The 243,793-nt window shown below is 40.3% G+C and overlaps 3 protein-coding genes and 1 long non-coding RNA gene across 13 annotated transcripts; 1 reads left to right on the top strand and 3 right to left on the bottom strand.

The window, feature by feature from the left end:
• Window positions 1-320: 320 nt before the first annotated feature.
• LOC122865844 (bromodomain-containing protein 3-like) lies at window positions 321-8,014 on the bottom strand. Of its 3 annotated transcripts, none has more exons than XM_044174757.1 (11): window positions 7,857-8,014; window positions 6,109-6,451; window positions 4,108-4,245; window positions 3,888-4,023; window positions 2,628-2,752; window positions 2,225-2,491; window positions 2,009-2,137; window positions 1,685-1,882; window positions 1,051-1,178; window positions 689-963; window positions 321-552 (listed from the first exon to the last, which is right to left on the bottom strand). In XM_044174757.1, the coding sequence occupies exons 2-11, from the start codon at window positions 6,295-6,297 to the stop codon at window positions 449-451; spliced, it is 1,689 nt and encodes a 562-aa protein (XP_044030692.1). In that variant the 5' UTR covers window positions 6,298-6,451; window positions 7,857-8,014; the 3' UTR covers window positions 321-448. The 3 variants fall into 3 exon arrangements, with proteins under 3 accessions (XP_044030692.1, XP_044030694.1, XP_044030693.1); XM_044174759.1 differs by having other exon boundaries at window positions 1,700-1,882; XM_044174758.1 differs by lacking the exon at window positions 7,857-8,014 and adding an exon at window positions 7,519-7,665.
• A 551-nt stretch (window positions 8,015-8,565) lies between these two features.
• LOC122865846 (WD repeat-containing protein 5) lies at window positions 8,566-16,533 on the top strand. Of its 2 annotated transcripts, none has more exons than XM_044174768.1 (14): window positions 8,566-8,764; window positions 9,814-9,923; window positions 10,146-10,254; window positions 10,760-10,833; window positions 11,078-11,167; window positions 11,776-11,865; window positions 12,035-12,118; window positions 12,226-12,281; window positions 13,420-13,466; window positions 13,661-13,736; window positions 14,400-14,433; window positions 14,687-14,761; window positions 14,987-15,074; window positions 15,336-16,533. In XM_044174768.1, the coding sequence occupies exons 2-14, from the start codon at window positions 9,846-9,848 to the stop codon at window positions 15,434-15,436; spliced, it is 1,002 nt and encodes a 333-aa protein (XP_044030703.1). In that variant the 5' UTR covers window positions 8,566-8,764; window positions 9,814-9,845; the 3' UTR covers window positions 15,437-16,533. The 2 variants fall into 2 exon arrangements, with proteins under 2 accessions (XP_044030703.1, XP_044030702.1); XM_044174767.1 differs by having other exon boundaries at window positions 8,567-8,764; window positions 13,595-13,736.
• An 83-nt stretch (window positions 16,534-16,616) lies between these two features.
• Window positions 16,617-124,569, bottom strand: rxraa (retinoid X receptor, alpha a). Of its 6 annotated transcripts, none has more exons than XM_044174760.1 (12): window positions 124,213-124,569; window positions 105,502-105,574; window positions 94,726-94,839; window positions 59,270-59,508; window positions 43,867-44,026; window positions 41,018-41,197; window positions 34,828-35,012; window positions 28,809-28,938; window positions 27,028-27,160; window positions 25,238-25,329; window positions 22,904-23,009; window positions 16,617-21,423 (listed from the first exon to the last, which is right to left on the bottom strand). In XM_044174760.1, exons 2-12 carry the CDS (start codon window positions 105,530-105,532, stop codon window positions 21,276-21,278), a joined length of 1,518 nt encoding a protein of 505 aa, XP_044030695.1. In that variant the 5' UTR covers window positions 105,533-105,574; window positions 124,213-124,569; the 3' UTR covers window positions 16,617-21,275. The 6 variants fall into 6 exon arrangements, with proteins under 6 accessions (XP_044030695.1, XP_044030698.1, XP_044030699.1 ...); XM_044174763.1 differs by having other exon boundaries at window positions 43,867-44,017; XM_044174764.1 differs by having other exon boundaries at window positions 34,828-34,997; window positions 124,213-124,566.
• Window positions 124,570-168,351: 43,782 nt separating this feature from the next.
• Window positions 168,352-173,501, bottom strand: LOC122865957. 2 transcript variants are annotated; one of them, XR_006375584.1, is made up of 3 exons: window positions 173,346-173,501; window positions 170,594-170,783; window positions 168,352-170,479 (listed from the first exon to the last, which is right to left on the bottom strand). It is a non-coding gene; the product is annotated as an uncharacterized LOC122865957 (long non-coding RNA). The 2 variants fall into 2 exon arrangements; XR_006375585.1 differs by having other exon boundaries at window positions 170,661-170,783.
• Between the last annotated feature and the right edge of the window lie 70,292 nt (window positions 173,502-243,793).

Genomic DNA, 243,793 nt, shown 5'->3' with positions numbered 1-243,793 from the left:
AATCATCTACTGCTAAATGCCCTACTCACAATATAAACAGATGCTATTGAGAGCTGTCTAGTGCAATTGGATGTTTAAAAGAATATGACTGCATTTCTGTGGCGTATTTGAAAAAGTCCTATGCTATTATTAAACAGTACAGACAAAATGAATGACAGGGACAGGATATTGGATGAAACTCATTTGGTATCAAATGTGCCCTAGCCCTGGTAGCATGCCATCCAGCTATATCTTGAACAATTTAGTGTCTGATAAGGAACACCAGTGACGGATATTGCAATTTATAAAGAAAGAGTGAAAAAAGCCACAGTGAATACAAAGACGGTGTGAAGGAAGTTTAATTTTCAGATCTTAAGCACATAACAAATACAAAAATAAGCATGTTTAACAGTTTTGAAGAACTATCTTTTGGTAACAAAAGAAGAAATAAATAAAAACATTACAGTTGTCACGAGTCACTGTTTTCCGAGCTGGAGTCACTGGAGCTGCTGGTGGCAGAATCTGAAGAACTGCTGCAGCTGACGTGATGAGACGCAGCTTGACTGCTTTTCTCTGCATGAAGGGAAGTAAAGGAAGCACCATCACCAATTAAATGCTACAGGTGCTGATGGCATTTTAACGTTTTGGTTAATTAGCACCTTAATATCAAATAATTCAAAGGAAGATGGCAGGAAGGCTTCATACTTACTTTGAAATTTCTTAAACTTCTTATGCAGACAAGACTTCACGTATTGCTCCAGCTCCCGCAGAGTGGACGGCTTCAGTATCTCAAAGTCAATCTCAATCTCCTCTGGGTTGGTGTCACACATCGAGGGCTCTCGAGTCTGAATGATGTGCACCACGCGGCCCAGCTTTATGCCAGGTAACCGGTTAATGTCCAGGCTCAGCTGGTGCTTCTCGTCGTACGTCATCGGCAGAGATTCATCATCCGAATCCCAGTCTTTGCTTCTCTTCCACGACTGCCTGAAATCCAAGACAAAGCAGTCAAGAGTCTCGATATGGAAGCGAAACACTACGAAAATAGTTCTTCAGTTACGTAAAACGTCCTACCTGGAGCTGGAATTTGCACTGCTTTTATTTTGCCAGCTGTCCTCTTTCTTGTCCTTTTCTTTTTTCTTCTTTGGTTTAATCACAGGGACTTCAGAGAGTGCAGCGAGCTGTTCATGAACCGCTTTAAGCTGGGTAGAGAGTCAACAGAAATGGGCTATTGTGGCATTAAAATAATAAGTGCCAAGATAGCAGCACTAAGAAAACAAAGAGTAAGTGGGAGCCAGAGTGTAGTTGCTAGCAACTTGGAGGCTCAGCAGCATATGATTTAATCAGTCAAACAATATCTTCTCCAAACAATGGAGAGGAGTCAGAGAAGATAAAAAAAACCTCAAGTCATCTGATCATCATACTTTATGCATCTATTTCTCCCTGCTGTATATTTGAGATCCAGAAAATAAGGTGACAGGAATATTTTTGTAAATGTTGTCATAAAAGTCCTGGCAGAGCACAGGTCAAATCATTGTTGTGGTAGCAGTTTAAACCTCTCACATGTAAGCTATGCTCACATTTGTAAGGAAAGGCAAAACTTTTATTGATCATTAAACAGGAGGTCAATGAATTCATCAGGAGAAACAGGTTTGGAGTAGCAGACAATAATGACAAAACAGAGTTAGCGATTTGTGTAGAAACCCACCTGTTCTGCACCCACCTGTTCTTGCAACTCAGCAAGGCGGGTGGCACGCTCCTCTGCTAAGTCTGATTTGTCCAAGTTGGAGGAACTGTTGGCACTTATCGCACTAAAATCTGCGCTCTTAGTGGACATGGCACTCATTAGTGAAATCAGCTCCACTGGCTCGTCTGGCATCTTCGCAAACCTCTTCTCGAACACACCCTGAAGCAAACGCATGCCCAATGATGAAAGAAGAATCAAGTGAAACTGAAAAAAACTGAGCCTAAAGAGCCAGTCAAACTATTTTAAAATTCTGTAACTATTCAATGTAATCATTCAAAAACACACCTGAAGTTTTCTGGCCTTAGTGACAACATCATGATGTGGAGGGTTGTATTTGTAGCAATTGGAAAAAATCAACCTAACATCTGCAGCGAAGCCTTGTGCGTCCTGGTACTCTCCTCCATCTATCTTTTTCTGGAAAACAAAAAAAAGGTAGTTAGCAAATACAACAGCCATCATGAAAATTACAGAGATTCGTATATGTAAATATACAGTTTATACTTCAACAGTGCTGAGATCCATGGGGTATTTGATGATGTCATGGTAATCGTGTAGCTGCAGAGCTTCAGCGTCGACGGGCTTGTAGAAAGGCCAGGCGTAGGCTGCGTGCTTCTTAGACAGCATTTCCTTCAGTATATCGTTGCAGTACTTGAGCTGTTCGCTCAGTCTGCCCTGCTCACTTTCTCGGCCTGCGCTTCCACGTCTCCTCTTGCTTTCTGACAAATCATTCAAACTGGAGGCGTCGTCCTTCCGCTTCATCCCTTTCTTCTTCATTGGCACAAAAAAAAAACAAAAAAACAAAAAAAAACAACCCACCACAATAAGGGAAAATTCTCGGCATGCTCTGTGATTTAAAAATAATATGAAATAAGAGTGAGGGTCAGAGACACAAATGGTGACTCACTTTTGTGATGTTCTGTGATGATTGTTTGGGCATTGAGGACGAGCTGGAGGGCGTGTAGCTGAGACTTGGCTGAGATGTGGGTGTTGTAGCTGAAGAACATGTGGTCACAGTTCCATTCTGCCCACCTGTATACATGTATTAACACAAATGTAAGGAAAAGAGAAAAAGCACAAAAATACATATTTTGGACTAAGTAGTAATATTATTATTTCAATTTTGTATGCAAGGTGCATTTCGATTTTGTCTTGTAACATTATTTGTTTTTTCTGGCTTTTCTGTTTGTGTGTAATCTACAATAAATAAATAACACATCTCCCTATGTTGCTCTGTGCAGATATTTCCTCCCTCTGATTTATAAAAAGCACACACACAGAGCTGTTTTTCTGAGTTGCAGTGATTTGGTGCAAATGTTCACTCAAACATGTACACATAAAGATTAGAGAAACAGCCACAATTACCACGTTAACAGCCGTATACATTTCCAAGTGCATTATAATTTAATTGGAATGAGAAAAAACACGCTTAAGAAGAAACCCAATTTCAGTGACTGCAAAATGAAACCTTACTAGAGGACCCACAGGGAAGACACTATATAGTAACTGAGCTCTGAGCACTGAGTGTCATTTTAAACGGAAAGAAACAGAGGGGTGGCAGAAGGTTACTGATGCAGTTAATCACTGCTGCTGGCTGAAGTGTCAGAGACACTGAGGATGACACTGATGCCAATGCAGCCTGAAACATGCATCTTTTACTCACACAATAAAGCATGCTAAGATAAATGACTACAATGAGACTCACGATGCTTTGCACATGTGTAGAGTGCTAAATGCTAAATTAAGGAAATGCATATATTTTAAAGGAGATTTTGGTGTAACCTTTAGATTCTTATTTAATAGAATATAGGCTCAGGCCGCATTCAAACTTGGATTCATTCATTCATTCAAGCTATTAACTAAAAAAAATAAAGAATTTTATACACAGGAAAAAAAACACATTAAAGGATTATTAACAGAACCAAATGCCTAATTTGATTGATCATATCTTTCAACTTAATTTGATTAAAATAGTTTTATATTACATGCCACAAATCCGACTCATCCCGTTGTCCCTGACCAACCATTTACACCTACATGAGTACGCTATGTGCAGTTTATTGAACTCATGAGACCTGATTTCTGAGATTCAAATTCCTCAGTTACAATTGGAATTAAGAACATGCGAAGCAGCCTGAAATAATGTTCATACAAGTAAGTTAAATACCTGGAGTGCTACTTTTTTTGCTCTTCCCTTTGGCTGCATGAGGAAAAATCTCGTCTTCCCTCTGTGGCATCTGGGCAACTTTTTGCAAGAAAATCTTTTCCAAGGCGAGGGCCATCAGCACTATGTCATCTGTAGGCTAGAGGACAGAGGGAAATCTATGAGTGCTTAGTTTCTGTCAGGCTAACCAGCGTGGTGCATTTCTACCAATGAAGCTCCTCACCTTATTATATATGTAGCAGTTGGTGAACATGGAGTTGAAGTCTTGCATACATTCACTTGCACTCCAATAGTAGTTGTTCTCTAGCCGTTTCTTGATGGTTCCCAAGTCCATGGGAGATGTTATTATCGTATGATAATCCTGATGAAGAAAAAGAGTCAACGTGTCAGATGAATGTAGTCTTGCTTTTTGTTTCTGTCCGACATCTTCATAAATTAAAGCACAATTCCTGCATTTCGACACTTAAAAAGGTTTCTCACTCCCAGGATCATTCCAGTACAATACACACAATTAGGATCTTATTTTGACAGTTTTGTTAATAATTCCCATCGGTTTTAAAAATATGATATTTACCAAGTTAATATGCTGAGGTCTGGGAACACGGCGACATTGTTAAGATGAAGTCACACGGGGGCAAGAAACCCAAGCACTTAAACAGGTTAGCCAAACTTATTTGGTTATTAAGTGTTACCAAACTGTCTGTGTGCTCTAGATGTCTGTGCAAACAGGTTTCTGTGCAATGAGGGATTATAACAATCATTCAAAGTGTTTTTTAGAGAAAATGTTGGCTTGTTTACAACCTGTCTGATCGTCTGACCGCTCGTGTTTCTTACCCCGTCTGACTTTGTTGTAGCGATGTCACAATGTTCCCAGATCTCAGCAATTACTTCAGTGAGTACGATGTTACCATAACCGATACAAATGATAGCCAAAACTATGTAAATAACATCCAAATTGTAATAAACTGGAATTATTCTTTGACAAGGCATCTAGCCATGCAGATAGTTTTGGTTTCATTTGCCCAGGTAATGAGATATCTATCTCAGAAATTTCTACATCCACCCCGGCAGAGGTGAAAGGAATTTCATCTCAAATTCTACTTCAATTCAACATCTCATTCCAAAACAGTGTCTCAGTAACTCTGGATAATCCACCGTTTTAACTGGGACTAATTAAAAACTACAGCTGGGACTACTTAAGAAATAGTCCCTATTTAATTAGTTAATCAAATTAGTTACATTCCAGAATTAAAGCACCTACTTCAAATGATTAAGTCATTAATTAAGTACTGAGTAGCATGTATAGACAAAAAAAAAAAAAAAAACGCAGTAATATAGAATCAAGGTTATTTCAGCAAATTTTAGGGTTATTTGTTATGATTAATGTAAGGGTATAAGCTGTAAATACTGGATGAGATTGAGACTGAGTGTATTGCCACAATCAAATGTCTCTATACTCACTGTTGTCTAAGTGAGGTGTGCATGAGGATTAGGAGGCAACCACAACCAAGGGAGAAACAAAAAACAGTGATGAACCAAACTTAGACAACAACATCAAAAGCTGCCGTGAAAGAATGACAAAAACAGAGGAAATTTAAGGATTTAGAAGAAGTTTTACTTCATTGAAAGAAAAGACAAAAGCAGACCCTTTCCCACAAGGCAAGACAAACACATATATGATATTTTAGACTGATCACACAGTGATCACACAGTGGGGGTCGGTGTATGAAAAAAAAAAACAAACCAAAAAATAAAAACAGGTCAGGCGTCAAAAGCTTATACGCCACTTTAATTTGTAAATAGCATCTCTTTGTACATCAGAACCTGAAAAAAAAAGTATTTGGTAGCACTGCCTTTAACAGGGATATTTATTTCAGTTAGTAAAATACCATATTACCAAGAGTAGATTTACAACTTTCCAAAGCCACTATGGATGCAGCAGATGTGTATTTATTTCAGGATTTATTTCATGATGTGTTTTTGACTTCAGGGCAGGTGGTTAGCTACATTGGAAATTGCTAACGAGTACTTGACGTTCGCAATCTGCCCACTTTTCATTAAATTAACTTAAAAAAAAAACCATTTATTTATTTGTTTTTGTGTACATAAATAGATATTTTTGTTTAAATTAAATAATTAAAAAAAATATATATATTGTTAAATGCTGAATTGGACACATCATCAAAAGTTTTAAGAACATTTACAACAATTGCAAACTACTCACTGATAGTCCAAGAGCGACTGCATCAACAGGCTGGTAAAAAGGCCAGGCGAACTGGTGCCGCCACAGGGATTTGATCACTACATTCTGCATGTACTGCAGCTGGTTGGTCCTCCGGCCTGGCTTGTTGGGATTGGTCACCTCAGGAGGCGGAGGATTCACAAGCTGGGGAGGGTTCGCGTCTGCTGACATGATGATGGCAGCTGGAAGCGACTGGTCTTCAACAGATGAACACAACCTCTGTTGGTTTCTGTTATCTTCCGTAGCTTTCGTCTGTCAGCTCAACTAAGGCTCTGAGGGAACACCAGCCCACTTCATTCATAGTTTTCATACCAGACAATGTGATCTGAAGACAAAAAAAAAACAGAGTTATGAGAGTGTGATAGGTCAGAGATTATTCCTATAGTGCAGAAATCAAAGATTTACAAACTAAACAGCCTCTACTGATGATGTAGCCTAATGCAACTATGAGTGATTTCATTTCAAATTTGGATGCAACACCGGGTTGGTGGGATTAGATCCTTTAAAAAAAGGTCACAGCAGAATACACTAGCTTGCAAACAAATGTATTCTAGATTTGGACGAGAACAAAAAACCAAAAACAACCCACAACACATTCCATACTAACATAAAACATAATTTATGTTGAAAATATGTTCATGAACAGCTCACATGAATGAATGTGTCTGGCAGTTCTACATTTACAGCTATATGATAGTGAGCTGTGCGTCCATGTTGGCATGATTGATTCAGGTGTTTTTGTTTTCTCTGGATAAACCAAGGAGTGCCTGTATCAGTGGGCATTGCAATGTTTGTTCTATTTGCTTATTGTTATTTTAATGACACAGTGTAATTGTAAATTGTAGCTTTCACTATCTTAGGGAAATTCTCTGGTTGATGAATACTGATTTTAATTTGTCTCATTATACACACATAACGTTAGCTAGTGGAATAGAAAGCTAAGCTAACATTAGAATGACATGTAATTCTGGGGTGTGTCACTTTGTAAGAGAAATAAGAAAAAAAGTGGCCAAAGGCCATCAAGCTAGACAGACAAACTGTGTAACGTTAGCTTCACTGGTAACTTGACCTACAGTAAGTTTACAGCAATACATAAACCTACTGGCTTTAATCTTATGACATCACCACTTTACTGGCGACACGTGAAGTTACCATACAAGATAACTTAACGCTGGGCAAATAGCAAATAATTAGCTTATGAGGTTTTTAAAGACTACAATAAATATCCCACCATATCAGCTAACGTTATGGTGTGGGAAGCTACAATTAACGGTGGTGTGTTGTTAGCTTTAACGTTACTTAGCTTACAAAAAAAAGCAATCATCGTTAGCATAACGACGTTTCATACTGCCTACTGTTTTTGCATACAATGGTCAAATCCAAGAGTCCTACTTTGTTTTGAGGTCAAATTTTAGCACAGAGCCTTAGCGGAGCTACCTCACAGCTAACATAGCTGTTATCTTCACATAACTGCAACGTAAATATGTTCTTGTTTCGCAGGGAATGACGGGAGAGTCGCGGGTAAAAAAAAAAAAAAAACACATACAGGAAAAGCTACCGAAGTTTTTACTAACTCGCTTTCTTATGAAGGCACGTTGGGGTGAGAGTTCAAGGGCTTCAGAAGAGGCTACACGCCGCACAGAAGCCCAACTAGAAAGCCCAGTTAACTCCAGAGTGCACAGTTAACCTAGTCCAACTTTGAAACTGAAAACTTTCTTACTGAAACAAACCTGCTGCATGGAAGCTCTCCTTCCTCTTTAGCTTCATTGGCGGGTTGTAAACCACGGTGGACACCGCCACCTACTGTGCTGGAGTGTGTAGAGTATATGCCAATATATATAGTTTGTTTTCCCAAAAAGGGAACATGTCTTCACTTCGACATGCAATTCAGGCTGTATCTTTAGACAGTACCATATCCTTGACCGTTTTATTGAACTGTCTACAGCATGTTCGTTTGCTTTTTTGTACCCTTATCTAACTGCCCTGGGGTGGTCAAATTTGGATATAATGACAGACATAATAATTGAACCCAACCATTAATCAAACGAAAAACAACATGTCTACAGGGCAAACAGCCCATAAACCTAAATTTATCACTGTCGATGGTAGGATTTTCGTATTGATAGTGATTTATCAGTGACAGTGCACATTAATCACCATTAAATTGATTTTAGAAATATGCCACCGTTTGCCAAGATTAACTAATTTACATCTGCAGACTCTTACCAGAATGTTAAAATTGACCAACCTGATGAAAAATAAGTCTCTCAGATATAGTGCATTTAAAGTACACATAACAAATTGGCATTATAAATCAGATTAAAAAGTATTTTTTTCCCGCAGGGTAAGCCGGAGAACCAATAGTAAAACCACATTGAGCCAAAGTGACAAAATAAGTATATTTGCCTTTGACACTTATTGTCCCTCATTAGCTTCCGTTACTTCTGAGGTTAACGCGCGTGCGCAAAGAAGCACCACCACACCACATTCCCCGCTTCTCCTCCTCGCAGAGAAGCATCCAGGAGCAAGCCTAATGATTTATGCGTTCTCCATGATTGTGTGAATAAATATACGTGTATTTCTCTTTCCAGTCTTTACGAGGAGTACACATCTGACCGCGAAGCTGCTTTAAATCCCCGTGAGTATCGGCGTGTGACTGTTTGCTCATTGTTTGAATGGAGGGCCCCTCCGTGGCAGCTCAGCCAATTTGTCAACAGCATCAATGCTTTTAAAGCAGACGGGCTAGCTACATGATCAGGCTGCCATTAGCTCTCGTATAAAACCAGTGTATTCAAAATGAAGTTGTTAACTCTTTTCTGTCGTGCTTCAAATCCAAAAAATGTTGAAATAAATAGCCACAGGATGATTCTGTCAGAGTTGAACTTGTCAGCGAAGGCCCCCTTTGTTTGATATTTCCTCTTTTTAGATTTATTACGTTTAAACGTCACCATATTTGGAATTAATACCAACTAGTCTTATAATCTTAGCTGGCTGTATAAAATGCTTCTATTTAGTGCTTTTAACCTTAACAAGGCCAGTTAACGTTAGCTAGCTTATAGCTAGCTGAATTAGCTACATTTATAGATGAAGGAGAAGGCAGCCACACAGTCCATGGCTTTTTAACAAATAAACACTGGGGGAGAAAACGGCATCCAGTGCCAGTATATTTAATCACAGCGTTTACTGAGAATCTACAGTATCATTCCCAGTGGTTGCATAGCTGAGAATTGTCTCTTCTATATGAAATAGCTGCCAGAGCTTACATGACGAGCTCAAATGTCATTTTGATCAGTTTGCCAATTAAATCAGGCATATATTATATAGTATAATCAAAAATCACTTGAATTATATGATGTATGTATCCCTTGGAAAAATCAGTGTTACAGTTTTAATCATCATGCAAACCAACCAATGCAAATGATTGTAATCACTGGTTTACACATTTTGCACATACACTAATGTATCACATTGTGTTGTCTTGAGCCACTGGGGCAAAGCTGTCTCCTCACATTTGAATAACGGTCGACATTTAAACCCTGCACGTTATGTTGCTGTGTCTTTTAAAATAATCAACCTGTATGCAGTTTGTTATACGCTGTGTCTGTGAATATAACAGCACATACTAACTTATATAAAGAATTGAATTCTTAACTTGTTTCAATATCTGTTTCTTCTCCGTGTCTCCAGGGTCGTGCTCAATAGATGCTCATTTCCTCACCATGGCAACAGAAGATAAGAAACCAGAGACTGACACAAAACCTCCAGTTGTACCATCAGCTTCTGCCAGTCAAAGCAAGGTTTGGATTCCTTAAATATTCTTAGTGTTTTCCTGCAGCTTCCCGTTCTATTGTAACTGCAGCGCTTTGCTTTAGGCAGGGTGGGGAAACGTCCAGAGGTGGGATTCGGGAAAATGTATGTTTTTGTTTTTCTTTGATGTCGTTTTTGATAGATAAATGTTTGCCCATGTGTCACACATCAGGAGGGCATTTTTAAATGCCGTGTTTTGTTTTCATCTACAGTCTGCACCTGCCAAGCCAAACTATAGCCTGAAATTCACATTAGCGGGCCACACTAAAGCTGTCTCCTCCGTCAAATTCAGTCCGAGCGGAGAATGGCTCGCCAGCTCATGTGAGTCCTTTCTTAATTTCATGTTTATGTTAAAGTCATTTTTTCCTTTAAACCACATATGGGTGAGTTCGGGCTGCAACTAATGATTATTTTCATCATCGATGAATCTGCCAATTATTTTCTTGATTAGTAATCTTTTAGTCCTCAAAATGTTAAAAAGTAGTGGGGAAAAAATGGCCTTCATAATTCTAAAATATGCTTGTTTTGTCTGACTGACGGTCCTTAAGATATTTATTTAACTGTCAAATGCGACAAAGAAAATCAGCAAATCATCACATTTGAGAAGCTGGACGTAGAGAATGTTTGGCATTTTTGCTTGAAACATGACTGAAACGATCCAGTGAAAGCAATTATCAAAAATAGTTGGCAATTCATTTTCTGTCGATCAACGAATCGATTAATCGACTAATCGTCGCAGCTCCACTGTAAGTTATATTACAGTAGTGTAACCTAGATCTACGGAGGCTGTAGCAACACTGAATGCATATTTATTTTGTCTTCACAGCTGCTGATAAACTCATCAAAATCTGGGGAGCTTATGACGGCAAGTTTGAGAAAACCATATCGGGACACAAACTTGTGAGTTTAACAGACCCTTACTGCAGCAGTCTTTCTGCTTCTTGGTTATGCTTTGAAAGATGGGATTGTATTTGTCATAGGTTTTTACCCGTGTGGAGTAGTCGTAGCATCCTTTAGGGAGATAATAAAAAAAAAAAAGGCTATTGAAAACGACCAGCACTATCAGCATTATCAAGCATTATCCTTGCTGTCCTAATCAGAGCCTTGAGCGCTATGTTCCTAATTATTGCCCATCGATCTGCAGGGTATATCAGACGTGGCCTGGTCCTCTGACTCCAACCTCCTGGTGTCTGCATCTGATGACAAAACCCTGAAGATCTGGGACGTCAGCTCGGTAAGAGAGCAGATGAACTCAAAGGGTTCCACTACTGTCAAGTTTGTGTCCCGGCTGAAGTCGAAGAGCTTGTGAGACTTTAAAGGGTCTGGTCATCCGAATTATAAAAAAAAAAAAAAAACCAACAACATTTTCTCACTATTGCATTGACTATGTTACTTAATTGATTTGAGTTATTGAATTACTGGCAGTAGATGATTATGCTTTAATCCCATGCTGCCTTTCAGCGGGCTTCACAATATTGCCGAAATGAACATGCTCTACTATAAACAAAGGGTAGCGTGTGATTGGTGAGACCCCGTCTACACAACTGCTGCAGGCGCGGCGGACGCAGTGTCTTGTAGCGTCATACGTTCATGAAGTATGAAAATGAAATCCACGCACACTCTCAGGACTCATGTCTGTGCTTTCTGTTGTTGTTGTTGTTGTTGTTACATTTTTTTATCATCACCGTTAAAGCTGCAGTCGCTTCCAGAGTTAACTAGCTGAAGCTGCTGAAGGTAGCCTAACACTGCTTTTGTGCTTTGAAGTAATGTTTCATTTTTGTTACTGGCGAGACTGTGTGACATTTCAACGCCTTTTTTTTTTTTTCTTTCTTTTTAATCTAGGGCAAATGCTTAAAAACTCTAAAAGGTCACAGCAACTACGTCTTCTGCTGCAACTTCAACCCCCAGTCCAATCTTATCGTGTCGGGATCGGTGAGTACGAAGCTTTTGGCATAAGACGAGCGAGTAAATGGAAAACAGATGTTAGACCTTCGCTAAAGCACTCACTTTTCTAAACATTATAAGCATGTCTCTGTGTGGCTTTGGGGAAAGTAAAAAGTGATGAATGTTTTTTTTTTTTTTTTTTTTTTTTTGCTTCCAGTTTGATGAGAGCGTAAGGATATGGGATGTGAAGACCGGGAAATGTTTGAAAACATTGCCAGCTCATTCTGACCCAGTCTCGGCTGTAAGTGCATTTAATTTATTTATTTTTAAATTCTTAACATTAGAGGAACTTTCTAGACTGAAGACGAACATGGTGCCAGTAATGTGATGACCTGTCTCGGCTCGCAGGTTCATTTCAACAGAGACGGCTCCCTGATCGTGTCCAGTAGCTATGACGGCCTTTGGTGAGAACAAACTGTATTATTACACACACACACACACACCCCCCCAGGTTATTACTTTCAGTTTAAGACCTAAAGGCTCTTTTTACCTCATTTGTCACAGTGCTACACCATTTAGTTTTTTTTCCGGTTTCAGAAGTGCAGTTTTATTTAAAAGAGAAAATTACTTGACGCCTCACAGCTGCTTGAATAAAAATGCGTAGGATGGGTGTTCATTTAATAACCCATATTCTCATCATATTGTTACATTTATCTGCAGAAATGCTAATTAGCACTGTTAGCACACTTTTCTCCAATGACTATGCTGTGCTTGCTGTGCTTATCGTATTTCGAGAGTGTCTCTGCTAACTGTGGGCCGGCTTGTGTGTTACACATGCGGCATCCGTGATTGGCTGTTGTTGGCTGAGTTGCCATTGACCAGTAGGGGCAGATGTTTGTGTCAATGGTGGCTGTATTCCAGTGAGCTGAAGAGGCCTAGAGCAGCCAGACATCCGCCTTGCCAAAACTGAAACAACAGTTGTGTTCATTTCCATGTGTTGTCACGTACAGTATTTCGCTTAAAGCATCTAAGCACTACATGAAAACAAACTGTTAACTTCATTAAAATTGTAATAGAAAATGAATAAGCCTGCTGCTGTCTGCGGCTCTGACAGCTGTTGTGACTCTCCAGATACAGTTCAGTTATCACGAGCGCTGTTAAAAACAAAAAACAAGCTTCTCTGGTTCGCCTGACAACAGTACATGTTTGTTTTGTTGTGCTCGATCCACGGGAAGTGTTTCTTCCACGAAGGAATAAATGTTCCGCTTCACGTTTCTCAACGCTTTCTTTCACTGCTGCCACTTTGTAAAATCTGTGGCAGTCACCAGAATATGTTTTAATTAGACCGTTTTTATATACGTGTTTTGAGACTAAACATGAACTCCTCCCATGTGGAAGTCAAACTCCAACACCTGTTGTGACAGTACCTTTTTTTTTTTTTTTAAACGATGATGATGTGGATGACCAGCATCTCTACCGATACATTCTGTGTCCAGTTCTGTTCACATGCTTGTTGTTTAGTCATTGTGTTAAGTAATAACACCTAACTAAGTAACAATTTTTGTTGTTGTTGTTTTTTTTTGTTTTTTTTTACATTCCCAGCCGAATCTGGGACACAGCATCGGGGCAGTGTTTAAAGACGCTCATAGGTAAGTTTACCCACATGTGTAGTGCTTTCAGGCGAATCCCCGTGACATGGTTTATTACAGAAAAAATGGCGTAATTGTTTGTGTGTCGATTAGTGACAGAAAACTCTGATTTTGATTCTGAATTTGAGGCATCATAAAATGTGTGAAGAAGTCGCTGTGCGCTGACGGTGCTCCTGTTGTTGTCGTCCTGTTAGATGATGACAACCCTCCTGTTTCATTTGTGAAGTTTTCCCCCAACGGGAAATACATCCTGGCTGCTACACTGGATAAGTGAGTATTACGTGTCTGCAGCAGAGCGAAGTCAGTGCTCCTCTTTATTTTAGTAATTGGTCAATATGTTTGTCTGAGATTCAACTTGCCAACGATCTACCACAGTGTATTATCACCATGGTCAAGCCAATCATATGCTAATCAGGTACTGAACAGTGATGAGGGAGGTGCAGCCAGAAAACAATAGGCCTGATTACTGGGCCATCATGGAAACAAAAGAAGGTCAGTTTCAGGTGAAACTAGGCAGGGTAAACAGCAGACACTCAGGAAGACTCCTCCCTGAGGGCAGGGCCTAAGCAACACAGATTAGCTTAAATTTCTGAGTTCTCAGACCATTTTCACAATTGAGAATGACTTCCGGATGGGAGCCGAAACGTCTTGATTATGAAAACAGTGTCCAGATGACTACGACTGAAACCTTTTCTACGAAGGAACACTCCTGGACGAATGAGGGACTACACCGTCTGGTCAATATGTTGTTTATCTGCTTTTTTTTTAAACACAGTTTTCACCAGCAGAGGGCAGTGTAACACCATCAGAAGCTTTCCTCAGCTGCAGTTTTCTATAAAGAGAATGTACATGAAATGACCATGATTACAAGATTATTGGTTTTGATGTTAGTTGTTTAACAGACGCACTGCTGTATTTGTGTTTACTTTTCAGCACGCTGAAGCTGTGGGACTACAGCAAAGGAAAGGTAAGCTCCTTTGGCAACTGTTTGAATTATATGTTATCTTTTTATTGCAAAATACAAAATTCATCTTTTGCTTCCATTTATCAGTGTTTTAGATTGGAGGGGTGTGAACTAGTCTCATGTTCAAGCTGCATTAGGGGATGACAAAATGATACTTGTTTACTAGTAAATACTTGAATACATCTGCTGCTGATGGTTACATTTTTGACCGTGTCATACAGATAATTCACTTTTCGTTGTTCTTCCAACGTTTCAGTGCTTGAAAACGTACACCGGCCATAAAAATGAGAAGTACTGCATATTTGCAAATTTCTCTGTCACCGGTGGAAAGGTAAGAACTCTCGTTTCTACGAGCATGTGAGTGTTAACAGTTGATCTTCAATGTAACACGCGGGATATCTACGGCCTTTTTATTCCTTTGGGTTTTCATTGTTTTTAATAAACCTCCTCCTGGTATTTAATGCCTCACCTGTTTGTATATTTACGCTTCTGAAATAACTGACGCGTGCAGCTAAATGTAACTCCCAGCTGAAGCTCTGTGGCTGCTCTCTTGCAGTGGATTGTGTCGGGCTCCGAGGACAACATGGTTTATATCTGGAACCTGCAGACGAAGGAGATTGTGCAGAAGCTCCAGGGCCACACAGGTACAGCAGACACACTGTATCTTACTTTTGGTTTTGAAAGCACAGATTTGAAGTCTTAACGGGCTTTAAATCTGTCACTTTGCCCAAATGCAATGTCAGCTGTCTTTCAGTAAGCACGGGTTCATCTATGCAACTCTAAAGGAGACGAGACACACTCATTTTAAAGACAGACATTTGTGGCTGTGTGTAAATAAACTGTATTCTGGGTGTCATGTTTATAAAAGCACCCTTTCAATTCTCCTTCTCGTCTCCTCTTTTCAGACGTCGTCATTTCGACTGCCTGCCACCCGACAGAGAACATCATCGCATCTGCGGCTTTAGAAAACGACAAAACCATCAAGCTATGGAAAAGCGACTGCTAAGCCCTTTAAGATCTTTTGGGCCATTCATATTTTTTTTTTTTTTTTTTCTCCCCTACATTTTGTTGTAAGAAAAGAGGACTTGTTTTCTAACAGAGAGCTCCTGCGGGACGCAGAGGGCTTTCAGGAAATGAAATTCAGCAAGGAGAACCAAATGAGACCCATCAGCCACACCCAGTATCAGCCGAAAACTGCGCCAGCTCTGCAGTGGACGTGTTCCCTCTTCTCACATCTGAGATATTCCACCTGTCTGTTAACGTGCCAGACTTTGTCATCTCCACAGGGGAGTTGGTGACTTTTGTTATACTTTGTTGATACTCAGTTCTGGTGCTTCAGTATTTTTGACACTGCATTAACCCTGTCACTGCTTCATACCAACTCCCACACATGCATTTCTGGTCTTGTACAATAAATGTAATGGTTATTTGGCCTTTCTATGATTTTTCTTTTGCCTTTTTAATTTGTCTGTATAATTGTGTAGTACCGTCTAAATGACTTCAAGGTGGAGAGGTGACTGACATCTTACAAAAAAAAAAGATATCTAAGGATCCATTTGCCTGTTGGTTTTTCAAGTGGCACCACTATTAGTGTTTTTTTTCCCCTTAATATCAAATGCCAGATCTCATGTAAGTGCTGTGTGCCATAACAAGATATATTTTCCAATTTTGTAAGTTCTGTGCAGATTATTAGGGCAACAAACCAGTATTTGAAGTTAGTGTCGGGAAGTAAAAACATGAACAAAGTAAAAAATGCCTCAAGAAAATGTGATGCATGATGTCACAGATAATAGTCTGACAGTTACAAAAAATCTAACTGAAATTTATTTTAGTCCTATTGGAGTACTGAATTAAGTCCCCCGCCTGTTTAAAAAATGTCTAATTTTAACATTTTACAGTTTGATAGTTACCAAATACAGTTCTGTGTTCTCGGATTTGTACATATTACATTGACCTGTATTGTGATTTGATTATTTTAACTCTGTTTTTTATGTTCTCTGCTTGATTAGCATCTGTTCTCTGTAGTTGACCTGGATTTTGTGGAATGTTTGCATTCGACAACTATAACCTGCGACTCAATAAAACCAGTTTTTGTATGTTTCATGTTACTGAGTCGTGAGTGAACATAATGTTGAGTGTTTTTATGCTTTTTAATGTGACACAGAATCAACTGGCATCAGTCAAGCTCACTTTCAGTTTTTTTTAATAACCTTTTTTCTGTCCATGAAAGATAGAACATCAGAGAACAACCCATAGAGAACAGATGACAAAATTCCATCTCTTTTAAAAATGGACAAAAATATAATCAAAGAAGACATTCCCATCTTGCAGCGACAGGTTGAAAATGGCGAAGTAAAGGCGACATAGTTACCAAGGCGCCAAAGCCAACTACTCCTCTCACCTTAAATTTTCAATCTGAAAATTGTCTCTTGCCTCGTTGAATAAGCTTTTCCACAATGTATACAACAGCCCACGGAAGAAAGGGGGAAAGAACAGAGTACACAAGCAAGGGATAAAATTACCTTTGTACAAAAATAGATCTTTTTCCAAGTGTTTTTTTGTCTTTTTTTTTCTTCACTTGAACATTTTACTGTCTATGCAACAAAGAAAGCAGTGATTGTGTCACAAGCTCAGCTTTTCCTGATTACACTTTTTAAACATACAATTGCCAAGCAACACATACATTTCGGAGGGTTTAAAGTCTTAACTATGTGTTTTTCTCTTTCATGTTTTTTTTTTTTGAGGTCCCATAAACTGCTGAGAAGCTGGTTCTTTTGACTTTAGAGCTGCTGCGATTCTGCTGGTTGATCAGGATTGATTTTTATAAAGTCTAGGTCCTAATGCAAATATCCTCAGATATTTGTGGAAAAAAAAAAAAAAAACACCATAAAACTCTGAGTTGAACACCTGGTGTGGAACGGTTTGGTTTGAAAGACTTATCTCCCTCTTTCAATGTTGGAAATACTCAAGGAACAGATCTGTCTGATATATATTTATAAATATATACACATATACATATTAACAAAATATAGCTTTATGTTATAAAGCATTCGTGTAGGTAATCATTCTATGTGGGTGATCCTTTATCTAGTCAAGAAGATCCTTGTCAGTTCATTTCCTGCAGGGGAGTGAGCTCGCACATCATCCACTTTATGGCTTAAAATACCTGTGGTCACCAGTCACAGTAAACTAAGACGTCAGACTTAAGGGAAAAGGGGATATTCATTTTAAATTTGGGTCACCCAGTCGAAAAACAAACGTATAATTGCCTAATATCTGCTTTTCTTGATTAAAATCGGCAACATTCCTCTAAAAAAAAAAAAAAGAAATCAGTAAATCTAACCCAGAAAATAATCTTAACAAGAGTAAAGTTTCTCTTTGTCGTAACGCTTGCGTTGAAAACTTATGAACAAATAAAAAATATTTTGTTTTAACAGACAAGTAAAATTTTTTTCCAGAATATAAATACTGTAAACTGAGCTCAAACTGGCAGTCAATACTGTCACCTGGATAGTTCGTAGTAATACAGGCCACCGCAATGAAACTGTTGAGTGATAATAAAACAAGCCAATAGGTCATAATGAAGTTATTGCTACTTTTTTTTTTCAGTTTTAACAAGCACAGACACTGAGGGTTTGTCTGATCAAGAAGATAATTACACTGTGAGAAAGTGCCATCTTTTTTTTTTGTCTGATTAAATACTTGTAGAAAAATTCAAGTAATGTTGCGGCGCTGCTTCTCTTCCACTAGAGGGAGCTCACAGCTCTTAAACGGCCGCCACATCCCTCCCTCACAAACTGCTCTCTTACTGAAAGTAAATGTTGTAGTCCTGCTTGAAGTGTACAGTATGTGACATTTCAGAGCTGAACATCTGAACCAACTCTTTGCTTTTTCTTCATAAGGGAAGAGATCATTGGGGCGTCTGGGGATCAGTTTCACAGAGGTGGATTAACGTCTGCAGTTAACCCCGAGTGGAGCCCGTCTGTGAAACTGGACCCAAATCATGATGAAAAATTGACACATTGTCATTGTATCATCGGTGTCTTGGTTGGAGTCAGCATTATTATGGAGTCCTGATGGTGCCACCAGAATAATTAGAGACTTTCTCAGACTTAATTATTCTCAATCGTCAATGCTGACAAATTCAAAAAAGCAATAACAAAATGAGCTCTGAGGGCGGATCAGAAGTCAACAGCTGGCCAATAAAAGCTCCCGTTGCTGCTCTGTGGGCAAGCCTTCATTTCATTTTTAAGTGACGCTTTAAATGCTTCAAATGAAAGCAATCACAGAATGGAAACTGTAAATGTTTAAGCAGGAGACCAATTCATTTTGAGATAGAATATGTTAGAATATTGTAGGCACATGGAATACCAAAATAATAAAATCAAAAGCCTTTTTAAAATCTGTATAATGATTCCATTTTAAAATTTTATTAATAATCAATCATTTAAAAAGAATAAGGATGATCTTATTTTGTATTTGTTTTTTTTTTTGTTGTTCAAGCATAATTGAAATTCAAATCTAATTCATATTTTGTTATTAAAATTTATGAGTTGATTCTATTTAAACACTGAAAAATGATTATTGTAGTGGCACACTCATGACTCCATACGCCTCAGACCATTATCCAGCTCAGTTTATCAAAGGATAATGAAAACACAGTGCTCAGGTTTGGTTTTTTTGTTTTTTGCTTTTCTTTAAGGTCCAGATAATGTCAAGGTGCTTATGAAAGAGTGGTGAGTATGCATATACAGGGAGAAAATCCTTGATTTCATTCTCTTTTCTTTTTTCTCTGTCTGTTATTTAAACTCTTAAAGTTACTTAAACTCCGCTATGCTCCACTGTTCCATTAAACACTTCCAAATGGGGGCTGACAGCTGTTTGTTTTCTGTGCATCAGTCAAGGGTTAATAAACCAGTACAGAATGACTATCAAATATCTGAATAGTGGGGAAAATAACCAAAAAAAGATATTTACTCCAGTCCGGAAAAATATTACAGCAGCCAACACCTCACAAACACTTGTTTTAAAAGGTATCCGACCTGTTTAACGTGCCCCCACTCGGTGGACAATCTTTGGAAATGCACTCGATGCATAGTTTTGCAGCAGCTGCAGCATTTAGAGAAAAAGACAGGAGAAAAAAAAAAAAAGCAGAATATGGGCACAAAGCATATTTATACACAGCAAGAGATATTTAACATTTCAGTCTGACTTGAATGACACTTGGTTGTCCAGAGAAGTGCAGAGAGAGCAAGTGTGTGTGTCCCTCTGAGGAGGAAAACAATTGGGGCATTCCTGATTGGGCCTGGGCCAAATTCCACCTCAGAGGTCAAAGACATTGACATCAGCTCTCCGTTTAGGAACCCGACTCCGCTGTCATGAGGTTAAGTGCCAAGTAACAAACAAACAAACAAACAAACAAACAAATAATGGCTCTGCTGCTACGACAAGCACTTCTCCCGCATACTGTCAATGGTTAGATGAGTGTTAAGAACTGAAGGTCGGAGGGATGGAAACAGAGGTAATTGTGCATTGCTGCTGTTAAAATCAAAACTGAAAATAACGTCAATACTGTATATGGTTGTAACCTTCTCCAAAGGTAGATATGAGGTGTTTTGAAAAGCTAATACCCACTGCGTTGAGCAGAGGGATTTGAGTGTGGAGGTGTAAATGGTGTGCTGAAATTCACATGAAATTAGAAGTGGAGAGGTTGGAGAAGGGACGAAAAAAGAAGCTCAGAGGCCGGCGAAATGACGATATTTCCCCACAAATGAGACCGTGTGCTCACTTTCCAGCCATCCAAGCTTGTTGTGATCACCTGTGGGGTTGCAACAAAGGCCAAATGTTTGAAATTGGACGACAAAAGTTGCTCCTGCGTCTGCTGGTAGCCTCTCAGAGCATCATGTAGCAAAAAGCTAACGTGTGGCTAATTTACAACAGCCTGCGTCTTCCTGTGTGCAGACGGGCCGCACAGATTGTACATAACAAGCTCTCCCAACTCTTGTTCAATCAATTAACATTAAGTGAAGGGCCGATTAGTGTGTCGTCCTCCCCGATGTTGCACAGTGCTAACAGAGTAAGACATGGTTGTATTTGTTGGAATTGGGCAGAGACCTGAGGTTTTTGAGCACTTGCAGTCTTGTTAACCCACCTCTGAGTTCTACTCCAGAAAGCTCACACTTCAAAAACAGCTAGTGCAAGACCTGACGCGTTCGGGCGAGTCAGGCAGGAACAGACGAGTTCCTTTAAAAACAGACGTGCTGTCCCCCGCTGTCCCTCCCCGAAGTAAGTTCAGTCCTGAAAGAGAGAGAGAGGGCTCAGGTCCAAGTCTAGACAGCTCTCCGAGCCCACGATTGTCCCGATCACAACGCTGAGTGTCCAAATATGACATCACCGCCGTTTTTTTTAATATACCTGCAAGCGTAACTGTGGGTGTTAAAACCTGATCATCTCTGCTTTTTCTTGTCAAAGTGCAGGAAAAGCAAGGATGAAAACGATGGCTCAATACGTTTCTTTTGTCCTCTGTCCGACCTCCTTTCAGTCCAATGTTGTCACTTGTGTTGTCGCGTGATTTTCATATATATATATATATATATATATATATTTCTTATTTATATATTTTTACAAGGTATAAAACAGACCCATAAACATGATGAATTCATTGTTTTGAAACACATCAAAAGGGAGCTGAGGAGAGAAGGGGTGGAGGGAGGGAGGGAGAGGTCCATTCAAAGTCGTCGCGTGATCTGTCCGTTGTTGGAGACGGGATTTTAAAAAGGACCCTGCTCCCGATCCAGGGCCGATGGGAGATGTGGGGGAGGAGGAGAGCTCAACCTTCTCTGCTATTATGTCATTTGATGTGGGGCTTCTAGCATTTCCATGAGGAAGGTGTCGATGGGCGTGTCGCCGATGAGCTTGAAGAAGAACAAATGCTCCAGACACTTGAGGCCGATGGAGCGCAGTGCTGGTAACCGCAGCAACAGCTTGGCAAACCTGTCACAACACAAGAACTAAATTAGACACGAGACCAAAATAGCATTAGACATCTGACTGGAAGAGGGAGGGATGGGGAGATGATCCTGAAGAAAGACTATCTCAGAACAAACTACACCGCTGATACCACACATACGTACAGTGCCTTCAATATAATGTGCAGCTGCCACATATCGGGCCTCATGCGTGAGCCACTCGTATGGACACATTTATTCTCAAGTGGCACGTACAAGTGATTTCAGAGAAATTGTCGTATTCACCAGTTTTCTCGTACATAGAATTTTCTCTCAGCTACAAACAAATTCACCAGCGGTCCAGACCTGTCGTATTCGTCTGCCTCTCTCTACAGAGGGTAAACACGGACGTGACTTATAAAGAATTGCAATGTCTTAATCTAAACGAATTTGGAATTTAAATAGGAAAGCAAAATCAACTAAAATGAAATACATGACAAAAATATACGATATTCCGTTCCCCATACCATCGTCATGGCCTGCCAGCTTAATGAAAGGTTTAAGTTTTTATTTTTTTATTTTATTGGCATATTTTGACAGGTTACAGTTCAGTAGTTGTTAGGCTGCAATCAGAGACTTTATGCAGGTCGCTGTCCAGGTCAACATACGGATCAGTTACTGCTGACAGTGTAACGTCACCTACTGTATAATATTCTCTTGCCCATCTCAAAGACTGGCCCATGTCCACCATCTGAGTAATGGCCGCTTTGCTTTTTAACAACGTTTTTTAGCATCGAACTATATTTCTGTACAGCGCTGCTCCGATGACACATTGTTGAAGTTCTTTAGTTCAATCTTGGGTAACATTTTTGTGAATGAAATTTGCCCCCAAATTGAATGGAATACGTAGCCTTATATTTAGGGAATTTAGGAGTGTCGATTATGCAAATGATCAGCTGCTCATGAACAGCTGCCATTCACCAGGCGGAAACGATCGCTTTACGACACGTTTGTGCAGTTTGGTGAATACAACTTGGAACACACAAAAAGGAAGACATTCTTTAGAATAAGAATACAAAAAATGTTCTTGCATGAGGCCCTTTAAAAAAATAATAATAATAATTTTGAGGCCTTTTTAACTTATTTTCAGACCTTTTCTGGCATAAGAAACAGCTAACTGGCTGGAGAGCATGGTGAGGTACAAACAGATGGAAAATGAATGAAAATATATTGAAAAATGTATGAAGAGAGCGCATATAAGGAAGAGTAGGACTCAAAACTCACACGTTTAATTACTTTAAAAGTGATTTTGATCCACACAACCATCTTTGTCAAGTAAAAAAAACATTGAGGCATCTGATAACAGGGTAAACCCAAAGCTACTGTATTGATGAACATGATTGTTTATGTGGATACTGTATGTAGTAGCTGTAATTTTTACCTTATGAAGCCATACTATTATTTCTCTATCTGTGGACTGCACAGTTTATCTCAGCACCAGCATCAGTCTGTGTTGGTATTCATACCTGCCAGGCTGCTCGGGGTACTTCTGTTTGCAGTAGGCCTCTAAAGATGCATACACTTTCTCTCTCAGAGCTTCTACCTCGCCGGGGTTGGACAGACCTTTAGAGTCTGTGGAGACACACACAAAAATAATATTAAAAAAATGAATAATAACAGCAACCCTAACCATGCATAGTTGAGGTTGTGCTGCTATTATTTCTATACAATTAGACAGGAAAGGTGTTTCATGAGCATGTATACGCCCCCCATTACATTCTTCTTCTTCTTCACATTCTTACAGTTTGCAAAATGCTGTCACTTTTGGCTACTGAAAGCACAACCAGTGTAGATTATAGCTGAGTGTCTAGCTCAAGGGCCCCTTGCAGTAGTTGGAGTAGTGATGGAGAGCAGAGCCTTACTAACTTACAAGTTGAGTTTTAACCCTGCAGGTTCATTGTGGACGTGTGTCACCACATTCTGGGTTAGTCCAATTAGGGCTTTAATTTTCAAGCTGCGCTAATTTAAGCTTCACTGGAGTGAAGCTTCCACTCATCTTTGATTACCAACACAAACACGTCACTGATTAACATTTCTGATGAACAAAGCGTTACACAATTGATCAACAATGAATGAACATTTGTTGTTAATGGCTGGACTCAATCACACAGTGTGGGAAAGGAAGGACTGAGGGCCCCGTCCCCTCCTCCACCGCCCCCCACCCTTTGCTTTCTCAGTCAGACCAGTCTAGTGAACCCCTAATTAACAAGGAATCAGGCCGAGAAGTGAACCGGGGCCAGTCGGCCTGGATGTGGCCTGAACAAAATGTGGAACACAGAGGATCTAGTGTGTCTGGGGTGAACAGATCCACAGTGGCCCCTGAGGGACGGATGGAGGCTGACTGAGTCATTAATAACCTGGGTCACATTCATGGGTTGGTTTAGTATACGTCTGTGCCATGGGGATGAGCTTTAAATACAGAACAGCACACAGACAGCAGGAGTGACACATGCCTAGGCAAGACATGGGCCTCAATTAAAGAAACCTCGCTTTTATTGGCCCGATTTTTGCAGGACAATGCCATAAAAAAGATTTTTAATAAAAAAACAAACAAAAAACAAATCACACGAGGATGTCATGTTATAAAATAAACAAGATTTCATTGATTTAGCACATTCATCAGTCAAATATGCACTGTATCAGCTTTTATTTTGTGCTTTCTACCTCAGCGCTGTGCAGAGGTGGAAGCCAAGTCCAAAGTCAAGTTCAAAGAAAACAAAGGCAGGTCAAAAGCCAGTTCCCAATTCTCATGTTACATTAACAAGATCGAGCTGTGTCCAAAACCTAAAGTGATGGTCCACCCAAAATCTAAGAGCATCAAAACTCTTCGGTTGGCTTGAAAGATCAATGAAACGTAAGTAGTTCCCTCACTCCTGAGATCACCTTGGATTCAGTCATTTACAAAAGGATCCTATGTTTAATTTATCCATTTATTTCTCTGCTGCATAATCCTTTTCTCCATCTGTATGCTCAGTCCATCCCAAACATATGGCTAAACCCACTGCTTCTGTGCTCCGTTATCGTCCTGTTTGAAGTTATGAAGCTCCACCTGAAGTGGTGTATTTACCCACACTTTGGTGAAAATATGAATGTTTGCAAAATACTGATGGAGAAGTGGATTATGCTGCAGGAGTGGTTTGAGAAGTTTGTATGGATGTTCTGGTACTTTCCTTCCCGCTGTGAAAACTTGTTGCCACTGGAATCGATTGCAACCAAATTCAGGCTGCGTCAATAAAGAAACTGAAAACCTTTTACAAGCCATCTGTCAAGCATACTGGAGGAAAGAGTTTGATACTCAAATATAAATTCTAGGTGGAGTGTGACTAAGCTTCAAGTCCTTAATGAGTCATATTCTATTCTAGCAATATTAAGGTCAGTTGAATGTTGTTTTCCTTGGTTAAAGCTCGAAACAGTAGCACATTAAGATCTTTGAATTTTAATAAAAGCTCCTCTGCACTGTAATACATTGATGTTCAACAAACAGAGCTGCTCAACAGTACAGTATTGCTCTGAGAGAGCAATCACACATTGGAAATATGTCAACAGTGTTGTTTTTTGTATAGCATCTCAAAACTCAAATCATAGCCAGATGTTAGTTTTCACTCTACAACAGCTTTCAGACATTTCCCTGATGTGCTGTGTTCTGATTGTCAGCTGACTGCTTTGGTGAAAAAGTCAAATAGAAAAAGATGGTGTTCGACAGTACATGCTCTTTTAAAACCACACATCTTTGAAACACCTAATTCACAGCTTCCTTCAACTGCCACGGCAAATGGCAGCTTACATGTAGCGATAGTTACCTGGGTTGAAAAGGACTATAGCTCGAAGGCACCCCAGTTCTGTCTTATCCATCTGCATGTCCCTCATCTTTGACACCAGTTCTGTGAGCACTCTGCACAAAAGAGACAAAAAATAAATAAATAAACAAAAGTCAGAGATGTGGCTCATTCAAAACCAGGCGTAGTTGAGTTTGTTTAATCCTTCTTGGCTATTAGACTATTTTTGCGTTATGTCACACAGCCTAACAACTGCCAGAAAAGTTAAGATCACAAGAGACCATTTGAATCTAAATGGTACATTTTTGTAAATGACACACTACGCTACATGTGAATTATCCAGATCCAGACTGCAACATTAAAATTATGTTTTAACTACTATCCAGCTCAAATCTATTTAAAAACAAATACACACAAGCATACTCTCAGCCCACATAGGCACGGTTAAATCAGTGGAAAAGTTTACAACCCTGCGAAGTAATTATATTTAGTACATGGTTTTCATAAAAGGAAAGCCACAGAGTAAACATAAGCTGTAATCTAACACCAGCACTCCCACTGTCTGTATGTGACATCACTGGTGGGAGTGTCGGTGCGTGGAGTCGCTCGAACTCCTCACCCCTTCTTGACTGGGTCACGCCCTCTCCTCAGCCGCTCTTTATTTTCCCTCTCACTCCGTTTCTTTCTCCCCCTCTCACTCGGATAGCAAAGTCAATTGCGGCTCTTAACTCATTCTAATTCAATTTGCTCCGAGGAGGAACAACAGGGCTAGAAAAGAGGACCAAAAAAAAAAAAAAAATAGGGAAAAAGAAAATACTCAAGTGTTTAAGTTAATCAGTCTCTTCATTTGTATGGTTGAAGAGAGAGAGGAGTAGATAAAGAAACATTATCAGTTCTCTGTATCTTAATGCTTGCCACAGTTAATGGGCCAAAGATGGAATATGTCCCGTGGCTGTGAACGGCGATGACTGAGCACAGAGGCTGGTGATCAGAGTGGCAGAGACACAAAAAAAAGAGAAGACGACGAGATGGCACCTGCAACTGCCACCTCTGTCTGATCGCCGGTTCTTCAGAGGCATGTGCACTACAACTGCAATTTTCATTTAAAAATAAATCATCTAATTGATGGCCAGAATTGTTGACGAATAATACTGATCAATAAAAACCTAAAATACTAAATATAGTATATTTAGCTTGTATCTTATATTCCAAATTGTGTATATCAGTTCAGCTCAAGGTGTGATGCGGCTGAACAGACACCGCAGACTCATGTGAGACTTCAGTCTGTCAGACAGCTGGAATGTCAATAGCAGTCACCTGGGTGGTTCCTGCACACACCCGGCTTCACAGTGAGTGACTTGTGCAGAGATTTTGTTGGTTATTTTTGCCATTTTCTGGGCAGTTCAGTGTTTCTGTGTGACCCCTGATGCATACAAGTGGACAGATTTAATATACTGGAGTCAATCGTGAAGCACACTTGTGACTGCCAGTCTAGGTATAATATTTCAGTGGAAGAAACCTAAATTAAACTAATAACTAACTAATGTTTTATTAAGATGAGATCATACTTTATTGATCCCCCAGTGGGGCAGAGCATTAGTACTAAATACATGATTTACTAATGCTTTATAATCAGTAATAAGGCATTAATAACGTTAGTTAGTTACATTAGTTACAATTTATAAACCACTATGACCACAATACTGATGTTTTATTAGAAAACCTTAAATATTATTAAAAGTGGTAGCTGCAGGTTGCATTTACATTAGTTTAAACACGAGTACAAGAAAGTTTAGCAATATGGTAATAATGACCTGTCAAAGATGGCTCCCACTCCGGCACTATGGGCGCTGTTTCGGTGGACGTGCAGCCCGGTCGCCAACAGAATCCCGTCTTTAATCGCTATTGAACGGTGCGAAAATGATGCAATCAGGAGTTCATTCCAACCTGCGGCAGAGATGGGAAGAGGGATCGAGGAAAAGTATGAGGGGTAAAAAAAAAAAAAAAAAAAAACAAGCAAATCCCTGTACAAAAGTTCACACAGCATTCAAGCAAAATGAAACTGACAACAAAGGGGGAATTCCAATGAATCAATTAAGCTGCTCGGTAAAAGTGTGCAGCTTTCTCAAGCACAGGCATCAGGTTATTACTAAGACATTTGAATCATGCTTTCTGAAGAGACAAGCGTTTAAAAGGGATGAACTGCGCCTGCCATCACAATAAAGACAACGGGCTTGACGTGCCAAAGCAGGGGCTTGACACAGAGAGCACTGAAGACACAAGACGCCGCCTTCTGAGTGACAGGGCTCCTTTAACTGTTCTGCCTGGCAACACTCGCCTCTTCTCCCCAGAGTTGAGTTGGGTATGAGAGGCGCTGGGATGCTTTTATCTGTGATACAGCAGAACTAAAGCGGTTATTTATAGAAAACCTGAGAGACGAGCTCTCCAGAATAATGTCTCTCTCTGCTTGCTGAAGTCTCTCCATCATTGTATGTGCGAAGGATAAAGAACGATGGGAGGATTTTCAGGGTTTGGGATGGGTGTGTAATAGCATTTTTTTCCTCAAGGTGGATTGAGAATATAATGGTGTAATTTGGAGCGACAGGCAGGCAACAAGGGCACTGAGTTGGGAGAACCCAAAAGACCTTCCTGCATGTGATGTTAGTGAATGTAAGAGAAGTGACAGATGATTCACTCTGTGTTTTTACGTTGCTGCTTCTGTGGTCCTGAGCGGTTAGCTTGCTTTTCCACATACAGCAGATCCACACAATGAGCTGTTTTGACCTTGGTGGGTCTGACTTTATTCATGGTTATGGCCAGATTAGCTTATTCAAGTTCTGTTTTTTTTCCTAGATACAGATAGACAGCTAGTGCTAGCATCTGTAATTCAGTGTGTTTTCTCACAGAGGATTTCTTTCAACAGCTAAAACATGTTTCTGGGGTTTTCTGTCTATATTCTTACATCAGTGGGTATCTACTGTTGTACAGGATCATAAAAATTAACCACCTAACCAAGATAAAACACTGGTTATTTAGCTAGGACTCAAAACAACATAAGATTCTGGGTTATTTTAGCAGGCCGTCAAAGTCTCATGGAAGTGCTTACAAAATAACAGTTGTTTTATCATTGTTTTTTATACCTCTTCTCACAACTGTGCTTGATGGACATTTCCTTCACTCACTTACAGTACACCTTACACCTTTTTCTTGTACAGTAGCTCCACCAAACTACCTCATCAGTGGTCTAATCAATCATAATAACTGACGACATCTGTGTGGGTGTGCAGGGTCTGTGCAAAAACTGCTCAGTATCAACAATATCAAACTAATCTAGCTATGTTTGTTCAAATAACAATGGCTAGATTCAAGTAGTCATGAAGCATTTGCCAGAGTTTTTGTACAGTATTTGAGCTCTACTCCTTGGTGCCAGGTGTATCTCTTCATTTACTTTGTTTTCTTTTTTCATATGTGACTGTATCCATATACCTCGTGGAGGGGTCATTATGGAATAAAATAATCATCATCGTCAGTCATTGTCATTGTGTGTTGGTTTGTACACTTTTTTATGAACTTGTTTAAGCCCTTTTTGACATACCTGCTCGTAGAAGGATGACCTGGTCGTCCAGTGGCAGCTCAGAGAAGTGGGGGATCCTCTTGGCCCACTCCACCAGGGTAAAAAGCTGTTTATCAGCTGCCTGACAGATATTTGTCACTGGGTCATTGGGCTGCAGAGAGACAGAGACACAAATCTCGAAGTTAGAAATTCACATAACACATGAAATGAAAAGGAGTCATATTTTTGTTTTAGTCTGTGTGTCTCTTTTGGCCGAGAGCCTGGTGTCAGGTTGAGCCACCTATCATCACACACATTCACGCTTACATGAGTGCTATGCTATGAATAATATCCTCTAAAGAGGAGCTAGTAGGAAGACAAAACAAACAGTGATTCTGTCCCAGCTCATGGAGGACATACCTGCAGAGAGCTGCAGGCGGACTTTCACCAAGCGGACTCTTTCTCTGGGGACCTTTTAGCCGACACACAAATCAGCAGCTAGTGGAGCTCAACGGGCCCCTCCTGACACTCTACTGACACTTGACAACATAAAAAGTGCTTAGAAGCTCAAATAGGACTTTATAACCAGACTGAGCAGGTCTTTGTAAAACTGTGCAAATGATTGTGTATAGTAATTATTCATATTTACTCACAGTAAAACTTGTAAAACTGTGATTGTGTGACTTCTGACGGAAGTCCACTAACAAGAACTCTTAGTTTCATTATCTATCAAAAGCTAATATAAATTAGCCAGGTATAGTGTACCTTTTTTTTTCTTTCTTTCTTTTTTTTTTTTTTTTTTTTTTTTAGCCTTTTACACAGTTCAGCTCCCCTGGAATCGAGTAAACCAATGAAAACATTATGGTCTAAAAGCTGTTTTCTAAAAATAGTTTTGGACACCTGGAATTAAATTCTGGCTCTGTAAAATTGTTGAATTATTGTATTTATTTATTTAGTGTTTCTTTAATTTTTCTTGTACTGAAAAATATCAGTTTGAAAGATAATTAGTCTACAAAATACTGGTGTAATCCTAGGCTATTTGTAAATTGTGAGACATAAACTCCAGTTCACCGGGCCAGAATCTCCACATTCCCAGAAAAAAAAATGCCAAGGGGTATATATCTGTCCTTAAGCTGCATTGCTGAACATGAGTTTTCCTGTTAAAATGATAATTTCTGTGCAATTTAAGCTCCAAAGAAAAGGACTGCTTGTCCTTAACTGTCCTGATGCATCAGATCGGGAGGCATTGTTCTTTGACCAACAGGGAGGTTATGAGCAGTGGTGGAACACTAATGCCACACACATACAGTAATGACTAAAATGTAAATCCATCTGGGCAGGGGGAAAAAATCCCAAACAATACTGTCAATCTCTGACAAGTAATTTACCATCATCCCAGAAGTACATACCCTTGATATGTATGTGTGTAAACAAAGCCTTTGTGCACACGCTGTTGTGCATAATTTAAAATCAAGTAAACATCCTTAAATTCTAAGTATCCCTGTGTGAACTCGCACTCCGACAAAAAACGTCAGCAACTTCTCCCCAACTTTCTTCTCTAAATCCCACCGATCGATGTTAAAAGCTCAGAGGATCCCGACATCAGCTGCAGCTCTCAAGAGAAGATTAGTTCAAGATGAATGAGAAAACATCTTTCCACTCACATTCTCCTCTTATAATACGCAGGCCAAAGACTATCCCCTCCTCCACGTTCCCTCCCTACGGTGTGAAACTCACACTGACTGCAGAGTATCACAAATCTGAAAAACTTAAACCAGACACAAAGCCCACACTGTTTTGAAAACTGAAAGTCTTCCTTTTTTTTTTCCTCTTCAGGGGAAGAAAGAAAGCAGGCATCTTATGAATATTTCAGCATCTGATCTCCGTGGGAGACGTGGACGGCGCAGCTCAGCGCGACAGTTTTTCGTGAGCTGCACTTCCTCTCAAAAACACAAACAGATTGAGCTAATTCATTCCAAAGGGCAGCCCAGCCAAAACAAAGAAAAACAAAACGGGGCTTCAGTGCGCGCCACGGTCGAGCCACCCCTCCTCATAAGAATACAAGTCCCAGGGTTCTCGTTAAACATGGCAAGCCTCATGAATGTTGTATGGCTATCTTAGCCGTGTTTACACTGACCTGGTTTCTTTGCCTCTGTCTGTGGAGATGACGGGAGAGGAGCTTACACTTTCCTGCGACAATCCTCAGGCATCACATTACTGTACTTACTGTTCAAATCACAGAACAGCATTTAGGATGTTATCGGGCCACAATGGAGGAGCCCACTATGACCTGTGAGGGAATAACATTACCCTCCATGTACGAAAGTACAAAAGCCCACCTAGGAATATCTCACAGCTCAACTGTAAGAGCTACTTCCTCTTCTACTACTGTGAAGATCACAGCTGAAAACAGGAAGCAAATAAGCAGGAGGAAGCTTGGACAACAACTGAAACTTGAGACATAAAGTAAGAGGAGAAATTTGAAGTTACTGGAGTTTGGCTCCTTTAGCAGATTTTTTAAATGCCTGCCATAAACAACACTGTCTTCATTCCCAGCAAATCAAAGGGTTTATAGCCACGCACGCTCCACCGCCATGGTCCAGCATCCAGGCAACTTAGAGAAATGCCAGGCTTGCATGCTGTCCCATGAAATTTTCATCACTAGAGGAGAGGAGACGAAAGATTTGCCTTTCAATTTTTCATTATTCTACTTGAACCAGACTATACTAGCGTGACAACCAAGAGAAAATTGGGTACTCATACAGATCAGTATGAAAATGAATTACTCAAGTGTCCCACTTTTTTTAGACTGAAAAAAGAAACTGTCTCCTCATATATTGGAGTGGGGATGAATCATCCGCTAATTATCATCTAAATAACAGCAACGCTTCCTGCCTTGAAATGGGGAAAAGATAGGGAACTAAACTTTCATAGAAATTAACACATAGATGTTCCAGAAATAATATAAAGACAGAAAGATATAGTAGAGCCATACATAGAACAGAAGTAAAGAAGGATTAGTGAACGATAGCATCTTCTCCCCCCCACCTTTTTAAGAGAAGTCATCTCCTTGTGTGACTGAAGGCACATTACTAACGCCTGTTTAACTCCTGTTCTAGGTTACCATGAGATAAACACACTTTATTCAGCTTAGCCAGACCCTGACCATTAGACAGTGGTGTGGCCTATTCATGATGTACAATCATGGCCTGGGCCCTGTGATCAATTATAGGACGGGGCAGCGGCTCTCAATGGAGACCTCAGAGGGATGGGACTCAGAGGAAAGGGGAGTCCTTGTGGTCAGGGCAGCCTGCATGCCAATATTCTGTCAACATCCTGGGCTCCAGTTTGGCTAAAGGGTAAGTTGAAAGTAATGTTTTCTTGCTTACTCCCAGTGGCATCCAGCAATGCAGCAGATACTTTCAGGTTTTAGAAGTCTTAACTAATTTCTTTATTTTTTTCCAATTAATTTACTCTTTTATTCAGTTTTCTCCATTTGGAATGCCCAATCCCCTATGCACTGCTGTCCTTTTCACGGCTAACTCTGTAGTTGGACTGTGCTAGTGCAGCGACAAGTACAACAACCCTTCCTGGCTTCCCAACATGGCCACATGTGCTTGTTGGAACACCTACTTAACAATATCTGGTGGACAGAAACTTTACCCCTGCGCCACCAGTGCACCTCTTGAGTATCTTGAGATCTCTGCCACTCCATTGGAGGTCAACAGAGGTTTGTTTGTGTTGCTCAAAGCACTCAAAAATGACATTTGAAAAACTCAAACCTTAATTCCTTTCAGCTCTATAGTATTGGGGTGGCAGCTAAAGTTTCAGAGGCAAAATCTTAAAACCTCAGCACATAAAACCCCAACTATCTGCACTGCTACATACTGCACCTTTAGCCATAAGTAAGAAAATACTTTGGTATACTGACCCTTTAAATATACAAAAACAAAAGCCTTGACAGCAATTACGGGTATAAAGCCTGGCACATAACTTTTATTTATTTATATCTAAGAGACATATAGAAATGATGATGCATCAAGATGTCATTACCAAAAGATTGGTGAGCCACAAAACTGACATACCGAATTAGGGCAGGGTTGATATGGTCGAAATCAACAATACAATATTAATAGGAATAGTTTCTTATACAAATATATATCACGATATGGCAAATATGTGCAAAATTGCATACAAATTGCATAATCAAACTGATCCAATCCAAACCATGTTCTACTGTTTTGCATCACATTAGACCAAACGTTTCATACTGTATGTGTAAAACATAAATAATTTTGCAAATTAAGTTATATTTCTACTGTAATTACAATTTGCACGGAGTCAGGAATTTGGACAGTTGACAATTGTAGGTTGATAACATATGATCTCGATATGATTCCGCTTTAAGTTGATAAACAATACAAATCTCAGGCCTGTACATCCGTACATCAGTGCTGTTTCCATCTCTTCTGTAGCTCTTTAGAAAACCTCTTCTTCCAGGCAGCGGGCATCGAGGGAACCACCATGGCTGAGCCCAAACACACTCAGTGCATTAGCGTGTCTGAGCTGCCAGCCGCTCCCCTGTGACTCCCACTCCTTCTCCCTCTCCCTAATGTCAACGCTCATCTCCTGCGTTTCCATCTGGCCCCCCAAAATAGCTCCCATTTACTCACATAACAGCCTTCACATTTCTACCTTTACTTCACAGGACATCTCTCCCCCTCTCCCCCTCCCTCCTTCAGTCTCACCCTCCGTCCCTCCTTCCCCCCTGCCTCCTTTGGTAGGCTGCTGCACAGCTCCACTGTTTCTCATGTTCCAGCTGAATTCTTGAGGAAGCTGAGGCTTTGTGGGATGCTCAACAGTCTGCCTGTTGCATTATTCATCACTCTTAGTCTCCACTGTGTCAAAGACAGCCCACAGTACCCAGCTGATACTGAGGGGACAGATGAGGAATCTCACAGCTGAGTGTAGTAGCTGATATAAGGTGAACAGGTAAACCAGCACTCTACAAAGCAGTCACCTCCAACGGGACTAAAAAAGGGAGGACAAACAGTAACCAAATCCCAAATTAATCATCTTTACTAGCAGACAGTGGGGTGTTGATAAACTTTCTGACTGTCAGCCTTAGACTCCACAACAACCTAAAGCTTTATTACTGGAAACAGAGAAAATAAAGTGCTTTTCAAACAGCATGTCCTAATTTCAATATACATGACAATTCTAACTGGACTATATTTACACTGAGTACTATATTTACACTGAAAGTACGTATAAGCTAAGACGTCAGTATGAAGACAAATTTGCGGTGCTGTTTCTAGACACTGCAAGTCAATGTAAAATTTGATATAGGAGCTACTTATAGCTGGAAAAAATTGAAAATAATAAGATAATGCATTAAGTTCTTCCGTACTACAGTAACAGTAAAAACACTATACTACTGTATATGGACACATTTTAAGACTACTTGTAATGTGCAGGTAATTAAACATTGTATCTGTCCCCATTACCTAAATGACACATTTCAGAGCCTTTAACACATAGGAAAACTGTTAAAATTCCCACATCTATGATAAAATGGTAGAAGAGAGAAAGAAAGTAAAGTATGTCCTGTTCTGTAGTATTTCACTTCATGTCTGTTGTTTTCATCAAAATGTTTTCCACCATGTCAGCTGCAATACACAATGAGGTGTTCTGATATATGAAAATATATATGTGGTAAAACTGAGTTTTCTCTTTCAGGGCACCTCAGAGTGTTTTATTGTGTCTATACAATGGCCAGTTATCACAGTCAAAAAGAGAAGCTGAGTTCAAACTGTCATCCATGGAGAATAGTAACCATTTAGTTAAATGCCCTAATAACCCTAATAAATGTACGAGTAAATATGAGAGAAAACATGCTCCTTACCAGCCCCTAGGGTAAATCTAAACGAATCACCCACTGTGTGTATGCATGTTTAAATGTGTGTGCCCATGGGCATGAACATGTACACAAAGATCACTTGTTGCAGAATGACAGAGTATGCAAGTGTTTGCCAAATAATGTATAAAAATACCAACTCACCGAGTTGGACGGCACACCAAGGTTGGTCTCAATGTAGGTCTCGGTTTTGGGTTCCACTGCCTGCTCGGCTTCCAGGATCTTCTCCACGGGCATGTCCTCGTTGGCACAGCTGGTGGACTCCACCTCGTTCTCATTTCTCTCCTTGGCTCGCTGGCGCTCCTCCTGAACGGCTGCATGTAACAAAACTGGTTCCGGTCACTACTGCTGTTTTTTGTTTTGTTTTTTTTACAATGTCAACATGTGTCACAATTTCAACACATACTAGAGTGACTAAAAGAAAGACTCAGGAGTGCAAGCGTACATGATTTTGATTGATAAGCAAGATTTTAGTTAAGGTTCAAAAGCTTGTTTTTTTCTACAAAACTGACTCTATACTGTACAAGTCAAGTACTTATAACATATTAAAGCTGCATTACTCACTGGTTTTTATGTTGTTGTTTTATGTTTAGTTTTTATGAATCAAATGACTACTGGTAATGTGAAAGGTCACACACAAACTCACAGATAATTATTTTTTGCCTCTTTTAGCTAATTGTTTTGGTTTTACAGCACATTTACTGTTTCATCATTAGCCTCAAGTTCTGATAGACCAAATGTGTGCTACCAGCCCAGCTACAAATGACAGACAAAGTCAGTGACTAGCTGATGAGGAAAGTGGAACATGTAGAAGCTAAAGAGCCAGGTGTTTTTCTCAGGTGTTGGTAGAGACCAAACAACAGCTAAAAGAAGAGTGAATATTGGACACAAACATAACTCCAAATGAATGCTAATATTGCTCTGTGTCTACTGATATATAAGTAGATAACTGTTTGCTAACATGTTAACAATAACTTTGGATACTATGTCACCGCTGTGTGTTTTTAAACTTGTTTTTAAATCACTTCTACCCCCTAGAGGCCAAACATTCATTAATGCAGCTTTAATTCAGCAACCTTTAATGAAAGTTCTTTTAAACAGCTTTAGTAAGAATTCTTAGCCACTGCAATGGACTGCAAAATCTTGATTTTAGTGAGTCATTTTGTCTATTATTTGTAAAAAGATAAAAATATATCTGTATGCCTCTGTACGCCTGTTCTTGTTTCTACAATCTGCCTTACCTAAGCCTCGTTCAAGATACTGAACATGACTAATTTCTGGAAACATTATCAAACAAAGGGAACCACACTGGTAGATTATTTTTTCTACTCTGAATAAAAATAAATTATGCCGGATGAATTTGAGATGAAATTACTTGATAAGGCAGATGTCTTTTTTCCCCCTTTTGAATAGCTTTCAACACTGAGTGTTCCCTTTGATTAAATGCTTGAATTCTTGCTGATTTTGAGAAAACAAATTGTCCATACTCTGGTACACATCAGTAGAAAACTGAATACATAGTTGGCCATTGTTTGTATCTACACACAAGTACAATATGTGTGTGCGTGCCTGAGTGTGTGTTCGCTTACCCATGTCAAGTGTCTGCATGTGTGAGTACCTGCTTCCGTCAGTGTGTCTATGTAAGCCAGTGAATAGTGCATGACTCTGTATGTATTATGCCAGTAAACATATCCAAGACAGTTCAATCATCAATAATTGCTTTGACAGTGTGGATGTAATATATTTAGGACCTTAGACAGACATTATGCACAATGCAGCAGTGTGGAAATGTTTAAGGACTTCTCTCAGCTTCCTTATCAAAGAGATATGTTTTTCATGCAGCGCTCAATGACAAACAGTTGGCTCCTTTTACACACAAATCATTTATAGACATATACATAATGTATGGCCTGTCACTCCTTCTTTACACCGTGCATGGTCACCAGAACAGCTTAAATAAAAAACCCTGAACACAAATCAATGAAGACTTTGTCTCGTACATTTTTTCCCCCATGTCATGTATAAAAACTGGTTGAAGCAGACCGTGTTGGTTCTGTCATCTGATTGGTTTGGCGAGGAGACACAGGAAATGGTTTGTGTGCTGAGCAGACACCGAGACTCACTGTGGCCGAGGCAAGAGAAACCGCACCTCCACCCTCAAGTGAGGATGGAAAAGATGCATGTGTGTGTGTGTGTGGGTTTTGTCTTTTCAAAAGGTTATAATTCACTTAATTCAAGACACCACAGAAAAAAAGTACTGCGGCTTTTTATAAGTTTGTCCTCCACACATGGATTAATAAAAGGTTTTGGACGTAATGTGTTGAATGATGAAGGGCTTTTGGAAATTCAATGTCAGCATGCAAGCTTACATACACACCTGGACACCCGTACAGCCTCACACACAAACACACACACACACACACACACACACATTGCACACACTGGGTTTGCAGGATGATCTGTCTTCTTACGTTTCCCCTACTCTGGTTTCTATTCCAAGTCCTGAATCAGAGAGGCCGTGGTCTTGTTGTGGGGGGAAAGGGAAGCAGAGGTTATTAGAGGAGGAGAGGGAAAGGGGCCCCATTTTAGAGAAACTGCTGTCTGGTGGTGGAGGTCAGCCCAAGGGTAGAATACTTGTGTTGGAGTCAGGGAGAGGTGAGGAGGGCTGAAATCATGTTAGCTTTATTTCCCCCTCCTCTCCTCTCCTGACTGGGAGAGCATAAATTCATTTAATCCTGTTTTTCTGTGGATTCGCTTAGCCTTTTGGGCTACTGCTGCCTTGTTCTCTAACCACAGCCCTCAGGGTGCAGGGGGGAGGCTTAGGCAGCACTGTCAGTGAGGCGAACGGCAGTAAATGATAATATCCTTGAAAGGAGTTAAGAGCCCAACAATGATATAAATAAAAGTAAGAGGGAGGAGAGGGGAGGCCAAGTAAAGGTCAAGACAAATTGGCCTTGGATAGAATAGCCTCCAAAATGCATTTATCCAAAAAACATGTATTATTCTTGTTTACTCAGCTTTAAACAGTGATGCTACATCCAACACTCATGCACCTGCACACACACACCTGGTTAACACCTGCTACCATCTTTGCTCTTCAGCTCCCCTGGCTATACTGTACATTGCTCAGTATAATCTATGCACTCTATATCTGTATTCTGTAACCGTGGTGACCATTGTGGTGAGAGGCAGTGATTGATTTGTTCAATGTGTGAAAGAATACTTAACAGCACTGCTGAGTGCTAATATTTTTAACACTCTCATGGAGTGTTAAAATTCACGCCTGACTGCCTGATTTTTTTCCCCCCTCACACAACCCAACTCTTCCTGGTCTTCCTTGGCTCTGTAATCTTTCCTCGAAGGTGCTTTACTGTACTGCCCCACAATCACAGATGGTATTTGCCAACTCAGGGTCACTCTCAAAGACTGGAGAGCGAAAAGTGCAGCATCAAACAATAACAATTACAATCTTTTTCAACAATGCCGACACTCAAGAGCCAGTCCCACTTACAGAGAGAATATAAAGAGGATGCATATCTGTGTGAAACTGCTTCAGTCTTTATTTATACATTGTGCTCTGTTTCTTTGATGATACATGGCTAAAGCCTTTATGAGCACTTGAACATTTATTTTTCTATGCCTGTTTTAGTGTTAGGGATTTGCTCTGCTCAATTCAGGTTCAAACGTAAAAATGGGCGATCCTAAACCTCACCCATTCCTCTCAACACTCCAATCGCAGATGAGAAAGAAGAACTTAAGTCAACCTCAGACAACTTTCCTGGAGTGCGTACAAACCTAAATGCCTCAACAGATGAGCAAGACCTTGCATATCGTTAACAGGTGTGTCTGATGGACGTGTGATAATGTCACGCTTTACCTCGATCATGTGAGCTGTGTGTTTATCTCAGCACACTAAAAAATATTTAATGAAATGTCAAGAGTAGAGGTGGAAATTACGAATCAGTTAAAAATCAATAAGATTCGTAGTCAGTGACTATGTAGTTCATTCACTTTTTTTCCTGACTTATCACTGTTCAAATGCACTTCAGTATATACTGTATATTAAGCGAATGCATCACTGTTTATAACTCCACGACATTTGTCACTGATTCAGTCGGTTGCTGGTTTGTTCAGTTCAGCACAAAGTTCAGTTGAAAGGTTATGTGTTAAAGATGTGTTCGTACATGTACTGAAGAGTGGATTCAACTGTGCAGCACAAGTCAGTGCTAGCTCAAGATCAACACAGTCGCAAAAGGTTCGAAGGTAACACTATCTACAAATATATTTTTTGTCATTAAATGAATATTTAAGTGACATTTATTACAGTCTGCTTCTGGGTAGCATGCTAACTATGCTAAGCAAGGGCAAGCTAATTAAAGTGTGCAGAAATGTTAGCTAATCCCATCAAAAAGTATTCATCAGCTGGCCTCCACTGGTGTTCTCTGACTAACTGATATAGGAACTTCACATGTAAGAGTCTTTCGTCAACACAAAATGCTGACTCCACTAAAAGTAGCGTCACTGTGGAAGCAAAAAAGTAATATTTCAGCATGACATTCATGGTAGTTAACCCATAACCATGTAAATGTTACAGTGGATAGTCTATAATCCCCACTCTCTACTGAGGTTGGAGGAGCGGTGATTTAAGTTTGCAGGAAATGTTTGATTGTTGCATCTTGAATAAATCCTTTAATGGTGAAATGCAGCCCTTCCTGTCCACATCGGGATGATTTATTAACTGACTCTTAAAACTGTAGATTGTTAAACATGCAATGTTTGCTGTCAAGAAGCCGTCCAAAGTATCATCAGTAAAAAACAATGAGCTTGTAAATGGTCAGTCATGTTCTTTGTTAATTTTATGGCTTTAGTTGCCAGAGTAGGTTCACTAAAACAAACCCTAAACAAATGACATAAAGCCTTATTATGTTTATGTTATAGATGCCTGATTCCCTTTGAACTGAATTCTTTAACCACACATGGACACTGACAATATGATTTCGAAGTGACAGTTTGATTAATGGTCTGTCCTTCATAACTACATGTTCTGCATCTGTGGCCTCACCATGCAACTGATAAAATCTCTTGAAAAGGCCAGGAGCAGTATGTGCTTTCCATCAGCAGCCTCTAATTTGAGGAATGTGGTGCACATTTTCACTGTGCCAGGCAATTACAAGACATTATCCAATTTGAGTACTTTGATTACATTTTGTGCATTGAGTATCTCGCAAAATAAGCACACACAAAATCACTGTGTTTGCGAAAACAAGCTGGTTCACAATAACTAGGTACTGTCCCACACAACTTCCAAGTTTATACAAATAATTAGGAGCACAGCAGCACGAATGGTGACATCCAGAGGATGCAAAGGAAGCAGAAGTTCACACAGCTCCATTGTTATGTTTATATTTCTCCAGTCTACATCAGTGAACTCCCCGAGGACTGCCTGTTCTCACAAATCCATCACTCTGTTTCCACATCCAGCAATACTGGGTTCCTGGGTCTGCAACAGCTGAATGCATTATTTCCCCAAAAGTAGTGCTTGAAGCAGAATTTTTTTAAATGCAGTAGAGCCTATGGCTGTGATGAACAGCTTGGTGTAGCAGTGTACAAGTGCTTCTGTAAAATTGGATAGAGACAGGATGGGAAGTCGCTTTACTTATAGGAAGCAAGCAAAAAGGGACGTCTTCTATCCGTCATATCTCAGGTGCTGTACATTTGCACTTTGCAACTCTGCATCAGTTTCCCCATGTCCACTACTTCACTTAAAATCAAACAAAATATAATTAATTTTCTCTGAAAAGGCAAAGCGATGGGTTTGCAACCAAAAGGAAGGAACCAATTTTGCTCTGATTACTAAAGTTATGAGTTGTGTGTACTTCTACTGTATCTTGCAAGCTTTCGTATCTGGTGTGGACGCCATTAAATGAATGAACCTGTAGTCAAAGTGAATATACTGGCACCTACTCGGAGTGTCATTCAACAACAGTTTGAGACCAAAATCAGATTAGTTCGAAGTATACTGCCAAATGAAGGCAGCCTGGATTCTCCTGTCCTTTATACAATGCTCAGTACACAATGGCGGAAAGTGCACTGATTTAAAAGGGATGATCTGATAATACAGTCTTCCTAAACTGATGCCATTTCCATATATTATATGGGTATTCTGTGTGTTTCTGGTCACAAAAATACCAAATATTTTCATCATATATACTACACTGCACCTTCATTTCCTAAAATGATCCCTTATCTATGTCTAAATGTGTGTCTATGTGCATTAGTACAGATTTGAGGGAATGGGTAGGTGGGACTTTATCCTCAACGGTATGTGCTGTACCTTCTCTCTTCATGCCCATGGCTAAACACTTCTGGTAGCGGCAGTACTGGCAGCGGTTCCTCTGGCGCTTATCAATGACACAGTCCTTGTTGTCACGACAGGTGTAGGTTAGGTCTTTGCGCACCGTCCTTTTGAAAAAACCTTTGCAGCCCTCACAGCTGTACACTCCATAGTGTTTACCTGAGGAGAGAGGGACACAGAGATGGTTTGTCTAATGCATATAGAGTATAAAATATTTCCTGAGTCATATTTTCCCTTTTGTCTCAGTGTCTAATTATTGTCTAATTCACACATGAGGTTGTCAGTTTGGTGACAGCGACACAGCAAGTCAGTCGCTCGTCTCGTCCATTGTTCTGTGTAGTAACTTGTCTGCAACCCAGTGACCACCAGAACAGCAACATAATGGAGCACACTGCAACTTTAATAGCAGGTCTCAGACAAGAGACCTTAGAACAAAAACCTTCACAGTCTGAGATAACATGCAACCACAAAAACTGCATACAGGAACCAGCTTCTGAGGTAGCAAAAGAGAGATCATGATCAAAGACCTATTAAAGTATGTGTTTAAGGGTTATGCTGAGGCAGCTGGGGAAGAAAAGGGGGCCTACTGAAGGCAAGCTGCAGGGGGCCTCATTGATTTGCATTACGGTACTGTTCTCACGTCATGTTGTGATACAGAACGAATCGTCTCTTTCCACTCTTCCTAACAGCTCTTTTTTGTTATTTATGATGGATGAAGTCCATTTTGATTCTCCAGTGTTGCTCAAACTGTTTCTTTCTTCCTCTTTGCTGGTCAGACCACCAGAGAAGATAAACAGAGCCTCCGAGCACAGTTAAATGAAGCATGACTTGCTATTAAACATTGTTTTGATTTTCCCCCCTGGGTCCATGTAACACCGATGACGCAGGATGGCACTAAGACTGTCCAATGAATTAGATATCCAGCTTCATCCCAGGGCTGAAAACTTTTCATGGTTATCCCCAGAAAAACATTTGAACACAGCGTTATTTGTTGACTGTGTGAAACAAAAAAAAAAGAGTTTGACCTTTTTTCAAAAAGGACTGCTGTGTGAGTGATTAGCCTTGGGCTAACAATTAGCCATGGGTTAAATGTTCTTGTGGTTAGGTTAGCTCTTGACCATATGATAGCCAATGATTAAGAGAACCCCGGAGTGAGCATGTGCTGTGTGAAAGGCCAAAAAATGGCCAACAATTAAAACTGAAAACGGGATTTTTTTCTGCAAATTTGAACTTTGGTCACACAAATCTGTGTAGACGTAGACAAAAAGGACTCACTTGAAAGTGGAAATGAGGACATTTCAGCACGTTTTAAGTCTGGTATGAGGCAACATTTTGGAACAAAGACAACAACGTGACAACCAACAACATAAATACTAACATGCACAGCCATATCTACATGGAAGTAGCGTCCGCAGTGCAGATCTAGCAGCTTTTATGGATTTATTTTCTAGTAAGACATTGCAAGTAAGACAAGTCATAGCTTGCTGATTTTTAATCGTTTGCATCTCTCATATGGCTCCTTTGAACATGAAAGTGGCTGAAATTTGAACTGAAAAAAGGTATCAATATGTTTAAAATGTAATTTGTCTTGTGATTCATATATTTCTCAGTTCTCACAAAAACATTGACAAGCAACCCTGTTATCATGTATCAAGACAAACCCTTACGTACTGCAGAATGTATCTTTACAGCCCTATCTGAAGGCATTCCAGTAAGGATGTGGCAATATTCCTACTTGCACTGTTTTGAAACTCACTGTCAAACTCTGTCATTCTGAAACAGGTTCCTCTCAAAATCTGCCTGTATTTGCCTGCAGTATTCTTTTTCTACAAGCAGTCCCCACTGCCCCATGGCGTCACCATGCTTCATGGTAGGGATGCTTTGAGATGAGTGATGGGTTGTGCCTGGTTTCCCTCAAAGACAGCGCTTCTCTATTTCAGTCGAAGCTGAATTGAGGTTTGGTTCCTTCAGACCGTACAATCTTTTGCCTCATGATTTCACTTTCTTTCATGCGCCTTTATGGTGCTGCCCTCACATGCATTTTCTCAGGAGTGGCTTCTCTCTGGCCTCCTTGCTATTTAGCCCAGATTTGTGAAGAATTCCACTGACTGTTGTCTTTCCAGGAAGGTCTCCCACTGCAAGAAGCTGCAGTGTGTAGTTCTGCCAGAGAGCGGTCCGTGGGGCTGTTCTCTGACCAAAGTTCATCTTTGGATCTTCTTTAGAGGTTTCTCAGTGTGGTCAGAACACCAGCTTTAGTAAGATGCTGGGTAGTCCCACTTTCTTTTCATTTGGTAATAATGGAGTCTTGTGTAATCCCAGCTGTTGAGAAATTATATTTTTATACTTTTTCCCACAATTCTTCCCTAAATTATACATAAAATTCCCTGGGCTTCTTGGTTAGGCTTTGACTCATGTGCACTTTTAAATAGTCATCTCCAATCAATTTAAGTTTAGTCATTTCATATTTAGAATTTTAAACTTGGACTTCATAGGTCATTTTGTACAGATGAGTCACAAAAAATCCTGTTTTACGATTTTTTTGTGACTCATCTGTACAAAATGACCTATTTTTACATGATGCTGTAACACCACAGTGTAAAAAGGTAAGCATGTTGAAAAATTCCTGAAGGTACTGTGCACTGGTAACTCATTCTTTTCCTATATGTAACAGTTTCAAAAAATGATCTAGCGTAACCTTCACATTATTTGATTTGAATTATTTAAATTCAATGATTTTGACTTCAGTAATATGTTTAGTGCAATGCTTCCTGTGCAGGCAGTTCATATGGTCATTCAGTGGGTGCTCATCACAGCCTGATGCCACTCACCTGAGGAGCGGTCACCGCAGATGGCGCAGATGTGTTTGGTGAGTGACAGGACCGTGCCTGAGGGCTGGGCGGGCACCTTCATCACGCCGTTGAGGCCCAGCGGGGGCTTAATGTCCTCCGTGCTGCTGACCGAGTTCATCGGAGAGTTCAGCTGGAACATCAACACACACAAACACACACGCCCACAGGTCACAAAGCAGCCCCCCTGAACTCAAAACCGGCAACATCATACACCCCACTACACAAGCTCATCACATAGCTGAGCTGTGCGGCATAGTTAGCTGATGACATTAACTATTGAACGAGGGCCAAGTCTGCTAAGGAGAGAGAAGGTTTGGTTACACATACAAACAGGGAAAATTAATCTGGGCTTATGTCATGCAGATTGTCCTGAACAATTTGCTAAATGCAGAAAGTGAAAAGGATGTTATGACTTCTGATACTCAATACAGATGGTCAACAGTCCTAGCAGCAGCTCTTTGCCCTCTTTCACTGCTCCCTCTGTCTCTCTCCTCCCTCCTGTTTCAGATCTAAATCTGGCGCAGCAGGATCCTGCACCACTCCGCCCCAGGAACTCTTTTATTCATGCTCTCAACAAGCCCCGCTGGCTCCCAAATGTTCAGCACTGCAAAATTTAACAGTACAGCGGAATAAAGAGACAGCATTTGTTTTAGCAGCAGTGCAACTGCAGCCTTAAGTCTTACTTCAATTGCTGCCTCCCTCCCTCTACGAAAAAGAGCTTTGATAAAATTCATCTCAAAGTGACCTCTCTTTGCCTCTTGCTAAAAGTGGAGAGCAAGGGGAGACTAATTACTATAATTAGCACCATGCTGTTTCCAATGGAGATAAACATTAGGGTGCAGGATATAAATTATCCTAAAACACAAAATGTACTGAAAATGAAACAGAGGCTAGCTAACCATTAACACCATCTCCTGAAAAAAATGGAGAAGCAAAAGCACCAGTCTGCTTGACTAAGATAATGCTAAAATGACATTATGACAGTGGGGGAAGAAGTGGATCCCCGACAAACACACCCACAACAGAGGGGTAAGAGAGCAGCCACGTGGGCTCATACAGCCAGACGTGTTTTCATTAAGTTACCACATATGAGACATGTCTGATAGCACAAACACTTCTTGGCTCTATATTTAGCTCATAATGTAGCAGAGGAACCCTGTCTCTGTCTGCAGGGACCCAGCAAGACAGAAGAACCATTTTGTTTGTATAATGACGAGATATACATGACAATTCTAAGTGAGTTTGTTGTCCTCAACTGCCTTTACAGTGATCTGACAGAGTACATTAGCAACGAGCTGGAAGAACACAGAAATGTATACACCACAGCAAACATGTGGCTCCAAAACTCTACATAGAGCATCCATCCATCCATCCATTTTCTACCGCTTGGTCCCCGTTAGGGGGTCGCGGGTGACTGGAGCCTATCCCAGTGACTTCGGGCCTTAGGCAGGGCACACCCTGGACAGTGGCCAACTCGTCGCAGGGCGAACACAGACACAGACAAGGACAGACAACCATTCACTCACACATTCATTCAATACGGGCAATTTAGAGTTATCTACATAGAGCATATTTATGATTTTTTTGTTTTTATAATTGAGTATTCTACAGATTATTTATATGATTTCTCAAATAATAAGATGAGAATACTTTAAAAGATGACTTTGTTTTTTTGGTGTAAATGACATAACACAAAAGATGACATAACAGCTAACAAACAGACAAAACAAAACAATTACAGTGCTGCAATATGTCTGAGGAGACCAAACAAGAGTTGGATTTGGTATACACACACTGGTGTGTAGTTGTGCATGTAAAAGGGAGTAGTGCTGAAACAACTCTATTAGTCGATGGAAAAAACGAATTAATCGTGATTTATCAAGCAAAAACAACTTGGGCCCTGGGGAATTATGATGGGTATTTTCAACTAAATTCTGACTTTCTATACTAAATGATGGGTCAAGCACCCAACAATCCTGGATCCTACATTTCCCATAATGCAACTCAATAGCATCTTTCGTTAGATCATCCCTGCCTCGTAGACATGACAAAGCTCCCCCAGAGCCACAGAGGACATATACCACTGGTTTCACAGGCTGACCGGTAAAGTGACTTCAACATGTAAAATCGTTGGAGTGCCCATTTATATATGGCACTTCTCTGAAACGTCTGCGCTAGCCATTATCTTATAGCTCTGCTTCTTTCAAGCTGAAATGTGCTCAAGACCATTATAGTTTTGTGTGTGTGTGTGTGTGTGTGTGTGTGTGTGTGTGTGTGTGTGTGTGGGGTTTATACACAGCACATCTCTTCCTTGCACTCTGCCCATTTCTCTTTCTTCAACTTTTTACTTGTGTGGTCAACAGAGATTAATGTCCAATGCATTGTCCAAACCAATGCATCACTTGAGCAAAGTATTCATCAACGCCATCATCACTACAACATGTAAGGTAAGATGCACGAGTTCTCTGAAACTGCCCAGAAACACAAGAGTATTAAACTTTAACATCTTTTATGATGCCATGAGGATGAAGCAGCTGCTCTGACACACACAAAAGCATTTATATGCAGTACATACACATACACATACATGCACATACAAGTTCTCCAAAATAGAAGCTTGCACATACATAGACGCAGATATACCACATGAACGTGTGTATGACATATATTACACACAGTCATGCACATAGACGAGTACACACCTAGCTGCTGTGGCTCCTGGCATCTCATTTCACATGCTTATATTTGATTCCTCTTAAATAGCTTAAAAGTTTGAAAAATGTCAGCAATGCCATACGTTTTTGCTTGAAGCTACAGTGTATCGTGCTCACACTGAGTGAAATATTCCAAACCATGGTGCTTTACCATCACATTAAATAGAAAATTCTAGATGTCTTCTGCATCATTTTATACACATTTTCACATAATTCAGCATGACATATCTGGTGTCATGGGAACATGACTTGGGAAGCTGACTAAAATTTCAAATATATAGCATATGTGGGTTTGAATGTTTGGCTGCATTTGAATGATGGATCCACTGGTGGGTTCAGTGGGTTGAAAAGGTTAAAGCTCTCCACCACATGAAAATGTTCAATTCACACCCATCCCTGGCCTGTTCTTCACACCCTGTTTACACAAATACACACTGAATGCAACACACACACACACAAAGCTTAAGGTGGAAAAAAGATTATTTTTAGGTTATTATCCTGCAGAGCTTTCCATGTAGCATTTTATACATTATTTCATTATTAATACAAAGGGAAAAAAGGAAATCTTTTGCAGATTATCAACCAAGTGGCCATAGTATATATTGAAGTGATACTAAATGTGTCATTTAAACTAACAAAAGTATCATTTGCACTATTTAAATTAAATTTATGTTGGCAAAATGCTGCCTTGTGCTGGAAAAGCCTTTTTGCACGGAATAAGAACATTTTTGAAAGCGTCTCCAAGACACAAAGGCACCAACACAGCTGCATCATTTGCTTGGAACCAGCTTCGCCGGCATGCGCACACACCCACATCTTCGCACATGCAAACACACACAACATGAGGTCTTACCTCAGTTAAACGCCTAGTTAGTGCAGTGCTAACAGAACTGTCTCCTTTGCTGATATCGTCTCTATCAAACCCTCTGTCTGCCTGACAGAAAAGACTCTTCCACTCACAATCTATTTTCAGTAAACTTGCAACTTAATCTCAGCAACACTGCTCCCCACGGTGGGGTGGGCAGACTGGGGGGGCCTTTCTTTCTCTTCTGCCCATGGCAATGGAGGCAAGGCGGGGGGATTAAAGTGGCTCAGGACTGGTTCTGGAAATAGAATACACGTGCCCTCCCCTACAACACATATATGCGACTCCCTTCACAGGGAGGTATGCCAGCTGTGTGTACAGCCGTATCATCTTGGGAAACCCCTTGACAATCCTCTCCTTACATGCTATTTGTCCAGCTTTTTTTTCCTTTTTTTTTTTGAGGAGTAGAAGGCTTGGCTTCAAACTTTTACAGACTGAGGGAGAGAAACAAACGAGGGGCATTTAACATCAAGGACGGGAAATGTAGGACATAAGATTCCCTGCAGTACAATGTACAACACGAGCGCCTGAAATGCTCCAGTTGAATAACACTATTTCATGTGCTGCAGGTGTTACATAACATGTTGTGGCGGACATTCGATTGGTACTTCCAGTACAGTGGGGTCTCTGTTTGCTTGTGGGTGTCAGATTCTGCACAGAATTGTTATATGTGATTATATGTCCTGTGCCACCCACTGGCTTCAGCATAATGCTGTAATGTTTAAACATGTAAAAGGGGATGAATTAATACTTCTACTTTTCAAACGAGGTATTACATGAATGTTTCACGTTTGAAAATCTGAAATTTTACAAAAAAATGTATACATTAAAAAAAAAAAATGATTATACGCAAATTGTGACCTCTGTGCACTAAGACATTAAAGAAGTGGTGTTCTGGTTTCATAAAAACACACAGTACAATAAACCACAACCACCATGACTTGTGTAAGCTGGGGCTGCAACTGATGATTTTTGTCCTTATAGATCTATCCATTATTTATCTATTCATCTTTTAATCCAGAAAAAAAATGCCCAAATCACAATTACAAGTTCCAAAGTCCCTTGCTTTGTGTGAGGCACAATTGCTGTCTTTTAATTTTCTGTCCATCAACTAACTGCTCAATCTTTTCACCACTACTTTATACTATACCCACAGGCTACAACAACCACTACAAAAGAGGTATTTTAGTCAAATACATTAATACATACAGACCAATCAGAAAATCTCATAATAAATAAAATACTATGAGATTAAGTGCAACAGCAATCAGTGTGTGTCTTATTGTAACGATACACAACTAAAAATTTGATATAAAGTATAAAATTATTATTGTGAGTCAGCTTGGCTTAGGTGTGTTATTCAGTCCTGATTCATTTTAATAGAAAGAATAATCTTGGGCAGCGAAGCAGGCCCCCTAAACTATTAGTATGCTAAGACAACACACATGGTGGTGAAATAAAAAGAAAGGATTCGTCCCTCGAGGAAACAGAGGAGAAAAGGAAAGAAGAGCGGAGACAGCGGAGGCCTTTGCTTAAGACAGGCTTAGCTCGATTCAGCGAGTCAGAGCACAGACTTTGCTCATAAAGACACTTCAAAAGGAGACATCAAATCCTAGCGCACCACTCCTCAATGCACAACCCTCATGTGGAACTTCAGTTGCTTTCCAGTTCAAGGGCACCTTTTCTTTTTTCTTTTTTAACACCGAGAAAGTTATCTTCACAGTTTTCTTTCAAACCGCCCTTACAGAATTCCATCATAAGGCTTTCCATTATGCAGTGGCACAACAACAGGAATAGAATGCACTGCTTTACAATCCACTGTTATAGATCTCTTTCCCCTAAACTGTATCACTCCCTGAACCACAATTCATTTTTGCAACTTTAATTCACTTCTGCTTCAAGGCAAGACACTAAAAATGTCCAAAGCTAGAATGTGAAGAGAAAGCAAAGAGGTGTGAGTGGACAGGTTACAAATCTTGTGTTGACAGGAGACAACACCTAACCAGCTGCCTCCTGAGAGGTGTGGACAGGGATCAGGTCATGATGTAACCTAATGATAACCCTGTGTCACCTTTCACCTCTGACACCTTGTGACCATCACTTCCTTCTAAAAGCAAAACTTATCTCAGCGGTCCCGCAAAAGTAGGAACTTTCTTCTCATCCCCGTGCTGTGAGTGTGTGAGTCTTATCTGGACATGTATCAGCAGAGATGGGGGATTGGGTTTCAGACAGGGGGTGGTTTAATGGGTCCGCTGTTCTGTGGCCCTCGGGGTATATTCACAGTAAGACACCCTTTGGGATCAATTATGGCACTGTTACGAGTTTGAAAGACACCTGCTTGAACACACATAGTTCACAAACAAGCACAAATCATCAGACACGTGGGTGTGAGCGTGCACAGAATACACAGAATAGTTCAGACTGCAGTTCAGTTATTTGCGGATGAACTCTGTAGGTCTGTCATGTCACTATAAATTTAAAGTTACCCTTGGGAAAGGAAAGAAGGATTTTAGTCATTGAAACATGTGTTAACATGTGACTTAAACGCCTTGTGTATCCTTGAGCTCTAACAAATGTGTTGAATGCATTTTGGAATGCATCTTCCTCATAAAACATTTGCAAAGCCGATTTTTAAAGTATTTTAATTCCAGCATTGTTTACATCCATGTTTACCAGCATTGCAGTCTTCTTCGACTGTGTTTGCTGGCGCATTGTTGCACATCTTGGCGTGTTACCGCCCCCTGTTGATCAGCGGAATAGTTTGAAACCACTGGCAGGAATGTGTATCGCATAACCCGCATGCGTGTGTGCATGTGCGCCCTCTGAGATAAACAAAACGGGGACCCACTCATAGAAACACAGCTCCATAGCACTGCTACGGGTCTAAAACTCCACAGGGAACCGTGAACAATCCACATCTCTACACCGTGGAATTACTGTCCAAAATAACTATTTCTTAGCCCTAATATTTATTAAAAAGTTTCAATGTATTCTCCTACTGCTTTGCTATTGGAGTACGGCCTTTTCAGCACAGACTCAATGACTTATATTTTACTTATCCTGATATCATTTTAATTGTACCATTTCTTAAATACACTTGTGTTCATTGTTGTCCTCAACATCAGCGTTAATCATGGCCATAAATAAACTATGTTTGGTCTTGATGTTTTACATCTTTCTGGATGAATTCAAGATTGTTGGCTGAGGATATAATGAAAAGAAAGGGATCCTTCACTTGCATATGGGCTCACAACCCAATGAATGCATTTTAATGGTTTAATAATGATCTGTAAGTGAAAACATAAATTATTTGTTAACCATTAATAAAGTCTTTAGTGACAACATAGAAATCCTTCTAAAGTCTGCCTTATTGTAAAACAGCTCCATGATTATTGTCACTCAGCTCTAATAAAGTATTCTCTACTACTTTCTCTACTCTCTCCCAGTGGATAGAATTTAGTAGAAGCAGACAGCTCGGAGGTTTCCAACACTCACCCCATGCTGTGCCACAACAGATAAAATGAATCATCGCAAGCACCGCTGGCGCTTATGTGTGTGTGTGTGTTTTGACAGAAACTTTTGTTACAGTGAAAAAAGGATAGTAAGACTATCAGTGGCATGAAAGGCAGTGAGCCTTGCAGGAGTGAAGTGGGAATATGCAGAGTGACTTTCAGCTGTTGCCTCACCTCAGTGTGGCAGTATCTGTGCGTGCCTTTGTCTTTGTAAATGTTTTTGGCATCCATGGGAGTGTGTGTGCACAAAGCGGTGGGGTCCGCGGCATGCATACGTGTATTTTAAATTTTTGCGTCAGGTTTGTGTGTGTGTGTGTGTGCCTGCATGCATGTGTGTCTGGATTTCATGTGTACATGCATGAGTGTATGTTTTCTCTGCATGCACGTGTGTAACTGTGTCCTTGGCTTTGTGTGTGGGTGGATGAGCATAAGGGCTGTTTTTATAGGGAACAGTGGTGCTCCTGTAGGGACTGCACTGCCTACCACTGACATAGCAGACCTTACAGCCCTGGAGTCACTCTCCTTTCACACCAGTCTTCTCCAAAGTTTCTGTCTTTTTTTTCCTCCTCACTATATAATAATTCTTCGACTGTTTGAATTGTAACATGTATGTTTGTTTGTGTGAAAGCAAAACAGACCAACGGCAGGATTTTATGATAGCAGATATGCCATTTTAGCATACATTCAATAGCTAAACTACTTAAATCCGTCTTCTGGCCGTGAACTGCCAGGAAAGTGATCTTCCCATCTGTGTAAGTGAATTTATGCTCATCATTTAGTAACTTAACATTTATGAGCGCCACAGCGCGAGGTAGATTTTCCCTTATCAATCAGAAAGTGAAAAAAACAGAACTAAAACATACAGTACACATATACGTGCACATTGTCTTATTACACAATAATATAGTGTCTGATGATCATCACCATTCAATTTGGCTCTTATAACAATTTGTATGCTTAACTGCACATTATCATTTTGGCAACATACATGATCAATGACTACTAGAATTTTCAGCATAAACCATCTAATCAAGGTATAATCCACAATAAGTCATGCACTTAGAAAATAGATACTGCATAAAGTGCATACATTCTTTTTTTTAAAATAAGTTTGTGGCCCAGACTGGAATATCTTGCTTATACCACTGCCATGTCTTGATTAAGTGTTAAGTTATTCCACTTACAGAACACTTACAGATTTTATTTTACTGTGTAGAAGACAGCCATGTGGGAAAACCAGGTTCATACGTCCAAAATCACAGTTAAAAAATTGTATTATTATTATTTAGTCTGTATATGGGTGTGGTCATGCTCATCTATGTCATTCAGTGATTAATAAACAAGCATTTCCATTGTCTATCAGTAAGTCCCCCAGCAATTAACTGACCATCCAATTCCTTTCTCAAATAAGCAATTCATATTTCCATTTTTTAACTGTAAATCAACCTGTGAGTATTCCACTAGTGTTTCCACTGTCCACTGGTATGTCCTCCAGCAAATTATGAAAAGAATTGTTGATTGTGAAACATATCACTTAGTAAGGGATCAAGAGTCAAGACAAGAGCCATCCAGTGATTAATTCTCTAGTATGTCCATGCTCATCGAGTCATTCATCATGGTTTTCTAAGTGTCCTCTAGTATGCTATGTGTGTGTGAGTGGTATTTCCTTTATCAAATAGTACACCATCCAGCAGTAATTCAAGTGTCAAACCACCACTGAATTTAGCAGTGTTTAGATTGATTACATCCTGCTAGTCATTCACTAGTATTTCCATTGTCCACCATCCAGCAGATAATGGACTGATAAATCCGCTAGCAAGTCGGCTAGCTTTTAATAGACTACTTGATCATTAGCATGTCACACAGGCACTGGCCACTAACAAGTAACCTGCTAGTTTATTGATTAATGTTTTCATCAGTGTAATCCAGTGAGCAATTGATTAGGTCAAGAAGTGGGGGCTGATTAACACCAATTCTGGCAGAATGTAGTTTGATGGTCAATTTTAACTTTAACTTGATCATACTAATCTATTTTTATGTTCCTTTTATTGAAAAGGTCAGTCAGTGTATCTATTACTGATCAGCAATGTTTTTATTTTATTTAAATGATACATGGAAATAAAACTATGGAGATCTTTTAATTGTGGCACAAATTACTGATACAAATAGTCATTATAATAGGTGATCATGTTGTAAGATGAAACACCTTTTGTTCGTTGTTCTCGTCATACCACATTTGTACAGTATTTCATGCATTTTTATTTGTGTGTGAGGACATTTCACTGTCAAAAGTCAGTAGTTTAGGACTGATGTGCCACACTGCAACAATATTTAAAAATGCTGTCTGACCCATGTTTGCCTCTCATGTCTTTACAGAACTTACACTTTTGGTTGTGGTTTTTGTTTTTACTGCATGACACATTGTGTTGAGAGAGAACTACTACAGGTTTTACGGGTGTGTTAGCAGTGAAAAAATTAGAATTAGTCATACAGTAAGTGTCATTACACTTCACACACATGCCACAATGTACATGTCTGTCCACAGACGGTGTTGAGTTGCTGTAAGATCACACCACCAGATGCAATTAAAGCCCTAAAGGGATTATTTGAAGCTTTAAAATAAATGTGTGCCCTGAGGCATTTAAACCGCAATATCTAGAGCCTGCATTAGTTGGCTGCTCTCTGAAATGTAAACCTAATGTTACTGTTTCTATCCCTTATAGCTGCCACCTCCTAAATGGCTCGTCTCCTGTGTGGCCCTACACAAGTCAGAACACACACACACACTGGCCCCAGCGCTATACATACTGTCTTAAAATCATGGCCTAGGGTCTGTTAGAAAAAAAATAGCATTCCCAAGTAAATGCAATTGGAAAAAAAATTAAATCACCAGTACCTGTACTATGAGAGCTACATGGTAAATTCTTCACAATTTGCATTTCCACTCCAAAGGAAATATTATGATGTTCTTTAGCTATTAGATTTGCTCCTAATAAAGTCACAGTAAAGCCACTTCAGTGTACGGTGGTTAATTTTACTTAACCTAACTTAAACTAACTTATTCACTGACTCACTTCTATGGTCTGTGCTTTCATGATTTTCAGCTTCTTTTAACAAAATAACACTTCCTGCATATGTTTCTGAATAAAAAGGAAGGAAAGGTAATTTGCTAAAATATAATAGTTCACTTGTGTAACAGGAAAAGTAATGTGATGTTTTTCTCTACAAGAAACTAAGAACTAAAGAACTGTGTACTAAACTTCTATGGAGCACGACTAAATTAATTCTACACATTAGTTACAGTTCCTTGAACTACCAGTGCTGGGGGAAAAAAGTGGTCTCTAAAACTGTTTCTAATTGCTACCTGGAGACAGCTTTGTTTAAAAAAATGCTTTCCCCCCATCCATTTGAGGGTTGATTGACGTTAGAGAGCCTTAACTGTTCTCCTGGGACCCTACACACAGCCCCTTTGTGCGGCCATTAGAGCCACGCAACCATGATGTCATGCAGAGTAACTACAGTGAGGTCCATCAAAGACCAGAGCAGCGGAATGGACCTTTATTACTCCCACACAGGAAGGGGCTGAGGTCCACTACGCTCACCCCCCCTCTTTCTCTCTCTCAAGTGTGTTGTGCTTCAGTCTCCTAGCAACCCTCGCCTAAACACGACGTACCCAAAACCAGCGCATGACATCACCGCCGCCGCTCATTTATAACTTATTAAGCACGTGTTCCATTACTTGTAAAACATTTACACCTTTTTCACATCAGTGTTCCTACTGCGTTGGACTCCAGAAACACTCAAGCTTTATATGTATTTTTAAAGGCGTATTGAGAGACACTAGAGGCCTGTTGTTGGTTTAGGATTCTCAGGAAGGTTTCAGTGGGGGAGCGTGGAAGCCAGAGGGGTACAGACTAAGCCACAAAATGGAAAATGGGAGTCGGCTGTGGTCAGATGATAAAGAAACCCCTTTTTTCCCCGCAAAAAAGAGCCAGACAACTCTCGCCATTGTCATTGGAAGTGTAAAATGTGTTCCAACCCTGCATATAATCCCTTCCAGCTGCTTGGAGACTTGTGGTGTCTGTGATCGAGAGATGTTCTGTATTGTCAGTGAGTTCAAGCCCACAGACACCGGCCAATGATGGGTCTGATCCTAACGGGCATGCCTGGAACCGCTTCCTGACCAGATACCCAGGGAGATGTCTCGCCATCTCTCCCCTCATACAGCTCTAGAAAAACAAGAGACGACAAGCCTCATAATGGCAAAAGCACTTAACGAAAGACAAAGTATGCATTTTGCATTTGCAGACGAAGTCTTCGTGTCAAGATATGTTTGTTGACAGTGTGTGGGCCCTCCTCAGAACAATGCAGATGCTTTTCTGATAATTAACATTATACACAGCAGATCACGAACAAACGCGACAAACTAAAAAGTTTCTCACAAAAAAAAAATAAATCCCACAGTATGTCAGTATGTCTGGATTTTCGGGCAGAGCTCAAGGGGAAGTACTGTTGTTTGAGATGTAAGAATTGGCTGATGATAAAGGACTGTCTCTCTCTTCACATGTGGTTTGGCTTTTGGGGGATGCAAGATTCCAGTAAGAATGGGAGTTTTGTTCATCCCGTCCTCGGCTTTCATCAAGTTGTCATTTACGTCTTTGATGTAGACGATAGTTAAGGCTCACTGTTTTTGGTTTTTACCAATTTTCATTGAAAATTACACAGGTTTTAAAAAGAACCAGACTGGTATAATCAGATCTCCACCTGGATTTTATATTTCCATGCATGTAGAAGTTGGGTTTCCTGCTAAAAGAAGACACTGATGATTGTAGTTCATGGTAAACAAGGACTTTTTGTAATGAGGACAGCTTAGAAAGACAGTAAGTAGGAAAGGAAGAAAAACTCTGGTTTCTTTCTTTTATACTGTACATACTATATGTGCATGTAAGATCTTTAGGACGGATACAACTTAAAGTGCATGCAAAATTTGTTTGGTCACAAGTATGTGAGTTTATAGTGAGTGTGTGTGTCCATGCCTGTGTGCTTAGGTGTGTGTGTGTGTGGTTAGCATAGGAGGGGGTCTTGTGCTGGCCTCTGGGTGGTTAAGTAGGGAAGAGGCTGAGCTGTGACCTTGTTCCAGTCAACTGCTCATGAAAACAGCAAGTCAGCCGAGTGTTAAGAGCAAGTGGCATACGCCGTCTGACTCAAATCACGTCTCATCAGAAGTGCCGCGCCTCACGACCACAGGGCCCTGCCACCATCTTTAACCTCTGAGCCGCACTCTAAAATCAAACTGCCATTCTCCACCCTCCCTGAGCAACAGTCAGCAGGCTCTTCAAACTCAGTTATGCAAATGTTCACGGTTAACAGCACAAACCTGCAAACATGAGTACCTGTCAGATTTAGGGCTGGGTACCATACTTGGAGTTATAAAAACAGGTTTTTCAACAAGATTGTTTTTTTTCTTTGATAAATTAATTAATTTAATTTATAAATTGATTTATTTTAAGTCTCCCTATTTCGCATTCATGAGCAGTATATAAACATTTAATAAGTGGTTTATAACACACTATAATGTAGGTGTACGCAGAGACAGTATAAGTGTTAATAATGTATTTTTCAACAGCTATAACTCCTGTGGGCACCTGTAAGTGGAAGCAGGTGTATAAACAGGTAATGAATGATAATATAGTAAACCACATTTGTATTAATATCTTCATAGGAGAAGTTATAATTCTTGCCAAATACTGAACATTAATAAACACTTAAAAATGTCCTTATAGCTGTGTACAACTACATTACCATTTATTAAATGTTTGTATCTGCTTACTGCTGTACATAAATGCTAAATAGGGGGAGTTAAAGTAGTGTAACCGATAAAATAAAGTCAGCCAAACTACTCCATTGCATCAGTTTTTAATGTTGTTTTAACACAAGCAGTAAAACAAAAGCGTCTAAAAAATTCTATAAAATATATGATGAATAATTTAGCAAAGAGTAAGTAGACCATATTCAAATTCTGACCAAGCAATGCCAACTTTCAGTACTTGACAGTTTGCAATACTTGCTGCTATAGACACAATTCAGTTGTTACCGAAAAACGATTGAGGTTCAAGGTAAATGTGGAATCAATGTGAGGGAGGTTAACTGTTTCTTATGCCCTCAGTCTGAAAAAAACATGTTTATATTTCTCAAAGGAACATACTGTGTCAGTACTGATACTGAAATTCAGGTATCGTATCGGAACTAGTATATTTTTCGATACCCAGCCCTAACTGAAGTTCATAGTCTGCCATTAACCGTCAACAGTAACTCATGACTCACATCCATGTGTCTTTATTTGACATCTCAAAGAATAAAATGTGAACAGAAAAAAAAAAAAAAAAGAGTGGTGGTAATGGTCATTTTTGGAGACATTTACCTTGGTACCAGCTGTTTCAGCAAATCCAAAACAATGCAGCGCTTTAACAGACTGGAAACCATCAATGGCCCATAACACAAGTATATATACATATTTACATTATAAATGTGTATACTCAAAAAGTTATATAATCACTAAAGCTCCTGTTATAGATTGATTCAAATGAGACAGACTGAGACAGATCAACTGTAACGTTTGCTACCTAAACATCCAACCTGCATACAGAGTATGCCGCTCTGGGACAGAAACTGCAGCACAGAAGAAAGTGTTGGAATTAAAAAGTAGAAGGAGAAGGGTGGGGAGGGGGAAGGGGGCTTTCTAGCAATGAAATATTCTGGCCGCTTTCTGAAAGAGCCTCTAATCCACACTTAACTCTATTACATGTGGGACACTTCGGCGATAAGCCCAACAATAGCGAGGAGAGCCCATTCCAAATAGCATCACATTGCAGACACACTTCAACACAATTATTAACAAACACAAAAAAGGGCAGTCACTGAATTTTTGGGGGAAACAATTTTAATTTTAGATATGGCTGTAGACGGAAACTGGGCCACTGCAGGCTTTGATGTCTTAATTGTGTGTGTTTTTTTTGAATACCAAAGAAACTGAGGCTTATTGATGGAACAAAAAACGACAGAGACAGAGAAGAAGAGAGAGGAAATGGAGATGGTGTGAAAGAGACAAGGAATAAAAAAACAAGAAAGGAAAAAAAGAGGAAAGAGGATAGCAAGAAAGAAAAAGAATGAAGAAGAGAATGAAAAATTTGCCACAGATATAGAAGAAAGAGTGACAGAGCTGAAGTACTGTGGAATCCCAGTTGAATAGGCCTTGATTAACTGTGGCAAGAGGTCAAAGCAGGGCCTCTGTCTGATGGGGCCTGGCTTAGGAAAATTATGTGTGTGTTTGTGCGCATGTGTGTGTATGTAGGCGACTGTAATTTGCACTTCTGAGACATGTGAACACACTTTGTAAGACATGATACACAACCGTTTGTCTGGTTAGTTTATAGGGCAGCTGTATTTTTGTGTGGAGACTGAATACACGGCAAAACCTCATGAAAACACGGCAGAGGCTGCTAAACATGAAACTTTCTGATTTCTGAATGTGATAAATCAGCTGCTACGCGTGTAGCTTGGCCATAAAAACCCTATAGTTGTTTCCTTGTCTATTTAAAGGAATAGTTATCATTTTGGGCTATATGCTTATTCACTTTCTGGCAGAGAGTTAAATGAGAAGATCAATACCACCCTTGTTAGCTTAGCTTAGCATAAAGAGTGGGAGCAGAGGGAAAAAGCTAGCCTGGCTCTGTCCAAAGGTAAAAAAAATAAATAAATAAAGACAAGAAAACAAATATCAGCTACTACCACCTCTAAAGCTGTCAGATTAACAAGGTGTGTAGTGTTTGCTTAACCAGTGTAACAACAAGTCATGGTTTTAGAAGGAGTTATGTACATAAGTGAGTGGTATCTCATCTGAGTTTTGGCAAGAAAGCTAATAAGCGTGTTTCCAATTGTCAAACTGTTTTTTAAAAAAGGGACAATCCAGGTTTTCACTACTGCATAAGAAAAAAATGCAACAAAACTAATGTATATTAGGCATTTAGTTGAAGCTACTTTGTAGAATTCAGGGTAATTCAGAGACTATATTTACTTACTAGCTGAAATTCAAACAAATCAGACATCAACAACTCAACAGAACTGGAGAAATAAATATTGTTGATGGTTTGATACCATAAAGAACTCTGGAACCCTGGAATAAAACCCCTCAGTGTTATTCGCTATGTTCTATACACTACACAAATATACTTTAAAAAGTGTGTGTGTGTGTGTGCGCATCTTCATATTTGTGAGTCTGTCACGGGCCTCACCTGGGGGCTGACACTTGGGCCGTATCCCATGCCGGGCGAGTTCATGGAGTGGGGGCCCATGGGCGAGCTGATGACGGAAAAGGGTGAAGCCAGGCCGTTCATGGGTGAACTCAGCGTGCTGATGGGAGAGTGAAGAGAGCCGGAGGGCCCCATGGATGTTGGGCTGAGCAGAGACGGATGCATTCCCCGGTGCGATGTGGGTGAGCCCAGGGGCGAGGAGGTCACCTGGCCCGACGAGTCTGGTTGAGAAAATAAAAAAAAGAGGGAAATTAGAATTAAATCTTCATTGGCTGTTGCTATAACTTTATTATTTTCACTGCTATCATTTCTAACGCTAACATCTTTATGAAGATTGTCAGCATAACGTGGTTTTTGATTTTTAAGAAAAAACCCATCCACTGAAACTCAACTAGCTTTTAGAACCTGATGCACATTAAGACTTCGTCATTTCAACATAATACTTTTGAAATCCATGTTGTTCACATACACCTTTAAAGGGACGATTAAAAGGATTAAAAGGACGTTTTCACACTTGAGCTAATTTCAGTTTTTTAATTTCAGCACATCTGGTGAAGTGTGAAAGCAGTTGTTGAATCTGAGCACAGTCCAGGAAAATGGACAAATCAGCAAAAACACTATCAAATGAGAGCTCTTGTAAAAAAAAGAACAAAATCTAACATGTGAGTCAATGGTGGAGACTATGATGTCTACACAGGAGTTCTCTTGCTCTCTCATACACTGGTTCTGTCCCTCAATGAGGAGTTTACCTCTTCACAAGTGTTTCCCTCAGGGATCTATGAGGACAGGATGTATATCTATAATGTATGTGGTTGGTGAGTGGAGTAGTGGGCCCAGGAGAATGAAATATACAACCTTGTACCAGAGCTGAGGGGAAATCTGCAGTGAGATGAGAGGGAGAGATAAGGATGAGGTCATGTGTATGCTCTTTCTGTCTTTCCTATCCCTCCTAGATTTAGCACTACTCTTTACCTTGACTGAGCGGGTCATCTTCCCATCAGCTGTCAACACAGAAGATATGGGACAGGCAGGAGTGCGAAAGAAGGAGGGTACTGTGGTATGTCACTGAGAATTTGGCGACAGGGCTGTACAGTATGTGCACTGATAACAGCTCCCTTCCTCCTGGCTCATTTTTCAACACTGCCTGCACATCATGGAAGAGGGCGCCCTCCTGTTTTGTACTTCCATTTTTTCCCCTTATGAGTGGCTAATGGAGGGTGTTACAAGCTATTCAGATTGATAAGCCCTCTGAGACAAACTGATTTTGGGCTATATGCAAAGAAACATTTCAGCTTTTTGAGCATTCATTTATTCACTACAATTGTTTTTAGCTGCAACAAGTAGTCGATCGGCAGAATATTAATTTACTATTTTGATAATTTAAGTTATTTTTCAAACTAAATGACAAACACTTGATGGTTTTAGCCTCTCAAACGTGACGTTTTTGCTGCTTTTCCTTATTTGACATTATATTAAATTGAATATCTTTGGGTTTTAGACTGTTGGTTGGACAAAACACAAAAGACATCTGAAGACGTCATTTTGGTCTCTGAGATTAATCAATGAATCTTGAAAATAATCAGCAGATTTATCAATAATGAAAATAATCGTTAGTTGCAGCCCTAAATTATTTTTCTACCTTACATTAGCAGCTGACTTGTGTTGGACGATATATACCATGAGATGTCAGATAATTACGAGCAGAATCGTAAAGCTTTACAGGAATTGTGCATCAAATGTCTGCATCAACAGCCATTCCCACCTGATCATTTTAGTATACCAATAAAACCATAAAATTATATATACACTATACTAGAACAATTTATCCAAATCGCCCACCCCTACAGCTAACATAAGACAGCTCAGGTTCACCTCTGATGAGTACTTTGTCCTAACATGCCCTCCTCTGATACCCTGTCCTATTTTGACACTACAACTTTGCTCTCTCTGCAGCGGGGACATGGACTAGTTATGTAATAAGTGGGAGTGTGGCTTGTCTATCACACTCCCCCATTTCATAAGTGACCAGGTTCCTCTGTGTCCGCGCAGTGGAATAAAACTGATGGATGGTTCAATTAGTTGACAGCCGAGAGTCCAGTTCACAGCAATTTTCCTGAAGTGCTTCGTCCCTGTCCCAGCTGACTTTACAGGATTTTTTTTTGGAGTATGTGTGTGTTCTTTGTGGTGTGTTTCTGTTGAAAAATGTCTTGTGAATGCAGGAAAGAAGAGGGGGAATCTTTGCATCTTAGTCCCCTGCATCAGCAATCCTCAGAGCAACAACCTAGCTGGCAGGTCGGCCAAGCCAAACAGTGCTTGCCTCACAAGCATCAGCAATCCTCATCCTTTGAAAACAAACACACATCCTTCTTAATAAAAGGCTAACAACAGCTCTGCATCTAGCTGTATTAGTTCAATGTTTAATCTTCTGACTGATACCCCTCAAGCTTCTATCCCTCTGATTACATTTTTTTCCCTAAAATGCGCCTACACACATAATTCCTGAAAAATAAAATAAATAAATAAAAAGCTCTCCCTGAGCCAGCAATTCCCATAACCCTTCGCCAATTGGGTTTAATTCAGGCAGATAAAGTGAGCTGTGGTATTAGGGTTGCCAATCTGCCATTGTAGTTCTCAGCAAGGGGGAGCTCAGCTGACAGAGTCCCAGCAAGGCCCCACCTCGAGGGGGGTGACAGAGACGGGCTGGGAGGTAGATCAGACTGTTTATGTCTCTTTCTCTCCCATTCATTCCTTATGTCTCTCTCTCTTCCACCTTTTTTTGGACGAAATAACCAGAGCAGAAAATTAACTGAAAAATCTCCAAACATCCTCTCTCATGCTCTTTTTCCAGATGAACATGAAGCAAACTATGTAGCTATGTGGTCAGATTATATGTGAACAAATAGATATCTCAATGCAAAATGTGTGTGTGTTTGCATGTGTGTGTTTATTCTTGTTGGAGTTGGGTTGCCAGTATAGGATTACAGCAGGATGAAAAGGACTCTGTCCTAATCCTCCCCGGAGAGGAGAGGAGAGGAGAGGAGAGGAGAGGAGAGGAAAACAAAGGGAAAGAAATGACAACACAAAACAGCCTGGAATGTTAAGGAGAGGACAAGCAAGACAATGTAAGAAAAAGATACAAGAGAGGGGAGGGACTAGAGTTTTTTTCCATAGAGTAAAATTGTCACAATGACACTCCTGCCTGTATTTCTTCATATACCCTTTCATCTCAACCGGTTTAACTGGAAAATGAAACATGTTTTACCAGAAAACACAGCAAGCTTTATGTAAAAAGCATAAAACAAACATGCTCGCAAGATTAGATAAGAGTGTGTATACAGCAACTCAGTGAGCGAGGGCAGGCCAGGGGGGGAGAGGGGAATAAAAATCATCGAAACATCCCAGAAATGACTTGCGGTTGTCAGGGTTCCATGCGTGCCAATATACAAAAAGATTGACTCATGTTTAGATAGCGGTTGAAAAGTGCTTCAGAGCGTTGTCGTTTGCAGCCTCTGCCTGTCAATTGGCCTGGATCGCTGGGCACACAAAAGCACAACTGACAGCTACAAATAAGCAAATTAGGGCCCATCTTACTGGCAGGCGCAGACAGAGTTCTCCACTTATCACTTCTGTACTCTGTTCATACAAGCATCTCCTATTTCTAAACAATGCTACCCTCCCTCGCTCTCGCCTTTCTCGCTCTTTTGTTCTGCCGTTGGGTGTGATTACACAGAGGAAATTTGCCAATTTGTGTTCTGGCTGTTGCTGGCTTGTGCATTTAGAATATGATAAATGGATGATTGAGATGTGAATGGATGACAAGATGAAAGGGGACGGTCCTCAACAGAAAAACAACAGTGTATGGCGTTTCTTCATTTGAAACAAACTACCTATGTTTGCATTTTTCTGACAGGTGATTTTCTGACAGGTTTGCAGTTGTGATTAATGACCATCCTTTCCAGCAAAAATGACACAATTTGTTCAGCAGCAAAGGTGGAAATACCATTAAGTTGTTACGGTTTGTTCAGAATGAAAGCGAAAGGAATTTTAGAGGCGTCATGATTGAAGATTGGGTGCAGGTTTGGTCTAGGCGGAACGGTTTGCAGCAAACAAGATGAAAATGTTTTAACGAAGAAAGAAAGGCTAAAATCCACTTCAAGCTTAGTTTAAACGCACATTATTTGCCACCACAAAAATATTTATGTGGATGGTTGGGCATACAAAGCATGTGACACGCATTCCGGAGGCTACAGTTCACGTGCAGTCGTCTTCTTACTGTCAATGTTGTTTTCTTTTATCCATGAAGGTGACCATACCCTAACTTTTACAGATCAGAAAACGCTCATATGAATAATTTTTGGAACAGGTATACGAGTCGTTTTGGGAGGCACTGACAAGCAACCTATTTTGCCACTTAGGTATAAGGTCTTGTTAAATGAAAAGCTGGTTGAGTGGAAGAGGAGGATGTTCTGTGGTCTCTATAGTTACACTGAGTCACTGATACTCTAATTGTTGGCAAAAGTGAGCATATCCTGAAGCAACAGAGCAGAGGTTGCACTATTTGTCAGCTAGACAGACCCCGTGGTGAAAGGTGGCAGGCTGAAAGGCCTCTGTAACAGAAACCTAGCTGACTTTTCAGCTCTCCTTAATTCTTTTTGTCTGTCATTTACGACGACGATGTGTGAGTTGAGTGAGGCACAAGGCTTTATCACAAGGCTGATAAAAGGGGACACAATTGCTGGATCAATGTAGATGTGTTACATTGAAACAGCCACTCTGATTTGGTTTCTAGTTCCTCCCATCGTAGTGGTCCCCGATTTGCGGTCAAGACCCCCTAAAGGAGCCTCGAGATAAAAAATGACGGTACGTCAATGCTTAATGTGACAGAGAAGAAAGATGCGTACTTCTGCTCCACAAAATGATATTTATTTTGGACTTTTTAAAAGTTTTTAAAAAAGATGTATTCTGAAATGTAGCCCATGCTTTCTATGGTTTCTGTGTGTGTTTTATGTATTTGTGTACATATGAGGTACAGAAGCCTATCTGTAGGGCACTTGGATACAAACTTGCTTTGTTTTTAAAGCACTACATAATTCAATGTGACCTTTTCTTGCGATATGCTGGATCAATTTACCTCTTCAGAACTGAAATGAAGAAATCTAGAAGGGAAAATCACTCTTGTTTTGGAGTGTAATAGCTCACACACACATGCAACATGTGATGAGGGGTTACAACCCAAAAAGGTTAGGAACCAGAGCCTCCACACAGCTTTTATAAAGACTAGAAATGACTCAGGTGGCTGCAGAGCTAATACCAATGGTTGCATTCCCTAACTAGCCCATGAGCTCCTGTTGCCTCTGCCACCAGCAAGGGACGATGCATTATAGATGGAAAGTGCACCCCTACACCCCCCACGATAGTCTGAACCATCCTGAGAGCAGATGAAACCTTGATGAAGTCTTTTTCTTTTTTTGGTCTGTTTTCTCACAAGTGACTTCTGTAGCTTAATATGGTTTCCCTATTGATGTCTCTTTCACCTTACTTCTGGACACCAGTCTGTTTTATCTTCCCTTTTTAAAACCCATACACAATCATAAGCATGTGCCTATGCACAGGCAGACAGATGCTCATTTTTCACTCTCCTCTTCTATTATTTATCTACTAGTGCCACAGTGGAGATTTAGTGGAACACGAGGGCGTGGGATGCAGCAAAAACAGAAAGGGAGAGCTCATAAATCTTAGTAAATCACATACTTTATGTCTAGTTGCCATTTTGCCTTTAAATCTCTTCACTCACGATGAGTGGAATTGACTGTCAATAGGCAAAAATCATGATGCTTTGGATAGTCTGCACTCACAAAAGGAAGCACAGAGCAGTGCCAGTTTTAGGTTAATACCCCTATAGCTTCTGTCCAATCCCACATTCTCCTGAGACTTTGTTAGATCTTTCACTACAGCACAAACACACACAAGCAAAAAAATATTCAGACTAGCTTCATGCAGATTCATGCACAGAGAATGGGTTTTCTATACCACCATGCTGGCAATAGGTCAGCCGAGGGATGATGCTATTGGTGAGACAGCAGCCAGGAAAAAAATGATCATTTCATGGATTGACTTTGGCGTAAATGAAGTCATGAGTCACTTGCACCTACACCGCAGTGCATTAGCAAACTGCGGTTCCTCAGAAAGAGAAAACTGGATGAAACTGCGGCCTGTTAACAATAACGCAGCCCTGTTTTTTTGTTGTTTTGTTTCTTTTGTTGATTTGAGGCGACAAGCAGATTTTTTATTATTCACAGGGACGTTTTAGGAGAGGCAGGTGAGTCAGTTTTTGAAGTGCACGGAGCGCCAGAGCACAGTCAGGATGAAACGCTAGTCATTAGCATTTCTCCGGATGTGTTCAGAGGAAGAAGAGAGAAGAGGGGAAAAAGATTCAACAAAAACCCCAGAGATTCAGTCGATTGCGTAAAAACCCAGAGCCCAAAATAACACAGGAGTCGGTATAACAGCTTCATTTTCAGAGTTTTTACCACTGATGTCTTTCTCACCATGACGACAGCAGGCTGATATTTTACTCAATCACGTTTCTACGTGTTTCAACAATTAGACTATTATTCATCAGCCTTTTGTTTTCAGCATCACACTATTTGTGATTTAAATACCAATGTCAAAATGTTTTGAGTGACGCATATATGTGTGTGAGTATATGCATGTGGGAATGTCTGTCTACTCTTTTTCCACTATATAAACAGACTAATCTGGTCCCCACAGTTAAGGTCCAAAGAGTAAATATCCCAGTCTGATGTGTTTACTCTGTGGATAGGGGAGAGGTAGTGGGAGTGTGTGTGGGGGAGTGTATGTGTGTTTAGGTTGGCAGGGAGCTGGTGTAGGGGCGGGGCCATAACTGGCTGATGAAATATCAATCAGTGATGTAAAACATAATGAGCACTGGCTAAGGTTACTTTTGCACTGCACTTTTTAAACATAGTCAAAATATTTCATTTGTTTTTCAGCTGCTTGATTTGTCTGACCACAAGTATAAATACAAAGTTTTTCAATTTGCAATATAAAACAGAGAAAAGTGACAAATCTTCACATTTTAAAAGCTGTAACTAGTGAATGTTTGGTATTTTTGCTTGATAAATGACTTAAAAGATTAATGGATTATCAGAATTGGTGGCAAAATTTTCTTAATAGTTTCGGAACTAGTAAATGAGTATTCTATTATCCTCAGAGGCAATCCCCGTTTAAAGGTTTTTTTTTTTTTTTTACTGTCCAAGTTTTTCCTCTGGAGTGCCTAGTGAACCATAATGCCTAAAGACATCCATTCAAATCACACAAATACTTTTCTTAGTTGTGAACAACATCTACTACAGGCCCCCTCCAGTGTCATTCTTTGTCATAGAAAAGGTTTCAGTCGTAGTCATCTGGTTTTCAGAATCAAGACGTTTCGGCTCCCATCCGGAAGTCATTCTCAATTGTGAAGAAATGGGACGGGAATTTTCTTCACAATTGAGCATGACTTCCGGATGGGAGCCGAAACGTCTTGATTCTGAAAACAGTGTCCAGATGACTACGACTGAAACCTTTTCTACGATAGAACACTCCTGGACGAATGAGGGACTACACCGTCTTCTTTGCTTTCTGGTTTCACTATGGGCATATAGTGCTTCAGTGGGTAGGGATGATGCAATCAGTGAATAAGTAAGTAAAAACAACACCTGTTCTCTTCCTGTTTATTTCTCATGCAGCTTACTTGAAAGCTATTTTTGTCACTGACAGTCTGGCCGCAGTGAACGCAGGTTGGACACTTTTGAAGCCTTGATGTCTTACTTCTGGTGCAAATTATGGTCAGAGGTGACTTGATGGTTCTTTCTTTTCGTATCTTGTTTTGTCAGAATATCTAATTTATTTCTATATTTCAGCAAGATGGGAAGTGCACTTCTTAAAATGAATGTGTAAACCTGGGACTGATCAGAAACTTGATGCAAAACTATGCACAAAACATCCAACGAGATACGAATAATTGCAGATAGTATTTGATCAGCACCTCTAAGACTTAAGCAAAGGACATCACAGCTTTACTTATTGCACAAAAGATGCTTGACAAAACAGGGTTTTGTTCTTAGTTCCATGCACAATTAAAGATACACTACAGGAGAAAATGATACACTGTGTTTTCCCCCACACTCATTACTTTTAATCCTACATTCTCATTACAGTAAATGAGGCTTGAGGAAGGTGCGCAAAGCCACATTGTGATAAGGGTGTTTGCTTTAACAGCTATTTCTGTCAAGATGAGATATGATCAGACGAAGCAGCTGCAACTATGGCTGCACCTTTGTGACAGCTCAAATCAAAACTATCTAAGCCCTTTTTTTTTTACTGTCTGTTAAAGCCCCTATCTGCTGGCATTCACGAACCAACTAAAAGAGAGAATGTAAGAGCAAAAGAAAAAGGCCTTAATGTGGGATAAGTGGCAGAAAAGACCCAAAACAGGCCACCCATAATTTCACAGTAGGTGGGCCGTTAACAATCATCATTTGATACAGTGTTGATATAACCTGATTCTTCTTGCCTGCTGAAACAACTTCCCCCATTAAAGACTTAATTCTTTCCCTCCATCCTCCCTTTTACTCTTTTTTTGTCTCTTGCAGGCACCCTTTATTCCTCCCATTTTAATTCATTGCACTGATAGCATGTGGATGAAAGCGCCAGCTCCTGGGGCATGCCGGTGCCCTCAGTGACTCTTAAGTGTCTGAAGAGGCCATGGAGCTGCGGCTGGCCGTGGCTAGGTGCCAGCTAAGCCACAGATTACTGGCGCTATTGGTAACTGCCCCGACTGCCAACACTCTGATCTGCTGATATGGCCTAATTGTTCCCTTTAGCTCAGAGGTGATATACCATCTCTCTCTGGGAGCTCAGAGGCTCAGAGCCAGAGCACCAGCCAGCTTGCGAGGCTGAGCAAATGCTGCTGTAGGTAGCAGCCTGGAAATACTTCAGTATAAATATCTGACATACTACTTGTACTCATGTTCTAGCCTAACTTATAGATTAAACTGATCTAAAGGAATGTGGAGAGAGGACAAATGCAGTGCAAGGGAGCCTTTTATATGTTTATTTCATCCATTTCTTTATCATGATATCTATAATTGCAGCCTGTGTAAAGGTCTGTTTTGGAAAACTAGTGCTATCGCCCTCTTCGATGCTTGAAAGCTCTGACAGAAGTAGTGTATTTAACCATGTTTTGACAAAACTATGAGGGTGTGCAACGTACTGACCATTCAGATGGACAGTAGACAAGTTCCTGATGTTTGCAGGAGAGGTTGAGAAGTTTCTATGAACGTTTTAATCCTGTTTTTCTCCCTGCAATGAAAGATTATCACCATTGGAATCCTATGGTTTGTTCTTATAGAATGAATGGATGATTCTGTTGTAATTTTGCAGCAGTATTACGACAGTCAGTGGTTGCAAAACAACGCTAATATGATTTGGCTGTGAAGTATAATTTGGCTATGCATAGTTGAGCCAAACTTAAAAGTATCACCTAATCTGCTTAGTTTGAACAACGAATATGCACATTTCCCTCACGACATCTATTGCTACGTCTGAAATCCGTCTGAAAAAGAGCAACAAGTGGAGAGACAGACACAAGACACAAAGAGAGTAAAAAAGACTACTGAGAAGGAGATGTAACATGATGAATGACAGCCAGCATGGTGAATGCATCACACTGGCTGTCCTTTGGTCGGCATCTTATATCAGGAGCAGCAACTGACAATAGCATGTTGATCAAATACATGGCATGGAGCGATAATTACCACTGCAGCCTGTGGAGCTGGCTTCAAGACAGGAAGATTACATTCGCAACTGATGCTCTTCAGCTCTTTTTGAGGACTCATTACCTTTTCAGCAACACTGCGAGTAGCAAGGGATCACTAAGGTAATAAACTCCAACATGTTAAAGAACCAGATGAAGTAGAGATTGATTTTTGAAGTCTGCAGACTGACGATTATGTGAGAGCTTCAACTTTGCTCATCCTCTTATCCTTGTGGAAACCCTGCCATTAAGCAAATGGGTTGGCTTTTTTTCTGTATTATACATTCGGCTAAAATAAAATCTGATATTTGCGCTGTTAAGGCCCTCTGAGCTGTCATGTCGGAGACTGTTGTGTGAATCCAAGTAACCGGGGGAAATGCAAGTCAGCCAGGAAGCCACGATTCATAGAGCTTCCTATTTTGCTGAGATGAAAATCACAACACAGGCCCTTATCTGTCTCGCTCACTGCCAAAACACACTTGAGGGCACATGGCCGAGCATATACATATACACACAAACACAGAGAGATAATAACCTAACTACAAAACACAAGATTGATTGTAATTTAACAATAGCAGCTACTGTATGAGGAATCTGATAACTGCCTTTTATTATTTTCACATTTTTGTCATCCGTTATCACAAGTTTGACAAAATTTAACCAGGCATGATGACACATAACCTATCTCAAGCAAGTGTCAAGTTTCTGCAAGGTTACCTTTCTGTACTGAAATGAAAGCTTGGGAAAGGCACGTTCAAAAACACTAATGTGTGCTTTGGAAAACGTAAAGTATACATAAATGGCGTAAGACACAACATCTTTAGCAGATGTAAGCATGGAAAGATCCACTGACAAATTGGTCAGTCTAGGAACACCAAAGAAACGCAAATAGGAATTGATCGCGCACAGCTAAAATATTGTAACCTCTTGTCACTGTTACAGTTTCTGCTACTATTTAGCTAATACAACAAAAGATCTTCATCTGCCACATGTCATGAAATGGGAAACCGCTCAAACTGAACTAAGCACTGAGGTCAGTGAGGTCAAATTTTGTAGAAATAATAAAAACAAGTTTCCCATTTTACATTAAAAAATGTTATTACATATATTATTATTAAGGAAAACATGATAATTTATCGTGGTATAGCTTTTTGGTCATATTATCCAGGCAAACAAAGTTCTTCTTCTTAAACCAAAAAGGTTAGTTTTGGTTCTATTTGAAAATGAAACAATTACACTTCCATGTCAGTGAGGAAGAGGGAAACAGCCACTGATGTGGAGGAGTGGAAGTGTAATTACTCTACAAGGTGGTTCCGCTCGCTTTCTAAGCATCTTGTTATGACTCAGCAGTCACAGAACCATCAGTCTGCGGAGAATAATTATGCCAATTACTAAGGAGGAAAAAAACAAGTGTCCCTTCCCTCTGGTGACATCAGGATGAGGAATTTGCCACTTGATGACTTGTTCAGAGGCAGCAGGTGGTGGACGATTTCCATTTGTATTGAGGAAGCACTGAAACACATCAAAAGTTGAGTACTGTGTTTGATCCTGTGCAACACCTGGACTGGGCCCAAGGCAGATGTTGGTGACCCCCCAACCACCACCACCACCACCACCACACACACACAGTTTGGAGAGGCAGTATCATGGCCCATAAAAATGTTTACTGTTCTCTTACACAAAGCTGGACATGTTTACATGTGATTTAGGATAACAGATCTTTTTCAATTAGTGTCGACCAATACAAAAGAAGCTGGTTCACATTTAGGTTTTGGGACACAGAAATAACATCAGAGCCTTTTTTCAGCAGAAAGCTTGAATTTATTGACTATATTACAAGCCTTTGAGACATCCCCCTCCTATTTCTTTCATTTTTTCCCTCTGATTATTATTCTTCTGTGACGTGCTGGTCTGTTTGTAATGAAATCCAAATGGAGAAGGTTCTGGCTTCTGGCCCTGAGCCGTAACTGCCCACCCCCCTCCTTCTCTTTCTCCCTCTGGGGAACAAGCCTGAGATAACGGGAAAAGGGGAGGATGGGCAGAGATAGACTGATCAATAGATGGACAAGTAGAAAGAGAGATAGAGAGATTCATAGATAGATAAGAGAAATCCAAACAGAGAGCAGGAGGAAGAGAAAGCGCGAGAAAGTCTCAGAGAAAGCTCGAGACCCTGGGGGCCAGTCGGAGGGGATAAGATGGGGGGTGTGGGTGGCGGCGATGGGAAACTATGTGTGTACGTGCTGCAGGAAGAGGCCTTGTGAGCCGGGGGGAACACACGCGCCTCAATGGGGGGGGGGGGTGTATGTCCAGACCAGTGTGTGTATGTGTGTGTTCTGTGTGTGATTGTCACTGGAGGAGTGTACTTTGGATCGGTACATCGACTCACAGCAAACAAATAACACAAAATCCTGCAGGGCGGAGGATCGGAGGGACGCCGTATCCAAGGTAAATAAACAAAATCATGAAAATATAGTTGCATTGACTGATGAGACCCGACCTTAATACCCTGAACCCCATGCGACTGCACACAGACAGTCTGTCCAGTACACACAAAATCAATTCACTTTTGGCCCATTATCAACAAAATAAGTCACATGGACAACTAAAACAGTTTATGTCAACAGTGTAACCTCATTCCACTGAATGCTCTGTTTCAAACGCGTATTTTATTCAGCTGGCAAGTTTCAAATGAGCAACAAGCAACAAGTTTTAGTCTGTTATTGAGTCCTAAAAGTCCTGTTTTCTTAAACCAAGTAAAACAATCTAAATATGTATCTATCTTGAATTTCCAAGAAGAGAGTGCCTCTATTTTGAATCAAGAGTGAATAATGCATAGCACTGCACAAGAATTTAAAAATTACACGTCTTGAAAGTAGTTGATTTGGGGCTGCAGTTGACAATTTTTTTATTTTTTTATTAATCAATTGTTGAGTCTCAAATTAGGGAAAATGCCATCATGCCAAGTTCCCGGAGCCCAATGTGACATCTTCAATTTGCTTGTTTGTCCAACCAATGGTCCAAAACTCAAAGATATTCAATCTACGATATGAAAAGCAGCCAATCCTCACACTTCAAAAGCTGAAATTTGACTATTCTGTCACTCGAATAAACGTCTCCTTGTTTCAGCACTGTTTCCACTGCAAATCAAGAATTATCTAGAAGTGTCAGTATATTGAAATAAGACAGAATAGGGCAGATGGCTGCACTAGAATAAAGAAAAATGACACTTGATTCCAGAAAATTCTTGAAACACATTGATTGTACTTGGTAAAATGGAGATTTTTGCAGTGCAGAGCTTTGTTACCTGCATCTGCTGCACTAATCTTTTCTGTCAGAGAGGAACTGATTCAAATTGTCAGAGCCCGCAGAGATGATTTTCAGGATGGAGACAGATCAAACAAGGAAATAACTCTGGTGAATTACCAGCACGGGCCAATCTTCAGGGGGTTGGAGGCACGTTTTGAAGAAAGAAAAAAAAAAAACACAAAGATGGTCAGCGTTGTGAGCATCAGTAGGGCCCCAAGTGGAGTTGGTATCCATGTGGATGAGAGCCTATGGATGTATGTCTCTTTATCTCTCCCTGGTGCTCGTGCGCTCACATTTAATTTTTCCCACCTCTGTCCCTGTCCTTCAATTTCTCTCCACATCTTTCCTTCTGCCTTCTCTGCTCATCAGAGGGACTCCTCAGAGGTGGAGGATAATCCCAGTTCGGAGCAGTGAGTCTTTCATGTCCTGAGAAGACACGCTGCCGAGAGTGCTGCCAGCTCCCTTTCCTCTCTACAGATACCTGGATCAGCTTCCCGGCCTTGCTGTCTCTCTCTCTTTTCTATCTTTTCTATCTCCCTCCCCTCTCTTTTACTTACTGTGCTTGTCTTTTCACCCATGTTTATGTTCTCTTTCATTACGGAGACCATCGGTTCTGCCGGGGATGAGACTAATGCTACTAGCTTGTGTTTAGACAGCACAAGCACAACACAAACACCTGGGAGTCGATCCGTCTCCAGGTGTTGGCGTTAAACAGCAGCACTGACTGCTGCTCTGGTCTTTGGCATTCTCTGGATACTTCTGGAGAGCCCCGGGAAGAAGGCTGCTTCAGAGAAGCATACTGCGGATCCCCGAAACAAAAGTTAAAACTGTGGCCAAAATGTTTTGACTCAAGAGTGCTCGTAAAGGAAATTTTTATTTTTCAAAAGAAGTCCATGTAATGAAGCATAGCAGCTTGCACCTGTGCCACGATGATCCAACCTCTTACCCGCAATTATTTCTAAATCAATTGCAGACCTGACCCGTGGCCCGACTTCTACCCCTAATCAAATACATTAGTATTAAGTTTAAAGTAGCCTTAACTAGACTAACTAGGGGCCTTCTTTTAATCAGACCACAACCGAATACATCATAAGACTGTTCAGCGGGGTTATACCATTGCTCACTCACTCATGCCCAAGCACATGCACAAATGTTAGCAGGTGCTGAAATGCTAAACTGTTTTCATAACTTTTGTAGGTCAGCTAAATAAATAAAGTTTACGTGTCTTCTTTCCAAGTGTATAATAATGTCATCATTTAATACATTATCTTCCAATAAACTGGAGGCTAAGTCACATAAAGAAACACACCATCAGAAGCGTATCAGAGAATTTCATGGATTCCGGTGGTCTTAGAAAAAGAGGAAAACACTAAATTAAGTTATCATATAAAAGCAGACATTGCATAAACTCATATGACTCCTGATATCCTGTATTATCCTTAAAGGAAAAGTCAAATCACTGCTTAAATTTCCATTTCAACAAGCTATTTGGCCACGTACTGTATTTCAGTGTTTTAAATAAGTTCATTTGTTAGCTTGTTGCCAAAGCCAAGAAAACACGAGATTTCTGGACACAGCTGACATCATTGTGACACATGAGACATTGACAGATTGTATCTAACAAGAAAACACTATTAAAAGACTACATCTCCTATATGATATAAGGATATACTGTATATATGGAAGAAAAACATATACAATCATGTCCACAATCCAAGCTGCACATACAAACCCAGGCAAAGCTTTCACACTTTTAAAAAGGCAACAAAATGAGTCATTTTTCCACAGTCTCACCACTGAACAATGATCCCTCAGTCCTATCAAAAGGTTGCTTTACTGCAAGATACTTTTTTCCAATGATGCAATGATGCAACACACATTTGCTGTGACATTTGTGCTGGGAAAGTCATTTTCTGGAAGGTCCGTTCCCCAGCGAAAAAATTCATGTTTCTCTCATGGCCTGGATGCCCGGGAATTACGTGTTGGGATTGGCTTCACGACAGAGGCCAAATAAAGTGGGTGTTATGATTGGCATGGACAGCCACGCTTGAGAGAAACAGGTGTCGTTCATTGGCTCACACCGATGTGCCCATAGCAGCGGAGGCTTGCGATTGGTGGAGGGAAGACACCATCGCTCTGGGAAGAAGCTGCTGATGCCGGGCATGTTTGTGGGCACGGGATGGAAGAGGCAGAAAAGGGGAGGGTGAAGGGGGGAGAGGGCGCCGCAGAGAACAGACCACCTGGATCACGGGCCTCAAAGGCTGGCCTGACAGAGTCAATCTGAACAACAGTGAACAGAAGACAGCCAGTCTGCTGACTTCCCCTCTCTTGCATTTTCACTGGCAGCTTTCCAACAAACACACGCTGTCCAGTAAGACTTTCAAAAGGAGCTTCAGCTCGGGTTTTTCCACAAAGTTAAGGGGGATTTTTTTTTTTTTTTTTTTACTCCATTGAAAAGAGAAAGTAGGCTTAAAAACACCTAAAACAGTCAAGAACCATTAAATCTAAAAAGGATAGTGGTGTGATCAAACGGTAAGTATTAGGATGCACTCAAGAAACAAACATTGCTCTTGAAGAAAACAGGGTTGCAAAAAATAAATGAATACAAAACCAAACCAGGCACTCGTGTGCAGTAGCAATGTTGAAGTTATGATAAAAAGCCATTAGCAGTTACATGGCTTATTCATGAAACATTTAAAAAACAACTGGTTTTGACCTTTGTTGGTCTTCATCTGGGTTCAAAGTAGAAGAACATACATAATTTTGACTTTTGAAAATTGGGGTTGTGTCTTGATTGGATAATGGACAACAGATGGATGATGATGAGTGTCACCCGAACCTCCAGAAGACTTTCAAAAGAAGCTTAATTTTGGGTTTTTCAAATAAACTAAGGTCCTTTTTTCTTGCTTTGCTCAGTGCAAAGAGAAAATACATTAAAAGGCTCAAAACACCAAGAATGGAAACATTTTTGGTCTTAGAGGACTCTATCATGTTCATTTGTTACTGTGCTGCATTATTATTAGAGCAGCTGGGGTTACAAACCTTCAAAACATCTTACGGAGTCATTTCTGTTTATAACTGAGTCCTAAAAATCCTAAGTGGCCAGTGCCAGTTTAAATTACTTGATAAGGAGCTTTTTGCAGAGTAGACAAACAAAAACTTGCAGGACAATACAGAGTTTGTGTTTCTAAAAGCACATAAAGTGGCAGTGTGAAAGAGTTCACAGTGTATTCATGCTGTTTATGTTCCACGTGGGCTGTCACACATTCATCAACCCTTAGCTTCTGTCATCCCCTGGCCTCCCGACTGAGCCTTTTACATTACGAAGCGAGGCTGACCTGGGCTGACCCAGACACTCGGCCTCAGTCAAGTCTAGGCAAGGGCTTCAGATGTGGTGCAGCAGGAGTTATTTCTTCACTTAAGACTCACTTTTTTCTTCCTTTCCCTTCTACTCTTCACCCTCTTTTTCTTGACATTTCTGTCTTGCTGTGTTTTGACATAACTTAATTTTTCTGCCCTCATGACCCTGCATCCTCCTCTATGAGGTCATTCTGCCATGACTAACAGGGGTCCTCAGGGTAAAGAGGGTGTGGGATCCCTCCTCTTTCCCTTATTGCCTTCAAGGGCACTGCGCGGTGTCGGGGGGGGAGGGATAAGAGAAAACATCCAAACATCAACAGAGGAGAAAGGCTCAGCCAAGTCAGCGAACTAATGGGAGGAGGCCACTGACAAATATCTCGCACACAAAGACACAGCTCCTCATTACCACACACATGCTGAAGTGTTTTATTTGGACTCAACCCCCGTGTGATAGGCTGAGTGTCCTGGCTGCCTGTCTCTCCTCAGCTGAGAGAAACTCCGTCTCTCGCCATGGGAGTGTCAGAGCAGGATGGTGAGGAGGACAGGACTCCCGCGGTCATGCATTGCTTTTGGAGATAAGTCATGGATCTTTCACAAACACACACACACACACACACACACACACACACACACTAATATCCCACCCACAGAGACATGATTAACATGCCAATTAGACCAGGAAGCAGCAGGCCTCAAGGCCTCCCTTTTTTAAAGCCATAAATAGAATTCATACACACATGCAAACAAATCGAACATATACTACGTGATGCATGACAGCACACTGCGCACAGGCATGAATGCATAAACATGCAGATACCATGAAATGATTAACTCTTCATTCCAGTACGCACTTCCATCCACCCACACACAATATACATATTTAGACTTAAATAATAAGCATGATTTGCCTCTCACATGCTTCCTATAATAAGTATCTGAAACATATTGCCATGAAGGATGCTGACGGAATAGTGCTGAAACAATTAGTCAATTGACAGAAAAGTAATCAATAACAAGTCTAATAATCAATTTATTGTTCTTTAAATCGTATTATATTGTCAGAAAATAGTAAAAAGAAAAGCATTTTGAACTCCCAGAGCACAAGGGGATGTCTTCAAACTGCTGGTTTTGTCTGAACAAAAGTACAAAGCCCAAAGATATTCATTCTGCAACAGAGAAAGCAGCAAATTCTCACATTTGAGGAGCCGAACCCAATGAATGTTTGTTATTTTTGCATAATAATTACTTCTATTCATCAATGATCAAAATCAAGAACTGAACAATTGTCAACACTATTATAACTGAACCCTTTGGGTTTTTTAACTGTTCAGACATGAAAAATAAAAAAAAAACTGGAAGGTAAAGCCTCAGGTTCTGGAAAATTACGATGGGGATTTGTTCTTATTTTCTGGAATTTTACAGATTAAATAAAAAATATTCAATAGACTCACTTATTATATTATATTATAACATATTTTTACGTCTCCACTATAAAATTTGGTACAGTGCGACGTGCAGCAGCGTCATGTGAGGGACAGGCACCAATCTGAGCTCTGAAAGCAGCTCTGAAAGCAGTGCTGTGCGGCTCGGCCTGACGCTGACTGATAGCTGGCTGTGGATCCTGAGGGGCATCGGGAGTTTAATCACCCATAACCGCAATTACAGACGTACACGTCAGACTCATAAAGCACTGAAACAAGATGAGCGCCTCCCTCCTCTCCTCCCCTCGGCGCACATCAGCCAAATTCCACTAAAGCTCAAGGAGGAGCGAGGGAGCTGAAGGCATAAGCTCAGAGAGAGAGAGAGAGACATCCCTACCTAGTGCACTGCATTAGAGGGAGAATTGCGGTGCATTAATTAGTGCTTTTAATACACTTATGAGCCATAAAACAAGTTGTTATGCACTCACTGTGTAGTAGCGTTGCCTTGTTGTCAAAGTGAAGAGGTGTGTTGTGTTTCTACTGAAGATATTTGAAAATCTCTAAGAGCCTTGAAACACAAGATTCAAAGGACTGAACTACTGCATCAGTGATTGCACAAAAAGAAAACATTAACATATCAAATACGCAAACCCACGTACACACACTCATACCTAAAGTGTGCACGTGGACGTGCATGCGTGCACACACTCTTAATGATCACATAAAAGCTCATAGTACACCGTAAGACAGGCCTTAGGATGGATTAAGATGCAAGGCTTTATCAGTGGGTTCCCACAATCCCCTGTAGAATATCTCAGCTCTCTTTCTCTTTTTTTTTGCTCCACTCCCTCTTTCCATTTCCCCCATACCTCAGGGATAGTGGTGGGAGAAGAAGAAGAAAAAAAAAGAGAAAGAGAATGATGAAGGATGGTAGAAAAGAAGGACAACATAGTTGAACAAGTATGCTAATGGACAGGCCAAAGGCAGGAGGTCAACTCCTTTCACAACTCTGCTGCTTGACAGCAAAGCAGCAAGCAAACAAAATTCAAAGTCGTCCTTGTGGTCATAATAAGTCAAGCACAAAAGCGCATTGTGGAGGGTAAGATTAGCAGTAGTAGCAAAACGGGACAGGCTGCCAGGCGTCACCAGGTCAAATGGTTGACTGAATAGAGAGATCGCATAAAAAAGAGATTAACTCTCAACTCTGTTTCTACACTGGCCGTGCAGTGAAAGCAGCGTGTTAGCAGATCTCTTCGGCCACGGTAACTGTTGGGCGCTCCGAGATGTTTTGACAGCACCCATAGTCCAATACACAACCACATATGTGCTTAAGTGAGGGGGGGGGGGGGTTTACAACTGCAGCTTACAACTGCAACTAACAGTGATTTTCAGTGATTACTTATTTAGACTATAAAACTGTGTAAAATGCCTATCACAGGTTTCCAGAGCCCTAGGTGATATAGGTGAATGAAACAAACAAACAAAAAAAAAAAAAAACAGATAAAAATAGCAAATCCTCACATGTGAAAAGCTGGAACCAGAAAATGTCGAATCACAACACGACAAATTGATTCAGCATTTTAACACCGCAGTAAGTAAAGGGACGAGACAGCTGGAAATTAATCCAGAGTATCAAATTAGATTCGCAAAGCAAAATACTGCAGAAAACATGATCCCTACTACTGCCGACAGAGGGCCAATTTACACCTTTCCTCTATGATGTTGAAGTGCAGATTAGTGACAAGCTTCAGAGACAACCTTTGAACTCCAGAGTTGATCAGGGGGGAGTGGCGGGTCACAAGATCACCGGAGCAGGTGATTCATGAGACGGTGGCTGCACAACGCCTCCTCTGTCTCCCACACACGGCTCCTTCAATAAATAAGCCCTCCGCCAAGGGTGATGAAACTATATGGACGTGAACATCAGAGGAAAACATCCCCACCTCACACAGTGTTTTTCTCGGCTATAGTCAGCGAAACCTTCCCACATGATCGGCTCCAAATGAGTCTTCAGAGCACAATGACGCGAGATAAAGAGAGTGGGCTGCTGTGTGTGTGAAAGGTCAATGCCTCCTTTGGGCACAGGCCAGCGCACACTGTAAACAAGACAGGCAGAAGGATCAATCACGTAGACCGTATTTATTGGCTTAGTTGGCCAAGAAGTACATTCGCTGGAACTTGATTCGGGACTAATCGCATGGAGAAAAAGAGGAAGAGAGACAGAGGAAGGAGAAGAAAACAGAGACGGGGAGAAAAAGTCAAAGAGTGAGAGGGAAAGAAAAAGGAAGGGAAAGGGAGGATGGGGAGGAGAGTTGATACTCCGATGCATCATTAGAAGCAGTACGGCCTCATGGTTACACTGACAAATTGCTCTGCAATTCACAGTGTAATGAGGGAAAACCAGTAAGGAATATCAAACACATTTGGAGATGTGAAAACATTATGATATGCTCCATCAAGGGTATGAAAGAAGATAAATAAAACACTGTCTTTGAGCATTTTGTGTAAATATGTTTCTTGTCATGTTATGTATGATTGGAGGTTTGTACGTTCATGCTGACTGTGCGTGATTCTAATTTCCCCTCATTTCTCAGGCATGTCTTCCCCTCAACTTCCTGGCAGCACACAAACAGGAAGGCAGGGCCCTTTGTCTTCCTGGTTTGTTGCACTAAGGGACTATAGGAATATAGAACATGGAAGTAAACATGCAGAGGAACTCAGGCTTGCACTGTCTTATCCTGTACACAGGTACAGGTTTCATCCTGGATTACGTAACCCACATGTATAGCCATTACGTCTGAATGATGGAAGCAGCAGCAAATGTGAAACAACAGTACATCCGTCAAACAAATATTATTTAAAATTAGATAAATATTGTGTTTAACTCTGGCTAAACTTATTCAGAATGACAAGGAAAATTGTCAATGAGACTCAACTAACTTAAAAAATTAAATTAAATTAAAAAAGGAGTCAACAACAGAATATAGATCCTGTAAGTGCATGTAAATCATGAAATGAAACACTGAAACGCTTGTATTAAGACACACACAACACTTCCTCGGATAACAAAGTGGCATCAACATTAATTAATGAGACTAGACAGAAGTCACCCACACGTTCCTACTCTTCAGACAGAGCTGAAAGGGAGGAAGCTGTTTGCATCATTCAGACTATAAGTGCAGTCTGATGTACAGTATGAAGTGGCGGGTAAAACATCTTGAAGGATTTATTAGTGTCAGCGTACGCCTCTGGTCAAAAGAACACTCACTTTCATGTAGATCTTCTCCACCTGAAGCTACTGCTCCACATTTATTGCATCTTACAAGAATATTTTGACAAAGATCCTAAATAAAAGGAGAACCTCTTGCTACACCACAAACAGCTCCATAAACCGATTCTCTGGTGCTGAGTTGAAAACAGCTCTCTCGTCCATGCTGGGACTTGGTTTTCCCTGTTTATTCAGCTAAATCTGTTCTGCCAGGAATCCGGACATTGCTCTGCCTCCCTGCATGCTCTTGTATGTGAATTTTTCCTGGACTCTTTTATATTTATTGATATGGCACAGTCTATGAAAACTCCCCTGCTGTTGTTAATGTCATCCAGACCTGGAGTCCATTCGGACATTCTGTACGTTTCTTGGTGTACAGAGATGTTTCAGGCCCTGCTTTTATGTCACTCACTTCATTGACAGGTCATTGCAAAAGAACTTTGAGGATAGACAATCAGGTAGACATTATGTGGTCCTGCTTGTCCTGATACATTACTACTGCTGTGTCTGTCCTAGCATCTGTCAAATTCTGTTTTTGGATGTTTGATGGCCAATGGGAGTATGTTTCAGATCTGATAGCCATGTTACTGTTCTGAGAAATGTGCAATACTGTTTTGATGGAGCTGACTTTTTTTTCCTGTGGGGACTAGGGGACCTCAGCTGAGCAGATAAAGAGCACAAATCTAGACAGCCATCGTAGGAGGCTGTATCAGTAGAATTCCATTTTCAGACTCATAACTACACATTTTTAATTCAAGTGTTTTTTGCTTTCATTTCAACAGCATGTCACAGGCAGATTGAGATGGAAGAGATCAAATGGGAGATGATCACTGGGGCCAAGTGTCCAGATCATCATCCTGTCAAACATTTAGTACATCACTCAGTCATCATTCTTTGTTTACAAGTTTTAATGTCCAAAGGGGCCTTTAGAAGTGTCAAGACTTTATATTAATATAACTCTTCGAGACTACAAAGTACTCCAGTCATATAAACAAGTGAATTCAAGCCACCAAAAGACTAAGTGGCAACTTTTGAGGATGATCACATTACTCCTGTACAGACGGGACATGGCTAGACATGGGGCCCCCACTGACCACTTGGAAGCAAAATCAGCCCTCAATTCGATCTCCCCTGTGCCAATCAAAATATATTTTTACAACTGAAAAGAAAAAAGACACTTCAGGTTCAGATGTTTAAAAAATGTATGTAGCCAAAACTGCGTGATTTTCCAATCTTGTACTTGCAAGATTTCTTTATGTTTACTGTTGTTAATTAAAGGGGCATTTTATGCTTGGCAACTGCGCTTGGCAATTGTAACAATTACTTCCTAGGTTGCGTGCGCGAGTGCACACACACACACACACACACACACACACACACACACACACACATATGCACGGAAATGACAGCTAATCTTTTTCTATCTTACAACTAAGGCAACACCAGACACAATCTGTTGAAGCGACAAAGGTAATTTTAGCACGTCTGATATGTGTTGAAATGTTGCTACCGCTAACCTGGGATGCATGGACTGAAATTACCTAGTTTTTTCACATCTGAATACCGAGAGACACTGACATGGAAAATCCAAGTTTTAGATAACTGTGGAGCTGTGGGAGGGGGCTATACTACCTTAGTTTAAAACTGCAGCTAATAACACCTCAGCAAACAGCCCGGTACTGCAACTCTGGGACTGATATGTGAAACAAGATACTGAACAACGTTAACAACAAGCTTAACTGGATTGAAGCCATCTTGGGTTGTGGTGCAAATCAACAGTAAAGGCACACAGCTTGTTGATTTAAGGTGGCTACAACCGAAACCCTAAACACTGCACAAACACACAAACCCTGCACCAGTCATCCCATTGTAGACATAAAATTCAGTTCACTTGTGACACGGGGTACTACTACTACATACTAGAGGTGTGGGGTTTAAAAGTAGGGTTCATTTAGGAGGCAGAGGGGGCCTCATGAAAGACACTATCTTGTTGCATTGTGGGGATTGTAGGATCCAGTGTTTTCTGAGTTTGACCGTTACTAGAGACTAAAAGTCAGGATGGTTTCTTGTGAGTCCCCCAACTTTATGGAGGTGCAATACTAAATCGCTGGAGAACCCCTTTAAGGAAATGTAAGCACTGAATAGATCTGTAGCATATTTCATAGCATTTTCTTCTAGACAAATCTATAAAGGATATATATTCATTCTATATGTAAAACTTGTTACACACAAGTATGAGACACAATATATCTTGCTATTAAAAACTACCATACAATGTTGAAATTTGTGTTTACAGAGATGCAAGAGATGTAAGATATCTTGTTTTGAACATAACCGTCATTAAAAATGAGTACATTTCCACAGAAGATTTTATGTTAATCTATATCTCAGTTTTGAATTCTGCTGACATTGCTTCTGCACTGCTTGCAGATGATGTGGTTAGACATCAGGTAACGTTCTGAGAGATAAAAGATCAATCAGACATTTTCCCAGCAATTAGAGCAGGCCAAAGTCAACTTCTGGTCTCTCTCCTTCAGATAGTATCAACATCTCAAGTGATAACTCACGCAGTCAGATAACAAAGAGCTGTAAACCTGTGTTATAAATAATGTTTTTAGCACACTGCTCAGAGAATAGGGTACTTTTCAGGTTATGATCATTATGTAACCTACAGCGCTTCTGTGCTTGAGTATTAATTTTTGCACTCCCACATACTAAATGTGTTGGGTTCACATATAATGATTATGCGGGCAGGTAGTGAGAGGCAACATCAACAATGCTTAATTATCACATAACACCAAGGTACCATCAGTGATAATAGACTTGTTTGTTTTTCCATAAGCTCTAAATGCTCTTTTAACCCCTATGACCTTTGGCAGGCAGATGGAAGGCAGACAAACACAGCGATCTCATTGTATTAAGAATACTCAACAGACACTGTCCTCATGTTAATCACATCTCTTTAAGTGCTGTGTGTACATCTGTACGCACATCAACAACAAATATGACTGTATATGGATCATTTTTGTGTCTCTCTCTGTTTATACATATGTATTTGACACTTGATACTGTCTGTCTGCTTGTCTCGTTTCAATTTGCGCACCCTGCCACTGAGCAAAGTCTGAATAATGGAACTGGCGGCGCGTTGGTGTCGGGTGAGACGCTGCCACCACAAAACTAGCCCGGCTGTTGTGTAATCATCAGGCTCATACACACGTGCCCTGCCTGTGTATCACAATACATGGAACAGATGGCAGGGAGGGTGTTAAATAAACACAAATACATGCTCATAATCAGCTTGGGTTACAGGCAGCTGCTGCTGCTCGTTTTGCCTTTGACATAGACGCTCTATAAAATCACACCTTAACGAACTCTTTACAAAGGAGGGTGGAAAACAAATCACAGCACAGATGCCAAACAAGTCATTTTCAGGGGATTGAACAATGCAGTGGCTCAGCACTTCCTAATCACTCACCTGGGTGGTATATGCTAAATCTAAAACACTATCAAGTACAGCTGGCAGGACAGAGATGAAGAGCACCCAGCTTTTTAAATACAGTACATATACGTACACAGATGCGGAGATCTTTACTTGACAAGCATTAACAGTTAGGGCTATAGAAGGTTTCATAATATTTAGTGAGAGTGTTAGGGGGTACAACACATCAATGACATAGATAAAATGTCAGAAAACAGTCAAAAATGTCTGTCACTATTTCACAGAGCTCAAGCTCAAGAGCTTGTCTAGTTTTGACCTCCAAACCCCAAACTAACAATGATACAGTGAGAAAAGCTGCAAATCCTTACATTTGAGAAACGAGAACTAGCACATATTTGGCATTTTTGCTCAATAAATGACTTTTGATCCATTATCAAAATCAGTGATTTTCTGTTAATCAGCTAGTCGATTGATCATTTCAGCAATCCTCTAAATGAAACACCTGTCAGCACATGGTACTGGGTCCTGCTGTGTTCGGCTTTTTATGTTTAAAGTACTAGTTTTTATGTTTATATTTCACATCGTGCTGCCCCTCTAGTCACCTCAAAAGGTTTGTGAACCAGGAAATCTCATCAGTATGATTCATAAAGGTCTGACTAACTGAACCACACAGCCAAAACTGTCTGATAAATAACAACCAGAGATATGTCAATGTTGAGCCAGACCCCCACCACCACATATGCACAACCACATTAGTCAATTAGCTCAATGTCGGTGACTGTAATGGACTTGTGGACATGATTCCCCTGTGGCGTTTGGTGCGCTCTTTCACACAGGCTCTACTCCATCACACAGTCCCATTGACTGAGCCGCCTGCATGAGCAGACACTAAAGGTCAACTTTCTGCAACAGTTTCCTCGCCAATGCCCCAGGTCTCCCTGCGTCCAGAGCCCATGGAGGGTTGGCAAGAGTATGGCTGGGTTAAAGGATAATTCCAATTTGTTACAACCTCTGTCTTACTTTCATAGATTTATGTTGGTAATCACTACACTGTACTCACCAAGTCACTTGTTGAGCTGTCAGATGATCAGGTTTTTAAACAAGGTTAGCCAAACTTATTTGGAAGAGAAAATGAAGGCAAATTATTACCCAAACTGTCCGTCACAGTTTACAGTTCACAGTACTTGCCATAATGCGCGCACACACTTTTCTTGTGCAATCAGGGATTATTACTGAAATTTTGGGTGTGCTCACATTCCGTTTCACCTCGAAATAAAGTGACTTGGATAATCTGGCTAAACTGTTGGTCTATTTACAACCTGCATGAGATTGTCATCTCAGCAATTACTCTGGTGAGTACAATGTTATCATAACTGCTAGAAATGATGACCAAAACAATGACAATAGGACCAAAATTAGTAATAAACTAATTTTGCTCCTACCCAAAACAACCACTATGGTCCTCACTTAGACTTTGAGACTGCCTGCTTCTCAACTGTTGTCCTGTTTGTTTGGTAAAACAGGGACTAAAGCTTTAGTGTCGCCACAGCGGCCACAGTCTGCTCCTCCAGGGCCGCCAGCTTCTCAGACCAACACCGAGTCCCGACAAGATATTTCCATTAGCCACTGCATTACCATCGCTCCCCCACTCTTTCTCCCTGCACCTCAAGAAGTTGCTCTCTGAGGAGAAAGCACATGGGAGTTGCAAACACTTCTCCCCCACTTCCACCTCTCACATCTCAGCATGTACTGGTCTGCATTAGCACACTCGGGTGGGCCTGTCGCTGTGCAGCAGAGACATGTGACATTGGTAGACCAGGGCTGTTCCACCCTGCCTCCCCCCACCATCGCCATGCACACATCTTCCGCAGACCTCTTTGACCCTTCGTCCTCTACTCTGCACCCCTCAGTTCCTGGTTTGCCCTTTGCGGGAGTGCAAGAGCAGAGCCTGTGCGAGCTGGGGTGGCAGGTGCTACGTTTCTGACCTTCCACTTCATGAGATCGGCTTCGGCGACATTCGGATCAAATGCTCTGTTGCGCTACCTCTCCCTCCCCCCATCACCAGGCTGGCTATAATGCCAAGTGTGTCGAATCACTTTAGCGTCAAAAAACCGTCAGCCCCCCTTTCCTCTCTCCTCTGCTAACTCCTCACCCCACTCTCTCTCCCTTTCCCCAACATCCCTGATTGTCTGGCTCTCTCTCTCTCTCTCTCCCCTGCTTCTTCTCCTCCGGGGGTGGGGGGACGCACACGTCTGATGTGCTGTAGCTGCCGCTGCCCTTCAAATTCCCATCGACGAGGACAGAGGCAACTGACCATAGTGAGAAGAGGAACAGCCAGAACCGACGCTGACAGCATCAAGCTCCCAGTCCACTCTAAAAGGACACCTGAGCTCCCTTACCACCTACATAACACACAGGCCAATGAACAAACAAGAAGTGGACTGAGATGGATATGTTGAAACTCTGTTGTATGCTGTCCACATTATGGCGAATCTCATTACGGTTTAGAGGGAGATAACATAATAAAGGAAAATAAGGTCTAATGCCATGTCATCAAACATTGCGATCCGATATCCAAACAGCAAAAGTGACATTACAAGTTACTAAGGCCAAGAAAAATGTTCCTGCATTCTTGTCTTGTTGTTGTACATAGTGACCAAAGCAGCGTCAGATGTTGCAAGCAAAGCTAACAACCAGGAAACGCATAGCTCCGAGAGAAAATAAGACTTGATAAATAAATCACAGAAATTGGCCTCTTCCTTTGATCTGGCCTTGTCCAAATATCTGGCCCTGCTGCTGTTAGCTGATCCAGATGTTCAACTTTTTGGACTCCACATCATTTTAATGAAAAGAGGAAAAACAAAAGAGGCACCATAACTGATGGCATTTCTCAAAATCACATCTTACTTTGCACTCTTGTTCTTCATCAAGTTCATCTATCACAACACATGGAAGTTTTTTTATTGAAAGCCAATAATTTTTTTCTCCATTTTTTTTTCATGGTTTATCTCTGCCTGCGGTGTATTTTTCTGGACACAAAGAACACATTTCCCACCGTTTGTTAGCACAGTAGAGTGCAGTGTGTCATGAGCCAGCCTAACTGTTCTTTTGCAAATGTGACACACATGCAATTCTTTCATATCCCAAACCTCCAAGGTTTATGTGCAGTTAGAGGAGGCCAGTACCACTCAACACTTAGCCAGCCTCCGTGATATAAACAGGATCAGGCATAAGCAGTCAAAGCCAGAGCGACACTGCAGTCTCTGATGTGTCTATCAGCTGGCCATAGCAGAGACTGAATCAGGACTGAGATATCTGGGTTAAGTACATATTCATTTGTATTCATGGCATTCATTAATTTGCCCATATATTGCAACGTGCTTTACTGTGATTAACATACTGTTCTGTGTTAGGCAACATGAGGCCTGAAGAATGAGAACTTGCTTATTCATGTTTAATTGATGTTAATAAAAAATGCAGGGTTTTTTGTTGTTTTTTCCCTTTCCAGTTGCAATGCCTCACACACACTGTATTGTAAACCTCACTCATCGGGTCAGGATCAACTCCGAGGAGAGATGGAATCTGTGGCAGAGAAAAATTTCACCTCATCTGCATAAACTGCCTCTGAGAGAATACATTATCAACAACCTTTATTATAGCTAAGGATGTGACAGAAAATGAATTTAAAACAAAAACGACTGTTTTCTGCTTGAAATAATACAAAGACCTCTTTCTGATTTGAAAAGGAAAAGGAACAATGGATACATTTGTATTCAGCTCAAAAATTCATTAAGCATTAAATTATGCTGTCCTCCTGATAATTCAAATTTAAATGTTGTTTCCTTTGCACTACCATGATTCAAATTTAAACTCAAAATGATAGCCCTTGAGAATTGGAGCTCAGTTAAAAATTCAAGTTTAACTCTCAACCCTCAACTCTACCATAATCAATTACAGTGTGGAGATGACAATGACTGCATGATAGCAGAGATACAACCACTTCCTGTCAGTCCCCTGTGTCCCTGGCTGCCTGCTCGCCTTGCTCTCCACTGATTTTGAGCTGTAACAATGAGATAGCATTTCACTCTGATGATGCTGCTGGGGGATTATAGGCTCAGAGAGTTATCAAAGGCTTAGTCTCTCTGATTTCTAAAGACCAGCCGTGGATGGCTGCCGTCACTCTGTGCCAGCATGGAGACCTCCATCTCTGCAGATGCATCCTAGCTGCTGCTGCCATGGCAGCTGGCCGCCTGGGGCCATGTCACTTGGGGGAATCCCACTGGCAGACATGATGGACGGGTATTATGGGTATTCAGTGAATCCCCATTAGATAAAAAGACCAGCATAGTAGTGCTCAGACAGCAATACAAAGAGACACAAAAATAACGTAATTGTGAAGACACAGTAAAGCTCCCTATTGTTAGACAAAGAAAAAAATACTGCCAACCTTTAAAGTCTATCAAAGTTCTTAAAGCTGCACTAATCAATATTTTCATAATAACAGTGGATCAATTGACTATGTTTAATATTAAAGGTGTCTCTCATAGTGACAAACCCACAGATAATTTTCACCAGTATCTGCAGTTCCCTAGCTCTTCTGGGCATTTTAGCATCTTTCAGTTCTTTGTTTTGGTTTTACGGCTGCAACTTGTTGTGGTTCAATCTTACCACTCTCATGAACCTTGTTTCCAGACTCACCAGAAGGCAGTTTTCAGCAGAAGAGTTCTGCTAAGCCCACTGTACCTTCCCAGCACCAAACAGCCGACAGTCAAAGTTAGCGACTAGCTGGTTAACATCACAGTAGAGCATCTAGCAGCTATAGAGACAGATATTGCCCTCCCTTTTGGAGTCCAAAAACAGAGCTAAAAGTAGAGTAAATATGGGACTTACATTCGTCATGTGGAGAAAACACAAACTCAACTCCAAATGAACGCTAATGTTGTTCTTGTCTGCTGGATGTGTAAACAAGTAATTTTTGTTTGCAGTAATCTGTTTGCAGAATGTAGGCAAGGGTTAAGATTTTGGTATCGGAAGCGTTTTGGTTTCCGTTTGTAGTCTGAGTACTAGTATTAACCAATCACATTTGAGGGGATTTTGGTCGCATGCAGGTAAACAGTCACACAGACTGGAGAGCAAAAGAGGCACAACACATTGGCCGAAATGAAATCTCAAAACCCATCAGCAATCGTCTGACGACGATTTAGCTTTTTGTCTATCTTGGAACCCTAGAGATTATCTTTTTATTAGCTTTTTAAAAATGTATCTGCATTCAAATCATTGTCAGACGATAGCCGACTGGTTCCAAGATTGCTAATCGGACTGTAAACAATGACCGGTGCACGGAAGAGGAAGTCTTGGCCTGGATATTCGTTATTCAGATATCCGTTGACTACACTGGAAGCCCCGAAACATTGGCCGTTGCCCCCAGAGGCTAATCGTTGTCAGACTGGTAAACAAGCAACTGTTTGCTAACAAGTTTGCCATATCAACTTTACAATGTATTAATATGTCAGATGTTGTGTTTACAGCTGATGTGCTGCCCAAAAGTGGCCAAAAAAAAAGAAAAATCAATTAATGCAGGCTTAATTTTAACATTTTATTATACTTGGGCTTTTGCAATAGCACACTGGTTCTGCAATATACTAACTAAAAATAAAGTAAAATATATAGAGAGCTTGTAGTTTACATTAAATTAAAATATTTTCACATGTGAGAAATGGTCAAAAAACATATTTGCCATCTGACACCAAGTGAGAACAGCTGTGAAGTTTTATAAATAACCTGCAACAAAGTTGTTTTCAATTAGGTGACAGATTTCTCAACAAGCAGCCTGTTCTGTTAAATCACAGAATAGGGAGAGATACTAATCAGACTTCAGCACGCTATCATTGTTCTCATGTTTACGTATAAGGGACCAGGACTGGCATTAATATCTCCTCCTGATAATATCATTTCATTGGATTACATTCCTGCTTCCCACCCAGTTTCATTTTTACAACAAATGTATAAATGTCAGGGACTTCAAAATCCTTTTTGTTTTATAAGAGCTGCATGAGGAGTTTGTATATCTTGGGAACCAGAGCCAATATATCTCACAGTATCTGATAAGTTCAATATAAATTAAAATAGCCAATTAACTGAACAGTTTGGCAGTTCTTATCCCAGTTATGACAAACCCCAGTCCTCTGGCCTCAAGTAAACCCTCTACCATTAAAAAAAATGCAGAGATTAGCTGGTTGCTGCTTAAGATGAGTCTGAATAGTTGGAGTTTGTGTATTAAAAATAACCTGTACTGTCCTGAATGAATGGGGGCCAGGGCCCATAATCAGCAGCTTGGCGTCCTCCGGCCCCTCTGGCTCCTGACCTAACAGGAAGCAGCCAGGAAGAGCACTGACTCCGGCCAACCAATTAGAGTGCAGGCAGCACGGAGCACACTGAGGCTAACGAGCTCCCTCTCGGTGACCCTCCTCACCTCTGCAGGACCCCGCGATGGGAAATATGAGGAGCCGGGAGCCACTTTAACTCCACGCCACCCCCAACCTCTCTTTTTAGCCTCCTTCGTCTCCCCACCCCGACCTCTAGTCTCAAACCCTGCTGTGTGACCACAAGGTCTACAAACACATGCTGCCTCTCTCCAGAGGCCCACCACATGGCTCTTTACTGCACTGATGCTAAAAAGCACCTCACAGAAAAACAATGAGCACGTAAACACACATTCCTTGCATGGAGCTGGAGCTGTGTCACTTCCATTTCGCTGTAGTTTACTCTGGCCCGGTTCTAGGTGGAGGGGCAATGGAGCCTCTTTCCAAGTACTCTGAATAGTAAATGGGTTCCAAATTAATTGGCAGGATTTGTGAGGCAGTGAGATATTTCTGAGGCACTGTAATGAAGTGGGACTGCCGTGAACACTAATGTGCTTTGGCTTTGGGCATGATTGCTAGTTATTTGAACAAAACACCATCAATAAAGAGTCAGAATCAAAAGCTAACAGTACACCTGGTAGGTAAATCTCAGCAGGCAGTGACAAACTAAGGGACCAGATCATGTTGGTGTGTTTCCGGCACACCACTCAGCCACATCCAAAGCTAATGAAATAAAAAAAGAGGGGGAGCCAGTAATAATCATCTACGTCCAACACTCCCACCCCCTTTTCTCTCCAGGCAGAATTGGTCCTGCCATTTGGACCCTCCAAACACGGACCATATGTGGGTTCAGCCCTGGCAATCAGACTGCATTGTGGAGCAGGCGGCTGAGTTCATCAGGAAAAAATTAGCCCGCCGCTCTGCAGGCCTCGCTCCCATTGGCCAGTCACGCGGCCCGCTCCGTTTGAGGGCACCCCAGACATTCCTGCGGATAATCTTTTCCATTCCTCTGCTCAGCTCGGTGAGGACAGACCAAATCACAGCACAAGGCCTGCATTGTGAGGGCCTTTTCAAAAAGCCCTGTTTTCAATGCCGTCTCTCTTTTATGCTTTCCCTCTCTCTCACCTCACACACCACAATTCCAAAAAAGAAAAAAAGTTTTTCCCATCATGACTATTTCTCATAAAAAAAACCAAAATGATTGCTTTTCTGAAATGATCCTACGGAAAAGCGAGGTCCCGAACACTACGTTTCTCACAGTCCCTTTCTCACAGTGCCTTTCCAGTAAGAGTTTGTTTTTGAAAAGCCCAAACAATGTAAAACCGCTGAAACCGGAGCCCGGCCACATCAGTGTGCAGCCTGGAGTTCAGCAGATCACTGCTGAATACGGCTCCCCGGGCGAGGCTCGCAAGCCTTCCCAGAAACCTCCTGCTTGGTCACCGCTTCATGCCTCGCACCTCCCATAGCAGCTTGTCATTGTGGCCGTAGTCGGGCGGCTGGAACGTCTAGATTGGAGGACAATCACACGATCTGGTGGATTTATAGTAACACGTTCCATAATTAGACCCATGATTATTACAGGGTCTATAAACTTTAGACTCCAGAGCGGCTGTCCAACCTCTGCTGCTATGACTTAACAGTTACTTCACTTTTTCTAGAAGTACACTCTGCTCTTGGCTGCTCAAGAAACATTTAACACGCCACTGAATTGGTTTAACATCCTGTAGTGAAACAGCAACATGAAAAAATAGTAAAAGCCACCTTTTTCAACACTTTCCCTCCTCCTCTCCTCTCCATTTGCCCCTGAATCTGAGGTAGACAAAATAATCTAATGTGACTTGTATCCTAGTGTGCTACAGGTCTTAAAATAGCCACAACACAAAGAAGGAACCTTTGACATACTTCAACAAGACTACACTTCTAATCCAGATGCTCCTAATTGTTCAGGAAACACGTCCACCCTTACTGCAGGCTGTGACAGTAAAAAATGTTGCAATCAATCAAGATAGCTCTGTAAAGTACACAAAGATGGGGGTGAGGTTAGTGGAAAAACTGTGCACCTCACTGATCATGCTGAAACTTGTCCATGAAAAAGTATTTTCCTGTGAAAGAGAGGGTAGTGGGTTCTCATCTTGCCTTCACTCAGACAAAAAAATTAAAATCCTTGATCTTCCGAAGAGAAAAATAAGATATCTGGATTTACGTTGTCTATTTGCTTTTAAGAGGATGAAAAATACAGTAAGACAGAACTGTTTCTTTATGAACGTTAGACAGACATATAAGTTGTTGTTTCTCTAGAGATGTCGGACCACTTGGGCAGATGGGAATTATGTCCCTGCGGCAGGTTCAGGGTCAGTGTCCTGTTCTTAACTTTCACTTTCCAGTTAAAAAATGGTTCACGGAACAACCAGGCAACGTTAACCAAAACTGCTTACACGGTCTGGGTATCAGATATGATATTACCAGCATACTATCCATTCACATTTTCATTTCTTTTTTAAAGAACTACCTCTTTCAAGGTTATTAAGGAAGACTGTGTTTCTGATTCTTGAGGGCAAAACTTTCACTACAATAATAAAAATATAAAAAAAGACAAGGAAAGGTGTGCATTAGTGGATTTTGATCAGTGTAATTATATTAGTAAATTTGATTGTATCTTTTTTTCTTATGCATATATACATACAGAACTTTTTGGTTGTGTTAGCAGTCCTAAAGAAGAGCAGCACATCATCAAGTGTTTTCATGCCTTTTCTTGAAAATTTACGCTCTTGTCCCTAATTTGTCCTGGTTTGGAAAACAGGTTGCAAAATTTCATGAAAGACTGATTTAACAGAACATTTAATAAAATTGACTTGTACCTTTTTAAATCCAGTGAACCACTTAATCCAGAAAATTCCACTAACACAGGTAAGTGCACTTCAAGTAGGGTAGAAATGAAATAAATCAAGCAAACCAGAAAGGAGTCTGATTAATTTGTAGCGCTGCGCAAAATGGAATGAAGAGACTAAACCCTGAACTATTACAAAACAAGGCAAAGCACTTGATTTCTTTTAAGAAATGTTTGTATTCTCCAACAATAAATGGCAGAAACAAAACAGGCTTAAGAAGATATTGTATATTTATATGTAAAGCTTTGCACAAAGACATCTTTTCAGAACACTGAACATTAGAATAAGCCTGAACGTATTTCTACTTCTCACATGTACTGAGAGGTTCTAGTTCAAGGACAGAAATTCAAAAGCTGCTCTCGAGGAGCTGTTTATATGTTTATGTGACTTTGTCTTACCAAACGAGTCATGCTCTCCTCACATGACAGCACTGACACTGAAGAAGGAGCGAGCCTTGGGGATGGAGTGATAAATGTATCAGCATTAACCACATCTTCTGCACAGCTCTGTCCCCTATTCATTGGCCACATACCAGACAGTTCAGTTCAGAATATCCTCTGATGTCAGACCCTGCATGCCCGTGAAGTAGGCGGGGCTCGCCCCCAGCCACAGCGCTGACCGGAGGCGGGGATGTGTGCATGTGTGTTTGTGCGGCAGAAACAAGCAATACTTCCCAACGGATGACAAATCCAGTTAAAACTAATTATTGTAGAAACGTAAATCAGATCTTAACAAAAGCCTTTCTCTGTGTTTAGAAAGGGTTTTTCAATAAAGATAATATTGTTCATTTTGTTAAACACAACACACGCAAAAATACAGTTAAGACATATAGTTACCTCCGCCAAGGAGGTTATGTTTTCGGTGCCGTTTGTTTGTCTATCAGCCGGATTACGGAAAAACTACTAGCCCGATTTTCATGAAACTTGGTGGAAGGGTGTAGCATGGGCCAAGGAAGAACCCATTACATTTTGGAGTGGATCTGAATCAAAGGGCGGATACACTAATTATTTTTCACTTTCTCTATGGCAAAATGAACTGAACTCATCGAGCACGTACCCGTCGTAATTCAAGTGAATGGTGTACAGTGACTAAACATACAACAAAGCAACAGCCACCCCAAACATCACTGTAGAAACAAATGCAGCAGGTATGTAAGAAATAAGCAATCTGGGATGTGATTTTTCTGGATTAATCCAGAATTCCAGATTTGCATATCATAAAACTTGCCCTTCTAGTTTCAGTTTTATTAGGTTCAATTGAGATAATTATTATAACTACATACTGGTCTCTGAAAAGTATCATTTTGATCTGCCTTTGATGTCTTGAACCAGATTAAATTAAATTAGATGAGATGCTATTTTGGATGATTAGACAGTCTCAATGTGCATCAGGTCATGAGGCGCACTTTAAAAATAACAGGATCCTCATGACTCATTTTTCTAAAAAATAAAAAATGCTGTTGCTAACCTGCAACTGATGATCCATTCCTGAATGTATTCACTCGCTACTTTGATAAGAGGACACAATAATACCAGTTGTATTAGCAACAGGATCATTTACACAGTCAGTGTTACCTGTGGACAGGCGACGCTGATGGAGGGGACACATGCCACTGAAACAGGAACAAGCCTCTACTGAGCGACCTCGCTGCATGGGAGGAGCCAACGAGCACTGGGGCTTCAGGAACCCTGTAATGAAAGAGATGAAGAAAAATATGAGGCAGAAAGAAAGGATACAGAAGAAATAGAATAAAAAGAAAATGTGGCTTCTAGTAGATGATAAACAGGACTGTTCTGAGCATACAACAATGTTATAACGAAGGCCGAGTCCAGCTGAAAAAGGCAAATGCCAAAATTGAGAATTTGCCTTTAGGGGCTCTTTGTTTGAGGCTAATGGGGTGAAGACTGAACGAGTTAAAAAAATATATTCCGGCCAGCACCGCGCCACCATCAGACCCAGCCAACCTCTCACATTTACAGCACTGTGGCTGGGTGGCCCTCTCCCTAACCTCCTCACCGGTGGCACCACACCAGCTCATGTCAGCTCTGTGACTGTACCCAGGGCGAGGGCTCCAGAAAGTAGACAGAGCCTGCAGAATACTGGGTAAGGCCAGCCTGGAGGAAAGCAAAAAGCATTTGGGCACAGGACCGAGGTTAGCAGCTCTGTGTAAGCAAAATGCCAGATAAGGCCAAGGTGCCTCGAGGGGCTGGACGAGGCCGTCTTACTGTCTGTCTCTGGGGTCAAGGAGGTCACTTTCAATAGGGAAGTCATTATCCGGCACAATGAAGCAACTGAGTAGGCTGCACCCCCTCCGGACCGGCATTCACCCGTCACCGACATTATCCAGCAAAGAGGAAGAGCAACAAAAAAACCTACAGTACATTGCCAAAAATAGAAATGTTTTGCGGAAATATTTCTTGAATTACAGCACTCTAATATTCAAAACTGGAGGAGAATGTAAAAAATAAGTAGATACAAGAGAAAGTTGGAACCAAAAGCACCAAACTCTGACGCTGTAGCACTAACCCTAACACTAATGATCTTTTGAAATTCCTGAAAATCCTTTAAATACTGTAGACTTTAAGTGGCATATGAGTGGCATTTCACGATTGACACTGCAGCCTCTAGTCAAAGTGGAAACTTCTGTGTGAACTTTTCATAGTCGAAGGAGGATTCGCTTAGACTTTATCGACTGGCTAGCCCATGTCTCATTGGCGACGGCAGATATCTGCAAATCCAAACTTTATTCCTTCCTCATGAGGACCTTTAGATTTCCAGCGAGCATCAAGAGCAGCAGCCAGATGAGACCCCCGTCACTGTGTTCCGAGCCCAATAAAGCGCCTTTATTGCCACCATGAAAAACATGTCACTCTGGATGAGCTCAGAGAATGACATTTAAAACAGGCAAAGGGATATTGAATTTGTTCCCCATGATAAGCTGTCTGGGATGCTGATACTTTCTGCTTATAAGGGTGTGCAAGTGTGAGTGTGTGCTGTGTGCCATGTGCATGCGTGTGTGCAGTTTTGAGGCTGTGTGAGGGAGGGGGGGGTTTCACGTCCGATGCATTCTTCAAAGCTTTGATTGGTATTACGGATCAAGCAGGGACTGACAAGGCAAAGCAAGTCTGGACCAGCAAGAGCAAACACAGACAGGCTGAGATCATCCTGCGTATCATGAATTAGATAAAACAGATGAGGAGGGCATTTTGGGCATGTTTACTTCTCATTAAACTAGAAGTAAACATGTTTCTCCTCATACGCTTTATCTTATTGTTTGCTGAGCACAATAATGCTATTGTTGCTATCAGATGTTGGAAAATGTCTGAAAACAAGAGCAGTGACTGCTCAGTTTCATGGGCATCATTAAGAGTAAAGGCATGTTGGAAGGGCATGAGTTGAATGTGATGAATTAATGTTGGTGATTCTACATAATAAGAGCTTAAGAGACGACTGGGATCTGACGGGATCAGTTCACCCCAAAATACAAGCAGACATGTTTTCCTCTTAGCTTGGGTGCAATCTATCAATTAAGATAATTTCAGTATGATTTGCCAAAATTTTGAGATATCTGTCTATCATCACCCCAATACAAGAACTCATGTTGAGGATGGTGATGATGAAGCTGTTAAATATTATGTCATGCATACAAATTATATATAATCCAGATCCATAATGTAGTGCAAACATTTCAAATTATACTACAAAAAGCACAAAAATAAAGATAAAAAATTCACATAATTGACCTTCATGTCTACAACAAAAGTTTATAAATTACAGATCAAGCATATGTAATTGTAAATATAATACTAAATATTCTGTCTTGCCTACTTTTAAGCTTCTGAGACAAAATGAGCTAACAAAAGGACATCAAAATCAAGCATTCCATGTATGTAGGATTTAGTGGCATGTAGCATTGAAATTGCAGTTTGCAACCATTTGAATACCACTCGGATCACCCTCCCGTTCCAAGCATGTAGGAAAAACTATTGTGGCCGTGAAACTCATGAAAAACGCAAAAGACCCTATCTAGAGCTAGTGTTTGGTTTGTCCGTTCTGGGCTACTGTACAAACATGGTGGTGCAACATGGCGACCTCTGTGGAAGGGGATCCGCTTCCTCTGTAGATATAAATGGCTTATTCTAAGGTAATGAAAACACAACGAAAACAGAACGTGATTATACACTAATGGAAACATACTTATAAATATTATAAACCATTTCTGCCAATAGCTCCTCCTAAATGTTACACACTGGACCTTTAAGGGTGCTTTGTTATCCTCAAAGCACTGAGAATTTACACACAAAAAAAAACCCTCAATAGCAAAAGAGGGTTTGTGTGTGAACTACTTTCTACCAGTACTCCTCCTACTTGAGTATCTCAATGCAGAAGGAACTTTTTCAGTACTCATGGATAAGGTGCATGCATTCTGGAAGAATCAATTAAAAAAAGTCTTGCTCCATCTAATACAATCAGTCACAATTTCCCTTTGCCAAATGAATGAATTCTCCAGGAACACAGCACATTCCTGGTTGTACAAAGGGGTTCAAGGGCAAACAATGACACATGGTATAGAGCTCTGAGCAATGTCACTGAACATTAAGGCATCAACATATAAGCCCAGGCTCCCAGTCAAGTTGGACTTTTCCAAAATCAGGAGTAAACTAAGCCGACAGCCCCCCCCACCCCAAAAAAGAGCCTAACACTGCAAGCCATCCACTAGACCACTAGAATAATGTTCCCACGGGACAGAGTAATGCTAAAGTATGGTGTTCAAACAACACTAGAAAATGGAACAAATTAGTTTGACCCTGAACATGATCTCAGAAAAAGAAACATTATCCATTAGAAATACACAGATCTATAAGTTACATAAAACTTAGGTCATTTTCAGAGAAATCAAATAACAAAAAAATGAATCATCAAACATTCAGTTACTTGACAGTTGTAAAAATATTTGAAAAACTATGGATTTGTGAGGCATGTACGTGTCTTTTTCCTGTTGGCATCATAAATCATTTTCAGTGAAGGGCTTTACTTTTTAAGCCCTGAAGTGAATGATGAAAATGCGGCAGTAGCTCAGACGTGCATGTGCAGGTTCAGGATCTGCTGTCATGAGTGCTAAGGTTGGTGCATGTCTTATCATTAAATCTTCTCTATCACACTGCATCAATATGTCTTGGCCTGTATACTTTAGCAGGACCTTGATTACAGAAATGTTTGATCTTGCGCTTCACTTCAGCAGCGAGGATCTCATTGGGTTTAATAACTGTATATGATCCAATCTTGTTCATTTCATATGGGACAAGCTCAGACGTTCCCCCCACTAGCAGCCAATCAGCATTATCCTTACCGGCGATCATGGGAGATCAGAGCAATGTAAACACGCTGGGGGTTTCCTCATTAAAGATACGCTGCTAATGAAATCGCATCCAGCATTTACAACCTTGTGCTAATGAAGGCAAGCCTTTGAGATGTTCTGCTAATGAAAGAAGGGTTTTTATTTATATAAGGCTAATAAAAGAAAGGCTTAATGACAAGGTTCTAATGAAACAAAGGTGTGTAAATTTGCCATTACAACAAAACTCACTGATAAGAGCACAGCTGAAGTATTTTCATTAACGGACAATTCTCATTTATCACAGATACATCAGTGGAAGTGGTTCCAGACTTTACAAGATCCCACAAACTCAAGTCTTTTGAATGAAATACATTCAAGCATTTATGAGAGTTTAAGGCATTGCAGCCGAGCTCTCTTAAAGCGCAACGATTGTTTGTGTCCCTTGTTGCCAGGGTGATCAAGCCCAAGGACAAAGTTCATTGGGCCCTTAACGCATCTCCCAGGTGCAATAAAAAAAAAAGCCTTTCCCACGTGGGACTCCAGACGATAAGGTCCCGTAGAGCGTGCAGAAGGACGGAGCAGCAGAGGAGCCACGGTTACTGTCGTGAATACCATTCACCTTCAGCGGTATTCTACAGCCTGACTCAAAGCTCCACATGACGAAAAGAAAACCTGTGTAAGACAGACCAAGTTCTACAGTGGATCTCCTCTTCCCGCCTATCCTCTGCAGGAATTAAGTGAGCTCATGAAATGTTTAGACTGTATAAAAGAAGTGGATGAAGCCTCTGGGTCTCAAAAGTGAAGCCAATGCGGAAGTGCCTTAAACCTGTATTCTTTCTAATAGCCAGCAGGGGGAAACTCCACTGGTTGCAAAAAGAAGTCCAATTGTATAGAAGTCTAAGAAAATGACCCTACTTCTCACTTGATTTATTACGTCAGTAAACATTTTCCTAAGGAAATTATGGTCTCAATTGCTAGTTTCAAGTCTTCTTCAACACAGCATGATGTTCATTTGGTAAATTATGGTCCCATTTAGAGGAAAAGAGACGATAAAGCAGGGTATACTTTATGGTGGGGCTCCCTTGTGATTGACAAGTCGCTACCACGGCGACCTGTCAATCAGAATAGAGGCGTAGCAATGAGTATCCCTCCCCAGCTCCACCCTCTCGTCAAAATATGGTCACTTCTAGCTCCAAAAAAACAAGATCGCAACGGCCAAAATGGCTAACTCGAGGCTTCAAAACGGTAGTCCACAAACCAATGGGTGACGTCACTGTGGCTACGTCCACTTCTTTTATACTTTTATGTCATAGTGCGTCAAGCATGTGCTTATATCACTGGACTGAATATTTTGGGAGTGACTATTGGTCAGACAAAACAAGCAATTTGAAGACCTCACCTTGAGTTCTAGGAACTGGTGATGGGTATTTTTCTGTATTTTCTAACATTTTTTGACTAAATGATTAAATGCAAAAATCATTGAGAAATTAGTCAAGAAGAAGTCAAGAAAATTATTGTTAGTTGCAGCCGTAATCACAACAAAGTCAATGCATTTTGCAAGTGAGTCCAACACATTCTGTGTTTGTGTTTCATGCTGTTTTCCTATAAATGAAAGGCATCAAGTACGACACTTAATGATCGTCTGATGTTCGATTTTCCCTAAAGAGAGCTAATCCCATGCAGCACCGTCTCATTAAACCAACAATTACCACTCTGACGAAGTCTATGTGATGAAACTCTACCTTTTCTTCACTTCAGTGAGCGCTCTGTGAGGAGCTACAAGACACTTCAGGGCCCATCAGCTGATAATCAAACACTTCTCATCTGAGCGCTGCATCCCTCTCTGATCCCAATCATCAGCATGGAAAGCATCCAACCTGCTCCTGAGCATATCTGTTCCATCAGCAAACTGTCTTCCCTCCCCCTAGATGATATCCATTTTGAAGGAAAAAAAGCCACATTTAAAGATTCCTTTGAGCTCTTATTTATCTCAACCAGAACAAAGCTCTATCAGGACAACAAAGCAAACCTCATAAAGATTACTAGAGGCAATACATTGATGCTGATCATACTAATATACTTGATAAAAAAAATAGCTTTGACGTATTTTATGCACATGTAAACACTACCCTTGGGTTGAAATTCCACCCTAAGTTAGACCCCATTAATGAGACTTTGAGGGTCCCTGAGCAGCCAAACCAGATACAGGACAGGTCAATGGGAGCAGGTGAACTCTGTCTGAGGACATAAGGTGATCCCTCAGATGAACAAGGGCGTTAGCTTTGAAAGGACTTACAGGCTTCTGCAGTATGTTGCATATTTTATATGGCGTATTGTGTCAAACCTACAACAGGATGCCCCTTGTATCAAAGTGGCTTGTATGTAAGGAAACTGAATGCTAACCTGCTTTTCACTGTAGCTACAGATTCTTTAGAGCGATAACTTGCTCAGCCTTGGATGAATCAGGGCAACATCAGTCACCTCAGGGCTTCTTTTAGCCCTAATGGACGGTTAGACAAAATTTCCAGAAACAGACACCCATGAAGACCTTGGCTGGAAGACATAATTCTAAGTTTCAGCCACAACAAACCAAATCACTTGCAGCGAAACTTCCTTTAACAAAATGACTAGGAGGTTGATGCTATGAGAAGTCCTCACTTAACTGGAATACAAAAATGACTAAAATCTGCAACTTGCATTTGTTTCTTGAGTTGTGAGTCACAAAACCAACAGCTGTTGAGGTCTGGACCGGCAATAAAAAGTTAACTGGACAGCTTTATTGAATGACTTATTAAGCCACTGTGTTTTGCGAGACCTAAACTGAGGCGCTTCTGAAATGAACAAGAGCACCTTTCTGTAACGGCGCTTTAAAAAAAAAAACACAAAAAAACCCATGCCTTCCTACTTTGTCTGAAACAGTCTGCACTTTCACACAGTCTCAGGATAATGAAAGTGGCAGTTGCTCTGGTGTGGCATTTGAAGCTGCAAGGCATCTGTAGAAAAGGTAGAACTGACAAAGATGACCTTTGTAAAACCATAACTTTAGGACTGATTATTGAGCAGCACATGTCTATCCACAAACCATAGGCTTTTCCTTTGGGCAGTTTTCAAAACTCTTTTTTTAGACTTCTAAGGAATACGGATATGAATATATATGAATAATCCCTAACTTAATAATTTAAGCTTATAATTACAATGTGATTCCACTCATTTAAATATAATTGAAATACTAATTAAAATAAAATGGTAAATTCTATTGATTTAATCAGTTTTTTTTTACTTTTTGAAAATGCATGCTGAATTTTTATCAACTGTGAGCGACAAGGTTAGCAAAACAGCATGTGGAAGGTAGCATAATTACAAACAGAGACAAAACTGCATTGAAATATTGTTCCACACACCATCAACTCAACACAATTTTGTCCCTATTCAATACAGCTTTGTGTAACCTTGACCTATGTGTTTCTCAGTTTAAAGAAATGTATCAACAGTCATTGCTAAATAGTGCTGCTGCTCCACTGCCCTTGTTGACACCAGGGTTATGACTACTCTCCCCGAGCCAGATATAATTCACTTTGTGAAGAGAGCACACGTCTGGAGACAGCTAGTTGAAAGTGTGGTTGTGGTTGTGGCAAAATCTGCCACTGACAAAGCTCCGCCCACAGGCTTCCTTCCAATTCTGTTGCAATTTCTGGTGTGAATCACCAACCCCACCACCTCCACAAGTCACTGGATTGGTTGGTGTAGAAATTTTTAATCTTGGTTGATTTTCATTTTTTCTCCACACACACTTTTATGCCAAAACCAAACTCGACTGCTTCCAGACGTACAGTACACCTGCATTCATAACGGCTGTAGAGTTCTGAAAAAAGTACTGTAGGACTATTCAACACTGAATGACAGATGGATGTATTTTGACTGTGACTCCATTTCTCCCAGTCTCTCAGGTTCACCTTTCCCACGGAGATGTACTGCCTTCTCTCGAAGCACTGTATAAAACATTACACAGTGCCGGGGGTTAAGCTTAGACGACACCAAAGCAGCGGTTCTTGATAATTTATAACAGTCATTTGTCTCACTTGCTGTGATGTGATGAAGCCAAAGGCAGGCCATTGGTGAGCAGCCACAGACAGACAGGGAGGGTAGGGGGAGAAACTAAAAGAGTGTGGTAAATGAGGTTAGAGGGGAAGAAAAGAAGGAGCCGGTTCAAAGACTGCTTGTGCACGTCAGAACTTTTCTCCGGGGCAAATAGGGGAACAAGGGCCTCACTGCAGCCCAGCAGCCAGAGCAGCTCCTTAGGCAAACGACTCTAATCAAATTTGTGTGATTGGAGTCAGAAAAAGCTGCGGGGGTAAAAGAGGCTCCTTTCACTCAGGAACGGACACAAGGAAGCATTTAAAAATCTACTATCCCTCTGCTGATCTTTACAGTAGCCGTTCACATGACGGACTATCGGCCCACGCCAATAGACCTTGGCACAGCGCACACTGGCCCTTTCTCAGCTGTGAAATATCAGCACCAGAAAGGCAGAGATAAAACTTAGGTTTATGTGCTTGCTCTAATGGAGCTCGGTTGAAAATTCATCCAATATTTTGTAGGATTCACCCGGGATCGCACTGCTTCAATCTAGCATCAAAACTGCTATTTTAGCCTTGAGTAATGGTTGCAACTGGATACGGTTCTGGCCTTAGTTCATGGCCTCCATTTTCCTTGATCGTAGTTGACATTTTGGAGTGATCAAAGAGAATTACCTCCAGCAACTGATGTTAAAATAAAGCTTGGCTTCACAGTATGAAAGGGGGGGGGGGGCAGAAAGTGAGGTGTGGTACAGCGTAGCGACCTGTGTCCCACTCACTGCCTGAGTCCTGGTTGAAGGTCCCAGAGCACGCTTCCTGTTAGCCTGCTTAATTGACTCCACACACCCACGCTCTCATCTATACAGGAGCACAGAGTCTCCCATTAACCTCCTCCTGTCGCCTCAGCCTAGTACATCTTGAATCCACGTACTGAGGATGTAAACATGTACAAACACCCAAGGACAAAACAGAAGGAAGGACTTGTGTTGCCACCCACGTCCTCTGTTGTTCTCCGACGAACAATTTGTTCTATAACTCTGACCCAGATTCACCAATCAAGGTCGACGCTTGCTAAAGTCAAGACTCGCATTAACATTTGCTCATTCTGCCTTTGTTGGTGTAAGGCACCCAGTGTCTCGCTCAACCCAGCACTGCACATGTACAAACGCCCAAATTCAGACCCACTCAACTACACTCAATCTAGTCTCTCTAAGTCTTGTGTTAACATTTAAGCTTTCTTTCCTCTTATGGAAGAAATGCAGGGATTTTACCTTCACTTTTGAAATGTTTGGTAATATATTAAATGTATGATACATAGCATTTTTTTCATTTTCAGAAAATATGGATAATGCCAATCAACAATCCAAAATTTTCAATTTATAGTGATATAAAACAGAGAGAAACAGCAAATCCCCACATTTGAGAAGGTGGAACTAGTAAATTCTCAGTATTGATTATGAAAAATGTTGTTATGAAAAGCAATTCCTGTATGTTTTTAGACACTGATTAATGATCTCCCAAAATGGAAATACAGCTGCATTTTAAAAGCTTGATTAAAAGATAGCCACATATACCTGTCATGGGAAACTGTGTCTTTGAGCCTGCTATGTGAAACATATTAATATGAAGTGGTGCATAATTCAAAACCTGAAACAAAAACATCTGGAGCCACAGCTGCTCTGCATGGGTGTGCACTCAAAACCAGAACAACAATAAAAACTCTGAAAGTCATAATACAGTAGACTAAGAATTACACAAGACAGACCACTTGCAGGACAGTTTTAAAAACAAGGATTAAGTGCACTCTGGCAAAAATGGCTCTTTAATTTGGAGGCATTAAATATGAATGGGGGATTTTAAAACCAGTAATGTTGAATCCAGCCTGTTGACTGTAAAGCTCCATTAGGGAGTAGACTCCAGAAGGGAAAAATATTGAAATAATCCTGTCCAGGATTTCAAATCTACAGTAAATTGGTTGTAAAGTGCACACCTCTGATTCAGTATGAGTATATGACATTGAGCCATGCTGGACTGAGAAAGACTTGGACAGGAAAATGGTGCTTACAAAGCAAAGTTAAGTTTTGGAATAAAGAGTTTGGGCCAAGATAATGAATCGAGACAACAGGGCTCGCTAACCGAGTAAAAAAAAAAAAAAAAGAAAAAAAAACACATTTCAGGTCCCATATTAATGACACGGCTTAAGACTGCTGTGCCTTGGGAGGGAGCTGTTTTTCATACTTACTCTCTCTTGATTCTTAAAAATAAACATACTTTGACCCGGCATCTCCAAGCAAGCCATTTCTGGAGGAAATTCAACAAGGCAAGACATTACTTTGTGCGAGACTGAAGATAGAACACATTTTGTTCTTTGCCGTAAACATTTTTTTTTTTTTTTTATCATGCACTCTATTTATTTGGTCAGTGTGTTAAAGGCTGAAGCAAGGTTTTTAAAATACAAAATATGTGAGCACTGAGGAAATCCAGTTTAGACTGTTACATACATTTCTATCCATAAACATTTTTTAAAAATAACCTAGAGGATGACAATGATTTTTCCCAAACTTAACATCTTAATCTTAAGGTCTTCAGCAAAGACTTGAGAAGGTCCAGGCTCTGGCTAAGGATCTTAATTTGCTCCATGGCTCGTTATGCATGTTATGTAAAAAATATGAAATACAGCGAGGAGCCGGAACTTGCTGAGCCTTAAAACCAGCAGTAAAATAATTACTCTTAAATGGGCCAATCCTGCAAAAAGGTTCATGATAAAAGACTTTCAATACTTTTTTTGAGTCTTACCTTAAAAAAACTCTACAGGAGTGATTATACAAGAATAATCATTCTTGTATAATCATTTTTTTACCCCTAGAATACCATTCAAGGGGAAAAAATAATTCCTTCTCAATGATAATGTAGCTGTCCAGCTGTGAATATAATACCTTGCATATAGTACCACTGTACGTGATTCATGATGTGTTCTGTGCTTCGGATCTGGTGCCACAGTTCAGTATTCTGGATTTAGAGAAGAAGAAAAAAATAAAAAAAGTGACATTTTCAATGTAATTTGTTCAGAAATAGCAACTGCACACTGAACAAAATCAAAGGGTTCTTTTCCACAAAGCCTTGACATTGAAAGACCCCGGCTACATTATGAATTCATGTTTGCATTAAGACAATAGCCTGTAAACCACTTGTTATAACACAGACAATAGCTTGTATGGATACAAATATAAAATGTGTAAAATCACCGACATGTAGAGTGTACAGTGCTCACTGGGAGAGTGAGACAGCTGTGGCTGAGGCCTGTTATGGGTTACAGTATTATTCCAAACCCTGAGTGATCTCTTCTGCTCTTCAGGAATGGATACATGCCACGCATTCCAAGAGGCGACCAAATCGTTACACTTGAGACTGTGCCAAGCAGGCTGAAGCTGCTCTTACAGTGACGTCCATCTAGCTATTTACCATCTATCCTCTTCTCAAATCCAAAGGCATATTTTGCAAAGCACAGTAATGCATACATACATATTTACATACATATTTAGCCCCCTTTCTTTCTCTTTATATGCATATGTGACAGCAATATTTAGCTGGAGATAATTTGCCTGGCTCGTCTGATCTTTCTGCAAGGTATATCAAACTGCAGGTGGCTATAGCAAGTGGCATCATGAGTCCCAAACACACAAAAGGTGAGGAAGTACTCTTAAATGTAAACACATATTAAATATTTAACCTGCAGACTGGCTGGACTGGAAGATTTCTTCCTTTCCTCTGACTCAAGAAAAGAACATTCCTTTAAAGTGCCAGGAATATAATCATGTATTAAAAGAAGGAATTTGTTGTCAAAGTCAAATGTCTACATTTTTGAAAGAGGTGACAGCTTTTCAGATTAGAGCACTTTTTTGAGGATGACTATGCAACTGAAGTCTTTGGATGAACACACTATATTACCGTTTGAGCACTGATTAGCACTGTTTTATTTGTTGGTGGGTTATTCACATGTATAGCATTCCCACTCCTCAAACAACGTAAAATAAAGGGAATAATAAGAAGTTGGTGTATGCCATCAAACACCAGAGCAAAATTAGACCCAAATGTCACAGTAAATTGTGAAATGTGCACTTAATTGAATAATATTTTATCTTCATTTATAACATGCGTATTCTATTTACTACTGCAAGTCACAATAAGTTTCAAGACAAGAACACCACAACAAAAAGTGTACTGGCACTGAACCGAATCATACTAATTTGGGTAGACTCATACTCATAAAATATAATCTAAATTTCAAAAATTGAAAGTATCTTTAACTGCTATCATAAGACTCATATTATTGACTCTGCAGAGGTGAGATTCTAATCGCAAGAAGCAATAGTAAAAAATTACAAATTAAAAAAGACACTGTGTACTGTGTCTCTTACAACACCAACAAATCAATTAACAGACTGAAATGCGTTGGCCCATAAGTCAGGGCCACTGTAAGGACACCAAACACAGCCGAGAAGAAAAGAAAACCCAAAGACGAAAATCTCTATGATTCCTCATAATACTGCTTAATGAAAACAGAAATAAAAAGGTACTTCCAAAAGTAAAATCTGACCTGCTCAATATTCAACCGTTCGACCGTTTCACTTATGCAGAAATGAATCTGCATAACTGTCTTGTGGGTAAAAATCTTGAGGAAGTCAAGGATGACGAGATGACTCCTGACTTCAATAATAACCCATATTTTGCTGTCACACCGGCAGTCATTCTGTAAGTGATTGTCACTGCCTTCATTTGATATCTTTGTTTATGAAATTGGTTTGTATTCAATACATAATCAAGGACAGAGTTATTGGCCACATAGTTACAGATATTAACACATCAGGAGGAAAAGACAAATCCTTGGATCAGTCATACAAAAGGAACAGAAATACAGACAGCAGCCAGCATGGGGGCGAACAAAAGGGAGAAGAATGGAGAGGCAAAGAAGAGGGAGAAATGAGAGTGAAAGAGGGATAGAGGAAGAACAGGAGAGCAAAGCAACGCTTAGAGACTGTGGGAGAAAGAGAGAGTGAGAAAAAGAATGAAAAGACAGAAAAAGAGAAGAGACAGGCAGAGGGAGGCAGAAAAAACTAGGTCAAGTCACATGACTGGGATCAACTGCAGGCAGGATTAAATATCCTACAGCATGTGGTCATTTACACAACAAATGTAGTTTTATAAATTATTTCTCCTCCATTGGGGATGAGGCTCGGTATAGCGAGTGTGATGCTACACTGTATTCTGCTTGGAAGCGAGGCTTTTCAGTGAGCACAAAAAACAGAGCATTAAAGACTCGAGCGAGCCGTTCCCTCTGAGACAGGAAACAAAGCGAGAGTCTGAGATAGCATGAAAATGATCATAACAGAAGGGAACACGGTTCCAGTATGAGATAGCTCCATTGTGACAGGCTAATGGCTGTATCATACGCTGTCCATTATCCTGAGTAAAAGCAAAGGACAGTGAATTGTTAAAAAACAAAGATGTCACATATTCCAACTTCTTACAAAGTGACAGCAAAAGTATGCCGTAATGTCTGAACAGTTGGGCTGTTATTGATATCATGATATGTCAAATGCAAAACATGCAAAGTATTTTTTCGTTTAAGTTTAAAGCTCTATGTGAAAATCTAGTGCCACCCAGGATAGAAGGTCAGGATGCGCACAGCAGTCTGTTGCACATTTGATACATACATACATACATTTGCTGCCTTGCGTTTGCAAATTACAGTAGATCAAGAAGCACATGCAGAAAGGTCACACCATTGCTTCAATCATTTTTAAACACTTTTTTGTGCAGTAATACAATTTTGCACCAGTATACTGTCCCGTACACCACAGATATGAATATTGTGAGGAGTCTAACGTTTAGCTAAATGCTTAGTGACATCCTGTAGAGGAGTCAACTACAACACTGGTCAACATTAAATGTTAATATTTTACTATAAAAAAATCATCAGTTTTAAATAGGCTTTCAATCGTAAAAACTGGCTCACAATGATGGTCACGGTTCAATGATGGTCACGGTTCAATGGTGACAATGACTGATGCACTCTTGTTGTGACTCAAAGCCCGAGTGGAATATCAAATGAATGACTGAGATGCACGTGTACAGTATAATGCACAATGACATGTCGTGAGATGCAAAATGCCACTGGTACCCCATCGCCCCCTCCTCCTGCCACCCACTCTGTTCCACTGAAAGAGGAAACTGCCAATCAAGCAGAGGACTACAGGCTAAACTGGTCATAAACTCATGCCCCCGGAGCCCAGCCTGTGGAATAGCAATCATTCATTCACATGTAGTCAGCTGAGACAGGGAGACACACACAGAAAATGTATGTGTGTGTGCCTGTCTATGTGGGTGATGGTGAGAGAGAGAGAGAGAGAGAGAGAGAGAGAGAGAGAGAGAGAGAGCTGGGCACAGGACTGAAATATGTCGCTAGCTACTCATAATTTCAGTAAATGAGCCCTAACTGGAGATTCCCCACCGGATCTGAGCCAATCGATGTGATGTAATGACAATGACGACCCAGACCAACTCGTGGCTCTTCTCTCCAATCAGTTTGACCCCCAGGCTTTCAGGATCACGGGGCCCAACACAGTGCATTTAGATCACTGTGTTTTAGAGTGCAGATAAACCAGGCAGCTACTACAATGAAGATCAGATCTACAGAGTTGTACAACACGATGAACATATGGCCTTAATAGGACATAAAAATCCCTCGGCATTTTATGTAGGCTATAGTATGTGCTTACATGAGTGGACTGATGGCACCTTAATGATGCTTTTTTTTTTAAGTCTACATGTGAACTGTATTAAGTTTCATTACTTATTAAGTATCATATATCAAAGTCTTATGAATGTCTGTTGGATTTTTAAATGCCTCAATTTTAAGATGTAATCCTTCCAGGTTACAAAAAAAAAGTTATTTTAAAAACATTTAATAGTATTGACCGTACAAATTTTATCAAGAGAATATATTTTAGCTGCCAACAGCATGTTTCACTAGTTGTGATGATGATTGTTTCTTTAAATTAGTGATAATCAAGTAGAATTGATGTTGATGTTGAATGTTTATTTTCTTAAACTTTTGCAGCTACATTCACCAGGGTTGTAGGTCAGATACTGATTTAAATATAATTCAGTAATATAACTAGAGCTGTTCACCTGATTTTTTAGGGAATTTAATAGACTGACATTGCTTATGTTTCCACAGGTCTGCATCTTGCTGTCTGTACAGTCAATGAATTTAAGATTTATGACCATTTTCTTGCCTCAAATGTAAACAATTGTTTGACTTGCTATTTATTAGAGGCATTTATGAGGTAAAATATGAAATTCTTTGGTTAACCTTAAGTTTTACTGTGTAGACCAGGAGCGAGAGCACAAGCCCTCGGTTGCATAAAAATCTAATAACTACAGTAATAAGAATCAGGTTTATTTTGATACTGTGGCGAGGTCCAGGTCAAGAGGTGAGGCCCCTTTTGAGGGCTCGCAGCTCCTTCTACTGAAATGTCATCGATGACAACACTGCACGTCTACCTGCAGACGCCGCAAGATGCAATGAGCCAGCGAAGCATAAGGCTGCTCCAAAAATACTAAATCTGCCTTCCAGGGTAAAAACTTTTATCTCAAATAACAATTACTGACCAAGAGAGACAGACCGTCAGATCGGCTTAGAGCTGAGCAATGGTGCACCCCCTTCAAAAAATAGGGTCCAAAACAGCAAATTTAATTTGGATCAAGAGACAGGCAAGTGGACAAGCCAGAGCAAGGTCATTCTGCAGGGCCGCACAGAGATGTCTGCATACACAATAACCTAACGGCACAGGGAAAATGCTTCCCAGTGCAGCCCGGTGTAGAGGTTGTGTGTATTACATGGCCCTCGGGCCCTCAGATTCACATTTTAAAAAGGAAGCAAGACCCACACTGTCATAACCTGAATTTAGGGCAAAGCCTCGCAGTGCGATTCCTCTTTCTAAGAATGCTAATATCAATAGTCCTGCATGCATTCGTATCGAACTGAGCCCGTGTACATTCATTTATGTGTCGGTATGTGTATCTAATAGGGCTGAAGCAACGAATCGATGAGTTGAAAGAAAATTAATCATCAGCAATTTTAATAATCAAATAATCGTTTGAGTAATTTAGCAAGAAACATTTCTAAATATTTCCTGGTACCAGCTGGTATGTAAGAATATTTCTGTTCTTTTCTGTTGTCTATCATGTAAACTGAATATCTTTGGGTTTTGGACTGTTGGTTGGACAAAACAAGACATTTGAAGACATCTCTGATAAACTATAATGGCCATTTTTTTTTTACTATTTTCTAACAACCAATTAATCAAAAAAGTATAGTATCTACTGTAGTAGAGTATCTTAAGTATGTTGTGTTTTAGTTTAAATGTTTCTGAAATTCATGTGAAAATCATTTTCAGTTTTTTCTCTGAAAAGGAAAATTACTTTTTAAAAAGGAGCAGATGTGGTTTATACTATTTTTCACCAGAATTTTGTTTTCACTCATCCAAAAATTGGTGTGCTCCCTCCTGCAAGAAGACACTTACCACCATAATCTACAGTAGTAAATCAGCACAATAAAAGAGAAAGATTTATCTAATTTTCACGTTTTTTGAAAAATCTGAAATAATGACCCCTTGTTACATGCCAGCGCATATAGACTCAATTCTCCTGCACAAATACCAGCACACATCCTCATACAGATAAACAGCCTAACATTGCTCTGTATAAATAATCTGACATCACAGGCACATACAGTAGGCTGTATCATCAACATCAGCATTCCTAGAAAGGAGTGCAACTTGTCAATTCAGTCAGGCAGAAAGCTGTAGGCCAACTGCAGAGCAACATGGAGGGGAAAAAATAAATCAGCTCAGTGTATTCATACAAAGCGAGATGACTGACCAACTGAAATGGCATGTTTGCTGCCTACTCAGATAACCAGATAATGAAGGAAACTAGATTGGAAACTTGTGAATGTTTGGCATTTTTGTTTGACAAATAATTTCAATGTTCAATCGATTAAAATATTTTGTTGATTTATTTCCTTATCGATTCAGTACTAACCCCATTATATTCCTTGGATTTCTTTCATCATCTTTTCCTGTTTCTCTTGTTCACTGTCATCTATCCCCTTCTATGAAAGTATGCCTTTCTTCCGCCCCTCCTCCCATCTCTCTCAACCCGTCCTCCTTTCTTTCACACACTCCCCTCTCTTTCTCCCTCTGATCACTGCCCTACTCCTGCCTGTGCGTACTGTAGCTCTCAAGGGGGCCCGGCATCAGAAAGCCCATCAGACGGAGACCGTGATGCATCTCTTTTGATCAGCACAGTCGCCACATTAGCATGCGCCTCTGCGCTCTCCTGCTCTCTCCTCTGCTCTGAGTAAGCTACCTGCCTGTCAGCACTGCCGACCCACAAGGAGACTCGCCCAGGTAAGACAGAAGGTGCTCGGACCTTGTCTGAATCGTAATCGCTAATGAACACAGGCTCGCTTTGCCACTGATGAGAGGACAGAGAGCCACGCTGTGATCTCACTGCAGAGACGGACAAAAGCCTTGCTGCGCATCTGTAATGTACTGTAAGGAGCCCATAGCTGAAGGCACCACCATGCACTCTGTGAAAGCTGAGTGATACAAATTGACTGAAGGTGTTGTTTCAATACTGAGAACTTCTTGTCCCTCTAGGGACTTTCTTCAAAGGGAGGCTCATGAACACGCTCTTTGTACGTCCTTTTCAATGACAACAAAGTAATACATGAAAAAGTTACATTTGTTTTTGAAATAACACAGAGTTAGTTTAAATCATAATATAAAGTAGCGCTTTCATGCTATACCAGAAAGGTCTGTGTTAGTTCTGGTGAAAACAAAACAAAGAGGTTATTTTTCATGCTAAGATTTAAGGTTTACTGTCTGTGGAAAGTAGAGGAAATCTTTTTCTTTCTTTCTTTTGTTGCTGTTTTTACGAGGGGTTATGTTTGGCCCAGGACTGGCCCAGGTCTGGGTCCACAGCCGGGTGCCCTCTCACGTCTGTGCCACATAATTAGCCCGGCCCTGCATGTGGAGGAGTTGGTCACATGGGCTCAATTTGGCCTGCTATAAAGTCTGCAAGGGCTTGACAGGCATTACTACAGGAGTATTTACGTGCCTGCCGCACCAGGGTAAGAGACTTTGAAGATGCAGAAAACAGGACGGAGAAGAAGAAGTGAAAAGAAGGGGGAAAAAAATTACTGAAATGAAAGGAGGGGACCCTTAAATTCCAGGGAATTTTTCCAGATGTTGCACAAATATTCTGCTGAGGCAATCCAGATGTGCTCACTCTGTTTATTCCCTCCTGCTCGCTGTTCCAAGGACTTCTCTTTCTTCCCTTTTTTCTCTTTCACTCTCTCTTTCTACAACCCCTCTACCCCTCCCTCCTTCATGCTGCCCACATCAGTGTTCCCTGATAGTGCCTTTTAAGTGAGGGCTTTAATAGCCCCCAGGGCACCTTAGCATCCACTAGGATCCTGTAATAAACATCCACTCTCATTCTCTAAAGCACATGTTTGTGTTTGTGTGTGTGTGTGTGTGTGTGTGTGTGTGTCAGAGAGAGGGAGATTAGGTGCCTTGTTTTATCGCTATTTGGATCAATTAACAATTAACTCTGTTACTAACAATAGCAGCACTGATGTGATGAGAAAAAAAATAAAAAGCCATGCATTGAGTGAAGCAAGACCTAAAAAAAACAACATGCTTCCTGCTTCCTTCAGCAAGCCGCCACACTAATCCGGTTTTGTTTTCCCCCTTTCCATCACTTCTCGCTTCTCCTCACCTCCACACAAACGCTGTCATGTCTGCCGACGCCGCTCCTCTCCCACAGAGCGTGACCCAGCCACAACCCCTGACCCTCCCTCTCCCAGACAGAACACTGATTCTCAGCTGCTCAACTCTACGCTGCTCCAGATACACCAGTTCATGGATCAGTGTGTCGGGGACTATCCACCACCACCACCGGTTCAGAACATACATGCTGTACCATCACATAATCACGCACATGGCACATAAAAGCATACAGGTGCAGCCTTGTACACTGACACATATACATGTCCAAGCATACACACTTACCCCTTTGAACTCAAATACATGCAAATGTGCCTGTTAGTGCTGAAATGATTAGTCGATAAATCATTCAGTTGATCGGCAGAATATTAAACAACATTAATTTAATTGATAATCGGATAAGTGTTTTTGCCATTTATCAAGCAAAAATGCCAAACTCTGGTTCAAGCTTCTTAAATGTGGGATTTGCTGCTTTTGTGACATTGTAAACCAAATATCACACAAAGCAACCAATCTGAAGACGTCACCCTTTTCAATATTTTCTGACTTTTAATAGGCTACATGATTGACTAATTAAAAAAAAAAACAGGAGAAAAAAAAAACATATGAATAAATAATGAAAGTGACTGTTAGCTGCAGCCCTGATGTATGCCTACACAGACAGACACACACACACACACACACACACATACACATACACATACACATACACATACACATACATAAATCTACACAGCTGCACACAGTCCTGCCAATAATGGTCCTGTTCCGCCAACAACTCAACGCTCAGATCTGCCCTGTCTAATCTGCAGCCTTCTCCTCTTTCCCATTCTGGGCTGAAACAGAAGAAAGCATCCTAAATGTGACATTTGAACTTGTCAGAGCCGTTTGTGCAGGCAACTGTCAGCACTTTGGTATGCAGAACAATGATGACAAAGAAATGGCCAGCGCGCCTGCCTGTCTCTGTATGTCAAGTTTACCTGGTTGCTCAACTCTCTTCTCCTAAATAACACAGACAACCGATTTATATAGAAGGTAGGGTTACATCTGCACTGAATTCTAAATTCATTATGTTAGAGAGTCAAGAAAAAAAAATACACACCGTCATGGAACAGTGATACAAAGCCATGCACATAATCCATTTACATGACTCTGAGAACATTTTCCTTGGTGGCACAATGCGAGGGTTTTCTCAGTCTAATAAGCAGGTTAACACATTCTATAGCCACTATGAAAGCATTCAACTCAGTCACCACTTAATGTGCTTTCTGCATTCATTCAGTCTTCTTAATTTCAGTGACTAAGTAGTGGTGCTCAGTTAAAAAAAAAAAAAAAAAAAGGTGCTCTGCATTTTGGTCTTACCGTGGGCAAGATGGGTTTATATTGGAGCAATTTATTATGTGTTTCATTGCTGTCTTATATTATGTGGCCTCGCTGTATTGTATTACATGGCTCTACTGTGGGATTTTACTGCAAACCCTGTCTGCAAAGCAAATTTCCCTTTTGGCGCAATAAAATGTTGAACTCAAATAGACTGAATGTTGTGGGCAAAGGAAGGGAGGGAACGGCCATCTAAGCGCCTTCAACTAAACGTCACTCAGCTACAAACGACAGGAGTAGAAAATAAAGTTTTCATTTTAGTTATTTACAGGTGCTCTTCAAGGTGGAATGACAGGTACGGAGTGTTCTGTCAATATCAAGTGTAAGAAGTTGTGTGTTGCCGATGTTGTTTTTCCAGATAGACAGCCCCTCCCCCTCCATCCTTAACACCCTTCCACCTTCCTGCCGTTGAGAACATTCCTAAAACCAGACGGCCGCAGCAAGGTGTCTAACGATAGGTGACAAAGCCCTCCAGACTTCTGTACAGACTTTCTGTGCGCATGTATGTGTGCGCGCGCATGCATACAGGTGTGTGTGTTGAGGAGCCAACATCTGGGTAGATGTTTGAACATGCTAGACCTGCAGGCATCAACAAAGAGTTAATCACTCTTTCTTTACTGCAGGCAGAGGAAAAACCCACAGAGGAACCCTGTTATCTCACATATCTTTTTTCTCTAGTCTCTCCCATGCATGGTAATTTGTGAGAATAATGTGAAAGTTACAACTCGTTAAAGCACGTACGTATTTATGCTTAGTATCCATTTCTGGGACGGCCTGTGTCATTACTTCTGTATATGCTAATGTCCCTCGGTATCAGTAATCCAGACTGTTTGGTAGCTCCTGTAATGGATCATCTGTTTATCATAATTGCAGTCACAGCCTCCAATTTTACGGACTAGTTTAAAAGGGCAACTTCGCCGAAGTTTAACCTGAATCCTGTCGTTGATATTGTGAAGGACAAACTTTCTAATGCACTGTGTCTTGAGAGCTTGCTCTTATAGGATCTGGAAATACTCTAGTTGATAACGACAGCTTCAGCTGTCCTCAGTCCCTGCAGGGCTGACTCAGAGGGAGGGAAAAGCGAAAGGGGAAGAACCTCTAAAATAAGGCACCGAACTGAATACAACAGTCACTACAGAAACAGGAACAAGATGGAAGGTCGGTCTATATAAGTGTTATTATCAGCAATGTAACAATGTAAGCTATGGTTGCTATAAATGGCTCGCATATTAATTGGTTAGCACAGCTAATATGGGGACAGTCATTGCTTCAACTGATCGCTTCTAACCCCACAAAAAGTAGCCATTATTACATACAATATTACATTTGCCAGGTAAACAGAAACACTTGCTCCGATCCAACTGACATGTTAGCTCATTTGTTGTTAAGAAACAAGTGTAGCAATGACGCAAGTTGATGTGCTGCATCGTGGTTGAGGTGAGGAGCAGTATTTACTTTGATTGGTCCTAGTGGTGAAATGCTAAGAAAGTCGTAGAGTTTTTGTCTTACAATTTTCCCGTAAATTTAAGATTAAATCCTACTAAAGGAAATTCACAAGACATCTTAGTCAGAGCTCCTAAGGTGAAGAACTGTTTAAAGTGGGGAGAAGGACTTTCGTGGAGCTTAGGAGTTTCTTAAGCGGGGGAGAAAATAGCTGCAGGAAGTCGATGAAGAGGGAAAGTTTTACAAATGATGAAAAAGATTTGATGATATTTGTAGCTGAACATGATCTCAGAGCTGTGATTGCAGTACTCATTCAATGAATCAACACTATTACGTTATTAATGCTATTTTACAGCCTCAGACTTTTTAAACTCCCTCCAGAAATACACACCCTGCCTTGCATTAGCATGTCAAGCTAATGGATGAAATGGACAAATAAATAAAGCAAAGGTTTGTTAAAAGGAAACGTTTGAAAACGCTCAAAGATTCACAGAAGTTATGTTCATTTTGGGAACAGGTTCATCTCGCCATTACTGGGAAAAGGCACATCTGCAGGTTGCCTGAAAATGTGTGTAGTATAAAAACATAACCTTAGAGAACTGAGTCAGTGGCTATTATAAGCTACTTGTGTTTTGTGCCCACGGGCCACTGTGCCTTATTCTGTGTAAGTCTAATCTAAATTATGGCTGTTCCCAAATAACTCATTTCTCTAGGGATGAAAGCCTTTCTGTGTGTTCAAAGCAAGCATATTTCTTGCTATCTGAAGAAAAAATAACTAAATTTCAGCTCTCAAAATTGGCAGTGTGAGGCAGGCTCACTGGGGTCAGACCTCAGTGCAAACCCCTACCTGACTGGGGAAAGATAAATGGGGGATATCCTTAGCCAGTTTGAGGTGTATTTTGGCAAACTGCTTTGCTTCTGAAATCTTCTTTCTTCTATAAATATAAAAACATTCAAGATTTACTTAACATTCACAATGATGATAACGACAAACCTTCCATAAAACATAGTGTGTAAGCCACAGAATTAGGAGAAACACTCTTTATCTTGCTCTCTCCAAACTGCTTTCTTTTAATATTAAAAACGCTGTGATGCGTCCCTGTACGGAGCCCCTAAAGGTCACAGCGAGAATTTTTTGAGGACTACTTTTGCATTCCCTCACAATATGTTTTGCGTTACCTCGCAATATATTTTGCATTCTCTCGCAATACTTTTGCATTACTTCGCAATACTTTTCTTCTTCCATTCCTTCTGAGCCGTATGTCTATTTATAATGAAAGGTAATGTGGAGATTCTCAAGTTACGGCATTAAGCATTGTTTATGGACACCTCACCTTATATGATGACCATTGCAAAGAAGTTATCAGAAAGAACATTATCAAACTTCTGGGTAGGAGCTGTATGTATTAGGAACATCAATTATTGCTCCACACTTACAGCAACAGGCCTTCTACCAAAACCTGTTTCAGCATTAAAGGTTACTTTAATTTGTGCAAAGAACAGAGGACCCTGTGCAAAAACGCAAAATGATTTCCAACTTGCGTTGGTCTGCATTCCTGATCTCTGCAAGTGGTTCAATGCTGTCTGCTCTTTCTGTGACAGAACCACAGACTCTGTTTGCAGCATTTCAGTCACCTTCCGTTTTGTATCAGTCAAAAAAAGCAACACATACAGCACATTAGCTTTATGAGAGAGATTATCTCGCCTCTGGAGACGTCCCGTTGTCCTCAGTGAAACCCCTCTGGTGTACAGTACAGAGTACAGTAACTGTTCACGAAAAAAACCCGACAGCATACTGCAGATTGCCGTAGGCCTACGGCTTTCTTCTGGAGAGACCTCTTGATCTACTAGTTTGTTTAATTTTACTTTCACTAATTACATAACCATGCATGCCTATTGAGCAGTAGTACTGTCAGCATACTTAATGCCCAGCTCAAAGTAAGTGCTATTGCGTTGCGCTGGCAGCAGCTGAGCGGAAATAGACATACGGCTCTGAGGGGAATGGAAGAAGAAAAGTATTGCGAGAGAACGCAAAACATATTGTGAGGGAATGCAAAAGTAGTCCTCAACAAATTCTCGCCGTGACCTTTAGGGGGCTTCGTAGTCCCTATAACATACAGGGACACATAATACAGCATGGGTATTAAAAAATAGTAGCTATCAATTAATCTGATATGTGAAAATATGTATATTGGCGCTATTTGATAGCAGTCAAGATGTGCATTCGTTGGCATGCAGGTGTAAATGTACATAAACTTCACCCTTTCCTCTCAAAACTGCTGCTCTCTGCTTACACCCAAACACCCACCCACTCATACACAGTCACACATGCACACACACAGAACATAACCGAGGTGTTTGGCATGCTGTGGGATTGCCGTGGCCCTGTGCCCAGCAGTGCGTGGAAGCCCCACCCCCCTGGCATCTGGCAAGGTGACAGACAAACATAACGGCGGCGGTGGCGGTGGGGAGGGAGGAAGGCGTGAGGCACACTGGGACACCTCCTCTTGCTCCCTGTGACCTCAAAAAAGAAACTGTGATGGAGCAGCAGGAGACACGGTCTTAATTACCTAGCTCTGTTTCTGCTGCGGCGGCGAGTGTTTACATGTACATGCACACAGACACACACGGGGTGTCTTGAGTATGTGCGTGAAAAAGACAGGGAGAGTACTGTGTATACACCTGAATATACAGTTTTATGAAAACAACCTCACAGTTGGGAGCCCATAATCTAATTCTTTTTCTTTCTCTGAGGAGCGCAGGAACATCAAACACATCATCCCAGCTTTTGATCATGATACACACTGATGACATCGCAACCAGTGTAACAGATACATTATTATTAACATGTAAAGAAATGATCCACTGTAGTTTAATCTTACTTCTGTGCAAAAATAAAACTAATATATATATATATATATATATATATATATATATATATATATAAATAATATTCTCATTGGGGCCAATTATAATTGTGGAATTAAGTGTGGAAGGAATGTGGACATAAGGAAATATAATGACATGAAGGAGAATAATATATCTTGGATTCACTCGATTCGTTATCCCTCTCCAGCGAATACCCATCAAAGCCTATGTGCTCATAACTTGATTACAAAACACATCATCACCGACCAAACAGATGTTTTCATGCATTACTGCCATCACAGATCAGTAGACAGTTGTTATTATTATTGAAAACATGCCAACCAGAAGTGGAGAGGGAAGTTAGCCTCTGACAGCTATTGTTTTTTGTTTCTTGGCAGGGTTTTAATATCACAACACGTACAATATGCTGTGTTCTTTCTTTCCATTTCTTTCTTACTTATATTGTTTCTTTCTATCTCAGTGTCACTCGCTTTTCACAGTCTTTATATTGTGCGATGATGCACACAGGACACAGAGAAGAGAGTTCTGGCTATAGTAGGGCAAACTGACCTTCCTCTCAATGCGAATTATGAGTGTGATTTGGTCAAATCCCCACAGAGACTACGTTTCCACTTCAAAAGAGTGGCCCTACGCACCCTGAATACTGCCATCCCGCAGAAAAGCCATTCAGACACTCCTAGGACCTGCAATAAACCCTGGGACTAATGGTGCTCAGATGATTCCAACACTGAGAAGTGGAAGTGTTCACAGCAACAACCAAGCTTCTGGAAATCCAAACTGTGAGTGCAAATTACTGCTGAAAAGATTGCTTGATTATCATTTAAGGCATCTATCAAGCAAAACTGCCAAACATGCCCTGTTGCTAGCTTTTAAAATGTGAGGATTTGATGCTTTTCTGTGTTTTATATTACTGTAATATATAGTATTATATATATTACTGTTAAATTTTTTTGTGTTTTTGGATCCAATATAACAAGCAACATGAAGACACCACCTTGGGCTCTTGAGAACTTGTGAAGGCCATTTTTCACTGTTTTATAGAGTAATCCTTAGTTGCAGCACCAATGCTAATCACCACAAATCACAAATTGTGAAATCTAGACAAAGAGAGAATGACAAAGGATAGAAAAAAAGTAAAGGAACATAATGATAGAAAGAAAGAAAGAAAAAAGAAATAACTACAAGCTACTGTTTCCCTTTAAACGATATACTGAACGCCAAAGGCAAATTCCTGAGATGATCATGTATAAGAGGAGCAAAGGTCAAGGTTTGAGGTGCAAAGTTCAGTGCGGTCGTCAATAAAGACCTCCTGCGAGCGAGGAGCTCCTTACACAGATAATTAACGAGCCTTTGAGTCATTCTATGATTTGTGCCTTAAAAAGACTTCCAGCAGTTTCTGATTCGCACTATGTTTAGAACATAAAACAAGTGTGGGCTGCAGAGGAGAGAGCATGACAGGCTAAAATATGCACTGTTTTATCTGAAGCCAACTCTTAATGCTTTATACTATAATCAGCAGAGATATTCCATGAAGAAAAGAAAGAAAACACTGGTCTACACTTCACAGCAGTTTATAGTAATTAAAAAAACACACTACATTGGTGTGTTCATAATTGGAGCACAAATCTTTTTTCTCTTGTACAGTTTGGTTTGGATGTTGGCAGGGGTGAAGGGTGGGAAACGGGAGGGTGGGCGCATAGAAGGCAAGCAAATTTTCTTTGATTTGCTTGAGTTAAAGGCCTCGTGGGTGAGATCGAGGGAGAAAAAAAGAGAAAGGAGAGGGAGAGAGACCTGTCACTTTAAGCCATTAAGTCTCGCTATAAAACTCCAATAAAAATGACAGCTGCTGCCCCTTTTCTCAAAAGGGGAGCAAAAGCATCACATCAGGAACACAAAACTGGATGGCCGTAAAAGACAAACTTGGCCAAATGCTTTTGGCAGTGTAATTCCACCAGCCCACTCCCACCACACACACACATACCCCCCCCCCCGGGCAGACACACACCCTCTCCCTGTATTACCTTTGTTCCTGAGTTACTACCAGAAAAGGAATGTCAGTCTCTCCCATACACACATCAGCATGAACCTCACTTTCTCATCAAAGACCATGAACTTCATTGATTTTGGGAGGGAGTGTCTGTGTGTGTGTGTGTGTGTGTGTGTGTGCGCATTTGCCAAGGGTACCTTATGTTCCCCTAGAAAGCAGAAAGCACCACAGAGTTTAGTTCCACCGGATTTAGGAAAAACAACACACACACCTCTTTAGCAAGCGGTAAAACAGGTCTTTGGAGTGAGCAATCAGGCACTTTTCAATAGCGTTAAATGAGTTGTTGTCCATCAAAAGAGGGAGTTTTGTTTCATAATGCTCTGTAAATCATAAAGACTTCAGTCAAGTCTACTTCAACACAGAATTTCTTTAAAAACACGATTTGGTGTGTAAAAGTCTAACCGTTGTATCATTCGCTTAATTCACTCAGTTTTTGTGTTTTTTCATTACACATGTAGTATCTTATTAGGTTTTAGTAGGCTCTCAGTCATTTTAAAGAAAAACTGGTTACTATTTTCTAAAAAGCTGGATTTTGGAACAAAAATCTTTTGAACATAAACTGTTTTCTTCAACAGTAAAAGTAAAATGATGGCTGTACATTACACACAGTAGTCTCATTGTAGTCAAGTCAATTTTATTTGAACAGCCCAAATTTGTCTCTGAGGGTGTTGCAAGCAGAATGACTATACTATACAACACCCTCTATCAGACCCCTGATTTGGATAAGGAAAAACTCAATAAATCAATACAACCAGACATTTGCAACATTCACTAGGTGAAACAGGACTACTTTTAGGTGCTGACATGTTTGCCACTATGTAATCTACCAAACAGAAAATCAACACCGGCAGATCACCTGACCGAAAAAGGCTTTTCACCTCAGCACTGTTCAAAAACTCTCTTTTCACTGCGACATTGTTTAATTTACTGACAGACTGTGACGATCAGCCTCATATTGCTCTGACAAACGGACACATTCTCATTTCAATGTCACCCCTTCAGTCTTCATAGCTTAATGTCAGATATGGAGGGGGTGGTTGATTCAGTATTCATAGCGGATGTCGTCATCACGGCCAACAACCGGTCTATAATTGTGAAATGTACTGGCTGTCATTTCTAACAGTTGCATGTCAGAATTTCTAATGCAGCACGACAGATAATTACACTGAGTAAGCGGCTAATCGATCCATTCAAGGACTTTGCAGATAGCAGCGTCCTTGAAGTGGCCAATTAACAATCAGCGCTCAAGTGGACCTTTGATGGAGCAAGTTGAAATATAAATGGCGATTTAAAGGCCGACAGATTAGGACTATAGGCGATAAAAAAAGATGCTGACCACAGCATGTGCTGTGGCTGGAAGGAAAAGATGAGATCCAACAATGCTGGAAAAGTGTTCCTCCTCCTTTAAACAATTAAGTGTTGAGAACTTACACCAACCACAGAGGCTTTCAGATAAGACTTTGCTGTCTGTATTTGCTGTCAAGTGTCTGTATGGGCTACTCTGGTGTGCTTTTAGGCAGACTGAAACTTGAATCACTTTCAGTGTGGACACACAATACGGTGCACCTGTAATAACAGCCTGTCAGTGTGTGTAACACTGGCGGTTTGGCGTATTTCTGGGAAGCCACATAAAGGGCGTTGTGGCGGCAGTGTCAGCGAGCGGGGCCTGTAACAGAAGAAAGCCGCCCAGTGCCTCAGAAGTCCCCGTGAATCTCCCCGGTGCACCCAGGCAGCTGATGATACGCGTAAAGGTGTAACATGACGCCCTCATGAAAGAGCAGCAGACACAATAAGAGGGCTCGCCTACAGCTCTGTGCTTATCTCTGATACAGGGGACAAGGGTCTGCTCTGTTCACTTTGACAAAGTTGTAGCATTAACGGTTTACAGTGCAGTGCGTCTGTGTGAGACAGCATGCGTTTAAACTGGAAATTAAAAAGGACCCTTAATAAAAACTAGACTTGGCCTGAGATTAATGGTTTCACAACTGAGTAGTTCATGAACAAAATTACTGTTCAATTCAAATTCAAACATGTCCTATGTTATTATTTAATATTATGACAGCTGTGTAAATTCCTTTGGAAAAAGAATGTGAAAGTTGCCACTCTCCCTCTATAACCTTTTACTAAGTGTCCTCCATAGCCTGTGATCTTTGTGTAGATTACATTATCAAAACTCAGAATTGACATCAATGCACAGAGATCCTAGAGCAGTTATCCCACACCTGAGTCACCTGTTTGTAACTGATGTGAAGTTTGCCCTCATCTTTACTTGAGCACAGTTTTAAGAGACAAATCCAGACTGCCCTTGATAAGTCAAGCAGCTTTGTTGGAGCACAGAGCCAAGTTCAATGCATATCTTTAATTTTTTTTATCAGTTACCAGATGACTGTACGAAAACACACACAACCTGCGCACAACACATAGGCTAGCTTAATACAATCAACACGTGCCAAAAAAGTAAAAAAGAAACTGCTCGTTCTAGTTAAAATTCCTCTAACTTAACTGTTTCTGCAACATTGTGTGTTTAGTCCTACTCGTTAACGCGCGTAGAAAACGCTTAAGTACAAAGCTTCATTTCGGTTTGCATTTTTTCTTTGAGAAACTGACATTTAAATTAAAAGTAAAGTTTTAAGCGAAGTTCAAACAAGTACATTTAACTGCAGCGCACGCGAGGTAGGCGCACAGCGTATCCCAAGCGAGATGTCACTCCGTATCTAAGCGAAATGTCATCAGCTCAAATAGCGGCGTAAGATATGCAACACAGTGAGGATGTATCTGGTTTTATCGGAGTAAAAACGATAAGCCAGTGTTAGTCAAATTACAGAAGGCAACGTCCGCTACAGCTCGTCAACAGCTCTAAACATGTTGATGCATTTGGCAACTCGCTGCACGCGCTGTCAAAAGAGAAAAGAGGGAGAAAAACAACACAGCGCGAGGGCACGTTTCACACTGAGCTGCCGATGAAAGTTCTATCAAAACCCTCAAAATTATAACAGAGCAAGGCTTTGTCATTAAACAAACAAACTTACCCAATGACAAGAATGGTTTGGTTTCCATGTCTGTCTGGTAGGTTAGCTCATGCCAGCTGAGACGACCGCGTTTGGGAGTTTTTCACAGGCGGCTGCTCGAGCAGACCAGACCAGACCAGGGCGCTGCTGCTGCTGCTGCTGCTGTGGTCCTCTTCAAGGAGACGGGACTCGGTTCGAAGCGGTAAAAGTGACAGGTCGATGTCTGATAGTCTCGGAAGATAACCTAATGTTTCTACGTCTGTTTGCTCACTCAGCCGCTGTGTGCTCACACTCCTCTCCTCTCCCTCTCGTGCTCGGTGTACAGCAACTCCAACTACTGGATCTGTACTGCAAAAGGGACCTGTGCAGGGGGTACTCCCACCAACGTAGGCCGAGCTGCAGCGACACCACAGATACAAACAGGAGCCCTATCGTGAACTTTGAAATTAACAACACAAAAGACAGAGAGAGAGAGAGAGAAAAAAAAAAGCATGCAGTGCATTTTATGCTAGATATTAAAAGTCTACAGATTTCCTCCAGGTAGAGGTTTTCCAAATCACGTGGAGCTGTTTCAGCTGAGCAGCAGCTACTTATTCTTTTCTCTCCTTATCTCCTGTTATTTTAACCTGGTCACATCTGTTGAACCAGAGCTGTTGGCTCAGTAGATAGATGTTTCAACTGTATTTACAATGAGCCTATTTCTCTCTCTCTAGAAGCTGCTATAACATTAAAAAAAAAATCAAATAAACACACTCACCTATAGGCCTACAGTAGTGTTAGGATTTAATAGTATTGTATCTCGTTTGAATCTGGAAGAATGGATTGGAGAATTATTAAATCATTTAAAACTTTTGACACAGGACTAAGAATCCAAGTCTGACAGTCAAAGAACTAAAACTCTGGCAAAAGTTTTGCCTGCATTATTTAAATGACCTACCAGAATGTTTTGTAGCCTACATTTATATGCAGATGTACTAAAAAGCGATGGAAATTAGTTCTTTTCTAATGAAACATGGGAGGTTAAAAATGCATTAAGAGTGTTTCCTGACACTCAAAGAAATCCAGATATTTGAAACAGTAAAGTAAATCCAGACCAAGAAAGCTGTGCAAGCTCAAGTGTTACACAGTTACTGTACTGTATCAATATTTTCAACTCCCCTCTCTACATCTGCTAATGTTTACTACATTCATACTGTGATCTGCCAACATGGCACAAAAAAGAAAGAAAAATCTATGAATTTATTGCAGATGCATAAAAGTTTGAGGCAGATTCACATAAGCCCCCCTCGGCTAGTTTTACAGCAAGCGGCAGCGTGTGCAATTTGCATAACTCTCACTGCATTAGAGCAATGCTAGATCTAGATCTCTGTCATTGTTCCTGCTGCTATATCTGTTCTGGCCATGACAGTTTATGCCTAAGTCAAGCCACATCCATCGTGTGTGCACCGACTCCCCTTCAACACTCAATCCTGCACACATAGGCGAGGCACATGTTTCAGGAGAGTGAAAAATGTCCCCTTCTTTGCCCCAGATTGAAGGAGAGTACCACAGATGCTGGCTTTACATTTCCCCCATGCTGTAAAAATCCCTTATGCAGTGCATATAGGAGCGATTTAATGTAAACATACGCCTCCTGCAGCCATCCTCTAGGCCCCTGTGATGAGCCTGCTCCTATTAAGCACTTGAAGGTGTTCACCACATTTGTACTGAGGCGAGATACATAATTAATGTAATGCATGGCACATCAAAGATCAAAGGCATGGTTTGTGCAAAAAAAAAAAAAGTTAAGTTAAGTCTGACTGGGCACTGATTCAAGGTGTGTTTGTGTGCATGAGAGAGAATGTATGTGCATTTTATGTGTGTGTGTTCTTGTGTAGGTGTGCAGATGTGTGAGGAGAGAAAAATGAGTCCTGCTGATTATTCCACTCAAGGCCTTGCTTTTGTGTGAATATTTCCTTCATCTACCTTCCAAGAAAACAATTATCACTCATCAGACGGCGTCATGTTTGCAAGATGATGTTAAGTGGCTTAATTGGCTGGGTAAATGCTCATCAGAGGGGGAGGGAGGGAGGGAGGCAAGAGCAGTGATTGGACATCCTATTTGTCCTCGGTTCAGGGGGCTGTTTTGCCTCGGGCCTTCACTCTGTAATAGAAGACAGACACAACACAGCCTTTTTAAACACCTCGATCAGGCCGGGTTCTCTCATCTGCCCACTAGAATGAGCTATTTAATCCTCAACTTGGGCTATGATTAATAGCGGTCTGACCCTTCACCTCCATCCATATAAATTCTCTGGAGGCTGTTTTTTTGGCTATCCTCATCGCCTCGCACCTCTGGTCGCGGAGGTCTCGAGTCTATACTCTTAATTGCGACATCTCTTGGCTCAGTTCTGTCTCTCATTTCTGTCTCTTTTGCCGTGTTTTTCTCCACTTTAAAGCAATGTGTTTGGGCCTCAGGGGACGGAAGACCACCGTTACGATACACCCCTCCATGGCTTTGCCAACCTCCTCCTCTTTCTCCCTCTCTTAAAGTGGGTGATAAATGGGACAAGGGCCTTTTGGTCTCCTTTGTACTTTGACCATTCACAACAAGCTCATCCGTAAAAGCGATTATGGCCTCTTTCAGTGGCAATGACAATGGTTTCCACTCCTGAGGAATGTACGGATAAATGTACACTGCAATTTTGATGAATTGTTTAATCAATACAATGTCTAAGATGATGTCTGCAAATAGCTTGTTATGTCCAACCAATGGTCCAAAACCCAAAGGTATTCAATTTACAATGATATGAAACAGGAAAACAGCACATTTTCTAATCTGAGAAATGTGACTTTTTCGCTTGATAAATGACTCACACAATTAATTGATTATCAAAAATGCTGTATATTAATCGACTAATCGTATTTGCACCACTGGAATCCATTTATAAAAAATATTCAAATCAAGCCACGCCTCTTAACGAAATACAGGAAACTACTTAGAGCAAGTATTCAGACACATAGTTCATTTGGTTTTTATTAGGAGGAAATGATTTTGTTTTATTCCCCTTAAATGTGGCCATGATTGAGGGCTGAGGAAAAAGGTGTGCTATGAGGGACACAAAAGCATGTGAGATCATTAGGGCGTTTGCTGAAGTGTTCAGCATTGTCTGACCCGAGGGAAGGTCTTGATCGTCACAGCCCCGGGTTTGCATTCCTTAACCCCAGGGTCAGGGCTTTGTCTGAGGATAGCACTGAGGCAACTTCCCCTGCGGAAATCAACAAGAGCTGGCACACTGAACGCTGGAGACACACACAGAGGCAGGAAGATGGACAACCACACACACAGAAGCGCATACATGGTCGTAAACATGGCAATTTTGTCTAAAAACCGAGACAACTGTTAACGCACCATACCATTGTATGTGTCTGTAGCGCATTAAATACAAATCACATACTCATACAAACTGAGTGCATCAGAAATGACGGTGATAATCTCTCACTGCATAGGAAAACTGTGGGAGCACATGTTTATTTTCTACATCAAAAGACTTCTTTTCAGTGATGTCGCCAAGTTCTCAGCAATTAACTTGGTTAGCACAATGTTACTATCACTGACAGGACTGAGAGAAAATGAGACCCAAGTTGTAAATAACTGAAGTAATTCTTTAAAAATAATGAAACTTTCTGCCAGTTGATTGTGCTGTACCGAATTCCGATCACCGTCTGGAAAGGTAGAAAAAAATACATCAAAATTTCAAAATCATTTGTATTAAATGGGGTAATACATGCAAAACCACTGGTATGGTCCACTAAAACACAATTCAATACAGCAGCTATATTTTAGACTACATCTTTCTTTAGGGCTTCTGACTTTTTTTTATTCCACAAATTTAAAATGAAAACATAAACGTACTAAACAAAGATATCACAAACCTGTTTTCGAATGATACGAAGGCCATTTCACGTCATTATGCACAGCGCCACTTTGCTCTGCTCTGTTTTCACAGACAGAGTTCATTTCATTGGAGGTGATAAGAGCTTTGTGGATATCTGCCCATCAAATCGAACTGATGAATGGCATGGATCCAGGCGCGGGGCCAAGAAATGGTAATTTAAAAAAAAAAAAACGCACAATATTTTCCTAAATGATCAGAACCCATTCCACTCAGGGCTGTTATCAATATTGAACATTACATCAGCTGTATCACTGACTCGCCATGCTGGGTTTTGAATGCTGCCACGGGAGGACAAGACTTCCCTCAGTGAAGTGAAGGCATGCATCATTCTTTAATATCATATTAAAGTGAAATTGGCTACATTTAAACAGACACGGCGATAAATCTAGTCAGCACTTGGCAGAAGCTGGTTTTATCGCGGAGGGGAGAATCACCGTCCCTGCAGAGCATCATCTTCTTACCTGCGATTGAGTCCAGCATTATTGCACGATGATGGAACTACTGTGCTGTTGGAGCCGACAGATTGAGAGGGTGAATTATGGCTGTGCAAAGGGTTGAAGGTGTAGTCAAACATTTTTTTTCCTTTTTGGTCCGGAGTTGAAAGAGGACAGGTGACAAGTAAGTACACGTTGGAAGGTTAAGAATGTAATTCACTTCACATAACTGATTAAATTTTCATTTTCAAGATTGCATGATTTTTCGGTTCCGTTTTCGTTCAGTTTTGATTATTTTACAACAAAATCGGTTGAAAAAAAATGGATTTGTGTTGAAAGAACATGTTAAAAATTTCCCCCTCTGTTACCATCTAAAAAGCATAAGTCAAAGATGTATAAAGTGTCACCTTCAGAATGTCCTTTTTCCATCAGTAATCCATCCAAACCCACACTTATTTTTAGCCAGCCTGCCTCCAGTGTGATTGCTCTGTGCAGAAACTGAGAAGCTAGGTGCCCAATCACAGTTTTTCATTATCAAATTCCTGCAATACCATTACATGTAATCTGTCACTCCAAAGACTGAGTTTATGTAGGTCTACAGCACATTACATAAGATGTGTCTCATCCCAAGCCCCCATTCACACAGCTGTCTAGGTCTGTTTTGAAATGACAGTAGAACTACCAGTTGTTGCACATTTCTGTGCAGACATTTGTGTCCAAAATGGGCTGGAAACCACTTGTCAAAGCGTTAACCGCCACTGACTAGATTCACTTGAGTCACTAATTTACATTTTACAGAAAGCGTTTTTTGGCTTGCAGTTTTGCCTTGGAAAGCTCAGCTGCTTTGCGCCGCATTGTTGTTGATCCTGCTTTGCTTTGCAGCGTCAATCAGAGCACATCTTGTAACAAAACGGTGGTCCCAGTTCAACCCCATAGGCTGAAAGATTTGGAGGCTGGATAAAGTGTCTATTTTTGTATTTGTTACTTATTTGAAACGTGCATGCTTTAACATGCTGCAGCTGCCAATGTGTGCACATAGGGTAACTGAGTGCATTTGGAAACATTACTCATCTAAAAGATTACAACAGCCATTACAGTTAAATAAAGGTAGAAAATGCAAAAATATATAGGTCTAAAACTAGAATTTACCTTTTCAAATGACACATTTAACACAGCTATAAACCTCAGAGAAGCCTGGTCATATCTGATATTGGTCAATAGATGTGTCCTAAGTGACATCGTTTCCAGTCGGTTCAGTACAGCTGGGAGAGAGCGCCACACTGTTGGACTTCAGCTGAGTAAACATTCCCCACCGAGGCCAGAGATCTTGTGTACACACAGGGCACAGCGCACGTTCAGCGAGGGGCCTCACACCCGCCACAAGGATGGATGGTCTAACCAGGCCAGAGTCCATGTGGGCACAGCAGTCAGAATATGACAAGAGACCACCCCATCTGCTGAAACCATTAAGCTCTGACCAACAGATACCAGCTTGGGCTAGGCTGTGGCTGTAGCGCTTCCACACCTCTTGCCTCCTCATATACACACGTGTTTGCAAAAATGCATGCGCGTGATTTATGTGGTCCTCAGTCCGCTTTGTGAAGGAAATAGACTCAATGGTACTTGAAAGGGACAGAGAGAGTCAATTCACTGAGAGGAACAGAGTGAAGTGGAGTAACAGGGCAACCACAGGACTCCTACAGACCAGCAGTGACACACATGCAAGACCATAGCTAATAATAAACCTCTGTCAGTCAGACATGGCGGATGTGATAGAGATAATACATTTTCCTTTGCCAAAATCAAAGTAATTTTTCCTGTATTTGAAAGGAAGCCTGTGGAGATATCAGGGCTAGACATTAGTGAGTGCGAGTCCAAGTTAGCCCAAGGGATGCAGCGAGTAACAGTAATTTGTCTGTATTAAGCCTCCTCACAGGAGCTCATGTTGTTGCTGCCAGTTAGACATCCCACATTTACCATCTCCATCTTTTGGTTACTATTCAGACCTGTTTGTTTGTCTCTTAGTTAGCAGGATATTAAATAATACTTGGTAGATTTCGGTAAAATTTGGTGGAACCTTAGTCCACTGGCCAACGAAAAAGAGATTTGTTTTCGGTGCAGATAGCGCCACAATGTGAGCATTTATTAAGCGCTTTTATTTTGACTCATGACTCCATATATGTGAGGCATAGCTGCAAAATTTCTTTGGTTCAAGGTAATTTCACAGGCCTCGCCTATTTCTGTCAAAACTGATCAGCTGCCACTTTGACTTTTGGCAAAACACACCAATCGGCGCCAGATTTGGTGCATAAAATACTTGGAATGGTGAAAAAACAACATGTCCCCCAAATTTATCTAATCACTGGACTGTTACAAATCACTGTTGAAAAATATTATGATTATGGTTAAGGTTTGGTTAGGTTTAGGCACAACAACAACTTGGTTAGGTTTAGGGAAAGGACATGGTTTGGGTTAAAATGATTACTATGTTAAGGTTAGGGGAAATGCGTTGTCGTGGTTACAGTAATAAACAAGTGGTTATGGGAGGATGAACCCCAACGTTGACTGTCGGTTGGAAACAAATGTTGGTCCAATATTTTGTTGACAACAACGACACCTGACTTCCTCCTTTGCTCCTGTCATAATTATTACAGAAACTAGAGGGCTTTATCACTTGAACGTAAACATGCTGTATGTGGTTTTGGTGCACTTGATGAAATGACTGTCAATGGTTACAGCACATGCCCTATAACTGTATGTCATGCACCTCTCTGTCTCTTCCCCATTTCCTGTCTGAAAAATGTAGAGGACTGTGTGGCCTTGGCAGAGGTAGACACTCTCTAGGTACTTCTTAGTTTTTTATTTTATTTCAATGGGCAACCATGGATTTTTTTTAAAAATCAAAGAATGTGTTTCGAAAGTAGTTTGTAGGATTTGGGGTCATGTAACTTAGTTAACACATTGAAGATCTTTTGAATTTTAAAGTTTCAAAAGTCAAGCACAAAAAAAAAAAAGAAAAACATATTTCCAAACTTTTCATGCAAGAACAGCTCGTATCTTGTCAGCAGACTGCTGGAGAGCCGCCCCTCCTTCACACATTATCTGCCTGTGAACTGTGAGCACAGGGCTGGATGTGTTTGTGTATGTGGGTGTGTGTGTGTCTCAGCCACACTCTCACTGTGATTTACAGCTCCTCTCACACTCTCCCCTTCTGTCTGCTGGTCAACAGCCACGGTGAAGGTGGTTACAATGGCCGGCTACGAACCACCATAAATCTGGACACTTCCTACTACTGTCTCTCACTTCAAGGGGAAGCCTGTCCTGTTGCAAACATGATTAACCCTCTTCCTCTCTGTCCACAACCCCCTGCACACACCCTCCGACCTCCTTCCCCCAACAAGAGGCCATGCTGCAGGGAAAAAACAGGGTCTCCTTCACACCTCAGAGGCAAGGGACCTTCCAGATTTGCCATTCCTTCCCTGCACAGGAAATAACTAATAAAATATAACCTAGACTTTGTATTGGACCTATAAAGACTGTATGTGAACAAAAAATTAAGAACGGTGTAAAAGTAAACAAAATAGTTCATGCAAGGAGTAACAGTATTCCTCCCCCACAATATGCTAAGTATAAAAGCTAACGCTTTTTTCTTTAAGTTTTTATGAAAGTGCCTTTCTTCTCTCAATGACAAAGTAAGAAAAAAGTTTTCAAAAGGCTTTCAAACCACAAAAGACTTGTTCAAGATGAGTGAAGCGATAGTCCCAGCATGCCAATTTGCAGCTTAGTAAGGAAGCTTGCTTGGTGCTGGGAGGTTTAGAGCAGGAATAGAGACGTGTTGTCATTGAGCTGCCTGAATGCATCTATGAAATTTCAGATGAAAAAGTGGGGGGCGTTGGGTGCTGTCAACAGAGAGCTGGTCCTTCAGTGAACTGTGGCAGCAGACGATAACATGCACCTTTAGCTTAAGCCCCAGCCTGTAGTCTGCTCCTGCCCAGAGGAAACACACACACACACACACACACATGAAACACACATGTTTACGCACTCATAATCACCCACGTGCACACGATGTTGTATACCGGTATCTGGCAAAAGCATGCACATTCAAGTGTAAACACACACATGCATGGGCACAAAAAAGCCTGCACACCCACACGCACACGCACACTCATTATTCATGGGGAAACACACACAGATGCTTGATCTCCTTGCTGTCAGTCAGGCTCTTTTTCTGGGTTCCACTTGAGGACACATTTTTTGAAAAACTTTATATGGCCAATCGAGCCAAACCAGACAAAATTCTTTTGAAATGTGGTTGAGTGTTGATGTAGCAAAAAAAAAAGGACATTGACTTTGCATGCCGAGTGCTAAATTATTCCAAGTGGTACAATAAATAAATAATAATGGTAATAATAATGGTAAATAATTTGTTATGTTGTTAGTATAACATGACATATTTTGACCCCTGGTGTGTCAAACGGTTGGTAAATGACTCTAACTAAACATTGCATCAGTGGACTAAACCTGTTGGTTGCCTTAATCATGCACTTCTGTCAACCTGTGTATTACTGCTACTGCAAAACATATTGGCTAAATGGAATACAATGCTTCACTTACTGTAATAGCACTTTAATAGTATGGTTGCTTTAACAAACACAAGCTAATGCAGGAGCTAATGTTAAACTAACATTTAACTAAAGCATAGCGTACAATGCTTACAATGTGTGATAAAGTTTCTAAAAGTACGTTGAAGGCTGAAAATCAGATGTTTTTTAAGGAAAAAGTAAGAAAGGGTTAAGTAAGATGAGGACCATGCCTTAAAGATGTAGGCAATCATTTACTTTGTTTTCATAGCAATAATTTCTCATATTGAAATTAAATAATAAATAAGGTCTGACATTGTAAATAATTTAATTGCGACTTAATTAATAACCCGAAATGTTTGTATGCTTCATTTCATAACAGAGTCTAAATAAATCATTGTTGGTGATGTTTCCTGTATATGTTGACAGTCTGACTTGCTTCCAAGTAAGTTACAGTAATGCACGATGTGGAAGTATACTGAACTAGTGAATTATATATTTCCAACATGAGGATGATTGCAGCAGTGAAGCTGCAGTTTTTATGACAGTTGTGTATTCATGTCTGCTAAATGGTGATGCATCTGCTGTTGGCATCAACATGGGAAATCCTGTATATACTGTGAGATGGCTCAGGGATGTATATAGTAGAAATACAGCACATTACAGTACAATTGGCACAGTAATCCTAAACGTTATATTCTTACAAATAGTTACTATGGCCTAAAAAATTACAATAGAGTTGAAAATAGAAACATTCCAAGCAAGTGGCGTGTAGTAACGCCTTAGCAAAGTCCAAAATTACCACATCAAGGTCTTTTGTTGACAAATCATTCTTGCAAAATATTACAATGTTTTGGTAATATGACTAGATCAGACACATGACAAATCGTCATGTCCTGTTGTCTTTGTAAACAGGTCTCGGTTTTGTGTGTTGTGCTGCTCTTTGATCAGAAATGATAATGGTAAGACTCACTTCCCACCGTCTTTACCACCTTTTCTTCGCTAATAGAAAAACAGCAATGTTATGAGCCCATTAGCCATAGAATGATTTACACTAGAAAGACCTGTGAAGGAGCCGCCACCTGCTCCCATGCTCTTTTTGCCCCCAATTCCCCTCCCTCCATGCCTATGTCTGAAAGCACGATGAGGTCATTATGCCATTATTACAATAATGCCATCAATGAAGTCCCGACCGCGGTAACAACACCTGTTTGATGCACCCTCAGGGACGTACTCAGCAAGCAGTCGGCATCTTTTATTTATTTATTTATTTAAGCTGAGGGGAGAAAATAAATAAATGATGGCGCAACACTGTTTATGCAAATCTCATTTCACATGCGTCTTATACCCTGCCACGGTTACTTGGCTGTGCACAGCTGAGATTTTGGGGCAAGTGACAGCGCAGAGACTTAATATGACTGATTTCCTCTGTAATGATAATGCGATTGAGCACACTGTTTGTGGCGGGCACAAAGGGGCACATGAATAAGAGAAGATTTGGGGTTAAAGTGCGAATGATCAGGAGGACTTTCTGGGCCAGCCTTCTCCCCAGGCTCATACAGTAGATACATTAAAGCATGTTTTACTTCATGGGATGAGTACAGTCTGCTGTGTGTGTGTGTGTGTGTGTGTGGATGGATCACACCATATGGAAGTCTTCAGTGGGTGAAGTCAGCTATTGTACTGCAGTGATGTATGAGTCTCTCTAATGGATTGCTGTCGACATGTGGTATTTGTTGTATATATTGTGTCACTCTGGCTCGCACTCTGCATTGTTTGCTTCACTCTCCTCTCGCTTTTGAACATCTGCCGAGTACTGTGACGTACAAGTTACCCAGCACGCAGGGAGAAGTCTGAACATTTTAAATATTTAGAAAACTTTAAAATGTCATACTAAAGCACAAGATTCAAATATCTTCTTTTTGAGTCACAAACCATCACAACTTCCTATGTATCTGGGACTTCCTGTAGGATTTAACTAATTGTCATTGATTAAATTTTGTCTTACTGTGTCTCCCAAACAACTAATTTAGTATAATTTTTCAATATCAGTGCTAGTACAATACCAGAGTTTCAGTTCTGACTCCAAAACTATACTGTAGTCAGTTGTGGTAACAAATGGCCACCTGATGATACTGTAATTCCAATATTCACTCCTTTAGTTCTGTTTTTAGTCAACACCAACGGTTACACTTTACTTGGATAGTCCGCCTACAGATAGTTTAAAGTGTATTTATAACATTTCCACAGCTTATTAGTTGAGATTCAGCTTGTTTCACAAATAAAGGTTTGGTTAGGTTTAGGCACAAAAAAACATCTTTGTTAGGGTATGTTCGTGAATTGTCACATATATTTTATTGATAATCTGTTAAACATCTACAGACAACAGCTCTATACACTGTTACCCCACCAATTCCTGAGAAAAACACCTGGCTCTTTCACTGCTAAATGCGCCCCTATGTTCACCAGCTAGTTGCTAACTTCGTCTGTCTGCTGTTTGGTGCTGAGAAGATAGCGCCCTGAGTCCAGTCTGTGGTTCGGTTCAGGCAACAAAGCACTTTGGTTAAGGTTAGGGAAAGATCGTTGTTGTCAGTTAAAATTTGAATAAACACGTGTCTCAAGTCACTGTGGACTTTTTCTATATTAAACCAGACCATGATCTTTCCCCGACCTTAACCATATGCTGCCAGTGCCTAAACATAACCATAAAAAAGCCAACAATAAGTAACAATGCTGTAGTCACTACAAGAGGAAATTGTATTGCAAGATCAGATATTTTGTTGGAAAACAAATGAAATACATCAGTGAACATTTTACTGACACGTTCAGTATCAACATTTTTGTGAGTTGCCAGATACTTTAAGTAACAACATTTCCTCATTATGTTAACAGAAAGCGTAATCTGATCAGCATTCAGTTTCCTTCAAAACGTATTGGTTGTTGCAAATTAGTTGTATATGAACGTAACTTTAAGGACACATGGTTGCTGAAATGCTCTTTAGAGCTGAGGGGACCTGCAGAGTCAGGTGATAATTCTCTGTGGAGTCGTCACTGCAAGCAACTCTAAATCAGAAAATATCTGATCATAAAATAATTAATCTAATGCCAAGGTCATGCTACATTAACAGCCCAATGATAATAATAGAGTTTTTTTTTGCTACTTCTGCATACAGATGATAATGTGTTCTCTGTGACACAGAGTCCAGATCCTAGAAGTCTGTCTTTGGCCTCTTCTGCCCAATCACCTTTGCATGTCATGCAGGTTGCGAAAGACTGCACGCTATGATTGGTCAGGGTTCAACCTGTATTCTGACATGTCTTTCAGCTAAGACACAGCAGGAATTTAAGGAGTGAAACCATCTCGAAAGACATAAATGTCATAATCTGCCCAAGCATTCAAAGTTTTTGTTACTTGACAGTTTTCAATATTTAGTTCCAAGGATTTTGATCGGTTCTTTTGATCAGTATTGAGGATTAGGTTTGCTTAGTACTTCTATTCCTTCTATTCTCAAGTGTGCATTGACGTCATAGTGAGCAGCTGTAACGAAAGAGTTTCCCCTCGGGGATCAATAAAGTATTTCTGATTCTGATTCTGATTAACACCCAGCCCTTTCTAAATAATAAAATATTATTTAAGCCAGATTTGCGTCCCAAGCTGAACACTGTTTCACATATATAACAAAACACAGCATTTAACCAAACAAAAAACAAATACTACAAACATATACTGTATTTGTTTTGGTCTTTGGTTAAAAACAAGGCAGGTTTCTGAATATTAAAAGCCTCTGACACAGGTCAGAAAATAAAACGGGCCATGTTATGAATAGGTATTGGTATTGGATTTCTAATTTACAAGTGAGCATCCTCAAATCCACTTCTTTTCAAACGCTGTTGATTCTATCTAATCTAATCAAAGTGTATCTAATTCACTTTCAGTGATTTTGCTTATAAATAGGTGCATTAAATGAATATCAATAAGTGCCTGTGTATCATGTCTCACTAAAGTTCCAGACAGAACCTCAACATCAAAGCGTAATCACCCATCACACGTCCCCATGTTGGACAGATACCTCCACTCTGACAGAGCAGCTGTCATTTACATTGCATAGCAGAGAGACAGAATCAAAAGGCAGAGACATCAAAAAGCTGCCAAGAATTTTTTTCTCGTCATTTCATTTCTGCCTTCCCAACCTCTCCATCCCCCCAACATCTAATCATCAACCAAGCAGATTAGCATGTCACTGCTGGGCATCCCATTCTCCTTCAGAGGGGCCCCAGACTTTTTTTTTTCTCTCTCTCTCTTCTTCTGGAGAATCTGCTATTTCATCAGAGCGTGAAGGAGTCACCAGTCGGCTAACTTCATTGTACAGATGGGGTCAGGGGCAGGTCAACTCCCAGTATTCTCCAGAAAAGAGAGGCCCTGGCCTGGCTATGCCCTGCGGTCTGCACACCCTCATCCCGCTCTTGGCCTGTCCTCATCTTCGGCCTTCAGCTTCCATGCCCCCTCAGGACCAGAGACGCTCTGGAGGTCAGCAGCCTATTTGCGAAGACACTTGGCTCTCCACAGGGGGTGCGATATCCTTTACAAGAGCCCCTGTCATCTGGACAGTGACTAATGAAGCCAGGCTGGTGACAAGTAATGATGAGCAGCCCCAGGCTGGTTTGGGGTCCATTGCTCCTGTGCTAATGACACCAACTGTGGCTCTGACTCTCTGACTCCTGCCTTGGCATGTTTCTAATGCGGGTCTTATCACTTGTAGGTTCTCAGGCCACAAACACGTCAGCTTTTGTTTATTAATAAGGCTCAGGTTCATGCAGTCACCAGCAGCAAGTAGCTGCTGGCTCTTTAGAAACACTGGGTTCCCATGGCCTGATGCCTCATTGGCATCCACACAAAGGAGGGTGATGAATGGGCCTTAAAGGCCTGATAAAACATTAACATGGACAGTTGGTCCGATGGGAGGAGCAGCACAGATTAAAAGAAGACTCAGTTTTTGCGAGGCAAATTTCATCCTCATGATTTCTCAGTACAGGAGGGAAAAAAACTCTTCACAGGGAAAAACAGAGCTTTAAAAAACAAGACATTAATGAAAAACAGCATGCTGTCGTGTTGATGTCTCATTATTTAGTGTTTGTGCTGTGTAACCCATGCGTGCAGGACAAAAAATAAACACATGAATAAAAAAACAAAAAAAACAGAGAAAGACAACCTGTGGCATCAGTGTTTGGTTTGCAGAGATGCAAAGCTGGACACAGAGCGCTGCCGTTCCACCTCTGGCACCACGTCAACTGGGGCAGAAACATTCATTATTCACAAGCTCCATGCATGAATTATGTAATGTGATAGGTCATTCCCAACAGATGCAGAAGTTTTAATAGAAAGCAAATAAGGGCTGCAAGAAGACAAAGTTGTCCACAGTTGGGCCCCTCCACTATATATATATATATATGTGTGTGTGTGTGTGTGTGTGTGTGTAGTGAGCTTCATGCTCTTCTGTCAGTTCTCTTTCTCCAGGAGCTTGTGTTTTTTATCAAAAAGCATGTATTTTTTGTCTCTGACATATTTTCCTGTTGTTGTTCACCTTGCATGGCATTTAAACAGTAACAAAAGAGACAAATGCATTCAAAAACTGAAAATGTCATGATGTGAACTGAATGACTTTTTTTAAAGGACAGAGTAATTTTAGTCCTTATTTGACAAAATACTAAACTTCACAAAACTACGTCCTCAGGGAAATTGGATGATGAACTTTTATAGCAACTTTTTCTAATTGCACTGCTGCATATTCAAGAGTAGCAGGGACATATTTCAAATTTACACTTAGCTCACTCTGTCTCCGTACGTTATTTTATCAGGTCAAACAAAATGCAGACACAGCTCTGTTACAGACCTTATGAAGACATGGCTTTGGTCTGCACTCACTGTTGGCATGGTACCAAATACTACAAATTAACCATATATAAAAAATAATGCTCTAAAATAATAATAAAAGCAAAAAAATAAAAAAAAACAAAATTGTTCAAATGTATTCTTATTTATTTGGCACCTGGCCGCACCTTTGCAGGTAGATCAGGGTGTTTTTATTGAGCTTATCACTACAGCAGTCAACAGCGCATTATCCATTACACACAACTGCATCATGACCGTAAAAGGATTTCAACACTTCACTCTGTAGCAAGGTGATAGAAATGACAAACAGTCTGTCAGAGGCTCTCAGAGAACAAGTTCGAATTTTACGCAGATGGAACAGTTATGGACTAACTGTTATGGACTAACTGTTCCATCTGTGTAAAAGTATCCCTCCCTCGTTTTCGTTCCTTTTACTGTTTTCTCAAAATGTGATTTATCAGGGGTGGGATTTTGGTCTTTAGTGTTTTTTTTTTTTCATCTTCGTGTCTTTAGTGCTGGGGTTTTATTCTTTAATGTGCCTATTTCTAAATATATCTAGTTTCCTAAAGAGGGGAAGAAGAAAAAGCCCCCCCCATCTCTCGCTTCCTCCCCCCTTGCAACCTGAAGCGCTTATAACTCCACACCAAGGATGAGAGAGAATATTTAATTTAAAAGGGATGAAAAAAAAAAATGTGTCAGGGAGGCCACGGCTCGCTGCTGTTTCTCTCGCACTTGCCCGCTGTGCGCACACGGGAGGGAGCCGGACTTATTCTTTTGTTTTCTTTTCGTTTGTCTGGAAACAATGAAATTAGTCAGAGACTGTAGAGATATACTAAGGGGCTGGAGTTCTTTGTAGTCGTTTTTGCTATACCAACAACTATATTTGCTTGCGTAATTTATTCCCATTTTTCTTGTTAGGCTCACTGCGTACTGGAAGTTAATCAACCACCAAGAGGATCATGCACATATGTGCTGCAAAATGTATATGAAGTATTGGATTTATGGAGTTATTTATTGCTTGGAATGATTCCCTACGTTTATTTTCTGTAAATGGATGATGACTCAAACCTTTGGAAGCCTGTGGCTGCCTTTACATCCTCACCTCCACCCATTTCCTCCAACACATACAGTATAGAGTTTGCACATCCTCATTTGTTCCCAGCTAATTGGTTCAGTTGTAAAAATGATCTGGTATTTTGCATCAGATATTAAACTTTCACCTATTTTCTAAATATCTTTCTTCCCATTTCAAAAGACTCCTGTAACACAAAACGTAATGCGCAGAAATACAAAAGCAGCAGTTTTTTATGTCGCACTCACTTTGTTCTTATGTCTTGAAAGAAGGGTGGGAAATGGAAAAAGAAGCTTAGCCATAATACAGAGGAACAATACCATATGCACAAGGCCTTTTGGACAAAAACTAATCATGTTTTCCACAGTAGGATGGAGAGCAGAACCGCATGACAGAATTTTAACCCATTTTCTTTCTCCCGCTCTCCTCTTTCCAAACACTGTGCTTCAGTGTGGGGGTGAACAGAGAACGGACCCTATGGGATTGCTCTATTTAAATTCCTATACAGTTTGCCTTTGTCTGCCACTGCACAGTGTCTGCTCATTGTTCACATGTAACGGACTATAGACTGAGTTAGCAGCCGCGCAGAAATAACTTTCCCGTCCATTTTTCTGCAAACTGACAACACCAAAATCCCACATCGAACATATGGAAAATTCCTCTAAAGTGTGACAGAAGACATATAAATGGCCGGTGAGCCTGCACCGATGAATAGGGCACAGACAAGACAGTGTGTGCAGAGGTGGAGGCCTCATGAAGCAGCGCAGTGTCTCAGTCTTGTAAAAACTGCTTGTCCAGGAGTTTTTAAAGCCTCTTGTCACATACAGTACAGTATACAGAAGGAAGGAGGGTCAGGAAGGGACTATTTTGTGTGCCCCCCCACATGTCCTCATGAAAAAGATTATTTTTCAAGGACAGAGAAAGGAAAATGTCACAGAAGAGGAACAAGGATACATTAAGGGATTGCGTTTCCCAACTGAGTTGTTTTCAAGAAAACACAAAGCTAAGGCAAGCAGGAAGAACCATTTTCTTGTAGGTTTCCTGCTTTTGTGTTACGTGTCTTACATAATAAAATAAAAAGAAATATTGAGAAGATCTTGGATCCATCAGACTTGAAATTTGTTGATTAATTGATTAGTCAATCAACAGCAAATTAATTGTCAACAAAGGTTGCATATTTGCTTGCTCTAGCTCGTCAAATGTGAAGATTTGCTGCTTTTCTTTGTTTTATATCATTGCAGATTAAATATCTTTTGGTTTTGGACTGTTGGGTTGGACAAAACAAGCAATCTGAAGACATCACCTTGGGCTCTTGGAAATTGTGTTGGGCATGTTGTCACAATTTTCTGATATGTTATGTCAGACTAAGCAACTGATCAATTGACGGATTACTGATAACGGAAACAACTGTTAGTTGCAGTCTAACATGAGACATGAAATTCACCCTGTAATAGATATCAGAGGGCAGGTAATTTAAGCTGAGATACATCCATCATATCCATTTTCCACCTCTATTATCTAATTAAAGAATGATCAGTTCATGAGGAGAGGAGGGGGGGAGTTCATGTTGTGTTTGAAAAGAGGTGACCATAACATAACTCCATCTCGCAAGTCCTGCTCCCAGCACAGTAGGAAGCACGACAACAAGAAATGTCAGCGGCTTTGTGCATCATTACGGCCGAGACAGATGGCTTAGTCCTGTCCGCGCCCAACTGCTCCCGTCCATTTTTCTTTCTGATGAACGAGGAGCGAGACAGCACCCTGTCATCTGCTGCGTGGCTACTGGCAGCAACAGTAAATCTCCCGCTCAAAGTCACCCTCGCCTCGACATGGCAAGGGGAGGTGTGTGGTGAGATTGAAAGGGGGAATGTTGTGAACTCCATAGATGCTCCCCACAAACACATTCACACACACACACACACACACACACACACACACACACACACACACACACACACACACACACACACACACACACACACGACCTACGCTGCTGTAGATTCTACCACATGGGAATATATAGCACTGTGGAGTATTTCATGTGAGTGAATAATTGTGATTGTGGTGCAAAACAGGTCTGGGCTCCTATTTATCAAGCATCTCAGAATCTTTCCTAGTTGTGACTGTACTTTGAGTGAATTTTGTCACCAATTTCAGACGCTCTGGGCTGCAAAATAAAATGTATGGCAATGTCTTAAAGTTCTTTTCTCACTAACTGTATTTCTTTGTTTCCCATTAAGTGTAAATTGTAAGATAGACTGTGTTCCACAAAGTGAGCACCGTTCAAGATCAAGTGACAAAATCAGTCACAAGAAGTTTAAATCAAAATCAAATCTGTGAGGTCATATTTTTGGCCTGGGACATCAACACACTCAAGTGACATCTCCTTGTTTTTTTGCATTTCAACATCATTTTTCAGGAGTGAGAGAAGATTAAACAACAGGAAAAGTAACCTCCTTGGGTGCCAACAGTTTAAAAATGTCAGCATACATGACAATTTGTAAACTGCGATATGGAGCATATATGCTTCCACTTACAAAGTCCAAATGGAGCCGTAAATTAAACATTGTACCTTCTATGTTTTATCACCTAATAGGTTACTAGTGCATGTTTGTCCTATCATTAACCTGCTGGAAACAGGTTAGTAAAGCTCTTCAGCTCTTATAAATCCCTGGAGGAGGTACACTGACTCTCCTACAGTGGGTTAAGACAGTTAACCGAAACCTAAAAGTAGCACCACACATGCATTACTCTGACGGTGTGTTCACACTGAATGCGAAGCGAATTTTAGAGGACATGAAGTCAAGGGAGGGACACAAGTGGACACGGAACGGGTGAAGATTCACACAAGGTGGTGCAAAGTGAGGCGAAGGCACGTCCACGAGAATAATTTGTGTTCATCCGGAAGTTGAAGTACTTGTTAAATGAACTTTCAGAGAGACAAGAGGAAAAAGAGGAAAACCAGAAGAAAATAGCAAAGAACTGGAGTTTCTGAATCCGAGCTGTTGGTGCGTATGTCGCAAGCTAGCTACAGCTAACATCTGTACAGTCTGTACATTGGCTGTTTGTGGGAAATAGAGATAACCACGGACAGCGAAAACATTCCTCTGGTCAAATTCACACAAATAAAGTGAGGAAATTGTTTTTATCTGTAGTCTAATTGTCTCTAATCTGAGATGCTTCGTAAACACAGCACTAGTGACTAATTGCACCAATGCATTTCTTGTCACCTACAAGGTCATCCTCTTTGAATCCAGTGTCTCTATGAACTGAGTGATCGAGAAGAGGGAGAAAACCCCAGTCTGACCCAGATCCTGAGCAGGGTCCCCTCACACGGGTCTCACTGAAGGCTTTTTCTCTCTTTGCGCTCTCCCGTTCAATCACTGAGTTATGCCTTTGCTTCCCAACTCCTCTTTGATAGCTGTTTGTTCTGTGTGGCTTTGACTAAGAAAAAAGCTGTGTATGAAGGAGGCAGGACATTAAAGTGTCGAAATGTTTTATGCACTGTATTTCTTTCACTGAGACTTGCTCTGTGTATCTCTGACTGTGACCCAGAGGCACCTCGGATGGCGCGTGGATGCTTTTGTTGTGGAAATCGCAGTGTGAAAAAGGTGGGACGGAGGGTTACCGCGATGGGCCGTGTTTGTGTTTTGTTGTTATTTTGTGGTTTTGTCGCTTTGGGTTGTTCCTTTCCTCCTGTTCAGTTCCCATCCTGGATCCTGCAAACAAAGTCTCCTCACCCACCTCTTTCTCCCCTCTTTTATTTCTTCCTCTGCTTCACTTCTCAGGGAATAACCTTCTATTGCCTTTTCCAGTCCCAGAGGACTGAGAGATAAAAATCCCTCCTCTGTCTGGAGGGTTTTGTGAAGATAGCGTAACAGTTTTCTCTCACAGTCACAGCTCCAGGCTCTGTGAGGAAGCCTCTGCCCATCCTCCTTTCCCTCCATTCCCCCCCCCCCGTTACTGTTTCTAACTTTCGCTTTGCCAGATTATAGCGGTTCTCAGCAAGGTGTGATAGTTTATAAAGAGGTGGGATTTTCAGATGCCAAAATCTCCCTCACGTTTTCATGCTTGCCATCCTGGCTGGTGCCACTGCTGTATGCTGGCTATAATTTCAATTTCTTTTTACAGCAGTTACCACAAAGGAAATTACTCTGGATATTTGCTGCCGTTGCACACAAAAGTGAAAGTAAATTAAACCAAAACATTATCCTTTTCATTTTTAGCCATGCTAGCGGCATGGCTCTAGGGATAGCAATATCCGCCTGTCGGTCGGTCCGTCACCTTGGTCCAGAATGAAAATATCTCAGCATCTATGTGATGGATTTCCATGACGTTTTGTACAGACATTCATTTTTCACCAGAGGATGAAACCTACTGACTTTGCTGATCCCCTGACTTTTCTTCTAGCGCCACCATGAGGTTGACATTTCCGTTTTTTAGTGAAACATCGGAATGAATAATGAATTGCCATAAAACATTTTGTACAGACATTCATGGTTCAGAGAGGATGAATCCTAATGATTTAGTGATCTTCTGACTTTTCCGCTAGCGCCACCAGCAGTTTGACATTTTTGGTTCAGTGACATTTGTCATGAAAATTTGTGCACACATCCATGTTCCCTTCAGGAGGAATTGTAATCACTTTTCGTCTTGCGCCACCATGAGGTCAAAATTTGTGCTGTGGCTGTAGACCGAGATTATTTCAAAAAGAGATTGGCTTAAACCAGGCTTTTTTTGTCCTCATGCAGAAAGCCACCATATCCCCACAGTTTGCATTAAATTGAGTCATAATAAGACGAGCTCAACAGAAAAATAAGCTGCTTTTTATGAACCACAGTCCTAAGTAAGTTTCCAAAAAACACAAGAATTAAACTACAGAGCAGTTGTGTAGCTCATTCACTTAAAAAACAAATATAATGAGTCCTAAACTAAACTAAGATATTCTGCACGTGGGTACTACAGTATTAGCTCCTGTCTGTTTGCCTTTTTCTACACATACAATTTGTATCTGCAGATGTAAACAGAGATACACAGTTACAGTGATGACTATCAGCACTGAAGCTAGTTTATAGAAAGTAGCAGTGAATACGCCCAGTAACACTTGATGGCACATGGTGGCTCAGCACGGACCAGACTTGATGTGTGTACGTGTGTGTAGTATGTGTGTACTGTATGTGAGCTTCAGTAGCTCTGCGGGTTGAAGCGGATAGGCCATGGTGTTTGTTTAACCTTATCAGGGGTTGTCATCCACTCAGGTCGGCGTTGAGTGGATTTCAAAAAGGAAACTCCATTTATTACCTTCATGTGAAGCTCACTTCCCCCAGAAATGAGCCTGGTGCTATGAAAACAACCATTCATATGCAGTGTTATTTGAGCAGAGTTTAAGCCTGCTCCGGTTATGTAATTGTGACTTATCTAAAACTCTGTGTACAGGAGGTTTTTGCTGCACCGTTCGAATGTGCACAAGCCCGGATAAGACATAATGAAAAACAGCTGTATTTAACAAAAGTCTATTTAAAATGTCATTTTTGGGCCGGGGAACTCATTTTTGCAGCTGAAAAATCTCATGGATGTTTGAGAAAAATGCATTTTTTTTCTCTTTTCCTGGAAAGATTTATGGTGCAAGAGAATGATGAAGAGGCAGTGACCTGTTTGTTTGACCCTCATTCATCTTCTTTGCTATTTTAATGATTCAAACTCATTCTGACACGTGGCACTGCTGCCTCTAAAAAAAAAAACAGGAGCCTTGCCAAGAATGCCCTCTTTGGGTGGCGATTAAGGATGCCGAAAAAAGGTCCCACTCGAGAGATAAAGAAAGATAGAAAGTTGACACAACACTGAGCCAACAAAGATTGATTCATGATAAAAAGTATTGTTTGTCATTGAACATCATCATTAGATCTGTTGAGGAGAAAATGTGACATGGAGAGTTGGTCTTTGTCAGCAAACCTGCAATAATGAGATTAGTATGTCATCACAGAATTCCTGGTCATTGGTTTGGTCTAATGCTCTGCTTTGACAAACGAGTTGTACAATTAGAGACCTACATGTACGGCTGGCGTACCAGACTACTCAGGGAAATACTGGAATCTTTCATGATGATGTACTGGCTTTAATGAGGGTAATGATTTGCATGATGTTAAGTGGTATTTTGCAATTAGTTTTATTGGGAGAAAATCTCCTGCAGCACCTGAAATACACCAGTTGATTCAGAATGTAAATGTGAATGGGTTCCATTGCTTGTACAATCTCAACACTTCACAGGAGGTGTGATTTGAGCCCGAGCATTCAAGTGTCATGAAATGACGAACTGCAAACAGGAGCAGCAAATATGGCAAAAAAGCAAACCTTTATAACAGTTTACATCTCTTCTCCTGACGAAGTCATATTGGTTAAATTCCTTTTCTCTCATTGCTCATGTGTAGCTCTTTCTGACCTAATTCTCTACGTGCAATGGAAAATACCTCAATGAAAGCTGGAACTGCAACTGTATCAGAACAAATTACATTCATATGCAACCAATTTGCTTTAGCAATTACATTTTGGGGAAAATGCAATGCCACTCGGACTACATTCACAGCCATGTCTTTCATTTATTCCTTGAAAAAGCATGACTGAGTTTAGGAAACTAAAAGTGTTTGGATAAACTTTGAATTATGGTAGTGAAGTTTATGAACTGCAGAATATAATCTGCTCACCGCAGTCATCAGCACAGGACCGCCACAACACAGCACATACACAACAATGGATGAGGGACCTAAAAAAAGCTGTTTTTATGCAATTATGCATAACTTTACTAGGTGGAAAACATAATTGCTAATGCAAAATAGTATAAGCTTAAATTCCTCCCTCTAAGTGTCAGTCTATATGACCCTAAGTCATTAAACTGGACATTGATCATTAACATCTCTGCAATACTTGACTTCATTGTGCAATATTCTGTGTTAATACTGCTGTGCAATTTACTCTTTTCATTTTAAAATTCCTTTTTTATTAATATTTATTCATACCTCTATTACTGCTGTGCAATATCCTCCGTCTCATTATAATCTTAATAAGCTATACTTAACTTGATAGTACATGCACTACTACCTTATACCATATTATTATCATCAACCGGTAAACCCACTTTGTACTTAACACTTATTTTAATTTTATACTTATATCCACTTGGTACTTAATTTATCTGACCTGTATTATATTTTTTGCTTAGTATTTCTATTCCTGTGTGCACTGACGTGATAGTGAGCTGCTGTAACAAAAGAGTTTCCCCTCGGGGATCAATAAAGTATTTCTGATTCTGATTCTGATTGCAGAAACTGGGTTGGGATCTGAGACATATCCCTACTTTTGAGTAGAATAAGCTACTCTTCTAGCCACTTCTAAATATGAATGAATTAGGGCTGCAGCTAATGATTGTTGCAACTAATGATTAATTGTGGATTAATCTACAGATTATTTAATCAATGAATCTTTTAGTCTATAAAATGTCAGAAAATAGTAAACCAGTTTGCCAGAGTCACATTTTTTGTTTCATCTGACCAACAGTCCAAAACCCAAATCTATTCAGTTTATGTTCACATGAAAATCAGCAAACACTCACAAATGAGAGGCTTGGCATTTTTGCTTGAAAAATGACTGAAACGATTAATCGATCATCAAAATAGTTGCAGATTATTTTCCCGTCGATCGACTAATTGTTTGATCGACAAATCGTTGCAGCTCTAATGTTAATTCTCTGTTGTGGTGATTCTCTTGTTGGTCATTCTTAGCATTCTCTGGATTATAATCACCGATTTAAGGAGTCTGTTATCATTAGTTTATTACGCACAGCATGCACCCAACAAACCAAACCAATGTTTTATCAAACAGTTTTACTGCCAAATCACAGCTTGTTTCTGGTTGTTTTAATGCCTTCAAGGTAGAGAAGCATGTCTCTCTTTTCAAGCATGTTCTAAAGATATATGTCAAAACCACATGCTCATTTCAAGACATTTCCCGAGTGCCTTTCTACTTTTTGTTCTATTCCAAGTCTAATGTCTCTGCTGCAGCAACAACTCTGCAGTACAGACCCCTCATGGACTGTAACATCAGCAACAACAACAACATCCCCCAGACTTTTGGACAGTAGTTGCACTGATTCACGTCACCTACACACTCGAGCAACACATGTTTTCACACATAACAGGCGCCAACTGGGGCTGAGTGAGATTCTTAGACAACAATTCTCTCTGTTCAGTGTTCTTGTGGTTGATTTATGATGATGTTGTATGATTCCAAAACCTGCGGCACAGTCATATCAGCGCTGGTGTCGTCCCACTCATTTCATCTGACAATGCAGGACGCAGGCCAAGCATGCCTTGGCAAACTGCCTGAAAGAAAATCAGTGAGAAGCATGGTAATTGTATTTTCATTGTTTACTGTATAATTCTACTCCTCAGGGGTGGGATCTTAGAGTTTGTTTTCCATTTTTAGTTTTTGTTTATGGAGTATAAATATTATATGATTATCCATAATTACAGGGGACAAATTTGGGCTTGAAGCATAAAACTCAACAAAATGCAAATACAGGATGAACAGATTCCAGCGGGTAGGTGACATGAAAGTATTTATTTTCAAGAGTCAAAAGGGAATTTAAAAAATCTGTTCTGCATGAGCAGATTGTCTACCTAAAAAAAATTAATTAAAGTGAAAACTTTTCTTCCCTCACCAGCCTCAACCTTAACCCTGAATAAAGTTTGCAGACACCTGCAGTGCTTGACAGATTCTACGTCCTATGACGTTGTAGATCTGTACTCTGCGTTCCTCCTCCGCAAGGTACAAATAATGGTTCACTGTGTTAAGCTCATGCAGGCTAGACTGTACAACACAGTCCCAGAGAAAAGGTTATGTTTCCAGATGTGCTCCCATGTCTGTCATTTTAGTTAAAGGACAAGTTCACAATTTTTCAAGTCTGCCTTAAAACAATAGTCAGGTGCCCACATGAACATTGAAACAGGTGTTGCTTGCTGTAATGACTCCTCCTGTTCAGATTGGCTATAAAAATATCCCGCTCTCATGTGCTTTCAATGTAGGTGATGACAAAATCCACAGTCCTGCTTCTGTGCAGAAATGTGTTCAAAAGTTCATCTGAAGCTAATATGTTAAAGTATAGTACGGTTTGGCCTGATGATGGCCCTAGAGACAAAGTCAGGGTATCACCAAAGTTTGTATGTATCAAATTTCACGCCAATCAAGCCAACAGTTGTTGAGGTATTTCAACAAAAACAAAAAAAGTGAATCCCATGGTGGTGCTAGAAACGTCAGGGGATCACCAAAGTCAATAAAATACATTGTCTGGGAGCCATGAATATCTGTACTAAATTTTGTGTCAATCCATCCACTAAATGTTGAGATATTTAATGGAAGTGAACACTGCTGGTGTCGCTAGAGGAAAAGTCAGGGAATCACCAAAATCATTAGAATTGATCCTCAAGGGACCTTGAATAGCTGCTGTAAAATTCATGGCAAGCCATCCAAAATGTATAGAGATCGACGCTTCAGCAAACAGCCTTCTTCAGGATTAGAATGACATCCATACTAACTTTTACTAATTCTTTCTCCAATTTGAATGTAAAAATCTTTTTTTGGGCCTTTGTCCCATTTCTTCCTGGTTTGTGCTTGTTTTCTTGATAGTCTGGACATGTATTAGGCCTTTGATTTGGTCTCAAGTTGATCGCCTTGATTTGTGACACCTGTCCAAACAAGTATAATGGCAGTCAGGTGACTGTTGTTTTAATCCTGAAGAAGGCTGTTTTTGTTGAAACGTCGATCTTTATAAGTTCATATAAATTGTTATGAGTGTGCAGCTTTCCTTTCTCTTTTTGTGATGTCTGCCTGTGAGCCGGCGCCTCACTGCTGTTTGAGTAAACCAGACAAACAGTAAAGAAAGACACTATAGTCAACTACATATTATAGTATACTGTATGTATGTAGTGTATATCCTCAGAATCAAAGAAGGGATTGAACTACACTTTGTGGGTGTTGCTTTTCAGTTTGACCTCCTAACCCCCCCATCCCCCCTTTCATACCCAGGAGTCCACCTAGTCAAGCAGAACAAAATAAACAGCAAACATACACTGTGACCACAGCTTAGAGCAGGGCTATTCAATTACAAATTCAATTGGGCCAGATTTTAAAACCAGGAAATGGACCAGACATTTTCAGCAACCTATTAACAACCTTTCTTTAGCTTTTGGTAATGACAAATCTTAAACAAATGCAAGTGAATGAAGTAAAAAACAGCAGGCGTTTGGAGATGGCGGTAAAATACTTACACAGGGTTAAACTGACGGTTTTCATTGCCAGTTTTACGTTTCAGGGCTGACAGAGACATATTTTCAGTAGAGCACTTCCCTACATGTGACTGTCAATAGCCAGATGTTTTGAAAAGCTACTAAGCGGGGTCGGGAACTCACATGAGAAAACGTTGATTTGTGAAAGATATGATTGGCGGTGTCGCCACATCTGTAAACATCCTGCCCGATCGGTACTGTGCATGTGGAACTCTCAACAGAGATGAGAAGGAAGCGAGATGGCTCACTCGTTGGCAACTTCCATACACTATATATGTAGTTTACTTACTTTGTCATATATCAGATTTATGTATGCTGGGCCACTCGGGTGTTGCTTCTGGGCCGGATGTAGCCCACGGGCCGCCAGTTGAATAGGCCTGGCTTAGAGCCTCAACCATTCACTGCTCCATTCACAGAAAACCACCACTGCTACCTAATTCAAATCCACACTCCCGCCCCCACGGACAGTCAGACACAATCATGCACAATCAACCGCAGACATAAATTTATAATTCCTGCCAGCAGATAACATTGTCTGTAGAACATGATGGAACAGAGACACTTAACACATTTACCGCTCCCCTGAAGACACGTGATATTGCTATATACTATTTTAAGATCATGACAATCATCTCAATGTGACATCAGTCTATAAACGTTTCAGAAAGCAGCACAGGAAGCTCTGTAACTCTTTAGAGCCTAAAGATAAATTGCTGCAAGCAATTTTGTAAAAAACAAAAAACAAAAACAAAAAAAAAAAATTTCCAGAGAGGACACACTGAACACAGACTTGGCAGGAATATGTTAATATCAGTGGATGAAAGATGAACCCTGTAAAAGCAGCCAAAATCTTCTAAAAGAAAAAAAATTTAAATGCAGTTTGTGGATAAATTAAACCTCAAAGATAAGAGAAAGCGACCACACAACAAGAATGAGTCCATAATTGGGGTCTACATTTCAGATAAGAGTAGATAATAGATGCTTTGTGTATATAAGGAAACATAAACACAACTTAAAGAGTCATGTCACCTGAGGTAACATCCTTCAGTGCTCCAGCTATAAGGCACAATGATTTGTTTATGGTTAAATAGCCATTTGTTTACTGAAGACTATGACCTTTCTCTGGACCCTCTCTCTCCGTTAAGCTCTCATGCCTATTATCTGTGTGTGTGTGTGTGTGTGTGTGTTTGCATGTTTGTGGTTTGATTTGTATTATGCTCCTACATAGTCATCAAATTGCCATCCCAGTGTTCTTATGCTCAATAATCGTATATGGCAGCAAAAACACAGCATGTTACTATTAATAAAACTGATTTTGAAGCATGTTTTACTTCCTCTGTTCACAGTTGTTTTTTTTCCTCATAAGCAGTAGTTTTACATTGTAAATGAAACAGGAGTTAAACAGCAGTGTCAGCCTCTCATGGCACACCCCGTGTTCAGGATGTTGAAAGTGTAAAACAACAAGCTGGTAGAGGAAACACAAGTAAATAGGGTGCGTCTGTTGCACAACAGCATGCAGTCATGCAGAGTGCTGGAGACAGCGGTTTCGCTTCAGCTCTCCTCTTTTGGTGGAAATCCAGCCAGACTGGCCAATATTTCATCCCTGTGCTCAGAGACGAAGAGCCTCCTGAATCTTGTTTTTCAACCTTTCTGTCAATATGTTGCATTAAAGGAAAGCTGCCCGTAGTCGTAGTTTTTTCACTGGTCACGCAAACCAGAAATTCGGCTTGTTTGCAGGTTGCCAATTTTCTCTATTTTTACTCGCTCTGAACATGTTGTTTTACTGTGACAGAAGTCACACTTTCCATAGCACTATTTCCGTTTTTGGGTTAAAGTGCAGTGCAGACAAAAGAATGAAACCACTCAGCTGGCTAACTTCCTGTTTTCTCACATGGTGCCTGCTACTTTAGAGTAGAAGCAAAAACATTGTATATATACTGTATATGATTGCAGAGGTGTTACATGGGTGATTTAACAAAATGCACCCTGGAGAACTTTTTAAGCTATTATGTGTGTTTTTACATGGCTAGAAAATAAATTGAGTATTTCACAAGACAGAAAATAACACTTTTTCCAGGCAGGTCTGGAACTAACAGTGAAAGCATGCGCGTATGTTTCCCTCGTCCCCCACTTCTGTGTCATTTCTACCTAGGAAAGGTATACTGGCTACTGGTGGTACAGGGTCAATGCTTGACCAGATTGCACCTCTGAGAGCTTTTAAAGTTACGGTGTTTTCACATGGCTGGAAAATAAATGGAGTGTTTCATGAGAAAGAAAATGCCTCCATTTCCAGGAAAGTTTGGAAGTAGCAGTACTCTGCATGTTCTTCTCATCCACCCAATTTTGCCTAAATCACTAATAGCTCTCTTCTCCTACTCATTACCCCTCCACTGCACTACACTGCTGATGAAATGAATAAATCACAGCAGAAATGTGAAAGCTTGTGGGTTTAGTTCAGGCTGTGTCGTAGTAAGATGAAACAAGGGCACATGCAGTCAATTTCCACATTGTCTCAGATTTTTTGCCTTGCAAACCCACCCAACAGATATACATAGCCACACTTTTTTATCTTTGCATGTCCTCCCCCTTATCTGCCCGATAACCACCAACCACATGTCCTGCTGAGTTGCAGAGAAATGTATATAAAATGCTCAGAATATCTAGAAAACTTGTATTTGATGTAATGGTGCGGCCATAAAACATGGTATGTTTGAATATTTCTTTCAGTACTGTATAAGCATCAAGTGTTTGAACAAGCAGATACAGAATATATATGTGATGTCAAGCAGCGTGAGGAAAAAATGATTTCTGAAGCTTCTCCAAAGCAAAAATCAAAGAGGTGAATGAAATGTTCAAAACATGAATTCAGTCAATAGACTACGAAAGACTTGATCAAATAGTTCACATAGCAGTAAATATTATAAACTTGCAACACATTTAAGCTGTAGAGAAATGAAAACAGCTTCATCATAAATATGTCTGTGAAAAATTGTCCAATGACTCAAGACTGAAAGGATTAAAAGAAATACTCCCCACCATCTGAACATATACACCTACACATACGTACTCTCTATCCCTATCTAAGATCTGACTACATAGTATTAGTTCACCGCAGTGTACTATTGAGGTACAACTCCTGTGTCCTGTGTGTATGCATCACACACTGCAAATCATCATTTGGTCTATTTTCCCCAAGTCGCTGCCTTTGGGTTTCCCTCCTTCCCACCATCTCAGTGATATATTTAGCTTGTGACTTTGGAAACAGTAATGGACACACACACACACACACACACACACACATACAGTACAGACACGTGCACAGATACATGCACAAAGCAAATACACATACAAGTAAACAAACAGTGGTGGAGATATGTATCTGCAGAAAGAAATGGCTTGTTGGTCGATATATTATTATTCGATTAATCACTGAATTTGTGAAAAACGGCCATCAGTTCCCATAGCCCAAGGTGACGTCTTCAAATTGCTCGTTTTATCCAACCAACAGACCAAAACCCAAAGATGTTTAATTTACAATAAACAAATGAGAAACAACTAGGAACATACTACACTTATGCAGAATTGATAGGAAAACGACCCTGCTCAGCTTCACATTGCACTCTTTAGAAAACGCATGCAAAAACCCCCAATTCAAAAAGCCTTCAGTTGACTCCACTGCAGCAGCTGAGTGTTCAACAGACTTCACGACAAATTACAGCATGTGATCATGATCGCACAAACAATCCAGCCCCTGGTTCCCCGGAATGTCACATGATCAAACACTGAGGTGTCGCCTGTCTGTGTCAAGGCGTCGCCTGTCAGCGATAGCCCATGTGGTTTTGTTGACTGTGTCCTCTGAGGAATGCTGATAAGGCTCGGCGGCACGATCCCCTGAGCTTGCAGGGCTCTGCACATGAGCGGAGATTCATCAAAACATATGTGAAGTGGACTTGTGGCTGATTGAGGGCCTGATATCCTCTCCTCTGGTCTTCATTAGACTGAGGAATGGGGGGAAGGCAGGGGGGTTCCTCACCACGAGGACTGCAGCGTTCGGGACTCCAGTTCCCAGCAAATGGGTCAGGCAGAGTGGAGCCGCTGCACTTACTCATCAGATCTGGCAACCCTGGCCTGCTGCATACATTACTGCAGTATTAGGGTCCCTGATTCATAGCAGTTCACTGTTGTTTTTCATATACAATATGAAATACATGTTTACACTTGGCAGTTAAATATGTCTTGGGTGATCTGATCACAAACAGGATCGGTTTGAACCCAATCTCCGAATCTCTTATCAATTCTTGTTGCTTACATTTTCTATTAGCAAAGAGCAATATAGAAAACCTTCAGGTAGAAATTTAGCTGAAATAATCACGGCCAAAAGAGAGGATAAAAAACATGGCATGGCGTATCAGTCCTGCGACCATCATCAGATACAGGTAACATCACACAAACAAGTTTGAAAATTAAACAACAAAATACATCGTTTGTAACTGCCCTGTAGAGCGACATTCTTTGTCAGTGTCTCCAAAACCTTTACAAGTTACTGTTGCAAAAATAAAGCCATTTGCTGATGTGACACTGCTATCATTAAGGTTTGATTAGATTAAGGCACATGCACAACTTGTTTAGGTGTAGGAAAAGCGCAAGATCTCAGGTCAAATAGACATTAAATATTTTATCTATCTGGCAAAACTTAAGTTTTAGTTGAATGTCAGTCTTTGAGTTTTTGTTTAAAAACAGGATTCAAATTCGATAAAATGCTATCAAACCCTAACTATAATCACAAATGGAACAAGCTCTAAATATGTTGTGATTGCATTCAGAATACATTAAAGTAGCATCGGGAGCTGATTGTTCAGGCCACATCCAGAAGTGCTTTGGGATGCACATAACCACATGTGTGTTATATCAACTGAACACAAATGTGCCCATATGTGTGCATATAGCAAAACAAGCCTCCCGAACCACACAATCCTCCTCTCCTAGCTGTTTTTTTCTGCTTAGCTGTGATCACAGCTTCCCACACATAAAATCCAGCAGATACCATCAAAGGTGAGCAGAAAGTGACGTCAGTTCAGGAACTGCAATTTGTCTCAACTGCATGTAGGAAATATAACGTGGATAAAAGACAGTAAGTCTTAACAGAGCTACAGACTGAGTGACCAGGAGAACTGGTGGCTCATTTCTGGGGTATGAAAGGTATGACAGTAAAAGAATTCCTGATCAACACGATAAAAAACACACATAAACACACCAATGGAGCCGTTGGTCTAGGTCCAACCAACGCAGTAGGCACTTTGACATTCATACACACCCGCAAAAAGTAAAGGCGTACAGGGTGGTGTGGTGAGTGGAGTTTTTTTTTCTCTCTCTCTCTCTCTCTATATATATATATATATATATATTTTGCCTGAATATTCCAGAAAATGTGGTGTAACACATTGGAAGTGACAAGTGGAAAAAGCTCTGGCTCAAGTCAAATCAATATCACACTGAGGAGTGGTCACAGCATTCGGTCACTTTGGTTAGATGTTCCTTTTAAAGCCGATGTGCTCCTGCATATCTACATACACTGATCCTGAAAAAGAGTTTAAAAAAAGTTAACTCCACATTTCCTTTCATCATTGTAAAATTGAAACAATTATATATAATAGACTAAGATATAAGATTATAAGATCAGTATAAAAAATACGATTACGGTATATTTGGTATAACCAAGGTTCTTGGAATTGATTACATTTCTTTTCTAAATCTATTGCTAATGCATTTTTCTCATCTGTATCCATTTTTTACTTAGAAACAATAAAGAGAGCTTTTTAGCAGCTGGTGAGTCACAAAATGGGCCTGAGATGACGATCTAAGATAGCCAGAGAATAATGGCCACAGCATCAGTCCTCTCTTCAGCTCAGAGCACATGGAAAAAAGTATCCAGATGGCTCACAGAACCTATTTCATTTATTAATAGTGGCCTGTTGCCTTGGTACCTGGTCTGAGTTTTTTTGCAAAATAATGACAAAATGACAGAGGTTCATCATCTAATGATTACTCTACTAAATTTTGCAACACAAAATAACATGTTGTTCCTGCAGGGCCGAAGCTGTAATGGGCAGGTGGGCGGTGGAACAAAGCTGATTGAAAGTAATGATGGTAATCATTGGAAAAAAGCTTGGTTATTAATGCTTAAATTAAGGTAAATAATGGTGGATTTGTATTTATTAATTTTTGTTGCTATCAGCTATTTGAAAGAACACTGCTTTGTTGCTTCATCTCTTCTTCCCTCATCACACAGTCACAGTTTCCACCGTTTCTCCCTCTTCACACCTTCCTCATGACAACACGTGTCCCCTGTGTTCTGTAGGTATGTTCAGTTCGATGAGCAGCGGCCCCAGCTCAACGGGAAACAGGAAGGGGGTGGTGTGGTGTAAATGTTCTCCTACACATATCCAATATTCATGGTTAGAGTGGCCAGACTGTTCGCAGTCATTAGTGCACTTACTGCCTCTCTGCCATCTCACTCTGAGGCTCATCAGAGTCACTCAAGACCGGTTCCCCTGCAATAAACATGAGCCCGTCATTTCCAACGGTCCTGACACCCCACGCAACCCGCCACCTTTTCTCCACTAGTTCTTTAAAAATGAGACAGGTGCTATCACAACCTTATTTTGATGGGAATGTTTTGATTTAGGTAACATATGGATTATCAGTGTCAGCTCCTACCTTTCCTAGACAGGATAAAAGAAGAAAAAATGTTTATGTTACACAAAATGATGCATATTTTTCTGAGTTTTATCTCTTCAGGACTCTAAAGGCTATTCATATGAAACAATCTGAGAAGGGGAATGCAGTCTTTGGTTGCTCACAGCTCAACCATTTGCAACCTTGGATTGAGAGTCAGGAGTGGGCATCGCCTGGTGCAGTGCACGAATATTCAGAGGAAATAAATAAATAAGGATTCAAATAATTTATGTATGTCTTTTTTTTAGAATTTGTATTTGTATTTACAGTAACCATAACAACATCATAAAATGTTTTGAGACAAGATGTAACACCTGCAAGCTGAGGTCTACATGAAAAAATCTGTCAACAGCAGCATGTTCTGTAAAGCTGTGTACTGCATTGACTCACTAGGTGAATGTCATCTTCTTATTGATTTAACCTATAAAATCTACCTCAGCCATGAGGCGAGGATGTCAATAAACAAGTCAGCTAAAGAAGAATTTTAAACCAACTGAGGCATTGAAGATGCTGCCCTTGGTATATAACTGTAAACAGTGTTTTTTACTGCTTCAGGAATACAACTATGTCTATGTTTGTTGCATTATTCACTTTGTCTTTTAGGAATAACCTGCTTAATAAACAAGTCAGGTGTAGTTTTGATAATAAATAAAAAAAAAAAAATCTAAATACTTGTGTCATTTATGTGGAGAACTGATTCAAAATGATGCGAAAATAAATTAAACAACCAATATGGCCTGCGCTCTCATGATGTTTTTCCAGATGTCGGTTCTCACAGTTAGGAAGGAGTTGGGCAAAAAAGCTTTCAAGTTGAAATTGTTACTTCAAGAGAGGTTATTACCCTTAGGTAACTTATGTCAAAAAAGTGTGTTTAAAACACTTGGATAATAGGTATATGGATGGTTTTTGAGAACTGAAATACCTGTATATGCATCTTAATAACAGTTTTTTTTAGCCTGTTTACGTTTTCTACATATTATTTGTTGTCGTAACAATGCTTTTATGCTGCCTTCTATGCCAGGTCTTTCTTGAGAAAGAGATTTTAATCTCATTGAGACTGTTACCTGGTTGAATAAGGGGAAAGAAAGATTTACTTCAAAGACAAGGACCCATTCCTGGTTTTGGGCTTGTCATCACAAAATTAATGTCCTCAGATCAAGTTCAAATGTTTCTTTCTGTCACTATTTTATCACAGCACTCCTCAGTGATAGATATTTAATGGGTACCAGTAAAGCCAAGGCTCCCATAACTCTTTGTGTCTCTGAAGGCCAAGTTGAAGTCCTGAACCCTTTCAGTGGCCAGCTGTCCGTCTCTCCGCTTTTCTCTTCCTCGTCTTTGTTTGTCGTCTGGTTTTGGAGCGCTCCGCGACACCATTTGTCTCCATAACAAGTCTCAGTAAACTGCGTTTTGGTGGGCCCACCTGCAGGAGCCCCGGTGCTGGTCACTGCTCGCCACGGGCCTCCCAGGACTACCCACAGAGAGGAGGCAATTAAGTCCTGGAGAAGGAGCCATAAATCTCCATAAACTTCAACTAGCCACTCTCCCCCCACTTTCGCTGGACGCTCAGATAATGCATCTCCTTCTCAACAGCCCCCAGATGGAGTCCATAGGAGACAAATCGACCTCCTGATTTCCCACAACTGAGCAGCTCCTTCTCAAAGTTCCTCTGCTGTCAAGGCCATGACTCACAGTGGAACAATTCTTGACAATGCTGATGGGCAGTGTTACTGAAGTTTGTTGGGGTTTTATTGCTGGGAAAAATGTATTTTTGACCTTGGGTTTTTCTGGTTTAGGGAACATTACCCATTAATATCGCTGAAACAAACATTTGCTAATGGGTCTCAGATGTTTACGTATATGTAATTCTGCAAACCAAACTAAAGCCATTTTAAAACGAAGCATATGTGTTGAAGCAAGTCAGTTTCACGATAGAGTGCAAGCTAAAGCAGAGTTATGAATTATAGAGACACTTTCTGTCTCAATGCAATGGAGAGCATTTTCACAAAATGCTGTATAACATGAAATCTTTTTTTCTGTAAACGTGTTGAGCGGTGTAGTTCAGGGGAAGAGGCACTGGTCTCACTAATCAGACAGGATGTGCAACGGAAAACATCCCTCTTGAGGAGGAAATGCCTGCTTCCTCTTTATCATATTCTTAAGGACATGCTGCTCTGCAAAGCTGCTGATGTATGGCTTCAGCGCCACCACCTAGTGATGTTAGATTTGCGAACGAATCATTCTTTTTGAAAGACTCTTAAAGAGGAACGAGTTAACTCGATTCGCATTGGGTGCTTGCGTAGTTATGCATAAGAGCCAGGTTAACTCGTTCATTCTGCGCACACCCCCTGAGCCGAAGAACGAGCTGCTCAGCGACAGTGTCTCGTCCAGCAAGCTAAACCAGTAGCGCAAAGCACACACCCACTGAGCCGAAGAGCCGAAGAGCGACCATTAAATGCTGGGTGAACGAAACAAACAGGGTTACTAAGAACTGGTCTTCTCATCATTACCACCACCTACCAATACATAGGTATGTGTGTTTGTTTGTTGTGTGTGAGAGAGAGAGACTGTCTGTCCAGTGTTGGGAAATTAGAGACTTCCTAGCTATGATTTTCCAAACTGTGTAACTACGTTTTTTTTTTTCAAAATATAGTCTTTTTTCCCTTTTGATTGGCTCTAGGGAAGGCAATGTCAATCAGTCTGTCAGTTGGTCAGTTAGTCAGTCCACCTCTCTGAGCAGTTTGAAACTGCTCACAACAAATCTGTGGATTATCCTGAGTAACCGGGTCATGATTTCTGGAAAGAGACATTGCTAAAGACATTTGTTTGGCACGTTGAGCACCACAAGCCGAGTGCCATATAGTTCCATTATATTAAAAAAATGCACATCTACCTACATCTCTATGGCCGATATCTCCAAAACTCGGCAACTCACACCAAAACAATCTAGATGGATAAATAGCACTACAGGTAAGAGGAAAAATATGTATTTTTAATTTTTGGGTGAACTGTCCCTTTAATGGGTTGAGAAAAGTTCCCTGCTTCTTATGCTAAATAAACCATATAAAGACCTGTTTAGTTATCTGAAAAATGTATTGTCACAAAGCTGAACAACCTGGCTGTTTTTCTTGTTATGATGTTTTGTGAGATACAGTGATGAAATGTTTGCATGTTGCCTAAGTACAGCTGCTCAAAACAGAAAGAGGATTTTACAGTATATTAATCAACAAAACTGGGATTGAAAAAAAATAGACCTCCTGTGAGTGTGGATAGCTGTGGTGTAATTGCAGCACTCTAGTACAGATGGATAGAGCTGTAGACCACACTGTGTCTCTAGCTGAAATTATCAGCTACGTTAATGAAACAGAAGTGCATGCATGTTTGATTTTAAAATGTTTTTCTTATAGTTGTTTGGTCCTATCCTATTAAATCTTGAAAACGCTTCCACCTTACAAAAAAAGTGTCCATGTGGTGGTGTGCTCAAAGGCTGGTGAGCACTTAAAATCCAGGAATATTGTGTGCTGCTTTACAATATCAATGTAAAAAACTACCAAATTCGCATTATGCTTTTAATTACATCCATGCGTGTGTGTCCTTTTTGCCATCTTTGATTTGACAATGATACTGATGAATCCAATGCAGCTTGGGAAAAACTTGCACCTTAATTAAAAAATGGAAGCATCCTTTTTAGCCTGCACTATTTCAAACATTTAAAATACTTACAAATGAGTATTTTGCCCAGAAAAATGCAATCCTGGCTCTACATATACCCTTTATCATTATTTAAAATGACATTTTGAAAATGACAAAAAAATGTTAAAACAGTATCTACTCAGTTTAAGTTTCTTCCTAAGACAGATAACTGTTACTGAGAACATGTGTTGATAGATGTCTCTCAGCAGATGCTGTTGATGGAGATGTTAAAGGTGTTGACTTGATCTATGAACTGTCTCTCCTCTCCCTCCTCTGCACAAACCAGTCTAGCACATCTGAAACACATTTGGAGGAAAACTGCTGTGTGTGTCACTTAAATGTTCTGCATTTCATTGACCTAAAGACGCACTGTTTCTGTGCACAGGTAAAACCAAATGTGGAGGTGGCAGCACAACTCATTCGATCCTTACGCCTCTCTACTGTTCTTTTTTCCCTCCCCGTTTCTCTTCTTTGGTGGTGTGATATCACTTTACTGGGTCACCAGATTTCCCAGAGTCACAGAGGGGACATGTTGCTCACCTCTTGACTTCTTTACCTCTTGAACTGAGAGAAATTTCCCCTGATATAGGGTTAAGACTGCCAGCTGTCATTCTCACCTCCCACTTATTCCACTTATTAAAGACTGAAACCAAGAGCGGGAGAAGGTGTGCAATTTAGTGAAAGTAAAAAGGCACAAGAACAGAGGAAAGCTGATAAGCATCAAGCTGTACTTGTAGAGCAGCTCATCTAACATTAATGGTAGAGTAATTGGTTTGTAACTGTAACACTTACTAGGCCATCAATAATGACCAGGGAGGCAAGTGTAGAATTACTTGGTTGGGATAAGGGGCCATTGTGCCGGAGCTGCAGCCACAGGATCAGCTGAATGGGCCTGCAGTTATGTCGGACAAATATTTATACAGTATCATGTTACTGGAACATTCTAACTAGGGAAGACAAGAATAGGCAGGGTGATTGAAAAGTCAGATACACATGTACTACATTTCTACTTTATCTAAGGATCTACTATTGGATCATTCACTGTTTAAAGCTCAGGAAATACAATAATCTTCCACTTAAGGTACATCACCTTCATCACATTAATCAAAATCTCTTGTAAATCCAACCCCACCATACTAACTTGCAAGCAGATGTCTTTGACTCAACGAGTGACCCAAAATGTATACAAGCTTTTTTTGGTTGTTTTGTTTTCCATTTGTTTGTCAAAATTTGAATACCCAAGTTAAGCTGGATTTGTGCTTGACACAAGGGGTTCAGAATTATTTAAGTCTGTCTCAAAACAATAAACAGGTGCCCACATGGACACTGAAACAGGTTTTGCTTGCTGTAATCATTCCTCCTGCGCTGTCATTGTAAGTAATGGGGGACAAAATCCACAATCCCCTTTTTGTGCAAAAATGTATTCAAAGGTTTATTTGAAGCTTATGAGGCTTCAGCAGTCTGATTAGACAAATCAAGAGGATATCTTTTAAAGTTGCAGTTTTTTTTTTTAGAATAAAATTCCCTATTTGTGTTTCCTTGGAAAATGTTTACCTCACCGTTAACCCAAACAAGTTGACTTTACTTAAAAAATGTAAGGCAACTGATTGCGTCAGTTCATCCACGACAACACTGCGATGTGAAAAATGGTGTAGCGAACATGTTACGCTGTTTTCTTTGTCATTAAACAAGCCCTGATCATGCCCAGACAAGTTGAGTGAATTAGCCAATTAGAAGCTGGCAAAGTGGTGCAGTGCTGATGAAGGGGCTAAAGATGTATGTATTTAAGTCTGTTCAACTAAAAGATGCTTGGTTAAAGATCCCCTCCAGTCATGTTTTCGATGTATGAAAATACTCTTTAAATAATATCAGATATGTTTTTTCCACAAAAAAGTTCAGTTACCTGGTTAAAAGTTCTTAAAATTACTCCCTCGTTGAAAAATCCAGAATCTGAGAATACGCAAATATTTTTGATTTCAAAAATTTAATTCTGAAATATTTTTTTTTCACAATTGAGAATGACTTCCGGATGGGAGCCGAAACGTCTTGATTCTGAAAACAGTGTCCAGATGACTACGACTGAAACCTTTTCTACGATAGAACACTCCTGGGCGAATGAGAGACTACACCGTCTCAACTAAACAATGGCTTGTTTTATGCAGCTGAAGCAAAACGGTTTCATATTAGTTCATCTTACTAGCTAAATTTAACTGTGATAACTACAGCAAATAATGTGTTTTGTTACATGATGTAGTATATCCAAATTTACAGATGGATAAAATTCAACATAACATCAAGGTGTTGATTCACCTTGAGCCTCCAGAACAGCTCCACAGCAAAGATTTTGGAGTCTGTGGAACTTTACTGGAAGGATGAACACCATTCTTCCAAAAGATATATAGAGGCGAAGTCACTCCCCTTTCCGTGTCCCCCATGGTACCTGATTTAAGAAAAGATATGTACGTTAGTCAATGGCGAGATACAAATAACTGTTTGAATTGTGGCATAAATTACGCATATGTTTGTCAATTTAAAAGATAATTTTGCATTTTGCAATTTTGTCAAGAAAGTCGCAGTTTGTCGTAGTACCATTTAGTTTTGTGTGAAACTGCCAGTGTTGTGAAAGTTCACACTTCACAAGAGCTAGCTCAAAGTTCAGTTCACACAGATTAAAATTAACTAGTTCATGTTCATTTCTCCCATTTTTTCCTTTACAAAATGCTGTGAGTTTGACTTGGGTGGAGGAACTTTGTGGCTGTTGGCTCATCTTACCCTTTATTAATGATTTCTTGTGATCATCATTCACTCAAAGATATTTCCCAAGACTGGTCGGATGCTTCAGCTCGCTGTGTCGTTTAAAAAATGTGTGACCCATCAGATTCTGTGACCCAAAACAGAGGCATGCCGAGTGCCGTAAAATACAGTGCGTGAGCGTCGTTAACTCTCGTTCACGTTTATTAGTTGCAAATGGATACGTTCAGTCCACCGTTCACCAAAAACATGAGCGTGTTAAATGAACAGTGCTCTTTTAGCACGTTCATGCACAACACTGGAAACCGCTCAGTGAACTACATCTCTCGCTCGCACAATAAACGTCACCAACACAACACGGCCGTCCCCCTGTAATGTTAGCTTACCTGATGTGTTTTATCCAGTGACTCCTGGTCCTGTTATCAGTCAGGAAGCAAAAGAACGAGCAAGACCTGTTGCTTGTGTGACTAAATCTGGTACTTTATACGTCCATGTACGAAACACACAAGCACCATAGCTCTGGGTAGCTTGTGTGACTTGGGTAGCTTGTGTCTAGTTTTTCTAATTTTCAGTCTTATACTTCAGCAGTTTTACGACAAATTGCGACTTTCTTCACTTGAAAAAAACATCTTTTAAACTGACAAACATCATATGGGTAATTCATGGCACAATTCAAAGGGGATCAAAAAATTATTTGTCTCTTGCCATTAACTCCTGTACATATTTTTTTCTGAAATCACCTCTCTATACCCTCCTTGATGATGGTGGTGGAGAGCTCTATCCAACACATTGCTCGAAAATCTCCCATAGGTGTTCAATTGGCAAATCTGGTGACTGCGATTCGCATCAGTTTAATGCTAATCAAACCAATAAGTGAGCCCTTGTTCCCTGCATGGAAGCATCTGCATTTCTCGTGTTTTTCCACTCATTTATTCAGGCTTTTCCTTTAATTTGTCACCTGTCTTATACACATCAGTAGACGTTGTCTTATTCCTGTTGGCATTAGTATAATTTCTTTCAGCTTACCGCCCAGGTTTTAAGCCAGTCTGTTTCACAGTCACTGGCAGTCTCTGCGACTGACAACAGAATCCAACAAAAACAGTCTGCAGTAAAACACTGCAGAACAGTGACTGAAGTTTGGCTGGCATTTGTAGCAGACAATAGCTCTGCCACTACATCCCAGCACACAAGTCTCTCAATAGTCGACTCCAGCTTATACAAATAAAAAAAAGATACTATCAAGCAAGAATTGTTTAGCTTATGTCAGAGGATGGCAGAAGTGAACTAGCCTTGATATAGCTCGATATAACAATATTGAGAATACTGGAAAGTACTGTGGATGTTACAGAAATTCCACAATGACTAATACACATACAAATGAGGTTGTAATTTGCAAAACTTTCCATTAAGACCGGGCTGTTGTAACTCTGCTGTGCTCCTTCTGATTAACATTTTCTGCAGAACTGCTGGTCCACATCTACAGTCTGTCCCTGTTTCTGCTAAAGTAACCTTGGATCCTGCCAGGTTGCATCTCCATGCCTGCAATCATTTAAAGGGAATGCTGAATATCAGTTCCATCCTTAGCTTTTTAACCCAGTATCATCAGTTTGATAAATGCCAGAGCAAATCCTCATACTTTAGATTTCAAGAAGGCATGAGGAAATTGTACAAGTTTATGATTTAATATGATGTGTTTTGCACAATCTGCTTTCTATGCCCCCCCCCCAAAAGGTTTTCTCAATATTAAAGCACTTGCAAAGAAAATTTAAGGAGCTTCAGCTGGATTTCCTTTCAAAGCGAACTGCATTCTTTGTCACTACAGATTGTTGAAGCAGCACTGGACCATTATATTATAGAGTTGTTGTATACAATCAAGAGAAAAAAGGGGACTAGAGCACACTGATTGTTTTGCAGCCTCTAATTGTGCAAATTGTTTCATACACTACAAAAGCAAACACCTTTGTGAAGTAAATACATTGTGTCCTAGGAAAACATGAGAAAGGGCCTAACTGTATTCCTCCTGTGATGAAATCTAAGGAGTGTATATTTCTCTCAAAAATTTGGAAATCAAGACAAATGCAGCAACTTGGTTTTTGAGGTCAGATTGAGTTGCCATGTGACCCTACACGGCCTCTCCCCCCCCCACATCACTGCCCGAACAACCCTCTGAACCTCCCCTGAGAGCCACAGCTGTTGGGGACCTCTCTTTGAACTCACGGCAGGAGGTCTACAGCACCCCCTGGCCCTAAGCTGTCCCTTCTCTCCACCACTGCCTCAGACTTTGCAGACTGTAACCATAGCCTGATGTGGACTTTTAAGAGGGCTCAAACCTCCCACGGCAGCTGCTCGGCTGGTAAACGGATCTACGCAGGCAGATCACCTGAGAGCACCAGGGGTAGATCTCTGGAGAGCTGCTCATGTGTTCTACTGCCTGCTCCATTCACAGAGGATCACAAAGGAAAATGCCGTGAGGACCCTTGAGACTGAGCATAAAAAGGAAAGGTACAAAACTAGAAACTTTCAAGGTGACCCATTTATGCATGGACTGCTTTATTTAAAACAAGTGGTCCTGGATGGTGTATTCTCAAACAGCAGATGAAGCAGGAATAAAGCCCTGCAGGATTTACAAGGGAAGTTGCACATTTTGCCACTTGTATAGCTTGTAGACAGGTCAAATTTGTGTTTCTGTTTTGTTGTCTCTGGTTGAGATCTTCTCATTAAAAGGTAACAGGTTGGAAAAGGTGCAAAATTGGTGGTCAAAGTGTTGTAGATTAAATATCTGGTACAAAAGTGCAGCCAAAATGCTCATGAGCTAAACGAATACTGCTGTATATACGCACCGACCTCTGCTCCTTCTGCAAGTTGAGGTTAGGGGAAGATCGTAGTTATGACAATTTAACTATTGTTGAGGTATGGTTAGTTTTAGGCTCCTTGCTACATATAATCACAACGTCCTACTTTGGCGCTGAACGTCGGCATTGGACGTAGATTGTGACAGGCAGAATCATCCAATGGATGGAATTCCTACGATACCAGGCTGTTTGAAAGAGATCTGGTCGACCATTCCGACAGTCGCATATAGGTCTGTTGCTGGGCACAACACACAATTACCAGGATGAAAATATCTCAGACTGCTGAAGCCTCATATTAGCTTTCGCTGAACTTTAGAACACATTTTTGCACAACGAGGACTGTGAATTTGTCCTGTATTTTTCTTAGTGTAGTTGTAGCGATCACCTTATGGCCATAATAGATGAAATGATGAAGAAGAAATGATTACAGTGACCTCTCTCAATGTATATACTGTATGGCATGTAAATGTTAATTTCTCATGCTGACACATGTTATTCCCTTATAAAATTCTCCACCTTGCTATGCCCAGTGAATTTTCAACGTTCCTCTAGTGTCAGGATAGTAAATCAAATAAAGATTGGATCAGTGGTATAGTGGCAGCTGGGGCGTGCCATATGGGACTTGTCATTAATGAGCAGTGACTAATTGCTCCGTGGTTCTGTGGGAATACAGTGAATATCTATGGGACTTGTTCAATACTAAGTTTCCCTCTTCAAACAACCCTCATGCCTCTCTCTTTTTCTCTCTCATCAAGGTTTAAAGCTTGCCACCTTTACTGCATATTGCCGATGAGAGAGGGAGATAAATTAGGAAACCCTGTTTCCCACCTTTTGGGTTTTGTCATTAAAAGATATGTATCATCCTTGGTTAGGTGTATAATATTGCATTTCCACAGAAAGTTAAATTTGTATGTTGCTGGGGTAGAGTACCATTGGTTCTGCAGAAAATCTATTTAGACAAACAATACGTCAAATACTGGGTCAGTGACTGCCAGGACAAAGTCTATGTCAATGACCCTATCTCTGTCTATAGTTGCACAGGGATATAGAATTTATTTAGGCCTTTTTGTAAGCAGTGGCCATGGTTGCCAGCTGGCTAAAAGTGGTGTTCAAGAAACCAAGGACACAGTCTGATTTTCTAAAATGCATTATTTATCACTATTCCAATAAAAATAACAAAAGACAAAACGACAGAAGCTATAAATCAGCTAATAAACATCCCCCTCATCAAGCTGATTGACAAAATTTACTGCCTGTCCTTCACTTCTCCTCACGTCCATTATTGCTATTGACTGCAGTTTGGAAGCTTGGAATTTCTTTCTCTGCTCGACTTGCCATGGCTGCTAATAATCACTTACAGCATGAGCAGGAGTCTTCTAGCCTTGAGGTGGTACTTTCAGTATGTTTTGTCTCATCTGTGACAACTTCTCATAGATCAATAACACCTTGTCAACGAATAACACTTTGCTTGAGTGAGCATCTTTATTGAAAGTGGCATTTTGTTTATTCTAAGATGAAACACACTTTGGTGTGTTCAAAAACCTGCTCTCTGAGTTGCTTGTACTTGTACCTTGAATAACTACTCAGTGTGAACTATGACAAACAACTTATGTTTAAGTTCGATCTGCAAAGGATCAAGTTTGTCCACAGCTATGAAGAAGATATGATATATATATATATATATATATATATATATATATATATATTCTTACTATTTTGTGACATTTTGTAGACTAAACAATTAATAGACTAACTAAAAAGGAATCCACGGACACATCATTCATGATAATAATCATCAACCTTCATTATGTTATATGAAATGATGAGTGATATTCCACACAACAGGGATGGCACATAAAAGGTGTTGCTGACCTTGATGATGTGCAATCATTTAACTGTGGCTGCTACTTTTTTTTTTACCATTCTGACTAGCACCATCATCAGGCCAAGGCCAGGACTTCTTTAAGTTAAAGTCAGGTTAAATTGTTTCAGTTAGGATTAAAGTAAGGTTTTGGACACAGTTTCACATTCTACTGTATATTTAAAAAATGCACCACTTCATTTTGAACCTATCAGTCAGAAAATCCAGCAACATTTATCTTCAAACAAATAAGTACAAATTTCCTGTGAGAGAAAGGAGGGAGGGAGACTGGGGCCATATTCAGATCAAATCAGGCATTGCAGTGATTAGCTGCAGGGTTGTGTGGGCATGTTTATTCATGTTTGAGAACGTAAACGCTGTAAAACAATCGGAAAATAAAATTTTTATTTCTCTGATTCACCGGCTTTCTCGTTACCGGCACTCCCTCTCCTCACTCACTCTGTAGGTCGCTCAACCACCGCTGTCTCTCTGTCACTGTCTCTCTCAAACAAATGAGCACAAACCAAAGGAAGCTTCTTGGTATCACTATTTGTCAGCATAGACAGCAAGCCAGACACAGACGTCGAAGCTGGGTACACAAAATAAACCAAGGAAGGACGCAACTGGGAGAGTATCATTGTTTGGTCCATGAACTCTGCCTGGATAGCGCCTGGTTTCAGTGATATTTCAGGCTGACCTTGGAGCAGTTTAACCAGTCTGATTGCCAGATTGGCCACTGCAGTGTGACGTCGGGTTGCATTTCTCCAAATTTAGATTCAGTTTCAACTTTTCCACTGCAGGTCGCTGCGTTTTTTTTTCTCGGGCATCTCTTGCGGCCCCCACCGCTGCAGCCTAAACCGACTACCCCCACTCAAATGAATGGGAGGACTGGCATTTTGCCGCAGCGCCTGATCTGGTCTGAATCGGCTCTGAGGCTGCAAGGCAGCAATCACACAAAACACATTTGGAGGTCATTATAGAGCCAGTCATGCTGAATGACTCCTACAGGCTGAAACACTGCTTACAGTGTTTAAAGTGGATTTGATGAAAGCTTTCATTCAGTCCAGCTCATTAGTTTGAGCCTTGGATAGTACACATTCTGAGATTACTCACTGTGGGCCTGCGCTGAGGTGCCAATTCCAGGAGGTTTGCTTTTCATTTATTTCTGCATAAATCAATCAGTAGAAACACAAAGCAGAACACCTAATATGTCCAGAAAGCAGAGCACATGTCCACAACATCAGCCTTCTGTTTGAGAAATAATACATGAACACAGTTTGAAAATATGTTCTGAAGATGAAGTATATGGACATGCATGTAGGAACCAGTATGGTATGGAAACTTATAAAATCTTTTGTTATATTTTTCCCTATTTTGCTATGCCTCTTATATGCTATAAAGGAAACTTTGTGTAGTGAACCTAAATGTTTTTCCAATATGTAAATCAAAAAGCAGGAACAAGCATGAGCAATTTTCTATTACTGTGAAAAACATTCATGTCATGTGAACTGGAATTAATACAGAACTAATATACTTTATAAGGAGCAAAAACAGAAAATTCAGGAAGAATAGGGCTCATCAAACCCCACAGTTTAATCCAACATCAATGAATGCATCCCTGCTACAAAACAATAGATCATTCTGTTGCTTACTACTTCATCTACCAGTCACATCACAATGATGGTATTATTATGACAGTGAAGCCGAAATCCTCATAGGGAAAGTTTCTTTTAACTTCCCGACAGGGAGGGCAGAGTGTCAGGAGAATAGATCGAGCTTTTCAGTGTCATGCTCCAAGACACCTCATCAGGACAGACATTTGCCAACATAGAAACTTGAAGACTGTCTCTGTCCTGAAAATGGTCCCCTGCTGCCTATACATGATCACTGTAGGGAACCTGTGCCCTAACGAATGACAGCAGTGTTTTTTTCCCCTGTTACCATTAATGCCCACAAAAAGCCTAAACCCAAATGTATTTCCTACATTCAGAAGCTATTAATGTCCATTCAACTGCAGGTTTCACGTAATTTCTCAGAAACCGAGGGCTCCCAATGTTTCTGAAAATCCATTAAAGCTGTTTACAGCGGTAAAGTCTGGGTGCATCGAGTTATTTTGTGGTGCGTTCTCCTTATTCCCATAGATAACTGGACAAAAAGAGAAAAAACATGAAATCATCAGTTTGAGATATTTCCAGTGAAGCTACAATGGACTTTTAAAGCAGAAAATGTTTCTTCATCTCAAATGTCTCTGTTTTTTACCATTGTAAATGGAATATCTTTAGGTTTTGAACTGGTTGGACACAAGCAAGCAATTTGAAGACATCACCTTGGGCTCTGGGAAATTGTGATGGGCATTTTCACAATTTTTTGACATGCATTAAATTTAAACCAACAGGTCCAGTCTTCTTCAGTAGGGACTGTTGAAAAGCATACTGGGATGTAGAAACATCTAGGAAACAAAGGAAATCACCAAAAGAAGTTGTTTAGGCAGGGAAAGTAAACAACACTTCATCACAATTTTCTAAAACTGTATGAATGTATTGAAAATCAAAAACTGATATCTAAGAGTGGAAGACTATTTGAGGACAAATTATCTTCACTGTACAGTAAGTCACTCTGCAGGGTCGACATTTAGCTGATGCTCTTATTTAAATGTTAAAGATCTGAGCCATATTTCTCCTCTGCTCTCGTCTCCTTGCAGCCTCGCAGCCCATGTTCGAGGGCATTCATGCGCACGGAGGGATGCAGGCTTTCGCCAACGTGACCCTGGGCCCTTACAGACGGAAGACGGAGCAGGCTCCTGTCTGACTCAGCTCAGGTCCACGAAACACGCTGTCAAAGCCCATCATCGTCATACACTCCTGCAATCAATACCTTACAGCCTCCTGACAGAGTGTGTTAGCGCAACACACTCTTTCTCGCTTAGTCTTAACCGGAGAAAGCCACAGAGAAAGAAAGGAAAGAGAAAAAATGTGTTTTTAGTGACAATGTACATATTTCTGTATATTTCTCTTTTGTTGACATCATGTTTGCTACAGTATATTTGACTTTAAATAGACTGAGAGAGAGTGTTCTGTAACACTACAGTGTACTGTTCAATGAATAACTTCAATAAATTCCCACCATTTAGAATAAAAAAATAGCTTTCAGCTATGACGCCACATAGAAGGAACATTTATTTTCTCTCATCAGCTGAAGTGGCAAGTAAGGGTGTTTTGCAAATGTTACAAGGTCTTGCAGCAATTCTTGCACAGATCATGATTTATAACTTGGAACTTGAACGCTTGAGGCTTTCCAAACTGTTTTGAAATACAGCTCAACTTAGGAAACACTGGCACAGAGTCTATATAATAACGCTACACACACTAAACTACAATGCTTTTATGAATTTTTACACTGATGTGTCCATGCAAATGATCCATGCTATACTGAAAGCTGTAAATATGCCGATCCTTTAACACTCTACATGAGTTTAATTGTATTTTGGACGATTTTTGTTGCTTATTTTGAGTTACATACTCATACATAGTTACATAATCTCATTCTCTGAAAAGAACCAAACAATGCCAATCATAGCCAAGTCAGAATGATTTATAAGTTGATGAAGCCATCCTGCCTGGGACCAGCTCACCAAATCAGTATTAAAACCTTTTCATTTGAAAGTGTTGGTATCTATTTCTCCACAGGGACCGTTGGAGCAGAGTTGAGTCCATTGATTCTACTCACAAAGAGTTGGAAGTTGGTAAAACAAATGTGGGTAAAGCAGAACTTTGGGTTAACAAATGCATAAGACCTGAGGGAGATACGATAATGATTTTTAGAAGATGTGAATATTTGTCCATTTTGTATATCAATACTGTCTAAAGCTGCATAAGGAAAGACAGATTAACAGTTATAAATGTAGATGGAAATTAATGAAAAAAGGTACTAGATGCTTTTACTAGAGCTATGTGGATTTACCTCTAACAGTACATATGTGGTTGAAAGCTATTGCTTAAAAAAAGTGAGGAAAAACAACCTTTGACCTACAGTACAAAATGCAGGGTCTTAATATGTATGAAGCAATCTAAAGTACAATCATGAAAGTTGGTGGGTGTAGTCTAGCCTGCCTTCTAAATCGCCATGGCTGTTGCAAAAGCAACTGCTTACATTCCAGGGGTATGTGCCAGCTCCCCCTTCAAACACGCACACGCGCGCACACACACACACACACACACACACACACACACACACACACACACACACACACACACACACACATACAGTTAGACAACACACACTTGCAAAATCAATAATCTTCAGTCCCACTTGACAAACAAACACACCAGAGCTTCTCTGTGGTACGAGGGTTTTCCATCCTGCCAAGTCTAGGTCTGTAACTTGAGCACAAAATTGAATCAAGTTTAATCTCTCTTTTTTTTTTTTAGATGTCTGAAATCTAAGAGTTTGCTTACAGGGCCTTTGTATGATACCAGACCTCAGCCATCTCAAACAAACATTTACAGTATATAGTGCAGATATACTGTAGTAGCTACAAATCTTTACAACTCCAATTACCTCTAAACTACATAAACTGTGTATGGTTCAATGCCAAAACAAATGTGTGCTGTCATTTATAAAAAGTTTCAAATCATTTAGTGATTTCGGTAATAGGGGGAGGATTTTGAACTAAGGCAGAAATACAGATACATTAACTTGTAATGGAATTACCATCAGGTTCACACCACAATTAAGCACTTGTGCTCTGTACTGTAAGCCCTTAACATATATTGTTACAAAGCTGCCATCCATTAAGTAAATTAAGAAAATAAGAGTCTTATTTTGACAATAATGTAAGGATGATACTGCCTCAGTTCACAAGCAAATTCTTCAAGCCAAAAATATCAAAATAAAATAAAAGGCTTAACATAACATACCAAGCACAACTGTCCACAATAAAACAAAGGCTACCAAGGTTAATATACAGTATATTACTTTTGATTTCACAATAAAAAAAACATGTTTGACTCACCCATGCTAACGTCCAGACAGAAGGGGTTCATCTTGAGCTCTCTCTGGCAGACAGACAGATCCAAAGATTTATCTTGTCTATAGTCTTCCCCTATCAGGTGCAACTTGCCCTGGAGATCAGACGAGGTCTATCTCAGACTGTTCTCCCACCAAACTCTTTTTCTTCTTTCTGGCCAGCTCATTTCCAAAGAATGGACAGTCCCCAGTTGCAGATCAATCTGTTGAGAGCTCCCCATTCTGGGCATTAGGAAATCCTGGCTTTCTTTAGTTCTAAGGCAATCGAAAGAGAGCAGTGCATGGCTGAACTCCTAAACAGGACTTTCTCATGCCGCTGGTACCTTCCAGGACAATGCCACTGCTGGTAGGGGTTTGTTTTCTGGTTGTTTTTACTATTTTGGGGACTTCAACACCACTTTGTTTCATTGCTGTGATTTGCAGGGTATCATTCAAGAGCAGGAATATGAATATTATCAGGGCTTCACACACAGGTAGCACATGCTAAATTAGCCCGACCAGAGCATAAATCCTGTATGCACTATGTTTCATTTTTAGTTTTTATTGACTGAGCACCATTATTTTGTCTTGTACAGCAATAGTAGGAAATAGTTAGAATGAAAAGTACTATACACATGTGATAATTATTAAGCCCTATCACTGCTTGAAAAATATAATTACATTTACAGTTTATAGCTTTAGTATATTTAAAATCATAGTGGAAAAACCATCAAACATCACATAAATCTTTGCAAATTGGACCAAACATCCCATCTACAAGACCTTCATCAGAACATATGTATAGATCTTGTTATGCAGCAGATAATTTTCACTGTGAATTCAGATGGTTCTTCTAAAATTTTAGTAAAGATTGTAAACAACAAGCAGTAGCAATATTACACAAAGTTTTTAATTTAGCCTTATAAAAACGTTATTAAATTGCTAATAATCACCTCCACACCAAAAGTCACAGCTAATACTGACAAAAGTCAACTGCCAGTGTGTTGAGCCTCTGGGCAGGACATTTGCCAGATAAATTTGCAGGCTAGGAAAGCTCTATAACATCATTCCCTCACATACACTGTGACATGAGGCCATGGACATATATGAACCTATCTGATAATTAGAAGTCTCAGGGTTAGCAGTTAAGTCTCTGGATTGTAATGCTCATGTTCATTGCTATGCTGTTCATTTTCAGAATGTACTTTTCTGTATTGAGGGAGAATTTTTCACCCTCCCTATTGAGAGAGAAATTTGTTTCCATAACTCATTTACGCAAAGGGGGAAAAAATTGCTTGTTTTGGTCAAGCTAACCTTTTGGTCATGACCATTTCCTGCTGATCTTTGTAACTGACTTGTATTGTTAATATGACATATTTGTAATTGCAAAATGCATGCTATGTTAAAAAAAAAAAAACTACCATTCACTTAACGTCCTAGGCAACCAGTGAACCAGAAAAATATGTTCCAAAACATACCAGGATTTAATGTCCACATCAAAAAGAAGCCCAAAAGAATGCATACTTTATCCAGCGATACTACTTCTAGAACCTATGACATCCAACAATGTCCATTTGGCTCATTTCATGTCAATGTTGGGTATGGTGTATCGGCAAACCAAAAAGGCTCATGAAAATGCACAACATATAGCTAGAAATTATCTTTCTCTACAGAGGGAAACACCACTCATCAATCATAATGCCATATTCTGAATGAATTTGGAAATTGAATATGACACAGAAATAAACTAAAATAACATTTACAACTAAGATTAAATTAATTTAAAATTTATATTTTTTTCACCAAATCATCATCATCATTATGGCTTGACAATTTACTAATAGGTTTTTTAGATTTTATTGGTTTATTTCAGCACAGCAATTTATACATTTCAGTAGTTGACAGGAAAATTCTCTGACTTGGACAGCTGTCTCAGGGTCTTTTTTTAGAAGAGCATCTATAGCCATCTATAGTCATTCACCCATGAGGTGAATTATCCTCAAATTACCATTAAAACCAATAAATGTACAAGTACAGTGATTCAGAATACCACAAAGAATGTTTTGACAGTTTGACCTGGAGGTCAAAACCCCTTCACACCAGCACTGGGTAAATACTTCCTTCCTGATTCAACACAACACACTGAGTTGGGCGGGACAGACTGGCTATGGATTCCAGTGGCAGAGTCAGAAAGAAAGACGTGGTGTGAGAAACAAATTAGACAAGAAGAGAATAAAGGGAAAATACAGGCTGGCTGGTGAGTTTATGTGTGCCAGGGGGAGGGGCGATTAGGGCAAGCCAGGCCTCTACACTTCTATCATCTTAAAAGGCAGGGTTTGTATGTGGGTCCATCCTGCTTTAATTAGAACTTCTGGCCCGAAGGGGAACTCAACCACCGCTCAGGGCTCCGGCAGGACACACACCACATGTGCAACTGGGGAAGGGTGGAGGTAAGAGATTGGGGTGGGCTGGGAACGGCTGGGAGGGGGGGCTGTTGAAACAAATCAGTGAAGAATATCAGTCACCGAGGACCCTGCGGGAGATGCTATTGGTTTGTTCCCCTGCTGCAGAGGCATTTGTCTCCCCTTGAGAGACCATTTTGTCATCGGTAGAAAGACAGAAAGAAAGAGAGATGTTTCTAAATGCAAGAAGAGAGAAAGGACCTGCATGATTGCTCCAAGCATAAAAGCATTCTGACAAATTATGGCAATCATGTGTCGCTTGCATTTAAGTTGAATGCAGCTAATAAGCTATCGGCTGTCTGCAGGGCCCCTTGCCTTGTGTGAGCGCACGGCTGTGCGGAGCTGTGTCCAGCAGACATGCACGTGTAAAACCCAGATGGTCAGATGTAATAAACATAGCCAGTGTTTTTGGCTCACATAAAGGGCATGGCGCTGGTGTTTTATTTCATCAGGGCCTCGGGGCATGAATGTGTTCACCCAGGCTCTCAAGTGGGCCTTACGAGGGTGGAGAGGGAAGCCTGTTTCCACCTTGTTTGAAATACTTTTTTTCTTGGGGCGTGGCAATGGGGAGGTGCTGGAATAACGGAGGCCATTGGGAGTGGGGAGGGAATTCAGGTGGCCTCCTATTGGTGCCGGATGTTTTAATAAGACAACATGGCGGAGAGGGCCTTGTGACAGAGGTCTGTTCAGAACCTTCGTCAAGCAGGCTGCACTGTGAAGCAAGCAACCACATCTGTTTTCACTCAAAACAATCAGGGGCCGGCACTGCAGGCAGCTTGAGCCTGTTATTAAAGGCTTTCTGGGGCCTGCTGAGGAACGGCCCAGACGGAGTGATTTATCCACTCTTTGCTGAGTGGACGAGGATCGAGTGTGATGTATATGGACATGGAATTCCAATCAGTCATCCTTGCCAGGACACCTACCCAGAAGGACTGATAAATCTAAGCTGTCTTCTGCAACAGGATGAAACTGTGCCTCACATCCTGCATTAGAAAGGGGATTTCACTATGGAAGGCTGTATATGAAGACTGGTTCCTGTCCTTACCCACCTTGTCTTACATCATTCAAATCCAGTGACATGAAGGCTAAGACAGTAGCGAATCTGTAAATAGGGCTCAACAGCCATACACAGCTTTTTTCTGTTAAAAAACAATTGTGCTTGTTGAAATCATAAGTGCTAAACTTTTCAGACAGTGCTAACTACATGATCTCATGTGTATAAGCCAACACTCTAATATGCATAGTGGTGGTTTACTCAGCAATCTGAATTCTGAGCAGCTTCATTAAACAGGCTTGAATCATCAGATCATTTTTCGCTGAAGGCAGACTTGCAGAGTCGTTTATCTTCCAGGCTTGGGGCCTTAAAGGAGATGAGTAAAACTCATGGAGACCTAAAAGACAAACTCTGAGTACTTCTTTGGGGCCCTGCCTTGTTCTTCTGAACGCCAAAGCGAGCTTTTAAATAATTTGGGAAGAGCCCTTTGGAAGCTGAATAATTCACTGCAGCGTGATGAAGTCTCTACCCAGCTGGGTGTTCCATTAGTAGACTCACAACTCGACAGCTCTATTGCCTGGCAGGCCAGCGGAGGGAAGGAAAGCTGGGGAGATGAGTATGTCTCTGTGAGGGGGGATCATCCTGTCCTCACTCTGCCCACTTCAATTACATCAGCCACCGGCTCTCTGAAAAGAGAATCAGGCAGTGTCTGCCCGTTTTGCTTCAGACGAGCCTCCGTCCACCATACTCAACACGTGACAGCCATTCAGTTGTTGCAATGCAACCTCAAAGGACCCCATTGCTGGACATCAGATGGGAAGGGGAAAGAAGGAAAAGCATGTTCTCTGAGTGTTTGACAATGAAGACTCTTGACATCTAATTCCTTCTGCCATATGATCTAAATATACAGTTTTAGGTCTAAACTGCTGCTGAAGTAAATGACTCTGTTCTTGTACAGATGGCTTCCATCGCTGGGCAGTTTTCTCCAGGACAGGCTGGCGAAAAACGTTGGCCTGCTGTGACATCATCACCAGTTTAGCTCATCTAAGCTCCCCTGGCAGAAGAAGCAATGAAACGAATGGACATAGCAGATCAAACGCTGCTTGGCTGTGACTAAAATCTACTTTCCTGTGAGGGATCAAAGGAAAATAGGATTTTCTGCTGAGGGATATCTCCCTTCTTACTGTCTCTCCCACATGCCAATTATCTGTGATAGTTGATAGCCAGGGTATAAAATGTGAAACAAGCATTGACCTGTCAGTGAGTTACTCTACCATACAGGAACACAAGCACTGCTAGAATTCCACAGTTTCTTCATATAGGACTTAATAAGGTACCCTCATTCTTCTCATTCATCTATCATGTCACTTTCCTATCAGTTCCAGATATCACTCAGGTTAACCTTGCCTGTGCAAAGACCCTGTCAACTCTTGCCCTGAGTGACAGAGTGGCCAGCCTTACCTTGTGCTGCCAACCAGCCTCATTCATAACATCATCACCTTCACTTGGCCATGTCACGCCTCTTACGGGAGATGGATGTCACCCACCCAAGGACAGCTGGGTAATGGCCCTCATCCTGACTTCAAGATGGGACACAATCACCTGTCATTCTCAATCTGTATGCTGCAAGCCAGAATAGATAGCCAATCCAAACTCCAAAGAGAAAGAGGAAGTAGTGGAGTTCAACCAGTGGAAGGGATGCAGCGGTGGATGGCCGTCCACCCTGAGTCTGGTTCTGCTCAAGGTTTCTGCCTCTTAAAGGAAGTTTTTCCTTGCCACTGTTGCCAAGTGCTTGCTCATGGTGGGATTTGTTGGGTCTCTGTAAATAATATTAGAAAGAATATGGTCTAGACCTACTCTAGGAAAAGTGCAATGAGATAACTTCTGTTATTAATTGGTGCTATATAAATAAAACTGAACTGAATTGAATGTGCACTACAGATCACACATTGAAAAAATACAATATGTGATTCTGAATGCTTCTATACCAGTACCCATATTTACTTGTGCTTTGTTGATCTGTTTAGAACCGTTTGAAAAAATGCCTAAAACAACTTAGTTATGCCTACATAGTACATTAAAGGTCTATTAAGTGAAATTTTGATATTAACGTTTAAACTCTTATGTGAAAGGGTTGCTTCCAATCCCACTGAGAATCCCACACACTGCTATGCTGATACACCGAAACCATACGAACCAAGTTCTTCCTCTTCAAGCTCAGAACTCTGCATGGTGTAAGTCTAGACCTCTCTGATTAAAATGTAACATCTGCCAGAGTTCTGTGAATCTTTCATTTTCCTCTGGGGCACACCATGATGAGTCTAGTGAACACTAATGAACATATAATGAGCTACAAATAGCTCTCCAAATGGTCTGGTTCCTACGCTGCTTCCTGTGTCCTTAGATTCATCTCAACTAGAAAAAACATCAAAACAATTAAACATTATTAGTTTATATGGTTACAGAGTGAGATATAAAAAGCCAAAAACTGATACTCTAGTGACTGGTACAGTTATAGGGAAGAATACTCTGGATCTGTGACATATCACTAACTAAGTACCAAACACTCTGTTATGACTAAACTGGAAGTAACTTTGTAGTAAATTTGTACCCTTCAGGGTACTGTTTGAACAACTGCTTGCTTTGTACAGCAAAACCCAACCAAACGTTTGCTGATTTAATCCCTTATGTCTTTATTAATAACAGTGATGACAGCATATCCATGACTAGGGGCGCTTCCTCTTTGGAAGATTACTTCTGAAATCTCTTAATCCGTCACCAGTTAGCTGTTTTCCAGACACCCCAACAGTCATCTCTGCATGTGAGGCAGGCAGCTTTCTAGAGGGTTTGGACTCTCTCCAGCACTGGGCAGATGGAGAAAATGACAGTGGGATGAGAAAATACAAATGTAGGACAGAGGGAAAGAGGTAATAATGGTAAACGGACTGTACTTGTATAGCACCTTTCTAGTCTTCCGACTACTCAAAGCACTTCATGTTACATTTCACATTCACCCCATTCATACACTGATGGCAGATGCTAACTGCTCATCAGTCCAAAGAAACTAACTAATCATTCAATTTGGGGTTCAGTGTCTTGCCCAAGGACACTTTGACATGTGGGCTGAGGGAAGCCTGATCGAACCGCCGCCCTTCCAATTAGTGGATGATCAGCTCTACCACTAAGCCACAGTCGCCCCTTTAATAATAGTCATGCTATAATTCATTCCTGTCTCTCTTCCAAAGTGCTACCTAGATCCTTTGTCTATTACTAAGAAAACACTGACTAAAGTGCTGAGTAAACGTTGTAGTAGAGGAGTAGCTGCTGTTTTTCATGAATGTTTTAAACACCCTACAGCAGTGACTGATGCTGGTAGTTTTGGGATGCTTGCCTTCTGGACGGAATATGCAACCCCCAGCCTCTGTGTGGTTGTTCATTGTCCTCCTAGATTTAATTTGGAATTTTTATCTGAATTCTCTAAATTTCTGTCCTCCATTGTACTCATTGTACCAAAATTATTTTAGCTAGTGATTTTAATATTCATATAGACATTTGCCACTGAGTTTCGGAATATACTTAATTATTTTGATTTGAAACAACACTGTTCTGGGGTCAACACATAACCATGGCCATAACTTCTGTTTTTTACCTGTGGTGTTAGTATTGGCCCTGTTAATCTCAATAAGTATGAATCCATCCACTTGTTTCAATTTGAGCATGAAAGTGGAATGGCCGGAAATTTAAAACAAAGTTGAAATATTGCAAAAAAGAACCTGACAAGAGAATTTGCACCACCAACTGTCAATCTCAATTAATTCACATTTTCTTTTTTGTCACACATTTTGGTATAGACACTGATGGTTCCTGCATGCATTGTAATAACTTTGGTGATCCCTTAACTTTTCATCTAGCACCACAATCAGGTAAAAATATTTGTTTATGACCAAATATCTGCAAAACTACAACTGACATTCCCATCAGCTATACTTTTGTGCAAATTAGCAAATGCTTGCAAGCTAACATACTAAACTAAGATTTAAGCATTATCATTGTGAGCATGTTAGCATGCTGATGTTAACATTTAGCTCAAAGCACTGCTGTCCCTCAGAGAGCCCTATAGTATGGTTGTAGTCTGTTTATTCTCATCCACATTAATAACAGCATCATTTCCATTTTACGATGTCAAGAATGTGATAGGAGCAATGCTGAAAGCCTGTAATTTTGGTGTGGTTGATGAATGATGAATCAAGGAAAATAAATAATGAGACAGTATTGTATTCAAGGAAGAGAGAGGTAGCACATAAAAAAGAAGAGGTGGTGAATTAGAGAGGTGATTGTAGTAAGAGGATGGGAGAGAAACTGGAGTAAAGCATTTGTTGTTATTCTGTGGAGATCAGGTCTAAGCTTTAATTTATTTGAAAGTGTCACATTCTGGAGATTTCTCTCTACAAATGTTACGATAGTCCAGGCTGCGCTTCTGGAGGCATATGATATTGAAAGTTTAATGCGTGTACATGGAGTGATATTGAATGACAGACATAAGGAAGGCCAACAAGCTGGAGCAGGTGATGGCAGGGTGAGACCGATGTGCTGAGAGGGATGAGAAAAGCTGCCAAGAAAAACCTCATTCCTACCATGCTATTGCTGTGACAGACTGAGTACCCTAGAGTGATTGAAAAACTACATTAAAAAGGGAGTAAAGGGAGTGGGATGGAAATATGAAAAAAGAGCTAACTCACTTGGGTGCAAAATCTCTCCTCCTCTGCCTTTCATACTCGACCTCTTTCATACAGGATCTTACCTGAAAGCTGATGTTTGCAGCCTCTGTACCATCACCTGCATCTCTTTCTATAGTGCAGTTTCTGGTTGTAGGTCTTGATAGAATACAATCAATATAACATTACAGTCAGATGCAGGAGGGTTGAAGTACTACTATGCTTTCTGCTAAGAAAATGAACATTGTCATCTAAATGCTCTTTTTTAACAATCCATGTCTTGATTTCTCAGGGTTTGGACAAGTCTCTCAACCTGTGCAGACACATTTTAAAGATGAAAATAGTAATTTACCAGCACTTTTGTCATGATTTATAGAATTTTAATGATATATCAAGTACTTTTACACGAGCTAATAACTGGCGAGCTAATAAATGGTTTGACAAGAGTTAAACTTAGAACTATTTTTCATTATGGCGTAGTATACAGGTACTACGAGAAACTATTGGTAACATGTTGCTATGAAGTATTGAGTGCGAATATGTCATTGTGACACTCTCTTGGTTTAGTATGCTGACTTTTGTATCAGTGATGTAGACTGAAGCAGGAGTTTGTGCTTGCATGAATCATGCAAATATAATGATTCATGTACTGTTACACAACACCTAAAAAAATGCTGTGCCTTCAGTACACATGAGTGCTTAAACTTGTCACTACAAAGAGTTTCTAATAATGAGTGCAAAATTTCAATTCAACCATTCTGCTTAAAAAGCATTAATTGAACGTGAGAACTAAATGTTTTAGTGAAACAGATACACATTCTGTATTTTAATTCATAAAGGTGCACAGAAGAGCGTGCATAAAACCAACATTAAATTCACAATCCAGGCAGGAGCAGAATGTCTATGCAAAACCTCACAGAACAGTTTTCACAGACCTTTGGGCACTTTTCCCTTCCACAGTGTATTTGTTGTCATTTTTATCTTAAATAGACATTAATTGCTATCTTGTCCAGAATGAGGCTATTTTGTTGATTTGATCACAGTTAGCCAACAGTGGGACCCTGTCTCACAGCAGGAAGCAACAAAAACAACTGGTGCAAAAAAGAAAAAAAAAAAAGGGGGGGTATCCATCCCCTTCCACTTTGTATGTGTAACACACCTAACAAATTCAATATACAGAAAAGTCTGTCTCTCTCTAAGCCTCATTATAAATGACAAAAAGACAATCAGTAGCCATTTTAAGTCCGCAACCACTGATTATTTTCTTATCTAAAAAATCCCATTTCTCTCCCATCTCCTCTGTGTCTCCCTCTTTCAGTCGCTCTCACTCAACCTCACAATCCATTTTCATTTCATTTAACTTCCATCATAACTTCATCAGGTTGGTTGCTGTAAGAGAATCCCCTTACAGTAACCAACCTGCTGGACTCTGATGAAGTTATCATCATTCTCCTTTACCCGTCCCACCGTCCGATACCCCAAAGACAGCTCCCCTCTCCCCATAGTAAATGTTTGTTTTCCAAATGTAGGGCAGAGCATTGGGAAGCTGACATCCGCCACCCCCTGTGTGGCAAACGCCCCCTAAGGAGCTTCACTTACAAGCACTGGAACCAAATACATGAGATGATTATTGAGATGGGGGGGGGTCTGTGTGCATTCAAAAATGACATCCTCCTAAGCCTCTTAAGGAGGAGCATGGATAATTAACATTCATAGAAATCCAGAGTGTGTCTGGCATTATGATGTGTCTCGTAACCCTGCACTGTCCTAGTGAGTGAGTGAGTGAAAATGAGTGAGTCGGTTGTCATGTTTATATTAAAATTTTGTTTGAAGCTTTAGCAGAATAATATCGGTGCTTTCCACGGTATCTACGCATGGCAAATATGGTATGATCAAGGTTAAGAAAATATTGTGATTATGGCAAATTAAATATAGTTACAATATGGTTAGGGTTAGGCAACAAACAAACACTTGCTTAAGGTTAGGTAAATATCATAGTTTGGGTAAATTAAAAGAAACATTAATTACAGGTCTGTGACGGGAGGCAAACTCTGGTCTCCTGCATGAAAATGTCCACCACCCCGACCTCCACACCCTCACTTTGCTCCTCTCTACATAAAGGGCACATTTGGATGTAAATCGAGACGTGCAGAATTGGACAGAATTCCTAGCAATACTGTCACAACATATAATAGTGACATCCCTGTCATCCTGGGATTTTTGTTGCATGCCATCTTGTTCTTTCTCTCTATATATCTGTTTGTTTCCACTGTGACAATCAAACCACAGCACAAAAATGGGCTTAACATACTGTACAGTATCTGAAGAATTAAATATTCAAGTTTAGCGTAAGACATTTTTTAAGATGACCATGTATCATCCTACTTTCACAGTGCCACATACAGCTGTGCAGGGAACTTTAGTGACCAATGGTCCATTTGTCCAGGTTGAACAACCTGTGTAAACACATGGGATGTTGCTTTGAATCCAGCTTAGGTCTGCTGAAATGGTGGTTGGTTGCCATTTTTGTGTGTACTTTAATAAAATGTTTCATCGTCTTGAAAGCCAAAGATAAAATGTCAGTTTTTTTGGTAAAAGCACATGACAATATTACTTCGAGCACCACTGCTGCTTCCCACCTGATGTGTGTTTCTCTTTTTTCATGAATGAATTTATCTCTTCTGAATGAATTGTACCCTGTTGTGTTTTTATCGGCTGCTATGGTGATAAAGCCCGAGATGACGTGCAACAAGGGTCGCTTGTTTCTGACGGAAAATCTGTTTCCATCAGCCTTTATCAAATCCTCTATTTTTCGATATGCCAACCTTTCCATCTGTGCCAAGCACAAACACTTTTTTATAATATTTCTGCCTTTTTTTCCAGCATAAAACCAGATGGATGGAAATGTAACAGAGTAAGTGAGAGAGAGAGAACAGGACGCAGAGGACAGATTTAGAATGATGCACAGTTGGCTGAGGTTTCACATGCAACTCTGTAGCCAGACAAGAACATCAATAATGATCGATTCTGCAAAACCCTGGATTAAGTCCACAGTTAATTTCCAGAATATCTACGCATGGCAACTATGGTATGATCAAGGTTAGGTAAAGATCATAGTTTGGGTAAATTAAAAGAAACATTAATTACAGGTCTGTGACAGGAGGCAAACTCTGGTCTCCTGCATGAAAATGTCCACCACCCCGACCTCCACACCCTCACTTTGCTCCTCTCTACATAAAGGGCACATTTGGATGTAAATCGAGAGGTGCAGAATTGGACAGAATTCATAGCAATACTGTCACAACATATATGTCATTTTGTTCTTTCTCTCTTCTCTATCTGTTTGTTTCCACTGTGACAATCAAACCACCACACACAAAAGGGCTTAACATACTGTACAGTATCTGAAAAATGAAATATGCAAGTTTAGAGTAAGACATTTTTTAAGATGACCACAGACAAAAAGTATTAATATCGCCTTTTCTAGCCTTTCCTTCATGTCTCATGAAATGAAAAGGTGTGAACCGCTGACTATTAATAACTTCAGATTTGCTTGAGAACCCAGGTATGATGAGATCAAATCCATAGCAACGTGTATTGTCAGTGTGGGTAAATGAATCATTCTGTATTGTTTGGACTATTCCCAGTATTCATCTTTCTTGAGAGCTTACAGAAAGAGAAAGCCGTTGTGTTGTGTGAGGGTATTTTAGTGCACAATCCTGAGTTGTGATAAATATAAATTGGCCAATCCGATTCCAGAGCTACAATAGGGATAGATTTGCCTAACTACCGGTAACTGCTTCTTGCTGCAGAACATTCTTAATCAAAATGTAAAACATTTGTTTGTGGTTTGTCTGTTTGCGCCAATTTGCACAAACCAAAGCAATTTGTTTTAGCTGTCTAAACCTAACCATAACGTAACCATAGTTTATTTGCCATCAAACGGGATTTTTCCCTAACTTAAACCAGCTAGTTCACACTGACACATAAGCATATTGAGGAGCAACAGAAGAACAAGTAAACCTCCCACATAATGAAAGAAAAGTACAAGACATACAGAGGATACAGAGCACCCTACTCATATACATGTATCATCCTACAGCTGTCTGTGCTGTAGCAGTACCACATACAGCTGTGCAGGGAACTTTAGTGACCAATGGTCCATTCGTCCAGTATAAACAACCTGTGTAAACACATGGGATGTTGCTTATGTAGCTTATGTCTGCTGAAATGGTGGTTGGTTGCCATTTTTGTGTGTACTTTAATAAAATGTTTCATCGTCTTAAAAGCCAAAGATAAAATGCCCCATTTTTCAGTAGTGTAAACAGGGCCTGTGTACGCCCCAGATCCTGACCAACACAGTTCTGTACCAAGATCAACATCAAGATCAACTGTACATAGGGCTTCACTCAACATAAACAGAAAGGATTCCTAAAATAGAGATCATGACAGCTGAATATAATGCTAAATAATGGTCTTGAACCTTGCATGTTTTTATCAGATGAAATTTTTCTGTCTGTGGTAGTGCTGATAAGATTTATGCTATTAATAAAAAATAAGTCAACAACAATTTAACAAATTTAGTCATTTAAAGTCCCTTGAAAGTATTTCTCTATAACCTTAAAGCTGGAGTGCGGAACTTTTGTCTCCCCCTTTTGGTAGTGAGAGCAATTACATAAACACTGTTGACGCGTGCCTATGATGTATGACTAACGCCTACAGTGAGCTTGCTTCAGGCTCCTGTTCAGAAATAGTTACAAAAATACAGAGAAATTTCCACATTTCCAAGACAATAATCCATTATTGAGGTAGAATAAATGTTTTAGCTACATAGCCTACTCCAAATATTTTACCAACCTGTCCAAGAGCAGTAACGTGACATCTGTGTCTGCCCTCAGTCCCAACAAGGAAACGTTAAAGCTACACCAATGGTTATCCGTGTTTGTCCTCGCTGTTGATCGCTTTCTTTTTTTGACTCTAATCCTTCCTCTGAACGCTGAGTTTCTTTTTTATCTGGAGCATCAGAAACTTTTCTTGGACGCTTCTTAGGTTTTACTCCTAGTTGCTGTAGCCTACTCCGTCGCTACGGTTGTTCCAGAGCCATGTAGCGAGAGAGTTGCGTCATCTCTGTTCAGTTTCAATTCAAGTGGCTTTATTGGCGCAACTGCACACAATACAATGTTGACAAAGCATATTAACACAAACTACAGAATCATAATAAACAAAATAAACAATGCTCAATAATAAACATTCTCTCCAATGGGCTTCTTCTTTTTTTTTTTTTTTTTTACAGCAATGGCGGACTGCGGCGCTCTCTACATGGCTCTGGGTTGCTCCCTGTTTCTGCTCAGGCAAACCAATCATTGCTGGTTGGCGTAAAACGCATCATTATTAGTGCACCAGCACGGGAATGTCGCCACAGACACCATATTTAAAAGTTCTGTATACTGTGAAATACAGAGAGATTTACTTGCCGGTGATAGGCTTCATCAGCATTGTGTGAACTCCTTTGGCAAGGGCTTGAATGTAGTGGATGTTCATTTATATGCAAAAGTCCTGCACTCTAGCTTTAAATATTCATGAATAAAAATGCAATAATCAGAGTGGAAGAGATTTGGTTGACAGTAGCCTGGCAACATACACAAACAACCCACAAACTGTCACCAGATTTTCATTCAAATGTTGCTAAATTCTGACCGGTGTTCAGAAGTACATGACACCACCTTTTTCCAACTGAGCCCTGCCCACACAGACTCACAGAATCTCTTAATTGAAATAACCAAAACCTTTTTGACGTTGGCAGAAACTTTTGTCTTCACGTAGGACCCCATCATTCATAGTAACATAGTAACTGGTTCCAGTTTCTCAGGATTTGGTGCTTTTGTCTGTTTAATACATTTAAAAATGTAATTATATAAGTATATTGGGGTTTTGGACTCTTGGAAATTGTGATGGGCATTTTTTTTTTTTGCTATTTTCTTATGATAAACAATTAATCAAAAATAATAACGGATAGATTAGTCAATCATAAAAGATATTAGTTGTTCATGCTGGATTTACATGATGTGAAGTGTTTCTATTTTCTATTTGGCACTTCATATAATTATATAGCCTGGTTAAATCTCATCAAAGGGCGACTTAAGACCCCCTGAAAATCTTTTTGCTGACCTCCAATGGTTTAACTACAGTACTGACCTTGCTGAAGTGTACTCTGCGATATGCACACTGTAGATCTGACTCATAGCACTTAATATCCACAAGAGACTTTATGAGAAGAGAGGAAAAAGTGGGAGTGGGAGGGAAGATACCTTCTCCCTCATTCCTTCACATGCAGTATTGATTTGACTGAAAATGACATATGTGGCAGAAACACTTTTCCATTCATCATGGCTGTGGATACGAGTAATGCCACATATGCCACAATTGATCACACTGGCAGAGGAGAAAAAAGCACCTCTCAAGAGTACCACCCCCCCCGGTTCAGTAGTTGTAATGTGATAGATGACTTTATGGATAAATTAAACAATAAGAATGGAACTAATGCACATAATCGTTATGGGATATGATAGTGAAATGCGTGCTATAAAAAGAGATTCATGAGGATAGAGTCATGCTGCGTTCATCGTTCCTATGATCAAAATATGCATGCTTTTTCTCTAGTGTCAAATGCTACGTTTTTTGCAAACCCTCACTCTTGGCATAGGCTTCTTTCTCTTTGGTTTGTATTGACTTCAGGCATCTAAATGGAAGGAAAAGGTTTCTGTGGTATTGGCAGAGTAAAGAAAGGGGTATATAAGGGAACTGGCTGTCCAAAAGGCAGGGGTAAAAAACACTGTGTTTCCAACAAGAGGCCCACTTCATAATGTGGCCTCAGGAATTACATGAAAAGTTGTAGTAACCCCCACCCCCCCCAAAAAAAACAACCCAAAACACTGAGGCTTGGATTGTAGCTGCACTAAAAGGGACAGAGATATAATTGTTTTCCAGATGAGAAAGCATCCTTCTGGCATTAATGCTCTCCTACTTTTTTGTTTGAGACTTATTATGTGGAACTGAGCCCCTGGTACTGAGCTCTCTGTGTGACAGCAGAAGGTCAGAATCACACAGAAAACCCAGCACAGCTGGCGATGAGGCAGGGAGGCAAGCAGTCAGGCCAAGTTTGGCATTGCACCCACAGGGACCAACTGCTGGAACCTCTGGGAAGGCCGGGCTCTTTGATAAACACTGATGTTTGTAGATCTGTACGCTTGTGTTGTTTGTTCTGCTGCACCTATATGCCCATCACAATCCCTTCATCAGACTCCCTTTATGTGCACTGTCCTTTATTTTCTCTGCTTTACTGCCTCCGTCTGTTCATTTCTTATGTTCTTCAGAGTTTTTGATTTTTGGTACTTTATGGTGCTAATGAGTGCTCGCCTCTCTGAATATAAACACCAGATGAGCCACAAGAGGTACATAAACAAATATTTTGATCATAGAGACGCTAGTGTTGGAGTGTCCTCTTATTATTGGCACGCTGCACATAAAGCAGTGGATTGTGTCTGAATGTCTTCATGTGCGTCAGTGAAGTCAATCAAAAGTCAAATGTTAAAAGATGCATTTGCCTGCAAATTCAGTTGAGTTTTTAGGTTCTGTCTTTCTGGTGAACTGCCTTTTTCAGTGTTGGATACTTGCAGATACTTAAAGAGATGTTTGTTCAGTGCTCACATGCCTGGTTTATCAGCATGTATGGAACTCAGGACAGGAGGAGGTCAGACAGAGGCTACTGCTCAATTGACTGCTCAAAAGATAATGGATTCATAGGAGAGTGCTTTATGCTTAGACAAAGCCAGCCTCGACTGTGTCTTCTGTACCAGAAAAGTTAAAGAACCTGAGCTGAAATGAACACATAGCCTCTTGCAGAAAAAGAATAAGACTGCCAAGGTCTGTTTACACTACACACTTTACACTCAGCCAACAGAACACAAAATGATTGTGGAAAAAGGCTGTATAATAAATCCTACACTATCAAGTTACGAAGTGGCCCCACAAATGTAGATTTTTGTCCCTATGAACTGTGGGAAATGATCCTGCATGGAAGACATTTTGACAAAATCACTTCACTTGTGTCTTTCACAAACATTGACTCAGTTACTACAGTTTCCATGTTGTATTGTGTAATTGATAACTCATGTTCCACGTCAAAGTTAAATCTCAAACACCCTTTCCTCCTCCGCTCTCTACATGTGTCATTCTATTTCCTTCCCCGTTCTCCACATGTGTGCAGTTCTGGCCAGCACACATGTGGTTAATGGGATGATGGTGTGCAGACCTCTCAGTGCAGTAAAGAGGGGGGGGGGAAGAAGCCCCAGTCGACTTGAATAACCAAATAATTGGAATTTCTAAAAACAATGGTTTCCTGACTTCTCCACGACCCCTCACCTTATCGTTTTAGGGTCACAGGGCCTAAACTTGAACCCATCTACTCCAGAGCATTTGGCTAGCTGCCACCACAGGTTAACCCCACAGCCAGCAGCCTGCCACAGGAGTTACAGGCTTGTCAGTCTGACTCAATGGATGTAGACTGCTGAGATAAACCCTACCACTGGACGGCGATTGCATTCTGCTTTCTTTCACTCTCCCTTCTGGTCTTTGCTGTGGTTTTCAAACACCAACAACAGACCTTTGTACAAGCTAAAAAGCTATATGCTAATGATGGGAAACTACTGGAAAACATTTTGGACATTATTTACAAAATGTTGCACCCGCTTCAGCCTTATATTATCAACCATTGAGCTAAGCACGCAGTTTATGCCCATCCTTGAAAATACAAATAACCCAGTATAATGTGGACACACTGAAAGCCTAATGATGTGAGACTACAAGCCTGTTGATCCAGGTTGTATACCAGGGAAACAACAGCTAGTTACCTTGGTTACAGATCTCTTTGACTATCTCTATCTTTCCGGCCTGCTGCCTTCTCTAAAGAGGAGAGGAGCTGAGAGTTGTTATGGCAAAATTTAAATGGATTTCTGCTCAAGTTGTCTAAAAATAAAAGAAAAGCAGGATAGAGGACAGTCTTCAAATGGTTGGAACATGTGCATCAGTTTGAAGTGTTTCATATGACCTAAGAGCTATATATATTTGCATTCAGAGGGCACTAACAGAACACAAGAGGAGCAATAAAACCTGCAATTTAAAGTAGAATTATATGAATTCACAAAACAATGTGACATGGATTAATTTAAACTAAAAATGGAGTCACAGTTTAGTTTAACTGTGTAGCAGTAGCAACAATGATACAAACCTGGCTTAAATAGAAACTTGACTGTGTAGCACGAATAGAATACAACTGTCGTTTTATGAAACTCAGCTGAATGTGTGGTAGTTTAGGTGTTGTCACTTCCTGTTTTATTTTGTAGTGTGTTACTTCCCTGGTGTATCTTGTGGTTTTTACTTCCTGTCTTTGTTTTCCCTCCAGTTTTGATTGTTGGGCCATCCTTGATTGTTTGCACCTGTGTCTCGTTGTCGCACCTCCCTTAGGGTGTTCAGTCTGGATCTCTTCTTTGTTCACTGTTGGATCATTGATGTTAAACATGGTGTTGTAGCTGCCTTGTGTTATGCTGGCCTTGAGTTTTGTTCCAGTCTTGTGCACTTTTGGTGCACTTTTTGTTGGACCTGGTTCCAGTGCCCAGTTCCCTTAGTTTACACAGTTCACAGTTTTACTGTGAGTTCTGTTTTTGGATTGTTTGTCTCCCTTGGACCTTGGCTGGATCCTGGAGTTTTTGTATTTTGCCTGCTCCCTTGTGAACTATTTGCCACCTTGGACTCACTCCCCTGCTTCCACCACTGCCAGCCAGTAACCTATCTGCCTTTTGTCTGTTCATTACCTGTCCGCCTACCGGTCTGCTTGTACTTGCCTGCATACCACCACCCAATAAAAACTGTAGTCATCTGCCTACTTCACCCTGATACCACTCCCTGTTCATCTGCTTTTGGATCCACATACCACTACACACCACATACGACAGAATGATTTTAACCAAAGTTAAATAAAAAGTCCAACTGAAATAAAAAAAAAAAATTCAAAAAAATCAGCATATATATCTCGTTGGTGCTTGTTTTGACTTGTGTATTTATTTGGTCAAAATTGTAATTACCAAAAAAGATTTTCTTCTGTTGTGATAGTGCCCCCTACATTAGCGTTTGCCAGGGGGCATGCATTTTTGGCTCAGTCTATGAATCTGGGCGCTAAAAGGAGTTCATAATATCACTACAGTCCAAATGGCCACACAGGCAGTTAACCAGCTGTTGGGCTGAAGGACTACCTGCTGCTGTGCGTTTTCACAGTTTGGTTATTTGCCATCACCACAAGGGGACCCATGAAAGAGAGACAGCTAACGCTAGCTAGCCTCCCTCCTTTCTATAATGCAGTATGGACACAACACTGACCGTTAGTAACGTCTAATGGGAAGCTAATGTCCACTTTCTCAGTAAAAGCAAGTTAGCTTAGCTTGGTAGCTTCCACTTTGAGTGAAATACAAACTTAATAGCACAATGGGTCCTCCCAAATGTTGAATACTGTAAAGGGACAAATATGCTAAATCACTAACGGTATATAACCAGCTCTATCGTAGAAAAGGTTTCAGTCGTACCAGCTCTATGTGGGCTTGCTAAAAAATTATATCAATGTCCGCAGGCTATACAGCACCATGGCGTGCTCCAGTCAGTACAGGACCATTGAAATTGAGTCCTCAAATGTCAGGCAAACACTGTCATGGGAAATACCCTCCCAGAGGCTTGATGCTTACTGTTCCCACAAATATGTCCAAAAATGGTTTTATCCTCTTATGAAAAATGTAAAATTATGTCCAATAGCTACAGTATCTTTTTAGAATATATTTTCTTACACAAAAAGTGTTGAGAACTTCAGTTGGACTTTAAATCTTCAGAAAGTTCGCTAAGTTTTGTAATTTACTTCTACTTTTTATTTATTGGTACAAGACTGATTATCTCCCTACATATTTAATCAGTACAAGGCATTTGTGTACAGCAGCTCTGATAGGCAGGCCCATAAATGAAGAAGCCACTCTGACAAAGCCTCATTTCCATTTCAAACCTGAAACTGAATTAAAACAAGACCCCGTCAGAGTTTCATTGTCTTATTCTGCAGTTTGTCAGATCTTATTGTCAAGAAGGAAGGGAAGATAAAATAACACAGAATGAAATGAAGCAACGGAATATAAATAAATTTGAAGGCATTACCAGCTCGATACAGGATCAGAATATAGTACCACCTGCAGAGCTCAGACACCCTGCTGCTGACAGTTTATTTTATTATATTGGAATTGAGAGCAGATTTGTGTTGTGCTTCACTCTGTGGAAGAGAGAAGGAAAAATATTGTTTTTCTCACCTTCAGTTATTTTTTTTAATCTGCGTACTATCATTGCTTTCTAATGCAGTATCAAAGTGCATTTTTTATACCTTCATTACTCTCTTTGATCTCAAAGAGAGTAATGGAGCACAGGGTTGCATTATTATACATAAATGCGTCTTAACACATCTTTGATTTTACCTTTTCATCCCAGCAAAGGGTGCCATTATAAGCTGTCAAAACAGAGTATTAACAATAGATTGAAAACAACAACAACAACAACCAGACAGTGATGGTAATCAGTTACAGAGAGAATTATTAGAAATTTAATTTATTGGACTATTTTTTAAACATGAGAAGGGTTTACTGAAAAATACAGGACCATGGCCATGTTTTGTTTTTTTACTAGCACAGAAATGCTGCTCTCTTGTTCCCTCTATATTTATTCAGGTTTTGTTCTTCTTTTATGAAATGCTCAAGAGTTTCAGCCTTTCAGCCCCTCTTATAATCAAATGAGAAAACCTGAAAAGAAATTCTTTGGTTGAACTGTTCACCTCTTTGCAGGCTGTAACTGAAGGTACAGTCAAGGCTGTGAGTTGCAGAGTTTTGGAGATATCTGTCTATAGAGAGATTTTTAACAAATTTTATTCAGTTACACTGAATTCTATGGTTATTTTATTTTTACGAGCCTTGCGTGCATGCACAGCTATGGTAAAATCCAAAATGTTTACGAGGAAATCCAGGATTCCATGTGACAATAGACACATCTAGATGCTGACAGTCACAAGAGCCTTCGCTGTCAAAACGTTTTGCCTCCACACAGTACCGACAGCACGCATTACGCAAAACAACAACTTTGACCATGAAGAAATTGGAGCTGTGAGGTTGTAAGCACCTCCGCATGAACACAAAAAGTACAAAATGTAGTTTAAATCGTAAAGATCACAATCAGCAGCAAGCTACCCCTCAACATTATTTCACATTGATGGAAAACACAGATACTACATCATTATTGCTTCTGAGCAAACACCACTTTCCACTCAAGTACTATTTCTGTGAGTGAGACAAAGAGGGTTTTGTGTACAGAGCTGCCCGGCTGCCAAAGACAATACGATGTGGACGCTCTACCTGTCTGAACACTTCCTGACTTGTGTAAAGCTGCTTTTATTTACAAGATAGGACTGGTCTTGGATAAGTTTTAGGCAACATGATTAATGCACCCACAGGCCTCATCCAGGACGGCACAGAGTGACTCGCTTTAATTAAAAGGCTTCAACTGTAACTAGGCTCTGGCTCCTGGCTATATTGTGGAGAGAAAAGTGAAGGGTTTGTATGGCTCTGTGACGCAAGCTGTGTACAATGAAAGAGCCAACTGTGAGAGTGTTGAGGGGCATGAATTCACATGTGCTCTCTCTCTTAGACGCACATTCATATATGATATACACAGCCCTGCGTATGAGGAGATCACACTCTAAATCACACATGTATGCACACGTGTGTGAGCACACACACACACACACACACACACACACACACACACACACACAGTAAAAACAGTTGTGCTTTCTGAAGAGGGGAACCTATCTCCACAATGTCAACTTTCCAAGAAAGTAAGAAAAGCAACTTTGTTTTTAGCTTGACAAGCATGACTTTTTGAGTTTAACAAGGCTTGAAGGTTTTTACATTAACACAGCATTTATGCAGTAGCACAGCGTTTTAAAACACACAAACCACAAACACAGGGCACAGAAATAAAAATGTAACCTATAAAATCTATACTTTCACTGATGAGAAGCTGAGTCCTGACTGGGATCTGTTTGACAGACAGCTAACTTGGCTGGAGAGAATATTGCCTGTGAATGGAAATACTCCTCTGCGTCATAACATTTACCTCAAGTCATCATCAGGAAGACGAAGGCACAATGGTTGGCAGTGTATTTTGCTCTGTGCGCTGCGCCTCACTCTGTTATTAAACATCATTAGACAGGCAAATATGACAGATGATGAGGAAGACAGCACAGCAAAGCCCACCCGAAAAGAAGCCTTTTAAAATCCCATCTCATTTTTGCCCACTCCATGAAACCAATTTCTGCAGCAGTATTAAGCTGTCAGTTGTAAGTGTGGCGCCACAGACTCACAGTCGGGCTCCAAAATATGGGGCAGGGGGAGGGAAATGGGGACGGTGGGGAGGCTGGACAGAATGTGGGTGAGTGTGTTAAAGTAAGCCCATGGTGCTGTTCACATTATGCCTTGCTGGGAATGGAAACATGAACATTTTACAATAAGTCATCATTTTTACAGCACTCTTCAATTGATACTTTTCCCACATGTCCCTGAGATTCATATTACTGCCGCAAGTCTCAGAAAATCCTCTGTTCTCTGCTCAGCTGGCAGAGGAGCCGCTGTCTATCAACTCACTCCTCTCTGCCGCTTACATAAATAAAAAAAAACAAACATTAATGAGGCCCCTATTTATCATTCCTCCTTTTTTTTCTTCTGTCTCCTACTCTTCTTTCTCTCAGTCACAATCTTTCAGCAACTTTCTCTCCTCCCCCCAGCTCTCTGTTTTCTTCTGTGGTGTTGATCAGCTAAAGGAAAAGACAGTGACTAATGGGTAGGGGAAGCCTATCACCAGACCATTACCAATGCAGGAGACAGAAAACAGCAACCAATTGGTAACCATATGTTCACACACCAGTATCATGAAAGGTTTATGTAGGGGCAGGGATTCAAAGCCAAAATAGGGCAGTCCTGCTTTGACTTTGAAAGAGCAGGGGATTGCATTTCCCCATTTAAATATATTTTATATCTTATCCTGTTCTATTCTGTGACAGTAATAAATGGCATTATATACTAAAAATACATAAATGCGGAAGTGCTCTGAATACCAAGGACAGAGTGGCAAAGTCCTCCAAATTAAATGGCAGAATAGGTTGTTTGTCAGTACCTTCCAAAACACATTTGTCATGAGCATTAAAAAATGGTTAACTCTTTCCTGATCTGTCACCTTTATGGTAAAGGTTAAGGGTCAAAAGAAACCATTGTTTACTATAACCACGTCATGCTACTCCGGCCTTTGCCTTTGACAGACAGGAGTCACAATTTGCAAGGTCACTTTTCAACAAACAAGATTATTTTGTAATTTTAGACACTTGAATAAGCAATCAGTGCTGTTAGGACATTCTCAAAATGTACACTTTTTATGCTCATGCCTGATATACTAACTTTGTAGTAAGAAACAATACTTTGAATTTGGTATTAATAAGAATCCATAAATATACATAACACAACAATAAGAAATCACCAACTCTAAATGTGATGAATTACCATGCAGGGTAATTTACCAACATAACTTTGATGACACTGAATGACTAATTAATGCTTGGAACTATATAGGTCCAAACACTAAATTCAGTCTTTTAAGTTGAGTAAAAATTGGTAAAGAGAACCATCTTGTGGCCATGTTTATTAAAGCACATGGTTTGGGCCATCATATAAAGTTTACCCAAGTAAAGATTCAGTAGCATGAAACTTACATGATACTGCAACTGGAGAGATATGGTGATGGCTGGTGGTGGAAACAGAGGCCATATTACTTGTGTTTTCTCTTTCGAACTAGGGGAAGGTTTCCTCACACAAATGCTCTTTTGCAGCAGTGCCTTACCTTACCGTGCTTCACACCCACAGCTGCCCAACAGAGTAGTGCCACTGGAGTAGTCTTATGTTCATCCACCTGGGAGGATGGGCACAGCTGTGATATGTATGATGTCTATCCCACAGATCAACTTGAGGTGAACCAGTCCTCTGTATTAGTGAAAACACTACCTGGTGAAACTGTAAACTGCATTCAGTGCCTTTTCATCCAAGTCCACAGCACCCAGGGATGAGCTGTGCAGCCATTCATCAATGAGAGGGACTGGAGGGCTGAGGTCTGATGATACACTGGCACCCTCTTGTGGCCACAGCCTGCACTGCATTACATTTATTCTTACTAGAAAATAACACTACAGAGTTGGCATTGCGTGGCTGGTTAAAAGTAGCCAAGTCAAAGCTTTACAGTTTGTTCAACATACAACAGCTTCTATCCTTAGATCCTTGACTCATATAAAGAAAATTTACACACAAAACTACAGCGGCCCTAAGAGCTCAATGCACTGCAACACATGCAAATAGACAAAACACAAACAAAGTCTTCCAATTTGACAACAAATGCTGGAAAGTGAGAAAACACAACCAAATACAGAAACGCTGCAAGGAGCACGGATGACAATGGAATCTGCTTCCAGGGGATACTAAAAGGTGATGAACAGGGCAGGGACATGCTTATTGTTGCCATGGTTTGGGACTGAAGTTATTGAAGTCGGCTATCCGTAAGTGGTGTTTTGCAAAAAAACAAAATTAGCTAAAACTGACTTTTTTGGAGGGACAACAAGCGTTTCGCAGCCGTGTCCCGGCGTTGTTCATCAAACAGTTTCCGTTGACATCTGTGCTAATTGCAGCGTGTTTCTGTATTTGGTTGTGTTTTTTGTAGTTGCAGCGCGTTTCTGTATTTTCTTGTGTATTGTCTATTTGCATGTGTTTTCTGAAGTTGCTGTGTGTTGAGCTCTCACGGCTACCATAAAAAAAAAACAATTGGAGAAACCTGAGGAAGAGCAGAGAACAAAGGAGGGAGCCCTCATGCAGTGTAGAAAGTCGCTGGAGTAGAATTATAATATGGAGAAAATAATGATATACATTAAGTAAATATAAACTAAAGTAAAATATAAAATACAGTACGTTAAGAGCTTTTTATTGAGTGTGATAAGCTGAATACTTTCAGGATGTGTCTGCACTCACAGATATGTGTGGATGCTACACATACTTCCAAGGTCAACAGCACTATTCAGACTGAGAGCAGTCTGAGCAGAGACAAGGTGGGAGATCTGTAGCTATAGCAGAGTGGCTGTCTGGGCTGAGGGCAGGATAGTAAGAGAAAAAGTGTTAAACCATACCTGACACTACTAAAACAGTGCGTTGAAAAACGTTTTAGCACGACACCATATTTTGAGGATTAAGACACACATTATAATAATCACTGCTGTATTACATTTATACTAGAGTATGTTAATGATGAAGCTAATTCAGTATAAATAACCACTCTCAACATTTTTACGATGGGGCGTCATGCAAGCCAATATTCTGATGCAATAATGATGCAATTTTCTACAATTTGACATATATGTATTTTCAGATTAGATTAGAAACTTATAACTATATAATTCAGTGTATTGGTTGTTCAAATGAAATGAAACAAAATGATTGAATGAGAAAACAGATGTATTATTCTGTGGTATTCAGAGAGATGTAGAGGAACTTTGAATTTTTTGGCTTAAGACAGTAAAATAGTTTTTTCTGACTTTCTTGTTGTCTTTCACTGTGGGCATTAAGAGGATGTGATCTCATAGGGCTAAAAGAAGCAGTACACAGTGCAAAGATTATTCAATTCTATCTCTTGGTTCTAAAATACATACAGTCTGCAGGTCTGTCAGAGCTGTAAGGCATTTGGCATAAAACTAAACAATGACAGATGCACTTCATATGCTGTCCGCCCCCTCCTGCTTACATATTCTCACCTTCTTCTTAGTGTCAGTTGACATAGCTTTCGCTAGGTTTCACCTTAGCCGTCCTTTGCCCTTTTGCTTGACTGCTGCCAGTCTGTCTCAGCTGCCTGCTCTGCATCTTCTGCCTGTGCTTGTGTATCAGCTGCAACTCTCAAGTCACAATTGAGGCCTTGACCGTCTCTGCCTGCAGCTCTGTGATTACTTGCTGAACTTCAAGTCTTGTGAACTGCTTTAACCAAAAAAAAAAAAAAAAAAAAAAAAAAGTATTTTGTGTCTGGTTTCTACATTCCTCAGCTGCCACACATCACTTGAATGCAAATTCACCAATTTAACAAATTGTAATCGTTGTCTTTTCTCTCAGAAAAGTTTTCAATAACTAATCGTAATTCAGAATTACAATGGATTATTGATTTGAGCCTGAACCATTCTGGGATTTTTGAGGCCGATACAATATCAATGTTTTAGTTAAAAAAATCTTAGAATGATATACAGATAATGTTACAGTCAAAAAATACTACTTTTCAGTCATTTCTGGTGGAAACATTATGTAATGGTGACACTTTTTCTACCTCAAACAAATCTTTGGCATTTCTATACTGCCGTTTCTTGCATTTGCTATTGGCTGACATACTGTATATACTGATACCTATAATAGAATACTGGCATGACGCATAAGATTGAAAGTGAGAGTGTCATGCCCGTATATAAGGGGACAATAGGGAGACAAATCTCACATGCGAGTTTTTTAAAACCTAATTTCTGAACAACCGTGTAAAAGACATACTGTAAGGACGACTGCACTTTCTATCTGAGCTGTGATTTATGTTGACTGGACTATATAGAAATGAATGGAGTCTTATCACGTAATTGAGGAAGACCTCATAAATCATCTTTTTGGGTTTTATCTCCCTTTGTGAGGTGACAGACTGCTTTGTCACAGGCACTATGCCTGTAACAGTCACTGCTGTTTGCTAATGTAGGCAGTGTACACAAACAGTGTAAGTTATTAACACTTTCAGTGTTTTCCATTTGCCATTTTATTGCCATTTTCTGTGATTTTTTGTTGCAGCCAGCAGCAATAAGTTACTCAAGTATAAATGCTGCACTTATACCACATCTGTTATTACAGCTGTGTCCCTTAATGGTACATGGCATGATATATATCAGTAGCTGAACCACTGAATTTATTATCAATTTCAGTTGTGCAGTTTTTTTTTTACATGAACAATACTCTACTTAATTTGTTTTATTCTCACAATTTTAAAAATTATTTTATTTATTTGTATTTCAATCGAAATCAGTGTTTTACTGTTGATAATCAAGGAGGGTAATAAACATTCAAATCTGTAATGACACGTTTGAATCATGTTGAGTGAAACACGCAATAAGCAAGTGGGATATAATACGTATAGCAGAAAATGGATGTGGAAATAATGGAAGGAAGGTGTGCATGCCGTACTTAACATAGTGGATAATCTAATGTGGAAACAGAAAAAATTGCTGCAGTCATAAACTCAAAAGCATAAGAAGAAATACAGAAAGTTATTCATTATGTTGTTTTCAAACACTAGAATGAGCACTCATGTTTATACTAAGGCGTTCACAGAAACGCATACTGTACATAACAATGTATATTCTTTCCTTAATGCTCATCAATACATGAATGGCATCATAATGATTGTGAAGAACTCACAAAATGAACCCCTGGCTATTAAAATGTATGTTGGGTGATTGGGTTGGATTGCATGGTGCTTAACGGCATAAAAATCTAATTGCAAATGCTGCTAGCATGCATTGGAAATCCAATCCTCTGAACCACTCCCGAGGTGATCAGAGCTGCTTTTGGTCTCATTATTGGCAAAGTGCAAATACAAGCACAATCACAAACCTCACACAGGAAATGTTTGCGCAAACCAGGTAATAATTCAAAACGGTAGGAGTGCTGAAATGGGAAAATATAATTGCAAGGCTAGTGTTGAATGTGTATTAAAGCTGCATTCATCTTTTTTCCTTTGTTAACATGAATCGAATGACTGTGATGTGAAAGGGGGTCACTCAGGAAGCAAGCTCTGATAAACCCACTGCACACCACCTGCCCAGCACCAAATGGCAGACAGACAAAGTTTGAGACTCGCTGATGAAGTAAGTAGAACATTTAGCTAAAGGGACAGGTATTTTTCTTAGGAGTAGAGATAAAAGGGATATCAGGCTGCCAAACACATGCATCGAAGTAAATGATGATGCATCTGCTGGGTGTGGTAATAGGTTATTGTTGGCTAATTTAAAAACAACAATTTTATAAGGCAATGTTATGTCAGGGCACTGGGTTTGTCATCTTCATCCACCTAGTGGCCAAATAAATCAATTAACGCAGCTTTATTTTTCTTTTGCAAATGTTGGTACTAGTTGCCAATACTAACATGGAATGAATGCAGTTCTGTCCCCTCTTCTAATAATTCTCAGAGAACATCAAAAGTGAAGGTTTGAATATTTGTTTCAACATCATGGAAGCCAAAATATGATGCACTGATTGCTGCTTGGAAAACTGTGGTGTTAATATGTCATTATTCAGATGCACCCATCAAACATCATTTAACCAGAAAAGCGTCACAAAACTATTTCACACACCCCAGGTGGAGACCGACATTTTGGTCTGATGGAAGTAGTAATAATATTGACAATCAGTGCTTAAATCGGCCTTTTCCTCTGCTTCTCCCTGTGGTGTACTTGTTGCCTGAAACCCCTTTTAGAAAATTGTGACAGGGCAATTTTAATGCCAGGTCTAAATCATGAATATAAATCATAACATCACAACAGACATGAGGTGCATGTTAATATCAGTTATATCTAATGTTTTTAGGAAAAGAAGTAGCTCCATGCCAATATTTTGAAATCAGTCTCAAGTCACTAGAGGCACTTTGATTTCTCTATTAAATGGCTGAATCATGTGTTTGTGTTTGTGATTGTGCAAAGGTAGTGTCCAGACTTGTGTAGGCTGAATACAAGAAGATGTATTTAATAAAAGAGACACAGAGGGAGGACAGAGCAGGGTTGTTGTGTCAGTGTATTGTGCTGATTGACCTCAGTGTGTGCCTATAGCAGCACAAACTGCAGTTTATCATTGTGATAGAAAATGAATAACACAGTGAAAACTTCTATATCCCAGCAGTGCATCAAAAACTCAGTTTCAAAACAAAGTTTCTTTGGTGAACGCAACAATTGTTCAGGAAAGAAATATGAAAAAAATTCAAGTCGACATGCTTTGAGATATAGAGGATGTGTGAGTATTTGACATTTATTAATGGTATCCACTATTCTGGAGAATTGCACTATTGATTGGCATGCACTATGAAATAATCTTGTAGCGCAAATGGCAAGACCAGCTAATTGATTATGCATCTAAAACCTAATTTATCTGCAATAAACGATACAAACATTGACTGATGCCTCTTGGTTTGATGTCAGTGTATTTCCCATCATCCTACAGTGCCATGTTCAGCCGGAAGCAGCATTTACTCCATCTACTCTACTGTGCCTGGCACAAATGGATTTTGATATCAAGAGAGCTTGTGCTGTTTGATGATGACAAAAAAATTACAATAGAGAACAAAGGTCAGACATAGACAATCATGACTAAATTGAAGCTGTCTTTAGCAATGCTTTATCCTCTGCTGGTCGTCTTCAGAAATAGATAACGACAAACACAATCACATTAAACCACAAGATGAGAATCTTTTAGCCTCCGGTCAATTGGAAAGAGAAAATGACAACAAAAAGTAAAAAAAAAACAACAAACAACAACAACTAAAGCAACACACACAAAGTAGCTGGTACTAAACTGAAATTAACTGGTTAATTGATTCCGTGGCCACAGCAGATGGCAATGTTGCTCTGTCTTTGCTGCAGGAGGGCATGGCAGGGAGAAAGAGGTAAAATCCCAGCAGGCTGTAGATGGCAGTCTAGTTTCATTACACTATTGTTGGCTGATTTTGAAGACACTCCGGGGGATACGGAGGACTCCATTGTCAGACACGTGGGAAGACGATAGCAACGAGAAAATGATGTCACGACCAGAGATGGCAGTCTTGCCACAGTGCTGGCTCAGACTGGGGAGAAAGGAAAGAATGGGGTGTCAGAGGGATGAAATGGTAATAAGGGTTAGGGGTCGGACAGAAGGGCAGAGTGTGTGAACGACAGAGGTTAAAGGGGCTGGAACACATGAGACAGAGGGGATGGGCAATGGGCTGGTTTCATACAGATGATGATGCAGTGAGGGGTGGGTGGGAATATTTGTGTGGCCCTGCCTTAGACCACTTTATCTGCAGGCTTACATGGGAATTCAATTTAATTACATTATTAATGCCTTTTGATTACATTGCGAATGTTACACAATCATGCGCCCGCAACCTCTGTGCCCTTTGCCCAGGTGGTGTGCTTGATTGTTTACCAAAATCAAACCAGTCAATGTGAAGATGTGTGATAAATTCTTAAAGTATACGCCTCACCCTCTCTCTCCCCCATGTCATCCCCTCACTCACTGTGTATCACACAGTGAGTGAGGATAGTGACAGATAGCTTGCAAACCAATGCACATCTCTTCATGTACATTAATAATCCTTTGCATACAAAGGACAGACAGAAAAAAACAAGAGGCTGAGCAATCATAACTTGCTCAGCGTGTCACTCGCATGGATTACTGTGCCCCCGGCACCTATTTCCTTTCCAAGACTGCAACATACTGGCAGTATTGTGCAATTAACCAAATGACCCCTTAATCATGTCATCTTGCTGTCTGTATATCACCGACAGAAATAGGCAAATATGATCGCTCATTTCAGCTGATCACCCAAAGCAAAATATAATGGAAACCTAATGAAGTGTATTAAATGTCCTTATATTCTATTCCTGCACATTAAACAGAGGCAGCTCCGAAACAGAGGTAGCGCTATGTTCATCACTATAGACGAAACACAGAAAACCTCACTGGGAGCATTTCAGAGTTGCAATTGAATCCTCATGATTCATTTTTGCATTACAGTATGGATCATCGTTTTCGTCACAATGAACGCTAATTAAACAATGGCAATAAATGCACATTGATGAAGCAAGTAGCCTTCCTGTTTGCGTGCACGCTGTCCTAAAGCTGATCATTAATTTTCATTAAGTGCTGTCAGTAAGGGCCATTAACCAGGCCAGAGAATAATCATCTCCCCAGAGAGTTGACCTGTTTATGGCACAGGTAAGGGTTAACAGAAACAGCCCACCTTAGAGACACTACACTCATACACACACACACACACACACACACACACACACACACACACACACACACACACACACACACACACACACACACACACACACACACACATACCAGTTAGCATTCTGTAATGATTCATTTTCATTTAGGACATTCACTTTGCATCATCTACTCCAAACAGGAAAACACTTCTCTGAAAGGGCAAACAATTACGGCCATTTGTTTCTGTGTACATGTTTTATGACATAATGAATGTGGTACCAGTTTGGGGGAGGATTTTGCTTATCAGACAAATTAAATCAACTTAAGTCCCACTAATCAAAGGTTCTTCAGACAGGCAAGATGATCATCGGTAGCTCAATTTCCAGAAGTGATTAAATATTGCATGGCTCTCTATAATGTATGAAACAGACAGAGGTCAATGGAGACCACCCAATTTAGATCAACTGACACTGAGCTGATTAGCTTTTACTACTGTTTTCTGTATTTGCAACCTGACTAAACTATGTAATGAACTGTTAGATTAGATTATTTTATGCAGTTAAAAAGAAATAAAGCTGTAAAGTTTTTCTTTCAAAAACACTGAGTCGAATCACTACATGTAAGTAGCAAACCCACAGAGAATTATCACCCAACTCTGCAGCTCTGGAGCTTTTTTAAACCTAATTTAGCACATTGTTTTGGTTTTATAGAGCATTTAATATAAAAATTGGGGGAAAAAACAGCCTCTGTTATACCCACTGTGCTCTACCTGTCCAGCACCAAACAGCAGAGACAAAGTTAGCAATTAGCTAATGAAGAAAGTTGAACATGTAGCAGCTATACAGGTTGATTTTTCTCTCAGTAGTTGGCTGAGACTAAAACAGAGCTAAATGACCAAAGGTGGATAGAAAAATGACTACAGTGGGATGATGATGTTGCACTGTGTCTATTGTGTAAGTAGCTGACTGTTTGCAAACAAGCTAGCTAGCAAGAAACTGGACAACTGACCATTTTTGTTTGCGGAAGTTTACAGAAATAAGACTTCAAAATTTCTGTCGTTAAGGAAATTGATGATCACAAACACTAACTTCACTGTACAAAACTGCACAGAAACATGTGAATTCTTAAAATGGGTACCGTTCCCCTTTTTACTCTTATCTTGGCTTTCTGTCCCTGATGCCAGTGCATACAGCATAATCAGCATGCAGCAAAAGCCTGATACAACTCAAGTACAACATTATAAGCATGCAGGTGTCACATGAGAACTATGCTATCACCACAAACTAGCTATCGTTACAACCAATCAGTTGGTAGGCCTACTGTAGCAAAGTTGGATGTGATTAGAATAGCCCACTTGACAGTTGGGATCTTTATAGTTGCAGAAAATTCACTGCAGACTGGATTTGAAGGATTATGTTTGCTACTTTCTTCTCACTAGTCTGTGCATGGATTATCCTGTGTATATGACATGCTCTCCAAGTCATTTGGTGAGGGTTGAAAAAGGATTTAGGATTATATGGTCTAAATCTGCTCTGTATCTGCCATACGGAGGCTATGTCTATCCATTATCCATCAATGTGTCAAACACTGTGCAAGGGAGCAGCTGTCCATAGAAGGCCAGCCAATTGGTTTGATACAGGTGAAAAGTGATGTATGATTGCTTTAGCGAACCTATCACTCTCAAGCTGCCAGATGGCTTTGGCCTAGGGACACTGCAACCATATTAGACCTTGATTTCTTCACTCTCTAAGGGTTTCACTTCGGTGTTACTATCTTGGTCTGACCTGCTTTCCTGTGTGACCTCCCTGGCCTCACTCCTTATTTGAGCAAACTAATAAAGATGTAGGCAGCAGTGCAATCCTGTCCTGTGCTGTGGTTAATGGCAAGTCTTCACTGACACTGACAAACAGCAACAAAGTGACTGGAATACAATCAGGACTGTAGGGAGAAGCAAAGAAGAGCTGATACTATATAGGATATTAGGATTTTACATCTGTGGAACATCATCTTGGCAGCATTAATCTTTTGTGGATCATAGCTGCATTAAACTGTAGCAAAACTAGAGCCAGAATCAACTTTTGCTGGACATCCCTGCATTTTTTTCCTGCTGGAGCCCTTTCTGTCAGCACACTTGTTGTGCCAACACAGTGGTGTCATTGAAATGAATGAGGCTGCATTGTTTGATGCAATAATATTGTCGGTTTGAACACAGCCATACAGGCAGTCAACACTGGACCTGTTTCAGCCGTGTTTTTGGTTAATCTGTGTGTGACAGAACATACAATTCTATTTTAATCAATACTTGCGCATGTAACTGTGATTGTGTATTGGGCAGTGAGCGCTGCTGAAACGTGTCCAAGCACACAGCATACTGTGGCTGAAGGCATCCAGAGTTATTGTAGAGTAGAAATGGATCTGCAATAAGAAATCAAAATTCAATGACCAAATGTTGCCATTCACCAACTGATTTCGGCATACATTTTCATGCTAATAGGTAAGTATATGGGCATTGAAATATTTGCCAACAGAAAGTAAGTAATTTTCCAACAAGACGGGCACAAGATCAGGTTCAAGGTAAAACGAATAAGGGAAGAGAGGACATACTTGTAATGCATTTTGCTCTAGACATGTCCAGAAGTACCAACAGTTTGAACAGTTTGAACAGACATCAATACGTGTCCAGGTTGAGAGAATTAGTTGCTTCCTTTTTGGTGCTTTATGGTAACAGATGGCCCTACATATGTATGCAGTGTCCACTTATCACATGCTTCATTTTCATAAGCAACAGTGTCATATCACAGTTTCATTATTAATACACAGTGAACAATTACTCATCATATTAACACATTACCTTGATTGTACTTTTTTTTAAAATACATCTCTTGACTGTTTGGAAAGGAAGCCTGAGTGCCTTTTAACTTTCTGAAGGACTAATTACATGGTGTTGAAAATTGCATTGATTAGAAACTAACTTTTCCAAATGGAACATTATGTTCCTTTTTAAAAATTAATATCTCAATAGGATTATGAAAAAGAGAACGAACAATTACGCTGATTATTAATGTTTTGTGTTTTGCCTTCCAGACACAAATCCTAACATGGCTTGTAAATTTTTCTGCATAGGAATCCATGTATTATGATAACATTATAATAACATGATGAAGAGACTGTAGGAAATTATATGAATCATGACATTTATGTTATAGTTACTATTAGGGATGTTTCAAATATTTTTTAGGGCCTTAGCCTCATGTTAAAGTGATGTGAAGTTGGACACTATTTAATCTGATTCTATTCCTCTATGGTTCCATTACTTATTTCAAAAGCACAATCTTATCTTACTTGAAGCAGTGATTCTTGTTATATCCTTTTACACCTTCCAAATCATCTATTGTGTCCTCCTATTTTAATTCTGGAGAGGTTTCCATCCCCTGGCTGTCTATCTAAATGGTCACAAAGCAGCAAGAAAGATCAAATGATATTCCAAACATATTTTCTACATATTTTTCAGATAAGAGCCAACATCACAGCCAAGAACATAATCTCACTTTGATGGATCCCACAGTTTCCATCCAAACTGCTGAGTGAAGCTGATTTCTTTTTTCCCTTATTTTTCACTTGGTGTTCATGATCTGTAAATTTAATGACCACCATAGAGCCATTTGTGATGAATACCCTCTGATTACAAACAGGAGCATCATTACTCAAACATGATGTCCTGAAAGTGACAATTTTTCTAATAATTGGAAGATTATTGTAATGTTGTAACTGTGTTATGTTGTAGGGAATATGAACTTAAAGGCTAAACCACATGCCAAAAAGAAATAAAGAATAAAAAAACAACAACAGAAAAGGTAAAAAAATAAAATACAAAAGAATTGATCAGTGGGAAAAGGTCTAAATTGTCCTGCCATCACGACAGGAGTATGAGTGACGTGAACTTCTTTTAAAGAATTTACTTTTCTTTTGTTTTTATTTGGTGCTCAACTCCATGCAGTTTCAAAGAAACTACAAAGAAAAAAAAACAATATGAGTAAAAATGTAAGATCAAATGATGCTGGTCCTAAACGCAGCAGTAATGTAATCAACTAAAGTAGTACTAAAGTAAAACTGTATAGCTGTATAGATGAGTTGAGAAAGATGGGTTATTGAAGTCTTCTCAAACTTAATGACTGGCCAATCTGCACATGGACAGGCGTAATTATGACAATTGTTGACCACTGTAACAGCAATACAGCTTCAGTTATTTAATAATCAGTGCAAGATTGTCCTATTTAAGTATAACTCTTGTTCTGTGTAAATACCCATCATTTTCCCCAACAGCACAGCCTCACATCAGGCTTCCTCACACTGAACAGGTTTTTCTATAAAATTAAAACATATTGTCACCTTTTAGATGCGTTATGCTCTATGAGTTTGATTGAATCACACCTCTGTGGCCACAAACACATGCTTATCTTTTTTCAGCCCACTGAAATAGGCCATCATTTTACCCCAGCGTGGTTCATCAAAGATGCCATTTCTCACCTTAAGGTTTGAATTCTTTATCTGTCTTAGGGGAACATTAAAGGAAGCAGACCATAGAATTGCCTCTTTGTTGTATGCGTTGGATTTATGTTTGAGCAAGATGTAATGACATTGTCTGCTAGTTGCCATGGTTCTCGAAAGAGACCTTTTTTTATTTTTTTACAACTGTCTGAGAGCTTTTTGTAGTCCTCATCTATCTTTTCTTCCTTCACTTCCCACTTTCCTGTCTTTGTCCTTGCTTATAACTGTCATATGTTTGTTGCACCAGTTATCTCAAAGCTCACCTGATACTTATTTGATGGTGTGAAAGCAGAGCAGATGTTGTTAGATACAATTTGATACACAGAAAGGACAAAGACCAGTCAAAATAACAAAGGAAAGGATTTAAATAGTTAAAAACATCATAGTGCTGCTCTTAGACCTAAAGCAGTCTAAAAGTCTAAAGCGAGTTAAACGGTTCACATTTATAAAAAATGTAAGCTAAAAAAGTTTGCCACAGTACCCCTCTCAGAGCTAAGAGCGAGTGTTTCTGTTCCACTGTCACTTGCTGACAACTGACAATCAATCCCACCTGCTCACAACTGTCAAAAAGGCTCAATTTGTGGTTTGCTAACATTGTTGTGAGTGTGCAGGGAGAAGAGAAGAGATTTTAGAGACTGTCTTAGTGACCTCTTTTAAAACTTTTTTTCTGCATCTTCAAATTGTTATAAAGGCTGGGAGCTTGATGCTGTAGCTCGCTTGAATAGCCTCAAGTCCATCGCAAAACAGACCTATTTAATAATGAAGTGGTGTGAAAACTTAGGTATATGAGATTCTGAACATTAATATAGCAGCAAACAACTATTTGCTATGTAAAGATATAGGGGAGTAATGGCGTCTTGAGCAGAGAATGATGTCACGCTCCCTTTGTGTGTGTTGTCAACCGAGCTTCTCTGTTCTTTGTTTTGGTAGCCGGTCCGTCCGCGAGTGCATGTTAGTGCATGTGAGTTCCTCCCTGTGAAAGTGTTGGCTTTGAGGAGAGTGATATAACGGCTGGTTCTTTTCTCATCTAACACGGTGAATTAAGGATTTATTTTGACCAAACCAGAGTTAGTGATTGCTGGAACAGTGGAAAGACTAACAAAGATGGTTTGGGTGAGTTTTATTTTGTTTCTGTCCAGTTTGAATGAAGTGTTTTTATCAATTATCTTTATTGTTTTTTTCAATGGAGTCTGGTGGCGAGCGAGAGCAATAAAATGGCTGTTACTGGTTAAACAAACAGGATCCCACTGTTTAACAAAAATGTCTATCTCTGCAGGGATGCTTTCCATAATGCTGTCAGACACTATATAATCAGCCAGTGGCAAAAACAAGCACTTTTAGAGGATGTACGTTTTCCTTTTCTGTTTTTCTCAATGGAGCCTGTTAGGCCGTAGCGCCCATTTGTTTTGGTCTGAGATGTTGTTGCTCTAGTGCGACATTTGGCATTGAATGTTGCTTACAGCACCTTTAAGCCTGACAATTTGTGTTATGTAGGCCTTTTCCACTGAAGACATTTTGACATGTCACAGTAGGAAAAGCATGAGTCTAAATTATAAAATTAATGATGGCTGAATTCCATTTAGCTCCTTTAATTTCAGGGTCCTGGTATTGTGTGTGCTGGCTCACTGTCACACTGTCATGGCTGACTGGGACACAATTGAACAGTTAATGTTATTAGTTAAACCAGTGGTTTTACTGCAGTAAAAATGTGAAAAAGGCCTATTTAAACTTTGTCAAAGTCTATCTTAATGCCAGTCTTGGTTTTGCTCTTATGCAATGAGAGTTAGTTTCACAATAATATATAGTGACTAATTTTACACATTAAAAGTTAACCACCGAACTATGATGTGTGTCTGTAAAACCAAACAGAGACACGTTAGAAAGATAAATTTAGCCCTTTGGAATTTTCTCCATTAATACATCCTTGTAAGAATTAAGATCCTCCACAAGGCAGTGTTCTGCTGCAGTGAACAGCTTAACCACTTAAAGCTGTAGCTCAGTTGGCCATGTTTCTAGTTACCAAAAATGCATTGCAAATGAGTCCCACACAGAACTAGACAAATTTACCAATTGTTGGACCTGAGCCATAATCAAAATCTATCTGTGCTTTTAAATGCAAAACAATTACATACTCATTTTTATTTTCTCTCAGCTATGTAAACACATAGCTGTGTCACTGAGCATGCTCAGTGACATCTCCCATGGAACTACTCTGTGAAGACCGAATCTGCAATCAGAGTTGTTTCAGAGCAAACTACACTGGCCATGCTCATCGTAATAAAAGTGTATGTCACCCAATGCATCAGTATGGCTCTTTAATGCCTTTTTAATAGCTTTTGGATAACAGTGGAGTTCTGTGGCACAGAAGCTATAGCAAGCTGTGGTTACACAGGCAGTACTTGTTAGCAGGATAAATTAATTGTTGGTTTTGGTTTCTTCAGGGGATTTGTTGATAATAATAAAAAGACAAAATGATGCCAGTTTTATCCTTTAAGCGTAATCATACAGCTCTGAACAGACCAGACCAAATGCTACCATCAGATTTGAAAATGACCCCCGCTGACAGAGAAATAATGACATCTTATTCAAGCACTGGGAGCTGTCAGGCCTAAGGGTGTGTGACAAAGGCAAGATGGAGGCCCGGACGATCAATACTTCAGTCTGTATGAAGCAATAGGCATTAAATACTCCTCTTTCTGCTCCCCTAGGAAAAGAGCAAACATATCAATCAAAACCCAATCACCTACACCCACTCTATACGCACAGGCCCTGAGGCTACATGCAAGCTGTCCCATGAGATATATGTTATTTTTTTTATCTTATTGAATTATTCTAATTATTTAGAATTCAGACATGTATATTTTGTTTGTGAATGCTTTAATGACCTTAGTAAAGGTTAGAGGCTGACAGAGGGAATGCAGTATGGATTCAGTAGGGAGGATTTTGGCCTCCCTCTGTGGAAGAGTTTATGAGAAGAGATCTTGCAAATGACTGTTGACAGGGCAGGGGACATTCATCAAGAAAACAAGCCACATAAGCACCGAGACCAGAGTTGGGGCTGGAATGGATCTCATAGAAACAAATCTAATCTAAGCGCTGCCAGAGAACCCATTTATAATGTTAAGATCACAACATGAATCCACAGAGAGGAGTGCAAGGGGGAGGGAAAGAGAGAGAGACAGAGGCAGAAGGGAACCAATTGAATAAATGAATGTATAAACTTTGTAGTTGGAATATAGTCTTTTGAGGCATTATTTGGATTCCCCATTGTTAAGCAATGAGGAAAATGATTTTGTAAAGGGGTCATTTTGGTGTTAAAGGGTTGCTGTCAGTGAAGCTCCAAATTCCTAGTGGTTTTAGCCCAACACAGCCTGACATCCTCTGCACCACCTTGTCTGCAGACAATAACTCTCTTGGGGTAGACTGGTTCATATCGGGGAATGGCAGCATGCTCTGTCTTCCACAGCAGTTTGGTCTCTGGCAGTCCTTTCTGTTGACTGATTTTCAACACAACTGAAACTTTGAAAATGGAATGGAAGTCAAACAATAGATGGAACTGTGTTGAATTCATCTCTCATCTAATAATGATCTGATTATTAAACAGAAATGGTGAGGGGCTTTCGTAACGCTAGAACAATTAACTTTTCTAAATGGGAATTATTTTCTTAATTTTTGATCACAGCAAAGCTGAGGTTTGCCTACTTGTTGAAGAGCGGACATTCCCACTGGTTTCCCAAAGGTGTGTGCAGGGTCCATAGTTTAGGAGCCCAGCTGCCAGTTATGCACCCAGGTAACTCCAGTTGGTCACCGAGCGGATGAGGTCTCCTTGCTGGTCTGGAAGTCTTGTTTCAGGGCTGACTGCAAAAGTCTGGGCCATGACATTGCTGGTACCGTTCTCAGGGAGATCCAGGATGAAAAGTTTCTTCGGTTCTAACCTTTGCTGTGTTAGAGCCCAGACGTTGAGCAGGCTTTCAAACTTGGCTGGATTCAGCAGTTCAGCCACAGCTGCGGTTACACTGGGGAAAGCGAGCTGTTCTCCTAGGGTCCAAGTTGGCCGGGGCGGCTTCAGTCAAGTCTGTGATGTTGTGGCTTGTCGAATAAAATATATCTGACTACACTGACTTCTTCAGCTAGGCTTGAGTAATTCTGTTGGCCAGATAAAACTTTAAAAGGAAATAGCGTGCTATAAAAAATAGCAAGGCTTAGTGGTACAAAAATATAACTTTAAAAGTCAAAAGAAACATCTCTTCAGTTTTAAAACTGAGGCCCTCAAAGGCTTGTTTGAGAAAAAGGCTGACCCTCAAATGGTTTGAGGGCCAGCCTGTGGCTAAAACGTCGGTGCAGCTTATTTTATCAGCTAGCCAAAGGAGGAGGAGTTTCGGGAAAGGAAGGAAGGAAAGCAAAACAAAGGAATAGAGTTTTCGTGCAGAAAACTCTATTCCTTTATTTGAAACGTCTGACTAGTGATTTTTAATTTATGTCTACGTGCAAAAACTGCATACTTTCAAACATCATCATGGTCAATAAACCCTGATCCAAAACATAAAAATAGCATAGTGATTATAAAAAAATCAAACACAGTTTAACCAGCAACTATTTCAGCAAATCATTTAACCAGTTACCTGGGACTCCTAACTACTTTAACTGTCAAAGCATACATTTTAACACTACTAAGTGTTCTACAACACAGTTCTGCTCGTGCAATACAGTATAACTACAAACTTGCACAGATTCATAATGGCGATGGTTGCCGAGATTTCTGTTGGTCAGTAGATGGCAATGTTGTCAAATGGTAAACAAGAGGTTGATTCTGTGAATCAATAACTTTCATGTCATACAGAAATAATAGTTCAGTTAAACATCAAGACAAGGTTCTCTGATAAATGTTAGCTGGGTTACTGATTGGTTAGATAGCTAATTCGCATTAATTCAGACCTCAGGACTGCACTTTAAATTTTTATGATAGGCGTCAGGCAAACCTATCTCAGACCACATCGGGGGTGAGGGAAGAAAGAGTGTGTTTGTTTGCATGTGTGTGTGTGTGAGACAGATAAGGGAGGAGAAGATGTTGTTTTTAGTCTCTTTTCCTTCAGTTAAACTAATCCAGAGAGTCAATTTATTGTCTTTAAATTTTGCTGTTGTTTTGTGTCCATTGGTATGGAAAGACATGTCTTTCCTCTTGTCCTGTCTGGCATGTGTCCAAATTGACACCTTTACTGTTTGAGAGGAGAGAAGTCAGTTTGCAGATCCAGAGGTCTAAGCAAAGTTTTATTCAAACCTCCCCCCATGGAATTCCACCAGGTTGTAAACAGTGCTGCAGAGAGTTTGTGAATGTTCGGGAGACATTCAGCAATTGATGATCAGAAAAATGAGAAAATGTTTTTAATGAATGAATGTGCACAGTTGAAAAATGTTTATACTGAACATATATGCAAAACATAGACTGAGAATGTACAGTATTTCATGTGCATTCCCTACAGTGCTTTTTTCTATGGCAAATGAAGCATAATTGATGTTTTTATGGTTAGACACTCAAAACATTTAGAGTTAGGAAACGCTTGTGTTAAATATTGAAAAAGTCAACACTGACTTGAAGCACAAGACAGAACATGTTTATTTTTTCAATATTTACCAAAGCCACAATCATTCCTAACTAAATTGTTTTAATAGTCTAAACCTAACCACAAGTGGACTCGACACAAATCCCATCCTCCGGGGTCATAGTCATAGAAGCCCAGCATCCTATATGTCGTCTGTGCAGTATGAGAATGTACCACCTGCGCAACTGGAAAAAACATTGCCAGCGAACAAGCTTTCCTTTGATGCAGGGCTGGACTGGGAATGAAAAATGGCCCTGGAATTTTAGACTCAGACAGGCCCACCGAATGAATACATTAATTATATAATGTTAGTATATTCTATATGAATATAATTTGATATAATAGGATACTATATATCACTCATATAATAATAAATCTAATTGGACAATACAGCAGTTTAATTTTTGTAGATTTTGTTCCTTCATTAAATCCTTGTGCAAGAAAAATGGTCTACATCGGCGGTTAGTCTCTAATTTGTTAATGCTAAGTACTAACTTGTCAATAATCATAACCATCATACATAACAACGAGTTCAGCATTTCAAAAGTTTACTGTAGCACGTCAAACTATTTTTAATGTGAAATGATTGGTCAGTTTGCGAAAAGTGACAATGAGGAGCGCATCGAATTTATGGAAAGTTGAACACGTTTTAACAAAAGGCACCCGATATAGCTAAATAGCCAGGCAGCCAAACCCAAACCTTGCTTATCTTATCCCTGTTGTCTTCTGTCTTACCGTTTCAGCTGCAGAACCTTGACTAACAGTTGAACTGGTATCGCTGGGGTCACTGGGCTGCTCTCTCTCCTCTCTGCTGCCAGTGCCTTCGGACTCACTAGGCTGCTGAGATGACTGACTGGTAACGGCGCCAAATGAATAATTTGTTATTTTAAAACATTTGGCTGCATCAGCCTCAAGCGACTTTAACCTCTTCTCTCTCAGCTTTTCAGCAGCACCTTTATGTTTTTTTTCTCTTTTTATTTGCCCATCTTGCTCCACTCCTAGTTATCCATGTAAATTGCCACAGAGGGGAAAGGGGCGGGCCCAGGTAAAGTTAGAATCAACTGGACCAAAAGTAATTCGCTGGGAGAGAGAGGCTGACAGATGTAATACCCAACCACAGTGGGCCAGCAGCCCACTCGCCTGGGCCAGTCAGCCACACTGATGCGTAATCAAAGACACATCTCTCTTGTTCTTTTTTTGTATAATTTTGGCACTCTGTTTTTGCAGATGCGCTGTTTATGAAGGCACTGACCCCAAAGGCCGGAGGAGGGGGTTAAAGATGTTATTGGGCCAGCCCAGTGTCAAGAAAAAAAAACAATGGGCTGATCTACCTGTTTGGGCATGTCACTAAAAATAGAACAAATTTCTTGTACCCAAAGTGGCTGTGTCCGCATCACTGATGCATGCTTGCTGCTGTTCATTTTGTGCGCTCTGTGGTTCATTTGTGCAATGATGCCAATATTGAATGGACCAGGCTTTACATGACAAATACCAATCGATCGCTAAATACGATCCTTCGGACTAGATCTGGACTTTTTTCTATTCATCGACATTTTCCACCTTTTTAATATTTTTCTACATCAAAATCAATCATACTTATTTTTTTGGCACATTTACCAAGTTTTGTAATAGCTTATTCAAATAAAGAGCAGGTTTCCATAAGCGTCCAAAACGCACTGCCGCAGAGGGCAACAATAAGGGGAAAGTCTTGGATATAATAGGGAAAGATATTCTGGTCTAAAGAACCAAATGAACAATGTTTCATCCAGTTGATTTCAGGTAAAACTGATAACAGAGTCTTTTCTTGGATTAGCTGTTGCTACGGGCAATTTGGATCAGGCCTTTTTTCTTCTATTCTTGTTCTCTACTGATGAAAATTGGCAATCATGTAATAATCCACTTATGAGCGTGCAAGCTTGCTTCACAGCAGACTCAGCAGCAGTTTTCACTTCAGAGGCCACGACCACCTCGGGCTGCTCTATCATGAGCTCTCCAAGGCCAAACGTAGAGCTCTCATCTTAGAGCTTCCTGTGTAATCCCAGATCAAAGGTCCCAAGGAAACGGGAATGGATTCTCTGCTCTAACAAGCACACTTTCTCAGATGGAAGAAATTGAACCCATTTTTCTTTATCTTCCTTCTGCAGGTTAACTCACTCAGAGCACTGAAAGATAGACCTTGCCCTGATAGTGCGGGCCTTGCTCATAGCAGAACTCACTGGAAGATAGGCCCTGGCGCCTCTCCGACTGTTTGATGTCTGTTTTCAACCCCCTGTTTTCATGCTCCCCAGAGTGACAACTGATGATAAGCAAAAGAGCAATACATTTCTAAAGAAAGAGCTGTCACACATGACTCAGCAGGTCTATTCAATGAGGCAGACTACTGTACTTAATCTTGACTAATAACACAGAACATAACACACTAACCTTTTTTGTTAGTGTCTTGTTGCTTGGAACACAATCCCAACCATCACCTCTGACACCATGTTTCATCAGGAGAGTGGTGTTTGTCCTGAGAAGTAAAAGAAAAGTAGCTATTTGTATGACAATCTGTTGTACTTCTCAATGTTTGTATACTGTTAATATACTGTCAATAATGGAAAACTCAAGAATTTAATATTATAATCTTTTGCCCCCAGCAGTTAAACTGTATTGTGCAGAGTGTGCCTAAGGAATAACTTTCTTTTGGCTCTTCCTTGATGGCCATATGCAGTGCATAAACAAGTACTAAACAGATTTTTCAGCATGTCTATATACTGAAGGTGTAAAGATTAAAGAAACAGTTCAACATTTTGGGAAATACACTTGTTTCCTTTCTTTTCAAGAATAAGGTGAGAAGATTGATATCTGATGTCTGTACATTAAGTATAAAGACTGGAGCATGGGCAAACAGCTGATAAGGCTCTGCACAAAGTTCAAAAATATGCCAGCACCTCCAAATCTCACCAGTTAACACTTCGTATCTTGTTTTTTAACCTGTAAAAAGAGAAAATCAAAGTTTGTAATTTGAACAGATTATGTGTTGGAGCTATTTCTTGACACAAAAAAGAGAGTGTTGAAATGTTACCACACTTTTCCCGAAACACTTAAAACAAATACATGCAAGCGAGCGGCTGTGAAGAGCTTCTTCGTCTGTGTCCCAAAAGCTTAATTTTAAACTTGGCTGATTGAACTGTCTGTAGGTGATATAGTCTGTGGTGGAAAGCAAGTACATTTACTCAAGTACTGTACTTAAGTAAAATTTTGAGATACTTGTACTTGAGTATTTCTATTTTATATTATTTATGCTTTTACTCCACTACATTTCAGAGAAAAATATTTTACTTTTTACCCTACTACATGTATTTGACAGTTATAGTTACTAGTTACTTTGAAGATCAAGGTTTTACATACAAACGATATGATCAGTTTGTAAAATATGATGCATTGTTATACTGTACCCAACAGTATACCCCAGTAGTTAAACTTTAACCAGCTACAACATAAAATGCTGCATATACAGTAATGCATCTGTAATAATCCAATCATATAATATCACACCAACAGGTGTCATTCTGTATTTTTTATCAACAAAATGAGGAAACATTGTTTCATGTTGATCAACATGTTGATACTGAAGGAATCAGCAAAATGTTCACTGACAACATATTTAATTTGTTTTCCTACAATATCCATTCGTAGCAACTGATGCATGATTAAACTTTTTTATGGTTTAGGCACTGACAACACTTGGTTAATGATATGTATTGGCTAAAAAATGAAAAGAAAAGACAAATGAAACATGTAGTTTCATTTGGGATGGTCCTCCCAACAAAAACGAGAGTATCAGTTATTTCAGGAAAAGATGAAATGGATGGATGGGTGGGTGAACAAAACATGGAACTTTAACGGGGGAGACAGCTGTCCGACAGTCAACCCGGTTTCTTTTAATCAAGACCGCAGTTGATACCTTACCGTAACCAAGGGGTTATTAATGTAACTATGACGATGAAGGTCTTCTAACCTTAATGAAGTTGTAATTTTTACCCAAACCACGATCTTTCCCTAACCCTAACCAAGTTTTATTTACTGTTATGAAGGAAGTTTTCAGTCAACACATTGTATCATTAGTGTAAAGCACTAAAAACCCTTGAAGATGTTTTTATGTTCTCAGTGGAACCATGATTCAATAGTTGCCTATTGCATGCCTGTCTGCCACTCTGACTATCAGGAAATAAGAAAGAGACAAAAACGGAGAGGCTTACTGAGATAGAGGGAAGTGAGAAGGGAAGATCAGAGAATGAAAATATGGCCCATGTTCAGAGTCTCTGTTTCATGCTCTGGAGCCTTTGAAAATCAGAAGGGCTGACTGCCAGCCAGATCTGAAGTGATGGAGGGGGGTGGGGATGGGGGTGTGAGGACAAAAAGAAATGCAACAGGAAACATCAGACGGAGTCAGACAAATCTAAAAGGCAAACAGACTCGATAAAACATCAGTCACTTTTTCTCATGTTTTCTACAGCCCCCCCCCCCAAAAAAAACAGACACATGAAAACTGAGTAAATGATGTTGACACCACTTTGAAGTACTCCAACTATTTCAGTGAGACGACCATACATGAACCCTAATTTCAAAATCAAAGACTCTACTCAGAAGAACATTGGTGATACAGGAGATTGTGGTACTTTATGGATTGTGTGGAAATTGAAACCTTTGATAATAGTTAGTAATCTTCTCTGTTTGCATGAAACTTCGTCCTGTGTTTGAATGTTCCAACCTAGTTGTTTACAGACTTGAGCACTCATTACAGAGGGGAACTATTTTCTGCTTCATGTGGGCAGGATGCAAGGGCAAATTAGCACACCTCCTGGAAATTTCACACTATAAAACATCTTCACCACAGCAGGTGGTATCACTTCCACCAGGCTGCTAACAACTTTGAGAGACGCACTGTGAACCCTAACATTATGAACAAATTGGGGAGGATATTCTAGCATATCAGGGTGCCAATTTATCTAATGAATGTGATGGCTAGTTATTTCAGTGCTGTACCGAAGCTTTGATTTTTGATATGGCTGTGGTTTGCTGGAGAACAACAAGGTCACAGTGAACCGCCTCTTTACTCAGTAATGTAAGGTCACTTCAGAAAAGTGTTTTTTTATTGGCTGCTGTTGCTGAAATGTAAAAACACCAAGTTAAGTACAAGTTTCTTGTGCCAAAGACGTTTCAAATCTTTGTTGGGCCTCACCACACCTCGTGTGGAGAACAAAGACAGCGGCCTAGTTGGGAAGGGCAAAGCCTTGACCTGAGGTCTGAATGGGAAACAAAGTTTGCTGCCGGGTTCCTGTGTGTTAAAGGAACAACTATCTGCCGCCACATTTGAGATTTCTTGTGCCTTACTCTGTGTGCTTTTCTTTCTATTTCTTTTTCCACTACACATGTACATATACACTTACACACACATCTCAAAACGATCCAGATAGCGTGGTAACATAAGTGGGTGGTTGTCAAAATATCAGCAAAATATCAACATTTTTAGGGGGACAGCCACCTTTAAGACTGTTCCTCATGTTTCGTTATTGATCCCTGATCCCAGGGTGGTGCCCCATAATTATTAATCCATATTAATAATTTTGATCATATGAATGCTTAATATTCCTAAATATATTTGATATTTTGCTAATAACCAAACCTGCCCTACCTGAATCCCAACATCTCTTACATGAAACTGACAATGAGGTGTATACTGACTACTATTTGCAACTAGGCCTCTAAATTGAACGACAAAATATGTCATTTGTCCATGCTCTCATGAAAGACACATGTAAGAGTTTTATGATCTCACGTCCCTATCAGCAGGATGATATAATTTGTCTGCGCCTTCCAAATGTCACGGATACGCCAGGCTCCACAACCCCACACACACAACGCACTCCCTCACCAGAATACTAATCAGAAACACCTGTCACTAATCACACACCTGCACTTCATCTGCACTTCATCACCCCAGTATATAACCACCTCAGTCAGTGTCTGGTCTTGTTTGTAGTAGGACAGATCTTTGCATCTAGCCATCACAACGGCTTGGACGCCTACCTCGTATCGGCAAGTGTCTTCCCTTCTCCTGAGCTCCCGATTCCTGTCCCTTGTGTCTCCGGTCTCCAGTGTGTGTCACTATACCTCCAGATCTACAGCTAAGCTAGCCAAAGGACAGTATCAGTACCATCAACTCTTTGTCTGTTTACATCGTGTGCAATAAAAACGATCTGTCTCATCTTGGTGTCTCTGGCCTACTCAGTCTGTAACTTTTGAAAAATAAGTCTGTTTTATGATGTGACAGTTGTGTGGCTAAGTTTTCGCTAGGTTTAGCAGAAAAATTACCTTGTTAGGTTTATGAAAAAATAGTCATCGACTTTGTTATGGGACCTTCATCGTCATGGTGCTTAAAAACAACAATGTTGACTGTAGGTTGTAAACAGGAAATGAACAGCGGTCTCCCGCTCACTTCTTCTTTTCCTTTCGGCTGTTCCCTTTCAGGGGTCGCCAAGGCGAATCATGTGCATCCATCTAACCCTGTCCTCTGCATCCTCTTCACTCACACAAATTAACTTCATGTCCTCTCTCACTACATCCATAAATCTCCTCTTTGGTCTTCCTCTAGACCTTCTGCCTGGCAGCTCCAATATATTCAGTCTCTCCTCTGAACATATCCAAACCACCTCAATCTGGCCTCTCTGACTTTATCTCTAAAACATCTAACATGAGCTGTCCCTCTGATGTACTCATTCCTGATCCTGTCCATCCTCGTCACTCCCAAAGAGAACCTCAACATCTTAAGCTCTGCTACCTCCAGTTCTGCCTCTTGTCTTTTCTTCAGTGCCACTGTCCCTAAGCTGTACAACATCGCTGGTCTCACCACCGTCTTGAACACCTTTCCTTTCATTCTTGCCGATACTCTTTTATCACACAACACACCTGACACTTTTCTCCACCCGTTCCAACCTGCTTGCACTCGCCTCTTCACCTCTTTTCCACAGTCTCCATTGCTCTGAACCATTGACCCTAAGTACTTAAAGTCCTGCACCTTCTTCACCTCTGCTCCCTGTAACCTCACAGTTCCACCTGGGTCCCTCTCATTGACACACATGTAGTCTGTCTTACTGCGGCTAAGCTTCATTCCTCTGTTTTCCAGAGCAGACCTCCATCTCTCTAGATTTTCCTCCACCTGCTCCCTGCTCTCACTAAAAATCACAATGTCATCCGCAAACATCACAGTCCATGGAGATTCCTGTCTAACCTCATCTGTCAGCCTGTCCATCACCAGAGCAAACAAGAAGGGGCTCAGAGCCGATGCTTGATGCAGACCCACCTCCACCTTGAACTCCTCTGTCACACCTACAGCACACCTCACCACGGTCTTACAGCTCCCATACATGTCCTGCACCACTCTAATATACTTCTCTGCCACTCCAGACTTCCTCATACAATACCACAGCTCCTCTCTCGGCACCCTGTCATACGCTTTCTCTAAATCTACGAAGACACAATGCAACTCCCTATGACCTTCTCTGTACTTCAGCATCAGCATCCTCAAAGCAAATACTGCATCTGTTGTACTCTTTCTAGGAATGAAACCATATTGCTGCTCACAAATGCCCACCTCTGCCCTTAGCCTAGCTTCCACTACTCTTTCCCACAACTTCATTGTATGGCTCATCAGCTTTATTCCTCTGTAGTTGCCACAGCTCTGCACATCTCCCTTGTTCTTAAAAATTGGCACCAGTACACTTCTCCTCCATTCCTCGGGCATCCTCTCACACTCCAAGATCTTGTTAAACAAGCTAGTCAGAAACTCTACTGCCACCTCTCCTAGACACTTCCATACCTCCATAGGTATGTCATCAGGACCAACTGCCTTTCCACTCTTCATCCTCCTCACTTCACTCTTGCTAATCTTTGCTACTTCCTGCTCCACACCAGTCACCTCTTCTACTCTTCGTTCCCTTTCATTTTCCTCATTCATCAACTCTTCAAAGTACTCCTTCCATCTTCCCATCACACTCCCGGCACCTGTCAATACATTTCCATCCTTATCTTTAATCACCCTAACCTGCTCTCTTTGTCTGGCCAACCTGTACAAATCCACCTCTCCCTCTTGTAAACACATACTAAAATAACACATATTCAAAAAAGGCAGACATCTCGACGGCTGATATCTCCAAAACTCGGCAACTCACACCAAAACAATCTAGATGGATAAATAGTACTACAGTTAAAGGGAAAATGTGTATTTTTGATTTTGGCTTGAACTGTCCCTTTAACTGAAACTTTCTCAACAATTCCTGACGAATTCAATGAAGTATTAGATCATCAGTTTCTACTGGAAATCGTTTTGTCTAATCTAAGAGTAGGTACATTAAATAACATATTTCCCTTAACCATATATAGTTGTGGCAGAACGTATTTTTGACAGTGTTTCCTCTCATCTTTTAGCACAGACAAGTGGGTGCTCAGTAAATCAATAACATAATTTGAATGAAACAGTATGAAGTAGAATTGCACTACAGTCAGTTAAGCCACGTATTAGGATGTTTATCTGCCGCAGTGTGTAGGAGGAAACCAATAATGTGACAAAACTCACAGCCTCACAAGAAAAGCAGTATTATTCCTACACACAACACATTCAACATCAGACCTTCACCGCAAGGATGGGTTCAAACTTTTACAAGAGGGCGTGTAGTGTTTTGCTGAAATGTTCTTCTTGAGCATAAATAAATGCTTTTCTTTCTGCCTGTGGTGAGTAATCTGGTGATCACAGAATGACAGATCTGTTGAAATCAACCCTTGCATGCCGTTAAGTAGCTTTTAGGTGATAAAAGAGGATAGATATTCGACAAGTCTGGTGCATCTGTACAGAACAATGTAACTCTGAACTTAACCTAACCCTCAGACTGTGTGTAATCTCATATGGCAGCATATGTAGGGGGTGGTGACGTGTAGTTAACAGGAGGGGGTATAATTGTCTGCATTCTGTATGCATGGACATACTTTTTCCCCCCTAAAGAGCTGGTGGAAAAAGTGCAGCTGTATTACATAAATGTAAGAAAAAAAGTAATTGTGATTCTCAGGACACACAATCAGTGCCATCTACTCACGTTCTAGTACACATGTCTACTGAACCAGTTGCTCTGTCTGGGTCATGTCGGCCTCCTGCAAAGATCTTTATTTTTTGTGTCTTGAATTCATTCCATTTCTTTTGTTTCTGCATAAGATTCTGTAATGACTCATACTACATGAGTTTTACAATGCTCTCTATTAATAAACACAACAAATATAATTGTTTGAGTAATAGATGCCAAAATCATTTTTCTCAAGTGGAGCTGAATTGCAAACCCTGGGAAATGTTTTGTATTTCATTTATACATCTACTTCATTTTCATTTTGTTTATAAACTTACAAAAAATTTCACCCTCTGGGATTGGCATTGTTCCAGGCATTAACGCACTATTCACACACACACACACACACACACACATACACACCGACCAGAGTTCTGTCAAGAGCATTGACGTCACATAGAAAATAGAGACGGCAATATAGTTTGACTTGGCAGTGCAAGTCTATTCTTGGGGATGCTCCCTGCTGTGGCAATAAAGCACATCAGCATGGAATACAAAACAACATGCAGGGAATGTTAAAAAAAAAATCCCCCCATGGGTGTAAAGTAGAAACAAACACTATCCAAGGTGCACATAGAGTGTAACCACAGCAGGCGGGGGCTGAGGTGGAGCAGGCTTTTACCTGGAACAGCAGCAACGGAAGCAAGCAAACATCAGCATTCACTGGCGGTGGGTGATATGGTTGAAATCAATTATACAATATCAGTAGGGATAATTTCTGATATATCACAATATGACAAATTAACTCCTCATACAAACAAACACTACAACTACAATTCATTCGGACAACAGAAATTTCTAAAACAAACAAAAAAATTATGAGATTATTTTATCAACACAATTCTTTTGTAGGCAAAATGTCGGCTGACACGACATTTGACACATGACTTCCTGCCAGAACTATTCATTTAGTCATTTACGATTGTACGGTCATTTCTGTACAACAATACAGTATATATATATATATATATATATATATATATATATATATATATATATATATATATATATATATATATATATATATATATATATAGACAAGACTATGAGTCTATAGCCATGCAAGCAGTTTAAGCACTGCTGTGCTTTGAGCTTTGAGATAACCTTAATGCTTTGCTTGAAGATGGAGCTACATGAATCAAAGTTTTAACAAAACATCCTCTGGGGACCACAGCTGTCTCTACCAAATTTCATGGCAATCCATTCAGTAGTTTAAGATATTTCAATAAAAAAACAAAAATGTCAACCTCATGGTATTGTCAGAGGAAAACTCAAATTAGAACTAGAGGAAAAGTCAGAAGATCACCAAAGTCATTAGAATTTAGCCTCAAGAGACCTTGAATATTTGCTCCGGATTTTATGGCAATCCATTTAATGGTTGTTGAGATATTTCACTATGAATCATAAATGTCAACCTTAATGGTGGCACTAGAGAAAAGATCCGGGGATCACCAAAGTCGGTAGGATCCATCCTCTGGGCACCATAAATGTCTGCACAAAATTGCATGGCAATCCATAAGATAGATGTCGAGATATTTCAGTCTGGACCAAAGTGGTGGCCCGACCGACCTACCAACAGACTGACCATCCACACAAAATGCAGAAAAAATGCATATATAGGCAGTAACCAATGCATTTATAGAAATACACTGCTGAGACATGCAGACTATAATAAACGGATAAAGGATACTAATAAGGGTGACCATATTTAGTTTTATTTATCCGTAAAGCCTATCTTAAACGTACCACTAGAAGCAAATGTTTTTACGTTTCAGTCCCAGTGTTGTTTGTCCTTGTGCACATGCGGGTTACGTGATACAATCTCTGCCAATGGTTTCACACGATTCCACTGATCTACGGGCGGTGGTAACACGTAAAGAAACACAGCAATTCACCAGCAAAGGCAGGGAAGAAGAAGATAGCAACTTAACTTGCATTCTACATGTTTATTAGACCTCAAGAAAATGTGTTTGTTTACAAGAAAATGCCACATGGCAAGTATTATGTAGATTACTGTTTCAGGTTTAGCAATTTTCCACAATGCATTCCTCCTGTTTTGAATAAATGGATACAGAAATATTCCTCCATACAATTTTTTTTTGGGCAACTGCATAAGCTACAGCCAACCACTTATTATAATGTTGATTAGTCAGTCAGGAGAGAACACTATAATGCTGGATCTGCCTCAATACAGGTTTAATTCTGTGGAAAACATGAACCCAAAACCTTTGAACTGTTACACATTCCCATACCATATGTAGCTATGATGCCTCCTTAGATGAACATTTGCAGAAAGTGCCAGCTGGTCTGAGACCGACCCTCTGTAATTTAGTTCAAATCGAGCAATACCGACTGTGTCAATTTCAGTGAAACGGCCGTAGAAAAATTCAATGACCTCTGTTCTAGATCTTGTTCCATTTGTCTATGATTCATTTACAAAATATTGTAATGTTTTATTAGATGATGCCTCACAAGATACACTTTTTTAGATTACGTTTAGTTTGGATATCATTAGTGTTTGAGTGAAAATGAATATCATCTAGATGTAGGGAAATAGCTGACATGATAATTGTTTCTCTGTATGCACAAATTGCCAAAAGGAGCAGAATTGGGCAAATTGGGAAATTCACATTCACTCTAGCTATACTGAAAACACAGCTTACATTTTTGATTATACATTAGCAATGAACACACCTTAAATGCAATGTCACATACGAGTGTGATTATGTGCTGATTAGGCTGCAACTAAGAATTATTGTCTTTACATATCTGTCAAATACACATTTGCCTGTATGTCAGTGTTTTTATGCACGCTCTTGATTTTTCTGGGTAGCAATGGCAGCAGAACAGAGAGCATGTGGAAGTGATCAGTTGAGTTTTAAGATAAATGCCACAGCGCAAGAGGCACTGACAGCAGGGGGCAAATGTGTGTAAAGGCATTAGCTGAATGACCTTCAATGACTGGCCACAGCTAAAGCTGCAACATGTGTCCTGAGATGACCTTAACAGAAAGGGTGACTGGGCTTCCTTGATCATGCTCTGCGGCAGATATGAAATAATACTGAGCTGTGGGGATTAACCTCTCATTCTCTGTTTTCCTCCTGATATCTATCTCACACACTCTCCCTCCCCACCAGTCACTTGATTCATTGATTTAGCCCTGTAGGCAAGATGAGAGCACTGTGGTGGCAGGATGAAGCACTTGCTGAGGGATATGGACATGGCTGTAGCTAAGAAGGAGAAATTGCAGCTTGTTATACAATTTGCAGCCAGTGGTAGCCTAAAGGCTGAAAGAGTACAGTTCTGATTGGAAGGTCAGCAGCTCAAATCTCCAAAACACCTGAGTGAACAGGTAACATGTAGTCAACAACCACTGCTGAGAAAGGCACTTGAAGGGACACTTCACTGACTTTCAACCCCATACCATATTTTAGCCAAATGAGTGCCATGTCTATAACATAGTCAGTGATCTGTGCATAATTGTTGTCAGCTATGGCAGTCTGTTTTGAAAAGTGAAGGTAAATTCTGTGATTAATCTTCTCTCTGCCTCTGGGAACTCTCAATATATATCTATATCTATGCATTTTTAGCTAAAATTTACATCATTGCACATGTATAAATAAACACTAGGTCAATCATTAAATAGTGCTATAAAGCATTCTTAAGGCATTTTTGCTGTCTTTATATATGTGTTAAAGAGAAAACACACTTGACACCCAAACTATTGCTGCAACAGTGTAGCTCTGCTCTGCAACATGGCTGTTTACTCTGCACCATTAAATTAGGAGCTGGAGGGAGGCGGGGTCTATAAAACGAAGCATAGTAATTGCCTTTAGGTGTGAATGTGAGCGTGAGTGGTTGTCTGTCTCTTTGTGTCAGCCGACAGTGCTGACAGTGGGCCCTCTCGGGATGAGAAGCCCCTCACTGCAGTGTGCAATTTGGGGCGTTGCGTAGAGTGGGTAGAGTCAATCTCCTTCCCCTTTTTTTTTTTTTGCTTTGGTCCACCTGAGGTTGAACGTAACAAACGTAAACACAAGCACATGTTGGATGCAACTGAAGTTACATCTTCAAAAATCTTAATCGATTACCTACTTGGACAGAAATATTATATAATCATTATGCACAATTTACTGTAATATTAGTGTTAGACCAGTGCAGTGGTATATTTTTATACCGCACTATAATTAATCTGACCGACCGTTAGCAAAAACATATTTTTGCACATAATTGTTTACCATGAGGGAATCTTATTTGAACATAATTGCCTACTTGAGCAGTACGCCCATATCTAGATGTACAGTTATTGATTTGACCTTTGATTTTCTGTGTTGCTTCAATGTATGCCTTGTTGCGTTTGCTCACTGTGATGTATTCTGGCTCTAAATGTGTATTGTTGATGCCAATGGCCATTACCTGCACATAGTGAGCCTACACTTAATCAAATTAAACGCCTACTGCTTTCTAATTATCATGTCTTTTATGTCTATGCTTATTTTCTTTGACTTTAAGAGACACCTTAGTGTGTTATTGGAGGGCAAGAGTCCCAAAATAGAAATATGCAGTAACATTAAACTTTATCACTGCCCCTTCTGCACATACAGTATGAGGTTGCACAACATATGATCTACAACCACATCAAAGGTCATGCTTCAGTGAGGCACTGGGGTACTTTTTCTTTCTTTGGTTATTGACTATATTTGATGTTCACATTCTTTGATTTGTCCTACCACCGAATGAATGTTGAAGCAAAAAGGATGTTACAACACTTCCATTGTGTCGGTACCACTTTATATAATATTTAATATAACTATGTTTGTGTTCAACGTGTGTTTTTGTTCACAATTTTTACATTTGATGTCAACCTTAGATGGCACAAAAAGGAAAAAAGTGGGAAGGAAATGGGACAGGAGTTGTTCAGTGTGTGAGGACATCAAACGTTTGACCTTACCCACCTGAACAACTATCTGAATTGCACACTGCAGTGTGGAGCACTCCCTCTGAGGGATAAACGTGTATAGCTAATGGATGTATGAATGGGAGATTTAATAACATAAGTCATTACTGTGGGACTCACTCATTTCTCTTAAGAATATTTCTGAGTGAAGACAAACAAGCAAACAAAATAATGAGAAATCTAGTATAATGTACAATGTTTTTAATTAGCAAGGACAAAGTAATGCAGCAAATATATGTGTTTCTTAATTGACTTGAAGTCTAGTGTGTAACATTTAGGAGGAGCTATTGGCTGAAATTAAATATAATACTTATAAGTATGTTTTCATTAGTGTATAATTACCAGAAAATAAGAATTGTGTTTGCATTACCTTAGAATAAGATGTTTTTATCTACAGAGGGAGCGGGTCCCCTTCCACGGAGGCTGCCATGTTGCACCACCATATTTCTATAGTAACCCAGAATGGACAAATTATACACTGGCTCTAAATAAGGCCTTTCACGTTTTTCGCAAGTCTCGCGGCCACCGTAGTTTCTCCTACAAACTGGGAATGAGCCGTATTCAAATTGTTGCAAACTGCACTTTCACCACTAGATGCCACTAAATCCTACATACTGGACCTTTATTTTCATCTTCCAAGTACAGGCAAAAAATAATGTCTCATCAGATATTAACTTTGCAATGGTATGTCAACTTCAAACTACAAACAGTAATGTATTAGCTTGGTAGTAGCAGCTAAGCTAACTTGCACACAGACATTCTGTGTCAATGATCACAGAGAGTGGTTTAGTACTGTGCTAGCAAGGCTGTGTCAGGAAGAATTATTTACATCAAATAATCAAGGCAAGTTCTGGAGTTATAAGGAGTGTCTTTTTTCTATGATTTCTAAGTATATTTATGGACATTTATTCGCAATGGACATTGGAGATAATGAGTGTTGATTGAGACATGACTCAGAGAAGGAGTGTGATTTTTGACACAAATTTGACACAAATTGCGGTAATTGGGCAAAAGGATTTTAAAGCATTTTAATTGCCTGTGACTCGCTTTTTTTTTTTTTTTAGAACGCCGGTGTCTCACAGTTTGAGAACCTCTGATCTACAGTAAAGATATTTTATATAATTTCTCCTCCTGATTCTTAGCACTTATGATGTAAAACAATGTTTACTTAACGCACTTCAAAGTTAGTTCTTCCTTCCGTGTCTACATAGTATCGTCTGTGCTTGGCACATGTGTAGGCTAATCATTAAGGTTATCTCACTTACTTAGAAATAGATTTTTTTGCACTGCACTGTCTTGTTCTAATTTCAGCATATATTTAATGAGCTGTGACAAACCAAAATGGGAATCAAATCATAGAAGGTGCACAACCAGAAAACAATTACAGATTGTCATTTAATCATGCCCTGAGTGTGGGAGCAAGTTGACAATACCTTAATTTAAATGTCACAAAACTGGGAGGGAGTTGGTTCAGTTGGCCGACCCACGTGGAACCAACTTATTTATGTTGCTACATATTATACACAAAGTTGATATTCAGCGACTAGGCCACCCACAGTGTGGCCACACCCCAACAAAGCACTTCCACACAGGCCACGTAAGCACCAGCAGCAACAGCATAAACCATAGAACAAGACCTCAGTAGTTATCTAAAATAGTAGCTGAAGAAAAATAAAGTAAGCTGTCACATATACACATTGCTTGAAGTTTTTGAAATTGTCTCTAATGTTTAGCTGAATATTAAGTGTGTGGAGATAATATGAACCTACCTTGGTGAAGTGAAGCAGGGAGTTGCCGTGGTTGCAACCTGTAAACATGAAACATGACTTTGTAACATCTGTCTAGGGACTACAGATGAAAAATAGTCTTTTGGCAGAAATCCACTGTACATGTTAAATGATTCACATTCCCAGAAGCTCTAATTCAAAACCCAGTGCCAGCTCCATTTGTAAATATAAAAAAGCTATTTGGACTGTGTGTGCACACACTCAGAATGCACTTGCTAAATAGTTAAATGTCAACAACAACAGGCACAATTTGAGAGAAACCACTGTCACAGACCTACAACATGATAGAACTACACTACTAAAAGTAAAGCTCATTTAACACAAATATGCTATACAGTTAGCCACATTATAATTCATTAGTTTCACTAAAACATAAAACATAGCACAACCCCCCCCCCCACTGCAGTCACTTATACCTAATAACCCATCTTACCTTCATGACGTTAGGAAGCTACAAATACGTTTATTGTTATCACATTGTTAGCTTCATTTGAATGCCTTTATTTATTGTTCGGTGATAATCCGCTTCTCAGACAATGCTTTATAAACTTCAGTGTGAAAATATCCTTTAAGATGACAGCATCACTCCAAGTTTAATGGCCGCGCCATATGCCTTCTCACTGCAGACCTTTCGATATCTACTAACAGGAACGGAGGCACCGGTGTGATTAATAACATTAATTGATGGCTGCACTCCATTTAGATGTGTCGGTTTCAAGGTCCAGTTAGTGTGCATGTTTGCTCACTGGCCTGACTTACTCAGACACTTAAATGGAACAGAGCCACTGTTAAACAAATTAGCTCCACCTGTGCTTTTCCTGCTATGACAAGTCAATGTCTACAGTGAAAAAAGGCCTATGGCAATGCTCACTATTGCTAAGCAGCACTGTAACTAGTAACTGCTGCTTCAGACAGTACAATTTCACTATTTTTTTTGCCTTCAGTCAGTAGAGCTTTTACTCTCTCCCTCTTTTGCTTGCTTTGTAATGTTACTCTGATTAATTTTCTTTTTGGCTCACCAGACCTCAACTTTCTACTTACTCGTCTTCATATTTCCACTAGCTAGTTTGCTACATTGCAAGGAGGCAACATTGCAAGCTAGCTTTTTTCCCCCCTAAATGACTGTAATAATCCATTCTGATCAGTCAAGCAGCCCATTGCTGGATAGCCCTGATGGTCCAGTCTGACACTGCTGAAGTGACATGATCACACTGTTGGCAGGCAGCTGGCTTCCTTATTTAATGCTACGTCCAGGGTTCGAAATACAGGAGAGCATTGGGGAGCTCGGCTCCCCCGAAAGAGACATGAGCTCCCCAGAAAGCCTCATTTAAGAAATTTAGGGGTGGGCTGTTTTTGGCACCACTTTTTTTTTTTTTTTGTATAAATTTATATTAGTATATTATAGTAAAGCACTTGTCAACATGTGTGTTTATTCTCGCATAACAATTTCTGATAATTTGTGTCTAATAAACACAATGCTGTCTGTTCCTGCTGTGGCCATCCATGCGTGGATCATAATTGTCATGGGATGCAACCTAGGTCTGATCTGTTTTACAAAGTTACACAAACCATTGCCTGTCCACTGTGCGTTGGCATTTTCATTGTTTGTTCATTGCAACAGTGACTTACTTTTCTGTTTCTTTGTTGTCCCAGGCTAAATATTCTCTCTATGAATTGAAATATATTGATGGTATATTTCTACACATAGACGGGCGCATTGATGTATGCGCGTGCATGTGTACAGTACCCTCCCAGACGCACATGGTACCCCTTTGTGTCTGTAGTAGATGCCTTCAGAAACTACTTGATTTGGTAGTGTGAAGTCACGTGACATAACTGACATAAATCCCGCAGCTTCTATGGGACATGAACCCCGGTCTCCTGGGTGACAGTCCTGTGTGTCTGACCCATCGATCCACCCCACCACCTCCACAGGCAGACTGTCTCGCTCTTTGTCGCTCCTTATGTCACCTGACATCCTTAAGGCTTTCTGGCAGCCCTGCGCGTCTCATACAAATGCTAAAGGGCACCATGCACGTCTGTATACAACGCCGAGAGGCATGACAAAACGTCGGTATTTGACGCCCTGGGAATGAGACCGGGCTGCCTTGTCTTGTGTATAGCAGCCTGGTTGAAAGAAAGAGAGTTCGAGTTTGGTTTTGGTACTATTAGCTGATATTACAAGTGGTATAGCTTTGTCTTCTGATGTGAGAAATAAATACAGATGAAAAAGTAAGAACATTTTTCACCATAACAAAGCAGGTTTTATACTCCTTAGTTGCACTTGAATTGTCCTTATAGCTGTGAACCCATATCACATGACTTCCAATTTTTCACATAATTGGTACACTGTTGTATTTTATCCTCGCCATTTGGCAATCTCATAATGCCTTGACTTTTAAAAACCCATAATTCAGATGAAAGATTGAGTGACTCACAGCCAAGCAGAGCTGTTTTCACCAATGGCCTTTTGAAATTCAGCCAAGCAAAATCTCAGTTAATTAGAAGTGAACAAAGAGGAGGGACTGAAGGAAGAACACTGCGGTTGACAGCGGTTTTCCTTGCCCTGGAAGAAACAATGATCTGCTGTGGGTGCAGGTTCTTAGGCAGTGAAGAAAATAAGAATGATGACACAAAGTGATAGAAAGGTGGATAATTGTGAAACACCCTTTGATCATCCATTAATAGTAATTTCATAGAAACTTTATAAAAATGGAGCCAGATGTTTCAGTAAATTTCAGCAGCGGGAACTGTGCAAATCTGTTTGGCAATGCAAAGAGAAACTGCTTTGAAAGAAGTACAATATTTATCATAGATTTTGAATAATTAATTCAAAGACAGACATTCATTTTATTTTGTTATTTGGTCTTCATATTTGCAAACTCAGACTCAAATTCCTATTATTCTTATTATTGCTGAAAGAGTTGATAAATGACATGAAATGAAACAGTGTGGAAAGAGAGGTGTTCCAGTCATCAGAAAACAACGTTCTCCTTCACTTCTACTTGGTATGTCTCATCCTCTGCAAGCCCTGTTCACACAGGACTTTTACCCAAAGGTCCTACCTACGGGTCCTTGTGTGATTTGTGTAATTGGATCATCACTCGTCTGCTTTAATGTTCCCATGCGAATCTGCCATGTTTTTCATCTGTAAAGTAAAAATTCCACTGTAAATTACCTGCCACATTTCCCCAAACACACAGGTCATCTGATAATATAAGTCCCATGCGTGTTTCCTTATTGCTTAGTTTTTCTCAAGGATTTCATAAATTTCTGTACTTTTTTCCCTTCCTCTTTAAGGGATTATTGAGGCTGCCATTGAATAATTAATGAGAGTTTTGATAGCATTTTGAGTGCAAATTCGGGCACATCTAGCTGCGCAGCATGGATACCATTCAGGCAAGGGGCAAGCTCAAATCCATCAAAAAATAAAATCTTGAAAGATAATGATATGGATGACATGGACGAGTGAGTGTATTCCTAAATCACCAGTCCTGTGTGAATGTGGATGTTGATAAATCTATTCTGAATGTTCTGAAACCTGGACAGCACTAAATAGGCCAGCCTGAAATCTCAGCTTTGTGATAAATTGCAGAGGCCTAGATTCAGCATCATGAACAAAGCACATATTCAGGCCTTTCCAGGATGTGTGAAGAGAGGAAATAAACCTGACAGATCCCCACACTGTCCCGCTTTTGGTTTTTTGCATTGAAACATGTTTGGAATTGTCAAATTAAAGCACATCGTTCTTTGAAAGTCAATCCTTTCCATGCCCTTGATGCGAATAGACAAGCTGTTCTATGGGAATTGCAGCTCAAATGTCAAAGCTGATAGTCGTTCTTTGACACAAATGGAAACATTACTTTTGGCTTTAAGGGAATGAATTGTCAAAGTGACTGCTTTAGTGTATTCCTCTGAATCTCATCAAATGCTTGGCACTGTTCTGTTTCTCCACAGAAGAAGATTGGCTGCAAAGCAAACTGTTTTTGTAGCTCATTACTGTTTTTTCCACAGGAGAAGCATCAGCTTAGTGTCTCCTCTATTGTAGGTGGAATAATAAGGAACAGTGAACTCAAGAGCAACTTTCACCTCCAGTGTGGCTTTGAAGGGACGGGCATTTATCACCATCAGCATCCACGAGGCTCCACTGCTCATTCACACATTACCTTAATTAGGATTTTATGAGAGGTCATTCCTCTTACTCTGCCACTTAAAGAAGTGCACTGTAGACATGAAAGGGGCAAAACAAATCACATTTATTATCTCCGTTAACTCACCTAAATTCACAGTGTTTCACGTACCGCCATGAGAGATTGTAAGAGCACTACTGTAAAATTGGACTGTAAATGTACTCTCACTGGCAATTAGGCTAATTTATAGTTTTGTGTTACCAGCAATATCCCACCCCCATATTCCATCATCAGACAAGCCCAGCGCCAATAAAAAGCTTAAAAGCTGCAAATAGAGTTCATCAAGTCTTGTTGGCGTAATAATAACTTATACACATCTATGGTCCACAGGGATGGTGTTGCTGATGTCGAAGCTGACTTGATGTGGGCATAAGCTGTGGGCGAGATTCTCTTACTCCTCCAGTGCATTAGCCAACTGTTAAGTCAAATTCTGCTAGCTCCCTCCCTCCCAGCATATTCATTAAATGCAGCAGAGGACTGCAGGACAAGCACTTTAGTGGGCCTCGTGTGTGTCACGGGAGGTAAGGAGACACCAATCAGAGTGAGCGACAGACAGCTAACCAGCCATGAGCAGCTGCTGTCAGACTCTCCATGTCCACACTGCAAACACACTGGAGCTTTAACAGTCAGAAGCACATTCATGGCCCTTTGTAAACGTTTCTGTGTGGTACCTGTGTTGTAGCTGAGCTAATGTTAGCGGCTCAGAGAGGCAGAGAGGCTCTCCGGTGAGTGTGTGTGTCTGTGGGGGTGTGTCAGTACATAGCCCTGCTGTTTATCATAGGATCACTATCACATTGCAGTCCGGTGGTGCCTCTACAGCCGTGTAGTGTAAAATTTAAGATACAGCATCATTATGGATTAGTACTGTGCAAATTACTGTTTCAGTAAACATAATAACCCAGATATGAAAGACAATGGAAAATACCTTTTACAAGTTCTTACCTTGTGTCCCTGAATTCATTTTTCAATCTCTTTCTGGGTATCTGTCAAATCAGCCCGCTAAAATAAAATAAATGTACTGTACAACAGTACAGACGTGATGATGACACTATGAAAAGGATCATCAAAGTTTCATTCAATTCATGTTCCTGTGGGGAATGAATGTCTGCATCAAAATTTTATGGCAATCCATTCCAAAGTTGTTGAGACTCTGAATCAAAAGTGTCAACTTCAAGCTCCGAATCTTTTGCTCTTCATACATGTGGCGTTTTTTATACTAATTCCTTGGAACCAATGTGTTTCAAGCAGAGTGGTCGGAGCGAAGCACTGAGAACACTGAGAACAGAACACTGAGAACAGAACCCCTCCAACGTGTAGTCTTTTTGCTCAGCCCCCTCACAGATACTGGAAACACCAGAAGGGAGAGTTTCGAGTGGCCAGCTTTCATGTCCTGACAGTCAGATTACTAATATGAAGCAGGGAAAGCAAACACAACGTGGGACGTCTACTTAGAAAAGTTTTAAAAGCTTTAAAAAGTGTTTGCTCAAATTGCTTAACCATAGACGCAGTTTGTTACAGTTGTCAGCGCATTTTGTGTGCATGTGCATTGTGTGTCTACGTGGACGTGCAAACTGATTATAAAACATAAACACTACCTTAGGGGGTTGATAGTTCAGTCTGAAGTGGTGGGCTGACCGACCGACCAACAGACTAACATTTCCATCTCTAGAACCAAGCTGCTAGCATGGCTAATAAACAGAATTTCTTACTGTTCATATCATCCATCTCTTTTCTATCCCTGTGAAATATTAAAATATTTTCATGACCTATCTTTCATTTGGGGGTGTACACATACATTTTGTCCAATCAAATATTCTTTTGACCAGCTAATCCCTGCAATCATTTAATCTACTTGTGGGTCATCGTAGGTAGCATCATTGGCGGTTTGTGTTTGGAAATCATTTTAGTGGAAACTTTGTTTACATTTCCAAAGTACCATAGTCTAAAAGGCTGGAATTGCTTCATTTGGCCCTCGTCTTGCCCTTCCTGACCCAACAACAAAGGTGATGCAGGCATTGAATAGAGGGATGTGTCCAGACCCATATTGCTGTGGTTCTCCAGAGACTCCGTCATATCAAATCCCTAAACAACTTGATAAAAGGCTCTGTTTTTTATGGTTTTTATGAAGGCTCTCTATCTTTAAGTGGCTACACAAAACCCAGATCCACAAACTTTTAGTGGACTTGCCAATAAATCAAGCTCGAGGAGACAGTGATTTGACCATTTTCATTCACAGGGACCAACCATTAGGACTGGAGGAACGTAAAAGCACTTGAAATGGCATGTCTTTGATAGATCCTGTTAGTCAAAAGGTGCTTTAACATGAGTCATTAGACTGTGTGACAGGTGTAGTCAATACCGAGCCAGCATCACTGTAACTAGAAGCCCTGTTCTGTGGCACTAATCTGCCAATCAGGCTGGATCAAATACAGAGGTGTCTTGCTTCATCACTCTCCTGTGTAACTCAAGGCCAGGGGCTCTGTCCGGATATATTAGCAGCACCTTGGGGATGGAGAGGAGTTGAGAGGTGATGGAAGACACGAGATGAGAAGAGAAGAGAGAAAAAGAGAAGAGAGGAGAAGAGAAAAAAAGAACAGAAGTTGGTAAAGATCATGAAATCAGAGGAGAGGCCTCTGATACCCTGATGGTTAATTTCCTCTCATTAGTTGGATCCAGAGTCCAGGACACAGAAGCAGCAGCCTCATGCACCGGCAGCTAATCAACTCCTTATTCATATCAAATGTCAAATCAAGGCACCAAATCTGGGCTCCTCATCAATTTAATATTGTGTTATGGCCAGATTTGTCTTTAGTTCAAACTATCATGTCAGACCATCCTTGTCATTCAGAAAATGAGCCCATATCCCCTTAATAAAAAAGAAATGAATAATCTAATCTGCAGATATTAGATCTGTCTTATTTGGAGTGGGCTGAAGGAAGGGAGGAGGAGGGGGAATTCTAGACTAATGCACTTTTTTCAGCTTGTGGCCAAACAAAGTAGAGCAAATAGTTCCTCTACAGGCATAGTTTCTGTGTGCACATCATTAATCAGGAGGCAGAGAAATGGAAGTTTGCTGCTTTTTTGTCGACAATATTTCAACAAAACGCTTGAGCCAGAGAAACAGAGTATGCTTAGCAGCATGCTTACTGTGTGGGAGTGTATTGCACTGTGTCTTTGTTCACCGTGAGTATGCAGTATATACCTGCAGCCCAACAGACTCCCAAATAGATAGTCTTTGCAAAGCACATTTTTGAGTGAGAGGAGATAAGTTTGTTCCCATGAGAAAAAACCCATGTCTTTTGTTCCACAATGAAGAATAAAGTATTAAAGTATAGCACAGGCCACACGGCGACATTTTTATCAGTGTTGTGCTGACTCGGCTGAACTCTCCCTCTGAGAGGCTGATGAGAAGGAACGGCCTTGTGGAAGAAGCGAGCGGGTGCATCCATAGCTGCCGTTATCGTTTGAATCCAGTACAGCTGAGTCTGTAGCTTCAGCCCCCCTACAGGGATGGGAAATGACCTGTCCGTATCTGCCTGGCACTCTCTCTGTCTCCACCTGACTCTCCCTTCCTCAACACAAGCTGTCATGACCTTTTGACCTTCTGCACACTAAGTCTCAGGTCTCCAACACAGTTGCATTGTCTTGTGAACTGTTGTGTCTGATCCATGATGCTTTCAAGAAACACAGCAGGAGTATATCCGTGGAAGTCTCTGGTTCCATCTGCTCAGGGGCTGCCAAACTGGCTAGAGCTCGTGTGGCAGATAGGAGGAAGTTATCACGTAAAGTTGTTCTGGGCATCGTGCCTGTCAGTGATTCAGTATTTTTGGCATGGCCTTTTAACGCTCATGTGCAGGGGAAAAATGCCCTCCGCATGAGGGAATGTGTGACCAAATGTGTGAGAGTAATCTGAGGTTTCTTAATCACTCTGACCAGCAATTTCAAATGTGCCGCTCACATGCCAAGACTCTCTATGAGTAAACACACATGACACTTTCTACATTTAAAGGAAACTGGGGCTTTCCAAAATACTCTGATAGCAGTTAGTGTGGGCCAAATCCATATTTATAAGCGACAGCCAGGCAGCATTCTTTGCCTTCAGCAGGCTGTGCAGAGCAGTAAATTGAATTCTGCCACGCAGCTCTCCCTGACAGAATGCTGAATAAGTGAGAGGATCTGTATTTTAGAAAAATGCATGACTGGTGGCCCGCATACACATTAGAATAAAAATGATATGTTGGGTGGAAACTCTCATGGCACTTGGCAGACAGTGAAACTGCACAATAGCAGCTATTTTAAAACTGGACATGACAGAGAAACTGTTTTTAGATTTCAATAAAAGGCAGAGATTAATAGTATTAGGATTTATTTACTCTTGGGGCTGCAGACTTTGAAAATTTCTATATAATACTGGAAGATATCCAGAATGGATGAGTGCAATGTAAATAAATATTTTATTTACTCCATTTTCTAATTTGGTCAAAACTTCACAGATTGAATTTCTTGCAGCCTGGGAGACAGAAAATGATTCCTTTGGGCTTAATGCAGTTGGCAGCCCTTTCTTCTCTGAATTACATTCTCTGATACTATTGCAGTGTGGATTATTATGCATAATTAATAATAGCCACTGTAGTATCATTTATAAAGTTTGACAGGAAATAAATGTGGCACTGTATGAATGGGAATTAGACCAAGCAAGGGCTTTTTGTGCAAAAACACAACATTGCTGGCATCTGTGCATGCATTATCTTGCCAGTTATCCAGGTCAGGTGCACAGGGGCAATGGAGCAATCTTGGCACCCCCCACATATTTTCCTGGGGGATCCCAAGGTGGTCTGATGTCAGCTTTGTGAAGCCTCTGATTATAGTTTGGACTACAAAAACCACCAACACACACTGGACGTCTAAACAATGCCTGTATGTACAAAGATATAAATTCTATGATAAACTTGGGTATTGCTGCTATTTGGGCCTGCTAGAGCCAAAAAAGTACAACTTGAACTTAACATTCATTATTAACATCAACAATATATTTTATAGCCACAAAAGGGATTTAAAAGAGAAAGTATCCCCCTCATTTGTTGTATCAAACGTTCACCCAGCTATTTAAAGATCAGAAAACGACTTCAAATTCAGTGAATTGGAGCATACACAAAGACAATAGAGAAACAACAGGAACAGTATACTGCAATTACAGATGGACACTTTAATTAGATGTCTTGTTCGATGTCATAGTTTAAAATTCCCTAGCTGCTAACTTGGGATTGTTCTTCAGCGTGTATCTTCTCTGTGTTCAGTTTTCTGCCGCCATGGCTCGGTTCACATGTCAGAATGCGATGCTGTATGCACCATATTCACTGTGTTATTCCTGCACGCTCTTTTTGGATATAGTACCGTAGCATTGCTTCACACAGTTTTTTTGTAAATACAACCACAGAGAGGCAACAGTGATTGGCAGAGATAGATCAGTGAGTGCAATCCAAAGAAAAGCCATCCATGCAAGAACACCCACAGAACCTGCAGAACTCGGCTGATTTGTCAGCGCGCTCAGCTTGCTTGTGGATATGGATGATAGAACTTAGTTAGAAGAAAATACTGTCTTTTGGCAGTGTAGAAAAAAACATGCTCTGACAGACATGAATGGCACAACTGTCTTTAGTCTACTTTGGGTTTTTGTGCGTGGGCTTTGTCTGTGTCGCTGTGGGGGTTCTGCCCATCACACTTCAGCATGTCAAGAGTACAGTCGGGTGTTGTCTCTCCACTTGAATTTTTTAGCTATTGCAGATAGATAGATCGATAGAGTTAAATAATTAGCATGCAAGAAGACAGCAGATGAAACAAACTCATCAATAAATGCATTTCTGAAATAATTTGTCAATTCTAACTGGGGCTTTTGTTTGGTAATTAAATGCCTCTTTGCATTGGTTGACAAAGGTAACATGTAAATAATGAATGTAATAAAGCATAACAGTGTGCTCACATATCCTATGAGCTGTGACAGAGTATCCCCTGGGCCTGCAGTGCTGCTAATCAGGGGCTACTACAGTAGCTCCCAGGTTTTTAGCATCGGTAGCTATGTAACTATAGAGAACAAGAGAAAACAGATTCTCTGCGCTTTTGAGTTCAGTCATAGTGGAAGGTGACAGAAATGGTAAAAATTCTATGAATCAGAAAGCAGTTACTGCAAAAAGCAATTAGCGTCTCATGGGTCAGCTTGATGCCTGATGAAAACAGAACAGCTGAACAGATTAAAATAAAAGTTGATGTTACGACATCGGAAATGATTTTTTTGAGGTGATTTTCATGACATTTCTTTTCATTTACAAAGACCGGAGTGTAAAGCAACAGGGAAGATTCAAGAGAGAGAGGAGGGGAGGGAAACCACACAAATGTCAGATATGAAGCTGTGACATCAAAAGCACACGACGCACTCCCCAGCACTTCGTTCTTCTGGCCGTGTTTCTACTTCAGGTTTGAGTCCTGCGAATTTGTATGAAGCTATTTTTTTAGTCCATCTGAAGCTCTGTAGATTTCCTTTTCATCCCTTTATGTTTGATTCTGAGCTGCTTCAATCCTCGCTACGCTCCAGTTCATACTGTATATTGTGAAATGAAAAAACCTTTTCATACCTTTTCATGATATAGGTGTAGATATTGGGAGAGATGAAGGCATGCCTCCAATCCCACAGATTGATGTGTTTATTGTTTGGACTGTTTACCTTCTTTATTGTGCACCAGGGTGGAAAATTGTCTTAAGCTCACCAAAACCTACCACCATCAGAGAGACCTATGACATATACAGAAGAATGAAAAAATATCACTATCATTGCTGCTGAGTGTTCAGTTAAATGCTGTGTTCACTTTTAATCTTTTTTCAACCCCTCTGATTTACTAAGAGATAACTTTGGCCCCCCACCTGAAGTTGCGATGAAACCGTTGCCCTTAGTTGTTAGGTATTGCAAACGTCTGAGGGTGTGCGCCTTATCTCCTGAGACGTTTCCAAGCAGACAACAGATCGATACGATTTGATTCAGCCCTGATGTCTCCCTGCAGTGTGATGTGGTGCAATATGATACAATTCAGTACAATGTGATGCAATATTCTCAACATTTTCTTTGTAATTCTAATAACATGTGACTGCTTGCAAGAGGAAATTTTAATTGGTATGTATGCACTCACAGTAGTAATGGGAGGAGGGAGGTGTTAACATCCTATTTGGATCTCATTCATAAAACATGGAAATTAGTCAGCTGTAAATAATACTTTCAAACATGACTGTTTATTAATGATGCATTTCTGTAATGAGATATTCTTTGTTAACAATGTGAGACAAATATGTTTTGTAACAAAAATAGGGGGGTCTCCGGCTGTGCAAATCCTTTTAGAACTGCAAATAGTTCTGTATCACAGCAGCGGTTTAAGATCATGCAAGTTTTGAACTTCTGCTCTAGTTTGAATTAACAACCCTCTCTCAGAGAAATTACATTTAAATACAGCTAATTTCTTTTCCGTTATGTTGTGAAGACAAACATAATCGATGCCTGGATCATGTTCAGAGGCAACGTTTTATTTGAGTGAATAAAGCACTACATTATAACACCATCTGTGCTCCAAGTAACTGCTGGGTTTTTTCTATTTTAAAACAAGACCATGATCTTTCCATAACCTTAACCAGGAGTTGTGAGTTGCCTTAATATACATCTAAAAAAGTTGAATCATGCTTTAGTTGCTACAGGCAGATATTGTATTGCTAGATCAAATATTTTGGCAGAAAACAAAATATAAATACGAAATATGTGGTCAGGGTATGTATTGCTGACATGTTCAGTATCTACATTTTGCTGCTTGCCAAATATGTTAATTAAAAACATTTTCTATGTTAACAGAAAATGTAATCCAGGCAGCATTACATTTCCTAAAAAAACATATTTCTTGTTGCAAATTAGTTGTATATAAATGTTATTTCTAGAAGAAAGGGTTGGAATTACTGTAACAAGAAAATTACCATTGCAGAAAAGTTATAATTATTTTTCATGGTTTTCAAATCAAACCCCATTTTTGATGCTCTTTATTGTCTGCATTTTTTCTACAGTAGCTATTTAATGTATTTACATTCAGTAATTCCCTCAATGTAGTAGTTTACTGGTGGAGTCCGCCATTTCCAAGCTGGATTCAAGTTGCCTTCACAAGCACAAATTTACAGGCATGATATCCAGAGTTACTATATCTCATTAATATCAGCCTCACTGTTTACTGTTCACTCTACGGCTGTGTAAAGTTACTGCTAATGGAAATGGAACATCCCACTGCTGCTGCTTCACATTAAAAGCATTCAAACATGGGGTGGCTTTTAAAGCAAAGAAGCCATAGGAAATGCAATGTATTTGTCATCACGATTTGTGCTAACCACGATTGTTCATCAAAAATGCGCCTACAAATCAAGACAAGAGTCATTTTCTGACAGCGGGTCCATTTTAAATATTGCAGGGAGATCACAGTGAGTTGTTCAGAGGAAGAGTTACGTTTGAGTTACAGGCGACAGGCTGCACCTCCAACTCCTCAGTAAGGCAACCAACTTGTGTGGAAAAGTACTTGTGCTGTGTGGAGCATGCTGTGTGCTCATGGCATGATGGAAGAGGGCAGATTATTGACCATCATTAATTAAAATAACATGAGTTTGTTGGGCTGTAAACAAATTAGCTGCGCAAGGAGTGTTTTCTATACAGTATCAAACTGCACTTACTGTTACCATGGTAACCACAGGTGTCGGCAAGTCAACCAGAACTAAAATCTACACTAAACACTAAAAGAGGATAGATAGATAGATAGATAGTTATTAGATGCTAAAAACAAAAGCACAATTGGAGATTACTGCATCTATTCAATTTCCTAGGCTCAGCTTGATGCACACAGTTTAAATTGATTAACATTAGCTTTATCTATAAGCCGGAAGCTTTAGCTCAAATCTGGGAATCCTCACATCTGTTCTAGTGTGGTCTAAATGTTGACTAACAAATGGAGATGTTAAACATATGGAGGTGCTGGTTAGTGTTTTTATTCTCTACCACACCAGGTAAAAACAACAGCATATGCATCAACACGTTACCCTTGCATTATAGAGGCTTAAACACAAATGAGGAAGGTTACAGTTTACACTCAACTTCATAAATGGCCTTAAGTACTGTGTGTGTGTGTGTTTGTGTGGAATGAGGGGCTAGATGTGTAAATGTGCCCATAGCTACATTGGTGTTAATTGTGAATTGGCCTGTAGTACATTTTGTGCTCTATTTCTGTTGAGCCTTTAACTTTACGAACATGATGCATGTTTTTTAACAGTGAACACAATGTACACACTCACACATCCAAACACAAAGACCCCCCCCCACACATGCCTGCACTGTTAATACTCAGACTGCTAATTAGATGCTTAACTGGACAAAATCTTAGTACTCATCTGTAAAAGTCACTGTTGCATTTGGCAGATGGTATTTTGCAGAATTTCCCACAACAGCATTTTAGCAATGTGACACAGAATACCTGCCAGCAGATTCTCATTGGACTGAAACAAGGAGAAGAATACTTTCTGGATCGCTTTGCAACTTCATCTTATTGCATTAGTGTCCTTATGCTGAAAATTGCTGAAGGGACCTTGGATAAAATAGACTATATTCCAACGAGTTTGTGTTCTTTTCTACACAGTAAACAGCGATTAGCCTGAATTTATGTTGCAGCTTGAGGACCAGTGTCTGTTATGAGGGAAGTGTGTTGCTGTTGTGAAGATCTGGCTGCAGGACAGTTAATGATGCAGGACAGGTAGGAGCAGAAAGAGGGCGGCCAGGTGAGTAACAGTCACAG

Source organism: Siniperca chuatsi, linkage group LG18 (genome assembly GCF_020085105.1).
Source record: "Siniperca chuatsi isolate FFG_IHB_CAS linkage group LG18, ASM2008510v1, whole genome shotgun sequence".
Lineage (NCBI taxonomy): Eukaryota > Metazoa > Chordata > Actinopteri > Centrarchiformes > Sinipercidae > Siniperca > Siniperca chuatsi.
This window is presented reverse-complemented; position numbering and strand designations above follow the sequence as displayed.

Coding starts and splice junctions, on each gene's coding strand:
- LOC122865844 (XM_044174757.1), bottom strand. CDS start 6,297: ATGTCAGCAGACGCGAACCCTCCCCAGCTTGTGAATCCTCCGCCTCCT. Junction 2,753..3,887: donor CAAAAAAAGTAGCACTCCAG/GTATTTAACTTA, acceptor ACATGTATACAG/GTGGGCAGAATGGAACTGTG. Junction 553..688: donor GAAGTTTAAGAAATTTCAAA/GTAAGTATGAAG, acceptor CCCTTCATGCAG/AGAAAAGCAGTCAAGCTGCG.
- rxraa (XM_044174760.1), bottom strand. CDS start 105,532: ATGAATCACGTACAGTGGTACTATATGCAAG. Junction 25,330..27,027: donor GTGGGAGCCATCTTTGACAG/GTCATTATTACC, acceptor TCTTTTGTGCAG/AGTGCTCACAGAACTGGTGT. Junction 23,010..25,237: donor TATAGTCCTTTTCAACCCAG/GTAACTATCGCT, acceptor GTGTCTCCACAG/ACTCTAAAGGTCTGTCCAAC.
- LOC122865846 (XM_044174767.1), top strand. CDS start 9,846: ATGGCAACAGAAGATAAGAAACCAGAGACTGACACAAAACCTCCAGTT. Junction 13,737..14,399: donor CTGGCTGCTACACTGGATAA/GTGAGTATTACG, acceptor TTTACTTTTCAG/CACGCTGAAGCTGTGGGACT. Junction 15,075..15,335: donor GAAGCTCCAGGGCCACACAG/GTACAGCAGACA, acceptor TCCTCTTTTCAG/ACGTCGTCATTTCGACTGCC.